A 288,358-nucleotide genomic window follows, 5' to 3' on the forward strand; every position below is an offset into this window, starting at 1 on the left:
CCTGGAGAACTGCTCCGAAGACGTAGCAAGGAGGGTCACTGTTACACGTGGTTTCAGTGACGGGGCACGTGCTGTGAAGCACGTTTACACGGAGGCTTGCTGCTAGTCACGAGCTGCACACAGCAACGGCTTCGGGGCTTTTCTAGACGCAAGAATCTGGGCTCATAAAACCTCCTCCTGAAAATCTCTATCTGAAGGCCTGTTCTGCCAGTTTTCCCAGAACACAGAGCACCTCCCTCCTGACCTCCACCCTGAGATCCCTTCCGTGGCTGCAGCGACTCGTGACGTATCCCTCGCAGAGGCAGATGGCGGTGCCAGCTGTTAGTTGGCAGATGTCTGTGGGTCTCCCTCCCAAATCCTCTACTGGTTCTCCACCCTTAGAGTTGTCACAAAGCCACAGAAGTGGCCGCTCACTGTCTGGACAGAGGGTGAATGAGGGAGTGCCCAAGACCTGATGCTCACAGCTGGGGTCCTTCTCTGTGGGAATGCCACTCAGCGTCCCCTCTCCTCGCTGCAGGGTGGTGGGCCCTGGGGACTTGCCGTGATCCCAGCAAGCATCTTTGCTGCTTCAGGACAGAGGGTCAGCCTCTGCGTGCACAGCCTCAGAGAGTGCAGCAGGGCCGGATAGGTGGGGCTGGCAACTGGGGCTCCAAGGTCAAGGGGATCTCAGACTCCATATGCATCTGTCTGGGAGGAAGGTCCTGTAATCTTAACCTTCAAGGGAAGAGCCAACACAGGAGACAGGCTTGGCACCCTGCTGAGCACCCAATTCAGAGGAACCCATGGATTCTCCTCACTTTATTCCCCCTCCATTTATGTTTCCGTGAAAGTTAACTCATTGGCTTAACTCATTTTTTCTTTAAAGGAAACAAAATGGCTTTAAAGGCAATCTATTTGTTTATAGATTCATTCTGTTAAGTAGCATATTGATTTCCTTCCATTCATTCTTCTGCTAATGAGTTAATTAGCTCATTAATTAATGAGGGATATTGAGTGAGCACCCGTTATGTTCCAGGCGCTATTTCAAGTGCTGGACGCAGTCGCAAACGTGATGGACTGGCTGGGCTAGGGTTTCAGGAGGAAACCGAACGCACCCCAGATGGTGAAGGGAGGACTCACAGAGGCGTGGGCAGAGGGAAAGGAACAAACAAGGATGGCCAAGGTCCCCAGGACAGCAGGAGCCGTTTCCCCAAGAGCCAAGGGCAAGGGGAGGGCCAGTGTCTAGGGGGCTGACTGAGAGCCCTGGAGGGAGGCTGCCTGGGCCGGGGCAGGGAGGTGCAGTTGGATGCAGCGGTTACCAGAGCTGCTGGACAGAGCAGGGAGGCGGCAGGGAAGAAACGCCCCCGCCTCTGTCTCTTCCTGCCGCTTGTCTGCTGCTGCCTCTCCTGGGCTGGCAGCCAGTTGTAAGAGAAGAGGCTGACACTGTCCTTCAGGGCCAGCCTTCCAGGACTGGAGCAGCACAGGGAAGTTGGGGGACTGGAGCTGGGAGGCAAGGAGAGGGAACAGCACAGAGACCAAACCCCAGCTCTCTGGGCAACGTATTCTAGCTGGAGGACACAGATCAACAAACAGGTAAATGTTCATCAGGTGGTGATTGGTGCCGTTCCAAAGGTAAAAGGATGGAATAGACAGAAATGAGGGGGTTGATTAATTGTGAGGGTTGCATCTAACATTGGGAGGTTAGAGGTCCTTTCCTGTGGGTCTTATTTGAAGTGGAGACCTGAGGGAAGTGAGGAGGGAGCCCTTTGAGTATCTGAGAGAGGGTGTTCTGGTCAGAGAAACAGCAGATAACAAAGGTCCTGAGACAAGCATGTACTAGACTTGCTTAAGAACAACCAGGAGTCCAGCTGGCCAGAGTGGAGGGGAAGAGGGAAGAGAGCGTGTGGACCGGGGTCAGTCAGGTGTGAGACAGTGAGGGTCAGAGCCTGTGGACCTTGCTAAGACATGGCCCTGAGGGGGTGGGGAGCCACTGGGAGGAGGGCGGGTTCTGAACAGACCTGACCCGTTAGAAGGAGCGCTCGGCTGCTCTGGGGGTGGTGCTGGGTGGTGGTGTGGGGAGCAGGCGCTGCAGGTGCAGGGAGAATGGGCAGGAGGCCTCGGCACAACTTAGCCGAGAGCCCCGGGACGGGGGCAGCTGGGACTCAGCTTGATGAGAAGTGGTCAGATCCCGGATAGATCTCAGGCGCGAGGTGGGGCGTGGACAGCAGGTAGGGTGATGGACAGAAGGTGATGCCATTTACCTGGAGGGGAAGACTGAGGGGAACAGGTTTGTATACAGTGGGCTTGAGATGCATGTTACTCATCTACGTGGAGCAGCGGAGTGCAGCCCAGGAGGGCCGCCCTGGCCTCAGACACACGACCATCATCAAGTCTTCGCTCTGCCAGAACCTGGCCCAGCCACTTTGCTGGCTTCATTTGGTTACCTTAAGGCTGAGGTCCCATGTGGTATCTGAGTGACGATGGCGTGTAGTCTGGATGGGAACGTGGGGTGCAGGTCTGGGCTGGTGATGTGAAATGTGGGAATCATTAGTCTAGAGAAGGGATCGGAAACACCTTGGGGTCAAATGCAGAGAGAAGAGGTCGAGGGGAAGGAGGCTCCACAGAAGAACGTGGAGGGCGGCTAGTGAGGCGGGAAGAACCCAACAAGCTCAGGGGAGGGGCTAAGTGAGCCTGGAAAAGGTCTTAGGTCTTAGCAGCATCCGAGCTGACCTCCTCTGGCCCACTGACTTTCCTCCAATGTCTAGACACGTGCTGAGTCTCCCTGACAAACACAAAGTCATCGAGATGTGCTCAGGGCGGCAAAAGTGTTCTACATTCTTGTGAGTCAGCTCTGGTCAAGTGGGAGAAGAAATATTTATCTTGGACCAGCTGAATTTGATGAATGATTGACCTACAGATGTTAAAAATGGGTAGAATTTACCAGTCTCTGCCAGGTGTTGAGTATTATGTCCACTTATGGTTATTGATCCCCACACATGTTATTATGGGGCATGTTGTGATGTTTATGATACAAGTAAAGAAACTGAGCTCAGAGAGGTTAAGCGAGTTGTTGACGGTCACACAGCTGGTTGGCAGCAGAGTCAGGGTTTGAAGCTGGGTCACTGTGGATGCCAGAGCCTCACTCCAAACAGCTTAGACCAAACTGATGAGCAGGGAGGAGGGTCTGAATTTAGAACATTCCACTCCACTTAAAAAAAAATTGAAATTTTGAATTTATTTCAAAATGGTGACTAAACCGAGGCATACCACTGACGCGCTTGTGAAGTTAAAGCGACAGTTCCCTGAGGGCTCCAGTCAGACCTAAAGGGATACCCACTGAGCGTGTGATCCACAGAGACAGGCTCTTTAAACTTGGGGGGTTTTTAGAAGTTCTCCACCCTAATTTCTGAATATCATAAAAAAGCCCTTCTGTCATTTTTCTTTTGAAAACATTTTTAGCGGCAAAGCAGAACTGTTTGTTTTCCTCACTTTATTTTTAAAAATGTAGTAGTTATATGCTGACTTACTTAAAATCAGAGGGAGGCAAACAGAACCCCCTGGTGGGTGACCCTGCCTGTCCCCGAAGGCTCCTGTGGCTGGGAACTAACTCAGCTTTTTCACTTTTTAAGGGGCTGAGATTCTGAGGGTGTCCCCAGGGCTGCGTTTGAGTTCACTGACTTTTCTCATCCAAAAGGGTTTGCTTTGTTCTCGATCATTTTTCCAACTAAGTTGTCAAGGCCTGGTCCTGTGGGCTTCCTGGTCAACCTTCCCGAGAAGGGACCTGGGGGCACAGAGACCTAAACAGAACACCTAGAAGGAGCCAAGTGGACCAGTTGGACTCGAATCCACCCCAATGGACTCAGGTAGAAAAGAGGATTAATGGGCAGACCGTGGACGCTCATGGCTGAATCTGTGGAGAGACTACAGATCCAGGTTCTGGGAAGATGCAGAAAACCCAGGAAGCAGGCAGCAGGAGAGCCTGGTCAGGAGGTCCCTGAGCCCCTGCTGCTGGGCCCTCGGTGTTCTCGCCACCAGACCCTCTCCAGGCAGCCACCTCTGCACGGAGGACACATCCTCAACTCTCCCGCCTCTCTGTGTCGCAATCAGGGTCCAGTGTTGGTGGGCCCACCCAGAGGCGCGTCCAGGCTGGGCAGCCTCGCTGAAGCTTTCTGAGGGCAAGACAGGTCTCAGCGGGTGTTTTGACTTCTCTGCTTAGTTGGTCAGTCGGTCATCAAGTATTCATTAAGTGCCTACTGTGTGCTAGACACTGTTCTGGGCACTGGGGACACAGCAGGGACTAAAAGAGACGAGGTTCCTGCCCCCCGTGGAGTCACGGTCTGTCAGGGAAAATGAGACAGGAGCTCAAAAAACAAAGAGACAAATAAGGTAACTTCAGATATTAAGTATGTTGAAAGACAATAAAAGATAATGAGATGGAGGGGAAGAGGGAGGGAGAGAAAAAGGAGGAGAAGGGGGAGAGGAGGAGGGGGAGGGGAAGGAGGGGAGGAGGGGGAGGGGAAGGAGGGGAGGAGGGGGAGGGGAAGGAGGAGAGGAGGGGGGAGGGAAAGGAGGGGGAGGGGAGGAGGGGGAGGAAGGGAAGGAGAAGATGGAGGGAGGGAAGGAGAAGATGGGGGAAGGAAGGGAGGGACAAGGGAGGAAGGAAAGGAGAGAGGAGGACGGAGGGAGAGACAGACAGACAGACAGACAGATGTGGGGTCAGGGTGGGTTTGGTTCAGCCAGGGAGGTGAGGGCAGCACTACTACAGAGGAGACGTTTGAGGTAAGACTTGAAGCACAAGAACGAAGCAGCCATGCAGTGATTTTGGGACAGATTTTCTGGGCAGAGCAAACAGCAAGTGCAAAGGCCCTGAGATGGGGGGAAGCTGGGGGTGTTGGGAGGCAGGGATAGGCCAGGGTCGGGGGGATGGAGGACGCGGGAGAGAGCAAGTGAAGAGGCTGGAGAGCAGACAAGGCCTCTTGGTCACCCGGGACCTCCGTGGCCTGCTCAGTCACACAGCTAGTTGGTAGCAGCGATATTGGCCAAATTCAGTTCAACTGGGGACCTGCTCTGCTTGAGAAGCTTCTGAGCCAAGTGAGGGCACTGACCGGGTGTGTGGACATAGGAGTCTGGATCTCTGGGACACAGTCCAAGCTGGAGAGATGGATTTGGGAGCTGGCAGCATGCTGGTGGTTTTAAGATGACAGATGAGTCTGGGTGAGGACAGCCCCGGAGAGAGTGTGGGCGAAGTGGGGAGCAGGGCCTTGAGCTGAGTCCTGGGGCCCTCCACCCCCGGAGGTTGGTAGGTGACAGGGAGCAGCAGAAGGGACTCAGAACGAGTGGTCAGGGGGGCAGAGGGATAACCAGGCCAGTGTGTGGCCCAGGAGATGGGAAAAGGAAGTTTCCAGAAGGACCCAGAGGAAGTGGAGTGGTCGGCTTCACCAAAGCTGCAGGGAGATTACAGGGACTTGACTGTTGACTTTGGATGATTGATGTTCTCAAAAGAGCAGTTTGAGCGGCCTGGTGGGTCAGCCCCGTGGGCATCAGCTGGGGAGGACCAGACGTGAGACAGTGGGTTCCCGTAGCAAGAGCCAGGAAATGGGCTGACGCCAGGTGGACATCTCCAGGTGGTCACAGGAGGTTGTTTTTTTATTTTTCCCATTGAGGTGAAATGCACTTAACATAAAAATAACCATTTCAAAGTGAACAACTGGACAGCATTTAATACATTCACAATTCTGTACAACCACCACATCTGTCTAGATCCAAAACCATTTTCACCCCCCCAAAGCAACCTTCTCAACCATAAAATAGCCCCCCCCAATCACCTTCTCCCCCAGCCCCTGGCAAACACTGCTCTGCATTCTGCCTCCGCCAAGTTCCTCTTTTGGACATTTTACTAAAATGGAATCACACAATATGTGATCATTCAGATCTAGCCTCTCTTCACTTAGCATAAGGGTTTTAAGATCCTTCCACATTGCATCACGTATCAGAACTTACATTCCATTGTACGGAGAGACCACTTTGTTTACCCATTCATCAGAGGATGGACATTTGGGCCGTTTCCACCTTTCGGCTATTGTGAATAGCAGTGCTGTGAGCATTCGTGTATAAGTTTTTGTTTGAACACCTGTTTTCAATTCTCTTGGTTTTAACCTGGGAGTGGAGTTGCCGTGTCATACATTTATTTTTTGAGAAGCCATCAAATGATTTCCCACAGTGGCCAAACCAGTTTACATCCCCACTAGCAGCATAGGAGAGCTCTAATTTCTCCACATCCTTGCCAACACTTAGTTTTGTTTTTGTTTTCTTAATTGTAATATTAAGACTTTTTTTATGTAGCCAGGGGTGACCTAAGAGAGAAGGAGAAATTGGTGATGCTCCAGAGAAATGGGATCATTGGTGGAAGGGAATCCAGGAGAAGCTGAAAAAGACTTTCCCATGAGACCCACAAATGGGAGCTCCTCCCAAGTGAGAAGTCGTCTGGATGCCAGACTACAAAAAGAACAAAGAGAAATGTGTCTGACATCAAGCCCCAGGCTCACTTGGACGGGCTGGACAGTGGAAGAGGGTCAGTGCAGACAGAGGGGGTGCTCTTGCTTTAAGCCTCAGTTCTCATCCATCAGCCATGGTGCTTTGGGCAAGTGGGGTGATCTCTGAACGCCCAGCACGCTAGCTGTGGAGTGGAAATAATGAGATCACAGTGGCTGCTCTTGGGGTTTGATGGGGCTGTACAGAACCAGTGCCTGGCACACAGTAGGTGCTTACTTAAAGTAAGTCCCTTCCTGTGGCTCATCCTTCTGATTAGACTGAAATACCCGATAGGAGTACAGGCTTACCCTTCTTTGCCACCTTCTCAGTATCCAGCACTGTGCTGGCCACGCAGTAGGTGCTCTGTCAACATCTATAAAGGAATAAGTCAAGGAACAAGACTAAAACATCATGATCGATAAAGAGATTTCCGAACAAGAACAGCAACAGCGAATGTTTACCAGACTCTTGCTATGCGGGAGGCAATTGCAAACGTATACACCCAGGAGCGGCAGGTGGGAATATAAACTGGTTTGGCCACTGTGGAAGATAGTTTGGTGTTTCTCAAATAAACAGAATTACCACTTGACACAGCAGTTCCCACCCTAGGTATGCACCAGACGTCTCATTCGGTCTGCACGTGACCCTGTGATGAGTTCTCCCTTATCCCCACTTGGCAGGGAGGCAGCTTGTCCCATGAAACGTGCTGGGGCAGCTGGGATTTGAGATCTGACATCAAATCCCGGGCTCTGAGTCACCATCTTACACAGTCTATGTGGAGGCTGCCAAACCAATGGTTGAATAGTCCTGGCACCCAGGAATGATTTATTGCAGCAAAAGAGACATCACGACAGAGGTTGGGTGACTGCTTGGGGAAAGGAGGCGGTGGGCACCAGCTAGATACTTGTGGAAGATTTGAAAAGCCTGGGAAAGCAATCCCATGGCTCAGAGACAGACTTTGTCCTGGTGTGTCTGTGTCCGAAAGCACAGCTGAAGCCACCCCAGGCACAGAAATGTCATCTTTCTAGCAGGTGGGCTGTGCTGACATCGGAGGTCAGTTGATAAAGACACCTGGGGAGATGTCTTCCAGAAATCAAGTGATTTCCTTCTGCCTCTCCAGGCCACCTTTGTCAACATTAGGGCACGGGGAACGGGATCAGCCCTGAGAAGGTGGCCCGGTTACTCTTAATCGACGCCAAGGGAATTGGATGGGCTTTTGCAGGCCCCAGCGCTGTCTCTCAGGGCCCGAGTCGTGCCCGTGCCAGGCACAGCGTCCCTTTCCCAAGGTGGGTGGGACTCCTGGGCACCTATCTCTCTGTCCTTCACCCCAGAACCACGCTTCCCTTCCCACCCCTCACCTCCCTCTGTGAACTGCTCAAAAGGAGGCTCTTGGTGATGCTGACTGAGCTGGGATCTCGCGTCAGCTACCCAGCAATGCTCTCGGCCCCTCCCCTCTTTCCCTCACATTCATCTGCCACTCCAGCCCTCTGTGTATCCCAGAGTCCTGAAAAATAGAAGGATCAGCACATGAGCATCACTTCGGGACTGGAGAGAGCTCAGGAGGACAACATGGCATGCATAAAGTAACAGCAGTGGCTGATACCACATGGGGAGCGCTTCCCAAAGGACAGCTTTCGTGGACTTCCCCACGGCTGATTTCACTCCTGTGTCAACAAAGCAGCAGGAGTTACCCCCGCATGTTGCTCCTCTGGGCTCCGGACTCGATCAGCCTGCATTCATTTGTGTTTTGCTTTACAACGATCGCGTGTCATTTCACCCGACCTCCTCATAGCTGCCAGGGTCAGTTAGTCCTACACAGTTGTCGAGAAGGGAGCCGACACCCGCGGTCAGCAGTGGCCTCGCCAGGGCACTCCTGCCTTCAGCTCACAGTCCAGAACTTGCTGACCTGCCACTGGGCATGTTTTTACTAAGCTGAGCTGGACATCAATAGCTCGATGTTAATCATTTATCACCGGTCAAAACTGGCAGCACGGAATATTTGCAGAAACAGTTGGGTGTCATTTGATCATTAACACGGCTTTCTTTCACAAATTCACAGGCTTCGGTCTGATTGTAAGGGGAGCTGTCCCGTTTGTGAAGCATCTTCTGCTCACTCTTTAGACTGGACCAGGCTGGGGGAGGTCCAGGAAACAGGTAAGTCAGGCTCACAGACTCGGATCAGCTTTGGGGACGATTTCAGGAATTACCGAGCCTCACAGAGCTGCTGGAGCAAGGGATTTAAAAATTGAGCGATGTGAAAATCAACTTGGTGAGGATTAAGTGAGAAAAGGCGCTTGGAGTGCTTAGCGTGGTGTCTGACAAACGTTTATATAAAAACGAAATTGATTATGAGTGATTATGGCTGTGTTATTATTCCAGAGGCCCCTCATTGTCCCTCCCCCTCCCCTCCTCCTTCCCTCCTCCTTTCTCTCTCCCTCCGTCTCCCTCTCTCTCTCTCTGTGTATCTTCCTAGCTGCCCTATTTTCCACATTCTTTTTCAGTATCTTGCTATAGGTTAGCTTTAGCTCCATGCCAAAGTCAACGGAGAGTTAACCCTGAAAATTAAGAATAAAATCACCACCCAGTATTGGTCGGGGAGACCCAGGACCAGAGAGTGTGCAGCGTTTCCTGCTCAGAGCTGTCAGCCAGTGACTTGCTGGACCTCAGGGCTTTGCTCAGCAGGGCCACGTCTTGGGGTGGACAGTACACAAGGCTGCGACTCCAGACAGTTCAGGGAGGTGGCCTCTGCCCACAGGAGCGGATTTGGGAGAAGACCTCCACCTTTGCTCTCTGCGGGCACTTTGCGCCTTCTCTCTGCCTGTGTCCTTCCACCCAGTGCAGGGTCATGAGTGAGGAGCCAGCTTCAAGCAGACCGGGCTCTGATCTGACCTCTGGGACAGGTTGGGTGGGAAAAGATTCTTTTCCGAGCCCCACTTGCTTTACTTCTAGCAGGATCGGTTATAGTGTCCCACGTATGGTGCCCCTGAAGGTTGTATTATAAGGAGCAGCAGCAATAGTACAGCGGAGGTGAATTTCTAAACATGTAACCCCAGGTACAGCCTAGGTTGGGCCAATCAGATTGCCCTGAGCAGAGTCCTACTACCTGTAGCTGCTGGACTGTGGCAGGTGGGCCCCAGGGCCTCAGGGTGTGGCTATTCACCAATGGGAACAGCAGCAACCCGACCTTTCAGGCCACACTGGCAGGCACCAGCAGAGCTAGTTACTCTTGAATAGCAGCAATCTTCGTATTGTTACCGCAGATTGAAAAGGCAGGAGCTAGCATTTTTGGACCCTCATGTGCTGGGTTTATATTTACGTTATGTTATTTACTATTCTATTTAAGACTTAGAGAATTATTCTGAGGCAGTTTAAGGTTCTCTAGTCAAACATCAAATGGATCCCCCTCCTTCTCCCCTTAACCAGCTCTAAGCCACCATCTGTTCCGTGAGACCCTTACAAACGAGAGATGCCTTCCCTGTGCTTCGCCAAGGCCGTTGGCAGACATTTACTATGTGCTTCTCACTCCTTAACTCATTGAATCCTCACAACAGCCCTATTAGGCAGGTCCTATTACTACTCCCTACTTGACACAAAGAAATGGAGGTACAGAGAGGTTAAGTAACTTTCCCCAAGTCACACAGCTAATGAGCTGTAGAGCTGGGATTTGAACCCACAGCTCCACATTGCCTGGAGCGCAAGCTGTCTGCACTTGGCCTTGCACTGCACAGGTGGCAGCTCCCCCCTGTGATGTGACGTCTCAGGGACATGAGGTCATTCTCAGCTCTGCAGTGGTCTCTGCATGTGAGGCACACAGTCTCAGGCCTCTGCTGCAGACGGGTCCCCTGGGCAGTGGGTCCCGATGGACTGAGTGTCCCTCATACAGAAGGTCAGAGCCGGCTGTGACCCTGAAGGAAGCCACCGCCCACACCCCGCTCACTCTCTCCTGGCACCAGCCGTATTCTCCGTTTGAAACAGGTTTTCTGGGAAGATGACAGCAATATCTCCGCATCCTTGGCCTAGGGCTCATCTCACCCCTGTCAACACGGAGGACTTACTCAAGCTCTCGGTTTGGATCTGCTGAGCACAATGCTCCCCTGCCCCCTGCCCACGCCCCCTCGCCTTGGGTGTAGCCCACAGAAGTGTGTAACACACACGGTGACTGGTTATCGTCCACGCACTGCCTTCTCTTCTCCCCCACGTCTGTGCTCACTCCCTCCTCATTCGTGACTGTCCACCTGCTCTAACTGTGAGTTCAAGGAGGTTCCAGCTTTGGGCAGACAACGCACATCCTCCCCAAATCCACCCTCTGACCCCAGCTTGAATCAAGCCTTCTCTTGGTTTTTCTGCCATCTAAGTCGCCAGTGGAAGCTGACTTCCTGCCGTCACTGCCTCGTCCCACCTGTCACTCACCCAAACACCCAGAGCTCTGACACGTGAGACCCACATCTCCCTCCCAGCACTGAGAGCGAATGGATGGTCCACACCCTCCCACTGCCCGACCAGCACTGGTTTTTAAAGCTGCTCCCCAGATGTCCTGGATGGCAGTTTCTCAGCTTCACTAACCTCTCTGCCCCTTCAGTTGTTGCTTGGCCTTGCAGGTCACCGAGAATACAGATGCCATTGGACAGGAGGCCCCGTTCCCGCACTACCAAACCTGCAGTCCTGCCCGTCCTTCACCCACAGTCCGTCCTCTGCCCATGTCTGCCCATGTCTCTGCTCCTCCCCAGAAACCCCCGGATCCCCCCACCCCTCCACCTCCACTTACCAGTAGCTTCCCTGTGGCCATGTGCCCTGGACACGCTAATTCCTGTTGCTTGAGCCCCAAGCCACATTCAGCCCTGCCGACCACGTACATCCTCCTCAAGCTCTGTCTTGTCCCCTCTACCGCCTCCTGCTCCCTGTTGTCTCTGACTACGCCTCCTTTGCCATTTTCCGTCCCCCATCTAGCTGGGGTTCCTTGGGAGTTTCCTTCACCCTCTCTCCCTGGGCGACCTTGCCTAGTCCCCAGGCGTTAATTATTACCCATCTACGTCCACCCAGATCACGTCTTGAGCGCCGCTCTTCTGACTACCCACGTGATGCGTGCACCCAGATGCCACGCAAACACCTCAAGCCACATGCTTCCTGGACAGAGCTCTGTTTCCTCCCAGCCCCACATCTGCTGCTTCCTGAGACTCCTCCAGCTCGATGAATGATAGTCGTCAGCCACTGGACACCAAGGATTTGCCAGGCATCTCCCCGGGCCTGTTAGATAACAGTTTCCCTCATCCAAGAATCGGAGAACTGCAGGAAAACGAGTTAGATAAAAATTGGCTGCGAAACCACAGGCAAGTGGTAGTCGCCAGCGTATTGAGCTGCTTCCAGGAAGCCTGCTTTTTAAGCACAGAAATACGTGACTGTCCCCTGCCCATCCCTGCAGCCCACCTCCTGCTGCTCCCCCGTCCTGTTCTGGGCCGGGCCACCCGCCTTCTGTACCCCGTGAGCAGCCCACATGCCAGTCCTAAGCTGCCTCTTCTCCCAGAATGTCAGCTCCCCGAGGGCAGGGCGAGGTCTGTCCTGCTCAAGAGTGCGTCCCCGTAATAATAAGCCCCATAGATAATGGGGGCTTCATAAATAATTACTGAATAAATAATTCAATGTAGGAACATTTTATTTTGCATTTAATTTTTTTATTGAAGTATGTATAGTTGATTTACAATGTTGTGTTAGTTTCCGGTGTACAGCATATTCAGTTATACACATATAAATATTCCTTTTTGTATTCTTTTTCATCAAAGGCCATTACAGGCTATTATAAGGTTATTACAAGGTATTGAATATAGTTTCCTGTGCTAAACAGTAGGACCTTGTGGTTTATCTATTTTACATACAGTGGTGTGTGTCTGCAAATCCCGAACTCCCAATTCATCCCTTCCCACTCCTTCCCCCCTCCCCCAGTAACCATAAGTTCTCTATGTCTGTGAGTCTGTTTCTGTTTTGTAAATAAGTTCATTTGTCTCATTTTTTTTAGATTCTACATGTAAGTGATATCCTATGATATTTTTCTTTCTCTTTCTGGCTAACTTCACTTAGTGTGATGATCTCCAGGTCCATCCCCCAAAATACAGAACACTTCACGAAGCGGCATGTCATCCTTGTGCAGGGGCCGTGATTATCTTCTCTGTGTGGTTCCAGTTTCAGTACACGTGCTGCTGAAGTCAGCACTGTTTAGGGTTTATTTTAAGTTAAAAATCACACAGACGTGGCTTAAGTACACGTATTGTTTAATAGTATCACTCTGTAAGTACACCTTTTTTCTTTTTTTTTTAACATTTTTTATTGAGTTATAGTCATTTTACAATGTTGTGTCAAATTCCAGTGCAGAGCACAATTTTTCAGTTATACATGAACATACATACATTCACTGTCACATTTTTTTCTCTGTGAGCCACCACAAGATCTTGTGTATATTTCCCTGTGCTACACAGTACAATCTTGTTTATCTGTTCTACATTTTGAAATCCCAGTCTGTCCCTTCCCACCCCCTGCCCCCTTGGCAACCACAAGTTTGCATTCTATGTCTATGAGTCTGTTTCTGTTTTGTATTTATGTTTTTTTGTTTTGTTTGTTTGTTTTTGATTTTTTTAGATTCCACATATGAGCGATCTCATATGGTATTTTTCTTTCTCTTTCCGGCTTACTTCACTTAGAATGACATTCTCCTGGAACATCCAGTTGCTGCAAATAGCATTATGTTGTCGGTTTTTATGGCTGAATAGTATTCCATTGTATAAATTTACCACATCTTCTTTATCCAGTCATCTGTTGATGGACATTTAGGCTGTTTCCATGTCTTGGCTATTGTGAACAGTGCTGCTGTGAACATTGGTGTGCAGGTGTCATTTTGAAGTAGGGTTCCTTCTGGATATATGCCCAGGAGCGGGATTCCTGGGTCATATGGTAAGTCTATTCCTAGCCTTTTGAGGAATCTCTATACTGTTTTCCACAGTGGCTGCACCAAACTGCATTCCCACCAGCAGTGTAGGAGGGTTCCCTTTTCTCCGCATCCTCTCCAGCATTTGTCATTTGCATAAGTACACCTATTTTTAATGTTGACTAGTGTGTATTCTTTTATATACCTTCCTCCTCTTCTCAAGTAAGAATTACAAGCATTTTCCAATGACATTAAATATTCTTCTCCAGTGTACATTTTCAAGTACTACATGAGTTTCTGTCATGTGAACGTACCAGGATTTTAAACTTTATTTTGTCCGATTGTGAAGACCATTTTTCTAACAATAAAAATGCTGGCAGTGACAATCAGGCTTAAATCTTTGCACATTTTTATTCCTGCTTTGGATTAACTATTTATAAATGGAATAGTTGAGCCAAAGGAACCTAAGGATTTTATGGCTCGAGAAATGTATTTCGGAATTCCAGAACAGCTGTGTGTTTTTCTCCTTTGTTGTGCCGGAGATCCGGGTCACAATTTTGGTGACTGCTCCCAACTTGACTGGGGACACTGGCAGTTTGTTTTGAATTTGCACTGCTTTTGTTTTCACATCTTGGGGACAGAGAATCTGGTGTTTCCAAAACATGCCCCACCGTAAGAGTGACCTGCTGAGAGAGAATGTTCCAGGGAGCGGCCTGTACTTAATAAGCAATGTGGCAAGTGCGGGAAATGCAGAAGCTGTCCAACACGACCATCTGGCAAATGGAGAAACTGAGGCCAGAGAGGCGCCCAGGTCTCTGGGGGTGGGGGAGCTCCGCATCCTGGTGTCCTCTCAGGGCCACCTCCCCTGAGTTACTCATCTGTGACAGCAATTATCTAATGGCTTCTTCCTTGTTCTTTCTTTTTTTAGGAACAAAAATAGGCCAGTCCAAAATCTGAAAACTGACCATGAAGCTCCAGGAAGAGGACCCAGCAGATAACAAAGAAAGCGATTTGGCAAAAAAGAAATTGGTCAGTCCTGGTTTCCTAATCTCTCTCTTGTGTGAGTGTTCGGGTGGTCCCAGGCCAGCCCCTCTGACCCCCTCCCTCCTGCCAGGGGAAGTGGTGCAGGTGAGCTCAGGCACAGAAGGGTGAACAGAGGCCGGAGGCAAAGCTACATGGGAAGGACCTGTGTGAAAGGCACGGTGTATACGGCGAGGCTCCGGCTGCTGATGGCCTTGCACTTTGGTGGGTGAGGATACTGTCTGCTGTGACCATCTGGACTTGGGGGGTCTCCATTCCAGAGATCGTTTCTCAACAAGGGGGCATTGATGTTGAAGGTGATAATGTCATAGTCCTTAAGGAAACATTGAAACCCATCCCCCATCACACCACAATGCCCAGTCCACCTGCCTCCTCCTCCAGGAAGTCCTCCACACTTAGAAAGTCTCCTTCCTCAGGACTCCTTGGCCTCTCTCTTTAAATCAGGTTCAAAACCAACAGCCAGAGAGCACCTGTTCTGTACCAGACCTTACACAGGTCTCCCCTTCAGTTCTGGCCACACAGTAGTGAGGGCATTGCTATCCCCATTTTGTAGGCAAGGAACTGAGGCTCAGAGAAGGCCAAAGCCATGTGTCCAAGGCTACATAGCTCGTTTGCAGTGCAGGCAGTCTTGAATGTTGGCCCATCTGTGCCTCGCCTCCTGTGATGAGTGGGGAGGCCACCAGGCGAAGAAGAATATATGCCCATGTTTGTAATTAACCTGTATTTAGCAGGTCAAAGGTCAACACGAGTGTATTTACCAGACTCTGGCAAGTGTGAAGTGATACATGGGGCATCACCACCACATCTCCCAGGTGCGACCTGGAGGTCCAGGGAGGCCAAGCCACCTGCCTCAGGTCCTCCGGGACACGGCAGAACCAGGCTAAACAGAGAGCGACCCCCTCCAAGTGGACACAGTACCTTTTCCTGGGCGCCCCATTAGGTTGAGTCAAGGCTCCCGTCTACGCCTTTGGTGTGAAGGAGGAGGTGGTGTGGTCATCACAAACCTTCTGCTCAAATGATATTCAGTGGAAAATTCTTTATTTTCCCCCTACCTCTTCCTGATAGGAAATTTTCACCTTGTCCAAGCCAGCGTTACAGTGTCAGGACATCATCCAAGGGAGAGTCTGAGTTCAGTTCCCGAAGCATCTACCGGGCCCCTTCCCTGACCAGCTGGGAATTCAAAAAGGTTTATAGGACACCGAGATTTTTTAGGGCTTCCATGACAAAGCCCCACAGTCTTGGGGGCTTAAACAACGGAGCTGTATCTCTTCACAGTCTGGAGACTAGAAGTCCAAGATCAAGGTGTCAGCAGAGTTGGCCCCTTCTGAGGCCTCTCTCCTCGGCCTGCAGATGGCTGTCTTCTCCGTGTCCTCACGTGGTCGTCCCTCTGTGTGTGTCTGTGTCCTGATCTCTTCTTCCTATAAGGACATTAGTCAGGTCAGATCAGGGCCCTCTCACACGACCTCATTTTACCTTGGTGACCTCTTTAAAAGCCCTGTCTCAAATACAGTCACCTTCTGTGATACTAAGGTTGGGACTTCAACGTATGAATGTTGGGGGACACAGTTTACCCCCTAACATGCACACGCAAGTCCCTGCCCTCAGTGAGCTCCTGTCCAGAGGGGAAGGCATACATGGGGAAAGACCCCTGGGAGAAAGGGGGTCACAGCCAGCACAGGTCTGAGCAGCACGTGCAACACAGGGGCGGCAGAGAGAGGCCTAGGGAGGCTTCTCGGGGGAGGTGGCGAGGGCACTGAGCACTGAAGGACGAGCGAAGTTACGGGTGGTCAGAGGAAGAGCCCGGGCCGGGCCAGGAGAGCCGGCGAGAGGAGACGCTTACCAAACACTGGCGGACGTGTCTGCGTGGAGGGGTGACTGTCAGAACAGGCCCCAGCACACCCGGGAATGTGTGTTTTATGACCACATCCTTGATAGAACTAACTTTTAGAATCTGCCTGAGAGCCTGGGCCACAACCCGTGCGGGTAGGGAGCTGGCACTGGATTTGGAGGTGAATCCAGGCTCCCCCTGAACTTCTGTTCTTCCCCCCAAACGGCAGCCTAGAGGCTCCTCCTGAGACTGCTGAGAGGGTTGGTGACATCGCGGGTGTGCACACAGCTGGATGAGGGCCTAGCAGTGCAGACATGTGCTGGGAGAGGGCGATTGGGGAACAACGCCGAGTCATGGTCCATCATGGAAGGACGGAACTCGCGTCTGGGAACGGGCCTTAGCGGTTGTCCACTGACACTGAGCTGCCCCAGACCTCTCCTTTTCTGCTGTGGACACCAATCCCCCCGGAGGGAGGAGGCAATTCTTTCTACCCAGAGCACTCACCGTGCCTTTGGTTTAAAAAAAGATGAGGGCGCCTGGGTTAAGAAATAGCTCATTGTCTGGGGACAAGGTGATTTGAAGAGTAATGATGAGTATTCACCGTGCACTTGCTGGATGCCGGGTGCTGGCTTAGGTTCCACAGTTCCCATGTTTTCCGTGTATGAACTCAAGTCTTCCCAAGTCTGTGAGGTGCTGGCACCATCATCACCCCATTCTACAGATAAGGCCGAGTAACTTGCCCCAGAGCTCACAGGCTGTAAAAGTGGCTGGGCCGAGACCCAAACCCAGGCTGTCCAGCACCAGTGTCTGGGTTTTAACCCACTGAGCTGTGGCAAAGTGGTGGGACAGCTCCCATCACCCTCACCAAGGCTTGTCACCCTGGGAAGCCCTGGGGATGCGAGTGGGAACCTGAGATCCCCCATCTCCCTGAAGGAAGAATGCACAGTTAACCCAACGGCCAGGAGCTTCAGTGGGGACACCTGGGCTCTAGTCTCAGGGGTGTGACTTTAGGCCAAGGTGCTGCTCACCTCTGGGCTGGTTGCTGGCAGGCTCTGGGGAGGATCAGCAGGCAGCCAGCTCCACCAGGAGGAGGAGCTCTCCAGGCCAAGCCGCGCCCTCAGGCTGCAGGACAAAAGGGACACCATGCAAGTTTCTCCTGCTCTGCTGGCTTGTGTCCAGTCCCAGGTTCTGGGAGAGCCCCTGGCGCAGGGCAGGGCCAAGGAAGCTGCTGGCAGTTTGTCCCCACCCCCCACCCCTGGCCTCCAGTCCACACACCACTCCCCACAACCACTCCCTGTCCCCGGCCCGGGCTTCTGCCCTCAGGGCTCAAATTCAGCAGGACTTTGGGCAGGAAAGTGGAGACAGGAGGAATGGTCAGGGACAGCTGGGAGAGGGCCTCCAGTCCACACTTTGTGTCCACTGCGCGGCCCATGGACGTGCTGGGCTGGCTGGCAGGACCTTTAGTGCCTTCTGACTTTGGCAACTCCTGCAACACCGGGACACCAGGGACCCTCCCGGCTGTAGCTGCACATTTGTGTGAACTGCCTGGGTCCTGGCATCTTTGAGTTTTCAACCCCAATGGAGAACATGGAACAATTTTAAATGAAACGGATGGGTCACCTGATCCAATGTGAGTTTTAGTAAGATCAGGTAGACACCCTCCCCCCCATTACAGATGAGGAGACCAGGGAGGATACATAAAAGGGCCTGAGTCAGGGAGGGGGTGGAGGAGGAAATAAGATGCTTAGTACGAAGCCCCGGCAGGACGGCACAGGGTGCAGCCATCCTTCCCCTCCATCGCGCCTCCTAAACTAGACCCCAACCCGCTCAGTTATTTTGCTTCCCCACGTGCCCTGGGGCGTCCATGCCTGCAGCCCTGGCTCAGTGCCCTCTCATCCCACGCCCTTCCTTGCCTGCGTGTTCCCATGGCTTACTCATCCCCTAAGAGACGGCTCAGGAATCACCTCTTCCAGAAAGTCTTCTGGGATCCGCTCCCGGCTGGCCCAGTGCCTCCTATGCGTGTCACATTTTAATCGAGAGCTCCCATGTTAGAGCTCCGCTCTGGACCAGGCTCTGTGAGGGGAGCTGGCCAACCGGCTGAAAATTGTTTCCAGGAGCAGCCAATTCTCCAAGCGGCATCCTGACATCCCTGCGTGATGAATACGCAGCGTGAGTGTTGCCCTGAATGGTTCATGTGCTTGGTAAATAACCAGCCTAATTATTCAGGGTTGGCTTTTCCTTTGGGAAGTTTTGGTTCCCCGTGGAGCAGCGGCTTTCCAACATCACGGGGCTGGATGTTTGCAAAGGCATGTGACCATCCATGCTCCCAGAAGTTCTACAGCGATCCACAGTTTTATTTCAACATGCGTTTTCCATTAAACCCAGGTGGCTGACTTCTCATCTCTGTTTTGTGGTCTTGAGGCCACTGTGGCCTTCCAGGGGTTCTGCAATCCCCAAGCACGCCTTTGCTTCCCTGGCCTCTGCATCTGCTCTCTGCCTCCAGGGGCAAGCGGCCAAGGCAACCTGTCCTAGACATGATTCAAGGCACTTCTCTGACATCTGGGCAATCCAGCCATGCAGTGAGTTAATTCTCACGACATCCTGGTGTGCAGGAGGGGGTCTTGGCTCCTTAATGCTTCCCCTGAGCCAGCCTCCAGGGCAGGCACGTCAGAAGTGTTCCCTCAGCCGGCCGAATGAGCAGGGCAGAGTAATGATCAGCGACAGGTGCTTTTTCTTCCAAACCCTGCACCCTCCCACTTGTTCCAGAGCTGCAGGGCAGCCCGTGTCCACCTCCAGCAGGCTGTTTGGGACTGTGTGTTTTCTATCTGAGCCTCAGAATTGCTCTGCTGCACGATCAGAGCAGGATCAATCTTCCATTTTGTGCTTGTAACCATGGTAGCTCAGAGAAGCAAAGCTACTTGCCTAAGGACACACAGTGAGAAAGTGCTGGAGTCTGGGCTGGAACTGCCAGGCTTCTCCTGCAGCCGGTCACTTTTCCATCTGTCCCAGTCCTTAGGGAGACTTGTCCTGGGTTCATGCCAGTGGCTCCCCTCCCAGCACGCTGGCCTTAAGAGGGAAAAGGAAGACTTCATACTCAGGGTGGTGATTCCTGAGAAGACGAGTCTCCCTCTTAGGCTCTCTAGTTGCTGGGATGACTTGGGAACAGGGTAAAAATTCACTGCCCACTTCCCGTTCAGGCAAGATTAAATTGCCACATTTCCTGTTCGGGAGCTCAGACTCTGCCTCCTCATTCAGGGAGATGCTCCGGCGGAGCCCGGCAGAGGTGCCGCGGGCTGAGCCGACTGCAGGGAGGGCCAGCAAGCTGATCGTTGGGAAACAGGACATGGGCTCCTGGGAACTGAGCTTAGCTCCTCTTACGCATGGTCTGAGCCTCCCAGGGCCTCCTGAGTGTGCCCACCCGAGCAGCAGCCGGACACCGGGCAGGAGGAGAAGAAAGGTAAACACAGAAATCGGCCTCTGTACTTGCCACGAGGGCTGTCTCTGCCCCCTCTGAAAGCCCTAGGGCCTGAGTCCTGGCGTCCTGGTCCATTGACCTTGGCTGTAGGGCTCCAACTCTTGAGCTGCAGATTCCTGGGGCCGACAGCATCTTCTGGCAGCGGCTGTGCTCATGTGATGCGGCCACGGCAGAGAGCCGCCCGCTCGTGCTGGGTGCTGTCCTCCCCTCCCTCCTGCCCCCACCAGCGGGCACCCTCTGCCCTTGGGGCGGGTATGAGAGGTGGTGGGCCCAGGTGGGCCATGCAGGGGTGGGGGCTCCAAGGGAGACGGCTTCCACCCACTCTGCTCTCTGATGGGTGCAGACAAGGGAATAATGACCAAGGCTGGGAGTGAGGGAAACCCAGGGGACCAGCACAGCCCAGGGGGTCAGAAGGAGTGAGATCTGAACTAAGGCCCAGAGGATGAGTTTAAATACAAAAGGCGATGGAGAACGGGCATTTTGTCCAAAATGATTCTGTTCTGTCAAGGAATCCCACTCAGTTCAAGCTCCTCTTACTGCAGAAAAGTATCCTGGCCCCACACCTGCCAGTGTCCATCTCCGTGGCCCGTCAACCCTCCCTCTGGCCTATCATCCGATCACCAGCATTTTCCGAGCGCCTCCTCTATGACCGGCACAGCGCCTGGAAGCAAGGCTCCCGCCCTCAAAAAGTAAGACCTGCACCCTCTGCCCCGCCCCTGCTGCTGTCCCTCACCGGCCCCGGCCCCCAGACGGGTGAGGGGCTCCCCTGCTCTAACTCCTTTCTTCTGCAGAATATCCCATGAGGCGGGTCCCTTATCACCCCCATTTCACAGATGAGGACATTGAGTCACAGAGCAACTATGTAACTGGTCTAAGTTTGCACAGACACGAGTGGCCGAGCTGGGAGTCAGACAGTGTTGAATCAAAGAGAGAAACGTGGAAATGAGGAGGTGAAGCTTCCAGGGAGGCTTTCCATCGGTCTGACATATGAAAGTCTCCAGAAGGGAAGAGTTCAGGGGGATGCAGCCACACTGGCCAGGGCAAGAGAGACCTTAGCATGTAACTCAGGTGCTGGCCATTCTGCGTGGCTGGGCCAGAGGGAGTGGAGAGAGAAAACAGAATAAGTAAACACCCTTTCTGAACACTGGCTACATGCATGTGCCCCCCTCCATGGCCTTGGCCAGCAGCACATCCACCACCGCCTATGCAGCTGGTGCTACAGTTTAGGTCCCATTTTATAGCTGGGCAAACTGAGGCCCAGAAAGGTCAAGACCCTGGACAGGCCCCCCAGCCGAGCGGTGGAGCCTTCTGGTGCTGGAGCCTGAGCTAGAGGCAGCGCTGGGGCAGGGAGAGCAGGGACCTGGCTTCCAAACAGTGTTTGATCTATTCAGTTCCCTAAACTGTGGACCTCATCTGTCATGTCTATTGCTGTGTCCCTGGAGCTGTGTCAGGGCCTGGCACTTAGAACACACAAGCACACACACACACACACACACACACAATAAATGATGGCAGAGAAAGTAACTTCCAAGAGCACCTGGGCCCCTCCATCTGGTGAATTTCCTCACTTTCCTGGCCAGCCTGGGATGGCAGCCCCTCCAGCCTCCAGCTCCTGCCTTCTGACGAGCCTTTGCCAAGGGGCCCAGATGTTTCTGCTCTGGTCCTAGTGCAGCTGCAGCCGTGCGTGGATGGGGCCATAGGGCAGGATCGCATGGAGGCAGATGCCTGGTTCTCCAGGCCAAGCCCTACATCTCTCTGTCTGCAGGTCCTTGTTCCAAGGTGCTCCCACTGGCCAGTAGATGGCCAGCCCAGCCTGCAGCGGGGCCTGCATGAGCTTGTGTGCATCTCTGCAGCTTCAGGCCCCCAGACACTGCTCCCAGGCGAAGAAGCAGTGTGGTGCAGTGATGACTGCACGAGGGCTGGAACCAGGCCATCTGGGCTCCAGTCTCCATCCCAGACAGCACCAGGGACAGCTCCTCACCTCTGTTTCCTCACCTGTAAAAGCAAGCTAAAAAGTACTGATCTGAGGATTCCAGGAGAGAAAATCCAGAAGGCGCTTAGAACAGATGACGAGACCATAGCTCTTAATAAGAAGCAGCTGCGGCTGCTGGCAACTTAGTCTGGCTTTGCTCTTTTGCTCCTCTGTGGGTCAGAGGCAGGCCAGATTCAGCTAAAATAGCAGCGTGTAGCTGCTGTCAGAGCACCTGCAAGGATGGTAGGTCGGCGTTTCCCAGATCTAAATGCAGCAGGGCAAGGAGGGCAGTGGTGTGGCTGCCAACAGAGGCGACCTGAGCTCCGTGGGTTGACCACACCCACCGGGACCAGACCTGGATGGGAAACCCTCCGGCCAGCTGGCTCCAAAAAGACTTGCATCCTTGCCCTGGGAATCCTCTGAGTTGGACTCCCTAGCTAAGGGGACAGCCCAGGTGCCTCCCGCGGGTCCCTGGCTCTGCGCCCAAGTGTCAGGTCTGACTTGCTTTGCTCTCCTTTCCAGGATTGGTCCTGCTCGCTCATCGTGGCCTCTCTCGTGGGCGCCTTCGGCTCCTCCTTCCTCTGTGGGTACAACCTCTCCGTGGTCAACGCCCCAACTCCGGTGAGTGTCCTGCAGTGGCGGGATGCACCCGGCAGAGGGCGCTGCGGCAACGCGGAAAACCAGGTGTTACCACCTAGCCCAGGATGGTACCCCATTCTGCAAACTTCTGCAGGCCAGGTCTATGCCAGACCCCTGATGGACACTTGGGTGAGGGGAGGGACAGAGAGCGTGAGAACAGCCCCGCCTTGGAGGGGTAGGTGAGAGATACAGAAACAGGATAGTGACAACGCTTGGGGTCAGTTTCTTGCTTCTAGAGTGTCCTGGGAGACTGTAGAGAGGGGTCTTCGGAGATTCCCAAGGAGTGGATGCTAAAGGTCTTATTCCAGGGCTAGGAGCATGCAATCTGAGTAACCACGAAGGGATCCAGACACAGAAACATTTTCCTGATCTTTCTTTTGTGTTTATGGCTTTAAATCACAGTTAGAGGCCACATGGATATCTGTTGGTTAAGATCCATCACTAATTTTTGTTTTCATCTGGAATGAGGTCATTAGGAGCAATTTCTCAGGCCCTCCTAACACCATTCTGCTAATTTGCAGATGGAGGTTTGGTTCCCACCCACCTAGGCTATTAGGTTTAGGTGCTGCCCATTCCTGGGTGTGCTGGCTTCTGCTTCAACAGCCTCCACCTTGGGGTAAGGTGGATGGGTCAATGGGGGGTATGAGGGAAGACTTCCTGGAGGAGGTGATGCCTGAGTTGCACCCTGAGTTGCACCTCGAAGGTGGAGCAAAGGCACAGAAGCCTGAGATATGAAACATTTGTGGAAATGCAGGTATGATGTGGTCGGAGTGCAGGATGTGTTTTGCAGAGCACAAGGGCAGACACCAAAGACACAGAAACCTCGCTGTGGACCTTCCTGGATGCTTTTAAGGCTTTTGCTTGTTGGGGGCCCAGCATCCTGTGTACAAAACACAGTGGAAGACTGGACCAGCAGCCCAAGGCTTTGCAGACGTGTCACAGGGATCCAGACTCCTTTTGTGCCAGGACAGATCTGGGTTTTTGTTTTTTGTATTTTTTTTTTTTTTTTTTTTTTTTTTTACTGTTAACTCTTTTATATTTGGGGGCTCTGTGTAAGTTCGTTTGAAAAATTGATTCTGATGCTAAAAACAGTTTGAAAACCAGGGAGCCGGGATGGTTTCTCTGAATGCTTGCAGCAATCACTGGCTTTGATTTTATCACTGTGGTGTCATCCTGAGATGGGATCGGATTTGTTCAGATTTGTCTTTAAAAGAGGTGTGAATGAAAAATATTGCCGGCCACAGCAGTAAACAAAGGATGCTGGGGCCATCAAGTCATCAGCCACTACCACCAACCCTGACTGTGACTGGAGGGCACTCAGGATAGAGACAGGCAGGCAGCCTAGCCTCTGAGCCACCGCCAGTGGTGCCCCCGAGGGAACTCAGGGTGTGGAAGGACAGGACACTGGCCCTAGACAGCTAGGTGCACATCAGAGGAATGATTTCAATGAGCTCAGACCTTTGCACCTTCCCATATATAGAAAAGCACTAAATCCCCTAACTTAGGGTATCTGTTTTTATTATTATTATTACTATTATTATATTATTATTATTATTTAACAATACTCTTTTTATGTTCTGACTACCTGGTCTTTGCGGCAAAACTCTTCTATGTCCCAGCTTCTCCCCTGCCTCTTTGAAGCAACCTCTTAGAGAGATCTGAGAGGCCTCCCAGGTTCAAGTCCTCAGAAAGTCTGCCAAACAAAACATAACTCTCAACTTTAAGGTTGTGCTTTTTTTCCCCAGCTGAAAGACGACTGAGAATTTGCCCTCCAGCTTCATGTTGAAAGTCATGAGGCTCCAGCAGAGGGTGGAGAACCCTTGCACCCATGGTTTACGTGGCAAAGAGACGTGTACAACTTGAAGCTGGAACAGAATGTGTGGGTGGAAAAGTGATAGTCCAAGCAATGACCATGGGGACACGAGGAAGGAGCAATTCTGTCATTCCCGCATTTATTCATTCAAAAAATGTTTTTAAGTAATAAACTTAATATTTTAGACTAGTTTTAGGCTCAGAGCAAACTTGAGCAGAACGCCCAGAGTTCCCAGTACCCTCTTGTCCCCACACAGGCCCAGCCTCCCCCACTGTCACCATCCTGCACTGGCAGGGGTACCTCTGTTTAATCCATGAGCCGAACTTGACACACACCAGCACCCAAAGCCCACTGCTCATTCCTTCCTCCCCGACCCTGGCAGCCGCCGGTCTCTTTGCTGTCTCTACACAGACACACCTCGTTTGATCGTGCTTGGCTTTATCACAAATATTGCATATTTTGCAGATTGAAGGTTTGTGGCAGCTCCGCCTGGAACAAGTCGATCAGTGTCATTTTTCCAACAGCATTTGCTTACTTCCTGTCTCTGTGTCACATTTGGGTGATTCTCACAGTATTTCCAGCTTTCCCATGATTCCATCTGCATGGTGCTCTGGGATCAGTCATTTCTGATGTTACTGTTGTACTTGTTTGGGGCACCACCAACCGCGCCCAGAGAAGACAGCGAACTTAGCAGGTAAATGCTGTGTGTGTTCTGACTGCTCCACCCACCTGCTGTTCCCCCGTCTCTCCCCTTGTCCTCCGGCTCCCTGCTCCCTGAGACAGCGCAACATTGAAATTAGGCCAGCGAGTATCCTACGATGGCCTCTAAGTGTGCAAGTGAAAGGAGTCACACGTCTCTCACTTTAAATCAAAAGCTAAAAATGATTAAGCTTAGTGAGGAAGGTGTGTTGAAAGACAAGAGAGGCTAAAAGTGATTTTGCCAAATAGCCAAGTGAATGCAAAGGGAAAGCTCTTGAAGGCAATTAAAAGTGCTACTCCAGGGGGGCGGTATAGCTCAAGTTGTAGAGTGCGTGCCTAGCATGCATGAGGTCCTAGGTTCGATCCCCAGTACCTCCTCCAAATAGAAATAATTAAAGAAACCTAATTACCTCCCCTTCATAAAACAAACAAACAAACAAAAAGTGCTACTCCAGTGAGCACACAAGTGTTAAAGCAAGGGGATAAATTGGGAGCTGGAGGTTTGCAGATAGTAATATATATAAAATAGATGAACACCATGATCGTGCTGTAGAGCACAGGGAACTATATTCAGTGTCCAGTAGTAATTTATGGTGAAAGAGAATATGAAAATGAATGTGTGTATGTTCATGTATGACTGAAGCATTGTGCTGTACCCCAGAAATTCGCACAACACTGTAAACTGACTATACTTCAAAAAATATATTTAAAAAATTTTTAAAAAAACAAATGATAAAGCAAAACAGGCTTATTGCTGACATGGAGAAAGTTGGAGTGGTCTGGATAGAAGATCAAATGAGCCACAACCTTTCCTTAATCCAAAGCCTCACCCAGAGCAAGGCTGGATTCTACTGTCTTCAATTTCGTGAAGGCTGAGAGAGGTGAGGAAGCTGCAGAAGAAGCTGGAAGCGACCAGAGGTTGCTTCACGAGGTTTAAGGAAAGATGCCGTCTCCAGGACGTCAGCGTGCAAGGTGCAGCAGCCGGTGCTGATGTACGAGCCGCAGCAGGTTCTCCAGAAGCTCCAGCTCGGAGAATTCATGGAAGTGACTTCACTAAATGACAGATTCTCAATGCAGACAGAACAGCACTGTGTCGGAGATGCCATCTAGGACTTTCACAGCTAGAGAGGAGAAGTCAGGGCCTGGCTTCAGGGGACAGGCCGGCTTTCTTGTTAGGGGCTAATGCGGCTGGGCTTTAAGTTGAAGCCAATGCTCATTTACCAGCCTGGAAATCCTAGGGCCCTTAAGAATTACGCCGACTACCCACAGGCAGGCCAAGTTCACAGGTTAAAACATCTGCCCTCACCTCAGACACCAGCTGCAAGCTTGGGGATTTCAGGGCCACCTACGACTCTGACCAACTGTTTACAGATTTGGGGAGGCTCCCATTAGCCCCTCAGTCTTGATAATTTGCTAGAACAACTCCAAGAACTCAGGAAAGCAGCATACTTATGTAATTATAAGTTTTATTATGACAAAAAGGATACCAATCAGAACCAGGCAAAGGAGACCCATACAGTGAGGTACTGTATGGGGGAGGGGGGCTTCCAAATGTAAAACTTCAGGTGTCCTCTCCCTGGAATGTCAAGACACATCACCCTCCCAGCACACTGATACACCAAGTAGTGCCCACAGGGAAGCTCACCCGCACCTCCGTGTCCAGAGCTTTTATTTGGGCTTCATTACCTAGGCATGACTGATCAAATCTGTCTCCAGTCCGCCTCCCCTCCTTGGACGTAGGGAGGGCATGACCTGGCCTCTGGCCACATGGTTGGTCCTCCTGGCATGGCCAGCCCCCAACCTGAGATATTGCACATGCATAAAGCACCAGGTGGGGTCTGAGACCCCCTCCATGAATAACAAAGACACACCTCTCATTCAGAAAATCCAAGGGTTTAGAGGCTACCTTCCAAGAACAAGGAAGAAAAGCCAGCCAAATTCCTAATTATACAACTGCACATACACCATGTGCTTCATACAAAATATGTTCTAAACCTAAAAATACCGAAAAAAGAGTTTGTTAAATGAATTAATGAATAAGGGAAGGAAGGAGTGGGAAAGGAAGGAAGGAAGGAAAGAAAGAGAGAAAGAAAGAAAGAAAGAAAGAAAGAAAGAAAGAAAGAAAGAAAGAAAGAGAAAGAAAGAAAGAAGGAAGGAAGGAAAGAAAGGAAAGAAGGAAGGAAGAAACTTTGCTTTGCTTTGGGGGTCTAACTTATCACCCCTGCTCCCAAGGCATATAAACTAGGACTAAACTTGAAACAAACCCAGCGTCCACAAGAATAACAATGAGTGCTTTGGCTTTTACATATAATGAATGACTCAGTGATTTCTAAGTTGGTGACATTTCTCCTCTTAGAAGGAGAGACAGAATCGCACCCCCCTGGTGTTAGTATCTAAGCCCAGCACTTCAGCAAAACAATTAATTTGACATTCCATAAATCTCCCAGCAGAAAGTTTACTTACTCATTCTCCTCTCCCGGATCCTTCCCTAAGGGCAGGTAAACAGGCGGTGATGAGGAGGAAAACCATCACCTCTCTCTGCAAGAAGAGAGCTGTCCCCATTAGCAGCAGGTGTTCGATGCTGGCCCAAAAGAAAGAGTCCAATGAACCAGCAGACAGAGAACCAACAGCGAGTCCTGGTCCTTTCAGTTAATGCTGCCCTGAGCTGCAACTTTAGTGACTCTTCTGGGAGCCCCTGTGCTCTCAGAGAAGGAGAGCACGTGATGGGGCAGCTCTGTGTGGCCTGAGGCCCACCACAGGACAGCCAGGATGGATGACGGGTGCAGAGAGGGTCACAGGCATCGGCACCCACTGGGTGGATGGAGGGGCACAGTGGGGCGTCTTGGTGGGAGAGGCTGAGATCACAGGAGAAACCAGTGCATCTTGTTGCTACAGAAACGACTGGCCATTATTTTGATGAGACAGGTATCGCAGGACAGTTTAAGCGCGGGACAGGACTCTGATTTTGGAAAGTCAAAGTTGTTCTTTCTCTTTCCTCTGTCTTCCTTCTACCTCACTTTGTCCCAGTAGTTGTAAGAGAAAAGCAGGCTGCTTATCAGCAAAAGCAAACGGCACACAGTTAATAATTTAACAATAAAACTGCTCTGTGAATCCCCGTCTATGAAGCAGGAACTGGAACTCTCACTTGTGTCCCAGCTTACTGTGTATACCAAATTATTGTGACAATAATCCCATTTTACAAAAAAAGGAAACTGGGAGGAGGAAGATTGAGTAACTGGTCCAAAGCCACTCAGCCAATGGATGGTGCCCTTGTGTCTGCAGAGGACGGTCACAACCTTGGCCCCACCCAGAGGCCACTTTTCAAAAACTTTTACTGAAGTCTAGTTGATTTACAGTGTTGAGCAGTTTCTGGTGTACAGCATAGTGATTCAGTTATACATATATATCTATTCTTTCTCATATTCTTTTTCATTATAGGTTATTATGGGCTATTGAATATAGCTCTCTGTGCTGTACAGGAGGACCTTGTTGTTTATCTATTTTATATATAGCAGTTTGCATCTGCGAATCTCAAACTCCTTATTTATCCCTCCCCTACCTTTCTCCTTTGGCAACCATAAATTTGTTTTCTATGTCTGTGAGTCTCTTTCTGTTTTGTAAATAAGTTCACTTGTGTCATTTTTTTTTAGATTCCACATATAAATGATTTCATATGATATTTATCTTTCTCTGTCTGACTTACCTCACTTAGTATGATCATCTCCAGGTCCATCCATGTTGCTGCAAATGGCATTTCATATTTATAGCTGAGTAGTATTCCATTGTATAAATATGCCACATCTTCTTTATCCAGTCATCTTTTGATGGACATTTAGGTTGCTTCCATTTCTTGGCTACTGTAAATGGTGCTGCTATGAACATTGGGGTGCATGCATCTTTTCAAATTAGAGTTTCCCCAAATAAATGCCCAGGAGTGGGACTGCTCTAAGTCTATTTTTAGTTTTTTGAGGGATCTCCATACTATTTTTCATAGTGGCTGTACCAATTTACATTCTCACGAACAGTGTAGCAGGGTTCCCTTTTCTTCACACCCTCTCCAGCATTTATCATTTGTGGATTTTTTTTTTTTTTTTTTTTTTTTTTTTTTTGCAGTGAGGAGGTAATTAGGTTTATCGATTTATTTACTTTTTCCCTGGAGGTACTGGAGGTTGAACTCAGAACCTTGCACATGGTAAGCATGTGTTCTACCATTTGAGTTACACCCTCCCCCCTGTTTGTGAACTTTTTAATATTGGCCATTCTGACTGGTGTAAGGTGATACCTCATTGTAGTTTTGATTTGCATTTCTCTGATAATTAACAATATTGAGCATCTTTTCATGTTATCTCAGAGCAAAGAGCAGGCCTGCATGAATGCACTGTCCCCCCACAAACACAGCTATGCCATCTCTCAAAAGAACGTTCCAGCAGGAGAGAGGCTCTGGATCCTTTTTTTTTTTTTTTTTTTTTTTTTTTTTTATAAGATGGGTGTCTGTGTGCACACACACACTTCTCTCTGCTTCTGCCTGGGGCCACACAGAAAATGCGTTTCTTTCCTCATGTTCTATCTAATTAAACCCAAGAGTCAAGCTGCCTCATTGCAAAGGTGGTTGAAGGGGGAACCCAGGAAACTCTGAGGGTCTTACTCTCTGACCATGGCTTGCAGTCCCAAGCATCCTCTTTCACTGTGTTCAGTTTTCATTTTAAAAGCCAGCGAAGGGAGCAAACTGTTCTCAGGTGTCTAGAAGGAGAGGCCTCTTTCTCAAACTCCTCCGGGGGAGTCACACAGTAGGAAGGAAATAAACCACCACAAACCCGCAAACTGAACATCAAGTTAAGTCCAAATGGAGCTGGACATTTCGCTAGGGACCTGGGAGGTGCGCCGGACCCCCAGGGCCGCCCCAGTTTTGCGCATTCGCTAGCAGGGTCGGCACGCAGACTTCCTTGGCCTGTGCTTTGTCACCGCGAGAGGATACAAGCAAGATCAGCCAAAAGGCGAGGCGCCTGGGGCGGGGGCGCAGGGGCCCAGGCACACGCGGCCGGCTCCTCCCCGCGCGGAGCCGTGCGGGTGCACCGAGCTTCCCCGGCAGCCGGCTGTGACCGCAGTGTGAGGTGCTGCCCTCCCGGCAAGCTGAGCAGAGGCTCGGAGCTCGGGGCTTGTATTAGGGGCTGGGCACATAGGCGCCTCCTCTGGGCACGTCCACCACACCTGCCTCCCGGAGAGGAGCAGGCGTGCAGCACAAACGAAGCTGTTTGCTCAGTGTAGGCCCTGGGGGCCCCTCTTCTCTGTTCTGGGAAGAGTGGGGCCCCTCCCCCGATCCAGGTTCCCCGACCCCAGCCCAGGGCCGACCTTGCAAGCAGAACTTTTCAGAGGCTAGAAGTCTCAGGCCACTTTCTCTGCACGGGAGGCCTTAGCTGTGCCACTCAAGTGACATTAGGTGGCACTGCTGGGCTTGTGGAATTTTGTCTTGTGTGGTCCTTGCTTCAAAGAGCATGGCTGGGCGGTGGGCACTTTTGTAAGGACTTCTGTACCGTTGTCCTCCCTGTGCGGGTGTGTTCGGTGGTGCGGACTTTCTCTGCAAACCCCTAAGGACCTCCAGGCATGACTTGCTCTGTTATGCAACAGTGTGGGTCCTCCGGGCCATCCATAGAAGGGTTCTATTTATGAGAATTTTTCTAGCCCTCCTGAGAATAATTTGAGATGAATTCATGACAGGCTCGGTGTGAATCAGTAAGGAACATTAATATCGTAACACAGGCTACAAGGTAATTTGCCTCCCATTGTCCTGTCATCATTGGAAGGTGTTCTCTGCCAGCCCTCCCGGCTGGGAATTGCATGGTTCAATTTGTTGCCAGAAGCTTGGCCCCTGGCTTGTTGGCAGGGGAAATAGAGGGAAATTATCCATGGATTCATAGACCTGAGAAATAAACAAGTCTAGGACCCTTTTTTGACGAGACAGAAATAATGACGTCCACACCACCGCTAGCCTCTCCAGCTTCTGATGATCATCATGTGCCTCTCGTGGGCCCAGCACTGGGCTGGAGGTGCATCCTCACACTACCTCCTTCCAGTAACTCTTTAGGGAGGAAAACCATTGAATGAATGAGGCACTTGAGGCACAGAGAGGTTGAGTGATTTACTCAGGATCACCCAGCAGATACGTGGCAGAGCTGAGAGTTGAATGCAATGAATTCCAGGGCCCTTAACTGCTGAGAACCCTGACCTCAGAGGCATAGCCACTTGCTAGAGGTCACAGAAGGACTCAGTGGTGCAAGCAAGTCTTGAACCCACGACCCTCAGCTCTTTGTGGTGTCTCCTTTCCTTTCACCATATGGCCTCTTACTCATTTCTTTGCTGTTTGGGCTCTAGTAAGTACTAACCATAATATAAATACTCCTCGATGAATTCATAAAACATTTCTGTTAGACTCATCATCTTTTACCAGTGCAGAGCCTCCTCACTGGTCCAGCCACCTCTCAATGAAACTTTCTGAAATAACTCCACACTGCACCTCCTGTGTTCTGAAACCCAAAGTAGAGTCTCGACTGCATGCTCAAATCTCCAGTTGCTCCCCAAGGATTAAAAGCAGACTCCTTAGAGAGAAAGATACAAGAAAGGGTTTCTTGGAAGCAGGCTCCATGGAAAAGCAGTGTGGAATCCACGAATGAGATGGCCCCAAGTGGGCCTAGAGGTTAGCTAGCACAGTGAGCTTAAACTATGTTTTACTGCAGAATACTTTTTTCTAATGGAGTCTTATGAGTTTCCCAAACTGTAAAAGGAAACCTATAGTTGAAGGCCCACCTCTCCCAACCTACCCATTCTTCATGATCTTGCCTTAATCTTCCCTCTTTCTTAAAGTCCCATGTCATAGTAATTGTCATGGCGTGGGCGTGGGGGTCAGGTTGACAGTGTTCAGATAAATTAGCTGTGATGACATGCAAGTCCTAAATCTCGGTGGCTTAACACAGTGAGAGTTCATTCTCACTCCTGTCGCTGTCCAAAGCAGGTGAGCAGGGGTGCTCTGCTCCATGCAGTCATTCAGGAGCCCAGGCTCCTTCTGTTGAGTGGCTCCACCTTTCCTTGGGGCTTCAGAGGGCTCTGCTGGGTCCTCTGTGCATGACCAGCCTACAAGAAAAAGGAGTGAGTAGGGAGAAGGCACATGAACTCTGAATCCTCAATGAAGGAGACATACACCAAATCAGACTCCTTTGGTGAGAACATACGGCCCTACCCAGATGCAAGGGGCTGAGAAGTGTGACCTGGCAGTGGGGCCAGGAAGGGGAGGCGGGCACAGACGCCGTGAGCATGAGCAGGCTCTGCAGTTCCACTGCAGTCTGTAGCTTTCAGGTACATTTCTAGCTCCAGAGTTTTCGGCTCTCATGAAACCTAATAGGATGGCTGGAAGGGTCAGCTGGGGACAGGTGTACAGATGTCTGATACACACTTAGCAGTCAGCCAAAATTCATTCCATGTCTCCTTTTCTCCCCCACCTCAGTCTTTCCACATGCAGTAGAGTTATGGATGGGACCATCTTTGTGTTTTCTGTACTAAGGATTGGAATAGGGTAGTGGTTCAGAGATAGGCTCTGGAGTCCTGACCCTGCCACTTGCCAAAGGTGTCACCTTAGGAAAGCCCTATGGCTCTGGGCCTCAGATTCCTCATCTGCCCCAGAGAGAAGTCAAAACACAGTACCTGCCTCACAGGGTTTGCAGAGGGGATGAGTTCACATGTGTCCCCATGGCACATTGTAAATTTGACCTATGGGTTACCTATTTTTATTTACATGGTGACCAACCCATGGCAGAGACTCAGTTTAAGACACAGACATTTATTTAAGCACCTGTTCTGTACCATGTGCTACAAGTCAGTGTTGACATATACTAGGTCCACAAATCTCAAACCCAGTGAATGTCTGTGCAATGAATCAGCTGAACAACCCTCATCACCTGGCTTTTACTATCACATAAGCTTTCAGGCTGCCTTTCATGTAAGCCTTTGCTGAATTCACACCTGGAGAAGACAAATATTTAATCATCAAAGGCATCACTCTGAAACTAGCTTTTGGGGACTATTTGAAATGTGTTTCTGCAGGGGGCAACTCTCCCAGGCTTAGCCAGCCCTCTGCAGGGGCTTTCATTCCCCAGTTTCCCAAAACTGAAATAAGTCTCTGCAGAGACTTCCAAAGCAGTGTCTAGCAGTGCGTGACGTGAAAGCCGCCTCTTTTCCCACCAGGCTCCTGAATGATTGGAAGGGAAAAGAGAAAATTTCCTCCCAAACAGCATCTTTTTAGTTTTTGCACATTAACTGGAAACTGATCAATGCTGCAAGTGTGGCAGTAAGAGATTCCTCTACCATGGGTATCAGCTGGACTCCTTGCAACATAGCAGCAGTTCCTCGAATCAGTGCAGGATTGCAGTAGGGACCAAGTCACACCCAAGAATAACCTTCAGTGCTTGGGGGTCTCCTGATTATTGGGTGGCAGGAGGGATGCCTGTGAAGTGCTGGATGCTCACTCATTATGCCAGCTTCTCTGGAGAGTCTGGACCCTGTATGTACTCGTTTTAGACCTCGTGGCATCCTGGACCCCCTGCCTTCCTGTGGCCCTTTGGTCCCTCTGGCTTAGCGATTGTCACACTGTTTCTCCCGCTATACTCTGCTGCTTGAGGGCTGTCCTTATGCTCTCCAGGACCTGATAGGGCGTCTAGCCCGTAACAAGGGCCTAACCGATACTGACCTTTAAATCAATAAATGTCCTATTGGACTTAGCTGCTTAACTTTCCACCTTAGTCATGATCGAGGAGTCACTGGGGGTTGTTGTGTTCGGGCTCTGAGGCCAGCAGATCTCACGCAAACCCTCCTGCACCACTTTTTGGGTTCCCTCATTTGTAAATGAGGGTGTCTGCCACTAGGATCATCATGAGGATGAAATGGGATTATTTACGTGTTCTGATAGAGTTCTAGTCGTACGCAACATCAACAATTTTGCCTGATTGAAGCTAAAAAAGAAATCATTGAAAAAATAGGAAGCGGCTCCCAGGATTGGTGGGAGCGCTGGCGAGCCGGGCGGGGAAGCTCCGCTGCCGCTGCCGGGATAACACCCCAGATCTCGCCCGAAGCTGGTCCTGCGGGGTCGGCTGCAGCCCCCCCCTGCCGTCTCCCGTCTCCCCCACGGCTGGCAAATGACACCGCAGCTCCCACCGCAGGTGCTGCCGCCGGCGGACCCAGTCCTGCCTGAGCGCCCTCTGCGGCGGGGGAACCCTCAGCCCCGCCTCTTAGCCGCTCCGCGCGCAAAGCCAGGCCTCTGATTGGCTGAGCTGGCTCGGTCACGTGGCCCCTCCCGAACTGCAGGGCATGCTGGGAGGCGCGTCTGCATTTTCAGCCTGGGGTGATGCGGGCACTCTGTTTCCCTCAGGGCTCCTAAAAGGCACGAAGTTCTCCCAAACGAGGAGGGGGCTTCTGACGCTGGGTAGCCTAAAGGATGCCAGATGGTTCCCGGAGAGCTTGAAAACTGCGGGTCAAAGTTCATGTCCAGCCACCGACAGCAAGGTACCCGCTCAGAGAAGCAGCGCCAGGCACCTTGGTGAGGGTCCCAGAGGGTGGGCTTGTTACCCAAACGGGAAAGGGGTTGGGTGGGGCGGGGCGATCCTTGTCTCAACCAAAAGATAAGATTTACAGACAGGAGACAGAAAGCGTTATGTAGCAAAAATATTTTAAAAGATTTAGGAAAAGTGTATGCCACTAAGATTGGAGGCGGGCTGATTCAAGGAGGAGTCCCGGTGTTCTTCGTCCCCCTTTCTCTTATACCCTCGCTTGGAGGTGGTCTTTTGATTGATTGACGGCTCTTGTGCCTGGAGTGCTTAGTCATGTTTAATCCCTTTGCATTGTACTTAACCGTGGTAATGCATAGAAAAGCCCAAAGGGGGAGCCTAAGTCGCAATGTTAATTATAATACAGGGAACACTGGGTCGTGTCTGGTTAAGTCCTTTCTGCTACTGCAGTTGTGGCCGTCGGGTTTTAACCAGGGTGTGCCGGTTTCTTGCTGGCACTCATTTAGAAGAAGTAAAGTCCCTTTGTGCTGGAGGCGGGCATAACACCATCTTCTGGACCCTCCTCCCTCTCCTCCACCTAGCTGCCTGGTGCCCCAGTGAGAGGGACGTGGCTTGGGCTGGCTTCAGTGGTGAAAGAAGTGTGAAGTATTTTGGAGATCAGACAGTGTATTAATTTTCTAGGGATGCCAAAACAAAGTACCACAGACTGTGTGGCTTGAACAACAGGAATTCATTCTCTCACAGTCCTGGAGGCCAGGAGTCCAAGGTCAAGGTGTGGGCAGGGTCAGTTGCTCCCCAGGCCTGTGAGGGCAGGACTGTTCCAGGCCTCTCTCCTTGACTTGTAGATGGCCATCCTCTCTTCCTGTGTCTTCACATCACCTTCCCTCTATGCATGTCTCTGTTTCCAAATGTACCTTTTTAATATGTACATTAGTATTGCGTTACAGCCCACCCTATTACCTCATTTTAACTTGATTACCTCTGTAAGACCCTATCTCCAAATAAAGTAATGTTCTGAGGTGCTGGAGGCTAGGACTTCAGCATATGAATTTCACAGGGACACAGTTCAACCCATAACAAGGTTTGTCTCTGCGTCCAAGTTTTCCCTGTTTTTTTTTTTGTGTGTGTGTGCATATATATATATATATATATTTTTTTTTATTGAAATATAATCAGTTTGCAGTGTTGTGTCAATTTCTGGTACAGCATCATACTTCGGGCATATATGAACATACATATATTTGTTTTCATATCTTTTTCACCGTAAGTTACTACGAGATATTGAATATAGTCCCCTGTGCTATACAGTATAAATTTATTATTTATCTATTTTGTATATATTAGTTAGTAATCTGCAAATCTTGAACTCCCGATTTATCCCTTTCTACCCCCTTCCCCCAGTAACGTCAGTTTGTTTTCTATGTCTGTGAGTCTGTTTCTGTTTTGTAAATAATTTCGTTTGTCTTTTTTTTTTTCAAAGATTCCGCAAATAAGTGATATCATATGGTGTTTTTCTTTCTCTTTCTGGCTTACTTTGCTTAAAATGACAAATTTTCCCTTTTAGTAAGAAAACTAGTCATATTAGAGTAGGGTAGACTGGGAGAAGGGGCCAGTAGGGCCCACCCTACTCCAATATTACCTTATCTTAATGACATCTGCAGTGACCCTATTTCTAAATAAGGTCACATTCTGAGGTGCTGAGGTTAGCACTTTAACATCTAAATTGTTGGGGGAGGGGAGGACAAAATTCAACCCATAACAGACAGGGATGAGTCCGAATGGCTTAGTTGAAGGGTGTGGATCAAGGGCAAGAGTTAAGGATAAAGTCAAGACTTTTGGTTGAGCAACTGGTGAACGGTGGTGCTATTTAATAAGGTGGGAAGAAGAAGATAGAGGAATGGATCCAGGTGATGGTTCCCATCCCACTTTCCAACTATCAGCTTAGTAAGGGGCCTGTGCCCCAATCAGGACATAAAGAGAGGTTTGCTAGAGGCTTTTAAGAAAGTTCTTCTTAGTATCAAGAGATCTCTGAGAGACCAGGGTTAGTCTCTCCAGTCAAACATGAATGGGAAAGCATGTAGCCAAAATTGCTACTAGGAGTCATCCTATAATTATGAGTGGGTGCAGCCTTAGGCTAGCTGAATGAAGCAGGAGGAAGCACCTGGATTCCTGACCACATTATGGAACCACAAGATCAATAGTCCTAGTAAATGTCCCTGTTGCTTAGCTATTTTAAGTTGGAATATCCTGTTTCTTGCAGCCAAGAGCATTCTTAAATGATACAGTGCTTTATCAGCTCCCATGGACTAGAAGATCTTTGAGATCCTGGGGCCATGTTTGGTTTATTTCTGTGTCCATATCAGCACGGGTTTGTTGAGTGAATCAGTGGATGATGGCAGATCAGAGCATTTTGTGTATTAACACATGGAAACTTCATCAGTGTTAGAAAAAGCTCTAATTGTTGACAATATAGTCTGGCCTCACTCCATACAATGAGCAAGGTAGTTATGGATCCAGAAGGAGAGAGAAAATGGGAGGAGAAGAGATACCTCACAGGGAGAGGGTACTACCTCTCCCTGCCTTACCTCCTGCCATCAGCCTGTTTGCTTACGCCAGAAACCCGGCAGTCTGCTGTGTTCCTCTTTTGCCATCGCCAACACCATCCCTCCCCAGACTTGGAGCCAATGACCCAGTTAGTCCTGTCCATTCTACATTCAAAACATATCTCAGATTTACCCCCTTCTTTCATCTCTGCCACCTGGTCCAGGCCACCATGACATGCAGAGCCTCCCAACAGGGTGCCACCTTCCTCCCTCGCCTGCCTCTAATCCACTTGCCACTCTGAAGCCAGAGGCTTCTCCTGAAAATGCAAGCCACACCATGTCCTCCCCTTGCTTAGAACCCGCCAACAGTTTCTCACTCTATCCCCCCCAAAAATCCAAGAACAATCAACCTTATTATGACCTTTATGGTCCCACATCGCCTGCCCTTTTCAGCCCTTCCCATTCCATGCAGCCCACTCCTTTCTTTACAGTCCCATTTCATCCCCACAGGCCGCCTTCCGTCACCATGGACATGCCAAGCCATCCTCAGCTGTCTTGGCACATGCTGTTCCCTCTGCCTGGAACACTTTCCCACCATTTTTGAGAAGTTTTTAAATGGTGAAACATAGTATGTTTACAAAAGTATATAAAAAGCATACAAAGATAGTTTAAAGTCTAGCACCCACCTAAGATTAAGAATAAGAATGAAAGAGAATAGAAAATCCTACAAATGCCCCTCTCCAATCATTTCTTCCACCAGCCCCTAGAGGTGACCCCTGACCTGACATTTGAAATAATTGTTTCTTGGCTTCTCTTTGTAGTTTTATAATCTATATATAATTCCCCCAAAGCCTTTTAATTTTGCTTATTTTTGCATTTTATATATGGAATCATACCATATGCATTCTTTTGTTCCTGGCTTATTTCCTTCAATCTTATTTTTGGTAAGATTTTATTTTGTGTGCTTGCATGTAGCTATAGTTCATTCATGTTTGTGGCTGTCACATTTCATTTTATAACTGTTCCAAAGTGTGTTCATCCATTCTGCTGTCAATTGGCATCTGGATTGTTTCCTGTTTGGAACCGTTAAAAGCAATGCTACCATGGATGTTTGGATAGATGTATCCTAGGGCAAATGGGAAAGAGGAGTTTTTAAGAGGAAGTTTCTAGAAATGGATTTGCTGGGTTGTGGGTTAGGCTCATCCTCAACTTTACAAGATAATGCAAACTGTTTTCCAAGATGATTGTACAAATTAAACTCACACCATAAATGTGCAAGAGCACACACTGCTGGTCACTGCGTACTTTTACCAGACTTTTCGGTCCTTAACCCACCTGGGGATTGTGTGAGTTCCCCACAAGTACTGGGAACTGCTCTGAGTTCTCGTACGACCTTCACGACAGGCCGCAGACATCAGTATCATCATTCCCCTTTTGCAGATGAGCAAGTCAAAGTCCAGCTTGTTTAAATAACTAGCAAATCATGGTGCTGGGATTCAAGCCCAGGTCTGTGTGACCTGAACCTGTGCCTCTTCTGTCATGTCATACTCTGGCTGTTGTTGGAGAAGTTTGTGGGCCCTTATTGGGTTGCTGTGGGTAACTGTGAGCATCTTGGGGATGGGACTCTCTTGGGGAATGTAGTGCACCAGGACCTCAGGCTTTGGGGAACATCAGAATCACTGAGTCCCACCCCAAACCCACTGACTCAGAATTGACAGCAGTGGGGGTCTAGTGAGTGTGGAGTAGACATCTCATTGTGGTTTTAACTTGTGTGTCCCTGTTGACTAATGATAGTGAGCATCATGTCATTAGCTTCCTGGTCATTTGAAATTTTTTTGAAGTCTGTTCAAGTCTTTCACTCATTTCTAATTGGGTTGTCTTCTTATTGACTTGTTAGAATTCTTTACACACTGAGGATACAAGTCCTTTGTATTGCAAACATGTTAGCTCAGTCTGTGGCTTGTCTTCATTTTTCTTGATGTCTTCTAAAGATCAGAACACTTTAATTTTGATGAAATCTAAATGAGCATTTTCTTTTCCTTTAGGACTAGTGTTTTTGTGTGTCTTGAACCTTTATTTACCCCAGGGTGGCAAGTATTCTCTCTTATGTTAGGGATGCATATTTTAAACACATTTCCAGTGTGATTCTGCTATGCACCAAAGTTGGACAAGTCCAGGAATAACAATTTCCCCGGGCTCAGAGTCAGATCTGAGTTTGACTGAGGTTTGCCACTTAACTGAGCAAGTCACTGTCTCTCCGAGCCTTGGTTTCCTTTTCTGCAAAGGGATAGGGTCCAGCCACAAAATTTGTTAGAAGGATTCAATGAACTAAAGCTCAAACAGAACTTAGCAGAGTGCCTTGCAGGAAGAAGGCTGTTTTGTTTATATACTGGCTGGCTTCGAGCCACAGGACCAGACAGAAGGCATTCCTAATACTATACCTAACTCCTGGTTAGGTATTCCTAACACCTCATAACACGGTCTGTTGCTTGTTTTCAGTACATCAAGGCCTTTTACAGTGAGTCGTGGGAAAGAAGGCACGGACATCCGATAGACCAGGACAGTCTGACTCTGCTCTGGTCTGTGACTGTGTCCATATTCGCTATCAGTGGACTCATGGGGACGCTAATGGTGAAGTTGATTGGAAGAGTTCTTGGGAGGTCAGTGGGGGCCGTCTGTTTGGCGATCCCCTCTGTCATGTTCATGATATGTCTGTGTAAGAGTCAGGATCCCAGCAGGCAGCAGAGTTCCACCCATACAGTGCAACTGGAGAGATTTTAATGTTGGGAGGGCAAGGAGAGGAAACAGGGTACCAGAAGCCCAGGAGCGGGGAATCGGTGGGCGATGGGCTGACGAGCAGGCGCTGAGGTTGTGGGGGCGCTGAGCTATGTCAGAACCCTAGTGTCCACACAGAGAGGGAGCTGGGAAGAAATATCCTGGCTTCTCTCTCCTCCTGCCCTCCAGTCTGCTGCAGGTCTCTCACAGGTTAAACCCAAGTGGAAGCCAGAAAAGCCAGGAGTCTCACTGGTAGGGAGGACCAGCCCTCAGGGCACAGAGCAGGGCAGGGAGAGAGGAGACGGTCAGGGTGCCACGGCAAATGCAGAGCAGTCAGCACAGGGTCTTAGAGACGGTTCCATGGAAGTACCTTGAGTTCTGCTTTTCCAAAATCAGTTGCTTAGACAATCTTCCATTGTATGACTGGATGAGAACCTATTTAACCAGTTCCCTATTGATAGACATTTAGGTTATTTCAAATCCTCTGCATTACAAATCCGCTGCAGTGAGTATCAAAAGCTTCATATTGAAATTCTCCATCCAGGCCCTCTCCAGTCAGATCCACTTTACCTCTGAGCTTCATTCCTCACTTATTTTTTTACGGGAAGCCTTCTCTTAGATCTGATTGACTTTTCAGAAAATCCCCCCAAATATTTCCCCTGTGTCCTTGCTCACAGCGACGTCCTGGGGGACACTCTAATGGAGACGCGATGACCGGGAGGGACCCAAACCAACTCCACAGACCTGGATGGTCTTGGGCATGGCACGCCTTCTACTTTGTCACCTTCACCAGAAAATTCATATTCCAAGTTGCCTGTGGTATCCAGGGAGTTTCTGTCTGGTGATGTTTCCTGTCTGGGCCTCTGACTCATTCATTCATTTACTCCCCAGGCGTTGACCGAGCGCCCGCTGGGCCTGGCGCTCCTCTCCACGCTGGGGACGCGGTGGCGAGCAGGACTGCCGGTCCCTGTGCCCGGCGCTCACATGCTGAAGGGTGGACGGGTACATCGTGGGACCCACAGGGTAGACAGTGGCAGCCCTGGGAGGAAAATGACGCAGGCGGGCAGACAGCAAGGGCGACTGCAGACGGGGCTCCGGGAGACCGCGCGGGGCGGAGACAGGGGCGGAGACCGGCATGACCCAAGGGTGAGAAACAAGCGCATGTTGGGGGAGTTGTGGGAAGAATCCAATGTCCCTGAGGTGGGAGCGTGCTTGGCAGGTCCAAGGAGGAGTGAGGAGGCCAGTGTGGCTGGAGCTTGGTGAGTCGGGGTGAGTGGGTGCAGACGAGGTGGAGGAGGGGCCGGTCAGCTCACGGAGGACTTGTAGGCCACAGTGAGGACTGAGGATGTGAGCTGAGTGTGACGGAAGCCGGGGAGGGTTGAGAGGGATGCGACATGAGCTGGTTATGTTTCAGTAAGAATCCTTCCTCCTTCCATGTGGAGAGGCGTGGGTGAGGGGAGGGCAGGAGTGGAAAGAGGGAGCCAGCCGTCTGGAGGAGAGGGCTCTGGGTGGGACACGGTAGCGGTGATACGTGGCCTGACTCCGGCTGTAGGGGGGCCACCAAACCAACCCTGCCCTCTTTCTAAACACATGCATCTGTAGAGTATTAGTTTTAGGCGTTTGTGGAAAGATTGCCAGCTTTTGTTAGAAACCCCTGGGTTTGGATCCCAGCCCTGCCATTTGCTAATTACTGACTTTTGATAAGTTACTGAATGGTTCTGAGCCTCAGTTTCCCAAATTGTAAAATGGGAGCAACCAAATCTACTTCGAAGGGCTGTTAAAAGGCTGACATGAAGATATATACACACACATATACAGACGTATGTATATAAACTGCCTAATGCTGCTGGAACCCAGTAAGAGCTTGTTAAGGGCTAGTGCCCTTCCTTGTCCGTCTCTTACAAACGGGGGGCACCAGGCGTCATTATCAGTGCCGTGAACGAGGCAGGGAGGGGAGAGCCGAACAGTGAGGGGCCAGACAGGAGGTCAGGGAGAAAGAGACTTCACTTACCTCCACTGCGCTGCTGGTGGGAGCTAATCAGGATTCTCTAATAACCCAAGCTCTTGCTCCCCAATCTTGGTCTTCAGTAGAAGGGAGATGCCTACAGGAAGAAGGTTAACTGCAGAGAATAATGCCTGATACTCATGTAATGTTTTCTAATTGACCACTCATCTTCATCACCTTTGGTCTCCCACTAATGCTGAAAGGCTGTTATTTTTTTTTTTTCCAACTGTCATGGATTTTTCGCCATGATAGACCAAATGTTGGGCAGAAAACAAGCGTCAATCAGTTTGAACAGACTGAAGTCATATAAGTCTATTCTCTGACCACAACATGATTAAGTTAGAAATTGCAAACAGCGTCTAGGAAGCCCCCCTAAATTTGGAAAATAATAAAAACACACTTCTAAATATTGTATGAGTCAAAGAAGAAGTTACAAGGGACATTTAAAATATTTTTGACTGAATGATAATGAAAATACAACATATCAAAATTTGTTGGATGCAGTTAGAGAAAAAAGTATGGCTTTTAATGCTTATATTAGAAAAGAACAGGATTTGATAAACTCTGTCCCTTGGGACGAATTTGGCCTGTAGTCTGTTTTTTATGGCCTGTGAACCAGAGGGTATTATGTTCAGTGAAATCAGTCAGACAGAGAAAGACAAATACTGTATGTTTTCACTTATACGTGGAATCTAAAAAACAAAACAAATGAACGAACATAACAAAACAGAACAGACTCATAGACTCAGGGAACAAACAGACAGCTGCTAGAGGGAAGGAGGGTGGGGGTTGGGCGAAATAGATGAGGGAGCTTAAGAGGTACAAACTTGTAGTTATAAGATAAGTGAGTCAGGGGATGCAATGTACAGCACAGGAAATACAGCCGGTGCTACTGCAGCAACTTTGCGTGGTGACAGATGGTAAAGAGATTTGGTGGTGATCATTTTGTAATGTATAAACATATCGAGTCACTGTGTTGTGCACCTGAAACGAATATAATATTGTAAGTCAACTGTACTTCAATGAAAGGCTTTGCTGTCGTTTTATGTAAGAGGACACTGAGGCTCAGAGACTTGAGACAATGAAATGGTTAAGGGTGAGGGTCATGAATTAAGATGGCCTGGGTTCTGCCACCTACCTAGGTTAATTTCATCACCTTGTCTGTATCAGGCTTTGCTATATTAAAAAACAAAACAAAACAAAAACATAATGGCTTAAGGCAATAACCATTTTGCTGAGCTTACAGTTCTGAGGGTTGGCAGGGCGGTTCTGACCTGGGCCGGCCCTGCTGGGCTCTGCTGGGCTCTGCTGGGCTCTCTCCCCGTGGCTGAGGCTGGCTGCAGGTCGGTCAGTGGCTGGATAAACTTGGATAGTCTCACTCACATGCGGTTACCTGCAGGTTGGCTGGTCTCAGGGGATCCCGCAGGGCCAGCTCATCTCTGCTGCACGTGGCCTCTCACCCTCGGGTGCCCTTGGAATTGCCGTGGAGTTCTCGTGGTTCCAACAAGCAACAAGAGGGGCGAGTGCCTCAGGGAGCTCGCACACACTGTTCTCCCTGCCCAGATCACTCTTCCCTGCACTATCCCTGTAGCTAGTTCCTCATCCACCCCAGGACACTGCTCAGAAGCCAATACAGTGAGGCTTCGCTGGCCACCCCATGTAAAACTGCAACTTCTCCCACCCAGGCATCCTCTGTCTCCTCCCTCCAACCCCACTTTGTGTTTCTCTGGAGCCCTTGTCACCCCCTACCACACGGCACATTCTTCATGCTTATGCTCAGCCTCCCTCCAATACAATCCCCCCAGCCCTGCCCAGGATACAGACTGCTCAACAGCAAGGCTTTTTATCTGTTTCATTGCCATTGCCTCGGCTTCTAACAGTGACCACAGCGACCACCTCTCAGTATACGCTCAGTAAATGTCTGTTGAATGGTAAATAAGTGAAAAATGAGGCTCCTTTGCCATAAAGAAATGGTTTAATTAATAGATAGATAGATAAATAGAAGGAATTATGTTTTTGAAATATTAGAAAAAGTGTCTGTTTAAAGATACCAGATAGCTACCTAGGTAGGGAGGACTTATAGGACCACAGTCTGGGAAAGGAGTAAAACCCAGAGAGGTAAGCCCACATTGGGGGCAGCTTTTCCTCTTAGAGGTATCTCCTAATTCCACAATGATGGCTGAGAATCTGAGATGCTTATTAGACCTCTCAGCAGATTCATGGAGCTGATGAGGAGGAACTGGGGTCGAACTCCTATCACTAGTCACAGTAAGGCTACACCATAGGAGCAAGGGTCAACTATAAATATATCAGCTCTTCAGACCCTTTCAATCACTGATGGAATCCTGGTGAACTGGGATTGCTCATGCCTCTAGCCTGTCACCCTGCCAGATGCGTTCATCCAGAACCTCAAACTATTTTTACAATTTTCATATATGCTCTGGCATTAAATAAAAAATAACCAGGCATAAAGAAGAAAATCAGGAGATATAACAGAAATAAGAAACAAACTGATAGTGATTCTGGAAATAAAAGTATCTGACACAACCTTTAAAACAATTATGTTTAATATGTTCAGATGATCAAGAGATATGGTCAAGAATTTTGGCAAAGAAATGAAAGTTATATTTTGATTTACCAAATCAAAATTCTGGAACTAAAAAATGCAAAAGCTGAAGTTAAGAATTTAATGGATTGTTTTATCAGTAGGTTGCACTCAACTGAATCAAGAATCAGGGAACTAAAGCATCAAAAATCAGAAGAAAGTATCCGGATTGAAGCATGAAAATACAGAAAAGATGGTAATAAATGTCTGGGAAATTGTAAAAATGCCTAGCATGCATAAATTGGAGAATCAGAAAGAGAGGAGACAGAGCATGGAGAAAAAGCAGTTTTTGTGAACTAATGGCCAACACTTTTTTCAAGACTGATGAACAACATCAAGCAAACCTGAGAAGCAGTATGGATCCCGAGTAGGATAAACACAAGGAAAACCACACCTATGCACAGTTTAGTAAAATTTCTGACTACCAAGGCAAAACAAAAAGTTATTCTAAAACACAGGATAAAAAGATATCCTACCTTCAAATTAGTAAGAATAGAATGGACAGCTGGCTATTCAACAAAAACAAAGGAAGACGAAAAAGCAGCAAAATGTTATTTTCAAAGAGCTGACAGAAAAGAACTGCCAACCTAGAATTCTCCACCCAATGAAAATGTCTTTCAAAATTAAAGGTGAAACAAAGACACCTTTTCAAGTCAAACAAAAGCTAATAAAGTTTGTCACCAGCACACTTGCACAAAAGTACAAGACGCTAAGTAGTGTTCTTTAGCTGGGGAGCACCGAGGCTTCCTGGCAGCACTAGAAGCCAGGCGAGGGCACGGAACAGACTCTCCTTCAGAGCCTCCAGAGGAGACCAACCCTGCTGGTACCTTGATATTATACCTCTGGCCTCCAGAGCTCTGCGAACGCAATTTCTGTTCCCCCCAGTCATAGCACTTCATGACGGCAGCAAAGGAAACCACCACACCTCCTCACTCACGGAGACCTTCATCTATTGAAATCAGCCCCTTCCCATCACAATTCACCCCACCATCTCGTCTTAACATTCCCTGGCTGGTGACAGCATCACTCCCGTCTCTGCCTCCATCTTCACATGCCTCTGTGTCTCCCTGAATCTTCACATGGCCTTATTATAAGGACACTGGCCTTTGGATTGAGGGCCCACCCTAGTCCAATGTGACCTCATCTTAACTTGATTACATCTGCAAAGGACCCGTTAGGTCAAATTGGGTCACGTTCGTGGGAAGGAGTGAAGCTGAGCTGAGACAGGAGGACAGGAGGGAGTCAGCCTGTGGAGCTGTGTGGACGAGGGCTCCAGAGAAACAGAACAGCCAAGGCTGAGGTCCTGTGGTCAGAATAAGCCTGGAGTGTTCAGTAAACCCTACGGCTGGGGCACCTGGGAGAAGGAAAGGCAAGAGATGAGGTCAGAGATCGAGAGAGGCCACTCGGGTGTGTGGGATGCTTGGCGCAGCACTACGGGCCCAGGATGGCCAACTGTCCTGGTTTGCCCAGCACTCAGGGGGTTCCCAGGACAGAGAACGTTCAGTGCGGAAACCAGGATGGTCCACAGCAAACTGGGATGTGTTGGTCATCCTATGACCAGCTTTCAAATAGACCATCTCCTCATTCACCACTGGTTTAGCCATCAGCATTTAATTTTTCCATGTCATTTCACAACAGGCAAGTAAAAAGAGTCTCCATTAATTGACAGCCTACTGTGTGCCAGGCACTCTGCTAAGCGCTTCCATGTATCCAGTCTGTGCAGGCTCCCTGTGAAGGAGGGTTCTTACTGTGTCAGACGGGCTCCGTGTCCTTCACCACGACCCACGCCCCCTCTCTCCTGCCAGCCTTATCATTTCCTTATTAGCTTTTTGTGAGATGATGATAATTATCCCCAGGGGGTAGGAGGCGTGTGAGGGTGAAGACCTAACAGTTTTCTAAGTGTCCATCAAGTGACCATACATGAGGCGGGTGCTTTATTTATAGTAATTTTATTCCCACCGCAACAGGAATAGGCAGCAATGATTACCCTTTCACAGGTGAGTAAGCGGAGCTACAGGAAGCTAATTAACTTGATCAAGGTCACCCCGTGCGGAAGGCAGGGCTCTGGGACTTGAATCCTTGCACATTTCTCTCTATTCCACTGCCCCCTAAGCAGCATTGTGCCAAATTGATCTGTGGCCAGCCCATTTTTACATGAGGCCAGATGCTCTCAATATGTGTGTTTGGGATAAAAATCCAAATATTATCCAGTTTATGCTGCAACTTTGGAGATAATTCCTGTCTTTTTGCTTCTTAAGCATGTTTGCCTTGAGGGGTGAACAACTGTCACTACCACCATCACCACCATCACCACCACCATCACCACCATCACCATCACCTCCTCCCCCATCATCAGCTGTATCCTCTCCTGAAATCCACATCCCAGCCATACTTTACGGATTAAGTGATAAAGCGTGTGTTAAAGTGTTGGCAGTTTGTGCAGAGTGCTGGCAGTGGTACTGTGGCTACAATGCTAGTTTTGTCAATCTCAAAGCAGAGGGAGGTGCCACGACCAGAGTCTTCCCTGGAGGAGCCACCTCTCTCACTGCTGCCACGCTTCCTTCACAGGCATCGCCCTCAGTGCGCTCCCCATGCACCTGAGCGAGATCTCGCCCAGGGAGATCCGTGGCTCTCTGGGGCAGGCGACTGCCATCTTCATCTGCATTGGCGTGTTCCCTGGGCAGCTGCTGGGCCTCCCTGAGCTGCTGGGAAAGGTAAGTGTGGCTCCGCAGCCAACCACGTCCGTTCTCATTCCACATCACCATCTCAGCTCCCCATGTCCCTTGCAGGACGAAGGGTAGTCAGTGAACCCTCCCCCCAAAAGTTCGTTCCTAAGCCTTGGAATTCCCAAGCATTCAAGCCTTTCACGTATCACTGGAGAAAAGTTGTTGTTGAGTTCCTTTGATTGAGTTTGATTTTTTTTTTTTTTTAGAAAATAAAGAATATACAACAAATTCAAAGCTCATAGAGCGTTTGAATCCACCCATTCAATAGCTCTTGCTAACAGCTCAATTAGAATTCATTTAGGCTTTTTCCCTTGCTTATTCAAACTTAAACACAGGTGGGTTTTTTTTTTGTTTTTAATGGAATCATGCCATATGCATTGTTCTGCTACTTGCTGTCTTCATTTAATGTATTTTGGGACTCTTGCCAAGATGTTTTCAGCTCTACTTCACTCTAGAGTCTTTCCTTCCCACATAAATATGCATAGTCTTCTGTTTTTGGCTTTCTGTTTTGGAAGCAGGAAGGTCTGACTTTAAATCCCAGTGCAACAATATACCTGCTGTGTGGCCTTGGCAAGGAGGAGTGCCTCATCCAGATTGGGGTGGGGAGGGATGTGATCAAGGAAGGCTTCCCAGAAGGGGTGGCCTCTAAATTGAACCCTGAAGGGTGAGCAGCAGTTAGGCAGGTAATGATGGAGTTCAGAGAGAAGACACTGCCCGGAAAGGGGACAGCTAAAGAAAAGGCCCTGAGATGGGAAAGGGGCTGTGAAAGACTGGGAGTGGCTTGGGGGCTGAGGGAGGAGCACGTGCAGGGAGGGCGGGAGGGGAGGCACCTGTTCCCTGAGCCGCAGTAGACTTACCCCTGGGGGAGTAGGGAGCCCTAGGCGGCACGAGAGCAGGAGAGTGACAAGGCCACATCTGCGTTAGAAGGTGGCTCTGGGGTCGTGGGGGGCAGGTGTGGACAAGGGTGGGAAGGGTGAGGAGGGAGGAGAGGGACCTGACGGAGACTTGCTGTGGGTGCCCGTGGTGAGGGTAGGCGGAGGCGGGAACTGAGGCAGTGGACCAGAGGAGAGAGAAGGGGTGGACTGAGACCCCGGGCCTTGCTGCCTGAGTATCCGATGAGCACGAGGGAAGGAGAAGCGCGAGGACCCCTCCCAGGGACACGAGGCGTCCCCTCCCCACTGACACAAGAGGGCCGGGAGGGAGGAGATTAAACCGCTAGTGAGGGTCCAGCGCCCAATGCCCGCCACTTCTGGGCGCGTGAGCGGAGCACAGCTGTCACGCCGGCCTTGCGCTGAGTGCCCACGGCCGGGGCCGCGTCACGGGCAGCTGTATCTGCAGGCGTGGGAATGGGAGCTGAGAGCCGGGCGGGGCTCACTACTGGGAAAATGCTGGAGCTGCAGCCGGAACCCGCTCAGTCCGCCCGCCGAGCCACGCGTGCGGCTGTCTTCCTCCGCCCGGAACGGGGCCCTCTGGGCTCTCTGGGAACGTGAGAATGACTGACTACAGTTCCAACGTGTGGGTTCTGCCCCTGCATCGAGCAATGTGTCCTGCGATTCAGCTCAGTTCTGACACCACCCCCTGGACGCAGCGTCAGGGCTCAGTCCCCCAGGACTGCCTCACCGTCAGGGCTCATCCAAGTCCAGGTCGTCACCTGTGCTTCTGACCGACGGGCTGTAAATGAGAGGGTCCCAGGACCCCTCCTAGATTCAGTGCATTTGCTAGAGTACTCACAGAACTCAGAAAACCAGTTTACTCACTAGACTACTGGTTTATTGTGAAAGGGTGTAACTCAAGAGCTGTCCGATGGAACTGCTGTAGAGGCTGAGGGCTGAGAAAGGCGTGGGGCTTCCACACTTCAAACCGTGTTCACCAGCTGGGAGGCACTCCAAGCCCCATCCTTTTGGGTTTTAATGGAGCCTTCATTATATAAGCATGATTTTTTGTTTAGTCTTTTAATTAATTTTATTTTTAATACAATTTTTAAAGGTTACACTCCATTAAAAGCTATTACAAAATACTGGCTATATTCCCCGTGTTGTGTAATACGTCCTTGAGCCCGTCTTGACACGGTAGTTGGTACCTCCCCCGCCCCACTTCTGTATTGCCCCTTACGTCCTGGTAACCACTAGTTTGTTCTCTGTCTGTGAGTCTGTGTCCTTTTTGTTATATTCACTAGTTTGTTGTATTTTTTAGATTCCACATATAAGTGATACCATACAGTATTTGTCTTTGTCTGACTTATTTCACCTAGCATAATGCTCTCCAGGTCCTTCCATATTGCTGCAAATGGCAGAATTTCATTCTTTTTTTATTGCTGAGTAATATTCCACACATACCACACCTTCTTTGTTCATTTATCTGTTGATGAACACTTAGGCTGTTTTCATACCATGACAATTGTAAATAATGCTGCTAGGAACACTGGGGTGCATGTATCTTTTCAAATTATTATTTTTGTTTTTTCTCAGATGCATGCCCAGCAGTGGAATTGCTGGATCATGTGGTAGTTCTATTTTTTGTTTTTTGAGAAACCTCCATACTCTTTTCCCCTGTGGCTGCACCAGTTTACATTCCCTTCAACAGTATCTAGGGTTCCCTTTTCTCCACATCCTTGCTAACATTTGTTATGTGTGTTCTTCTTGACGATAGCCATTCTGAAGGTGTGTGAGGTGATATCTTATGGTTTTGATTTGCATTTCCCTGGGGATAAGCGCTGTTGAGCATCTTTTCATGTGCCTGTTGGCCATCTGCATTTCACATAGGCAGGATGTGAAATGTCACATAGGCAGGATGTCACATAGGCAGGATGAATTAAACATGGGCCATTGGTGGCTGAACTCAATCTCCAGCCCCTCTCCCCTTGCCGGACAGCAGAGGGTGGGATTGAAAGTTCCAGCCCTCTAATCGTGTGATTGATTCACCTGGCCACCTGCTCCCATCCTTAGGTGTGGTCCTAAAGTCACTTCACTAACCTAGACTTAGATGTAGTTGAAAGAGGTTTGTTATGAATATAAAATATCTTGACTGGTCTTAGCACTTAGGAAATTCCAAGGGTTTTAGGAGGAGCTTTGTGCTTCTGGACGAAGACCAAGTATATATTTCTTACTATAAACCCCAACAGCACGGTGAGCGCTGAGGCCGGGAGGACACAGGGTCTTCCTAAGCCTCTTGCCTCCTTCAGCAAAGGTTCCATGAGCAGGAATCAGGCAGGGTGGCTCCAGATGACAGGGTAACGGGGGCTAGTTGGCATTTATCACTTAAAAACCTTTTTTTGGAGGAATGTTTTGCTATTTCTATTGTGGTAAAATATACATAAGGTTTACCATTTTAACCATTTTAAAGTGTGTTATTCTATAGCGTTATGTATGTCTTTGTATATCTCATCTAATCCAGGTCACCTCAGAGGCATCTGCTTCTGATCGTTTATCATCAACCCTTCTGGGTTATTATCGCTACAATTTTGTTTTCTTCATTTGCAAAACTGGAAACAACTCACACATTTGTGGCTGTTGGAGGCATGACAATTTCTCTAATTAATGTTTTTTGAAAACAGTTTCCTTACTGAAGTGAGAGTCCACATTAACGAGACTATTTTGCTTTTTGTTGGTAAAAGTATTTTAAAATTCTGAAAGTAAACATTGCCTGTGTGACAATAAACCAGCATAACAATTACAGCCTCAGCTCTTCAAACATAAGAAATATATTTTAAAATCAATGAATAGAACTGGCCTCCCTGGGTAAAAAGTAAATAAATATCTGCCTCAGGAGAGCCTAAGCTTTTCTCTTTTGAGATACTTTTCAGTTTCTCATCCTTCATCCAAGTTCTCTTTTGTAACTCACTGTCAGTTTCTTTCTGCTCCTTGTGTCCTGTCTCGGTCCTCTGGAGGCTGCTGTAACAGATACCACAGGCCAGCTGGCTTATAAACAACAGAAACTTATTTCTCACAGGTTTGGAGACTGGAGGTCCCAGATCAAGGTGGCAGCGCGGTCAGGTTCTGGTGAGGGTCCCCTTTCCTGCTTGTACACAGCCACCTTCTCGCTGTGTCCTCACCTCGGGGACAGCGAGGTCATCTCTCTTCTGTCTCTTCCTCTAAGGGCACTGATCCCATTCATAAGGGCTCCACCCTCATGACCTAAGCACCTCCCAAAAGCCCCACTTCCTAACACTCTAACCTTGGGAATCAGGATTTCAGCATTTGGATTTGGGGGGGGGACACATTCAGTCTGCAGCAGGTCCCAGGTCTTTCTTGAACCTCTGTCTTCTCTCTCCATTCACTCACTCGGCACATTCTGTGAGTTGGGTGCTGGAGTTGCAGCTTTGATTGTGACCCCGAGCCAGGTACAACCTGCACCTGTATCTTGCTCACGGACTGCATTGACTGTGTGGCCATGGACAGGTCACCTCCCTGAGCCAGTGTCTCCATCGGTGGCAGGCATGCTCACAAGTCCCAAATCCGAAGCTCCACTTCAACATGACTTCCTCCAGGGAACATCTCTGGCAAACAGTGATCCTGTTCAGCATGTCTCCCGAATGGACACCTTGTCCACGCACCTGTCCCATGCTGTTAGTTCTGCTTTCTTCTGTATCTTTTCTCTGCAGTAGGTCACGTTTTACTGATGCATATATACGTTAAATGCAGAAGCTACAAGTTTGTTCACTCATTCAGCAAATATTCAGGAAGCTTCTGCTCTGGGATGGGTGTTGGGCTGGTGACTAGTGATCATGTACTGGGGAGGTCAGACTGCTCCCTGCTCTGGGGAGCTCACAGGAAAGACAATTCACCAATGATCAGCGGGATGGGGGAAAGGTAGGGCACTGTCCTAGAGTGGGGGGTCAGGGATGGTCTTCCTGTAGAAATGACATTTACACTCATGCCTTGAGGATGCATAGGATTTGCCCAGGTCAGGACTGGTGGGGAGAGAGAGAGGCAGGAGCGGGAAGCATGTTCCACACAGAGGGAACAGTAAAAGTGAAGGCCCTGTCATCTGTCATCTGTTCAGAGGCAGAAACCCAAGGGGGCCTGGAGCACCAAGACAGAGAGGGAGGTGCCACTAGAAAGGTAAGGGCTGGGGGGCCACACCTGTGTCACGAGTGAGTTCAGTGAAGGGTGGACAAGATGAGGGGGCTCAGGGGAGGCTGTGGCAGCTGGGGGGCATGCCTTTCCACTGAGGGTGGCTGCTGCTGTGTCCCCGACAGGTACACGACTGGAGGTGGTTGATTTTCTAATTTTTGAGAGAAGAATCCAGATTTTTATGTCCCATTTCTTGACTTTTATATATTGGAAGCCAGTTGGTTTTTAAAGAAACAAACAGCCTCCTATCTGTGGGTTGGGTCCAGCCTGTTCACACACTTCAACAGGGACTGTGTGTGGCTGTGGAGTTTCTCTTTATCCAAGAGCCACGGAAGGTCACTGCCAGGTTGAAGTAAGGCAATGACAGAGAGGATGTGTGCTTTAAAAAAGACTCGTCGGCTGCAGCACAGAGAAAGGACTGGATCCCAGTAAAGCCCTAAGAGATTGCACTGGTCTAGTGGAGAGATGGATTAGAGTCATGGCCATGGGCACAGAGAAATCACTTAGTGAGTGGTGGGATGCGGTGCCTGAGGGAGGAGGAGTCAAGGATAAAGCCGAGCATCTGGCACGTCAGCCAGCTAGAGTGGCAGCGGCAGGTGCTAACACAGGGCGCCCTGGAGGAGAAGCAGCTCTGCGGGCATGGATGCCGAGGTCCCTGAAATGAACTGCCCGAGTCGCAGAGCAACTTCAGGGCAGAGCTGATTCAAGAACCCAGGTACCTGGATTCCCAGGCGAGGGTCCCCTCTCCCTGCACCCACCAGGCTCATAAGCATGACACTGGCCAAGGGGCATGGTGCGAATGCCCACCTCTGACCCCAGCAGCTGAGAGGCAGTACTGTTGGTCCCCATAGACTGTCTTTTCCCATCAGATTGGATTTCTTTCGGATAGTCTTGGATTTGGCTACGAGCGTATGTGAGCAACTCAGTGAATGTCTTTTTTTCAAATTCAAGCTCAGGGAAGATGAATTTGGGGTTTCTGGTCCAGGAAAGAATGTCTAATGGGAAGTTTTCATTCATCTCTTCAGGAATTTGTGATACTCCAGCCAAGTGAGAGCCAGTTATTTCGCTAAGTGTCAGCATTTCATTTTCTCTATTTTAATCGTATTTCATTTACCTTCAAAGACAGAGACAACTGAGCTCCTAAGAAAAAAAAAATTAAAGAGAGAAAAGCTGTGTTCGATGCAGGCAGTTGCTTTGAAATGCAGAGGCTGGAGGAAGCAGCAAGAAGGCTTTAGAACAGCCGCCGGAAGGCAAGAGAGGGAAATAAATGTAGGAATTAACACTGGGGCTGTGAATTTAATCAAAGACACATCATAAAACACTGTGGAGGTGGTGTGACATTTTATTTTTCCAAAGGATATTTCAAAAATGTATTAATTAGCTATTTCTCTGACAATGATAAAGAAGAAAGGAATTGGGATAAAAACTGTAGGCAGAAGTGTGAGAAGACATGGACACAGCTTGAGATCCTAAGTGAATGGTTTCACACCCCTGGGAGGACATCCTTTCTGCACGAGGCGTTGGGCCCAGGAAGAAGTGGGAGCTCAGACTTCATCACTGCTCCAGTGGGGACGCACTTCACGCACGACTCACGTCCAGTTTGTTCCTTTATAAAAATACTTGGAACCGCTGGGAAATATAAAAAAGGAAGTAAAGTCACTTGAAATTCTGCCATGTTAGGAAAGGCAGCGACATTGAGTATTTTGGTCTATGACTTGCTAGGTATCTATACACCTGTTATGCAGTAGAGAGAACGCTGTGCCTTGAGTTCTGCTTTTAAAAAAGCACTAACCATCCCGTCAAAGGCATTTCTCCATATCACTAGATTCTAGGTAGATGCCTATTTTTAAAATAGCGTCAGTAATTTTCAGTGTTACATTATATTCCATCACAAAGGTGCCCTGTAACTATTATTGTCTGTGTTGAATGCCTTTGCTGTCCCTGGATTTTTCACTAACTTGAACAATACTGAAACAAGTATCTTTCATAAATCTCTTACCTCCTGTTTGTTAACTTACTTGTCTGATTTTCATGATCATGGTATACCCATATTCCTTGTAGACAATATGGAAGAAATTGGTAAAGAAAAACATTAAAATGTCTACATCTCACCATTTCTGGACAAACACTTTAACGGTTTTAAAAGCATCTTTCCATTATTTTTTAACACCTTCATTGTGGTATGATTCCTATACAGTAAACTACATGTATTTCAGATGCACAGTGTAATGAATTTTGATAGATGTGTACACCAATGAAACCACCACCACAATCATTATGTTTTAATCATATAAACTTGTACACACACGCACATACTTGGTTCGTTACATTTATAACTTTCTGTATGCTGATCATTTTGCAACACTATGTTGTAAGCAAGTCATGAAAATTATTTGCCATGATAATTTTAAGAACTGTACCTTACTCTCTTTTATGAGTTGCCGTAATTTGTTTCATTGTTCTCTTATTTGCTGGACATCTGGATCGTGTTTATTATTGGAACACTGAATTTGCCAACTTAGAATAAACAGTCTTCTACATAAATCATTATTCAGGTTGCGATTTCTGTGGTTTAGGGTCCTGGAAATGGAAACAATAGGACAAAGAATATAATTTATTTGACACTTTCACACATATGGAATTTTTCTCCAGAGAGGCAGCCTCAATTTCCTTCCCATCACACTGTACAGGAGCATACAGCGTCACTACACCTCTGTCATCCATAAGCGTTTAAATGACTCTTTGGTATTTGATAGGCAAAAATAGTAAGTATTGCCTTAGAATATTATCTTCTGTTTCTTTGCTTATTAGCAAGATTGGATATTTCATAAGTGCTTTATTTTCCTGTTAGTGCTGTAACAAGGTACCACAACAGAGACTGAAATTTATCCTCTCGTATTCCTGGATACCAGAAGTTCAAAAGCAGTTTCACTGGAATGAAATCGAGGTGTAAGAAGGGTGGTGCCCCCTCTGGAGGCTCTGGCCAAGGTTCTGCTCCTTAACTCATCTGGCTGCTGGTGGTGGCCAGTGTTCCTCTGCTTGTGGCCACATTGCTCCAGGCTCTGCCCCCGTGGTCACGCTGGCTCCTCTTTTTCCTTTTCTGGTCAAATGTTCCTTTGCCTCCCTCTTCTAAAAGCACCTGGGCATTTAGGGCCCACCCAGATAATCCAGGATACTCTTCCCATCTGGAGATCTTTAATTGCAAAACAAAATGTTTGCCATATAATTTAATATTCCCAGGTTCCAGGAATTAGCATGTGGATGTCTGAGGAGGCCACCACTGAGCCCACCACACTAAGTTCACTCGTTTCCAGGCATTTCTTCTGTAAATTGTCTATTCGTGTGCTTTGCTTATGCATCTGTTGGGGTGTTAATGACTCTCTTAGTAATTTTTACAACCTCTTTTGCTTTGAAGGATATTAACCCTTCAATATATTGGTGGCAAATATTTTTATGGTTCTTCTTTTTACTTTTAATTTCCTTTTTATTTTCAATGTGAGGATTATAAAAAACCATTTTTATTTAACAAAGTCTTTTCCTTTGAGATTTCTTCCACTGATTTTCAGCTTAGGAACTTCTTCCCATCTCAGGAATCTTCATCTGTATTTATTTGTGGGTGGTCTGTGGTGTCTGGTTTTTACATTTAATTCTTAAAATCTTTTGAGTTATTTTAGAATATGGTTAAAGCATTTAAATGCGTCTCTGCCCTTCCTCACTTACCACTTTTTCTTTAACCCAAACAACCTCTCCCCTATTGATGTTTTTTTGGGGATGAAGCAATTAGGTTTATTTATTTACCTATTCTTGGAGGAGGTACTGGGTATTGAACCCAGGACCTCGGGCCTGCGCAGCATGCACTCTATGACTTGAGCTCCACCTTCCACCCTCCCCTGTTGATTTTTGAGGTTTCCTTACCACACATTAAATTCACAGTATACCTGAGTTTCTGCTTCTGGGCCATCCACTTTGTTCCTTTTACATTTCTATTCCAGTGCCCACACCTTGCTGTTTTTCTCATGGTAACTTTATTTATCATATGTTTAATACTGGCCTCCCTAGTCTTCATTTTCAAAACTGAGCCAGAAACAGTATTCTCCTGTGGGAACTTTAAAGCTATTTTCTCATTTTCAAGACAAATAAAAATGTCATTGAAGTTTTAGTTGGAATTGTGTTAAACTGATTCATTAGTTTGAACCCAATTGAGATTGTTCATAATTCATTATTTCCATTGAGAAACATACCGTGCCTCCCTTTTCATTTAGGTTTTCTTTTGTATCACTCAGCTGTTTTTGTATTTCTCACTAAGCAATAAAAGCTAATTTTCTTATTAATTATAGTTATTTTCCATCTTGTTGCTGCTATTGGAGTTTTTTTTTTCATTACATTTTTGGTTGTTAACAAAATATGGGAAAGCTATTGATTATATACGTCAATCTGGAACTCTCTTTTGCTTTCTATTTATTTGTCCGTTTGTTGAGGCAATTCAAATGAGTGATCATTGATCACATCTGCGAAGAGTGATAATTCTGCCCCCTCCTTGCTAATAGCTATGCCTTTTCTTTCTTTTTACTGACAATCATGTCTTATTGCTTTGGCCAGTTATGTTAACAATGTTGACTGTAGTGGGCATCTTTGTTTTTTCATGATTTATTGGGGATACCTATTGTGTTTCAGTATTAAGTTTATTAATTCTTAACTAATTTTAAATGGATATTATTTATCTTGGTAAGGAATTATCCATCTCATCTTAGTTTTTATAGACTATAAGCAATGTGGAAAATATTTTCTGATTTTTATTAAGCTATTGATGCTTTTTTGTTACCTGACAATCAATTATTGGGTATTTTATATCATTAGGATGCCCTTGTATTAAACCATCCTTACATCCTGGGGTATATCTTTATTGGTCACTGTGGAATATTCTTTTTATATGTTGTTAAATTTGATTCATTAATATCTTGTTTAGATTTATATACCTATATCCAGTGATGAGATTAGTCTAGAGTTTTAATTTTTATCTCCTTTCATCTTTTACTCATTCTAAAAGATAGTATATAACATTAGTTGATAAGTAAAGTATCAAACATCCTCACTAGTAAAACCATCTCAACCTGGTCTTTTCAGGAAAGCATTCTTTGAGGAAATTTCATCAGTTTCTTCTTTAATTAATCTAATCTATTTTCTTTTGAGTCAATTTTTTAAATTTCTGCCTTTTCAAAAAAGCACTCATTTCATTGAAACATTCAAATATGGACACAGCTATACATATGACTAAATAAAGTTTAATGTTCTCATGTCTATTCTTTACATCTTCTTTCTTGATTTAATTTTATTTATTTGATTTTGCCTTCTCTCTTTTGAAATAAAATTTCCAGATTGTTGCCTCTAATTTTGTTATTTGAAAGATTAAATTCTGTTATCCATTTTATGGCTTTCCAGTTTTATTAATTTCTGCTTTGTCTTTATTATTCATACATTTTTTCCTTTGAACATAGATTTGCCAACTTTCCCAAAATTTTAGAAAAACATTTTTTCAATGTTAGTGCTTCTAAATAATTTTTCATCTTGATTCCATATTCAGAACAATTATTTAGAACAATGTTTTCAATTCCCAAGTAGATGTGACTCTGTTGTTGTCACTCATCACCAGTTTTATTTTGTTGTGTAAAGAGAACGTAATCCATAAATTACTGCTTTGGGGAACACGTGGAAGTTACTCTGTGACTGGTTTGGGATTAATTTTTGTAAACAGTCTATGTTTGCTGAAGGACAGTATCTCTTTCTTGGCGCATTGTAACACAGAGACCTGACATTACAAAACGATCATGATTTCATTACAATAATTAATGTTAACCTACAAAATACTAAGAATCTCATATCAGAAAAACTCCACACAAGATGAAGAAGGGTTGAGAACGTGTGATTCTGTAGTAGAAGAATGAAGTCCAAAGGGCAGGACGCACAGCTCGTCAGGTAGCGGCCGTGCGGGTTCTGGGTCCAGACTGCCCGGCTCTGCCTCCCAGCCCCACTGCCCACGTGCTGTGGGGCTTTGAGTAAGTTTCTGAACCTCTCTTAGCCTGTTTCCTCACCTATCCGATGGGCTTACAGTGGCCCCTGTTTCATGGGACTATTGTAAGACCTGAAGAAGGAAATATATGTCAAACACTCGAAAGAGTACCTGGAGCTGGTGCTAAATAGATGTCAGCCAATAGCTCATTTAATTCAATACTTGGAAATAAATATTATGACTTTCTATTTTAGAGATTAAAAATTCGGTCCCAGAGAGGTTTAATAATCACCCCTTAAATAATCACCCCAGTGACCACAGCAAGAAGGCGGTGGAGGCTGGCTGGAGCCGGAGCTTCCTGGCTTTGCAGCCATGACCTCTGTGCAGCAGGACCTGCAGAGCTGGCCGTGCTGATAGGGAGCGTGGGGGAACATCCCACAAGTTTAGAGTCCTGGCGTAGAAGGCCGGCAGGCCAGTCCTTTTCAGTGTCATGTTGTCCCAGGCCCTGAGTGGGTAAAAGGGTTAGAGCAGGCAAGTAGCTAGATATGAGCAGAGAAAGGGGCACCCCGGGGCCAAATGACAGAAAACCATTCATCTTGTGAACAACAGGGGTCCTTGAACAGACTAAGAAAAACAGGAACCTCCAGACTGATAAGAACCCATACACTCTGGGTTGACAGGTGTCCTGGAGGCAAAGAAAAGTGGGACAAGACAAGAAGCTCCACCATCGCTTGCTCATTATGACCTCCATCCGACTGTAACCTTCACTTATGACCTCCATCCAAACGTAACCTTTTGTGTATTATGACCTCATCCGACTTCCCGATCAAGACTAAATAAGCATGAAAAACCCTTCCTCCCCCTGGGAAGGTGGAGCTGGGAGGAAGCTCAGGAAAGACGACACCAAGCCCCTCCCCACCGATGAATATTCTGCCCATTCATTTTTACACCCGATAACCAGCCTGCCAAAGAAACTCGGGGCAGCTGCCCACCTGGGTCTGCCTGCTCTTTCCTTGCAAGCATACAGTCTATCCCTTAATAAATCTTTGCTTTGCTTTCTTGCCCCCGGTGTCTCGTTTCTGAATTCTTTCTGAGATGAGACAAGAACCTTCCCCGTCGACAACAAAAGTATCTATTTTCTCTGAGCTTTTGATCTAGAATTCTCTGTCCTTCCTTTAAGCCCGGGAAGAAAAGAGCACTTGATTTTTATAAAAATATAAGACACGTATTCATTCACATTACAGTGATTTTGAGCCCCAAACAGACCCAACAACATTCTAACCCGATGAGAATCTTCTTCATTCTCCAGTGACTTAGAAATCACATCTTTTCTCTTTGAAAAGAAGAATCTCATTTTGGGCACAACTCAGATGTCTTCTGTAGCCAGAGAAAATGCTCTGGTGGGTGGGGAGCAGCCACATGATGAATTTCCTTTGATGGGAAATAGGAAAAAAGAAAATTAGAGACTGTCATCGCTGCATTCTTCCTGCCACTTCAGAGGTCCTCACCGGGTGATGTCCAGACTCCTTCAAATGACATTCTGAGCGCTTGAGTTTTCTCTTTCAGATAATTCAGGCTTTCAAGTGGGGCGTCCTGTCAGCTTCCTGTGTTGGCTATAATTCACCTCTCCAATAATGGGAAGAAGAATTCTGTTCTGTGTGGGAAGGGCTCTGCCTTTTGTCGAGTATTAGAACTCATGTCTGAAAAATTGCTATTAATAAGATTTGTTTAGGGACGACTCACAGCTGGAATCAGAGTGCAGCCTTGCGGGGATCCTTGGAGTGTGACCCCTGCCCCAACCAATTCCTGCTGAATCTGAAATTCTGGGGTATAGCTTAGCAATCTGTGTCTTAACAAGCCCTCCTGGGGAATCTGATGCCTCGTCAACTTTGAGAACTCCCCTCCCAGGAGAGTGGTTCAGAGCTAGGACCTTGGGACCAATGCCTGCATTAGGAACCTGGCTGTTAGGTCTGTGGCTTTGGGCAGGTTACTTAACCTCTTGTGTGTCTTTGTTAGCACAATGGGTATAAATGTGCACAGCTCACTGAGTTGTTGTGCAAATTAGATGCAGCGTTACATGTAGAGTCTTTAGGACTCCGTCCCTAAATATCAGCTCTGTTATCTTCACTCCATGCAAGGCATGTACTGGACACCTCGTGTGCATAACCTCTTTCCTGTGAGCCACTAGAGTTAGCTGTTCCCGCCTAGGTCTTCCCCAAACCACCCTCCTCACTTGGAGACTCGCTTTGCTTTGTTTCCGAGCCAAGTGGCCATCCTCCTGCTGGTCTTTCCCAGGAACTGCAGTCAGAGGCTTCTTTGTATCATCAGAGATTCCACGGTGGGTCTGCAGCACTGAGATGCTCCCTAATTGTGGAAGGAATGCACAAACCTCCCCTGACCTCGGAATGATAACGAATACCCCAGTTCATGAATTGTCTAATGCTTCTTTCTCCTGAGAACCCAAATGGACCCCCCAGCTCATCTGCTGTGATGTGAGCGAGCGGGCAAGAGTCAGGCCACCGAGCCTCGTGCTGTGACTTTGGGCGGTCCCCTCTCCTGACCTCGAGCTCCACGTCACTAAAAGGAGGGGCCTGCACGGAAGTCGCTCCAAGGCTCCTGTCTGCTCGAGCTGCTGCGTGATGGCTCATGTCGTGTGGTGACACATGCCCCTGGGCTGGGGGCACTTCAGCCCCTGGCCCGCTCAGCTGGTATCTCAGCCTGCAAGCAAGGAAGGTTGAAGGGATACGAAGATAAATTTAATAGGTCTTGAAGCCGTGTCATCTGGAATTTTAAAGACAGTCTTTGAAGCTTGCCTGAACTTTGCTGTCCTGTCTTCAAGACAGCTTCAGGCGAAAGCAATTAGCCCAGCTGACCTCTGAGTAGGTGGCCTGGTGTGGGTGTTGGAAAGGAGAGAGAATCTCCTGAGCCCTAAGGAGGGAAGCTGGGCGGCTCTGGAGGTGGCTTGGCCCTGAGGCTCCTGCCCTGTGACTCACGTGGCCCTGGCAGCCAGGCTGGTATGCCCTGGAGGGAAAACTGGTTGGCAGGACAATTCGGCAAAAGTCAGGCAGAGAGCAGGGTCATGCATCATCAGACTCTGGCTCCAAGCTCCAAAAGCTGACATTTGCTGGGGGCTGGTTCCACGTGGTAACTCGGAATCCACACAACCCTCTAGGAATTAGGTACCTTCAATATCATCCCCATCTCACAGATGAGAACGCTGAGGCACAGAGAGACTTACAGATGCGCTCAAGGTCACACACAGGTAGCAAGCCGCAGAGCTGGGGTTGGAATGCACGGTGCTGGAATCCCCACCTTGGCCTTTCTTGGGCAGAACCCAGCTCAACAGAAGTGCTTGTAACAAAGTGCTCCCCGCCCACGGCCAGCTCTTACCACCTGGTTGGTCTGGTTATAACACATTCTCGTCAACAAATGCTTCTGAACAGCAAAGGTGCACCCTCATCACGTCCAGGAGTCTGGCCATTTGTTGTCATCCTCATCTCACGGGGCTGTTGGAGAGACAAGAAGATGCACCTGAGACGCCTTGTGACCTACACACTGCTGTGCAGACGTGCAGAGGGGTTGCGTCCCCTGCGGCCTCCGGGACTCTTTGTGCAATGGCTCTTCCTCCCTGGGGTCAGTGACATCACTAGACCCATTTCTCAGATGAGGAGGAGGGCAAGTCTCAGAGATCTTTGGTGCCTGGCTCTGGGCTGTGCAGCTGCCAAGGAGGACTGAACCCTCAGCCCCCGGCCAGCAGGCCCGGCCCCCTCCACTGCCCCACGTGCGGCCTCTCTCTCAGAAATAGGCCCTGAGCCATCTCATGCAAGCCCCACACCACCCTGGGACAGGGGAGACCTTCAGGCAAGAACTGAGGAGGCTCCAAGATGGCCAGCTCTGTCCCATCCCAATCTTTGATTTGCCTGACTGTCCTGTGCAAGTCACTCAGTGCCTCTGAACTCCAGTTCCCCCATTTGGAGATGGGGGTGGGGATGACCCTTCACCCCACAGCGGAGGAGGAGATGCGAGGCTGGAGTAGGACGACTAGAGTTTGCACAGTGCTGACCTGGTGCCAAGCAGTGGGCTTCAGCCACATCCTCTCACTTAAATCCTGCCTCCACCTGGGAGGTAGGTTCTGTCATCACCCCATTTTACAGGTTAGAAAACAGAGACCCAGAGGGGAAACTTTGCCCATGGCTCTCTGGCCAGTGATCTTGGACATGATCTTGGACCTGGGTAGGCATTACGAATGCATTATTATATGTGAGACTCCTAGCACAGCGCTCGGTCCTTCCTCTCCTCTCCGTGAGGACAGGCGTAGCCAAGTCACCTGTCATCTTTGAGTTTGTGCCCTTCACCCAGGAGACTGGGAGAAGATGCTGTTGAGTAAGTGGGGGAAAGCTCCGCCGCCCTTTCCTGAGGAGTCGTCCTATTTCGGGAACGGTTCTAAGCTCTCCTCTGGCATTGTCAGGGAGCCGCTGCCTAGGACTCAGCGCTCAAATTTTGGGGCACCTGGGTGCTTTGCCAGATCCAGCCTGTGGTCAGGCGCCCTCTAGTGTCTGTAGCCAGCAGGAGCCCAAGCCCCCATTTGGACTTTGTCCGTTAGTGATGCATTCATTCATTCAACAAACATTTATCAAGCACCTACTGTGTGCCTGGCACTCTTCTAGGCTCTATCCAGCAGTGAACAAAACAGACAGATCCCTGCCCTCATGAACCTTGCATTTTAGTGGAGGACACAGATCAGAGACAAATAAATATTTGAAGTCAGGCAGTAATGAATGCTGTGAAGCAGAACAAAGCAGGAAGGATGGGTCAGATGGTGAGGGAGGTTATTTTAGAGAGGTTTTAGGCAGGCTGGGGGAGGCCTCTAGGGCTGAGATGCGAATGAAGCATGAGAGTGGCAGAGGCGGATTGCTGCGGAGAGTCCTAGCCCTACCCCAGAGATGTCTCTGCGGCAGCCCTCACCCAGCCTAGTTTCTTCCCCTTCCCACTGGTCCTGTCCATCTCCCTCCACATCTCCATCTCATGCAGCCCCTCTCTTCCTCCCTGCCAACTGCCCCTGAATTCTCCTCGCCTCTCCTCTGGACCACTGCATATGACCTGCATCTGTTATCTTTACCTCCTATGTCCATATCATTCTGACCAACTCATTTTGCTCAAATCAACCAATATTTATGGAGCAGCCACAACTCACCAGACCTCACAGAGAGGAGCCAGGCCAGGTCCCTGCCTGCAAGGAGCTCTCTGTGTGAGGGGCAGCTGGAAGGGACCACAGGCAGTGGTGGCTCGTGTAGTGTAGAAAGCCCAGGGGTGGAGGGACCCCGTGAGCAGCCCTAAGGCAGCAGGGGACAGCCAGGGAAGCCTTTCTGGAGAGGATGATGTCCACCTTGAGGGCTAGGGGACAATTAGGTAACCAGGTGGGAGGAAAAGGAGACACCATTCCAAGTAGAGCAAACGGCCAGGGCAAAAATAATAATTGAGAGGGAGCTCGGCACAGATGAAGACAGAGCGGCTCAACTAGACGACCAGGGAGGCAACGACGATGAGATGAGGAGAGGACAGGGCAGCCGGGGCCCCACCCCCCCACGCGTCTGTCATTTCAGTCACATCTGCCCAATCCTCTTCCTCGGGCAGTGCCCTCAGAGGGAGTGGGGAAGCAGCGGGGAAGATGCTCCCGCGTGGGAGTCAGAAAGTCATAGCTTTCCTGCCCCTGCTCCTCTCTAGCTGTGTAATGTGGACAAGTTACTGCGATTCTCTGGGTCTCAGTTTCTGTATCTGTAAAATGGACACACTCACACACACTCCATGGGGTTAATGTAATCACTGAATGAGCTACTACATGTAAAAGTGCTTATCACTGAATTTTATCAAGAGTGGCCATCTGGTAAAGCAGTGGATCCTGTGTCCACCAAATGAAGCCCAGGTTCCTCAGTCTGGCATCCAAGCCCCCTGCATTTGTGTCCAGTCTCCCATCCTAATCCATCTAACCTCTAGCCACCACTCCGCTGCCTGTATTTCTGAGTACCCTCCGCTCCCCCACATCCCATAATCCTCCTGCCGTCCCCTCGTCCTCTGTCACTTACTCTGCCTCTACCTCTCTCAAGCCACATCCCTCAGCCTTCAAGAAAGATCCTCAAATAACTCTAAACTCCAGAAAAGGAGCATAAATTTAGCATCCCTCCTGAAAATAGAAAGAAGCTGAACATCACTTGAGCTTGGCCTGATGCTCCCGACAAAGGCTCTCGCTCGCTCTGTTGAGTTCTCATAATAGCCGCTTTCTGGGTCTCCGGTCTGCGAGGGTAACGTTGGGATGTGCCCTTTCTTCCCGCTCCCTCTGACTTCACCCCGCCTGTGTGCCCACTGGGGCTGCACCCCTCTCCTTAGGATTCACCTTTCTCTTTCCTGCGCTGCCTGGAGTGGGTAGATGTTGTTGGCTGGCTGAGGAAGCACTTCGTCGGGAGGCTAAGCACCTCTTTCATTGGCTTAATTGGATGGAAGGCGCTATCTTGGGCAAGTGAAGGCAAAGCTTGTTTTCTTCCAGGCAGAAGAGCCTGTTTTGTGTTTTCAGTGCGGTTGAATGGAGTCTGAGAGAGCTGGGAAGATGCAGGGCCCCGGGGAGATGCAGACTAGAACACTGTGCTTCCATAATTACATGAGGCCGATGTTGCTTCTGGTGGATTTCAAGTCTCAGCGTTTAGAACAATAAGCCTCCTCTCACATGTTAACTTGACCTCTGAGCTTCCCCAACAGTACCCCCTAATAGCAGCTCCTTTCTGTGCTGAAACACTGAAGGGAGACTGTCTCCCAGTGAGCCTGGGTCCTTGCCCAGGAGGGCTTGGTGTTGAGAACGACAATTTGACAAACATCATCTCCTTCATCCCGCACACACAAACCCAGCAGTCAGACCTGGGGTGTGACTCAGCCCCTCCCCGAGAGCCAGAGCCTTCGGGCTTCTCAGGCCCAGACCAGCTCCGTTTGCGTGGCTGAATCACAGCAAATGGTGCTGAGCATACAGACCGGGGATTCGTCACTAGAATCCCCAGGGAGTGCACTTAATTCCAGAAAAGTGCCCCAAACAAAAATTGTTCAAGTCTCAACTGTATATTTGATTTAAAACAAATTTTAAATTATTTTAGTCAAAACAATACATGCAAATAGTCAAAAACATTCAGTCCTACTAAGAGGCTCATAGGGGATATAATGAGGAACAGTGATCCATTCCTCCACCCTCTCCAGCCTCTTGTGACTCTTCTAGTTGTTATTTGATAATTCCCCCATATTTTAAAATAATTTGAGCCTGTTCCTTATAACCAAACTATCTCCATATAGCTACGTATAAAGTATCCGCTGTAACACTACTTGTAGATTCACTCCCTTTGGACATTCTCATTGATGTCCTGTTGTAATAGTTGAGGTCTAAGCACCCTTACACCACTGTCCCTCCCCTCCTCCTTCTCTACCTTACCCATACAGTTACAGCACAATTTCTTATAATTCACTGTCTGGCAGTTGTATTATGATTATGTACCCTGATTACTTTCCTTTCTCGTACAACTGTTTGTTTCTCCTGGAGTTAATAATTCCTTTGTTGTTACTTTTCACTTGCTTAATTTTCTATGTACCTACAGTTGATTTTTTTTCCCAAATACTCCAACATTAAACACTTGGCAACAAATCTGCAAAATACTGAAATAAATCACTGGCCAGGAGTGACCTCCCTCTTCCTGGCCCGGCTGGACCCCAGCATGTGTAGCAGACACAAAGAGAACACGTGCCCAATGCCATGTTAAAGGGCAGTAATAGAGACACGTGCGGTGGAGCATGGACGAGGGGTGTCAGGGCAGGACCCACAGGGAGAGGACATCTGAGCTGGTTTTAAAGGAAGAGCTAATAGTTTTCCAGGCAAGCCACAGGAAGTCAGAGGTCTTCCAGGCAGAGGGAACAACACATGCAAAGGCTCAGAGGTGTCAGAGAGGAGTTCTCCGAGAGCCTGGAACCACTGCAGATGGGAAGGAGCTGAGGCTGCACAGGTGGCCACATGGAGCATCTTGAGCGCCAAGCTGAAGAGTGTGAGATTTATTCTGGTGATTTCTTTCCATGACAAAACGTGGACTCTCCTTCTCAGACTCCTGGACACAGACCATGAGGATGCCACCGGGGGGGTCTTCACCTGCTCAGCCAGAGTTTTCTCTCGGCTCCCCCACCCCACGCTCACTCATGCACCTGCTCACCTAAACCACACACAGCCCGGAAGGAGGGACGCCCACGTGCTGAGGGGCTGGGGACAAGAAGCAGCGCCAGAAAATGGTCTCTGTTTGAAATCTCTGCCCTCTCTTTGGCTTCAGTCGCCTCCTGACATCTGAGGTGTTTCAAAGATAAAGAAAAGGTGAGGTTCTGAAAAAGCCCTTTCTTCATGAAAAACGATGATACTGATGATGACTTTTCCTGTGAGAGCACGGCAGGTGCCTGGTGGCTGGGACGCGCCCCGCCCTCCACAGCTTCTGAAAGGGGGCACGTCAGAGGCGAGAACGCTGAGGATGGAGATTTGTCAGGAAAAGCTAAATGCAGCCCAGAGCTCCATGCCGACGGTCCCTCCTCCAGCACTCACACCCGCTGCTCTGGTCCTGCTGCTGCTGTCCTCACACCTGCCCTGTCCTTGAGGAAATGTCCACGGACTGAATGAATGACAACGTGACTGAAATGAGATGTTAGCATCGCTTTGAAAATCCAGCCCCATAGCCTGCGTGAGCAGGGAATGCAGGGCACTCAGAGGCGGAGGGGATGGGAGCGTGCACCTGGGTGCAGCCTAGCGTCGTATAGACGACCAGGCAGCACCCGAGAGGCACGGGTACCGTGCTCGTTCGTCAGTGGGTTCAGCAAAGATCCACCAGGGGTGTCCATGTGCAGGGGAGGGGCACCGGGTAGCTGACAGAGACCCCAAGGGGGAGAGGGCATCCAAGGAGGAAGGGCAGTGGCTGATGACGTTAGATGGGGGCTCCTGAGAGAGGTTTGCTGGTCTTCAGCTCCTCGACTTCCCACTCGGGTCTTGAGAGGTGAGTTTCATACCCTCAACCCAGACACAAAGTCACAGGTCTGGGGGCACAGACCCACTCACTCTTCAGTGAAGACGGGCCACTCACGTTGGCTCAGCGCCACAGCAAAGGGAAAAAAGAAGCAATGTCTCTTTGCTCCCAGTCGTGTACCAGGCCCATACTAGGATATCACCTCTGTTAACCTCATGGCAGCCCTGCAAAATAAATGTTAATTACTCTTCTCATGTGATTCCAGAGAATAAGCAATTTGCTCAAGGCCCTGAGCTAAGTAAGTCGAAGGATCAGAATTTGAACTTGGGTCCAACTGCAAAGCTGAATGAGGCTGTGAAAGGCCCAAGGTTGTGATCCAGGGTTCAGAACTCCTTGGTAACCAGACCGGTCCCTAGTCTCTGGAAATCAAGACTCCCATATCCCCAAAATTGAGGTCATCAATAGGAAAGTCCAGTTCATATGGGCATCCTTGTGCTTGTGTGAACCTTAGAACAAACCACATTTCCTTGCCTGCCTGCCTGCCTTCCCTCCTTTCTTTTTTTTTCCTTCCTTTCATGGACTCCATTGGAGGCCACTGGTCTGATCACAGATGACCCACAGTGAGGATTTGCTGAAGGAGGTGGCAGGCGAAGCCATGGTCTGAGCAATGAGCCCTGGGAACCGGCATGGTTCAGCTGGAACACAGAAGGCTGGTAAAGGGATTAAAGATGGGCTTCAAGTCCAGGGAGCATCATTTAGGAGAGAATGCTGGTTACCTAACCCCCTCGGGAGAGAGAAGGGCGATCTCTGTAAAGGCCTAGTCAGGGAAGCTGGACCGCACAGCGGCGGAGAGCACAGAGCCGGGTGCCCCGCTGCCGGCTGGCGGTGCTGCTCTTGCCATTCAGCAGATTCATGACTCTGAATGCGTTACTCTGCTTCTTGGTGCCTCAGTTTTCTCAACTGTCAAATGGGAATGAAGACTGGAGTGTTGTGAAGGTGAAATGGAGTTTCTCTGTAAGACAGATTCACACGTGCTCAGCGCCAGCCCATCCCTGTAGGTTGGCCAGAGGAGGGACCCTGCAGGTCAACAACCTTAAAAAACTGCGTGGATTTCTCTCCCTAAAATGAGGGAGGTACAAAGTTGATTTCATAGAAATTATGTTGCGGCAGGACTTTCAACCTGTCTCCCCACCTCGCCAGCCTCGGTTTCCTTGTCTGTGAAACGGGACTAATAGCTTCTGACTCTACTTTCCCACAAGATCGCTTGAGACAGAGGACATCCGAACCCTTTGAAAAGCAGAGACAAGTTGTAAGAAAGGGGGGAGAAGCTGGAGTTTCTTGAAAGGGGACCCTTTGGGCAGGTGACTTCACTTACGTCTAGAACTTGCGACAACTTTCTGAGAGGTTAGTGTTATGCCTTTGAAGGGTAATTTCAGGATTATTCGTAAGACAGGAAAGCGTGAGGGGAATCATACAGCCATGCTCTTGAGGTCTCTGTTGTTAATGAAATAACAACCAGACCATGAGTTTGTACCAGAAGCAGCACTTGTGGAACAACACACGTGGGGCCATGACCTGAGCATCTCAGCATCTGGACTCACCCTGTAGGGTAGGTGATGATGACTCCTGCATGATCTGCGGTGGAGACAGTGACAGGCCGAGCCGGCGTAAGGTGGTGCGGACACACGCTCCCCACCCCGGGGCTCTGTGAGCTGTGGCCTGCCGGGCCCCTCTCCGGAGGTGCTTGTGAGGACGCCGAGGCCAAGAGTTCCATGGACATTCGTTGACCAGCGCTGTTTCCCTTGGGAGACCCAGCTTGTGACAAGGAACCAGCGAGGAGCATTCATCCCTTTCCTTCACAAAGCACCCTGGGGAAGGCGACTGTTTCTCCCTCCCTGAACGGCCGCCGCGCGCGCCTGCATCTCGCCTGGGTGGAGTCCTCACGACGGTTTGGTGCAAAGACGAGCCATTGGAGCTGAGCTCGAGTGATCTCTGGTGAGCTCCGTACAGAACTTTCTATGGAGGAGCAGGACTGGTCCAGCCCAATATAATCTGCATACAAATTCGCTATTCAGCCGCCAGCCGCCAGGGGGCAGGCGGCAGGTGTTGCTTTGCTCTGAGAACCGCACGGTATCGGGAATAATGTCACAAAAAGAGCCCCGTGCTTGCATTGGAAGAGCCAGGCTCCGGGTCAGCTGTGCCCCGCGTCCCACGTGAGCTTGCCTGAGCCACCGGACCTTTCTGGGTCTCAGTTTTCCCTTCTGTAGACTGAAAACTGTAATAACGCCTTATCGGGGAATATGATTTATGCTACTTTAACCCTTTAATGGGGTACCACAGGGAAGTCTCAGCACTAAGCCACACGTAGTCCTTTAAAAGCAGGGCTGTGTGCTATTTCAGGGGTCTCTGTCTCCAGCAGCAGCATCAGTTACCTGTGCCCTTCATCTGACCCAACACAAACTCAGTCAAGAGGCATTTGTGAAACACCTGTCATGCCAGGCAGGGGGCAGAAACATAAAAGAACATGGCCAGGGGTGGCCCCGAGAAACTCAGTCTAGTCGGAGAGACAAACTCATAAAGAATACATGCTACACAGGTTCCAAGTGCTTTAATGGAATTCTGTGCCAGGAAAAGATGCCATGCATGGGGGCAGTGCTAAAACTGGGAGGGTTCATCTATGTGTAGATAAGGGCGGGCACTCCTGGGGGGGAAGCAGCACCTGCTTGAGGTGCTGCAAAGGCACAGCATGATGAAATCAGCTTGCTGGATTCAGAGAGGGACCTCGGGTGGGCAGGACCAGAGCAGAGGAGCAGAGGGCTGGTGTCTAGCCAGCAGCAAGGCTGGAATCCCGGAAGGGTTCTCATAAGACAGGGCTTTGTATCCTGAGGGCAGTGGGGAGCCGCTGACTGGTTTAGGCAGAGAAGTAAGTAACTCAGAACATCAAATTCACCTTCTAGAAGGATCACCCTGAGGCTGTGAGGGGAATACAAAGGAATGCAGGAGCTTCTCGGGACAATTAAGATGCTGTTCTGAGAATCCAGGCAGAACGCTGTGAGAACCTCCCGTAAGGCAAGTGCTAGCAAGGAGGAAGAGAAGGAGACTCACAAGGTGGATTCAGAAACAGAGCCAACAGGACTCCAGCAGGGGAGGCAGCAAATCGGACGGTAGTGGGAAGGCTGTGAGTTAAACAGGGACGTGGAGGTGACATTGAGTTTCTGCATTAGGTATCTGGATAGGTGGTGATGTCCCCAGCTGTGATCAAGGGACAGGCATGGGCGAGCTGGGAGGTGAGGGACACTGTGTGGAGATTGTGGAACCCAAGGGTTATCAGTGGAGCTGCCTACTAGGCAACTGGAAGTGGGAGTTAGGAGCCCCAATGAGAGGTGTGGACTGGACGTGGAGATTTAAAGTCATGGCCCATAAATGTGTCTTAGGTTGGGTTCCCAGGGAAGAGACCCTGAGATGGAGATTTGTGAGCAGGAAGTTGACTGGGGAGTGATCTCAGATCAGCACCTGCCAGGGAGTAAAGAAGTGGGACTCAGCAGGAGAGGGTGGGCAGCCCTCAGTCACAGTGGAGGTCCCAGCCCACAGGGAGCTCTGGACCTGGGAGAGCCTGTCAGAGTCGTACCATTTTCAGGTAGAGGAGGGGAGGGGAGGCCTTTGTGCACACATATCAGCCAGCCATTGGGTGCAGCTTGCTCCAAAGGAGGGGTGAGTAGCCTTGGTGGAGGAAGCATCCTTCAAGGCCATGTCTCGGGGGGAGGACGAGGACCCAGCTGCAGTCCCATAGCCAGCAACACTCCCGGCAGTTGGACGATGAGCCCCTCAGTTCCGGGCCGTGCACCACTGTCTGCTGCAGGTGGAGGGGAGGCCCTAGGTGCTCAACTGGTTGCCACCTGGAGCCACCTGCACAGCTTGAACAACCCAGCTCCCACACCTGCAGGCCAATTAACCCCAAATCTGCAAGTGTGGGAGACCATGGGCATCTGTCATTTTCAAAACCCCCCAAGTGATTCCAGTGTGCAGCCAAGTTTAAGAACCACTGCCTTGGGGGAAGAGATGGAGATGAACAGAAAGTAGGGCTCAGATCCCTGGGGAGGTTCTCAAAGAAACTGGAGGAGAACCAGGAGAGATGTGTCCTGAAAGACAAGGGGCAGGTGATTCCAGAAAGAAATTGTCACCTGCAGCAAGAACCTATGTGGCCCCATGCCTGGAGGAGAGGGTGACCCAGCTGCTGTAAAATGCACCTGGGATGTGGCTTTAATCAGGCATGGCAAGGTGACAGGCACAGACACTGCCTTTGAAAGAAGAGTTTATTATTCACGGTTCCCAAGGGGAGGGGGCATGCCACCCCATGCAGGACCACACGAGGAGGCACTAGGGTCCATCAGGAGGTGGGAGGAGAGGGGGCAGAGTATGGTCCAGAGCCTTTATCGTGGCTTCTGTGGGAAGGAATGGGTGAGGCGGGGAGGCAAGCTTCAGCAAGCTCAGAATGGTGTAGTTGGAATAATTTCAGGTGGTCCCAGGGCTACAGGAGCTGTCTCTAGTGGTCCGGTGCCTGGGTGATTTAGGCAGGGGAATATTGGCTTGGTGTGTGAGGTTAGACAGAGGAAGTGGCTGGTGTGGGCTCTGGGTTGGTTGGTTTGTGTGTTAAAGGTATGCTCCCAGGCAAGTTGTTTGCTAGGAATTTGCTGGCCTGGGAGGGACAGTCTCTCCAGGATCAGTAAGTCCTCAAGACAGCAAATCATCATAAGACACAGGAAGCAAAAATCCTAGTTAATACAGTAGCCCCGAGGGAGGTCAGAGTGGGCTGGATTTTGTCCTTGACTCACAATGATACACAGTAGCCTTGACCTTGGATTCCTCGGGGCTGCAGAGGAGATGACTCTTCTGAGGACAGAGAAAAAGAGCTGCAAACTCCCAGGTCAGGGAAGCTTCAGGGGGAGGGGAGGTCACCCCAGGGGTGGACCTGTCCGGAACTCCCTCTAAAGTGCTCACAGGGAAAGAATTCCAGCCAAAGCGTCTGCCGGCCCCAGAGACCTGACCTAGTTCCTCACCACTCTCATCCTGGACGGTCAGACACTGGTTAGAAGCCGGTGGAAGGGAAGGAAGAAAAACAAGAAGCAATCATCTCCCCACAGTTCTTTTCACTGCAGACCCCAGCCTGAAGCAGACTTGGACTGGGGGAGAGAAAGCGGGTCATTCATTCAGGCCAATTTGATTATGATTTTAAAACTGTGAGCCTAGGACTGAGATGGGGCAGGGTGGGGAAAGTCACCCCCACTGATTAAAATTTGAAGGACTGTAGGAGACAAAAGCCAAGGTTGTCTTTTGATGGCATCATGAACTGTCTGTCTTTCAGCCTTGCTACAGTTCCCTTTGTAAAGTATGGGGCAGGGAGCTTGGCCCATGGAGAGCTGGATACATGCTAGCCTTCGTTATAATTAGTTAGATACTCTGTATGAAGACATATAAAGAAAACTGCCCCATCTCCTCCACCTAAGAGCCTTGGGAGAGTGCTCTCCCCGCCCTCCCCGAGTCTCATCTCCAGCAGCATGGGCCTCGGAGGCCTCTGGACCCTGTCCTGCCGGTGGAGGGGTTGGAGGGGCGCCAGTAGCGGGGGCACCTTGTGATGTCCTTAAATTAGAACCTGACTTGGGGTAAGATCAGTGATTCCAGCTCTATTTAACAGTTTTTGCTGTCTCATCGCAGTCCAGGAGGGTTTTATTTATGGAAAGGCCTGAGGTCATCTATAACTTGGGGGAAATAAGGACTGAGAAGTCTATTTTTAAAAAGGAAGTCTTGTGGTTAAAGAGCAAGATAATCGAGTTATTGCAAGACCCACTCACCCTACCTGAGCAGGAGTTGAAAAGCATCTCAGCCGACAAGACTATCCACTTTCCTTTCCTCCAGAGTGAAATAAGCAAACGTGGGGACGCAGACCTCGTGCTCTACCGAACACATCAGACTCCACCCAGCACCACTCATCTAAGACTGACTTTCCGTGGTAGCTTGTGATTCTGTGTGAGGCAGGTCACACGTGTTTTTAAAAGCATGCCTTCTTGTTTGAACAGCTCCTGAGAAGGAAGTGCAAATGGCAGGGGTCTTTGTGACAGTGGTGATGTATAAGAAGCCCCTTCCCACATGCCATCATTTCTCTAGTAGGTGTTTACTGAACTACTACTACGTGCCAGGGTGACCTCTGCCTGCAGGCGGCGAGAAGTCTAGACTGCGCTGTGAAATGCCAAGACCTCGGCTCATGCTGGGACCAGGTACCCAGGAACACTGTTGAGGGCCACTGAGGATTCTCTGGCCTGAGGCTGATGGAAGAGGTCCCCTGGGTCCCCTGGGTCTGGTGGCCTTGTGGCCCCTCCCTGGTCACTGAGACACCACAGTGTCAGGCTTCATGGATCAGAACTCAGGTTCTGGGATCCGAGACATGGCATTCAGTCGGGCCTCTGTGACAGGACTGTGGCCTCAATGAGCTGTTTCTCTGTGCTGCAGTGAATGTTTCTGTAAAACAGCCATGATAATACTGGGCTCTATGTCTGTGGACTGCTGTGAAAATTCAAGGAGATAATCTATGTGGTGAACTTCTCACCGTGCTTGATAGTAAAACCGCTCTTTCCCGTTGAATGTTTAGCGTGTGAGGTCCTATGCCGGGCATTATATACCTCTATTAACTCCTTTAGCCTTCCCGACAACCTATGAGCAGGCATTAACATTATCCCCAGTTTACAGCTGAGAAAAATGAGGCCTGGGCAGTTAGGTCACAAAGAGTGGGAGAGAGGCAGAATTCAAATCCAGACAGCCTGCTCAGGAGCTGCCCAAGCTGCAGGCCACTGCTCTTAAGTGTTTATGACGGTTATTATGTCATCGCCTCTGTCGTTGGCAGAGGGGACCTGTTCATTCATCATCACACTTAGGGAAAGCACTTCATGCAGCCTTCCATATAAGCAGGGCATCGTGGCTATTTTTATTATTTGAATGGGTCACATGGTATCATATAGGCTGAAATATTCTATTTAAAATCACCTACCCACATATCCACTCACACCTTTCTTGGCAGAAGATGGGTAGTAATTACTTCTAAATACAACACTTCTCCCTATAGCTGCTGAACATTTCCAGGAAATCTCTGAACACTCGCTGGAGAAAGCCAAGTTCATGTACTCCACTGTTGGCTAAGCTCAGTCCCCCGGCAGCGAACTGTTGCCCAAGCTCCACTCTCGACATTCCCGCCACCTTTCTTCCCCGGTCCAGGCACCGTCAGCACCCAACTCCAGGGATCAGTAGCATCTGCTTTTATCCGAGATGGAAACCAGACCACGGCCATCGAAGTGGCCGCTCTTAGGGAAGATTCCACATGTCCTTGCATTTAAGACACCGTGTATCACAGTCTGTACCACCGACTAGTCTTCTCCGTAATACCTGGAATCCACTCACTGTACTCACGGACTGCATGGTTCCAGGAATGCTGACTTGAAGATTCAAGGAAATACAGGGTGTCCAACTCAGTTCAAAGGCTCTCGGAGGTCCTCAGAGCCAGGTACAAGTGCCATGGAATAGCAGCAAAGCCACCCATGACCCAGGTTCCACCCCGGATCCCATGTCTCCAGCATCCCCGGCCCTACATTTCCTCTACAGCTGTTGTTCCCAATGAGCCCAGGTGGATCACGTCTCTGCACGTCCGTACACACTGTTCCCATTCCAGAAGTGCCCTTCCAGCTTCCCCCCTCCTCCTACCAATGGTAGCTCCAAGGGAGCCACCCATCGGAGGTACCTCTCTATTTTGATGCTGTGGGAAACGCTGGGGTTTGATTCCCCCTGTGTGGCTACTGGCTGGGAGGCGTCAGCACAGACATTTCCTTTGTCTCCACATCCCTCACAGCAAACAGCACCAGCTGCCAGGAGGTTGAAAGACAATTATGCAATGAGCTCCCACCAGGCCTGGTACATAGTAGAAGCTTAGTCGGGTTGGTTGCCTTACCTTTTCCCCCAGCTTTCTGTCTTTGCTCTTACTGAGATAGCAGCCAAGCTGTAAGATAAAACAAACAACACACACACACCAAAGAGCTGTAGTGAAAACTCCACTTATGTGTGTGTCATTTTTCAATTCCATGATCTTTTTAAAAAATCTTTTTAATTCACATACCATAAAATTCATCATTTAAAAGTAGTTTTCAGTATAATCACAAAGTTGCATAACCATCACTCCTTTCTAATTCCAGAATATTTTCATCATTCTCATGAATGAAAAATTAATCAGTCAATCTAAGAAAGAAATGGAAATTTTTATTTGAGCCAAATTTGAGGATTATAACTTAGGAAGAGCATCTAAGAAAGCTCTGAGAAGTGTTTCACCCATTAGGAGTCGACGCAGTTACATGAGTTTTTTGAGACAGAAGGCTGTACATTAAATGACCTATTATTGACAGTTTACACAATCAAGATCTAAGCATGTTCATGGTCCCTTACAAGATCAAGAAGGAATGTTATCTTTTAAGAAGTTGTCTTGTTGATGCTAGAAAAATGTCACTCTTTACAGCTGAGCAGACATTTCTGCCCGTGAGGGAGTCTGGTGGATGCGTAATGCAGATATCCAACACACAGAAGAGGGGAGAGTGGAGGCCAAAGGGGCAGAGAAAATTTTTTATGTATAAATTCTTCTTGTCTTGCCATAAAATATGAATTTTATTTCACACCCCAAAAGGTAACCCCACACCCATCAGCAGTCACTCCCCTCTCTGCCCTCTCCAGTCCCTCAGGTTCACTTGCCCAATGCACAGCAAAGCCAATCTATGGATGCTGAATTGTGGTGAAGGAAAGTACAGCATTTATTGCAGGCCACAAGCAAGGAGAAGAGGCAGCTTATGCTCAAAAGACTTGACTCAAACTCCTCGATGGCTTTTGAAGGGTTTTTAAAGATAGGGTGAGGGAGGGGTTCACAGGGTACCTGATCATCTTGTGCACAATTCTCTGATTGGTGGGTGGTGAGGCAATAGAGTGACATTTTAGGAATCTAAATCATCAGTCTTCTGGCTCCAACCAGCCTGGAAGTCTACATTCATCAGTCGGGGGCTACCTGCTGATGGTCAGCAGTTTCCATCTGGTGGGGTCCTGGTTTCTGTAGAAACAACTCAAGAATGTGCATCAGATTGCTCTCTGTATCCCCCAGGAGGAGCCATGAGTCCTGTGACTCTGTTTTATGATTGGCTTGCTTATTGTTCAAGTTACCATTACTTTTCTTGCATGATTACATTTTATTTCTGCATTCCCCATTTCTTTAATTATCAACTTCTTGAGCTTGATCTTTGAAACTCAGAGAGGCCAACGCTTTTCCTACAAACAAGAAGTGGGGCACATGGAGGGTTCTATTACCAGGAAGGCCCCAGGGTCCTGCTTGGTTTCGCTGGTAGCCACTCATCTGCCTTTGGTCTCCTCTCCTGGCCTCATACAGGGAGCTCCCCACCAAACTGAAAGCTGGCATCCGCCTGACAGGTCCCTCATAGGCCAGGGAGTCGTGCTGGCCGGTGAGATCAGAGGAATTTGCAAATATACATTGTTATTATGTACAGAAAGGGGAGCAGAATGGATGGTACTGACCAAGCACTGGCCATCGCCCCTTGGCCAGCTCTGCACTTCAGGGGTCCCTGCTGCGCCACCCTCCTGTGATCCCAGCACTGCCCTGGGACCTCTGTCACAGGGAGTCAGTAGGGAGACACCACAGGGAAACCCTGCAGCTGTGAGAGACAAAGGAGGGCTGAGGGCCCTGTGGTCTCCACATCACAAAGGGCGCATGCCCGCAGGCTCCTGTCCTGAGCCCAGCTGAACCTTCGCCCGTGCAAAGCCTTTCCAGGTCTGGATGGGTCTTCTTTTCTCCTTGGCTGTCTCCGTGTAGCTTCTTAGGAAATAAGACATTCAAGAATTGGGCGTTGAGAACTTTGTTTCTCATCTTCCTCCCCATGAGACCTGCCCCCTGTTGCCCTCTCTCCTTTCTGAAGCACAATGAGAGTTTATTTGTAAACCTGGGCTAAAAAAAAAATCGGGACGAATGCTGGCTTAATCAGCATAATAATTCGAGCTCTGTGCATTTAGGCTGCACTATAGGCAAATGGTGCTGCTTGAAGTGGCTCAAAATGCTTCTGGAATGGTGCCTGTGGTAGACCCTCCTTGCATTTCACAGCCACAGCAGGTGGGAAAAGTAAAGGTTCCCCCACCCCCCAGGGTGAGCTGCGTCCCGCCCTTCATCACCCTCACTTCCTCCGGGATGTTCACAGACAGGAGCAAGGTGGGCCGGGTGCTGTGGGCCCCGGAGGCATTTGGGCATTGGCACCAATACAGCAGTAGTTTTATTGCAAGAAAATGGGGTGCATGAGAGGATGGTTGTGTCCTAGGTCTCCAGCAAATCCCTGGGATGCACCCCACCAAGTGAGTGTCCTTGGCTTTGTGCAGAAAGAATTCAAGAGCAAACCACAGTAAAGCGAAAGCAAGTTTTTTTAGAGAGATACACACTCCATAGACAGTGTGGCTCATCTCAAATGTGACAGTGGCCCCAGGGGGTGGGGGTGTTTAGTTTTTATGGGCTGGGTAATTTCATAGGCTAACAAGTGGGAGGATTATTCCAACTAGATTTCCAGAAATTGGGTCACTGCCCACCTTTTTGGCCTTTTATGGTCAGCCTTATGGCTCTCTTGGTGCCAGAAGGCGTGTAATTTAGCAGCTAATACAACACAACCAGTGTATAATGAGGTCAAGGTCCATTGGAAGTCAAATCTTCTGCCATCTTAGGCCTGGTTGGTTCTAACCAGTTTTTGTCACATCCTGTTTCTCTCAATGGCTGTGCCATTCTCTTAATGGTTATGCCCTGCCCCCTTCCTTCCTGTCTCAATTTCCTCTGTGCACCTACTGTGTGCCAGGCCCCACAGTCAAAGCATTATCTGATCCCTCTCTCACAATTGCCTGAGAGGTGTCTGTGGCTGTCCTCGTCCCTCAGGTGAGGACAAAGGGATTCCGAGGGGCCGTGAAAATGGTTTCCAAGACCACACAAAGAGGAAGTAGTAGAGGGGAAATAGCCCAAGGACCTTGGAGTAGGCCAGCCCTTGGCTTCCCTGAACTCCTCCTTCTCAGAGTCACCCCGCAGGTAACCTCCTCACAGGTGGCTCTGAGGGTTCACCAGCCCTGTGCGTGGAAATGCCAAACACGGGGGCCTGGTGCTAAACCAGTGTCCATTCCCTCTTGCAGCTTTGTTCGTGGGACTCGCACTGGGCAGAGGGACCTTGTGCAAAGAGCAGAAGCTGCTTGGCCCAGAGGCCCAGCCCCCAGATAATGACCAAAGGCCTCATAATTCACTAGCCTCCTCTTCTTCCTCAGGAAAGCACCTGGCCATACCTGTTTGGAGTGATTGCCATCCCTGCCTTGGTCCAGCTGGTGAGCCTGCCCTTTCTCCCCAAGAGCCCACACTACCTGCTCTTTGAGAAGCATGACTGGGTGGGAGCTGAGAAAGGTAGGGGGCCCTTAGCCTGGCCCATGCGGCCCCAGCCTCTTCATGGGGGTCAGCACTGCAAGGTGTGCTGGGACCAGGGCCACCCCTTTCTGCAGGTGCTGTGCTGGGTTCCCTAGGACACCCTGATCCATTTCATCTTCCCAGCAGCCTGCTGCGGGTGGCCCTGGGAGGGGACAAAGATCAGCATCAACTGAAAAAAAAAAAAAAAAAGCACAACGTGAGAGCTGTGAGTTAAGTTTTATTTAGGGCCAAATTAGCACTATCGCCCGGGAGACAACCTCTCAGATAACACTGAGGAACTGCTCCAAAGAGGAGGGTGAGGTGGTCAATATATATGTGATTTTGGTGAAGGGGGATACGTGCAGTCAAGCACACACTTTGGCAGAAGGTTACTGCTGGTCACAAGAAGGTTGTGTTGCAGAAGTAGGGAGAACTCAGGTGAGTGAGTCCCTGGGACAGGCTGCCAAGTGAGGGTCCTTGGCTTTGTGCAGCAAAGAGTGAGCCAGAATAGAGTCAAAGGGAGTTTATTTAGAGAGGTACATGTTCCGTGGCAGAATGCAGTCCATCTCAGAAGGGGAGAGTAGCCCCCGGTGTGGCGGTGGTTAGTTTTTATGGGCCAGGTAATTTCATATGCTAAAGAGTGGGAGGACTATTCCAACTATTTTGGAGAAGGGGTGGGGATCTCCAGGAACTGGGCCACCTCCTACTTCTTGGCGTTTTATGGTCAGCCTCGGAACTGTGGGAGGGCTACTTAGCAGCTAATGTATTGCAGTGAGTGTATAATAAGGCTCCAGGTCTATGGAAAGTTAAATCTTGGGCCTACCTGGTTCTAACCAGTATTTGTCCCATCCTCAATGGCCATGTCATTCTTTTAACAGTTGTGCCTGCCCCCTTCCCTCCTGTCTCATTTGCTGCTAGTCACAGGGAGCAGATGTCTCCATTAATGCTTCTAGTGCTTTTCTAGATATGATGCAAGACATTGGGCTCATAAAATCTCCTCCTGGAAGTCTCTAGCTACCTGAAGCACTGCTCTGCCAGTTTTCCCGGAGCAGAGGGCCTCATTCCTGACCTCTGCCCTAAGCTCCTCTCAGGGTGTGTTAAAGGTCAGAGGCAACAGTGGCTAGTGACTTCATTCCTGTAGAACCAGATGGCAAGTGACAGTTAGTGACAGGGAGTCTGGAAAAGCTAGGACAGAGCAGGAGAAGATCCAGGTCCACTCACTTCATGTCTGTCCATCGCCCCCTCTCGGGTGGTCCCAACCGCAGAGATGCTGCAAACCCAGACTTCTTAGCGGTTTAGGTCTTTTTGGGCCCTCTTTCCACTCTTGTCTTCCTCACTAACCAGCTCTCCCATCTTAACATTAACAGCAAGGAAAGGGGATACACAGGCACAGAATAAGCACTCACATCACACCAGCACAGGGCCACTGTACCAACACCCACCCGAATGTTCCCATCAGCCCTGCAGGGAAGCAGAAAAGTACCCGTTTTACAGGAGGGGAACAGGAGGCCCACGTGGGGCTTGGCAGTCGCCTTGTGTAGTTTTCCTTAAATTCCCTGAATGGGGAGGTGCTGGGCCAGTTCAAAGCACAGCTCTAAGAATCAGAGGCATTTCTATAGAGCCCAGAAAAGGCAAAGTCATTTTGCCTGGAGATAGAAATGTAGAATGAACAACAGAATTCCCATCCTTTTAGTTTTATAAAACAAGATACGGTCAGCAGCACCGTGGTTAAGCATGAGGACTCAGAATAGTAGTGCTTTCTTCACATCCCTGCTCTGCAGTCTGTCCTTGGCCAATTCTTTTCACCTCTCTGATTCTCAGAACCCTCGTCTATAAAAAGGAAATGATATAAACGTCCCCCATGGGCTTGTTGTAAGGATTAAATTAGATGATTATATATATATGCGGTTCATAGTACTATCTGCTGTCATTATTACTGAAGACTCTGTCCATTTCCCTGTTATCCATATCCTGTCCTCTAATCTAAATTTCACTAATGTCAACATCCAAGAAAAAAACTGAGAATTATATGAAGTCCTTAATATAATTTGTGCAACATCTTTTAAAATCCAAACAACCTCGGTATTTTCTGAATTAACCAAAGTCATGATGAAATGTTAGTAGCCGCCTGTGTTTGTCTGGCAGTTCGTGGTTGGGATCTATTTTCTCGTTTACAGCATGTCTAGAATGTGAAGTCAGAGAACAGTATCGTTGCCTTTATTTTCTGGATGAAGAAACGGAGGCTTAGAGGGGTGAAGTGCCTTCCCCAGGGCTGTGGTTATGTGGTTTTTGGTTTCTACAGGCCTTTACAAATTGATGGAGATGGCAGAGCTTTCTTCAGTAGAGGGCCCACATACACAACACGTGTGGAGCTTGGTGGTGGGGTGGAATGTGAACCTGCTCTCTCAGAAGCCCGCAGGGGACCCTGGTTAATGACCCCTTCCCCATCTCACAGCCACAAGTGACGAAAGAAGGACTGGAACCTGAGGGTGATTTTCCTCCCACCACCCTCACACGTAGAGGGACACCAGTGGGTAATGTTTGAGGGGGGTTTCCCCTGGGGCCCATGGGGAGGCAAACCATCCAAAACTCAGGCTTCAGGTTGATTATCAGAAGGTGGAGGTTCTGGAGTTAAAACAAAGCGGCTGAGAAAGAGCTGAGAGGATCTGATTCCCAAAAGCACCTGGCTTACGGGCTGTTGGAAGACAGCTTTTCCTCCAGCTCCATCTCTCCTGGCGTGCGAGATGCCCGTCCACCCATCTGGCTCCACTCGGGAGGAACTCTTGGGAAACGTTCCAATTAAGTACAGTTGGAATGGGCAGAGCATGCAAATACCAGACAGCAAAGAAGATTTAAAAGATTTATTTCACAGCACAGCAGTGAGTGAGAGAGAAGGCCAGTTGTGGGAAAAAAATGATAAATATTGCATGTGCACTTTATAAAAAGAACAATGTTGGCCTTAGATTGGAATAGAATATTGGAATCTGCGTCTGTCCTAATGAAAGTGCTCATGTCACTTCAGGCATCCGGCAAACAATGGCTATTTACTGTGCTGGGTGGTCTGCCCAGTGATGGGGAGAGGGGAGCAAACACTGGCCTTCCAGCCCTCCAGGAGCTGAGGGGGGCATCTGGTTAAGGCAGATGGACACACTCCTCATCAATAGCTCATCTGCATTGAGAACTATTTATTTCATCCTAAGAACTTCACGTGTATGAGATTGTTAATCCTTCACAACAACCATGGAAAGTAGATCGCATTATTATTTCCATTTTCAGACCCCAAAAAATGACGATGGGATAATTTGACCAAGGACACAAAGTTAGCAAATGGCAGCACTGGGATTTGAACTCTGACAGTCTCGCTCTGGAACCTTTGAGCATAAATAAAACACTTTATTCTCTAGCACTTGGTTTGGCATGGTGGGAGAAACACCTTGCCTAGTCTGTTGGTAATTTGGTGGACATGCCCTGTAGCAGCTAGCTGTTGCTATAATAATGCTGCATAACAAACTATCTCAGAACTCACTGGCTTAAGACAGGGACATTTATTGTTCCCAAGTCTAGGGGTCAGCTGTAAGTTCTCTTAACCTGGATAGGGCTCGCCCTTGCAGCTCTTCTGGTCTCAGCAGAAGCTCTCTCACATGCCTGGGGGTCAGCCGGCTGATCCAGGGTGGTCAGCTCTGCTCCATGTGCCTCATCCCCCAGCAGGCTAGCTCGGGCATGTTCTCCTGGTGAGCACAGAGGTCCCAGAGAGGGGAACTGAAAAGCAGTTCTTCAAGTTTCAAAACAGCTAAAATACTGCAGGCTAGAGTAAGTCACAGGGTCAAGCCCCAGATCGGAGCGGGAGGGGCTACGCAGTTACAGAGCGAAGGGCAAAGACGCAGGGGAGGCCGCAATGAGGGCCGTCAGCGCAGTCAGTCCACACCACACGCCCCTTCCCGCTCTCCCACCCCTCCCCACCCCCACTTCAGAGTGGCCAGGGATGAAGTCCCAGCCCTGGGTCTGATCTATTTGTGCCCTCCTGCCAGTGGAGAAGCCCCCAGCATCTCTAAAAGGGGAAAGAGCCCAAATCTCCACTGTGAGAAGCGGTGGTTTGTTTAATTGAGTGGAAGTGAAGTATTAGCACAGGGAATGTGATAAGGGAACGCCTCACACATCAGGGGCAGAGAAGCCACATCTGTCAGGGCCCTTTGGGTTGTAAGAGACAGAGACTCAAACAGCATAAGCAAAAGGGAAACTTCTGAAGACGGCGGAAGGGGCCAGGAGCCGAGGAAACGCAGGCAGCGTCTAGAAGCTGGAAAAGGCCAGGGAATGGATGTCCCTTTAGAGCCTCCAGGAGGGGCAGAGCCCTGCCGACATCTGGATGTCAGCCCAGCGAGGCCCACTTTGGACCTCCGACCTCCAGAACTGCCAAGTGAGTCTGCACTGTTTTAGCCCCTCTGGTGATTTGTTCGTGGTGATTTATTAGAGCAGCACAGGAAGCTCATGCCTCATGTCAAGGAAGGAAAATGAGTCATGGTTGAACTCGGACTTCACCTTCATTTTAAATATAGTTTGTTTTATTTACTTGAAGTCTCAAAATTGTTGGACATTCCGATTGCTTCTAATTTTTATTTATAATAAATAATGGAGTGAAATGCCTCTGTGCATGAAAGCCTTCAAAGCTTTCTCTTGCCAATACACCATTTTATTGCTATAACGTGTCAAATGCCTTCTCCACAACAGGTGCTTTGCTTTCATAATCTCCGATATCATAAATCTCCAGAACCTCAGAGCCCTCAGACAGAAAATCAGAGAGGCTAGTGGAGACAGAAATAAGGTTTAAAGTCAGCCAACCACACTCCAGTCCTGAGTTCATTACAGGGCAGGGCGCTGCCTTGAGTGTGTGGTTATAATTATGACACATTACGTACATACAGACAAATATATTAGCAAGAGATCATTGCCCCATTGGTTGCTAGGTTTAAGGCTCAGAAAATGTCCACTGCAATATTGTGATTTTTCTATATTTGAGCCAGGGTTGAACTCCAGATATGCGTCTGTTGCATCAAAGAACAGTTAAGTAATTACTTGCATTTCGGTATTCAAAACCAAAAATTCTACCCCCAAGCCAACTTGCTTCACTTATGTAACAAACAATTAAAAGATGATGGTAGCTTTTTGAAGGCATGCTTAGTAGTAATGCTCAGTGGGGAGAAAATAGAACATTAAATAAATCCATGTGATCACAGAAGTGTGGAAATAATAGAAATAAACAGGGCAGGAGGGGAAGGAGGCAGGCCTGGGTGGAGACTTGTGCGAGAGCTGTGCTTTGTGCTATGTGGGCTCTAGATAGGGGAGGATGCCGGAGGTGACTCGGTGCTCCTGAAGCCTCCTCCCTGCTAAATGCATCCACAAAAGCCAAGCCAGGTACCCTGGAAGGAAGCCCTGGGGGCGGTCATCCCCTCTCAGGCCCTGCTCTTGCCTGGAGGCTCCTGGCCAACCGTGTCCACCTGGGGATGGCTGGAGAGAGGAAGGGACAGTTTCGTGCCCTGTGCTCACACTGGTCAACTAGAAAGACCGTACCATCTCCTGAACCTGGCAGAGGGACACGGCACTCTGTCCCTCCTAAGTCTTACCTCTGCCTCCACGGCCACCTGCTCTCGGGAGACCTGGCCCTGCTTTCCCTCTTACGATGTAGCCATGATGAGTGAGCTCTGAGCATCTCCCCACTTTGCCCCCAGGAATAGCTGTCTCCCAGGGCTCCTTGTTCCCTGGCTAGAGAGCCTGCTGGTGGGACAGGCTGCAGAGCCCAGGGAAACAGGTCTCTTCCTGCAGAACATGCAAGAGTCCACAGCGGGCAGGAAAACACAGCTCAGAGCCACCCCTTAAAAGCCCGGCGCTACCCAAGGTGCCCGGCTTCCGGCCTCTCCCCAGCCTCTGCCTTCCCCCCTCATCTCCAGGCCTCCGCTCTGCCTCCTCAGGGCCCCTGAGCTCCACTTTCTTCTCCTTCTCGTATGTGGAGCAGCTTCCCTCCCTCCTGAAGCTGGAACCAGCTGACTGGCAAACCTCTTACTCCAGACACTTATCAAAATATTTTTCTCAGCCAAGACAGTTCTTTCCTTGAGAGACATTCTGGTGTCAGCCGTTAAGTGTACACACTTTCTTTCCTTCTCTATTCTGGGGGCGTCACTGCTACGATGTTGAGGCGCCCGGGCTCTCTGGAAGCCCCCTGCGTGTGGGCTCGGGGTGGGTGGGTTCTAGCCTCCGCTTCCCAACACTGCAGCGCTGGGAGCCCTGGGAGCCCTGGTGAGTTGCTCAGCGTCTCAGATGAGGCTCAGTTTTCTCACCTGTAAAATGGGAGTAACACAGATGCCTAGCTCCAGGGACTGGAAGGATCAGAGAAGATTATGGATGTGAGAAGACTGCAATGTGCAAAAATGCTGTACAAAGTCGGCTGTGGTCATGACAATCATCAGTCAATCCAGACACTCATCGTTCATCAAGCAGGTCATTGCCAAGGAGGGGAAGGAAATAACTGCCCATAGAGGCCCCAAGCACCCCAGGCCCAGCCAAGACCCAGGGTCATGCAGAAAGATCCTGAGCCTTGGGAAGACCTTCCATGTCACCCAGTAATACTGGACCTGTCTCAAAGGGCTGTCGAGGGGCCCAGGAGATGCTGCCTTGTTGGAAATGCGTGTGCTTCCTTCTAGCCCAGCCGACTCCTCCTCAGTGCATCTCTGCTGGGGTTGGACTTCGGTGTCTGGGCCACTGACTGTGCAGTTGGGTCCTCTAAGAAGTGGACACCAGGGGGACTAGTGGGCAGGGATTTATTGGGGTAAGTGAGGGCCTGTGAGTGAATGCAGAGGGACCAGGGGAGATGGAGAGACCACAGGCCGCGGGGCCAGGCCAACCCCCAGTGGAGAAGCGAGGGACGGGAGTTGGGTAGAGGGGCTTTAGGTGCCATGCAGTATGAGGAAGGTTCAGCAAGGCCCTAACGCACCCTCCAGCCAGCGTCAGCCCCAGAGGAGCTGCGCGTCCCGGGAACAAGCCTGCTTCATTTCCTGGCCGTGCTGTCACTTGCTGGGAACAGCCCCCAAAGCCCGGCCTGGACACCCAGGCTGATGGGTGGCAGAGCACAGTGGCTGCGGCCCTTGGTCAGGTCCAGCCCTGTGTGTGGGGGTCTGTGGGCACGTCCCCCTGGCTGCCACACTCAGAGAGGCCATGCGCCTGTAGAACAGGGCACTCGGTGAAGGAGCAAGGAGGACGGATGCCTTCCCTGAGGCCCCGGCTGGGTCACGACGGCCCCTGTATGAGTCAGGGCTCTCCAGAGAAAGAGAATCAATGTGGGGGGGGGGGTGTAGAGGGAGAGAGAGAGATTGAGGGAGAGATGTAGTTTCAGGAATTGGCTCCTGTAACATGGGGGCTGGCAAGTCTACAATCTGCAGGGCAGCTGGAGACCCAGGGAAGAGCTGATGCTGCAGCTCGAGTTTGCAGGCCGTCTGCTGGCCGAGCTCCCTCTTCCTGGGGGACCTCAGTCACTTTCTCTTAGGCCCTTCAACTGCTTGGGTGAGGCCCACCCTGGGGCCTTTGCACCTGCTCCTCCACCTGAAAGCCTCCTCCCCCAGACGTTTGCCCAGCCCCCACCTCCCTCACATCACTGAGGTCTCTGCTGCTGTGGTGTCTTCTCAAAAACATCTTCCCAATCACAGTAGTTCAAACAGCACCTCTTCACTGGTGCTCACCAGCTTTCTTCTTAGCACTTTTCAAGCACCAAGACTTACACAGTTCTATGTTAATTTGTTTCATATCTTTCCTCCACTCAAATGGAAGCTCCCTGAGGACAGGGAATTTTCCTGTTTTGTTCGTTGCAGAAACTCCAGCACCCAGAGCAGGACCCGGCATGTAATAGGTGCTCACTAAATAGCTGTTGAAAGAGTGAACAAAACCAGAGTACAGGCATCTTACACCAGAGTTGGTGCTCTGGTCTCTGGAGCACACTGCTTCTCAAAGCTCTGTGCTTCCTGCTTGGGGGTTTTCATGGCAATCAGAGAGAGACTGACTTGCCCTGAGGGCACAAAGAAGCTAGGAGACAGGAGTGAGGGAGCATATAATGCAGATCAGCTGTTTTTCCAGTGAGATGTTTCAGATAATTACTTGGGACCTTCTGATGTCTTTGTTTTGTAAGTTTCTACCTCTGTATCCAAGGGGTCTCCCTCGGTAAAGATTTCCCAGGTCAAAGTGGAGTCATCCCATTTCTGGCCTCCTTGCAGTCACTCAGAGTGGAAGGGAAGACCAGGCAGTCAGAGAATTTGATAGAGATTTCATTGAATCTGTAGATCACTTTGGGTTGTATGGACATTTTAACAATATTAACTCTTCTAATCCATGAACATGGGATATCTTTCCATTTATTTGTGTCTTTCATAAATGTTTTTTCAGTGCAAAAGACTTTCACCTTCTTCGTTTATTCCTAAATATTTTATTCTTTTTGATGTTTGCAAATGGGATTATTTTCCTAATTTCCTTTTTAAATAATTCATTGTTAGCATACTGAAACACAGCTGATATGTGTATGTTGATTTTGTATCCTGCAACTTTACTGAATCCATTTTTTAGTTCTAACAGTTTTTGGTGAAGTCTTTAGGACTTCCTATACACAAGATCATGTTGTCTGTGAAGAAGGACAATTTTGCTACTTCCTTTCTGACTTGGATAATTTTATTTCTTTTTTTCACTTAATTGCTCTGGCTAGGGCTTCTGAATAGAAGTGGCAAGAATAGTATTCTTGCCTTATTTCTAACCTTGGAGGAAAAACTTTGGTTTTTCACCATTGAGTATGAATGTTAGCTGTGGGCTATAGTAGCTTCAACAAGTAGTGTTGGGAAAACTGGGTATCTGTATGCAGAAGAATGAAGTTGGACCCTTAATGTACACCATACACAAAAGTCAGCACAAAACTAATGAAACACTTAAATGTAAGGCCTGCAAATATCAAACTCCCAGAAGAAAACGGGGAGAATCTCATCACATTGGTCTTGGTAATGGCTTTTTTGAATTTGACACCAAAAGCACAGAAAACAAATGCAAAAATAGACAAGTGGAACTATATCAAAGTAAAAAGCTTCTGCACAGCGAAGGAAATTATCAAGAGAGTGCAAAAGCAGCCTAAAGAATGAGAGAAAAGATTAGCAAACCATCTACCTGGTAAGGGGCTAATCTGAAAAATATATAGGAAACTTGTACATCTCCACAGCAAAAAACAAAGGAAATTAATAACCTAATTTTTAAAACAGGCAAAGACATTGAATTCATAGACATTTCTCCAAAGAAGACACACAAATCATCGGGGAAATACAAATCAAAACCACAATGAGATGTCATCTTATACCTGTCAAATGGCTGTTACCAAAACACAAAAGACAGTGTTGGCAAGGATGTGGAGAAATTGGAAAACTTACACCATGCACATGGTTGGTATGCAAAATGGTATGTTTGCTAGAGAAGACAGTTTGGAGACTCCTCAGAAAATGAAAAATAGAACCACACACAACCCAGCAAGCCCAATTCTGGGATTTTATCCAAAAATTGAAACCCCGATTTCTAAGCGATATTAGCATTCCTCTTCCTATGAGCATTGCAGCGTTATTTACAACAGCCAAGATGTGGAAACAACCGAAATGTTCATCATTGGATGAATGGATCAAGAAAACATGGTGTATACATACAGTGGAATATTACTCAGCCTGACCAAAAAAAAGGCAAATCTTGCAGCATGAGACAGCATGGATGGACCTGAAGGACATTACACAAAGTGAAATAAACCAGTCACAGAAGGCAAGTACTGCATGAGGTATCTGGAATAGTCAAATTCATAGAATCAAACTGCGGAACAGTGACTGCTAGGGACTGAGGTGGGGGAAGGGGGAAATGGAAAGTTGCCACCAGTGGATATAAAGTTTCAATTATGCAAGATGAACAAGCTTGTACGATACAAGGAGGCCTGCTGTCTGTGACCACCTCCCATCAGCGGCATCCTCTGAGCCCGGCTTGTGTCATACCTGGGGACAGAGGCAGCGCAGGAGTGGAAGTGCCAGCTCTCCTGTGACTTGGGCACACCCCTTCATCCTGCTGAACCTTGGTTTCCGCATCTGTTAAACGGCAGTGAGACCACCGAGCTTGCAGGGGTTTTGTGAGGCTCCTGCAGGTTCCGCATCCATCACCGTCCACCTGGAGTGGCTGTGAGCTGTGTTCTGGCTCCAACCTGAGAGAACTCCTTCAAACAGAATCCATGCCTTATTTTTTCCTTAATGCAGTAGGCCTTCCCAGCTGCTGGCGTATAGCAGGCTCTCAGAAGCTGCAGGTTAATGGAAATGAACTGAATTTGGTTCCGTTAGCTTCTCAGCCCCGCAATTTCTTTTCATCATCCTTTGAGGTGCGTGGAAAGAAAGATCAGATAGAACCAGGTTGGAACATTGACTCCCTCCCTTTCTACCTGGAATCGTCCTAATTTCCCTGGGGCTCAGTGGACGAAACAACACTAGGAATCACAGCGAAGTCCGTAAGACGCCCAGCCCGGGGTCTGGCACACACTAGGCACACAATAAATGTTAGCCTCCTCGCCCTTGCTTGCTGGCCTGAGTCCCCTTGAATAAAGGCGAGTCTTAAACTGGAACAAGACCTGGTTACAGAATGACTCCCCTTCCCAGCCCGAGAGTTGAACATGCTGCCCAGAGGGGTTTCTTTCCTGCAAATTCTCACTCCTTTTTCAAGTCCTTTGGAGTTAGTGATTAGAACATGGCCAGGAATATGAATGAGGTGTGAGCTGCAGGGCGAGGGTGGGAGTCTGAGCCAGGAGGGGAGGACCCGGGGTAGATCGGATAAACTATTTAAATGGCTTGGAAATTCAAGAGAACGGATTCCTCTGGGAAAGTCATCTTCCACAGCAGGTGTCTTTTTGAAATGGGCTCACAGACTACAAGTTTTTAAAGCCCTTTCCTCTCTCTCCACGGACAGCCAGTTACAGCAGCATGTGCCTGGCCCCTGCTCTCCTCTCCCTGCCCCGTAGGTGCTGTGCCTCCTCTTCTCCCAGTCTCCACAGGACCTGCAACACTCCCAGGGTTCGTCCATCTTCTGTTTAATGCCTGGGTTTGGCCACGCTACCCAAAGCAATCTACAGATTTAATGCGATCCCTATCAAATTACCTAGAACATTTTTCACAGAACTAGAACAAACAGTCCTAAAATTTGTATGGAATCACAAAAGACCCAGAATTGCCAAAGAACGAAGCTGGAGGAATAACCCTCCCAGACTTCAGACAATACTACAGAGCTGCAGTAATCAAAACGGCATGGTAGTGGCATAAAAACAGGCACATAGATCAACAGAACAGAATAGAGAGCCCAGAAACAAACCCACACACTTATGGCCAATTAATATTCAACAAGTTTTAGGAGCCCCTGCTTGGTTCTAATCCCAGCTACTCCAACACCAGCTGGTGACAGTAGTGAGTGGCATCCTTGGGTCACGTCCTCCCAAGGCCCACCCTGGCTTTAGTCCCGTGGGAGTGCAGGTGTAAGGTGACAGTCCCCCACCTCCAGCACACTCAGGCCTCTTCCATGGCTGGAATGCCGCTCAGCCTGTCTGCAGTGCTGTGTGGACCTGAGGGAGTTAATCCCCTGGGCAGCCACCCCTGTGGGACAGTTTTGGGAGATGTTCCCATGGGCTGCTCAGAAGTCCAGTGGAATTGACCCCCTTTGTCCACAGAAGCCTCCCTCCTCAAGATGAGCCTTGAACGGCCTCCTCCTTCCCTGCCCCACGCTCCCCGCCTGCTCCCACCTGCTGTCTGCAGTCATCATTTGTGTCAGCCTCCCGCACCCGATCCTAGTCTCAGGCTCTGCTCTCGGGAACCCCAGGTCTCCTGACTGTGGGCAAGTTTCTTCCTGCTTTTCATCTGCAAGATGGGCACTAACAGTGTCACTTCAGAGGATGGTGACATGAGAGTTAAGTAAGCACAGGCACATGCAGCCTGTAGAATGGTGGCCGGCCGAGAGGAACCCTCAGCAAGTCATTAACAGTATTATTTCAATATTGGCCTCGATGGTGATGACAGCTGAAAGGGAGCCTCACCAAATGATGTGGATCCAAATGGGAGAAGGCGGCAAGGCGGGCTGAACTCATCGTGCAACCCCACCACCAGGGATGAACCACCCAGGGAAGGAGGATGAGCAGCTAGCAAAGTTCCATCTTCCCGTCATCAGTCACTTGTTCTTGCAAACTAATCAGAAGGTGTTGCCTGTTGCCTTTCTTACATTTCAACAAACAAAATTTAGCAAAACCCACTGAAACTCTTCTTTTGGAATATTTTTAAATAGGAATTATTTTAGCACCGTTTGCAATTTTTTTTATGTGCAGACATGAGAGTTTGAATCGGTGACCTGTGTACATTACTTTGGTGTCCAATTCACGTGGTGACAAAAACATTTCCAAACATCTTTTCTTCATGGAACAATTTCTGTCAAAAGCTTGCTACTGTCTCACTCTTGTTAATAGGTCACCTTACCTTGAAGAGATAGATTGCTTATGTCTTAACTTTTAAAACCTCTGCGAGGCCGCCTCCCGTCCCAGCCTGGAGCTGACGACAGGCGTGTTCCTGGCATACAGGTGGCAGTTTGCTGTTCCGTCCTTGTACCGGGGCTTTTCGTTTTGTCTTTAATCTGTGGTATCTTGCCGCATTCTTTATTAGCTGCGTGTACATTTGTTAGAGTTGATTCCATTAAACCCTAGCAGCACCATCCCCAATTCCGCCACCCAGTAAACTGCACAAGGAACGGCACTAGCTCACTCTACGCCAAAAGCAAAGAGAGTTTAAGGGCTCGCTGTCAGCCCCTGTGCACGGTGGAGCCCCACGCCCCTCACACGGGCCAGGTGAAGGCTCTGGGGTTGGCCCATCATGAAATGTCATGAAACCACAAACATGAGTCCCAATATCTTTTGCTGCCCGACTCTCACATATTCTACTGAGGATCGCACTGCTGTCGGTTATACAAAGAAGCCAAACCTAAATTAAAAACCCCGTGACTTCCTCCTCCACTTAAACACCAATAGCAGGTGAAAACAAATGCTTGGATGGAGCCTGTTTTTAGGAGCGCTGAGGCCTGCGCGGTGCTGAGTTCAGGGCTATTTTTGACACGTGACTGCAAAGAGCCGTCGCCCTGTGCTCCCCCTAAAATCCCTTGGCCCGCTGGTACCGGGGCCCCTCCAGGTCACGAGAATAAGTCTCCAGGTGGTTCGGTGCTTTGCTGTAGCGCAAGGTGATAAATGCTAACTGAGGTGATGAAGTGTGGCTTTTGCTGTAACGAAGCACCACAGTCGGATGGCTGTAGGACAGCAGAAATTGTTTCTCTCACAGTTCTGGAGACCAGAGGTCCAAAGTCAGGGTGTCGGCGGGACCTGCCTTCTCTCCCGCCTCTGGTGCTGCCGGCAGTCCTTGGCGGTCCTCTGCCTCCAGCTGCATCCCCCCAATCTCTGCCTCCATCGTCACATGACCATCTTCCCTGTGTGGGTCTGTCTCTGTGTCTCCTCTCCTTATGAGGACAAGAGTCATATTCGACTAAGGGCCTGCCTTCCTCCAGTGTGAACTCCTCTTAACTGACATCATAATTACATCTGCAAAGATCCTATTTCCAAATAAAGTCACGTTCACAGGTAGAGGTTAGGGCTTGAATATATGTTTATGAGGACACAGTTCAACCCACAGCAGGTGAGAGTGTTCTGCACCCATTGTCAGTTTAAGATAAAAGGAAGGTAAAAAAGAAGGAAGGGACAGGAGGATGTAGCGAGTACCTTCTGTAATAGTTGCGGGCTTATGGTGCTCAGGGCTCATGAAGAGCCAGTGCTGTGCTGAGAGCTCGTGAGCTGGTGTTGGATGGTGCCGCACGTCCTGGGAGGAGCCAGGCGCCTACAACAGTTCGAGGCAGTGGTTGGGAACAGGGTCATGACTTTGCCCCAGGAGACAATTGGCAGTGTCTGGAGACATTTTTGAATCTGTTCATTTCTTTATTGAGCCGTCATAGACATACAACACTGCATTAGTTTCAGGCGTACGACATAACAATCTGATAGCTGTACGTACAGGTATTCTCCGCCCTCTGAACGTCGAGTGTTCCTACGAAACCTTTCCTAAGCCGAGTGGTGCAAAGCAAAGAAAAGTTAGCTTAGGACACTTCTTGCTAATGGATGAGATGCAAAAAGTAAATCCAGACAGGGCACAGAAGCTCACAGACACGTTCAGAGCTGTGGAGACTTGATGCCGAAATGCTGAGTGTAGTTCCAGGGGAAGGAGCTTGGCGGCGCTGTTCTCCCCGTGCCGCTTGGGTGCTCAACAGCTCGCTGCAAAACACATGCCGAAGGCTAGTTTTGATTTTTGTCTTTTTTTCGTAAAAGGGAAAATCATCTTCGGATTTCTTTAGGTTGCTGAAAACAAGTATTAATGTAGGCCTTTTGTAAAAGCTGAGTGTCGTAAAGCAAATTTTCAAAAAGCGAGGGATGCCTGTATTGTACAATGATCACTGTGTTGTGAAATGGTCTGGTTAGCGTCTATCACCTCACACATTGCAGGATTTTTTTCTTGTGATAAGAACTTTTAAGAGCCTCTCTCTTAGCAATTTTCAAGTATCCAATACAGTGTTATTAACTATAGGCACTGCGCTGTATATTATGTCCCCAGGACTTACGTCTTTTATAACAAGACGTTTGTACCTTTTAACCACCTCCCCCAACTCCCCCACCCACCACCTCCTTCCTCTGGCAACCACCAGTCTGTGCTCTGTACCTATGAGCTCGGTGTGGGGTGGGGGCAGTCAGAGTCCACATGCAAGGGAGATCATACAGTATTTGTCTTTCTCTGACTTATGTCACTTAACATAATGAACGGACTCCTAAGGTCCATCCATGTTGTTGCAGATGGCAGGATTTCCTCCTTTTTAAAGGCTTAATAATATTCCGTTTTGTGTGTGTGTATATTTTCTGTATCCATTCATTCATCACAACTGAGAGGGTTCTCCTAGTGTCTAGTGGGTAGAGGGCAGGGGTGCTACTAAGCATCTTACAATGCACAGGACGGCTCCAGTGTGAGGAGTTTCCCGGCTCCAGGTGTCCTTGCTGCCAAGGTGGAGACATGCTGCTTTAAAGGAAGGGAGTGGGTTTACCAGCTGGGTTGGTTCAGCACACACGGACTTGGCACCAGTTCATCACCAGGCACCAGGAAGGGAGCCTCAGGTGCTCACAACAAGTGGAAAGGAGGTGCCAGTGATGATATGGGGAGAAAGTGCTGAGATGGGAAAGCACAGGGGACTGTGCGAGCCCTGGGCGGCCAGGGCATCGGGGAGGGAGGAGAAGTTAGCCAGGCGAGGAGAGGCAGAAGAGCATTCCCGGCAGGCGGACGGGCGTGGCTGAGTGCAGAGTGCCAAGAAAGCAGAGCATGTGTGGGAAGGAGGAGCAGGTTGCAAGTCTGAGAGAGATGTGTGCAAAGATGGAGGCAGCGGGAAGGGCCGTGGGCAGGGCCAGGGAGCCTGGACTTCCCTCTGTGCAGAATGTACCAGCCGCGTAGCCTTTTACAAGCAAACACAGTGGTGAGACTGTGCTGATGCAGCAGCGTGGAGATGAGGTTTATGGTAGGAGCTCCACAGGGCGTGAGAAGACTGGACCCGGGAGAGTGGTTAGCAGCTATTGAAATAGTTCAGGAAAAGGTATGAGGATCAGAGCGTCTTGGCACTTCCGAAGTTGGAAATAGAGCGAAACTGATTGATTATTTCTCTCTGTCAAGTAATTAGTTGTTGCAGGCTGGCTTCTCCAGGAAGCAGAGTCTGAGGAGGAGTTCAGAGTGCAGAAGTTTCACTGAGGAGTAACACCTGGGCGAGGAAAGGGCGGAAGCAGATTGAGCAGGGGAAGCATCAGAGCCCAAGTTCTCTGCAAGCCCCACCAGAGCCCTGGAGCAATGCTTGCACATTACAAGGGTCCCCACGGGCAGGAGTGACTGGGTCTCTGTGCCACCGCCCTGCTCAGGCATAGACTGGGGCCACTATGAGAACAGCACCTCCTGGGCTTCAAAGTTGAGGTGGACGCCCACGAAGCTAAGAGCTGGAGGCTGTCAGCTAACCACACTCCTCACAGCCCAGCGGCCAAGTACTTTACTGAAGGGGAGCTGAGTGGTGCCTCTCCATGTCTGCCACACCAGTCACAAAAGACACTCCATCTCATCCAGTCATGGGAACCATAGAAGAAGGGGTATGGGACAAGTGAAAACAAACTATTTTTATGAACACATATACAGCAGGAAAATTAAATAGATGCCTTAAAAGAAGAAGGAGATTAGAACTTTTAAGAGGAAGAAGAGAAATTTTTGTTTCAGGAAACTCTAAGAGCTGACCACTGATTTTAAATGAGAACTTCCTAGCAGCCAGGGTGAAAAGGGAAAAAAAAAAAGAAGATGCTAAAGTTCTCTTTGTTTTATATGGAAAGCATATATGTCAGGGAGGAGAGAGAAATATTTTCCTGCCCTAAGAATGCGAAGATTACTTTATCACATGAATGTTGCAGTTTGAGAAATGAAATGTTGAGAAAGTCTGAGAATGTTGCATAGTGAGAAATACTATGGTTTAGTGCATGATACAGAAGCATTACTCATTCAGCTGCTTCTTCCACTCATTCTTAATAAGTGCTAGGAAACGTATTAAGTAACAGCTTACAAAAGAGACCTTCCGAAGCAGTTTTTAAGATGCTACCGGAAATAACACCGTAGAACCTTTGTGGGCTTGCTTCTTGGAGAATCTGGAGAAGTTTAACAGCTTTTTTCTTTTCCTCGTGCTACGTAAGAAGAGCACTTTTATGTGGCCTGCGGTGCAGAGCAGTGTTTTTAGGACGATGCCCACTGTGTCTGGAAAGGACTGTCTGCAGGAGCCATCCCAGAGCCGCCTTGCCTATAGGAAGATGTACGTCGGAGTGCTGAGTATTTAAATCCACGGGCTAGAAGTGTCTGCCATGGTCTGATTGTTGTGATCTCAGGGTCCTAATCAGTCAGCCCACCTTTGCGCATATATCCATGTAGGGTTACACAATTTAAGGCTTGGTTAAAAAAAAAAAAATGACGGGTTTGCTGAGGCTGGAAAATTGCAGTGTTCAGCCTGTAAAAGGCCTGTCACATGGGTAAGCTTGAATCCTAGGAAGATTAGCTCTTTGACACGATTTCCAGCCAAGGTTTCTGTGTTTCAGGGCGGCATGTGGCTCTGGAGGTCATTTAGTTCAATCCTCCCTCGATGTTAGAATCGGCTCCCAGGCATCCTGGCCAAGTGGTGATCTGACCTTCGTCTGGATGCCTCCAATGAGGATGAAGTATAGGCTGGGTAAACAGGAGGTGCTCAATAAATATTCATCGAGCCAGGGTTTAGTGTGTGTTACAGCAGCCACGTGAGGCACGGGGCACTGTTCATCTACCCAGTGGTGGAGATGGGATTTGAACACTGGGTGTGCTCTGCTTTGGGTTCAGGAGACCCTCGTGCTCGACTGCCTCTTTTCCCAGCCAACTCGGTGACCTTGGGCAAGACATTGCATCTCTCAGGGCCTCTGTTTTCCCACTTTTACACAAAGGCTTGGTACTTTATGGTTCAAAGGTCCCTGCCAGCTCCATCCCTGACGGGGAGTGTGTCTGGGGCCAACCATCCCTGCAGGGCCCGGCATCACACACAGCAGGCAGCCCAATCCCCGCCGATCCATGCCCATCCCTGCTGGCAGCCTTCCAGACGGTCCTGGGCCAAAAGGACACCTCCCGCGGGGCGGAGGAGGTCCTGGCGGAGAGCCACATGCAGAGGAGCATCCGCCTGGTGCCGCGCTGGAGCTGCTCAGGAGTCCCTTCGTCCGCTGGCAGGTCATCACCGTGGTCACCACCATGGCCTGCTACCAGCTCTGCTGCCTCAATGCGGTGAGCATCCCCACACCAACGGAGGAACCGGAGGGAGGGGGCTGATTTGGGGCTTGGGCCCTGGACGCCTGGGCTCCAGTCCCAGCTCTGCCACCTCCAGTGGCTCCGTGACTTTGGGGAAACACAGCCTGATCTTCAGTTTCTGTGCCTGTAAAGTGGGGTAACGTAATATTGAAAGAAATGATCCGTGCAAGGTGTTCCATGAAACAGCCAGCCCAGAACTGCCCCTTAATAAATGCCGCCTTTCATTATAATTACTTATCCCCAGAAATATTTACAAGTCATATTTCTCAATAAAATGGATATTAGGAAGTCATAGTGAGCAACACTGAGATGATCTCAGTTAAAGTACTCTTGGCTGGGCTGGCTTCAGCGCACGATCTGGCCTGAGAAAATCTCAAGGCTTTAAAGGAAAAGTTTCCTGGGGCCTGAGTTGATGTGGGCAGGGAAACCAGAAGAGGGGTGTGCAGTGAGGTCCCTAACTCTTTGATGGAAACAGCCGCCCTTCTCTTCCGGGGGCTCCAGAGGGCAGACTCCAGGACTTCAAGGACTGAGGAGGCGGACTCGGATCTCTATTGTTATTGTTGGGTCTGGAAAGCAGTGGATTGCCTCCAGGGGCGGTAGGTTCCCCACTCATGAAAGTGTGCAAGCCAGCTGGCCAGCCACTTAGCAGGGAGGCTGTTGGACTGAAGCATCCACACACACATGCGCGCAAACACTGAGTCACTTATGTAGCCCAGGACACGTGTGCCTGGACCCAGAAGGAGGGAGAAGGGAACTTCTGAAGGGGCCCAGATAAAATAGCTCCTCCACGTTTATGAGCCTGGGGTCCCCCAAAAGTTGACAGGGAGGGTCTGTGGTTGTAGAGGGGTGATGACGTGAAAGGGGAGTAGCTCCTGTCTGGAGCGAGAAAGACAACAGCACAGAAAGTGACAACCACAATGTCTGCCTCGTTTCAACAACTCCTGATTCTCTTTTTGGAAACATTGAGATGAAATGAAATCATCTCGCTACTTATTCGTGTAACCTTTTCCTTGGTCTGGTTAACAGCGTGACCTTGGACTAGTCTTCTTGTTTCCTCCTCGTTACAAGACCAAGATCGTGCTAGACAATCCACCTTCCCTGTTCTGAGAAAGCAGAGGAAGAATGTATCCGTTTCTTAAAGTTAACACTTGGAATTATAAAACCACATATGGAATCTGTATTTAATGAGACATTTCGATTGAGAACCATGACATTTCTAAACAGAATTCTCTCCTCCGCTGGGACATAATTTTCTGATTTGCACATGCTGTATAACTTTATAAATTCCACTGGGGAATATCTGTAAGCCCCACTGCATAAGCATAGACCGAAAAAAAAAAAACTCCTCCCAGAGCCAGCAGCGCTGACATCTCAGCCCCGGAGCATTCCCCCCTCCTCACACTGACTGCTTTCCATCCCTTGTCTTACCGTCCTGAGAACATGTCACATGAGATGTACCCTTCTAACAAACGTGTACAGGCACAAGTCAGTATTGTTAACTGTAGGCACCGTACTGTGTGCATCTCTAGAGCTTGTTCATCCTGCTTAACTGAAACTTTACGTCTTGGTTAACAACACCCCTTTTCCCCTCCCCCAGCCCCTGGCAACCACCATCCAGCTCTCTGCTTCTACAAGTTTGACTATTTTAGACACACCATATAATGGGAATTGTGCAGTATTTGTCCCCTGTGACCAGCTTAGTTCATGAGGCATAAGGTCTTCCAGGTTCCGCCATGTTGTCACATGACGCAAGATTTCCTTCTCTTTTTTAAGGCTGAATAATATTCCATGATATGTATATACCACATTTTCTTTATCCAACCATCCATCAGTGAACGTTTAGGTTATTTCTACATCTTGGCTGTGAATAGTGCCGCACTGAACATGGGGGTGCTAATATGTCTTCAAGATCCTGCTTTCAACTCTTTAGAATAAATACCCAGGAGTGGACTTGCTGGCTCATATGGTAGTTCTATTTTTAGCTTTTTGAAGAACCTCCGTACTGTTTTCCACGTGGCTGCGCAAGTTCACGTTCCCACCAGCAGTGCGCTAGGCTGGGCTGCCGGCTCCCCACAGCCTCACCAGCACTTACTGTTAGTAGTAGCGGAAGGGGCAGCAGTAGCACCAGTAGTCATAGTAATACCATCCCAGCAGGTGGGAGGCCACACCTCGTGCTTGTGACCCGCATTGCTCTGATGACTGATGCTGCGGAGCCTGTTTTCACGTGCCTGTTGGAGTTATGTGTGTTTTCTTTAGGGAAATGTCTATTCAAGTCCATTGCCCTTTTGCTAACAGGGCTATTTGGAGGATTTTGGGGAGAGGGAGTGGATTTTGTTGTTGTTTTATTTTTGTTTATTTTATTTGTTTGCTGTTGACATGTAGGATTTCCTTATATATTTTGGGTATTAACCCCTTACTGGATATACATGGTTTACTAATACTTTCTCCCATTCTAGGTTGCATTTGCACTCTGTTGATGATTTCCTTTGCTGTGCAAAAGCTTTCTGTTTGATATAGTCCTACCTGTCTAATTTTGCTTTTGGTGTCATACCCAAAAAATCATTGCCAAGACCAGCGTTATGAAGTTTTCCCCCTGTATTTTCTTCTAGAGGTTTTACTGCTCCAGGTGTTATGTTTAAGTCTTTAATCCATTTTGAAAGAAGACAGGGGTCCAATTTCACTCTGTTGTGTTTGGATGTCCAGTTCTTCCACTGCTGTTTGTCAAAAAGACTATCCTTTCCTTATTGAATATTCTTGGCACCCTTGTCAGTGACCGAGTGACCATATATGCATGGGTTATTTCTGGGCTCTCTCTTCTGTTCCATTGGCCTATCTGTCTGCCTTTATGCCAGCGCCATACTGTTTTAATTACTGTGGCTTTGCAGTATATTTGAAATCAGGAAGTGTGATGCCTCTAGTTTTTCTTTTCTCAAGATTGGTTTGGTCTTCATGGTCTTCTGTGGTTCCATATAAATTGTAGGATTTTTTTTCTATTTGTATAAAGCATGCCATTGGGATTTTTATAGGGATTGCATTGAATGTGTAGATTACTTTGGGTAGTATGGACCTTAAATATATTGTCTTCTAATACATGAACATGGGACATCTTTCCATTTATTTTTGTCTTTAATTTCTTTCATCAGTGTTTTGTAGTTTTGGTGTAAAAGTCTTTCACCTGGATAGTTAACTTTATTCCCAAGTATTTTATTATTTTTGATATTATTGAAAATAAGATTGTTTTCTTAATTTCCTTTTTGGATGATTTATTGTTAGTACATAGAAATGCAACTGATTTTTGTATGTTGATGTTGTATCCTGAAACTTCACTGAATGTCTTTATTAGTTCTTACATTCTGTGTGTGTGTGTGTGTGTGTGTGTGTGTGTGTATGTGGTGGGGGTGTCTTAAGGTCTTCTACCTATAAGAGCATATTATTTGCAAAGAGTGCTAACTTTACTGTTCCTTTCTGATTTGGATGTCTTTTCTTTCTTTTTCTTGCCTGATCGCTCTGGCTAGGACTTCTAAAAATGGCAAGAGTGGGCATTCTTGCCTTGTTCCTGACCTTAGAGGGAAAGCTTTCAGTTTTTCACTGTTGAGTGTGATGTGAGCTTATCATGTATGCCCTTTATTACACTGAGGCAATTTCCTTCTATCCTTAGTTTGTTGACGATTGTTTTTAATCTTTAAGTCAGGAGTAATACTTTCAGCTTGGCATGGCACTTGACATGGCATAGAGTAAAGCCCTTAGGACCAAGATCTGGAGACCTGGCTTTCTGTCTCACTGCGACCACAAACCTGCACTTGAAAACGGGGTCAGTTACTTTCCCTCACCCAGCCTCTGTCTGTTCAGCTGTGATAATAATCAAGTGCACGCTTATTTAGCACTTCATATGAGCCAAGAGCTGCCTCCACCGTGGCCCTGTGAGCTCGGCACCACTGATAGGCACAGAGACATTGAGAGGCTTTCCCTAGGTCACACAGCTAGGAAAGGTCGAAAGGGGATTCTAGCCCCAGCCATTTGGCCACAAGATCTGGGTGCTTAAGCTCTGAGCAGGGTGGGTCTCCAGGGACCCCTCAGAGCATCCTCATTTGTGTCACTGGGCTGAGTTCCCCAGGTCACCCTGAGACAGCCAAGGGGACAAATCTTACTTCCATCTTACATACAAAAGGACAAACACAGGTTAGCAGCAAATCCCAGCATCAGAGCTCAGTTGTGCTGTGCTGCAGTCCACGCCCCCTCCCTGACCCCGCTACCTTTTAATCCAAATGATTCATGAGACCGAAGAAAAGCACTATCTTTCACAGATGAAAAACTTGAAATGCCCTTTAAAACTTCCTTTGTCACCTTAGTTTTAGCAGAAATTATTGGGGGACATAGCCTGGGGTTAAGGCAGTTGTAAATACTGCTCGGCATCTCCATTCATCATCTTATTCTGGCCCCAGGTGTCCTGCAGGGTAGGTGGTATCGTCCGCCTTTTCTAGATAAAGAAACTGGCTTACAGAGGGCCAAGGACTTGCTCAAGGTCACAGTGGGCAGTGCCAGTGCTGTCAGACTCACATGTCCTGGCACCAGGTGCCCTGCCAGATTGGCCAGCCCATCTCTAAGACCATCTATCTTGTACTGAATCAGCGCTTCTCAGCCTTGGCACTATGCACATTTGGGGCTAGAAAAATATATTGTCGTGGGAGCTGTCCTATGCACTGTAGGATGTTTTGCAGCTTACCTGGCCTCTAGCCACTAGATGACACTAAATATAACAACCAAAATGTCTCCAGACATTATCAAATGTCAGCTGGGGTCAAAATTGCCCCCAGTTGAGAACTGCTATATTAAACACGCCTTATATCTTGTTCAGAACATTTTTGCCTTAAGAGTCGATGAATGGCTTTCGCACACTTTAGAAAGTTGGATTTAACAACATTGAGTTATTTCTCAATTCCTTTTCAGTGTCGGATTGTTTTTTCCCCTTCTTCTCACAATAGCTTTCAAATTCTCTTCTCTAAAATTAGACCTGTCACTTAAAATTGCTTATTTTATGCAGCTGCCTTCCTCCTGAGCAATTTGTCCTTTGCATAAAAACCAGACTTTGTGCAAATGTTGTCTCTCCTAGGCTGCTTCCTCATCCTAACCATCCTCAAGGACGGAGGCCCCTCTCATGGTCCCTGGGTCTCCAGCAGCCCCTGACACAGGGCAGGCGCCGGAATGTTTGGGGCAGAAAGGAGTAGGAGGTGAGAATAGGGGGCAGGGAGGGCGCTGTTTCTACCAAGTCCCTGGGTTGAAAACTGGACCAACTGCCAAAACTGATGCAAGGAAGCCCTAGTTTCCTTGAACCTTCTTGAATCTTCTGGAATGTCAAGGATGATGGTGGTACTCTCATCTACCACGGGACGCCCTTCCTTCTTCTGCAGTCCTTCCCTCTTGAACAAAGGAGGCCAATCATACCAACTTCTCCGGACCTCAGCTTCCTGTTATGAAAAACAGAGATGTGGGGAAGGCATAGCTCAGTGGTAGAGCACGTGCTTAGCATGCAGATCCTGGGTTCAATCCCCAGTGCCTCCATTTAAATAAAATAAATAAATAAAACCTAATTACTGCCCCGCCAAATTTAAAAAAGAAAGAAAGAAAGAAAGAAAAACAGGGATGATCATACTCCTTTTTCAGTAGAGCTGCCATGAGCTTGTGCCATCTGGGCTTGTGTACGTGGACCATCTCAGATGGTAACTTCTGAGCTTCTGTGAGGTCTCCCTTCCTCCCGGCTGCTCTCAGCAAGCCTGTTCCTAGCATTGTTTTCTTCTCCCTCGATGCCACACGCTTTCAAACTTTACTGCTTCCGATAGGCACCTTGGCTGGGAAAGATGATAGCCAAGCTTGTCAAAGATAGTTGTAAACCAAGAGTGGAGACGCTCAGAGCGCAGGCTGAGCACAAGCCGCAGGGGCCTGGTGACCCCATTCTAGACACTCGGAGGCCTTTTACTGCTGCCATGTTTGTTCACTCAGTGGGGGTCCAAGCATCACGTTCCCACGGAGCTGGTATGGTCCTCGAACTCTTTACCTCCTCCTGGACTAGATCTGGGAGGGCGAGGATGTGTGTGGTGATCCCTGCTGTAACCCCCGTGCCTAGCAGAGCACCAGACATCCTGCATTTTCTGTAAACAATCAATCAAACGGAAAAGGAACAAGGCTGGCAGAAGGGAGGGAGTGTGGGAGACAGGAAAGCCTCAGGTAGGTTTGTAGTGAAAATATGGCACCTTCCCCCTTGGCCAGCCTGGAACCATATGAGGGTCCATCTCCTTTGTCTAAGGATCACTGGGAATTCTGAAGCCTAAATCATGTTCTGCACAAAACTTCTCATCAGAAGTTCAGAAGCACTATAAATAGCATTCATTTTGAATTTCCTTCCCAAATAGCTTCCTGACCCAAATTAGGAGAATCAAATGTTTTGTTACCCTAATAACTGAGACCATCTCACTGAATGAACTTGCTCTGTCCCCATGAGTGGAGAGAATGCTAAAATGGGGAGCCTCTGTGTGGCCACCGTAGCGTGTGGTTAAAAGCAGAAGTCCTGGAGGCCACTGTCTATGTTCAACTCCCAGCATTGAACTTTCGGTTTAGAGGACAAGTTGCATAACTGCTCCGTGCCTCAGTTTCCCCAGCTGTAAAGGGGAAATGGTTGTGAAGTCAGAGAAAGGATGTGTATAAATCCCTCACCACAGGGCCAGCTGCATAGTTGGTACCAAATAATCCTATTACTAGGCATAAGACAAAGGCAGTATCTTGTTTTAGGAGCCCTGCCCTGAGACCACCGGATGCCTGGTTCCAGCCCACCTCCTACGACCTCCTAGCTGTGTAACCCTGGGGAACATTTAACTATTTGATCTCAATCCCTGACATGAAAAATGGGGACATGACTCAAAGGAGACGAGAAAGGTGGTTCCAGCTGGATAAGGGCTGGCAGGGTGAGGTAATGTCCTTATGTAAGAGGAAGGGCAAGACCAGGTAACTCAACCACTTAGAAAATCTTTTAAAAGCTAGAATTTTCTGGCCAGTATTAACATTTGATTCCTTACTTTGTATCTTTCTATATTTTCATGGAGAAAAAGAGGGGCAGAGAAGGGAGCTACCCTTCACTGAGCACAGAGAGCCGGGCGCTACAGATGCCTCATATGACTTAGTGCTCACAGCACTTGAAGGATGCAAAGCGGGGCCGGGAGGCTGAGGCCCCGCCACATTCACTCCGCTGGTAGCTACTGCTGGGAATCAAGCCAGCGTGTCCACTCACGGCCTCCCCTGTTTCCAAAGTTCATGAGGAAGGGACTTCCAATTTTAAGTTGCCCTGACCCTGGAGTTCAGCCCCTCTGGGGGCTCAGTCACAGGCCCGCTTGCCCTGGAGGAGGCCTGCAATGGTTTGTGGGTCCTGTTTTGCAAACAGGAGGTAGGCTGCCGAGGCCAGGCCTCAGCTGGCCTCACGGAGAGCGGCAGGGACAACCAGCCCAGTCCTCCACCTCCACTGTCAGGCTGAATCAAGGCCTGATGAGAGTGAGGAGTGACGTTGGCGCAGGGCTCTGGATGAAGCAGCTCTGCCAGGGAACAGGGTCCGGGCTTTCAGGGACTGTCAGAAAGTGAAGCCCCTGCCTAGTGGAGGAGGGCTTGCTTTTCTCTGCTGCAGCCCCGTTATCCTTTCCCATGATGCACTCTGTTCCCTCCCGGCCCGTAGTTATCCTTTCCCGTGGTGCAGTCAAGGCCACGGGTATATACAGGAGTCGGGGAGTAACAGTGGCTAGAGGAGAATCTCAAGTCAGTAAGCTGGGCTCAGAGCCCAGCACAGCCCGCGCAGCGGGAAGAACGCGGTGCGGGAAGCAAACAGGCCTGGGTGTCAGCCCTGTTCTTGCATTCTGCGCTGTGTGTAGTCTCTCTGATCCTCAGGCAACATGCTTCCCACGCTGTTGAGAGGTGAAAATGATTATGCGTGCTGCACTTTGTCTCTAGAACACATGTGCTGAGTTAAGAACGAGGGCTTAGGGCATTAGAGGAAAGGAGTCAAGGAGTCAAGGAGCCCAAATCCTTTCCATGTGCCCCCCTCCCACCAGCCCCTGTAAAGTCCCTCGAAGGTCCGTCCCATGGGGAGGAGGCCCGGCTGAGGCAGGTGCGGAGTGCATCCTCCCTCGGTGTGCCCACGACTGTCCCACGTTCTCCTTTGCCAAGGAGCAGTCACATCTCGACAGAGACAGGAATCCTCCAGAACCATACCCACTATTTGTTATGCATCAATTAGAGAAAAGATGCTTCACTTCATCATTTAAAAAACTTTCATAACAACCCTGAAAGACAGAGCATGATTACCTTCTTTCAGAGACAGAGATTCAGAGACATGAAATCACTTGCCTCCAGACCCACAGGTCAAGAGAGGCAGCGCTGGGACTGAAATCCCAGCTTGCGGGCCTCCCAGAATTGCTGCTCCATCCGCTCCAGGGTCTGCCTCAGTAGGCAGAGACTGTCAGGCGGCCAGAAAGAGCACGATCTTGTTGGGATGAGGTCAACACAAATCATAGTCTACAGGAGGGTCCACTTCAAGACACGCTTCCCACTCCTTGGGGACTTGACTCCATGTTGTATGATGCCCTCAAACTGCCCGATCAAATAAGCCTCAGTGGGAGCAGAGGCAGTTACCTTCCTGCTCTGTAAGATGATGCAGGGAGAGAGGGGAGAGGGACTCGTGGGACCAGCAGAATGAGACCGGCAGCTTCTGTGACATGCAGGCCTTCCCCCGGGGACAGGGCCAGTTCACCAGGTCCTCCCTGCAGGCCCCGGATGGGAAAGAGGGTCCAAAGGGCCAGTTTCTGCCTATCGATGCAGAAATGCATTAAGTGCAATATGAGTGGAGATCCACTTATAACTGTCCCTCTGAGCACGTGGTGTTATGCTCAGTGACTCTCCTTGCTAGCATTTAAACCCAGGGAAGCAGGGAAGAAAGGGGCCCGGAGAGGGGATGAGGAGCAGGAAGGAGCACTGCGTGGGAGGACAGCACGTAGCTTGCACAGAGAACCCATATCGCAGGGACCAGAGGCTGAAAGCCCCTAGAAGATGAAAAAGTCAGGGTGTGGGGTTCAGAGCCCAGGCTGAGAATAACACAAATGTCAGGCCCCCTGTGTGTGGGGTGAAAAGGGCCACAGAGACTGTTGGCTGTTGAAAATCAACAAATGTGGGCAAAGATTAAGAAAGGCATTTAAACTCCTCTGATCTGACCCTGAAGATGTGCTGGGGACCACAGCTACCTTCAAAAGTAGAGGAGGTCATCTAAGCAAATTCAGTAGAGATTGAGGCTTTGGGGAATAATTATAGCTTCTGTCACAGCCCTGAGAGCCATAGTAATAAACGGATTTATCAGGAACTACTTCTGCACTCTATGGATGTGACAGCAAAGATAGAGACTAAAATTCTAATTGATCAGCTCACGCAAGTGACAGGCAGACACAAGCAGGAGGGTCTTTATTTACGTGAACATTAAAACCCATTTTTGCCACCAGATGCATCAGTGCCCACAAGCTCAGAGAAATTTGTGCAGTGGTTTTTACTGAAGTCTTCAGGTGTGCCTATAATTTTAGGAAGGATTACTAATTCACTCAAAAACAAACTGGAAAAAAAATGCACAGCACGGGAGCTGTGAGTTCAGTCTGACGGGGACTTACTGAGGACTATAGCCTGGGAGACAGCCTCTCAGATACCTCTGAGGAACTGCTCCAAAGAGGGAGCAGGGGAGGTCAGTATCTATGCGATTTTGGTGAATGAGGCACGTGCAATCAAACACATCTCCATAGGAGGTTGCTGCTAGTCACAAGGACAGATGTATCTGTTAATGGTTTTAGTGCTTTTCTAGATATGAGAAGATGCAAGAAATTGAGTTCATAAAATCTCTTGAAAACATCTTAACTGTCTGAAGGACTGTTCTTCCAGTTTTTCGCAGAGTGCAGAGGGCCTCATTCCTGACCTCCGCCCTGAGCTCCTTTCAGGGTCTGTTAAAGGTCAGTGACTGCAGTGGCTAATGACCTTGTGTGGATGGCGAGTGATCTTAGTTGGCAGAACTGTCTGTAGATATGAGTAGGTCCTAAATTATATCTTCTCCCCTAGTGTGTGAAAAAGTTTTGCCAAACAAAGTCTGGTAAAAAGACAAATCTGTAGAAACATGAGCTTTCTCCAAAAACAAAGAGCCAAATGCAGAGAGCATGCTCAGTAGAGTCGAGCCTGACGAGTCACAAGCAATAAGCTCTGATGTTTCTGCTTAACGATGATCAGTTTACAGGTGTTTCCAAGGCCCTTCGAGGAAGCAGGTGTCCTCATCAGATTTCACGTATCAGGATGGCATGATTTTCTGTCATTCAGCAAACTCTTGCTTTTCAATGAAATGGCTGGGGTTGGGAGAACACAGATGATTTCTGTCTAGCTTTCTGATCCAAAACTTGAAGTAAATAACGAACAGTGACAATCCTTCCCCAATTCCTGACATCTCCCAGGAAGGGTGTGACTATCCTCTTTTGATCTCGGAGGAGAAGGAATCTCAGTGGGGCAGAGAGAATTACCTGAGGTCACACAGGTAATTCAAGATGGAGCCAGGTCTCCAAACTTCAAATCAGTGATTGTCTGATGCCCTGTGAGCATAAACAATATAGGCCTTCTCTCACATGAAGGAAATTGGGAGGGCTGGCACAGCAGCCCTAGGACCACATACTCTGGTTTGCTGAGGGGAGGCCCGATTTATGCCTGCTGTCCTGGAATAATTATTTACACTCTCCAAAGTACCCAGGTTTGGGTAATGAATTATAAAATCACTCTAGTGAATAAGGACAGAGGTTCCTTCTAACTTCCTGCTCCAGCATCTGAACAGGTGGCTTCCATCTCATAAGGGTTCTATATATAGTTATGCAGCTTGTGTGTTGCACAACTCTCAGGAGCTTCATTCACATTGTACCCATTACAGATTTATTATGACAATTTTTCCGATGGATGACAGTAAAGTGTCTTTGGATCAGGGACCATTTCTAATTCTCACAAAGTTACTGTGAAAACTAAAAGCAATGCTGTCCTGAGGTCACCTAGTGTCCCAACAGGGCTGCTGAAGCTCCAGCCATCACATTCACCATCCTGACAGCAGAAAGGCAGAAGAGCAAAAATGGGATCACAACTCCTTGAAGAAAATCTCCTTTTAAGGAGGATTACTAGAAGCCCCACCAACATTTCTGTTCATATCTCATTGCCACACTTAGCTGAGCACATGTTGCTCCTAGTAACATAGGAGTTCGGTTAGTGATGGAGAGGCGGAAATGTGGGAGAAGGCAGAAAATAAGTGATTGGCTACACCGCATACCTCCACCTTGTGACTCTGGATTTAGTAGCAAATCTCAGAGACTACCAAGTACCTGAATTTAATTTGGGAAATACATACCTCTCACTGACTTTCCTGCCTTCTTTTTTCTTTTTTTTTTCCTGCTCTAAAGATTGGTTCTACACCAACAGTATCTTTGGAAATGCTGGAATCCCTCCAGAAAAGATCCCCTACATCACCTTGAGCACAGGTGGCATCGAGATTTTGGCTTCCATCTTCTCTGTAAGTAAATTGAGGGTTATTCTTGAGAACATCATGCGGGGCTGGGGGGATGGTAAACAGCGCTGTGGGGACCCCCTGGTAACAAACTGACATGCCTTTAAGAGAGCATACCCTTTGTCACTCCACAGATGTCTGAATTTGGGGAGTTTATCATGCAGTTTATCACTGACATTTCGCCCATCTAAAGAGTATTCTTGTCTACATTTTGTTTCCCTGTTGTCTCCCTGTTAATAAATAGCTTCTTTCTTTGAATGACACATTATGATGAGCACTGAGTGGAGAGAGCCATGTCTCCCTGGGAGTCCAGATCAGAGTCCAGGGGAGCCTAAGTTTAAAACCATTAGCTGACTTTAAACCATGACTGTCCCAAACATGTGGGAGTTTTCAAGGCAAAGGAAAGGAGAAAGGATACTTTTATAATAAGCAACAGTGTCCAGAAGAAGAGGGGCACAGATCTCATCACTCCTTCTCAACCTCCAATGTATAGAGTAAACATTGGGGGAAAATGAATCTTTAGAGATTTCTGAATCTAGCAGAAATTGCAGAGGTTTTGCAATCAGACCGAATGAAATTTGAGTCCTGGCTCTGAAACTTACTGTCTTTGTGATGTCACAACGCACTCAACCTCTCTGATCTTCAGTTTCCCCCTTTAGGAGCTACTTCTGTCTCTTCAACCTTGACTTTGATGACCTTATTTCTACTCTTGCTTACTGATTTACACTGACAAGATTGATGCCAGTGCAACAGGCAGAGGTTTCCAACTGTATTTCTGGCGCATTTTCAAAAGAACACTTTATTTTGCCCCTTGCTTTTAATGGGGCATTCTAACAAGATGCTTTTAAAAGTGGATGTTATAAAAGTGTTGAGGACTGATGTTCCATCTCCTTCCCCTTCCACTGGCAGTCTTTTTGTTAGAGAGAAAGTATCTTGATATTTCACAATCTGTAAGTTTCCCAGAGTTCTTGTCTCACATTATAGACCCCAACCAATTGTCATTAATTTTCACATCGATCAGCAGGAGAGCACAGTCAGCCTGGAATGAAAGTGATGGGAAAATTACAGGGTTTGTTTTGGGGGTTTTTTTGGTAAAGTATTTTGTTGTTATAAGAAATCAGCATGAGCTCATTAGGATAAATTTGTAAAATACAGAAAATAGAAGCAAAGGATCCATCACCTGTGATCATACCACCCAAGTAAGTTGGGCAAACTCTCCCCTGGTGCTCTCTGTACATAGATGACTGTGCTGACCTTACTCAGTATAATCCTATCTATAGACTAATTTTAATTCTGCTTTTGTCCACATAAACTTATGTCAGAATGACTTTCCATTTTATTATTTATTGTTTGAGTAAATTTTTAATTGAAGTATAACACATGTACAGAAAAGCAGGTAGAGCATCATCCCCTCTGAGTTAACACCAGTTGTGAGAGCGTATCATTCTCCAAAAAGAAGCTATGCAGCAATTTCCGTGACCGTTGTCTGTGGGGCAGGGTTCTTGAGTGTCTCTACTCGGAGCCCAGACGACAGAGCCACACTGCCTGGAATCCCAGATTTATCCCCTTTGAACTGCGTGACCCCAGGAAGTTATTCAACAGCTCTGTGACTCGATTCGCCTTTTCTGTAATGACACCATCCCTGCCTCATAGGGACGGAGTGAGAATTAAACAAGTGGACACATGGCACGTGATGTGACTCAGGGAGGGGTAGCTCTTCTTGTTCTGTTTAGGTAGGGTCCCACTATTTGTCTTTTTTAATAAGGCTATGGTGGATATCCTCCAGGAGAGCAGGACTTTACAGGGACTCTCGCAGTCTTTCTGCAGTTGCGGAAACCAAGACCAGAAGAAACGACTTACCCGGGATCACACAGCCAACAGGTCAGAACCTGAGGGAGTGGGTAGCACTCACATCTAGGACCCTATTGCTCCCCAAGACCCTGAGACTTTATGTGGGATCTCACGAATGTGCACATCACTCCTGAAGGTCTGGTTACTGCCCCCATTTGAAAGGGGACCGAACAGAGGGAGTGGTGATGCTTGCAACCTCAGTCCCTCTAATTCCAGAAGCCCCTCCTTCTGGTCCCCATGCTCTAGCTGGCCGATCACCCTCATTAAAAGCTGACAATGTTTGATGAAGTACCTCTTGCAAGGACTAATCCCAGGAAGGAGGTAAATGACTTCACCCTCCTGGGAGAGAAAGAGGGGACCTTTCTCAAATCAGAACAGGGAGTCACAGCCTCTGGAGAGTCTGCCCGCTGCTCTCCTCAAGTTTGGATCATGACGGGCCATGGTCATTTGGATTATGTGCATTTTAGAGGCATGGGCACCCCCGTGTGGGCCCAGAATGGGAATGACAGCTTCATAGTTCTGGTGGTGGATTCATCCATCCACGCATTCACCCATGCCAGGCAGCTATGGGGCACCCATATCATGTTCCTGCTGGGAGGTCACTAGTGAAGTTATCGTGATCTAAGGAAAAGGACCCAGAAACAGATGTGTGCCGTGTGTGGGATGGGTTCTCCTGTGAGGGGATCCAAGAGGTCTTCCTGGAGGAGGGGCCCAGGAGGCTGAGTGCTGAAGGGCCAGCGGGAGTTAGCCAGGTGGAGGGCAGCCTGCCCGTGGCCCTGTGTGCAGCCCCCAGTGTGTGCTCCCTCCTAGTTTACCTTCTTAAGGAGCTGAAAATGCAGAACTGTCCATTGAAAACAGTTGTAGAAATAGTAGCATTTACTCCAATCCCTGGAAAACCATGAGGTTAAATTCAGCACGAGGCTGGGAGTCTGGGATGGAACAATGTTCTGGCAGAGAGACAGTTCAGGCTTTAGTGCCTGGTGGCTCTGAATTCAAATCCTAATCATCCTTTTACCAACTGTGGTTTTGGGAAAAGTGCCCAACATCTCTGAAATGATTTGTTCATCTTTAAAATGGATACCTAACCACGTCCACCTGTGGGAGGCAGAATACTGCCCAAATGTCCATGTCCTAATTGCTAGGAAAAGAATATGTTACTTGACAGGGCAAAAGAGGCTTTGCGGGCATGATTGAGTTAACGGTTGGGGGATGGGGAGGTCATCCTGGATTGTCTGGGTGGGTTCGATAGAATTGCAAGGGCCCTTACGAGAGAGGCAGGAGGGTCCGTCAGAGAAGGAGATGTGAAGCCCAAAGCAGAGGTGGTGCAGCTGTTGGCTCTGATGATGGAGGGCCAGGCCGCAAGCCAAGGAGTGAGGGCAGCCGTGAGAAGCCGGAAAAGGCGGGGGACAGGTCCTCCCTGAGAGCCTCCCGGAGGGACAGAGCCCTGCCAGCAACCGATCTTTGCTCCACGAGACCTGGTTCAGACTTGTGACCTCGGGAACTGTGAGAGAATAAATGTAGGTTCCAAAAAGCCACAAAGTTGGTGGTAACTTGTTACAGCAGCCACAGGAAACGGATGCACAAGCTTCCAGAACACGTCATGGAAACGAAACTCAGAGCACGTGGAGGCCCGCTGGACGGTCCTGGCGGGGTCGAGATTCAGGGCATCCCTTGACCCTTCCAAAGCCTGTGTGACCTTGTTTCCAAATGTCTGCGTGCTGTTTCATCCAGCCCCGGGGGGAAATGGCCTGCCTGAAAGGACTTTCCAAGTTTTTTTTCTTCTTCTTGAGATTTTGACATTCTCTTCAAATGGCTCCAGGACCTGATAACACAGAGAAAGACATTTTTGTTCTTTTGATCTGCAATTAATTTTGGCTCCTGGCTTCGCTCATCAGCGGGGGCAGCTGTAAATAATTGCCGCCTTGCAGAAACAGCTGGTTTTCCAAATAGCTTCTCAAGGTGCAGCATTGGGTCTCTGATGAGTGAGCATCCGCAGAGTGTCGCTCAGGGCGCAGGACCCAAGGGTCCACTGCCACGTGAGGCGGCAGCTGGTGAGGCACAAGGCTCATTCCATTGAGAAGCAGGGAGGCTGTCCTCTTTTAAATCAGGGGAGACGGAATTCACATGTCACTCTTACTCTTTAGTCATGGCAGGAAATTTCTGCCATCGTCTGAAACAGACTACACCATAGAGACTAAGTAAAACAAACAAATTAACAAACAAACAAAAACTACTGGTTTCCACCAGTCACTCGGCTTCCCAACAAATTCCACGATTTCACCATCAAAACCTCCCGTGTTCCCTGCTGCATCCCTGGCCACTGGATCCAGCGCACGCTGGAGGAGAGAGCAGGTGGAGGGGATGATGCAGAACGGCGAGGTGCCCTTGTTGCCGCAAAACCAGCCTCTGTAACCCCAGAAGACGACTGAGACTCGGGGGCAGAGTTTTGGGAGAATCCAGAAAGAGCAGAACTTTGCTGCTTTGCCAGGGGAAGGGGAGTCATACCAGGCTCATGCCTTAGGGGCTGTGAATCCATCTTGGGGTGGGGTCTTGAGGTATTTACAGAAAAACTGAACGGAACAGAAAAGGTGGTAACAGTCAGGGCGCTTTGCAGGGTGCTGCTGCAATCCTCTCAGCCTCGGTAAATCTTCCTGGCGTCAGGAGGAACTCCAGCGGGTCTGTCTGTCCTTCTGCGATTATAGCCTGTTACCTCCTTCCTGGAGCTTAGCCTCTGCGTTAAAGCTAGTAATGAATCAGCAAGCAGTTTTAGCCTCAGGGAAGCAAGTTTGTCTGTCTCCTGCTCCTTCACCGCGGCGCTGCGCTCACCAGCTGGGTGCCCATGGGCCAGTTATTCAGCCTCTCTGAGCCCCTGTTTTCTCTTAGGGGACGTGGAGTAAGAGCAAATCTCTCCCTCAGCAGGTACTATCACGAGAATCCTACAGCGATTCGCAGCGCTTGGCACAGGGCAGGCACTTAATAAATGTTAACTGTTGCTGTGGGTTGAATGGTGGCCCCTGAAAATCCGTATGTTGACACTCTAGCCCCTAGTATCTTAGAACATGACCTGACTTGGAAATAGGGTCACCGCAGATGTCATTAGCTAAGATGAGACCCCCCTGGAGCCCTGATCCAACATGACTGGTGTCTTTATAAAAGGGGGAGTTTGGACACAGGCTCACACAGGGAGCACCACGTGAATGCTGACGTTAGGCCGCAAAAGCCAAGGAGCTGCGAGAAGCTGGGAGAGAGGCCTGGGACAGACCCTTCCCCACACCTTCAGAGGGAGACGGCCCTGCCACTGCCTTGATCTTGGACTTGTAGCCTCCAGGCCTTCTGGAGAAGAAATTTCTGCTGCTTAAGCCACTCAGTTTGCGATTCGTTATGACAGCAACCCCTGGCAAACGAGCCCAGTCATTGTTGGTTATTAGCATTCCTGAAGAGAACCAAACGTATGTTACAGAAAGACGTGAGCATGCCCTGCTGCCTCCTAAAATCCTGGGAGATGAAACGGAGCCAGAGCGTCATTCTTTCAACATTCAGCAGGTGCCAGGTGGGCCCCTGCCCTGTGCCAGGCATGGCCCAGGTTCGCAGGATGCACCAGTGGCTGAAAGAGACACAGGTCCTTGCCCAGGAGGAGGCGAGCTCCCAGCGGGGGGACCAACCAAAACAATGGCACGAGCGAGCGGGCACCTGCAGGGTGGTTAGAAGGTGTGGGAGGCTGTGAGGACAGTAGAGCAGAGCAGCGGGATGGAGAGGTGGGGCGGGTTGCTGTATTAAATACCATGGTCGGGATCCAGGGCTGAGGGAGCTGTCTGTCACCCAGACACCCGGGGAAGAACGTTCCAGGCAGAGGGAGTAGCCAGAAGGAAGGCTTGCATCAGTCAGACCCCAGCAGGAGTCGGCCCAGTGACCGGAGGGGTCAGAGGACAGACGAACTCGGGGTTGGCGGGTCTGTAGGGTGGGTGGGCCACGCATCAGGAGCCGTGACCTTCAGTAGAGGGACACAGCCAACCAAACTTCACCTGTAGGAAGGGGACCGGGGGACCATCCCCAGGTTCCCTTCCCTCCTTCTGATTTCTTACTGCTGCCTTGTTGGCGGACACCCTCTGGAGGCAGCGGGCTAGGGGGCCTGTTGATCTGGTCCTGTGGATCCTTATCCAGGACACAGGGCATCTGGAGAGGCAGACGGTGTCTAGAAGAGGCTTTACATGGGAGTAGGAACACGCCTGCAGGTTTGAAGGATGGCAGGGGGGCTGGGGATCTGGAGGGACTCAACCCAGGGGATCAAAAGCAGAATGCCATGTTGCGTTAGGAAAGGATCCCTCCGGCCACTGTAAAGAAGTAGGTGTAGGGGAGGGGTGTGGGGAGGACGGAAGCGGGGAGACTGTTAGGAGGCTTGAAAAGAGGCTGCTTTGCCCAGTGAATCATCAGACTGAACACGCTCTAAAGCTGGCACCAAAACTGAGTTCAGTTCATCTTCCTCTGCGGAGGAAACCCTTCCACCGCTGAACGACGACTCTGCGGCATTTCTATGGGTCACAACGTGGCAGGAAGAAACTTCCCCCCCACAGCCTCCACTGAGAGATTAAGTCCCCAGTTTATCGAACAAAGGTTACAGGAACTTAGCAGAGGTGGGTGCCACAGCAAACAAAAGCAGAACCAGAGTTCTCCCTTGGCCCCCAAACTCCCTGGAAGGCGTGGTGGCTGTCAGAGGCTCCATCCAGCCAGGCAACACCCACCAGAGCTGAGGAACTAAAATTCAGGCTGAGCAGCTTTTTGGATCCTGCGCTCACATCATCATTCAAGAAGCACTCAGGCCATCTGTGGCCTCGGTGGGAAGTCTGCATGTGGGCATGGGGACTCTCCTGGTTCTGAGGGCTCCTCCTCACGGGAGGGGGGTTAGAAGGGGAGTGAGGAAGACGGCGTGCAGAGTCAGGACAGGCAGTTTCTCCCTGGGAGCCATCTCCCCGCCGTCACTGCTCCCACCCACTCCCAACACTGATAATAGCTTCCGTCAGGTGGTTCTGTTTCTGAGTTTGGCCAAGGACATTCCCTGACTCCCAGGATATGTGCCTGATGCTTCATTTTTCCACCAAACATCTTCTGATCTCCTCCCGATCTCTCCGGTAGCCTCCTTCGGCTCCCCTGTGTCTGGGCTGCCCTACAGCTTCCTGCATCAAAGGAAGGTGGAGACATGCCTCGGGGCTCCAGGCTCCTGATGTGAGCACACTGATTCTGAAGCCAGCTGGCCACTCAGTGTCTCTTTCTCAATTCCTATTCATTAAGGACCAATTTTTTTCCATTTGCCCAGAGTTGAGAACAGTTTAAACTATGATCATAAGCCTCTCAAGGTCTACCTTTTCCTTTCTCGAGATGGGCAGGAGGGTGAGATGTGTTCCCCTTAGAAGTTACGGCAGCTCTGGCCTCAAGCCACTTCTCAAGTGACTGGAAAGGAAAAGATTCTCCCAGGACTTGGGAACCTGGAGGGGCCTGGTCTGCGGGCCGCCTCTCCTGCTCTCCCCGTGGGCTTCAATCCATGTCTGACTGTGCCCTTTGGTTGAAATGTCTCAAGACCATTTTAATCTATTATACTTGGGGATCACAGACCACCCTGGAATAACAATCATTTAAACAGTTACTTTTTTCATTCTTCAACCTTTGACCCAAACAGATACACATGTCTCACACACATTCATCTTTTAAACAGAAATTTCCAAACAAAGTTTATGTTTCAGTGAATTATTTTCAGCTTTCACTTTAGAGAGAGCCTGTTCCAAGTCGAAAATGACTTCTGAGACCCCGTCTTCTGAACACAGACTGAAAAACTCCATTAACTGGCAGATAACCACAGCTTTCCATGGCCTCTGCTTCTTTTCAGACCGAGATTTGTGAAAGCAAAGATGAGCGCTGGCATATTTAAAACAGAAGCACTAGGCGTTCAGAGTAACACTGAAGCTTGACGGTTTCCTCAGGCACTCTGCCTTGGTGGCAGAGCTGAGCTGGTGATAATGAAGCCATTCCCTGTTCCTTTCCCCCATCCTTCCATAACTGAAGCTTTAGCAATAATCCAGTTTCTGCCTGGGGCGTCACTCACTGCTGGTGTGGCAAGAGCTCCTCAGGGATCCCGCCAGCCCCAAAGTGTCAGGGTCAAGGGCAACCATTTGGGATACGTGGGGGCTGTCCCCAGTCTGGGAGGCATCTTGCTCCAGTGTTCCGACTGCGTGTGTGTGTGTGTGTGTGTGTGTGTGTGTGTGTGTGTGTGAGACACAGTAGGTTTGAAGAAATGGCGATGGTAGTTATCCCACCGTATTTCTGCAAACCTCGTCTGCCCTGCTCTGCACGCGTTCTGCTAGGCGAGGGGCCGGCCCATAATTGCAGAAGCACACAGTGCATAGTTGCTTAACTGAGTGAGACTCGGTTAAAGCCATTGGAGGAAAGAAGCATCCGCTAACTAGACGGAGCGCTCTGCCTCTGGCTGGGGTCCACGCCCTCTGCCCCAAGCAGTCAGCTCGGATGTTCTGAGGGAGGCTGAGCTCCCACCAGCAGAACCTTCTTTTTCTGGAGCCCTGCACACTGTCAGCCCATGTGGCCCGTGTGCTCATGAGCAGCAAATCAAGCCAGGTGAAGGCTGAGTTCAGCGGGAACCAGCAGAATCAGAAAAGGGCCGGCCTGGAATAGGACAGAATGAAAGGGTAACTTCCATGATCTTGTAGAGGAAGGAGCTCTCCCAGGACCCCGCCATCCCTAAGATGTCAGGGATTCTGCCAAGTGCTGAGCAAGTCAGACACTTTATGCTCAGCTGTATACACAGAATGCAACATAGACAGAGATCGACCTATAAAATTCACAAGAAGTGATGTATGTAAAAGACTTTAAAGGCACATTAAGTCAAATTTGGAGGCTTAGATTGAGTCATATTTGAAATACATGAAATACATGTTTTCCTCCCTCCATCCCTTTCTTCTTTCTTCATGTGTTTAATCATTTAACAGACAAGGAGCCAAGCCCTGCTCTCCATCAGACTTGTGCTGCCTGTATTGGTTTGCTAGCGGTGCATAACAAAGTATCACAAACGAGCAGCTTCAACACAGAAATTTATCGTCTTGCATTCTGGAGGTCAGAAGCTGGAAACCAGGTGTTGGAGGGTAGATTCCTTCTGAGGCTGAGGAAGACTCTGTTCTAGGCTTCTGCCCTAGCACCTGGAGATTTGCTGACAATCCTTGGCATTCCTTGTAGAAGCATCACCTGACCTCTGCCTTCATGTTCACATGGTGTTCTCCCTGTGTGCGTGTCTGTGTCCGCATTTCCCCCTCTTTATAAGGATACCAGTCATCCTGGATTAGGGCCTACCCTAGTGACCTCATTTCAACTTGATTACTTCTGTAAAGATCCTATTTCCAAATAAAGTCACATTTTGATGTACCAGGGATTAGGACTTCAACCTGTCTTTTTTGGAGAGGACACATTTCGACTCATAACATTCCCCAAGGGCATAAGAGCCCAAACTGGAAAAAGCCCAAGTCTCCATCAACCGATGAGTGGAGAAATAAATGTGGTATATCCAGTCAATGAAATACTACTGAGCACTAAAAAGGAATCAACTATTGATACATATACAACACGGATGAATCTCAAAAGCATTTCAATAACCAGTGTGGAACTCTCATCTGATCTAGACTAATCTAGACTAATCTAGACTGATGAAAAGCATATTAGTGGTTGCCTGGGGCCAGGGGAGGGCACACAAAGGAACTTTGAAATGACAGAAATGTTCTGTATTTTGATGTGGCCAGGGTTTTATGGGTGTATAAATCTGTCAAAACATACCAAACTGTACGATGATTAAAATGGGTACATTTTTACTGAATCTAACTACATATCCATCAATGAAGTTGATTTTAAAATACCATTATTATTCCACATTTGGTCCTAGCACTGTGGGGTGGGCAGAAGGTGCATGTACATGGCTGCTGAATGACCCTGGCTCAGGAGTCCCCAGAGGGACTTTCTTGGGAGCATCAGGAGACAGACAGGTCATCCCCAGCTAACGCCAGTAACCTTCAGAGGCTGCTGTTGACGTTGAGTTAATGTCTTCTCTAATGATTTCAATGTTGAGTGGAAATACCATGTTTACTGTAATGCCTTTCGATGGACTGCGCTTCAGTGCTATTTAAAGGGGGAAGAAAGGAGCCCTGCAAACTTGACCTTCCATCCACTAGGATGGAGAGGGTTGTTTCCATCTCTTCTTCCTCTTTCACAGCCATTTCCTTGGCGTCTTCCTAGACCACATTTACAGAGTGTTTCCAAATCAAGGACAATATTTCCAGCTTTACTTTGGCTCACATTACTGGTTCACGCAGAGGCTTCAGTGACACGAAACGGCCAAATTCCTGCCCCCAACCAAGTACTCAAATGCTGGCATCATGGTGTGAGACAGTGATTATCAACTGGTTTGTGTTTGGGGTACACTTTCTGACTCTGAAATTGATGGTGGTGCCTTTGAAGAAACTAAAACAAACAAACAAAAAAACCCCGAAACAATGAAAAATACTAAAAACACTGAAGTCAGTAACAAGTTCAATGTGACAGTGCAGCACATGTCAATCTCAGTGTAACAGCCTCGGTGCTCAGTGTCTCCCGATGGCTGGTGCAGTTGTCTTGGTAATTTCTCCAGTCATTTTAGTGCCCTGTCACTGGGGACACTAGCCAAAGCCCCCAAGATGCTTATGAGGTGAAGCCCCCACACGGTCCAGTTATGAGTGGCCATGGCCTCCAGTGCCAGTGTAACTTTAGACTCTTAGACCTTTAACCATAAGAATGGCTCTGACATCCTTAATTGTAGCAAAAACACATTCTATGCAGTGATGAAAATTTGCCAGTGTGAGTATTGAAAATCATTGAAGACCAGGAAAAAGTAAAGATTTGTGACTCAGGAGCTAGGGATTTGCATCTCCAAGTTTTAGCTAGTCTTTTTTTTTTTAAGCAAAAATGTTGTATAAAAGATTTGGAAAAGACTGAAAAATAACAAGTGAACTAAGAAGCCAATGTTATCCCCCAAGCGGAGGTAGCCGTTATAAACTATTTTTGTTTATATTTTTCTAGAGTGTGTTAGTTTCACATAACTGTAATTTATAGAACTGTACATAAGTTGGTATACCTTTATGCCCAGCTCTTTTCACTTAAAATCATATCCTGAGGATTTTTCTATATTATTTTAAGTTCTTTTAAAAATATGAATTCCTACGTAATTATCATCTGGATATTCCAGTGTTTATTTAAGCAATTCACTTATTGATGGACCTCTTGATGGTCGTGTGATGGTCCCTGAGTTACTTCATCCCTCTGATCCTCAGCGTCCTCTTTCTGTGAAATTGCAGCAGGAGGAAAGAGGAGAGGATGGCACTGGACATAATCAGAAGATTTATTTGTGTTTTGAACACAGCCTCTTATTAACCCTCCCCACCCTGCAGACAGCCTTGTTGGAGGGTACTTGGTCCTTCTGTCACAGATAAAGGCCCTGGAGCTCTGGGAGGGGGAGTCGTGCACCGGAGTCCACACAGCTGGAAAGCGGCAGACCCAGGATATGAGCCCCAGGCTGCCTGTCTCTGAAACTTCCATCAGGATGTTTTTGGGCCGTTGGCATTTGAAGGAGCTCAGTGAAGAGTCTGTGCTTACCCGCCTGAGATGGAAACACAGGGACAGCTGGACGGAGGCTGGTGACAGCCCTACAGCTGCGGGAAGCTGGGTTGGGGACATGGTTTCAGGGGCTGCAGTCACCTCGGGTTACGGATCTCACACTCCAGAATGAAGCTGACCTGCCCGGGCACAGGCAGAGTGAAAAACAGCGGAGCCTTCTCTGCCCACTCCCACCCCTGGACCTCTGCCCTGGGAGTTGCCCCTAGAGCACCCACGACACGACATGACACGGAGGGATGGAGAATGCTTGCCTCCCGCCCACTGGAGCCAAAGGTGGGGGAAGGGCTGGGAACCACATACGTTCTGTAGCTTTTCCAGACTCCCAGCAGATAAGCCCACCGTCCCCAATGAGGAAGATTAGGGGAAATGTGAGTGTGTGGACACAGCCAGTGCCCATGATCTGTCACTTTATCCTCCCTGCCTTTCCTCCTTTCTCAAAGAGATGTTTCCTCCTGGTTGTGGCAGCGGAGGAAGTGGCCAAGAGTCTCCAGCTGAGAGCCCTTTAGCCATGACCCCAGTGTGGTTCCCAGCACCATGGTCCCCTTCGCTTGCTGCCAAAAGTGGAGTCATAACTGTCTCTCTCTGACCCTGACCTAGGGCTTGGCCATCGAGCACGTGGGACGGAGACCCCTCCTCATTGGCGGCTTTGGGCTGATGACGCTCTTTGGGATCCTCACCATCACACTGACGCTGCAGGTGAGGACACGTGTCTGTCACTCCCCAAGCGAGGTCTGTGTGGGCCTGGCTTCAGCCCCAGTGCTTTTAGGCCTTTGGCCTGGGGAGTCCCCCAAAGAGCCTGGCCCCTTCCTCCTCCCAGGGCTCCCTCCTCAACTGGCTTCTCTTGCTTTTCTGACTCAGGAAGCCCTTCTGCCTCTTGGATACCTCCTCCTCCAGGAAGGCTTCCCTCACCCCACATCTGAGGGAGACACCCTCCTCTGTGTTCCCAGGGACCCCAGAGGCAATTCTGCAACCTCATCACATAGCAGTGGCTTTCACTGTTGACACATCTCTCTCTCCCGATGGACAGTGAGTTGTGGGGGTGAGGACCACGCCTCTATCATTTCCACATTCCCACCTCCCAGCCCAGTGCATGGTGCCCAGGAGGAACTTGGAACGATCTGCAAATGGATGGCTGGATGGGTGGATGGATGGATGTGTGGGTGGATGGATGGATGGATGGATTGACCAACGGATGGGTGGATGGGTGGATGGATAGGTGGATGAATGACCTAGCAGAGAGCCATACAAGAGCTTGCAAGGCTCCTCCCAACCCTAGACCCCCCTGCAGCAGGAGCTGGAGGACTTGGCACGGAGGGGCCTCCCTCTCCCCCCGCCCTCTGTTCTGGACATTTGCCGCTCACCCCTGCCTGTCTCTCTTGTGCCTCCATGCCCTTGCCCACGCAGAACCCTCTCCGGGAACTCCTTTCCTTTCCTTTTCCCCCGGCTGACTTCAGCTCAGCCTTCGAGGTGAGCACAGACTCCTCCCACCCTGAGTCTCTCCAGACTGGGCTCAGGTGCCCCAGCACCTGTTCCCACACTCATCATGTCCCAGCGCCAGTGACACCATGTTCTCATCAACCATCCGGTCTGCTAGAGCGGCGGCAATTTCCTAAACGTCCTTCCACACCCAGCGTGAAGCCACCCCCACGTGCTAGACAAGTGACAGCCCCTCCAGGCACATTTAATGACAGGAGTTAAGTCATCTTACACCTCGTCAGGACAGCAGGTGTAGAAATACAGTGTTTTACATAATAATAGGGATTGACTAAGAGCATTTTTGAAATGTGATAATGCCTGTAAAAATGTCTCATATTGCCTGCTTCCATCTAAGCCCTCAATACATGTTAGTTATTCATTTATTGACCACCTACTGTGTGCCAGGACTGTGCTAACCTCTTCAAAGGCAACATCCCATTTCACTCCCTCATCTGTAAAATCGGCGATGGGATAGCTTAGGGGTCATCCTTGTCCCAATTTTACAGACGCTGAAACTGGGGCTCAGAGATAGAAAGTGACCTGCCCCAGGTCACACAGCTGGATCGAGGAGGAGCTCCTTCCCTGCCCAACGGCTGCTCTCTCGCAGGACCAAGCTCCCTAGATCCACTACCTGAGTATCATGTGCATTCTGGCCATCATCGCCTCCTTCTGCAGCAGGCCAGGTAAGGCGTCCCTCCTTCCTCACTGGCTGGCCCAGGGACTCACGGCGCCACCAGGGTGGGGTGTCTCAGTACAGATGACTCCTTGGGGTCCAGGGAGGGGCGAGGGCCACTGAGGATGGAGGGGGAAGAGAGTCCACCTGTTTAAATGCAGCGACTGCCTTCATTTCCATCCCACCGATGGATGGGTAACGGGCTCCCCAAAGATGCATAGACAATAGCGTACGACAGCCCAGCAGCTGGGAGCCGCTGCGAGAGCTGTGAGCCGGATACACTGGTTTGGGGTGAATCAAAGCTACTCGGTTACAGTCTGTGCCCACAGAGAAGCTCCAGCTTAGTGTGGAAGATACAGGGATGAGACGATGACGATGTCCGAGACGCAGTGGTCATTGCCTGTGTGCTGTACTTGTGTGTACACGTGTGTACACGCGTCCTGGTGTGTGCCAAGCACTTGATGTGTGCTCACTACTTTAGGGCTCCTGGTAGCTCAGGAAGAGGCAGAGATGGGCACCTCCTTGCACAGAGCAAGGAGTGATGGACTTGTCGACTCCCAGGTCCCTCATCACCCACTTACACCTGTGTAGATGTGAAGTCTTCAGAGCCTCAGTTTACCCAGGACCCATCTTCAGTCCCAGCTCTGCCGCTTTCCTAGTAGGAACATCCTCTCCTCTCCTGGGGCCTCAGTCTCCTCATCTGTCAAATGGCCAGGGTGGGTGGGACCGAGGGCCCTGCCCTCCCCTGGCTCTGGGTCTGGATCCCACCGGGGCCCATCACAGGCCAGGGTGGGACCAGGAAGGTGGTTCAGGGAGGTCTGTTGTACAGACCTCTCCGGGAGGGGCTGCCGCGCTGCGTCTCTGCCCTGGTTCCTATGTTGATGAAAACAACACTAAGTTTCTATGAGAACAAATGGAGCTGAATTTCTCTCTCTCCTTTTGTGCTGCTGATTTTCAGGGGCCACCGTGTTTCATGTCCCATCCCTACCTGGGACCACAGAATGTTATAATGAGATGGTGGAATGGGCTGTAGAATGACTGGGGGGAGGCACCAGGCACTCACACGTGTGCGCGCATGCACACGCACATACACACACACACACACACACACACACTGCGCTGCCATGATGAGACGGCTGGAGGAAGGGGAAGGCACCTTCCAGGCGGGGTGGCTAATTAACAGGAGGATGAGTGAGGAGCACACGTTGCAGGTGAAGGAGGTTCAAGGAGGGGAGGTGTTCAGCCCCACGCAGCCTCCACGTGTCCCCCCACCATGGGCAGCATTCACAGCGGTGCCCCTGGAGCTGGGCGGCCAGTGGCTCTGGGCGAGGCCTGGGGACACTGGGGTGCAGACCCAGAGGGGCAGTCTCTGTGCTCACAGGGCTTCTAGGCTGAGATGACACCTGCCCAGTGAGATACACGGGCACACACACACCACTGGACACAAACACTCACAGACACACAGGTATGCACACCACACCCGTGCACCCACATGCCCTACATGCACGCATACTCTCCATCACATCATCCCGGTTCACTTCCTTCCCAGCATCTTTCCTGGCCTCGTCAGCTCACGGTCTGCTCATTTGTTTAACACAGGGATTGACAGACTGTTTTCTGTAAAGGGCACAATAGTAAATATTTTACAGGCCACGCAGCCTCAGTCGCAACGATGCAGCTCTGCAGTGCAAGTGCAGCCCCAGGCAGTGCAGAGGAAGGGTACATGGCTGTGTCCCAATAAAACTTTACCTACATGAGCAGGTGGAGGGCCAGATGTGGCCTGTGGGTGGTGGTCCGCGGAGGCCGGGTTTCATGTGTCTCCCCCTGACTAGAATATAAGCCCCACGAAAGGACCTTGTATGTGGTTCCTTATCTTCCCCTGAGAACCTAGCAAGTATTCCAGACACGTTAAGGGATGGGTGACAGAAGTGAGTAAGGAGCCAGGAAGGAGGGATGCAGGCTTTGGGAGCAGGTGTGACAGTGGCTTTCTAGCTGGTGGAGGCCACAGGCCCCCAGTTCTGCCATATCCCTGAAGTTCCTTAGGAAGAGGCAGCTGGGTTTCATGATGTCAGTGGAAATATGGAGGAGGCATTAGCCAACTGCATGTACTAAAAGGATTAGCTAAGCTGATACCAAAATTCTTTATTAGAGAAAGAACAGACGTAGGTTTAATTCTATTCAAATCAATTACACAAGCATTTATTGAGCACCTGCTCTGTGCTAAACTGGAGGTGGAGGCAAAGATAAAATAGAACTAGATTTTTAAATCTCGAAGTCCGAACTGAAGAGTATGTACTGTTGTTGGAAACGTCCAATCACTTTCTCATCTCTGCAACAAATAGACGGCACACCTGCTATAGGGCCCAACAACACCTTAACCGCAGACAAAAAGAATGGTCTCATTGCTTTTAACCCAGCCTTACTAACTTAAAAAACGGTCCTGAGGTCACTGACTTAGCAAAATGATCCTTAATAATGCATTCTTGAGCAGTGCACTTCAACTGCCTGACGGATCGGGTCGGAATTCTGAGTCATGTTAACATCGGTGTATTGGTCAGCATAATGCTAGCTGCCTAACAAATAGGTCCCCAATGGCCACAGCTCCCACAGTAAAACTCACCTCCTCATCCGTGTAACCATCCACAGCCAGTGTCCCTTTTAGGTGGGTGGCTTGGACCCAGGCTCCGTCGGTGCTGTGGCTCTACCAGTCCTGGGGATGCACTGTCCATTGCATCCAGTAGGCAGGAGAGGGAAATGCACATGGAGGAAGCTTCTTAAGAGCCTTGACCCAGAGTAACCCCATCTCTTCCATTCATATTCCAGTGGTGAGGACAAGTCACAGGGCCAGACTTAGAGGCATAGGGGCTGGGAAATGGAGGCCCTGCTGAGCAGCTGCTCACCAGCAAGAGCTTTGTGCTGTGAAAGGTGCATCACAGATAATTCGGGCAGCCAGGAATCTCTGCTGTGAGCATGGCCTGTACCTGAAACACCAGTTCCCCCAAAGTGCCAGTTCTGGCCTGAGACCTAGAAGGACTTGTGGGTGCTCATAATGACCAGAGAGCTCAGAAGGGCCCAGGACAGGCGCTGTCACTGCTGGGCTGTTCTAAGAGGGAGGCAGGGCAGGTTACCACAAGTGATTTGATTAAACCCAGAGGCAGTGACTAGGGTCCTCTCTGGCCCCATCCTGCCCTTTGCCCTGCCCTTGCCACACCAGTAATGGCGTTCGGGCATTAACCTTTCTTGGTTGTGCCCGTGCTGGGTGCCTTACACATCACCCCTACTCTGCACATTAGTCTTGAAACTAGAATTAACCACCCTCATTGACAAATGAGGAAACTGAAGGCCAGAGAGGTTACAAAGTCCCCAACATAAAACTGCTGGTAAGTGTTGGAGTCAAGATTTGAACCCAGATTCTTTAAAACCCTGTGCTTTTTTACCCATTGCAGAGGATGAGAATTCACATCCATGCACAGCTCTGAATTTTTTCAACACATTCCCCCTGGCCCCTGATCTAGTCTTCACACCAGTTTCTGATAATAACAGTTATTGAGCACTTCCTATGTACCAGGTCGTGTTCCAAGTGCTTTAATTCTTGTAAAAATAACTACATGAACACACCCCAGAGTCCAGTTGTCAAAATAAAATCACAATAAGCAGACACGTTTTCGGAATCAAACTTTACTGATAATTCTCAGGACACCACTCATGATAAAGCACAGGTGAAGTCTAAAACCATCAGTGCAACTCCCCAGATTCTTCCCTGCACGTTAGAGGGCCTTCCGGTCCAGGTTAAACTTATAAGGCCTCTAAATAAAACATGCAGGGAATACACTTATACACAGGAACTATTTTACTCATAAAGCATCTTCATTTCATACTTGGATAATTACACAGCTGACACTGGCATTTTCCAGTGGACTGTCCCCGTAGCTACACATTCCATTCTAAATAGACCAGGGATAGCCTACTAAGAAGCATTTTGCACATAAGGACTCTCTCTTATCTTTCTGCCAGAAAATACCATTACAAGGATGGTTTAGCAAGCTTACGAACAGAATGGACTGGGTTATTTTTTTTTCCTCCCTCCCTATCCCAGGTGATAAAAGATGCATTATAGGTAAGCTGTGATAGCTTTCCTTCCCAAACTAATTTTATTCCCATTTTATAAATGAAAAAACCCAAAGAACACATTAAGTAATTTTCCCCAAATCACGCAGCTAAGAGGCAAGGGCTGGATTTGAACCTACACCATCTTAGCCTGCCGTCTTCACTCTGATCTGTGCACGTGGTCAAAACTCATCGGCTGTTTGCTAAAAGGTGGTGCAATTAGCCCCTTTTGAATTGACCTGCAGGGCCGACACAGAGAATTGGGGTTAAGAGGGGAAGCTTCTGTCTTTATCTGCTTAGGCTGCGTCTACTCTGGGTCGATGTGAATCAGTCCTGTGTGTGTCTACACAGAAAGGTAGAATTCTGCCATTCGTGTCTAGTTGTCAGATCTCCAGGGCTGAAGGTCAATTTAGAGCAGTTTGATTTTCATGGTTTCCAGCTGTTCCTGCTTCAGATACTATCTGCACACCGAGGTCAGGATGGGTCCTTCTTCGTCTCTTAAACTCAGATACTTTCTAAATCATAGCACTCGGTATTGACGCAAAGGCTGAGCTGACACGCACGGAGCTTCACAATGAACTGGGGCAGAGCAGCACATGGGAACAATTTCAAAGCTGGTGGGGGACATCCGAGACCCTTTGGCAGATGAGGAATTATGCCCGGGAGCTGGGACGAATTAGAACTAAGACATCCCAAGTTCATAAAAGAACAGAAAGGTTTTCAGTCCAGTTATTCATTGGACACTTAAGTCTCATTGAAGATTTCCCTGCCAGGAAGTCCTCCAACCATGACTTGATTGCTTCCATTGATGGGGAACTCACTAGCTGACAAAAAGTTCAACATCAGCAAACTAGGGCCTGTAAGCCAATTCTGGCCCATGGCCTTTCATGTATGACCCACGAGCAACGAATGGCTTTTACAATTTAAAAGGAAAACAGGAAGAATGTGTGACAGAGACCAGACGTGGTGGCCAAAAATAACCCTGATCTATTTCCTTTCTGAGCTTTTTCAGAAAAAGTTCGCCACCCTCTCTAGAGTCCCTCCATTCTGACATTTGGAAGAAGGAGAGTGAGCTAGTTTAAGAGGGAAAGAAAGATGAATTTCCACACAGCAGGACCAGCCAGCAAAAATGCCAGAATGTAAAAGGAAGTTAATGGCAAAGGAAACACCAGTGACCCAGCTGGACCAGAGCAGTGGTCCCCAAACAGTGCTGAATCACCTGGGGAGCTTCTAAAAGTCCGAATGCCCGGGCTGCCTCCACAGCCAACCAAACCCTGGTCTCGGGGTGGGACCTGGTCCCACAGTTTCTAACACTCACGCGTGATTCCACCCTGCAGCCAAATTTGGAAATCCCTGGGCTAGAGCCTTGTTTTTCAGCCTTGGCTGAACACTTTACAATCCCCCGGGTGGCTTAGAGACTGACAGTGAACGCTGATTCAGGCCTCAGCAGACGCCAGCTCAATGGCACCTCTGGGGTGGCGCCGGCGAGCTCGGGTGGGACACGGCACAGAGGACGAGTCTGGAGCCAGTCCAGGGAGCCTGGGGCATCACACTAAGATTCGCGATTTTATCCTGAGCTCCAGAGAGGTCTGCTGGGGGAAATCTTAAGCATGAACTTCACGGGGCAGATTTGCAGTGAGAAGAGTGGATCTGGGAAGCGGATGGGAGGGTACAAACCAGTTACACAAAGAATGCAAATTGGGCTCATCCACAAACCCACCAGAAGTGCTTCCCTGACCAAAACCACAAAGCTCTGCCTTCTGTGCTTTTCCTCAAACCCTCACTCTCCTCGTGATGATCTTGTTTCCCTCCCGGTGTTTGCAAGCGCTGCTGTCTCATAACCACGCTGTGTGCTGAGTGCCTGGCACTTCAGACCCAGCTCTCCATCAGTGTCTGAGAGGGTCCCCAAGGGAGGTCCACCTGGCCCCCAGGCTCAGATTATTGCCGTGGACTCGGTTCTTGTCTTGCTGCAGAAAGAATTCAGAGATGAGAAGAGGAGGTTAAAGTAAAGTGAAGATTTATTAAAGGGTAGACAGTACACTCTCAAGGAGAGACCGGGTGGATTCAGGTGAGCATCTGCCCTGAGTTTCTTTGGCAAGTTGGTTACTTAGGGTGTGAAAATGAATGGGTGGGATAGTCATTGGGGAGGAAAGGGTCTGGGGTCATATTCCCTGATTTTCATCCTAACTCCACCTTCCCGAAGGGGTTTGTTATTTAGTCTGGATCTGAAGTGTCTTGGTGTCGGTGCATGATGGGTACTTCCAATCTGCAAGGCTAATTTTATTGAAATGAGGGCATAATGAGCAAAAGGTTACTTCGGACACTGGAGATTCTTGCCCTTTCCACCTTTCTTTGTCGGCCTCCAGGGCACTTGTCACTCCAAAATGTGTGACCACTTATCAGCCCAGAGGTTCCTGCTTTTCTTTCTCTGCCCAGCGACCCCTGTTTTTACATGATAAAGGGTTTCCTGCATTAAGCCCGTGCCCCTCCTTTCTACCCAGTTCCTGCCATTTGGCCTTTGTCCTCCTTTCTTTGCTTATATCTAGCTGTCTGCCTGCTCTAACAAAATCAGCTGTCCGTCCTTACCCTCTGCTCCCCAGACCCCCTGTGTTCACCCCGCAGCTGGGCCCCGCCCCCTCCAGCTACTGTGGCCATGAGATCAACCAGGGCTTAGAAGCTTCGCTTGGACTCACACTGACGGCACACAGCTTAAGCCCCCAGGACAATGACCTGTCCGAGGGGAGCTGCCATTTGGGTTGTGAGAGCACCTTGCATCTTCCTAAGTGGACAGGAAGGAGCAGATCCCAAGAGGAGCCACCCTAGGAGACTGGCTGGGAGACACTAGGAGATAAATGGCCGAGGGTTTCCTGGTGGGGGCCGCCCCTCCAGGATTGAATGAAAAGGCTCAACCTCCCAGGAGAGAAGCTTTAAGTTAGCCTGAGGCAGCTTCTGTGGCGAGCAGATCAACTCAAGGAGACTTGACAGGGAGCTGGAATTAGGTGAAGGCAAAGAAAGAAAACCAGAAAGGCAGTTTCCTGCCACATATTTTATTCGTGGGCATAACCCCCAGGCAGTGGCGGAGAAGCCTAATGAATGAGGCAGATGAAAGAACTTAACTTCAAGGGAAAGGAGATTGTCCCGAAGCCTGTCAGTTACAGTCTGAAAAAGCTTATGACGGCTGACTCTGTGCCCGGCACGAAGTTAAGCCCTGTAAGCGCAGTTTACGAGTGGCTGGGAAGGACGGACGCACCCTGGTCCACGCAACAGGGTGGAGTTTGATCTCAGCTCTTATGAAGGTGCACACTGGGATCTGAACGCTCCAGGGGCTCGCGCAGTACTGAGGGAGGAGATGCCAAGTGCCCAGGGAGCAGAACGGGACACCTCTATCTGTCACATGGACTTATCTGGAAAGACTGCCCACATGTACTGACCTCTGCGGGGACCATCAGGATCTCTGCCCCGCCTGCCCCTCTTGCCCACCCTGACCCTCTCCCCACACCACACATTCTCCCTGCTTCCCGGCCACACGGAGGTGCCTGCAGCTGCCCCACTGGCCACCCATGCTTGCAGAAGTCCAGCCTTTGCACATCTGTTCCCCCACCTTATCCATTTGAGGAATGGCTTCTCAGCTTTAAAAAGTCAGCGCACACTGACCCTTGAACCTTTCTTAGAACCAGACAGCCCCTCCTCCGTGCTCCCTCCGCCCCGAGATTTGCTGCTGGTCTCATTCTCTTCACCCCGTACTGCAGAGGCCGTGGCTGCTCAGTCCCATCTAACATCGGGGGTGTTGCAAAAGCAGGGACCTCGTCTCCATCCCTTCTGTGCTCCAGGCACCAGACACAGAGCCTGGCAACTGGCTAGCACTCAGGAAGTGATTGTATTTCTCACGTATTTATTCGACACTCACTCAGCAAGTCCCTACGGTGTGACGTGTGGTGTTTTCTGTGTCATTTTTCCCCACACCAATTCTCCACGTCTCTCACACCAGCTGGGCGTCCAGCCATTCGATTCAGTCCTCACGCTATCTGCCCAGAGCGAGCACAGACCCTCAAGACCAGGGCTCAGTCCCGCAGGACTCCCCGGCTTCGCACGCCAGCTGCAGCCGGGGTCCCCGGGTGACCGCATCTCCTCCTGACTGACTGCAGCGCAGGGCTTCCCAAGACCCGCCCCCTCGGGTTCAGTGCTTTGCTAGAATGCCTCCCAGAACTCTGGAACATGCTCTACCTACGACTACAGCTTATATAAAGGACACAACTCAGGAAATGGGAGAGACGCCCAGGGCGAGGTACTGGGAGTGAGTGTGGCGCTTCCGGGCCCCGTCCCGGGCCCCCACCTTCCCAGCCCCTAGCAGCGCTCACCAGCCTGCAAGCACCCCGACTCCATGTAGGAACTTCTGCAGAGGTTTCGTCACACAGGCATGATCGACTCAGCCACTGGCCAGAGGGGACTGAACTCTGCCTCTGTGGAGGTAGGAGGGTTGAGCTGAAATCTCCAGCCTTGTCAGCAAGGCCAGCTTCTCCTTGGAAACTGTCTAAGGGCCACGTGAGTCACCTTCTCAGCATAAACTCTGGCGTGGTGTTAGGGGCTCCGTAGGAACAAGGAGACGCTCCTATCACTCAGGAACTTCCAAGGGTTTGAGGCGCTCCATGCCCTCTGCCAGGAACCATGGAGAGAGACCAAATGTGTATTCTTATTGTAGTTCCCTTGCCAGGCTCTGGGCCAGGATTGGAGATAACAGAGAGCGAGACAGACGGTGTCCCTGCCCCCACGGACATGCCTGAAGCATAAAAGAGCAGCAGGGGCCGCCACCCATGCAAGCCTGAACAGGCACAGGATAGACTAATTTTAACTGCAATTAATTTCTCCCTAATAAGAGAAATTATATACTAAGAAATGATTGGGCCAGGTAAGACTGAGCTTTGAAGCACCACAAACCACTGTCATAGTTAAGATGTTCTGTCACCAGACCCACCCCCAAGGACTAATTTTCATCCCAGTTGAGAATAATGTAGATAAAGACATAAGTTCGTTAAATTAGTACAAGGGGTTCCTTCGTCCCAGGAGGGCAAACAGGAATAAGAAACGTCCCAACTAGGAGCTCAGAGCCCAGGATTAGAGGCAGTTTCTAAGCAAAGAAAAAGAGGACGTAATCTATCATCATCGGGGAAGGAGTCTGGGTGAGAAGTTGAGGCTCAGAGAGGTTAAGTGTTTACCAAGAGTCACACAGCTGATGAGCAGGGGAGCTAAGATTCCAGTTCAGGTTAGTGTGACTCCAAAGCCTGAGTTCTTAAGATCTACAACAGGCTACCAAGATAAGGCAGAGTTAGAATCCAGGCTTCTTTTATACTAAAAGCAGAAGGAGTAAAATCAAACATTTCCTGGTTCCCATCAGCCTCCAGAGGGGATGTTAATTCCTTCCTTCCTGCGGTCAGTCACAGGTGGGCCTGCTCAGGGTGTTTCCTGTGAGCTACACAAAGGTATTTTAGCTTAATGCTCATTACCTGGGAGCCAGGGTTCCCAGAGATGGGCCATTATGTATAAGTTTAGCTCATAGGCAACATCCCTTTAGGGATGAACTTGTAGCAAGAGCAATAGAAGACAAAGGTTAGAGTAAAAGAAACAAATCCAACATGGAGTCAGATTTGTTCTCCCCGATTACAAGGGTCCCTGCTGAGAATGTATGACACACTCCACCGGGGTAATTTGAAGAGAGTTTGATGAGAAGACAAATTGCAATGGTGAAGGCAGACTACTGGGAAATGTCAAAGACCTTAATTAATTTGAAGGTCTCAGCATACGACCCAAACATCCGTCCCTCCGCCAACTGGCCATGTAGGAGGCAAAGCCATTACTGAAAGTTAATTCATCAAAAGTCAACTCCCTGAATGGTCAGATGGCTGAAAGCCAAGTCACAGAGAAAAATAATTTGCTGAATTTATCTTATCTCTTTTAACTCATCTATCAAGAATGTACAGAATTCGGTGTGGAATAGAATGGTTTTAACGCCTTTAATTGATTTCTGTCTTATGCTTCATTTTGCCTGCATAGGTGAATTTTGAACATTTTCCCTCTGTTTTTAAATTTAATTCCCTGTTGTTACAGCTGAAGGCTACTGGGGCAAGAGGAAACACAGCTGAGCAGCATAAAATATATCGGTACCCATGGTAGGACAGTTGTCTTCCTTCCTCTCGGAATCCGTTTCGTTTCAGAGACTCATACACACAAGCAACAGGGTTTTGGGATAGCAAGAGATGCATCAACACATTTATCTTAATTTATTAGATTCCTGTGTTTGGGAAGCAAGAGTTTGGAGAACAAAGGTGCAGAGAGCAAGGGATCCCCACACAGCCGTAGACGGGGTTTCTCTTTTTACCTTATTCTTACTCTTATTCACAAATGGATTTTACATTGTTGTCTTTTGGTGAAATGACCTTGAGCCGACCATGTACCCTTCATCAGTCACTTTTCCGAGCCCTAATTCTTGGCCAGAACGAGGAGACACCAGACCCGCATGCCCCAGGTGAGCCCCGTGCCCCAGGTGACCCCCAGGGGGGCTGTGAGGCTCAAGAAAGAGGATGCTTAGTGGATGCTCTTGGAATCTCACCAGAACTTTAACAAAATCTGCATCGATCTTGGCAAGTCCTTGTTCCTTTCTGGGTCTTGGGTTCCCCATCAATGAAATGAGGGGCTGAACCAGATTTAGGGGTTCTGCAGCTGCATAGCTGTGCTTCAGAACCTTCTTCTATGGTCAGGTGGCCCACCCGCCCCCCATCCAGGCCACTGGGTAGGCAACAGGAATGGCATTTTAACATGTTTTCTGGAAGATCCCTGAGCATCCAGTCCAGCCCAAACCACTTTCCTGTTCGTGGAAGTTTCCAGGGTTAAGGACCAACTCTGGCTGCCTGGAGACCCACACCCAGGTGAACTGGCCAAACTGTGCACTGGCCACTCACTTCTCCCATACGGACCCTCAGGGCAATAGTAAAGGTCGTACGACAATGGTGACAGTGTGAACAATCGTGTGTTTAGCCAGCATTCCGGGTTCTGTGCTGAGTATTTCTCCCCAGCAGTCTCACCCAGCCCTCACACCAGCGTGCTGGGCAGAACGTCTTGTTCCTACTTTGACCACGAGGAGGCTGAGACTCCAAGTGGTTATGACTCTTATGGGTCACGTGTGCAGGTGCCCTGGCATCAGAGGGCTGGCAATGTTTGTGCTCTTTACTCCTGTAGTGGGGGGAATATTGACCCCCTAAGACTCACGTCCATTCAGGATCTCAGAATGTGACCTTGTTTAGAAATAAGGTCTTTGCCAATGTCATTGGTTATGGGTCTCAAGAGGAAATCACCCTAGATTCAGGGTGGGCCTCAAATCCAATGACTAGTGTCCTTATAAGACATGGAGAGGACACAGAAAGACACACAGAGGGCAAGGTGAAGATGGCAGAGGTTGGGGTGATGTGGCTACCATCCAAAGAACACCATGGTTGGCCGGCGACACTGCAAGTTAAGAGGCACAGGATGGTTCCTCCCTCACAGAATCCAGAGAAAACCAAGCCTGCCAACACCTCGATTTCAGATGTCTAGACTCCAGACCTGAGAGAGAATAAATATCTACTGTGTTAAGTCACCAGGTTTATGATGATTTGTTAGAGCAGCCACAGGAAACTAATAGAGCCACACAGTTGGCAGGAAGATACTTCCTCGCATCCAGGCAGCTGTCGATGCAGGGCCTGTGGGCTTTGGGAATGACAGCTTTCCATCATCTAACCATCCTCATCCCCATCATCGTTAACCGCACAGATGGGGGCCAGCTGCTCACCAAGTCCACGGTGGGCATTCTGCTTATCCAAGAAGACCAGAGAGAATTTTCTCAATTAATATCATCTTCCTTAAGCAGAGCACCTGTTCAGAGGTAGGTACTCTGCCACATTCACCCTGATCTTCACTGCATCCTGCCAATGAAACACCCTACTCCTGACGAGGACACCTGGGCTCCGGGAGCCTGCTTTACCCGCATCCCAGGGCACGTGGCTGGCCCAGGATTGGCACCCATTTCTTCCTGACTTTGATGTCACCTTTCCTGCCATTCTCTCTCCTGTTTTTCCAAACACCTAGTTTCCCTGCTTATCTCTTTCCCACAGCCTAAGACAGAGTTAATTAGCGAGCTTATCTCCTAAGGCAGTGTGAACTTGGAAATGTGGCTGTGCTCTGATTTCTGGCTAAATTGTCTCCAGATAGGATGGTCCCTCAGATGCAATCCCAAGAAAACATGTCCTGAGAGAGAACTTGAGCCCTCCAAGGGTTCCACGCAGAAGGCTGGATTTGCAACAGAAATGTGGAACGTTTTTTATGAACAACTATATGGAAACAAAATGGATAACCTAGAGGAGATGGACAAGTTTCTGGAAACATATAGTCCACCAAGACTGAATCAAGAAGAAACTGACCACTTGAACAAACCGATCACTAGAAATGAAATCGAATTAGCAATAAAAAACCTCCCTACAAATAAAAGTCCAACCAGACGGCTTCACTGGGGAATTCTACCAAACATACAATGAAGAACTCATACCAGTCCTTCTCAAACTCTTCCAGAAGATTGAAAGGAGGGAATACTCACAAACTCATTCTATGAAGCCACAATCACCCTGATACCAAAACCAGGCAAAGACACTACCAAAAAAGAGAATTACAGACCAATATCACTGATGAACACAGATGCAAAAATCCTTACCAGATTATTAGCAAATAGAATGCAACAGCACATAAACAAGATTATACACCATGATCAAGTGGGGTTCATCCCAGGGACACATGGGTGGTTCAACATACGCAAATCAGTCAATATAATACATCACATCAACAAGAGAAAGGACAGAAACCACATGATCATCTCAATAGATGCAGAAAAAGCACTTGATAAAATTCAACACCCATTTATGATAAAAACTCTCACCAAAGTGGGTATAGAAGGAACATATCTCAACATAATAAAAGCTATATATGACAAACCTACAGCCAGCGTAGTACTCAATGGTGAAAAACTCAAAAGCTTCCTACTAAAATCTGGGACAAGACAAGGCTGTCCACTCTCACCACTCCTATTCAGCATAATCTTAGAAGTGCTAGCCACAGCAATCAGGCAAGAGAGAGAAATAAAAGGGATCCAAATTGGAAAAGAAGAGGTAAAATTGTCACTATATGCAGATGACATGATACTATATATAGAAAACCCTAAAAGGTCCACACAAAAACTACTAGAACTAATTGAAGAATTCAGCAAAGTAGCAGACTACAAGATTAACATTCAAAAATCAGTTGCATTTCTTTACACTAATGATGAATCAACAGGAAAGGAAAGGAAAGAAACAATCCCCTTTAAAATAGCACCCAAAGTAATAAAATACCTAGGAATAAATCTAACCAAGGAGGTGAAAGACTTATACATGGAGAACTATAAACCACTGGTGAAGGAAATTAAAGAAGACTTTAAAAATGGAAAGATATCCCATGCCCCTGGATTGGAAGAATCAATATTGTTAAAATGGTCATACTGCCCAAAGCAATCTACAGATTTAATGCAATCCCTATCAGATTACCCAGGACATATTTCACAGACTAAAACAAATCATAATAAAATTTATATGGAACCACAACAGACCTAAAATTGCCAAAGCATCACTGAAGAAAAAGAAAGAGGCTGGATGAATAACCCTCCCAGACTTCAGACAACACTATAGAGCTACAGTAATCAAAACAGCATGGTATTAGTACAGAAACAGACCAGAAATGAATCTACAAACTTTTGGTCAACTGATCTTCGACAAAGGAGGCAAGAACATACCATGGAATAAAGAGTCTCTTCAGCAAATGGTGTTGGGAAAACTGGACAGCAGCATGTAAATCAATGAAGCTAGAACACTCCCTTACACCATGAACAAAAATAAACTCAAAATGGATCAAAGACTTAAATAGAAGACAAGATACAATAAACCCCCAGAAGAAAACAGGCAAAACATTATCTCACATACATCTCAAAAATATTCTCCTAGGGCAGTCTACCCAAGCAATAGAAATAAAAGCAAGAATAAACAAATGGGACCTAATGAAACTTACAAGCTTTTGCACAGCAAAGGAAACCATAAGCAAAATAAAATGACAACCTACAGAATGGGAGAAAATTTTTGCAAAAGATGAAACTGACAAAGGCTTGATCTCCAGAATATATAAGCAGCTCATATGACTAAATAAGAAAAAAACAAACAACCCAATCCAAAAATCAGCTGAAGACCTAAACAAGCAATTCTCCAAGGAAGATATACAAATGATCAATAGGCACAAGAAAAGATGCTCAGAATCACTAATTATCAGAGAAATGCAAATCAAAACTACAATGAGGTATCACCTCACACCAGCCAGAATGGCCATCATTCAGAAGTCCACAAATGACAAATGCTGGAGAGGCTGTGGAGAAAAGGGAACCCTCCTACACTGCTGGTGGGAATGCAGTTTAGTGCAGCCACTGTGGAAAACAGTATGGAGATTCCTCAAAAACTAGGAATAGACTTACCATATGACCCAGTAATCCCACTCCTGGGCATATATCCAGAAGAAACCCTATTTCAAAAAGACACCTGCACCCCAATGTTCATAGCAGCACTATTTACAATAGCCAAGACGTGGAAACAGCCTAAATGTCCATCAACAGATCACTGGATAAGGAAGAAGTGATATATTTATACAATGGAATACTATACAGCCATAAAAATAACAACATAACGCCATTTGCAGCAACATGGATGTCCCTGGAGAATGTCATTCTAAGTGAAGTAAGCCAGAAAGAGAAAGAAAAATACCATATGAGATTGCTCATATGTGGAATCTTAAAAAAAAAAAGAACACAAATACAAAACAGAAACAGATTCATAGACATAGAAAACAAACTTGTGGTTCCCAGTGGGGAGGGGGTGGGAAGGGATAGACTGGGAGTTTGTAGATACTGACAGGCATATGCAGAATAGATAAACAAGATTATACTGTATAGCACAGGGAAATATGCTCACAATCCTACAAGATCTGGTGGTTGCTCACAGTGAAAAAGAATGTGACAATGAATATATGTATGTTCATGTATAACTGAAAAATTGCTCTCCACAGGAAATTGACACAACATTGTAAAATGACTACAATTCAGTAAAATAAAATTTAAAAAAAAAAGAAATGTGGAACGTTCTGAAAACTGGTTATGCAGCCCCAGAGTCGGTGACATCTGCCTGGCTTCTAGGGCATCCCTGTGGTCCTCATCAGCCGCCATCCTCCTGGCTGGGATGGAGTAATCTCGACCAAGCAGAGGAATGTGCCGCTAGTCGCTCCTTGCAGCCACTGAGATGGTGAAAGCGTGATTCTTTGGGTGATTAGTGTCCTGGGGCTGCGGTGTCAAGTACCCCAAGCTGGTGGCTCTAACACCAGCTAGCTAGTCCCTCACAGTTCTGGAGCCCAGACGTCTGAGATCAGACTGTTGGGAAGGCTGAGCTCCTCCAGAAGCTCGGGGAGAATCTGTTCCCGCCTCTCTGCTGCCTCCTGGTGGCTGCCAGCATTCCTTGACTTGTAGCCACATTCTCCAGTCTCTGCCCCACCTTCCCGTTGCCTCCTCCTCTATGTGTCTGTCCCTCAAATCCCCCCACCTCTCTTGTGAGAATACGTGACTCTGCATTTAGAACCCACCCAAATAATCCAGGATAAGCACCTCCTCTCAAGACCCGTAACGGAACCATCTCCTTTGTCCTATAAGAATATGCACACGCTCCAGGGGTTAGGAGTAAGTGGAGGGTCCCATCCCGCTCCTGTGGTGGGGGAAGGGCTCACAGCTCTGCAGTAGCACCGCCCCCCATCCCCACACAAGTCCTCCTCCTTCTCTCCTGGCTCACCCATTCTGATCGCACAGTGGGTGGGGGGACTCGAGAGCTCTGAACAACCTGTCGGCCCTACTTGTGCACACAGTGACCTGACTCTGCAGTTTCCACCTCCATCATGTCTTGGTTCTATTCTGTCCTCCCATTGCCCATACAATGTAAATATTCCCTAAACACAATGTGAGTCCAAGGCAAGGAACTGTCACCTCCAATAAAGAGGATCGGGGAGGCATAAAAGCGTATTCAGTGTCTATGTCTTGAGGAGTTAATAGGCAGTGGTTCTTGGGGGCCAGTCGGGATGGGGCAGGGACTGTGCTGATGTCCTGTGACTGCTGTTACAGATCACCACTAACCTGGCAGCTTAGAACAACGTACATCTCTTCTTCTATGGTTCTGGAAGCCAGAAGTCTGAAACCAGCCTCCCTGGAGCAGACTCAAGGTGTCTGCAGGGCTGGTTCCTTCTGCTCTGGGGGAATTTGTTCTCCAGCCTTTGCCCACTTAGAGACGGCCCACATTCCTTGGCTGGTGGCCCCTTTATCAGTCTTCAAAGCCAACAGGGGAACAGCTTCTCTATTCCCTGACCTCCTGCCTCCTTTTTACAAGGACCCTGTGATTGGGCCCGTCTGGATTGGATCCAGAATAATCTTTCCATCTCAAGATCCTTAAGCACATCTGCAAGGACTCCTGTCATATAAGGTAACATTCTCAGGTTCTAGGGATTAAGATTTTGACATCTTTGCAAGGAGGTGGTAAGCAACATTCCAGGTGGTAACAGCACTTCCTAAGTTGCTGTTATATGTTGATTTGATGCGATGGGATGCGATGCGATGGGATGGGGTGAGGTGAGGTGAGGTGAGATGAGATGGAATGGGATGGGATGCTCCCTAGTAACACACAAGAGAGCAGGGCATGTTTGGAAAGCAGCAGCTAGTCCAGGTGGCTGGTGGTGTCGGGGCAGCTGTGGTGTTAGCGGCGGGGCTCAGAGGGCAGCAGGACCACATGAGGCGCTGCCTCGCATGCTCAGTTTGCACAGTGAGTGTATTGGTTCTCTGGGGCCTCCATAACCAAGTCCTACAGACCAGGCGGCTTTAACAACAGAAATGTATTGTCTCACAATTCTGGAGGCGGGAAGTCCAAGATCAAGGTGTCAGTAGGGTTAATCTCTGCCGCCTCTCTCCTTGGCGTGTAGACGGCCCCTTCTCACTGTGTCCTCACGTGGTCATCCCTCTGTGCGTGTCTGTGCCTTAATCTCCTTGTCTCATAAGAACACCAGTCAGACTGGTTTAGGACTCACCCGTATAACCTTGTTTAGCCTGAAAGGCCCGATCTCCAAATGCAGTCACATTCGGAGGTGCTGTAGGTTAAAACACATGAATTCATGTGACTTCAACACACGAATTTTAGAGGGACACAATTCAACCTATGACAGGCATTAAAAGTGAAGGTTCTAGAACAAGAAGCCTCCATGGTTCAGGTACTGATTCTTCCTGTTAATAACCATGTGGCTTTGGGCAAGTTGCTTAACCTCTCTGGGCCTCATCTGAAAGCTAAAGATGATAATACCTCACTGGATTAAATCCATCCATTCATTTGGCAGGTAGTTCCTGATGGCAACCAGGTGCTGAGCGCCCCATAAGTGCTGGGGATACAGAAACAAACAAAAGAGACATAACATGAGTCACCATGGAATGTTCATTATAGTGAGACATTATACGTTATACAGGGAAACAATATAGAGCAATATGAAGATTCACTTATAAAGTATGTTGGACTAGAATAAGCACTGTGGAGAAATTTAGAGCAGGGGAGGTGGACAGGAAGCACCTATGGGAAGGTATTGCAACTTGACATAGGGTGGTGGTCAGGGAAGGTTTTGGTGGTAAGTTGATTATAAGGCAAAGATGTGAAAGCTTGAGGGAACAAGACATCCAGAGAGCTGGAGGAAGGGCACACTAAGCAGAGGGAACAGCCAGTGCAAAGGCCCTGGGGCAGGAACATGTCTGATCTGCTTGAGGAGCAGCAAGGTGGCCACTGAGGCCAGGGAGTGCGTGAAGGGAGAGCAGCAGGAGATGAGATGAAGGGCTAAGGACAGAAGACGAGGGAGCAGCAGATCGTGGACTCCACAGGCCATTCTAAGGGCCTCAGGCTTTTTCTTTGGGGTAGATTGCAACACTCTGGGGATTGGGTTGCGGAGTGACGGGGTTTGAGCTCCATTTTTAAAGGATCCTTTGATGATGCTGTGTTTAAGCAGCCTGCAGAAGGCCAAGGGTAGAAGTTGGGAAACCAGTTGGGAGGTTCTTAAAATCACACAGGCAAGAATGGCCCCCAGGACCAGGGTGGGAGCGGAGGAGGTAAGGAGAAATGGTGGATTCTAAATGTGGCAATATTTAAACTTTTTAATGGGCAGAATGCCTCGGCAGGTTGGCTGTGGCTGTGAAGTCAGGATGATTCCAAGCGTGGTGCCGCCGTTAATTGAGAGGGCAGATCCGGGGTCTGCGTTAGACATGTTAGAGTGGGCGTGGCCGTAAGCTTCCCAGGGCAGGTGAGCTGCGATGTGTAAAGTCACAGAGTGGGCTTCCTGGAGTTCTATGCTAGGATGCAGTTTGGGATGAGAGATGTTTGTCAGGGATCCCCCCACCCGCCATGGAAGGGAAGAGAGGAAGCAGCGGTGGGCAGAGGGAGATGCTGAGCTCCCACGTGGGCCCCAGGGCAGCTTCAGCCATCCCCACGGGAGCTCTGCCGCTGAGGCCGACCCTGAAGGGGCTGTGGCCAGAGGTGTCTGCTGACAGCACCCCACCACCACCCAGCTGAGCAGAACTCTTTCCCTGAAGGCCAATCTGGATGGGGCAACTCCATGCCCACCACACCCATGCTCCCTTATCCACAATTCCAAAATCCAAAAAGCTTGGGAAAGTCAGTAATGCTGCAGTCCTGTGGCACTAAGACTGACTGGAGCAGCTGGGAGCCTTTTTGTCACCATTTTTTGTCCCACTTACTAAGATCCTTGGTAATTCTCTCCTCCGAGCTCACTTCTTCCTTGCTCCTGCTTTTCCCCCTACCTCCCTGGTTGCCCCGCCTCCGTCCCCTCCCCCTTGGCCCCTGTCTGTCTGGGGTGGATGCTGTTACCCTCCCCAGGCTCTGTCCTCAGTCCACGCATGTCTCACTGCAATGCATCTCCCAGGCTGGCTTTTTTCACAGTAGCATCATGTCCACTCTTCTCTGCTGATCCCCACTCCAGGTCTCCATCTGCACTCCTCCCTAAGTTCCAGACCCAGGTGTCTCCTTCCCTACAGAACAAGGCCACGTGGATTGCTATAGGCTCCTAAAAACTCAACATGCCCAATCAGAAGTCATCATTTTTCTCCCTAAATCTGCTCCTCCTCCTGTATCCCCTTATTTCAATGAGTGGAGCCACCACTGATGACCTTGAGGTTATCCTAGACTCTCCATGCCCCTCATTCTCTACCTTCACACAGGCACTGGTTTTGAGGAAGTCTCAAAACATCATTCTCAGTGCTCAACATAGCTCAGCAGAGGACTGAAGTTTGCCAGTTATCTTCATCACCAACACCAGCATCGTATCAGCATCAGCATCACCATTATCATCACCATAATCAGCATCTGTCCATCAAGTGGCATCTTTGCCCGTTACCAGGAGCAGAAGTCTGAGCACTTCTGACCACTGCCTCACAGTATCAGAGTCACCAAGGAAACACAACGCAGTTAAGCACTGGATGGAACACTCTACTCACGTAGAAAAGAGATAGAGCAATACTAGCTTCCACTGGCCTGCACGCGCCCCTCTGAGCTGCAGCAGGGGAGAAACACAGCAGTGCAGCTGGCCAGGTGCCGTGTGCTGCACATGCGTAAGCAGAACGAAGGAGCACATGCTGAGTCAGAAACAGGAGAAGATGTGCCTCCACAAGGTGACCAGCCCAGCGTGGGCCGTGTGGACTCTGTCTCTTGGTAGGAAGTGTTCCAGGCCCAAGGCCCACTCTTATGCAGCCTAGTAGAGGTTGAAAGACTGCATACAAGAGACCACCTTTCCTAGCATCATCACCACTATTATCACCATGATCAACATGACCACCATTACTACCACCATCATCATCATCATCATCATCAGCCCCCCACCATCACCACCACCACCATCATCATCACCATGATCACCAATGGCCACCACCATTACCCCCACTATCATCATCACCAGCCCACCACCATCACCACCACCACCATCATCATCACCATGATCACCAATGGCCACCACCATTACCCCCACCATCATCATCACCACCACCACCATCACCACCGCCATCATAACCACCACCATCACCACCACCATCATCATCACCATGATCACCATGACCACCATTACTACCACCATCATCATTGTCATCACCAGCCTACCACCATCACCACCATCACCATCATCATCACCATGATCACCAATGGCCACCACCATTACCCCCACCATCATCATCACCAGCCCACCACCATCACCACCACCACCATCTTCACCACCACTATCATCATCATCACCATGATCACCATGACACCACCACTACCACCATTATCATCATCACTGATACCAATTATTGAGCACTTATTATGGGCCAAGCACAGTGCTAAGTACATTATCCATGTTACCTCCTTTAATAAGAAACTCAAGAGTCAGCTGAGAATGAAGGTGAGGCGCTCTGCTTCACTTGCCTCTGCTGACCTCAGAAACGTGTGTGATGCAGGGACTGCAGCTGGGGACGGGTGGCGGAAACGGTCGTGAGGAAATAGCACTTCCACCTTCATTTTTCTTTCACGATTTTAATGACTAAACTCTTGTGAGGGCCCAGGCTATTGGCATTAACCTTGGTTTAATTTGTATTTTTCCAAAGGAGATACAATTATATGATAATGATTCACTTCTCCGAGGTGTCAAAAAGAAACAGCTAAAATGGAAAAGTGGCCCCTCACATCCACACATCGTCCACTGTTTTCTGTTAACTTAAGGAAAGGCGAGATTCACGCTGGTGAAAGTACCTGAAGGATCTCTGTTCAGTTCCCCACCGTAGCAGCAGTATGGCCGGCGTTCAGGGTCAAGAATTGTCTCGTAAGAAGCAAAAGATGATGTTTCCCAGAGAGGCCACATGCAGGGGAGGGGACCCTGGGCTGCCTCCCTCCTTCCTCGGTTTGAATCCCCGTGCAACCGGCAGCGTGGCCTTGGCCTCCCCTCGCCCTCTCTCCATCAGTTTGCCCACACTTAAAGTGGGTCTTGGGTGTTGTGAGGAGTAAATTCAACAACATACATGGAACAAGTGTAGATGGGGCCCGTGAGCCAGCAGGCGGAGCACATCCACTAGGCGTGTACCAGAGCACGAAGGGTGTCTAGTCCATGCTGGCTGCCACTCCCTTCCAACAGCACCTGCCTTAGGACCATAACGGTGGTCGGCGTCATCACCATGTTCCCAGATGCACCTTGTTGCCTGAACCCGGGTCTCAGCTCTGGCTTCCTTTCCCCGTTCTCTGCCTCTCACTGACCTGAGCCAGGGAGCATGAGGGTCCCTCCACCTCCCTCCACGGCTGAGAACAGGGAAGGGACAAAATAGTTTGGCCCTTTTTTTTTTTAAGACTTTTATCTGTTCTGTTCATTTCTGTATTCGCAGCATCTATAAATGAGGGACTCGGCGGGGGCTGGGGAGGGTACAGCTCAAGTGGTAGAGGGCATCCTTAGCATGCATGAGGTACTGGGTTCAATCCCCAGTACGTCCTCTAAAAATAAATAAAACCTAATTACCTCCCCCCTAAAATAGAATAATTGAATAACACAACAAATAAACGAGGGTTTCCTCTGCACCCAGCTGTGTCCCAGATGCTGGGATAAGCATGCAGAGCAACCCCAGGGAGCGTGCGCTCCTCAGAAGGGAGTTAGGCGCAGCCAAAGGACATGTCAAGTCCTGGGGGGGGGGGGGGGGCGGCAGGATAAGGGAATGAAGGGTGACAGACAATCAGGGGTGCAATTTAACTAAGGTCGTCAGGAAAGACCTCTCTGAACAGGTGAAGTTTGAACAAAGATCTATACAAAGTCAGGAATTGAGCCTTGCAGGCACCTAGAGGGAAACTCTCCCAGGCAGGGGCAGTAACTGAGGCAAGAACCTGCCTTGCTCATTCTAGGACAGTGCTGCCCCCCAAAATACAATTCAAACCACACGTGTAATTTTGAATTTTCTAGTAGCCACATTGAAAAAGTAAAAAGGAAACAGGCAAAATTTCTCTTAATGACGTATTGTATTCCACCCCATATATTCAAAACATCAGTTCAGCATGTAATCATTATAGAAAATGTGTTAATAGGGTATTTTAAATGTCTTTTTTTTCCCACACAGTCTCTGGAATTGTCAGCGTGTGTTTTACACTCACTGCACATCTCAGATCAGACCAGCTGCGTCTCAGGTCCCCAGTAACCACGTGGGGCTGAGGGCCACCATGTCGGACCGTTCTAGAAAGAGCAGGGAGGGGTGTGCGCCTGGCGTGGAATAAACAGGGTCGAGGTGAGGAGACAGGAAGGCGGGGTGGGGGGAGATCCAGCCCCACAGCGGTACTTGGTTTAGCTGCTGGATTCCAAGGGCAGTGGGGTTTTGCTCAGAGGGCTGCCTTAATCTGCCTCCTGTTTCAAATGCTCACTTTGGCTTCTGTGTGGAGCACAGATTGGAGGAGGTGCCCCAGGTATCCTCAGAGAGCCGCTTGAAGAGGGGCTTTCAGTCCTAAGAGTAGCAGCCATGGTAGTCGTTGTGTTGCTGGAGGATGGGTTCTTGTCTCGTGCAGGAAAGAATTCAAGAGCGAGGCACAGAGAAATGAAAGCAAGTTTATTTAGAGAGATACACACTCCAGAGACAGTGGGGTCCGTCTCAGAAGGGACAACAGCTTAGGAGATACACACTCCACAGGCAGAATGCGGGCCGTCTCAAAAGGCGAGAGGGAGAGGCTGAGCGGTGGGGGGGTTAGTTCAAAGCGAAAGTAGAGGCACACTCTACAGAGTGCGGGCCGTCTCAGAAGGCCGGAGAGCGCCACCACGAGGCGCGGGTTGTTAGTTTTTATGCGCTTGGTAATTTCATGTGCTAATGAGTAGGAGGATTATTCCAGCTACTTTGGGAAAGGGGCGGGGATGTCCAGGAGTCGGGCTCCGCCCACTTTTTGACTGTTGTCAGCCTCAGAACTGCCATGGCGCCTGCCGGTGGGTGCACCGTGAGGCTCCAGGTCTACTGGAAGTTGAATCTTCTGCCATCTTGGTTCTAACCAGTGTGTCCTGTCCTCAATTCCTGTGTCAGTCCTTCAGTGGTTGTGCCCCGCCCCCTTCCCTCCTGTCTCAGTTGTGGTCATAGTAACACAGCACTGATAATCACTAGCTGGGGGCAGGGGCAGTGGCCATGCCTCATTTCTCTGCATTACATTCCTTCATCTGGGAGCCATGTGCTTTGAAATGCTCTGTTTGCTAAAGTGGCAAATCATGGGTCCGGGGGCCAGATTCCCGCAAACCAGCGCTACTGCAGGGAGCTTGGGCTGTCTCATCCATCCAGCGGTGGCAGATCTTCAAAGACCTTCAAGCATGGAACCAGCCCCACCTCGTTCCCCTCTATTCTGTCCAGGAAAGTGTAACCAACTAGCCGCTGGCCCATGGCGCCAAGAGAGAGACATGGGCTGGAGGTCAGATCACCCTTCCAACAGCTGTGACATCCTTGGGAAGTCACCTAGCTTCCCTAAGCTGCATTTCCTCGTCTGCAAAATGACACTAGCAGCCTCCCCCTTGCTGTGCGGTAAGGACTGTTTGGGATCCGCATGGGGCCTGGCACACGGAAGGTGCCTAGTGAGCCTTCAATTCCTTCCTCTCCTCCCTCCCTTTGTTAAGGCAGATTTAAATACATTCTGCAGCAACACAAATTATAGATTCAGAGTTCTAGGAAGAAATAAGAAATGGTCTGATGGAAATCTGGTGTGTTCACAGGCACCCGCCTCCCCAAGCTGACAAACACATGCTCATTTAATGATGCCATTACGTAACTTGCTGAAGAAGATTCCAGAACAGGGTTTCTCCACCTCAGCACTACTGACATTTGGAGCCAGGTAACCCTCTGTTGTGGGGCCGTCCTGTGCATTGCACAGTGTTGAGAAGCAGCCCTGGCCTCTCCTTGCCAGCTGCCAGTAGTATCTTGTTTTGGTTGTGATCACCAAAAATGTCTCCAAACATTAAAAAAAAAAAAAAAAAAAAGTCCCCTGGGCAGAATCGCCCTTGGTTAAGAAGCACTGTCATAACTTGGTGTTTGGAAAAAAGCACCAACTCAAGACAAATCTACTTGTCTCCATCTCTTACTTGCTGTGCGATCTGCGGCAACCCCCCCCCTTCTCTTTCTCTCTCCTCGTTTCCCCACTCTGATTCTCACCTACGTGACTATTTTCCATTTTACAGATGAAGGAACTGAGGTTCAGAGAGACAAGGTGCTCCTCCAGGGCCACACAGCCAGTAACAAGGAAGCCAGGTTTCAAATTGGAGCAGTGCAGCCTCATAGCCCAACGCTCTTCTTAATATGATGCTCCCGCCTCTGAAATGCGCAAGGGACAGTGCAGGGGGGTGGGCGGCAGATGTCAATGGGAGGAACTACCCCATACATCTAGAATCAGGCTTGGCACAGAGTCAATGCTCAATAAATGCTAGTTCCCTCCTCACCAAGCTGATTTCAACCCAGAAGATCCTTTGGGTCCCTCATTCCACGGTTGTATCTCAAAGTGTTTGCATTGGAATAGAAAAGAAGCTAAGAATCTCCGGTGATTGTTTCTTAGGTTTTATTACGCCTGGAGGAGTTTGACTCAGGCAGGAAGGGGAAAGCCACAGGAGACGTCTCAAATGCCTGCATCCTCAGAAGAGGCAGGAGCAGTCAGGCTTCAAACCATCTCCTGGCTTCAAACTGAAATCTTTCTGAGGCTCCCCGGCTGCATGAATGGTGTATCTTTTAGACTCTGCATTAGTTTCCTGTCACTGTTGTAACAAAGTATCACAAACTTAGTGAATGAAAGTAATGCTGATGTATTTATCACCTTACAGAGCTTACAGAGCCCAAAAATCTAAACTGAGTCAGTAGGGCTGCATTCCTTCCAGAAGCTCTAGGAATTTATTTCTTGCCATTTTCAGCCTCTCGAGGCAGCCTGAATCCCTTTCCTCATGGTCTCTTCTTCCATCTTCAACCTTCTGCTTCTGTCATAACACCTCTTTTTCTGACTTTAACCCTCTTGCCTCCCTCTTTTAAGGACCCTTATTTTAAGGACATTGAGCCAACCTGGACAAGGCAAGCTAATTTTCCCATCTCAAGATTCTTACAGTTCCATCTGCAAAGTTCCTTGGCCATGTAAGGTGACATTTTCATAGGTTCCGGTGGTTCGGACATGGACTTTGGGGGAACATTCTGTCTATCCCAGCATACTCTGTGCTCTAAGTTTGCACAAGGGGAGGAAAAAACAGGGAATAAGAAATAGCATTTCCTCTATTTTATGTTTCCAGCAATCAGCTTGATGTAGTCGAGAAACTATGGGCTGGCTTCATAAGCTTCCAGCCTGGGGCTCGAAAGCCAGGACCCCACTTATCAGCTGTGTGACCTTGGGCAGATTAGCTCAGCTCTCTGATCAGGTCCCATCTGTAATATGAGGAGATTGTATCTTAGAAGGCTGTGGTAGGAGATGTAAAAGAAATCCCTGCCAAGTGGCTAATAAAATTCCAACTCACAAAGAGCTTTCAAGAAAGGGGGGCTGTTACACAGGTTTCCGAAGCCATAAATCCAGCTTCCTGCACTTAAGAAAACCACCCCTGGTGGGTTGCATCTTATCAGCAAAAGCCGGGCCACTCCAGCACTCTGCAATTCTGGAGGGAACTTTCGAGACCTAAGAGTCTTCACTAAATCAAACAAGCCTCTGGGAAGAGAACTGGCTCTGAGAGGATGTCCAATGCACATTTTCGGGGTTATTTTTCTAAGACAGTAGCATCTCTGGTGGCAAGTCTCACCCACCACGAAGTCTCATTTTTCAGATGCAGTCAGGGGAAGAGCTGGTGCGTGTCAGTGCAACTGCCTCACCCCTGAGCCCTGAGCACATCCAGCTTCTTTATTTAAATAAAATATGAGTAAAAGTAGAAAAGCAAGCAGGGGAGGGTGTAGCTCAGTGGTAGAGCGCATGCTTAGCATGCACGAGGTCCTAGGTTCAATCCCCAGTACCTCCATTAAAAAAAAAAAAAAAAATCAAGCTTGTGAGAATTAGGTCTTCCAAAAACCTATAGGCAGCTTTCTTTATAAGGAAACAAGTGCATGTGCTTTAGTGCACGGATTTTTATGAAACCTATGTTGGCTGTTTATAATACCTTTTGTGCACTTTTAATCTATTCTCGGGTATGTTCCCAATTGATTCATTCAACAAAATATTTTGAACAAAGACTGTGTGCCAGGTGCTGCAATCCATACAGAGGGTGCAGAAACAGAGTCAGAGTGGGGTTCTATTTAATTAAGATAGACGTGCTAATGATAGCCTAAAAGATTGATAAGTAATTATAAATTATAAAATAATTATAAATAAGTGTAAATTAGGTTGTGAATAATTATAACTTGAAAGAACTAAAAAATAAACTGAAAAAATAACCTGGGAAGTGCAAATTCCATGGGCTTGACTGTCAAGTACTACAGGGAGGAGGGATGGGTAAGGCTGAGAGGTAAGTGTGTTCGTTAACTTGAAAGTATTGATCAGGCACTTGCTGCTGTTGACCCGGCACCAGAAACACCCTGGTGAATGACACAGGGACGTGGTCTTTGCTCTTGGACCTTACATCTCGGCAATGAATGCTCAGACCCCAAGCTGTGCATATTTATAGAACCCTGACCTGTAAAACTAATAAATATTTTATGATAGTGACATGAACTAAGAAGGAATAAATAGAGTAAGGGCAAGAGTGGTAAGAGGGTGGACAGGAAGGGCCCCTGTGAGCACTGAGGGCAAGACTTGGATGCTAAGAAGGAAGCAGCCCTGTAAGGATCTAGGGAAAGAACATGCAAAGGTCCTGAGGCAGAAACTTGCTTGAAAGTTCAGGGGAGGCTGCAATGTTGTCAGCAAGGGAAAGAGACGACGTTGGCGATGGAGTCGGAGGGGTAGCAAGGCCTAGTGATGGAGGAGCGCATAACTCCTGGGGGAGGAGTTAGGATTTCCTTCTCACCGCAGTGGGAAGCTGTCAGAAGTTTGAAGCAGAGGAGGAACTTGATCCAGCCTCAAAATGTGAGCAACGTGGCCATATTTTCAATCATTTATTCAGCAAGTAGTCATTAATCACCTGCTATGTGTCTGGCTCCACCCTTGGCCCAGGGGATGCAGTTATGAATGACTCACCTAGTGGAGAAATCACCAGTTTCATTCATTCATTCATTCATTTATTCATCCATTTACCAATATTTACTTTGCTCTTATACTCTGTGCCTGAGACTGTTCTAGAAATTAGGGCACAGCATGGAACAAAACAGACAGCATATCAGCCCTCAAAGAGCTGCCACTCTGTTGGGGGAGGCTTATAGAAAACACATTAAAAATATAACGTAAGGTAGTGATGAGTGCTGTAAAGAAACGTCGTTCAAAATGAGAGGAAGGGGAATGGTGGAGGAGGCACTCTTCGAGATGGGGAAGGGCCAGGAAAGGCCTCTCTGGGGAGGTGATAATGGAGCAGAGATAGGAGGGAAAAGAGGGAGGCAGCCGTGCAGGTATCTGGAGGCGAGCAGTCTGGGCAGAGGGAACAGCCAGTGTGCAGGCCCTGCGTGTAATTCCGTGCTCGAGAGGGAAGTGCCCAAGGTGCTGACCTAGGTACTGAGATGCACCAGTGACACGTCTTCTCGCAAGCCAGCCTCAGGGAGGACGTCCTGGGAAGGAGGAATGCCTAAGGCGGGGCTTGAGAGATGATCAAGACTCAGATTTGGGCTCCACTGAAAAGCTGGACTCTTTCTTTCATAGGGAGTGAGTTCCCCATCACTTGAGGTATACAAGGAACCACATTGATGGGACTCCATGGAAAGGAGCTAGGCTCACCTGGAGTCTGGCCCTGGATGAGAAAGTCACTGATTTACTCATCATCCCCACCTTCGTTCAACACCCCCTCACCAAGCACCCTGTCTAGGTCTGGTTTATCCCTTCATCCCTCACAGGTCCAAGGGGATGGCAGGTGGTGTCCCCACTGTGCAGGAGGCTGTGGGCATACAGAGGAAAGTACCAGTGGTGAATTTTAAAAGGTGAGAAAGAGTTTTCAGGCAGATAGGTGGAAGGAGGAGGAAGGGGAAGGGGATGCCCACGAGGAGACCAGCAGGTGCCAGCTGGGTACCATCTGAAGCCGCAGCCTGTCCTCGCCGGCTGCTGTCCTTTCTGACAAGGCTGCAGCTTCACTGGCAGGGAGAAGCTAGGCTGTGGAAACGGGCCAGCTGAGCATCTGTGGTCCCGCCCAGCAGGAGGGTTTCTGCTCCCCAACCTTCAGGAGCCGGGGCTGAGCAGATCCCCATGGAGAGGTTCAGCCTTTTGATCTAGAAATGGTTCAGCTGTATCGAGGCTGGTGTGTCACAGCCAACCCAGTGAAAGCACAGCTGGGGCGGCTGGTTGTGCAGAGACAGTGCTCCCTGACTTCCAGGGGTGGCTTTACCTCAGCCTTCACATCTGCCGCTGCAGCAGGAGCTGTGGGCCACGTGGATTTTTGGGTGACCCCTGGAAAAGAGTAAGTTCACCTCCCCAGTGAGGGAAACTCCCAAAGAAGGTCAGGAAGAGCCCCAAGGTCTGACGAGGTCACAGCACACGGAGCACTTCAACTTACTGCACGGGCTGTCTCCCGGCATCCCCGGGTCTCCCGTCTTAATCGCCTAAGCGTGGGCTTCTTCCTCTGCGCTCCCGGACTCGGCCTCGTAGCTGGCGTGGCAGGAAGACCACGGGTCCTACCTCTGCCAGGCGGTGAATGACCTCGAGCAAGTCACCTCATGCTTCTGTGGCTCGGTTTCCTCATCTGTAAGTTGGGGATAATACCCTGGCCTAGAGAGACTCGTAGGCAATTAAATTTAATGACTGTAACTGCACAGGAGGCCACCCCGTGGGTGGGGAGCACAAGGAGGGTGTAGTCTTATTTCAGCTGTTTGCCGTGCCTGAGAGGATTCCACGGAAGGCCCGGGAGACCTGGTTCGCATCCCGCCTCTGCCCCTGCCTTACCCGCTGCGGGACCTCAGCTGAGAGCTTTTACCCCGGGCCTGACTCCCCCATCGGTAGTTTGCCTGGGACAGTCTCAGCTTGTAGCGGATATCCTGACGTGATTATCGATATCAGCCCCTGAGTCTCTGAAGACAAATCATATGGTCTCCCCACCCATCGACCTGCCACCCGCAAGGACTCCTGGGAGGATGAACAAAGGAAAACTCCTGATGAAGCTGAAAGTGCCCCCCAGCCACAAGCTGACCTCGGCTGAGTTGCATTTACAGAAACATCAGTCTGATACCCAAAAAGAAGAAGCGATTTAAATTCTACCACGGCCAGTCATGAGAGCACCATCCACAACAGGCGGCAGGATTTGCTGAGAACTTCATTCTCCATCTCTCTCCATCTCAGCCTCGATAGCGGTAGCGTACTGAGCTGCCGTGAAGCCCGGCTTCTGCCGCCGCTGAGCTCACATCTCAAGCCCTGGGCTTTCCACTGTGTCTCTGCTCCTCCTTCTGCTCAGTCCTTCCCTATGTAGGTCAGTTCAGTCTCTCCAGAAATATTTACAACATGGTATTTTCTCTTTCTCCCCATCTCAGAAACCCAATGAACCCTGCTGAGCAATCAGGAGATGAGTTGAGATACCACTGGGGTGACCAGCCATCTCAGGGGTTTCTGAGACACTTGACGTTCGGTTTGTAAAGCCAGGACAAGCTGGTCACCCTAGGTGCCCCAGCCATCTAGGTGATAAATCAGTAGGTGTTCAGAAAAGGGCAGGTGTGTGGGTTTCAGTCCTGGGCAATGCAGAACTTTGAAAAACTAGGATGGCTTTCCCCAGAAAGATACCCAAGACAAGGACTCAAGGAAGGCAGTTTATTTGAGTGATGGTCCCAGTGTGGGGCCAGCTGCTCTGAGAGGGGGAGGAACTGGGATAAGGGTGGGTCACATCTGCTTCAGTATTGCTGAGGTCTCGAGCCAGACAACACCATGAACCCACAGGATCGAAGATGCCATCCAGCCCAGGAACCGTGGCTCCGTCAGAGCTGTATCCCCAGGGCCCAGCATAGCAGCAGCCCACAGCAGGAACTCAGTAACTTGTGTTCACTGAATGAATATACAAATCCGTTCTTCCGAGACCCAGGCTGACGGTGTGATTGCCCAGAGTTGCAGGTCCCAGGCTGTGTCCCCAGATCCTTGACTATATTCCAGGCTGCCTTATACTGCGGCTCGCTGTGCCAAAGACCTTCCTCGTCCAGTCACCCTCGCGTGTCTATTTCAACAGCCCCCCTAGTGCTCATCCAAAAAAGGAAGAATATTAAAGTGTACCCATGGGAACTGACTACTGAGAACTCTGACCTCTGGCTTTATCTAAATGTAGACTCCTGATTAAGCTTAGTAACAGATCATCTGAGGGCCGTGAACCCACCAAACACATCACCGGGGGGTTTGTCCTGACAGATCAGAGCTGTGTTTTCCTACCTGCTAATGAGCCATCTGCACTCATTGAAATGTGGCGGCTCCTCAGTTTTAATTAGAATCAGCAGAGTCAGGTTGGCCTTACGTGGCCCACTTGCTCCAGAGACTCTTCAAAAGCATCCTCTCCCCCCAGAAATTCCAGTATGGAGACCTTCAAACCTAAGAAGAATTTGACTTAAAAGTCCAGATTAAAGAAATTCCACTGGAATAAAGTCTTTGTCGAAACACACTAATTGGCAGACAAGAGGAGGACTCACTTTATGTTCAGTGGAGCACGGTTCAGGAAGGAGTCTAACCGAGTCTCATGGCTGATGCTTCCAGGCACGAAGCGTGGTTGTTAATGATGCTGAGAGGCAGGAGGTGCTGTTACGCAAACATTTTTCCATCTTTCTTCTCAAGTTCTCAATTACTGTGTCCTAACCAGCATCCTTATCTGCCTCCACACTCTCCCTCCACTGAGACACACTCCACTCTGTGTCTAGGACTACTTTCCAAATCACAGATCTGACTGTGGCTCTCTCCTGCTAAAGGAGCCTGCTGCATCTCCTCCCTGCAAACTCCTAGCCCCCTAGCCCAGCAATCTGAACACCAGGGTCCACCACAGACTCTGCAGACAATACCTCTGCCGTCCCACCTCCTCCGTCTCCAGCCTGGTTTCCACCAAACAGCACCCTCTAGACCTGCTCTTGTCTTCTCCCCTAGGCTGGCCCTGGGGTCTGGTTAGCCCACCATCCACTGGCCACGTAGTGAATTTCCACTCACTCTTAAAAGACCTGGGTAACTCTCTGTCATCATTTCCTATTCATTCGTCCATTCAATGGACATCTGTTGAGCCCAAACGTCTATTAAGGGACACAGTTTGCTCCAGGGGAAGGAACAGTGAGCAAAAGAAACCACATACCTTCCCTGAAAGAACACAATAAACAAACAAAGAATAAAGGAATAAAAAGATAATGATACCACCCATGGAAGGAATAGGTGGTGGTGACGGGACCTCCTCCTTCTGTCTAGATAAATTCACTCCCGAACCTCATTTCATTTCCCAAAGAAGCCTCCCTTCCATTTCCTTAGACATGCATCCTGCAGGTGAGACCACAGGCTGGGATCAGGACCTTTCTGGTTCCCAGCTTGGGCTGTGGTTAGACTGGGAGGAAGGGGAGAAAGGTGCCGTCGCTTCTATACCATCACCTGCTGGGAGCCAAGCCCACGCTGAGTAAATCGCCCATGTCCCTTGTGCCCTGCAGCGTGTCCGAAGCCAGGGGGCACTCCCAGCAGTGGGAACAGTCTGAGCTTGGGCAGGAGCTAGGAATTCCCAAAAAAGACACTGCACAGAGCAGACAGGCCAGTTTGGAAACCCTGTAACCTAGGGAATCTCACTTCACCTCTCTGCCCTCAGTCTCCCCACCCAGAAGATGGGGTTGGGGCTGGACAGGTGGCACCCGATCCTGGAGCGTCTCTGGATGCAAAAGGAGACGCACTGCCTTTGCTCTTTAGGCCCAGACAACGCCTCCTGCTGACGTGTGACTCTCCCTTATCCACGATCAACGATGTCTGATGCTGCGTCCCTGTGGTAAAGGGAAGTTTATCGCTCCCTTTTTGAAATAATTTAGAACTCCATAAAGGGAAAGCTTTCCCAGAGCCTGGCACACAGGAAGTACTCAGCGCACTGACTGTTTTTACTGTTACAATTGCCCAGAAGAGATGTGGTCCAGGAAAACATTAATCTTGTGATGGGTTTGGCTTTCTTGCCTCAGTGGCTCCCCAGACGCTGGAGGCTACTTGAAGGCAGAAATTGCGTCTGCTTCTTGCTCGGCATCAACATCCCAGCAGAGGGCCTGGCTCAAAGTCCGTACTCAACGGACATGTATTAAATGAATGAACGATGAGAAGACTTCAGCAGTCGATAGGATTGAGCCTTTGCTGCATGCTGATCACAGTGCTAAGCACTGTTGCATTTAATCCCCAAGCAACTCTAAGAGGTAGGAGCTATGGCTCTATCCTCATTTTATAGATGAGAAAGTTGAGAGCTGTCCACGTGACTTGCCTGTGGTCACACAGCCTGTGGATGGAGAGTTCATCTAACACCAAAGCCAGTGCTCTTGGCCACTAGCCTGGCTGCCCCGGGCATGGTCATAATTTACATGTGCCAAGTAAGCCAGCTGTACTGAGATTTCAAATAGTTCATCAAGTGCCCAGGTTATAGGTGGGAAAACTGAGGCTTGGGGAAGGACCAAAGCCTCCCACCTTGTCTGCGGAGCCAGAGGTGCCCCCTGTCAGAATGGGACAAGCCTCTGCAAGGGCTCCAAGGAGGTGGGCATCTGAGCTGCTCAGAAACAGGAGGACAGACCTGCTTTTCTGCTTGGCTGAGCAGACCTCCTCCAAGGGGCAGGGCTGCCTGAGTGGACAGCTCCCTTGGGCACTATTCCCCTCCCTGCACCAAGTTCCACAGCCAGCTCCCCACCACCATCCCAGGCTGGGAGCCATGCTCTCTGACTGCCGACACACTCCCAGCTACCATCATAAGACAAACCTGTTGGGAAATCTTGCCTTCGCCTTCTTTCTACTGTCTCCCAGGGAAAGGGCAGGGGAGTGAGTCTTTTCCCAGACCAGAAGCTCTCGGTTTCAGGACCAGATCTATCATTTACAGCTCGTGCGGCCTTGAGCAAGTCATTCTGCTCCTCTGTGCCCTGATTTCCTCCCCTGTCCAGTGGGGATCAGAATACCTACCTCCTAAGGCAGTTCATCGTGTGGACAAGTAGACTCTAAAATGCCCAGCACAGGACTCAGCACATACATGTTGGATGAAAATGGGTGAATGAATGGACAAATAAGACTAAGTATAGTGAAAGATACACAGCTAACTATCCATGAAGAATCTTCAAAATGGCTATATGTGATTTTTTAAATTTAATAAGCAATTTTTCAAAGCTGGCACCTCAGAGGAAAAATTGTTTAAAGGCTTATGTGGCATATGGACACACTTGTCGAGGTTTTTAAAGGGATTTCCAAGCATTTTAAAGGGCTTTTGAAACTGATGATAGGGGTTCCACTAAAGAATTTTAATAAATATGAATTGTAGAAAAGTTTGGACAGGTGCCCTTCATTTCTCTTATATACAAGTTGATATTGGAGGGAAGAGTCCAGCTCAAGTGCTAGAGCACATGCTTAACATGCGCGAGGTCCTGGGTCCCAGTACCTCCTCTAAAATAAATAAACAAACAAACAAATACACAAATAAACAAACAAATAAACAAATTGCGATTTCTCTCAGGTACCCAAGTGTTAGAAATTACCAGAGGAGGAAGGGAGTTAAATATGCAGAGAAGCTTGCTGGGGGCGGAAATACGAGGGCTGTGTTTGCTAGAATACAGCAGACGCACATTGCTGAGCGTGCTGATCCTCAAAACAACACTACAAGAAAGGAACTCGTGTTATCTTCATTTCATGGGTAAGAAAACTGAGAGCCATAGATGTCCTTAGCTGTGGTCACATAGTCAGTAGTAGATGTGGGAATTTAAATCAGGTATATCTCCTGGAGGAGAAAGAAAGGAGGTTGTGAGAAGGAATGTGGTGTCAGATGGCCCCTCATGGTGGACACCAGGGGTGCTGTTGTCTGATACAGCTTGGTTGTTACAACAGCTGAGCCAGAGACGGAGGAGCTGTGTTGTAACACCCCACCCCATGATCTAACCACAGTGTGAAAGACAGACAACCCAGAAGAAGATAAAAAGTGAAGGTGGGACTGGAAGAAAAAAGAAAGGAAGGGAAGGGAGAAAAGAAAGAAGGGAGAGATCGCCCAGAGCGTGCGGAGTCCAGGCAGGAAATAAGAGAGTGAAGTGACTCGAGAGACCATGGATGCAGAAGAGAGATAAAGCTGATCCAACATAGGGATAATAGTGTCTCCAAAGTAAAGAATCCAACACAGAGAACAGAAGTCTTCAAAAGTACAACATAGAAAGTGAGTAAAGAGTGGATCTGTAGCTCAGAGGGACACACGGTGTTCTAAGAAAGATTGTTGCAGGGAAGTCAACACCAGCCCCATCAAAGTTAAGTTAATGAACTTCACGGATAAAGAAAGATTCCTTTAGGGCTTCAGGTAGAAAAAGCCAATCACTGAAGCAGAAATTCCAGACTAGGTCTAGGCTTCTTTATAGCAACAATCGATTCTCCAAGCACCAAAAGACAAATGGGGATCATCCCCGGGTGGAAGGGTTAAGGGCGACCTTGTTTCCTTTTTAAGCTTTTTTATATTGCATGCTTCCTTTACTTGTTTAAAATGGGCAAATATTACTTATGATAATCTAAAAAAAAAAATATTTTCACTTTGAAAAGCAAAACAAAAATAAAGGACCTAGACAGAAACTCATTCTGTTCCCATATCAAAACTCACTCTTTGTCATTTTACCCTTGATTTAAAGAAACAGACCAGGAGAGACTCTTAGGAAATCAGGCCACCAATGCCCAGAGGCAAAAGAGAAACAAGTGAATTCCAGGACTTGGAAGAACATTCAAATAAAAGCATGAAGACTGTTAAGTTCCTTTTGCATACTTTTAAGACTGTTAGTGTCTTGGACTTGCTTGCGTCACAATGGATAATTAAGACTCATACTCGGGAGTGACCCAGCCTTGAGTTTGGGTCCCACTAGTGATGTGATTTAAGGAAGTTACTTTACTTTCTTAAGTGTAGGTTCCTTTGTATGCTAAGTGGGAAAAATAATAGTAGAAACTATCACATAGTAGTGATAACTGAATGAAATAGTATGTCAAGTGCTTTTCATAACATCTGCCACATGGTTACCACCACCATCATGAAGCAGCACCATCATCTCTATTATCACCATTACTGCCATCATCTTCATTTCTATATCATCATCATTATTATTATCACTGTCCTTGCTAGCTAGCATCATTATCAACCCCACCACCAGCATCACCATCACCATCATCATCACAATCATCACCATTATCATCACCAGCATCATTATCACCACCACCACCACCACCACCACCACCATCATCATCACCATCATCACTCCTTGCTAAGAGACCTTGGGCATGTAACTCCCCTTCTCTGAGCTTCAGCTAACTCATACAATGGGGAAAAATAATGCAGAGGAGTTTTAAATTGTAATTATAGTAGCTAACATTTAATTATTGAGTATCTTTCAGGTGGAAGACTTAGACTAAGTGCTTACACACAGCAGTTCATGTATCCTCGCAAACATCCCCAGTACTAAGTCCCTGCCATCATACTTCACATGTGAGAGACCTGGATTCCAGAGGAATCTGGCGGGGTCCGGACTTCAACTTGTTCTCACCGACACCGGCACCCAAGCCCCAGCCCACTGTGCCTCACCACCTTCTCTGGTTGTGAGGTTCAAACGAAATGACGGAAGTGAAAGCCCATGATTACAGGGGCCATGCAGGATCCTCGTGGTTGCTTGTGTTTGTCCTGCGGGGGTGGCCTGAAGACCTGACGAAGGAAAGAAAGAAGAGGCCTGATGTAGATGTCCTTTGGACTCCAGGGTGTCTTTATCATTCCTTCACTGATCCTAAAAATCTTTACAGAGCGCTTTGCATGTGTATCCTAAGAGGAGGGTCCATAGCCAATAAATAAATCATGGCCCCAGCCCTGAAGCAACAAAGAAAGTGCAGAGAGGTGGGTTTGTCAGTGTTCTGCTCCATCTCAAGCTGATGCACCGTCATCATGAAGTGTTAACTGAGTTACCCGCAGGTGCTCCCAAAACACACCTAGGGAAGTCAGGGAAGGTGAAACACCAGCTCTCAAGCCTGTTCAGGCTTCAGAAGAGCTGTGAACTGCCCCCTGGGGTATGCTGCAAGGCTCACAGCGCGTTCGCTGCAGGACCAGCTGGGTGTGTGATACAAACTCTTTCGGACAATGCAACATCATGTGCCCTACAGACCCAAGGCTGGTTTCAGCACATTAACTTTCAATATGCAACCGTTGATCTTGTACATTTTGATAGATACCTTTAAGGTAAAGAGAGTCCACTTTTTTGTAGTAAACAGCATATCAAATCTTTTCAAAATCAAACTTAGGGCATTTAATTCAAGTAAATAAATATTATTCGCATGTCTACTGTGTCAGAGATGCCAGGCAATTGGAGATGCTGCCTGCCCCGGAGGGCTCACAGTCTAGTAGAGGGGTCAGGGAATGGTGCATGCATTCTGGGTCAGTTTTGAAGTGCGAAGTCCCAGGCTTGGTGGCAGCGTGCTGGAGTGGTAATTGTGAAAGCTCTGGAGAGACACAGGCTTGAGTTGGTCCAGGCTCTGTGACCTTGGGTTGCCTGGTTGAACTTGATGAGTGTTGTGGTTGTGTGCAGTGCTCACACTGAGCTCCATGGGATGGAGAATCCCAGAATTCAGCCCCTCCCTTCCATCCACCCCCACTGCCACCATCCAAACCCCCTAGGCAACATTGCCTCCTTCCTGTGGTACAGGAGAATGAGGTGTGGGAGGATGGTCAGTCGTGTCCCAGGTCTTTGGTGAGTCCCTGGGATGCATCCCACCAAGTGAGGGTCCTTGGCTTCTTGCGGGAAAGAATTCAAGAGTGAGCTGTAGTTGAGTGAAAGTAGATTTATGCAGAGAAATGCACACTCCATAGACTGAGTATAGACCATCACAGAAGGCCAGAGAGGCCACAAGGTATGTGTGGGGGGAGGGTTCAAAGTAAAAGTACTCTCCATACAGAGTGCAGGCCATCTCCAAAGGCAAAAGAGCTACCGCGAGGGGCGGGGTTGCTAGTTTTGATGGGCGGTAACTTCATATGCTAACAAGTGGGAGGATTATTCCACGTACTTTGGAGAAGGAGCTGGGATTCCCAGGAACTGGACCACTTCCCACTTTTTGACCTTTAATGGTCAGCCTTGCAACTGTCATGGCCCCTGTGGGAGTGCCACTTAGTATGCTAATATGTTACAGTGAGCAGATACTGAAGCTCAAGGTCTACTGGGAGTTGAATCTTCTGCCACCTTGGTGCTAATTGCTGTGTCATTCTTTTCATGGCTGTGCCCTGCCCCTTGCCCTCCTGCCTCACCTGCACTGCCCAATAGCCTCCTGTACCCATCTTTTATCCCTCAGTCCTTTCTCCAGACAGCAGTGATCTCCACAAAGTGCAGCTTAATCACATCTACTTAAAGGCCCACGGGAGTTCTCTTCAACGGCAACCCCTCTCCTTCACCTACAGAGGCTGCTTAATCGGCCCTGCTCACCTTTGCCACCTCACCCCATTCCTCCCTACCCTCCCTCAGGTGTCCAGACAGGCTGGCCTGTGTTCTAGACCTTGACCCAACCCTTTTCGCCTCTCTACCCTCCCATCCCTCCCCCGGCAGGTTCTCCCTCAGATCTTCACAAGCTGCAACTCCTCCTTTAAGCCACATCTCCACCATCATCTCCCCCAGTACTACTAAATAGACCCTCTCCCATTGCTCTGAATGTTTCCTCCAGTGCCTATCACACACTGTGATTATTCATTCCTTCACTCTCATCCTTTAAACAAGGACAAATAAACAAGTCATCTTTTCTCCCCAGCCAGATGAGGGAATGTCATGAGAGCAGGGGCATTGCCGCTGTCCTCCAGGAATGAGGGGCCAGCCCAGCACAGCCAGTAATCACTGAATCTTGATGGAATGAGTGACCCCAGACCAGTGGTTTCCAAACTGAGGTCGGCAAAGGTCCCTAAGGGTTTTCCCCTCTACCATCCATCCTGTCTTGTCCGTGGACCTCCAAGGTCTAGGTCTGATGAGAGTGAGGACTTCTGTTGAGGAAGGGAGGCTGCAAACCAGACCTTCATGGTCATACTGAGCCCCAGGTACAGCGCGTGGGCACAGAGCCCAATCCTGTGTCTCACTGAGCAGGACAGTTGGGAAGGGAGGGGTGCAGACCTCAGGGAATCTAGGCCAGGTATGGTGCCCAGAGGGCATTTGGAAATGGGTGGAAGCAGTTTGGGTTGCCATGGCGAAGAGGGGCACTCCTGGCTTCAGGAGGCAAAGGGTGGAAAACATTCTGCAATTGCACAAGTTCAGTCTCTCAAAATAAAGAATTGTTCCGCCCCATGTCGATGATGTTTCTGCTAACACTCTAATGCTTGGGCACCTCAGGAACGGGGGCCCACCACCCATCCAATCAAGGGGAGATCAGGCAGGGACTTCCCTCTTCTTAAGCAAGGATCAGCAGAAAACCCCTGAGATTTGGAGGTCAGAGTCCCAAGCCTGAGCCCTGGCTCTGCTACTCAGGAGCTGGGTTACCTTGGCTAAGTCAAGTAACCTCTCTGAGCTTCAGTTTTCTCATCCAGGGAATATGGCAGCCAATACCTGCCTGACTCAGTTATTCCAAAGATAAATTATAAGCATTCCTAACACAATATATTCAGTAAATGCCAGTTGCCTTTTAAATCAAATTGCCACATATCGTACTCAGTTTATGGTGGAGCACAGCTTGATACAGAGGGCATTTGGAGAGCCAGGAGGCTCATCTCGTTGGGATGGGCAGGTCAGAGGAAAGGTTTAGGTACTGTTAAGGGTCAAAGGCTGTAACTCCAGCACCCCCTTCTGCAGGCTCGGCTCTCCCAGGCAGAGCCAGCTCTTGCCAGGAGGGGCTCCTCCACCACATGGAGATGGGTGCTGGCAGCCTGACCTCTGCAGGGTGACTAGTCCGTGCCCTGGCTGTGGTTGCAGGTGGCATCCCCTTCATCCTGACCAGTGAGCTCTTCCAGCGATCACAGCGGCCGGCTGCCTTCACCGCGGCAGGAACCACCAGCTGGCTCTCCAGCTTCGCTCTGGGGCTCCTCTTCCCGTTCGTTCAGGTATGACCGACAAGGGGTCTTTTGCTCACGAGATTCCCTCAGAGTGATGGATGATTCAGAAAGCAGAGGCTGGTCCCCTCTCTACGGGAGATTCATACTCTTGGTCTGAGGAAAGGGGAGATGTGCTTTGGTCCAAAGCCTTAATCCTCTCCCTCTCTCCCACACCTTCCGGAAGCTGCCCCTAAATGCTCAGGGAGTAGGTCTGCTGAGGGTCTGCAGGGAAACCTCAGTGATCATCTTAAACCAGCATTTTTGCAACGCGCTGGCCCCAGTGTGAGACAAGTCCGTGTCCTTGTTCCCGTGCACACGGCCACCCTGCCCTGCATGTAGCCTCCAGATTGTCATCCACATCCCCACGGCTTCTGTGGTCATTGTCCCAAGAATGATCACAATCGACAGGGAATCGATAACTCAGGGAACAGACACAGGTTCTTTTTGTGTTAGACTCTATTCATTCACTCGCTCGTTCATTCAACACATATTTATTGAGCCCTTGCCTTGTACCTGGCATGATTTCCTGCAATAGAGATGGAGGAGGGGACAAAAACTTGTGTTCAATGGTCCTGGAGTGAAAAAGGAGGCAGGCAACCAAGGTGGACGTGAGGAGGTCAGAGAAGGCTTCTTGAAGCTGGTGACATCAGAGCGGAGACCTGAGTGAAGGGAGGGAGCAGCCTGGGAATGGAGACATCCAGGCAGAGAAACAGCAAGTGCAAAGGCCCTGAGGCAGGGCCATGCTTGACCTGTGTAAGGAACAGCAAAGAGGCCAGTGTCGCTGGAACAGAAGGAGCAGGGAAGACCAGAGAGGCAGGAAATGAGATCAGAGAGTTCTCCAGGGCCAGGAACACAAAAGATGTTCTGCACAGAGCAAGGGACCCAGCTGCATTCCAGGAGGGAGGGTCAGGCTTCCCTGCTTTAATGCCCACCAGGGCTCCCTGCTGCCCAGAGAGCAGGTGACACCACTGGTGAAGGTGAGAATCTATCAGATGCCTCTGAGAAAGAACCCACCATCCATTCTCGGGGCCTATTTCAACCCTCCCCTGCCTCTCTATTAATAGTCTGTCTGTTAATTAGCTGGCGCTAAGCCCAGCACATTCTGGATTCTCTGCTAGAAGCTGGGCTGAGTCGAGGTCAGCACCCGGCTGCAGACCCACGTGATGGCTACTCCTGCATCCACAGCTAGAAAGCAATTACTCTGCACCAGGCCCCCTGCACGAGGCTTTATGTGTTCATGTCACCCTCATGCAGCCCCCAGCTGGGGTTTCTCAGCCTTTCCATCTTGCAGAGAAGTGAGGCTCAGGGAGCAGACGTGATCAGCCCGAGAGCCTGAGTCACAGTCAAAGCCGGTGGCTCTGCCCCATCACGGCTTCCTCACCAACAGTCTCCATCAGCCTCCCCATCTCCTCAGTCTCAGAGTCAGGGGTTGAGGCACTCTGCAACTTTTAAAACATCCTGACTTAGCTACAGCCATTGCATGTCAGGGGAGGCCAGGAGCCAGGGAGTTAGAGACGCCTCTGCACCCATTTACTCCATCCTCAGGGCCCCTTCGCCTGGCTGCGCTCAGAACATAACAAATTGTCTTTTCAATTGACTTCAAACCTTAAATGGCTTTTTCCAGTTTGGTTCAAAGCCAGCAGAGCCAGGGGTTAGTAAAATATTCATTATTGTGGGGAAAATTCACTTCAAATCGCTTCTCTGTCAACACAGATCTCCCCAACACCCTTACAAATTAAGTGGAGAAATTCTAGAGCCTTCACACAGCCCACAACTAAGTTTTACACATCCTCGACGACGGCCGCTGTCTTCTGAGTGGTTTGGAGGAGGGGGCATGAAAGCTCTCACTGAACTCCCAGACCCAAAGCACCAGCTGGCTTTCCCGCTGCAGCCTGGGAGTTACAGCACTGACATGCCACTAATGCTAGTGTTTACTGAGCGCTTGCCGCGGGCCAGGGAGCGCCTCTTTTTCTGCCTCGACAGATCAGAGACTGGAGCTCAGAAAGATGCTCAGAAAAATGACAGAGTCTGACTTGAACCCTGCTCTCACCCTCACCTGTAAGACAGGGAGATGGACCCCTTGGTTATAAGCAGATGACCCTGTCCTAAAAGTCCATTTGAACTGGGGTTGAGTTGCTAATCATTAAATACATACACATACACACACACACACACACACACACACACACCCTCAGAGAGATCTCCAGCTAAAATCGATCCATCTGGCCTGTATTTCACGTTGTTCGTTTGGCAGATCCTAGCCCACCCGCAGCTTCTCCCAAACAGAAATGCAGGACTGCGTTTACCTTGAGACACTTTCTGAGTCGGGTGAGTCTGGGGCCCAGTTTTATGCTCAGTTCCATAAAGTGCACACCAGTTCAGGGTACTGAGCTGGAGTGCAGGTCAGGGAAAGGGTAGGGGAGAAGCCAGCGACACAACGGGGCATTTCCTAGGTGTCAGGTTACACGTGCAGTCACTCCGCTTCATGGAAGGTCTTACTACCCCCACATACCAGTCAGGATGGGCTGCGATTTGCTGCAGGAAGAAACAGCCCCCAAGTCTCAGTGGTGTCCGACCACCTGGGGTTATGTCACTCGTGCTAGATAATCACTGTGGGGCGGCTAGAGATTCTGTCCCAGAGCTTTCTGACTAGGATGCTGGCTGGCAGGACCCCTTCCTTCCGTAACAGCTGCCCCCGGGGCAGGTGGGGAGAATATGGTAGGTTCCACACCTGCTCATTAAGACCCTGATGCACAAATTCCTGTGAGTGAAATTCACATGGCCACATCCTACCTGAGCGGAAAAGCAAGCTGCCTTCCAAGGGGAAGAGGCAGAAAGTTTGTGCCCTCCCCTGATGAGGACCCTAGCCCGCTTTTCGGAAGAAGGTTGGGTTCAGCAGGCCTGGGAGACCTGCCCGAGGCTAGGGAGCGGAAGCGCACAGTCACGGCCGTGGACTGGCGACTTCCTCTACCCACACGGCTTTTATGGGTTTCACTCTCCTTTCAGGATAACCTGCTTTCTGACGGCCTTGGCAACATGCTGGGGGGCTCACCACATTCATCCCAACTGGCTCGCTTCCCGCCAGGCACTCACCTGGCTGGAGGCCCTGGGGAGCCTGAGAGGTTTCTGGGGCCACCGCTCGTGCTGGGTCACCACTCATGCTGAGTCACCCTGCCATAAGGAGCTGGAGTGTCTGAGGACAGAGTGGGACCAGGACTCAGGACTCTGAGGGTTAGTGTCTCTCCTGCAGGAGCCGCATGCTGAGGCTGTCACCACGTGTAAAAACACATCCATTTGCATTGTCAGGGTGATCTCAGAGATACATCAGTCCCAGGGATGCTGAGAGCCTGGCCTGAGCAGGGGACTGTGGCCCGGGAGGGCTCGGCCTGGGCTAGGAGCTCAGGGCCAGGAGGGGTGCCACCCACCCACAGATCTGAGGTCCCACCAGGCGCAAATGACACACATCTGCGTGCCCATCTTAGAACATCCAGAACAGCTGCTTCCTGTCAGACATGTCAGAGCACAGGTGTCACGGGAAGAAGCCACCAAGATGGACAATCAGAGCCGACACTGATTGAGAATTACTGTGCACCTGCTTCTGGTCCAAGCATTGTACATATTTAATTCATTTACAAATGTAATTCATTTACTCCCGCAACAGCCCTGTGAGGTAGATGCCATTATGGCCCCATTTCACACATGGAGAACCTGATGCACAGAAAGGTTAAGTAATTTACCCAGGGTTGCCCAGCTAATGAGGGGTAGAAGTGGGATTGAAACCCATGCAGCTCCAGGCTGTGCCTTCCTGACCACTACACTATACAGTGTCCCCCCAGGAGTCACAAATCTTGACCAGTGTCTCCTACACGGAGGGTGAGAGGTGCTAATCCAGCCTTGCAAATGAGACAGCAAGGTGAACCCCAGAGGCGCGGCCCTGGGAGTGTACGCCCTTCCTGGGGCCGCTCCAACAAATTAGCACAAAATGTGTGGCTTAATAGAAATCTACTATCTTACAGCTCTGGAAGCCCGAAGGTCCAAAATCAGTCTCCCTGAGCTGAAGCCAAGGTGTTGGCAGGGCCGCATCCCCACCACAGGCTCCAGAGCAGAATCCAGTTTCTTGCCTTTCTCACCTTCTAGGCTGCTTTCTGGAGTGCCTCGGCTCCCGGCCCCTCCCCATCTTCAAAGCCAGCAGTGAAGCATTTTGCTTCAACGATCACGTGGTCTCACCTTCCATGTCACAACTCCCTCAGCCTCCCTTTTATAAGGGCAGTTGTGATGGCAGTTAGGGTCGACCCAAATAACACAGGATAGAATTTCCATCTCAAGATCCAAACCTAATCACATGTGCAAAGTCTCTTTTTGCCGTGTAAGGCAGGCAACATTCACAGGATGTCGGGTCCTGGGATTTGGGGCCATTCCACAGCCGACTACAGGAAGTACGGGTGGGTTTTGGAAGCCTGGCCTGGACACCTGGTCGGAGGCCGCCCAGGAGCCGGGCAGATGTGCTGCTGAGTCCCTGACTACTTCCCCTCTGGTTGAGCACAGGGTGGTCCTGAGACCCCCTGGAGGAGTCATCAGGTGCCAGTTCTGGGGTGGGAGGGCTCCTGGTAGATTCCAAAAGGGCCTGGATGTGCCTGGTAGCAGGAGACAGACTGGACGCTCATACACTAACCACAAACAGTAATTGCATGCCTGGCCTTTGCTTCAGGCATTTGCTATTTCATCAGTGATGTGGGGTCGACCCCACTAGACCTTGTATGCTCTGGTAGGGAGCTCACGCTTGATCCTGTGGGCCAGAGGTTCTCAGCCCTGGAAGCACGTGAGATCCAGAAGGGTGAGTGAAAGAAATAATTAATGCTTGGGACCTGCCACCACCATCACCAAGATTCAGAGCTACTTGGAGCAGCGGGGGAGGGGCAGGGTGGCACTGTTTTAAGTGCTCCAGATGGTTCTAATGCATAGCGGTGGTTGAGACCCTCCAGAGCAGACATTTAGGAAACAGTGAGGATACTACACCATGGGACTAGTGATTGCGTTTGTGTTTCGGGAAGACCCTTCCACCGGCTTGATGGAGGGGACAGGCTGTGGGCAGGGGACCTGGTGGCTGGGATTGTCTGTCACCTGGAAGAGGAATGGTGTTGGGTTGGATAGGGTGCCGGCCAAGGGAGGGATCAGTCAGGAGCGGAGTAGATCCGCTCTGCAGAGCCGGGGGTGGGGGGGGTGGCGGGGGGGGGGCATGCGCGAGGCAGCCCGGGCTGGGCCGACAGCCAAGCTGGTGGCAGTCACCTTGCTGTCAGGGCAGCGCACAACCCCCACCCCTGTCTTCATCACCCGTGTTTACAGTCCAGCGTCAGCCAGTCAGCAGCGCTGCCTTCCCGGTTGAACTCACGGCACAGCTACGTCTGAACTGGTCCACAGGAAGACCCCCACGATCTAAACAAGGCAGTGGGCATCATCAGGAGGGGAAAGGGGGCCTTCTTCCCTCCTTAGCCCTGACCTTTCAGCCTGGCTCGTGCCTCCTCTTTCCCAGGTGCCCAGTTAGTGTTGTGCTAGGTGACTGTCGGTTTGTTCCCAGGAAAGACGTCCATGAATGTGACACTGGCTTCACAGTTCAGAAGTTCGACGGCACAGCGCCTTCAAAAGTAGTCCCGTCTTCCTTCCTGTTTACGGAGAGCACAGTTTATACGTCAGCATCGGTTTAGTAGGTCTGCCCGGTGAACCCTCTGTGGAAGCGAAACCTTTCGAACTTAAAAAGAAGGAACAGGGACTAAACAGATAGAACAGTATAAAATGATTCTAGATGTATTCAGGACCAAAATGTGCACGCAAAACTAAAAACCAAACGGAAGACAAAGTAGGAAGGTATCACCGTGACCCGGGCTGGGGAAGGACAAGACCCCTCAAAGCACAAACAATGGGGAGAGAAAGGGTAGATTCAACTACATCAAAATGGTGGGTTTCTGCCCAACAAGGAACGGCAGGGTCAAGGCTGCGGCAGACGATGGGGCAAGAGAAGCCCTGTGTAGCCTCTAAAACTGATCAGGGAGCAACACCTGCAACAGTGAGGACCTCCTGTGGGTCAACAGTAAAAAGACCTGAGTCCTACAGGGAAGGGGAAGTAGAAAGGGCCGTTCCCAGAACTAGATGCCGAAGTGGTAACATGCGAGGGAAGAGAGGCCTTGAACTTGTTTAAATCAGACAGACAGACTACACCGAGAACATGCCTCTGTGTACTTGCCCAGTTGTCAAATTAGAAATGTGGAGAATACCAGGTGTTGACAAAGACCTAGGGAAATGGGAGCCCTCAAGCACAGATCGAACAATCTGTTACTAGTTATTCAAAATTAAGCATCCGTATTCCCAATGACCCCAGACTCCACCCCTAGTTACATATCCCAGAGATTTTCACGTAGGTCCGTAGGATAGACTGTATAGGAATATTAACTACAGCCTTGTTTGTGGCAATGAGGGGTTAAAGGTAACCTGAGTTGCCATCCCTTGGGGAAAGTATAAATAAAGCATAGGAGAAACACACTACCAAATAGTTACGCTGCCGTGAAAAGCAGTGAACCCGATCTTGACCCGCAAGTGCACAGATCCGACCCCAGTGCTGAGAGCAGAGCAGGGGAGTCTGAAGCCCGATACCATGTGTGTCGTTTATGTAAATTTAAAACACACATATAATGCAGGCGACTTAAAGACGCTGCAAGGGCACACACAGCCGGTGGGAAATGTTTGCCTTTAGAGAAACGTACAGTGTATTCTGTAAGTGTTTAGATTCCTGTGAACGCTGAGGGTCATGGCGATTTTGATCTCACAACAATAGTTCTTGGCACTTATTTAATAGCCTTTTCATTTCTCTTTAGGCCATGCAACATCTAATTATTAAATAATTGCCACATTGAAGATAGTAGGGAAAGTGAAATAAAGCTAAAATGAAGTAAATACTGTGCTCAGAATAAAGACAGTAAAAGTACTTCACCTGGCATTTGTTTAACCCAAATTAATTATAGTAAAGAAGAGTTATTATTTTTAAAACACACATATATAAAGCAACAATACAGATTTTCAGGAAGAAAATGACAGAAAGTTGACTGGTAAAAAGATAGATGGATGATGATGGTGATGACGGATGGATGGATGGATAGATAGATAATAGATAGACAGACAGATAGAAAGAACTGGTTGATTTCAAGAACATCCATCAAACACTTGCACATGAGTTTGTCTAGGGTTGAGGGAAGCGCATGGAAGGGCAAAAGGAATGAGCACAGAGACTGAGGGGAAAAAGAGGAAAAACAAATCAATATAAATAAGAGAGGAATGGTACCCAGTCCAGTAATGATAGAAAGTCAAGAAACGGGGAGTGTGATTGACTCACCTTGCTGTGTCCTCCTCCTCCTCCTCCTCTTCCTTTTTCCCTGTGAAGTTTCCTGGGAGAATTCCGAGGGAAGTCTAGTTATAAATGGCTCAGGATCTCTTGTAGCAACTAAGAAAATACAAAGAAAAGCAAGTGAAAGCACCTGTGTCACGGGTTACTGATGCTGCTTCCTTCCTTTCTGCCAAATGTATGTAATTTCTTATATTTATAAAAAATTGAAATTGATTTTTGTTTTCTTTTGTTTTTGGCTTTTCTCATCCGGCATGATTTTATGAGCCTTTCCTTATGCCCGTGGGCATTTTTTTATGGCAACTTCCCTCTGGAAGCAGAGTTCCTGGGGCATCTCCTGGGTCTCTGGGTTTTCAGGGATTGTTCAGGACATGCTGGAGGTCTGCTGCTGACTAGAGTTGAATGGCCCTGCTGGACGCGCTGATAGAGACACCGGTCAAGTGGCCACGTTTAGATTTGGGGAAATTTCGGCCTCCTGATCAAGCTGGGGAGGACAATGTTGGTTAAATGTCCTTTCTGGACGGGAACTTGCCAAGGCAGAGGGCCAGGCTCCAGGGGCCACTGCTGGAAATGATGAAGGCATTGGGGACACATAGGACTTACAAGTTCTGAGTCACATCCCTCCCCTTGCCCAGACCCTCCGGTGGGATCAGCTCTGCTTGCTGTAGACTCTGTAAACGAACCATCCCCATTCCACAGCCCTTCTCAAAGCCATCTCAGCCACAAGCGAGAGCCACTGTGTTCCTTTCCCACGGCTACCATAACCAAGTGTCACAGGCTAGGGGGCTTAAACAGCAGAAATCTGCTGCCTCACAATTCTGGAGGCTGAAAGTCCAGGACGGAGGCCTTGGCAATGTTGGTTTCTTCTGAGGCCTCTCTCCTCGGCGTGCAGACGGCCGTCTTCTCCCTGTGTCCTCGCGTGTTCTTCCATCTGTGTGCGTCTGCTCCTAATCTCCTCTTCTTGTGAGAAAACAAGTCACCTGGATTAGGGCCCACCCATATGACCTCGTTTTACCTTATCACCTCTTTAGAGACCCCACCTCCAAATACAGTCCATCTGAGATACTGGGGGTTAGGATTTCAGCATGAAGCTTGAGGGGACACAAGTCCGCCCACAGTAGCCACCAAGCACTGCTGTTCAAGCATTTTGGTCCTTTCACTTATTACAAAATGTGTCAGGGGCAAATGTCTCCCAACCCCCAACAGAGGCCTGCAAGGAGCCTGAACTTCTTCAGAAAGAAGAAATATCTGTGCCAGCATGACTCTGGACAAAGGCATGAATCCAATCTGTATTGTAGCCCGTCCATTAGCAAAGGGGCCCTGGGCTGCCTCTCTAAGCCTCAGTTTTCTCAGTTTTCTCATCTGTTGGAGGATAAATACCCCAGCTCCCTGCTCCTCATATGTATTGAGAAGGCTGTTTCCTGCCATGTGATTTCAGGGTCACCTGGAGAGAGGAGACAGGGCAGAAAGGGCAATCGTGGTGAATGCCAGAAACCTGCCCCACCCATCACTAGCTGAGCCATATGGGACAAACAGCCTCTCAAGGCTTGCCTCTCCCCTCCCTGCTCCTTCTCTTCCACCCACCCTGCCCTCTTCCCGCAAGATGCTCTAGATGGGCTGGGCTGGGCTGGGCTGTCTTGACCCCTGGGAAGATTAATATCACTCTCTGGAGAAACAGCCATAGCCTGTCTTCTCCTCTAGGCCTTCGCTGTGGTCAGCATCATTGGGTCCCTTGGGACACTGGTTATAAAAGCCTACAGATTACTCGGACTTTTCTGTAAACATCAATATTTTCTGGTTTGGAGAAAAGTGCATGCAAATGTGTGCCTGCTTGATTCCACTGGAGTTACAAAATTCCACCTGAGTTCAATAAAATCTGGAAGGGAGAAAATGATGCTCTTCAACTTGAAAAATAGGGTCTTATCCCAAATACCTATGCAAAGTGAGGGGGAAAACTGACACAGATCTGGGAAAATGGGAGCTAAAATCAAGGAAAAGTGCCCCCAGCCTCTCTGGATGGGCCAAGTGGTCCTCCAAGGAAGACAGTCTTCTACCCACTCAGTCCCTGCAGGTACCAGCATTGTGCCAGAGGCAGGGAGGGCAGTGAACAGTGGGGCACAACCTGCCCCAACATTTTATAAAGAACAGATATGACTCTCGTGGGACAAGTGTAGTTTGTGTTTCACGGGATGAGGTAAAACGGGGTGGGGGGGTCACTTAACTGGACTGATCAGTGCAGGGACCTTTCAAGCTGAGATTGAAGAAGCACCTGCTTGGGGTAGGGGAGGGAGGCGATGCCTGGCAAGGGGATGGAAGATGCTGGCAGAAGCCCTGAGCAGGCATAGAGCAGGCTTCCGAGGGAAGGAGAGGATTTCAGGTCCTTCTGAGGGAGGACAGGAAGCTGGGGCCAAATCCCTCAAGGCATTGAGGCACTTAGGGACTTGGGGCTTATCCGAAGGACGGTGGAAGCCACTGCAAGATTTTAAGACATGATCCGTTTTGTGCTTCTAAGAGACTTTTCTTTATCTGCCTGGTGGGAACTAGATTCAGGGCAGAGGAAGGAAAAATGGAAGCTAAGGTGATAGAAGCCAGCACAGCGGTTAACTCTGTGTGTGCTGGGGGCGGGATGAGGGACATTGACTAGAAAATGGCACAAGGAACTTTCTGGAGTGGTGGAAATGTTCCACATCTTAGTAGAGGTATTGGTTACGCAGGGGTATACTTTCCTCTGAATGCACTGAACTCTACACTAGAGTTCTTTGCAAGTTATTATATGCATACTATATATTGGTAAAAATTAGTATTTTTTAAAAAAAGATGTTTCAGGGTAAAGTCATCAGGACTTAGCAGCAAAGACAGAGAGGGAAGGAGTCGTCAAAGGTGATATCAGGTGTCGGTCTCGGGCAGGAGGGAGGACGGCAGGGCCATTTCTGCAGGCAGCTGGAGGAAGAGCAGGCTTGCAGGGAGGGAGGGAGGCTGCGAGGGGGAGACGTCGGCAGGGCTGTTAATGTGGCTTCCAGCAGGGCGTGTGGAGCTGAAACGCCATCCATCAGGCAGCCCCAGGGCCGTGCCTACCTCAGAGGTTCCTGGGCAACTCCAACGAGACCTTCAGTGCACATGGGACAGCAACTTGGGAGCCACAACACACACCAGAGATGCACGTCATCACTGAGGTCCCCGCCCCCTTCCAGCATCCCGAGAAGCGTCCTGATGTTTCCGGTCCGCTCTGCTCACAAAGCAGAACAGCCTGGCCTTTTAAAGCTCTTCGCAGAATTGGAGTCACAAGTGTAAGGCACCTGGCTTCCCATCAATTCTTAAATGGCGGTCTGTGCGCTGACGCATCCAGGAGCTCAGTGTGAATCACCAACCGGCCAGCGTTCCAGCTCCGGGAGCGGGAGCAGGGCGGACACTGAGCAGAAGAATTATATTTTCGTCACATCATGAAAATCTAACTTGGAAGCTTTTTTGTACTTTCCTGCATCTCCATAAAAGTCCTCTCATTTCGTTAATTTATCAACTCGTTCAACAATACTAAGAAAACGCTTACACTGAGCCAAGCGCTATCTCAGGTTGGGGGTCCTGTGGAGAGCAGGTGACATGGATTCTGCCATCATGGAACTTACAACCCAAGCTTGGACACGAGGTGACAATTCAGGGAGAGAGGGAACAGCAAGCGCAGAGGCTCGGAGCCCGCAGAGGCACGGTGGGAGGCGGGAGCGACCCAGAGCCAACGTGGGGGAAGCACCGAGAGAGGGAGGCGGAGGGGACACCGCACGCCTCTTCGGGGCAGGCCGAGGAGGCTGGTCTTCATCCCAGAGCAGGGGCACGGAAGTGGTTTCAGTAGGGACTCACGTGACCAAGGTATTTTTCTGAAAGTCTCCTCGGGCTTTGCTGTGCAGAACAGACTGGGGAGGGAACACAGACGGAGGACACCAGTCAAGAAGGCGAGAAGCTATGGCTCCTTGGGTGAGGCAGGGCTGATAAGCTCCAGCCCACCCCTTTTTTCGGTAAATAAAGTTTTATCGGGATGCAGCCAAGCGCGTCCCTGTGTGTTTCATCGTCTCCCATTGCCTTCCCGCAAAAGCAGAGCTGAGAGGTCCTGACAGAGACCCAATGTCACTTTACAGGCAAATGTTGCCAGTCCCTGGGCTAGACTTCCAGAGTGGAGCTGCCAAGGTGGGGTGGCTAGACTGGGGGGCTATTTAAGGAAGGCAATACAGCATGATTTAGTGGGAGGACCTCACATGGCTGCCCAGGGGACAGGAAGCATCATGAATGACTTTCAGGTCTCCAGCTGGTGTTGTCCAACCTCAGGCACCCTCATCCTCATTGTGCCGGGCCCCACGGGGAGGGAGGAGGGCTGCCATTCACATCACACTAGAGTCCAGGCGCTGTCCTCAACACGCTGTGATTAACTCAATTTGGCAAACAGTCTACACCAGATGCTGTGGTGAGTTCTTGGGACCCAGAGAGGGGTGACTTGTGTCCCGTCCTCAGAGAGATGACAGCAGGGATGCCACCGACTCGCTAACAGCGGGACATGCTCAGTAGAGGTCTGTGCGTGTAAAAGTCTCTCAGAGGAGACACGCTTGGACCTAGTGTGAAAGACGCAGGGACGGCTTCTAAGTAAAGTTTGGAAGAGAATCTCTGGTCTGTTCTGGGGAATGTAGTCACTATTGCAGGAATTATTCATTCTAACTCTTTTTTTTTCCTTTCTAACAGTTGTTGCTTTTGATAAATATAACCCAGAGTTACACGGGGTTCTAACTGTGTTACCTCTAGAGCACGTGGCTTTGTGACCAGATTTCTAGGCAGTGCCCGTGCCCCTCCTCCACCCCGACAAGGCTGATGTGCGAAGGGACCCGGGACTACTCTGTCAGGGCTCGCAGCTCCCTTCCCAGCTCTGTACTTCGCATCTAAAGCTTTCCTTTGTTCAGGGAAGCTGGCAGCTTCAAAGAGCTGCTGTGTTTTCACAAAATTCTGATAAACTGGAGCAGAAGAAAGGTGAGATTTCTCTTTAATATCAGGATCTTTTCCTAAAAGTGGCCCTTTGCCATAATTGCTTTATTTTTTTTAGCATAATTTGGTGGTATAGCATACTCTCAAAAGAAAAATTGTTTCTCCATTTTAAAGACTATGGAACATTTTCATGATCGTTTGTAATAGCACAAAAGATGTGTTAGAGAAAGGATGTAACTGCAGCTCATAGCGTTTATGTGGGTTGGAGAAGGGAGTTTCCCCGGATGACAGGACCAAGCACCTACACAAGGGTCTCCTGTCGCTACTACTTCTGTTCCCTTTGGGGCTTCCAGGAGATCACCAGGACCTCAGGGCCAGCTACCTGTCCCTGCCTCCAGACTGGTCCTCAGCTGAGCCACCTGGCAGGCTGAGTCCCGTGTCCTGGGAGAATTTTTTTTTTTCTTTTTTTTACCAAATTCTTGTATCTAACTCTAGCTATAGAATTTTCTTTTGGTTAAGTTCCTTTTGAAACTTGTTCACCGTGAGTGAATTACCGCTTGGGTTTGGGTTCTTTCACTCATACTATTATATGTATATATATTTCTATAGAAAGTGTACATAATAAATCAATTTCTCTGTAAGTATATAATATACAGAGTATATATTTTTAATTATAATTATGAAACACGTCATACTCAAAGGAGGATGAAATGCATCACCTAGACAAAGAGAGTAATTTGATTACTGTTATTATAGAATTATAATATGGAAAAAGTAGCATTATACGGAAAAGTAGCAGGGAAAAATCAGCGCACTCAGCCAGCGTAAGCCATGTCAATGCCCTGGATGCCTCTCCCTGGTCCCTGGCTGGGATTTTGCACTCATCATGCTTTTGTTTTTTTCTTTTTTTATGGTTTGACCCCCGTATGAAAGTGTCCCCTAAAAATCTAGTGTTGTGCTTTGCCTGATTTTTGTGTTTATATAAAGAGAACCGCCATCCTGGAGGTGCTTGCTGTGCCTCATTCTTATACGCAGCGTGTCTTCAGGTGCCATCCATGTCACATGCCCGACCACAGGCCACCGTCTTTTACTGCTCTATAGAATCCTTTGTATGAATGCATCCTAATTATTAGCCCCTTCCCTTTCCCCAGAGCATCAGAGCCGTCTCCCGTTTGCTCGCTCTGTGAGCAGTATTGCTCTGAATTTCCAGGTACGGCGCACCAGTGTTCTGTGCTGATGGGAACGCTGGCTGCCCGCTAACGCAATGCGGGAGCCCCCGCCAGCCACGTGACCGCTGAGCACCTGAATGTGGCTGGGGTGGCCAAAGCGCTGGGCTTTTCGTTAATTTAAATTCAAATAGTGCCTCTCCAGAACAGACGCACCCTGCGTGTCACTGCTGGGTCGCAGGACACGCGCAACTCGCCTTGACGCGGTAAAGCCCAGTCGTGCTCCAAGGTCGGCACGGCCGTTTCCAGGATGAAAGTTTCTGTTGCTCCTCAACACTTGGCATTGGCGTTGTCGGACTTTTCCAACTTTTACCGACCTGGTAGTGCGGGATGATATAAAATTATGGTTTTATCTCGTATTATCCTGAATCACTAAGGACAGTGAGCACCTTTTCACAGGCTTAGTTGCCATTTGTATTTCCTCTTCTGTGAAACACCTGTTCACGCATTCTGTCCTTTTCCCTGTTACGTCACCTTTTTCTGATTGACTCATAAGAGTTGGGTTTTTAAAAGCTGGGACACAAATTCTCTGTTCGCTGTGTATGATACCTCCTGCCCGTCTGTGGCTCCTGCACCCTGTGGTGCTTTCAGATGAACAGATGCTCTTAATTTTAAAGTAGCCAGAGGTTGGTTTGTTTGCCTTAATTTATGAACTAAGCCTCATGAATGTGACAGTGTTTTACAGAAAACCTCTGATATGATTGTGTCTATTTTATTCGTGGGGAGAGTGAGGCCCCGACGGGTTGGGCGCACTTGCCAGCGTCACGTAACGAGCTGGGTGTTTGGTGGAGTCAGATCTGGAACCGAGCCCTGTTGCTTCTCGGGCAGGGTCCCTCCTGCTACAGACGCCTGAAATCTCTTTGCTCGGGGGACACTGGACGGACCTTCCCACGCCAACCATACTCGGGAGGGACTGAAAAACTTCTCAGGAGCAGCCAGCTGGGCAGAAAGTCAATTTCTGAGTTGTTTTGAAGTAAAAGAGGAAAGAGGGAAAAAGTGACACATACATCCTCCACGCCAGGTGCTTCACCAGACCAACTGCACTGAATGAATTTGCCCAAAAGGGGCAGGTACAGAAGCGAGACAGTGGCCTCCAGATCAGGCCAGCCGGGATCAGACCCAGATGCAGCCCTTACCAACTGGGTAACTGCAGGCAAGTCACTCGCCCTCTCTTTTTTTTTTTTAAACATTTTTTTTTTTTATTGAGTTATAGTCATTCTACAATGTTGTGTCAAATTCCAGTATAGAGCACAATTTTTCAGTTATACGTGAACATACATACATTCATTGCCACATTCTCTTTTGCTGTGAGCCACCACAAGATCCTGTACATATTTCCCTGTGCTACACAGTACCATCTTGTTTAGTCACTCACCCTCTCTGATCTCCATTTTCTCACCTGTAAGAGAAGGTTAAGAAGATCGACTTCACAAGTGAGTTGGTGAATCACTGTAGGATCCTAGTAGCATTTTATTCCCCCTGCACATACACACACACACACACACACACACACACACACACACACACACACGACAGTGAGAGTCATGATAAATAATGGAGAAGGTGCGAGCTGCTAGTCAGGCCCTACGTGGCCCTGGACGTGTTACAAAACCTCTCGAATCCTCAATTTCATCTTTTGTCAAAGGGAAGGACAAATGGCTGCATCACAGTGTGGGCTGTGGGCATCAGACTAGACAATGTCTGTGATGTTGCTGGCACCCAGGAGGGGCTTAATAAGTGCATTTCTCTGCCCAGATTAAATGCAATCACATACTTGCAGGAGTGACAGGTTGCCACATGATGGCTGGCATGGAATTATTTGGGGCAGATGCCGACGAAGGTCCTTCTGCTGCCAGGACAGGGTGAACTCCAGCTCCCAGGTTTCTGGTCCTTCCATCCATGCAATGCTCTATGCACTGCTCAGGGGGGCGGTGAGGGGGACCCTATTGGTCCCTCCTTACAGTTGAGGAAACCAAAGCACAGGGAGGTCGCACTGCTCATGCAGGCTCCCACGTGGCGGGCGGGACGGGGCGAGCCCAGGCAGCCCTTCTCCAGCGCTGGCCCATACCTTCTGTTGGAACCTCTGGGCTTGGCAGGCCCTGAGGCTTCTTTTTCCTGTTGACCCTTTAGCCAGGTCTCTCCTGTCTTCTCCCCGGTCCTTGCTTTCTAAGCTGTGAGCACAGCTCTCTCTTCTCTGTTCTGCTCGTGGAATCTGCGTGGGCAAGTGGAAGGCACACGCCCTCAGAGACAAGCCTCCCTGGTGTGGAATGTTTGCTACCTCCACAGCCGCCCTCTGACCTTAACAGGAAATAGCTCTTTTAATCCTTACAACAGCCAGTGAGTACCATTATTACCCGCATTTCACAGCTGTGAAAACTGAGGCACGGATAGCCTCAGATTCAGTAAATGGTGGATCTGGGATGTGATCTAGAGATCCAGTTTTTAAGCACTGGCTATGCTTTAAAGATAAATGTTTGTCAAATCAAAGAACAGCCTGCAATTGACTAAAATCAAGATATTGCTTCTTGTGAAGTATCATTCGTAGACAATGTCACCTTATCTGTCAATCTGTAGACATTTGTTGAATGAAAAAGTCATGGCTCTGACAACTGGAACCTATAAAGCCTTTTTTAAATATTTGATTTATTTATTATTGTATTATTTAATTATTGTGTGTGGGGGGAGATAATTAGGTTTATTTATTTTTAGAGGAGGGACTGGGGATTGAACCCAGGACCTCCTGCATGCAAAGCACGTGCTCTACCATTGAGCTGTCCACTCCCCCCTGGAATATATAAAGCCTCTCATCTAACAAATATTTATTAGGAAATTACTGTGAGCCAGGCACTGTGCAGGCACAGGAGCTGCAGAGATGACCGAGTCACTGAGAAGCTCAAGGTCAAGTGCTGTCATCAGGGTCACTCTAGTCCAAGCACTAGGGGTGCTATAATCAAGACACATAAAATAGAGTGATTGCATTCAACTGTTCTCCTTTTTCTAGTCTCTCTTATTTGTAGGAAGCTGTATCAGAGCATCAGTGAGTTACACATTTTGCATATTAGAAAAGATGGTGTTAGCTTGACCTCGTCTCCGTATTTTTCTTACTAACTTGGGAATTACACTTCCCTTTTGACAACACACTTTTCTCATGCATCTCTTGGGGAGTAGGGGAAGGAGAATGTGGCTAATGGTAAATATGAACTTAGACAACATTTAGTAAGTATCACGTTTTGCTTTTGTGACGGTTAATTTCTACATGCCTAGTTTTCAAAATAAATAAAGACTGCCTGCCGTTTCTTCATCTCTACCAGGGTTTGAAGCTGATTTATTCGTGCCTCGTGTGAGAACATCTCCTGTAGACTCTTATAAAACACATTTGCCTGTAGAGCCAGCCTCACTCATGCTGTGTTTTATCCAGGAGTATTGGTATATGAACAGGAAACTATTTTTAAAAATCTGCTCAGAGAGGTACTCACAGCCAGCTTGGCAGCTGTCTTCCTCATGCTTTTTATCCCTGCCTGTCCACAGAAGAGTCTGCACACCTACTGTTTCGTGGTCTTTGCTGCAATCTGCTTCATAGGTGCTGTTTGTTTATATTTTGTCCTGCCTGAGACCAAAAACAGAACCCATGCAGAAATCAGCCAGGCATTTGCCAAAAGGAACAAGACGTGCCAACCAGAGGAGAAAACGGATTCAGCTATAACTGATGATAAAATGAACAGAAAGCCCGAACCAGACTCCTCCTCCACGCTGGAGAATTGTGTCCAAAGCAGGCCTGTCTGAATGGATACTCCCACCATTTTAGGAAGCCAGAGATCCCCCTGCAAGTTCAACATTATCAAATATTTAAAAATAAACCTTTGCTAATCTAACATCACAACCATTGGGGATTTATTCACAGCTAGAAAGAATCACCCTATGTTTCAATGGACCCCTCATTCTTCTTTAGAGATCCATGGCCTGCCTTCTTCATGACTTAGCCCATGGTTTCAAAATGAAATTGGGGGAATAGCATTTGAATGCTTTCTCAAAAGACAGCCGTCTGGTCTGACAGAGGACTCAACGGACTGGGAATCACAGACTGAGGTTCTAGTCCCAGCTCTGGCCTAAGGGACCAGTGGGATGTCTCATGGAAGAGAAAGACACCCACGATCCCTGTGAACTGAATTATGACCCAGGGCTGGAGAAATAATAAACCCCTGAGAAAAGATAATGAAGTTGTATTGATGGCCTTGCCCGCGGAAAGCAAACTGCTTCTGGTGGTCCTTACTAACAGGTATTGATCAACAGCGTTTTCCAGATCAGTAACTGCATACAAGTTACCAGGGGATGTGTTCAATTGCTCAAGCAATGAATCCACATCTGGTACAGCAGCTGCAATTGGAGTCACCCAATAATCCACCGTTATTCTCCAAGATCCATCTGTCTTCTGCACAGACCAGATAAGGAGCTTGAGTGGGAATGTGGTGGGAATCACCACCCCTGCACCTTTCAAGTCCTTCTTGGTGGCATTAATATCTGCAGGAATTTGGTAATCCTCCAGGAATTTGGTATTGCTTTTGGTTTACTGTTTCCCCAGGTAGAGGCAGTTCTAATGGCTTCCTCTTCCCACAACAATCGTCTTCACTTCACAGGTTATGGAATCAATTTGGGGATTCTGTTGGTTTTTAACCCATCCCAATTGTGCACTCAGAGCTTGGAAAATAACCACAGGATGGGTTAGGAGACCCACCAGGCCCATTTGTGAGATGGATCTGAGCTAAAACTCCATTGATCTCCTGAGGTCCGTAAGCTCCCACTCTGACTAGTGGACCACAGTGATGTTTTGGGTCGTCTCAAATTAGCATCAGTTTGGAGCCAGTGTAGTAATTCCCAAACTCTGATTGTTCTCTTTTCCAATGCACAGTCACCTTGGTAAAGGTTGTAGGTCACTTTGGGGAAGGCTAGAAGAAAGATTAACAGGATAAATTTTGATTAGGGTCTCGGGGTTCTTCCTCAAGGGGAACCAGCCTCCCCTTCATTCGAGGAATTCTGGGACTTCAGCAAGGGGCTGTGACTGTTTTTATCATTCAAGTCAGACTTTTGTTCACTTGGCCTAGAACTTTTCTGCTTACACAGATCAAGTAAGAATTTTCCAGGCTTCCTATATATTTCATGTGTATAAACACTGTGATCAGCTAGCCAATGCCCAAATGTCTGTGCTAGTCAGACTATTCTGATTGTTGCTTTGCCTCTGTTGCCCATCATGGTGACCCAGCCCACCTCGACTTTGGCAACTGAGTGCCACCACTTGGCCCCTGACACCCTAGGATCCAATTATTTCCTTTGCATTTAGGTTTCCCAATTCTGTGATTGCAGTTTCCACTGTAGGGTCTTGTCTACAGAGAACAATCATTGAGCTCCTCAAACGCACTAGGCCCCCCTCCCCAAGTTTATTTTTCAAAGTATTGGTCAAGGTCTGTCTTCTAGACCCTCCCAGTGTGGGAGAGCAGGTCTCAAATAGAAAACCCACTCCAACACGCCAGTGTCCCTAAGCTTTGAATCCCTTCATATACATTAAATTAAAGAAAGGCCAGCATTTCTCTTTTTCCCACCATGGGCCACATTTTCATGTCCATGTTTTAGCCAACCAACCAGATTAACTGTTCGAGCCCTTTCTAACTACAACATTAAGTGCAGGATCTCTGCTTAGTGAGCCCACATCAGTTAGTTCAGCCTGATCCAACTTTATGGTCCTCCCACATTTATCCCACAGCCTTAATATCCATTCCCACACATGGTCCCCACACTTATGTCTGCATAAATTAGAAAATGCAAGCTGTTCTTTAGAGCATAGCACACCTCCATGAGCCACACTTGTAGCTCTCTTTTAGGGGCCTGCGGGGACTCGAATCTAGAAGAGGAGTGGTAGGGGTGGGTCCTGAGGAGAAGCAGCATTGTCTTGCTCAGGAGAGGCCGTTACAGTTTCTCAGGCAGTGCAGGGTTAATTTCCTCAGACAGAAATGCAAAGGCCAATACCACTGTAGATGGAGAGGCTGTTACCATTAGGGGTGGGGAGGCCACTTCTACTTGAGGTAGGAAGGTCAATTCTGCTGGGGGTAGGGCGACCTCTTCCACAGGCACAGAAGACTCAGAATTTAGGGGCTTGATGGCCCCAGATTTATCAAGGTCTTCCCATGCGTTCCCCATCCCAACTTACAGGATCACAATCATTGCCTTTATTTAACAGTGAGGTTTGGAGTTCAATGTGCGTTATAATCCAGCTGGTCACAGGATGAGATTCTGTGTTTTATTTTCAACAGTCTCAGTCCACCAGCTACAGGAGGTAAAGGTTTCTTTCAAGGCACACATACATTACATCAAAAAAAAAAAAAAAAACAGAATATACATTCTTTTCAAGGGCACATGGAACATTCTCTAAGATAGACCACATACTTGGACACAAAAGAAGCCTCAACAAATTTAAGAGGATAGAAATTATTTCAGGCATCTTTTTATGACCACAATGACATGAAACTAGAAATCAACCACGTGAAGAGAAATGAGACCAAAAAAAAAAAAGATTGCATGGAGACTAAATATGCTACTGAAAAACCAGGGCACACACAGAAGGTTTTAGGTCATTTATGTAGTGCTAGAGCTGGGAATTCAAGTCCCTAAACTCATCCTTTTCTTTCATGCCAGCCAATCTCATCATACTGGTTTTTTAAAAATGTTCAAAGGTATATACACAGTCACCAACTCTTTGCTTCTTATAAGTGGTTGACCAGGAGAATCCAGATCATGCCATGGATGACCAGTGCTCTCTTTACTACTGGAGATAGAGTCTTCAGCATCTTTAAATCTAATCAAATTAGACAGCCAATTCCAGAAACACCAGAACCAATTCAGAAAACTCACCCTTAAAATGCTGTTTCTCTAGAACCACTCAAAATCTATGCTCATCAGGGTTCCCTGGAGGAGCAGAACCAATGGTATAAATATAGAGATTTATATTATGAGGAATTGGCTCACATGCTTATGGAGGCTGAGAAACCCCACAAACTGCTCTCTCAAGATAGAGACCCAAGAAAGCTGGTGTTTTAATTCCAGCCCAAGTCCGAAGAGCTGTGAACCAGGAATAACAATGGTGTAAGTTTCAGTCTGAGGGCAGAAGAAGACCTATGTCTCAACTTAATCAGTCAGGTTGAGTGAATTCTCACCTCTTCTGTCCTTTTGTTCCATTCAGGCCTTCAGCAGGCTGAATGATGCCCATCCACATGAGGAGGGCAATCTGCTTTACAGCCTCCCAGTTCAGATGCTAATCTCATCCAGAAATAACATTTAAGCGAATATCTGGGCACCCATGACCAATAATTCTTAACACATGAAATTAACTATCACAGATAGTGAGTTCTTCACTACTCAAAGTCACAACCAAAGGTTGGGTGATTACTTGTTTTGACTGTTGTTAAAAAATTTTTAAGTGTCAATTTGGAAAGAAGTTCTTCCAACTCTTATATGCTAGCATTGTTTGGGTGGAAACACTTGCAGCCTGCTGTTATACTGCATGCCTTGTGCTTTGGGTGTTTGCCTGCATTTGCCTCGAGAGTGAAACAAATTCAAAGTGCTCATCAGTAAATGATAGTGCACTTGAATTAGCTTCAGTGTATTTGAAATTTGTATGTCACAGTAGCAGGAGTGGGGCCAGAGAAGAAAGGCTCTGGACCTAGCAACCGCACTGGAACCCCATATCAGCCATAACCCCTTCAGTCTTTCTGATCATGCTTGATAAAGGCTGCCTTAGCCAAAACTGGAGTTCTGATTTTCCTTTTCTACAGAATATTCTTTCATCACTGGGCCTCTCCTTCGGTTGATTGCCAACTCAATGCACCATACCATCCAGCTGTGGTTTGGCTGAAAATTTTGGATCGTGTTGCCATATGGGAAGAAAATGATATGAGGGTACAAAAAGTACCTGAGACCAAAAAAAAAAAAAAAAGCCCAATAAAGCATAAAAAGAAATATTAGCTTTGGGTGCTTCCTTTCATTTGTAGACTTGAGTATTTAGTTACTACATATTTATTGGGTACCTGTCATGGACCAGGCACCAGCTAGGTGCTGAGGATACATCAGTGAGCAAAGCCTTGCCTGCATTAGCTCATGTCTCCACAGGAGGCTGAAAATGATGGACACATAAACAGTAAAGTGTCATCGGCACTTGGAGAAGGAGCACACAGTGATATAGGAACATGCAAGAGGACCAGCTCATCTGGGGTTGGTCTGAGAGATGGGTATCAGGAAAGCCTTCCCCAAATAATGACAGAGATGGAATGGGAAACAACAAGATCAGCAGGCAACAGGCCAGGAATCATTCTTATATGTTATGATATTTGAAAAATTAGTAGAACAACATTAAGTAAATTTCTGAAATAGAACAATGATGCCCATAATCTCATATGCTTCATTCTCTCCAGCACTGTTGTTTTAATTTTTATACATCTCTGTCCTTCTCTGTTCTATTATTTATCCTGCTGTAATCACAGAATACATAAAACACAATTTATAACTATCTTGTCTCTTCTGTGTTTTCCACTTTATGTTAAATCAAATGCATCACCTCAATTTCAAAGCCTTTTGCTCATAATCTAGTATCCACTGAACGCATGTGCAGAGCTGTTCTGCATTTCAGATACTGGAGGATAATGGGGAGTGGTGAGTCAGAGAGACAGATATTTCCAAGAGCCCAGAGACACAAGCTCTAGCATTTTGCTCCAAGGTGCCAACCGTTTACAGCACCCTGCATCCATCATGGACCCTGAAGAAATCTACTCCAGTTAACAGACCGCCTGCCCTAATTCTTGTTGAGGTCTTAGGGGTGAGGCCCTAGTCTTACTATTTACCTCTTCTTTCATCTCCAAGACGTGGAGACTGACATTTTCTCTTTTCAAGTTCACGGAAAGAAAAGGAACTCATCCAGCTTCTGGTCCTGGTTAAGATGAAATAACCACACTCCTCCCTACTTCTGCCGCTGATTATAACTAACAGCCCTGAACAGGGTGCATAATACAAACATACAAGAGCTCTGAAAATAAACTACAGCAGCAAACTGATGAGAGAAATCAAAACTTGAAGGATAACCAATATGGCAGTGAGATTTTTGCAGTTTCTCCTCTCATATCCCCTGGCATAGACTCCAGGACAGACAATTCCCAGAACTGCCCAATGAGCACCGACAGGAAAAGCTCCATGGGACACCTTCCCAATCTGGCCAGAGGGACAGAAGTGGTGACCATGTGGGGACAAGAATGCAGTGTGAAAGAGTTGCCTTTAAAAGAGTAACACACACACACGCACACACACACACACCCGCCTTGTTTTTGCACTGAGACAAGCCCCAGCCATGAAGCTGAACTCCTAGGAAGGTGGCAGAAAATGGTAGCCACATAGACACCAAAAATCTAAGAAATATTTTTCTCTCTGATAAGAAGAGCTGGTAAAATGGGCCTCTGTGGGCTGAAGATTGTGGGGGATGCCTGTTATGTTTTCTTTCTTTTTTTTTAATCAATGTTTTGCCCCAGATGCAAACCCAGTTGTGAAGATTTAACACAATGAGGAAGCTAAATCATTGCATTTCTAGCCAGAATACCAGAAGTGACAACTGGAAACTGAAGATTGCAGGGGAAATCATAGTGAAGAGCCAGCTGAAGAAAGGGGTGCCCTGAATCTATGTGTGAAGTCCTGGGCTCACCCCTGAACTCCATATCAGGAAACTGACTCCTGATCAGCTCCAAAACAGGAAGCAATATAGAAAAACTTTGAGAATTGAACTCCAAGATGGATCACCACATGGGTTCGGATAGCCCCTGGGTTGTGCACACACAGGGTGGACCCAAACAACACCGCAAAGCCTTTGAAATTAAGCTGAAATTGGAGACTGTCCTCAGAACGTAGATCAGGATTTGCAGGATGCACATAACTAGCTTGATTGCCTGCTTTAAAAAAAAAAGTGTCCAGAAAGATTTAATAGGACACACAGCCTCATAGCATATTCAAAATATCCAAGATATAATTCAGAATTACTTGATATATGAAGAACTAGAAAACCTCAACAACTCTCAGGGAAATAAGTCAACAGACGCCAACCTCAAAATGATCTAGAGGTTACAGCTCCTTTAAAGTAACTGTCAGAGTCATGCTCTGTGAGGTAAGGGAAAACACTCTTGAAATGAATGGAAAGATAGTTCTCAGCAGAAAAAATCAAAACGGTATCTAAAATTGAAAATTCAGAACTGAATAATGCAATAACAAATTTAAAATTAACTTTACAGCATGAGCATCAGGGTTGAGATGACAGAGGGAAGGAACAGCGAACTTACAGAAAGATCAATAGAAGTTACTCAATCCAAACAACAGAGGGGAAAGAGTGAAAACATGAACAACATCAAGTATTGGCAAGTCAAAACTCCCACACATCACTAGTGGGAATGAACACACAGGAACAGTCACTCTGGAATGGCCATCAAATTACCATCTCTGTCACTGACCGTGGCTCTACTGGAGAAAACGTCTAAGGCACATTTCCTAATAGTGAGTCCCTGAGTTGTACCTGTGCACCAAGCCCTGCGGGCTTCTCACCACCCTCCACCCCCACACACACTCACACATCCTCTCTCAAGCATACTTACGGGGTCAGGGCATTCACACCTGAGGGACTGAGAGTGTGTAGGGCATGGGGCAGGTCAATTCCCGAGACAGAGAACATAGTGACGCTGATAAGGATTCCTCCTCAGACAAACTTCCTCCTCTGAGCTCTCTTCTGGACTAGACCTTGTCCTTGGCCTGCTGACCCAGCTTTTAGCAACAATCCTGCTAAGCCAGTTTAGTGAGAATACCCCCAAACTGTGACATCTAATCAAGGTCCTCTTCCTCTACCCTTGATATCCAATCAAGCTCCTGTCTCCCCTGCTCTTGGAAATTTCCATCTACTGACTCCCTCACCCTGCCCACTGGCTGTAAATCTCCAGCTGCCCCTATTTTATTCAAGCTGAGCTCAATCTCTCGCCTCTATTCAATAGTCTTAACCGCTACTGCAATAGTCTTAAATAATGTTTTCCTTGTCTGCTAAACTCCATCTGGCGCAATTTTCCTTTAACAAGACTCACAGCTTTAAACCCATATGTTTAATTCAGTTAGAAAAGTTGAACCAGTGACTGTCAGATTCCTCATCTCCTCAGTCAAAGAAAACCAGTTCTCCTCCCTTTGGGAAGGAGTGGGTGATAGAAGTTCCTATTTAAGAGACTCAGGAAGAAAAAGATAATGACTGGCCCCACATACAGTGTCAGGTGGAAATGAAAGTCCTGCAAAGGATACCTTCTCAGTACAGCTAGAGCCATTCATAGTCCAGCTTCCTCCTCTGGAGTGCAGACCGGAAGGGGAATGCAAGGTGCTGGGCCTCTGGATTATGAGGTGGCCCTAAAGCTTGGGAAACTTCATAAGTAACACAGCACTGGAAGGCTGCCACCCAAAGAAAGTCTGCAGCCAGGTATTCACTGGTCAGTCCACCTGCCAATCACCAGCAAGCAAGGAAGGCGAGGCAAAGCCAGTGATTGGCCAGGCTTGGTTCTCCGCAGCAGGGACTGACTCTGCTCTTACAGCCTGGCTAGAGTCACCCATGGGCCCTTGAGAGATGAGGGAGCTGAAATTATCAAGAAGCACAGGACTTAGTGGAACAAAAAAATCTCCCTGCTTTTTATTGACTAGTGAGACTGAGGTCAAGATATTTGCACTGAGCATTAGGGGTATTTTCCTTACAGTGAGGGTTCACTCATTCAGAAAGAGGTCACAGGGTGGGCATCCCATCCTAAATGTTCACAGGCACAAGGGTACTTGTACTAAAGTGACTATGTGAGTGAGTATGCTTGTGTCTGTGTTTTAAACATATTCGAACTGCTCCAGGAGAGAAGGGGCCCTGTCTGTTTGACTCTACACTGTTTGCAGCTGACATAGTATCTGACACACAGCAAGGGCACAATAAGTATAGGTTGAATGAATAAATGAATGAATGGGTAGCGTAATAGGCAGAAAAATAACCCCTAAGGACACGCAGGGTCTAATCCCCAGAACCTGTGAATATGTTACCTTGCAGGCAAAAGAGGCTTCGCTGGCATATGCTTTCACATTATTGCTTATGGTGTGGTTAAGTCAGGGGGGTTGAGGTGGGGAGATTAGCATAGATTGTACAGGCAGATCCAGTGTGATCACGGTGGTCCTTATAAAAGGGAGGCAGGAGCGTCAGAGTGAGAAAAGAGATGTGATGGTGAAAGCAGAGAGTGGAGAGAGACAGGGAGAAAGAGAGAGAGAGAAAAGAGAGAGAGCAAGAGACTTGAAAATGCTACACTATTGGCTTTGAAGATGGAGGAAGGAGTCCAGGTGCCTCTAGAAGTTAGAAAAGGAAAGGAAACTGATTCTCTCCTACAGACGCAAAGGAATGTGCCCCCGCCAACATAATGATTTTATGATTTCTGACCTCCAGAACAACAAGATAATAAATTCATGTTGTTTTAAGGCACTGATTTTGCAGCAAATTTTTACAGCAGCAATAGGAACCTAATACAGATCACTGAGAGCAGTTGTCTCTACAATGAGATAAGCACAGCACAAGATGATCCTTTGGGATCTGAGAAGAAAACATTAAAAAGCCTTTATATTCACCTTCTATTTTGAAGTAGATGTTACTGGACTTACTTTACATGATTCAAACACCATCCCAGACCCAGACTGGCCATTACTTAGATTGTGCATCTTGACTGCTCTCCTCACAAATGTTTTGAAGAACTTCTCTCTCCCTCTTCTCAAAAATTCGAGATTCCTGACTTTCAAGCTCACATTTATAACACCATTTAGTCTATTTTTGGTACACAGTAGGCACCAGAAAGACTGTCTTTATTAGAAGGAGTAGCAAATAAAAAGTATAGATGCAGCCATAAAGGAGACCTGGCCACCCACCTTAGACCATGATGTTGAAGGTCACACCCTGAGGATACAGGGCAGTGAGCAGTAAGGAGCCCAGGTCTGGACTTCATGAAGCAGAGCTGCTATAACAGCCCTGAGCTGCCTAGCAATATCCTTTTCTTGTGAGAGTCAAAGCTACTCTTATTTTGTTTGGGTTTTCTCTTCCTCATGACTAAACCTAAACTCAATTCATACGGGTCGTGACAGGAAAGAGCCCAAGGCAAATAAGACTATATGAAGCAAAACCAATTATTTAGACACTCAGCAAGTCGCTTCTCTAGGGCACAGGTGCCTCTGGGTTCAGGGAGCTTGGATTCATATTCATGCTATCTAGTTACAGCAGCTTTGCGGTCGTCTTGGAGCTGTCTGTGGTGCTGACCTGGGTTTTCTGCCTACTAATACTAATTTCGCTTCTTTTCAAGTTTGCAAAATACTTTCACATTATTGCTTATGATGCTAGAGATAACTTGTGAGGTAAATATTATTGGACTCACTTCATTTGATCCAAACCCTGTTCTTCCAGCTCCAAATCCAGCCAAATTTAGTGTTCCTATCACAGCACTACAGGCCCTCAGAAATGTGGCCCCAGCTCCTTGTCCTGGGAACGATGACTCTGATATGTGTTCCTACCCTTGTGTACCATACCTATGTGTTGATCCCCCCCACTGTGACAACCTGATGCCTACTGACCTATAGTGGATGTTTCATTAACAGCTCCGATGAATACTTCCTGGTATGCATGCTCTTACATAATCTTCTACTGCATTGAGTCTGAACTTGGCCATGCAATTTTCTTTGGCCACTGAGACATCCAAAAATATGACACAAAACAGAGACTTGATAAGCACTTGTGCTCAAGGGCTTTCCCTCTTAGAGTGCTAATGTCATCATGTGTGGAAGCCCAGTCTAGCCTTCTTGAGGATGAAAGACCATATAAAGAGAGAGGCCCAGCTGTCCCCGCTGTCCCGGCTAAGCCCAGATCCAGTGACCCCCCAGCTGAATGTAGCTGTATGAATGAGTCCAAGAGAAAACAGCAGTAGAAAATCACCAAACCAAGCACAGAATCACAAGAAATAACAAATTACTGTTGCTTTAAGCTGCCAGTTTTGGCATGGTTTGTCAAACAGCAATAGATAGCTGGTACAGATCCATTATTTTTGGTTACATCTTCTTATTATTCACTTAGTTATTTAGTACTGATTAGGTTCCAGACCCCCCCCCCCCAAAATACAAGAATTAACATTTTCTGGAGTAATGTCTCATTCATTCTCCCCTGCCCCCCAAAACATTACCTATACATCTGTCCTAGGTAATGGGGATACAAAAATCAATCTCTACCTTCAAAATATTGAGAAAATTTTAGAGAATACCACACCATCCTTCCTCTAGAACTCCATCTATGATTCCCCAGTCTTGGCTGGGTTCTGTCCCTTTGATTCCCACAGAGGCCTGTGTTCATCTTTATTGAGGAATATATCACTCCATGAGAATTGGGGTGATCTTTTACTACTTGAATGTCTCCCCTACTAGACTCTGAGGTCCTACAAGAAAATGACTGATTCACCTCAGGACCCCATATTCTTGGTAAGTGTTCACTACATATTGACTGAACAAATAAATGCCGTGACGTAGATATAAAGAGGATGTGATGGGAGCCCTGAGGACAGAGTGACTGTGGCTCGGGGTGATTAGGACAGACGTTTTAGCATCAAGTGGTTACAAATGAGCTGCATCTCAGATGAGGATTAGGATTCCATCAGATTGAGAAGAGACAGGGGAGGAATATGAGACCAAAAGGCATGGAAATAACAAGTAACAAGTAAATGCCATATTCAAAGAATAGTGAACTACTGGTGTGGCCAAATATGGTTCCTATCAGGGTAAAATTGGGAGATAAAGCTGGTCCGTGGTTTTGGTCTGGATTGAAAAATCATGAGTGTGGAACCAACACCACTTCCTACATATGCCTGGGACCAGCCCTCCCACAGCTTCCACCTCTGGCTGGACCTAGGGCTATGCAGAAAACACCCTATTTTTTTTTTAAGAATACGTTTCTTTCTTTATTTTGGGGGTGTGGGAGGTAATTAAGTTTGTTTGTTTATTTAATGGAGGTAGTAGGGATTGAACCCATGACCTCGAGCATGCTGAGCATGCGCTCTACCACTGAGCTAAACCCTCCTCCGAAAACACCTTATTCTGATACTACTTCTTGCGTGAATAAATGATGGGACTCAGGGATGTCAGATGGTTATAATCAGACTTCTCATTCTGCTTCCACTAAACATTCCTTAGCTGGTTGTGCACCCAAAGGACGGAGGTCGGGTTGCGTGATAGGGACTCAGTGGCTGCTCACAGTTTCAGACATTTGCTGTAATTTACACTAAGATGTGGATGTAATTATCCTTATCAGAATCACTTCCCCTGCCACATTTGTACGTTAAATCAAGTAAATTTCCTCTTATTAAATCACGGCATTTGGGACTGCAGTTTATCTTAGCCAAGAACTAGAGCTTGGAAGTAATAAAGGCAAAGGGAAAAAAAAAAAAAAAAAAAAACCCTGTATTCTCAGCAGGAAGTGCGGGTGCTGAAGACAGAGGCAGTATTTCAGAAGTGTGTTGGAATCCCAAGCCTCCAGCAGTTCCACGACTACATGCCTCTTGAATTTAGAGCAGGCTTGTCTCAGCTACTCACTGCCCCACTATTTGGCAAACTGAGAATGTTGCATTCCAAGGAAGATTTAGAAGTGAAAAAAGAAAGTCTAAGAGGAGGAAATTTCAGTGATGGGCTCAGATACTTCAGAAATGGGCTTGTAATTTCATCCCGTTAAAAAATAAATGTTTTTATGCTGGAACGATGTTAGGTGTTTCCACACACGGCCCCCCGGGTCTCCCCACAAGACTAGGGGGCAGATTGTGTGTGCTCAGAATGGCCATTTCTTTTTCTCCTTGGAATTTAAGGCAATTCTAATTAACTAGCCTGAAGTGGAGATTAGGGCACTAGATACGTCACATTACCTGCTAAATCTCCAGCAGGAATCACAGTCCCTTGAGCATAGTAAACAAAATATAGAGAGCTGGCAAATGAATACACTAATTGTGAACGAGATCATTTTTTAAAATCAGGGAATTTTGACTGACACGGGAACTAACTTTAAGGAACTGGAAGTCATTAAGCCAATAAAATTTGGCTGAAAACTAACTGCATAGATTAACACACCCAGCCAATGACTGCGTATCAGTTAGCACTCGTTAAGATGCAGGTGACAGAATCCTAACTCATACTAACTTACAAATTAAAAGAACTTCTTTATTTGCTTAATTAGGAAGTCTGATAAGGCAGCCAGTTTAAGTTTTGGCTGGATTCAGAAGCTCAAATATTATCATTTACGGTTTCGACTCTGTCTCTGTCATCTCTCAGTTCTGCTCATCTCTACTTGGCTTTCTCTTCTTGAGATTCTCAGTATAGCAGCCTCCTGTAGACCCAGCAGTGCACCTTCTCAGATTGGCCCCCCAGTGGAGAACTTCTCTCTCCCAGTGTATCAGTTATCTATTGCTGTGGAAAAAGATACCCCCAAAACTTTGTGGCTTAAAAGAACAACCATTTTTCTGCTCACAATTCTGTGGGTCAGCAGTTCAGGCAAGGCTCAGCTGGGCAATTCTTTGGCTCCATATGGTATCTTCTGGATCCAATCAGTCATCTGTGGTCAGGCAGTGTCATCAGGAGGCTGGTTGGTCTCAGATGGCCTGATTCACATGTCTGGGAACTCAACTGGGAGGAGCTAGAAAACCTAGGAGGTGTGGGCTTCTCTCTTTCTACATGGAGTGTTTCAATCTCAAAGAAGCTCCAGCCTGGCTTGCTCACAAGGCAGCAGAATTCTCAGAGTGAGAACAGAATCTGCAAAGCCTCTAGAAGCTGAGGCTCAGAGCTCAGGCAACATCTCTTCAACTGATCACACCAAGTCGTGGGACCAGCCCAGATTCAAAGGGAGGGGAAATAGACTCCACCACCCAATGATAGGTACCTAAAGTCACATTGCAAAGGAGCGTGTAGGATGGGAGGGGTTATCGTGGCCAGCTTTTCAGTCTCCCTTCCCCCAATATCCAGGCATCAACCTCATGAAGATTCTGATTCCCCTATTCAGGTCACATATATGTGCCTGAGTCAATCACTGTGGCCAGGGCAGGTTGAGTTGCTCATACACTCAACCCAAAAGTGGTGGGCAGGGCAGAGGGCCAGTCTAATTGACAACTCTCCCAGAACCAGTTAAGATCAAGGAGGGAGAATCAAGAAAACGAGAAGGAGATGGGAAATTGTGTTCAGAAGACAAAACTAAGGCTGGCAGAGTCCAAGGCAGGTTCTGTCCATCACGCGGGGATGATGATCACCTGTGCAAGCCTGAAAACAAAGCTTGCAGTATAACAGGGAGAGGCCACTGGTCTCCTCAAAGACGAGGATGCCCTGACTTATAGATGCAACCTGTCCAATCGCTCCTGATTCTGGCAATGAATGCATAGCTCTCAAAGCCAGATGCCAGAAATGACAAACATTTATATCAATTAACTCATGCCCCTTTTTCTCATTCCACAATGCCCTGGTAGGCTTCTCATTACAATTTGGCTTCCAGCAAACTGGTGAAACCAATTTGAGCTCAGGGTTTTCCAAAAAATCTTCTTTTTCACAGCAAAAATTAGTAAATTATCATGGCTGGTTTATATATTAGTCTCTTGTGAGACTAGTAGGAATGAGTCATCCCCCAGTTCAACTTCTCAGCTACAAGAAGATTTCATCTTTAAGGCTAAAAGCCAGATCATGGTGAGTTTGCAAAAATTTTATCCTTTGATGCATCTCCCTGAAGCCTCCTTGGAAATGCCTGACTTCAGCCTGTATCTCCAGGTATTATTGTCCCCACTTTAGCACAGAAGAAAATTAGGCTTAGAAAAGCAACTTGTCCAAGGTCACAAAGCTTGCCACCATCACCCATAAGATGACTCCTCACCACTCTTACTGTGCCCCCTACTATGTGTCTGGCTGTGTTCCAGATGCTGGGGATATGAGGGTAAAAAAACAATTTCCAGCTATAATGAAGCTGACACTCAAGAAGAGGGAGATGGAAAATAAACACATAGGCCATAAAAACTAATCAAATGTTAATAAATACAGTGCAAATAATTAGAAGATGGTGATGTGCTAGGAGGTGCCTGGGTTATGACTTCAGATTGGATGGCTAGAGAATGAGAACACAAGAACAGCATCGAACTTACTCATGGATCTCTAGTGCCCACCTGTAAAATAGGTTGGCTGACTATAGAAATAGTGGCGATTCCTTAAAAAACTAAAAATAGACTTACCATATGATCCAGCAATCCCACTTATGGGCATATATCTGGAGAAAACTCTAATTCAAAAAGATATATGCATCCCAATGTTCATAGCAATACCATTTACAATAGCCAAGACATGGAAGCCACCTAAATGTCTATCGACAGATAACTGGATAAAGAAGATGTGGTGTATAAATACAGTGGAATACTACTCGGCCATAAAAAAGAATAAAATAATGACATTGTCAGCAACATGGATGGACCTAGAGATTATCACAGTAAGTGAAGTAAATCATTCAGAGAAAGACAAATTTCATATGATATCACTTACATGTGGAATCTTAAAATTGATACAAATGAACTTGTTTACAAAACAGAAAGAGACTCACAGACATAGAAAACAAACTTATAGTTATCAAAGGGTAAGGCAGAGGAGGGCTAAATTAGGAGTTTGGAATTAGCAGATACAAACTACTATATATAAAATACATAAACAACAAGGTTCTATTGCATAATACAAGGAACTACAATCAATATCTTGTAATAACCTATAATGAAAAAGAATATATATATATATATATATATATATATATATAACTGAATCACTGTGCTGTACACCAGAAACTAACACAAAATTGTATATCAACTAAACTTCAATAAAAAATTAAAAATTAAAATGGGTAGGCTGGACACAGTTCCCTCTAGAGTGCCACCATGCACAAGTCTAAGATGGGGAGAACTGGTTTAGCAACACATCACGTGGATGAAGGGCATGGTGGGGTGGACATGGTAGTGCTGGGGAGGTCGGGCTCAGGGAAAGTCATCGGCACCAGTAGCAGGATCCATTAATGTACTGAGCCGTGCTGGATGCCTGGGATGATTTCTCTCTAATCTTCATGACAGCCCTGCCAGTTCAGATATTTGTCTCAACATTTAACCACCAAGGTTGAAGAATTTATCCCAGCAGAGGTTGGAAGAGGTCAGGTCACGGAGAGCCCTGCAGGCCAGGCTGAAGGGTGGTTTGGAATTTTCTCTGCTGCCTGCTGCCTCTCTGCAGCCCTCCCCCAATTCTTCCTCCTCTGCCATGCCCACTCTGCTCCCTTCTCTCTGTCGCAGTGCGCACAGGAGACCCTCCCTGCTCGGCACCATCTCTTCCCAGTGGTCAGTAGAGTGTTTTCTGTTTGCGTGGGAGAGGCATCTGGCTGCCCACTGCCAACCTTAATCCCTCCAACCCCCAGATGCTCCCCAGCCTCTGAGCCCAGCACCAGTGCTCCCACAAACCTCAGCATCTGAGCCTGGGGAAGGCAGGATGTGATGCCCAGGGACTTCTGACCCACCCACCCTGCCCTCACCACTCTATACTATTTGATAGAAAATTAGTCTGACGTCTGGGACACCTGCCCAAGATTTCCCAGATGATGAGCAAAGAAGTTGTATTTGAGCCTAAATACGCTAAATCCTAGACTAATGTTCATTTTACCATGCCACATCATATCAGAAAAACGAATGGATTTTCCCAAATAGGGTAAATTAGAATCATCTTCAAAATGACGCACACAGACCCGGCCTCTTTTCTTCTCAGTTACATCACAGGCCTTCCAAGAAAGAACAGTTGGCCCAAACATAAATGCTTCCACCTCCAGGGCTTCAGTGAGAGCCCAGTGTCTAATACAAGAAGGAAGCAGTGCCGGCCAGGGCTCTTCCAAGCCAGGGCCATCCTGTGGCCCCTTCTTTTGTGTGAATGGCACCCCTGGGGCTGTGCAGGGCAGCCTTGACCCCAAGTCCAAATAAGACCGAAGGGAGAGGCTCCCAAGCCAAGAGACAGTGTTTCCTCCAGGGCTCACACTGCTGTTCACCTTATAAATGTGTTTTAAAAGGGCTCCACGCTGGAAATTGACACAACATTGTAAACTCACTATAACTCAATTTAAAAAAAGTGGGGGGAGAGGACAGCTTTTCTGGCTTCATCCCTCATGTGGGCGATCTTTATTTGTGGGTATGAGCCACTGGCAGGAGCATTACAAAATCTCTTCTTAAATGTGAAACCATATTTATGTCAGGAAGTGAGAGAGCATATGAGAAAGTGCCTTGTATACCAGACGGGCTCTGGAACATAAGGAATTGCTGGTAGGTTGGAGACAGCTGGCCAAAGATTGCTCCGGCAGAAATTTTACACCACAAGCTCTGTCTCTGCCTTTCTCCATCTTTCCATTAACTCAAAAACTATGATTAGAAGCACTCAGCATGCGGTCAACCCTGGGAACACAAAGATAAGTCCAATGCAACCCTGTCACTGAAGGGAGCAAAGTCTGACGAGAAAGGCAGCAGGAGCACGATTTCAGCACCACGGGTGAGCACAGGCTTGAAGGGCAAGAGGGGGCATTACGGGAGGGCACCTAACCTGACTTAGAGAACCAGAGAAGACTTCCTGGAGGAGGGGGCCTCTCACTGGAGGGAGCCACAGATAAGAGAATGGACCTTGCCAGCAAAAGGGGAAGGGCCCCAACAACGTGTGACAACACAGCAAGTGGGGAGCGTGCGTGCAGCTGGTGTGGCGAGAGTGCAGCGTGTTCTAGGAGGTTATGAAGGTGCAGTGAGCTTCTAAACTCAAGAAGCAAACATGCCATTTGGAGGAATAAGTACTTTGTGCAGAAGACCAGCATTTCTGAACTGTGTTTCATGAAATCCCAGGCCCTGGGGCCCCCAAGAAAGAGGGGTTCCATAGCCACAGGAGTTTGGGGAGTCCCTTCTGTTATCCCCTGTTTAACCTCGTCTAACCCATCCTTTCCCAACCACATCTAGCCGGGGGAACAGAACGCCTGTAACAGTTCCACGGGACACTAGGGGAATCTGCCGGAGACTCTGGGGGGACTTCGGATGCTCTTTGAAGCCCAAGAATGACCAGGTCAGGCTTGTGTATTAGAAAGATGTCCAGAGCGAAGGAATTGCCCCTTCACTAGCCTGCTTCCAGATTTTCCCCAGAATGTCAGTTATTGAAACATGTTAGTCCTCAGCGCATCCTCTTTGTCCTCCCCATGTCCCTCCTTCCTCACCAGGTGCAGAGTCACTCTTCAAGGCTCAATTTGGGGGTCTCCCCCTCCAGGTTGCTTCCTCTGACCCACCCGGGGAGGTTTGATGGTCCCCAGTGTGACTCGTAGCCCGGTGAATTGTCCGACAAGGGGTGCCTGGGGCCTCCTTCCTCTCTGAACGTTCCTGCTCAGCTTTCTTTGCTGACTCCTGCTCTTCCTGCCCTTCCTGAGGGCCCACCTTCAGCCTTCATCCCATCTCACATTCAAATGCCATCCCTGGACAGTATCTCTCATGTCCATGGTTTCGACAACCCAACCAATCAAGGACTGACAGATGACTGTCTCCTGCCAGAACCCCTTCCCAGCGGCAGATGTAGTTCAAGTACCTGCCGGACAGCGCCCCCAGACACCCCTCAGGTGCTGCAGATCAGCGTGTCCCTTCCTTCTGTATCACACCTGTTCCTCCTGCAGCCGCCCTGACTCGGAGAACCACGGCATCCGCCCGCCTGCCCAGGCTGCAACCCGAGAGCCACGCGGACTGAGCTCTCTTCCCCCCGCACTCAGCATCCGGGTCCTGAGGACGCTGAAAGTGTGCTTCTCTTTCCTCCCCGCCTTGCACGCTGTCCTGCCACCTGGAGCCTGGTCATCACCCTTCTGCATCATTACAACAGCTCCAGAACTGCTCCCTCTCACACCACTGTCCCCTCTGCAGCAGGACCATTCTAAAGCACAGATGTGTCCTGTAACATCCCTCTCAAAACTTCCGTGAATCCTCATTCCTGCCCCGTTGTGTGACTCACAGGGGCCTCACCCTGTGGCCTGGGCCTGCTTCCCCCACGCTCACCTCCGTGAATGCTCTGTTCTAGTCCCGCTCGCCGTTCCTGCCCCCGCTTCATTCCTTTCCCACTCTCAGATTTTGCAGATGCTGTTCCCTCTGCCTTGGATGCCTGTCCATCTACTTTACCCTGAAAAACTCCTAGCTCTCCTCCAAGTCTCACCTCAAGGGCCACCTGTCCTTGGCAGCCCACCACCCCCGGGGCAGACTGGAGGCTCTTTCTTCCAGACCCCATAGCCCTGCTGAGCCTCAGTCTCCTCACGTGCAAAACCACAATCCCCACAGCAGCCATCAACTCATTAAGTGCCTTAGGTGTCAAAAGAGTTCTGCCCCATGCCCCAGAGTGGCTGCCGTGATCCCCTCTCGAGCTGACCGAGCCCCGTCCCTCAGCAGGGCACCACCCGTCGCCCTGAAGGCTGCATGGCTCCCACTGTGGCTGATACAGGCAAAGCACCACCAAAGGCCCCAAACCTGTGCTGTAAAGTTTGAATGTGATCAAAGGCTCCTGAAAGACAAGCGTGTAATATGCCAACTGCCAAGACACCAGGGTGGACTGGCGCTGGCCCCAGGGTGCCAAAAACCTCATCAAAATGGAAATAGGTTTTCGGAGAAAAATCTGGCCTGCAGTAGAGGGAAGCTGTGCAGAGCTGCCAGAAGAGGAGTGAGCAGAGGCCCAAAAGTCCAGCCCAGACACTGATGGGCAGCTTCCTCCTGGCCGAAGACAGAGCCACGAAGCCAGGGCACATCCCAGAGACATCCACCATGGCTTGGAGCTGACCCGGCTGCCAGAGGGCAGGGTGTAGCGGGATGGGAGAGGAAAGGAGTGAGGCCTGGAGCAGACTAATTGAGGGGCTCACAGAGACCCACAGCATCCAACCTCGCTCACGGGGTAAGGGTGCGCTGTAATGATTTCAGCCCAGAGCCTAGAGAATAACAAGAAACACACACATGACCAGCCTTTCTGCAGATCTCCTTAGAGAAACTGCCCTGGCCGCTGGCAGCTGGCCTTGGATTTGGGTGATTGATGTTGGATTCTGGCCAAATCTTCCATCAAACCTCAGGTTGATTTGGGGCAACCTGGCACCTGCACCCCAGCGATGCCAGCATGATTCCTCCAGGTCAATGCTGGTTATTTGAGCTTGTGGAGTCTTTGGGAGGCAGCCATCACGCACAGACGCTCTGCCCAGATTGCAAGGCAGCAAGGGGCCCTGTGCCTGCTGTTGAAGAGCTAGTCCAGTGGGGGAGAAAGCTGAGTAGACAAGGAGGGCGTGTGACAAATGTCAGGACAGGATGTGGACTGTAATGTGGGGCAGCTGACCCAGTATTAGCAGGGAAGGTGATGGAGTCAGGGATGGCTTCCTGGAGGAGAAGACACCTCAGCTAAACCTTGAAGGAGTACAGGAATCTGTAAGGTGGAGAAAGGAGAACGAGCATTCTGGAAGTAGGATCGGCAGAGGCGTGGGAATGTGAAACAGCATGGTGTGTCCTTCTCGCTTCAATACAGCTGCAGCCCCGAGGAGAGCAGGAGTGGCAGGTGACCAAGGCCAGAGGGCTACAGGGGCCAAAGGCATCGGGGAGAGGACCTCACCTGAACTTGTCCCTTGTGAAGGAGCCGCCTCCTTTTTTCCAGAGTCATGATATTTCTCCGCTCTGTCCACACACCAAAAGGCTGGGTGCCAATTAGAGCTGGGATTATTCTATGAAACAGGGTCACTTTTTTGGAGCCCAGACCCCAGCTCTGAAGCCCAGACTGCACATAAACACCTGCCCAAACTAGGCAGGTGGACGTCATCAGGTAAAGGTGCGTCCTGGGAAGGCGGCTCAGGAAGAAATCAATGAACTTGGTCTCTTCCAGTTTTTAAGAGTCTTAAAAGCCCATCAGATGCTTCTCTGGCCACTACAAGCATCTCCCAAAAGGCTATTTTGAATCAAGTGCATCCTCTTCAGTGGCTCTCACCTGCCCTGGGATCCAGGTGGCAAAGTGCCATTTTTCCATCTTTCAAGAGAAGTATCATGAAGGGACGAGAAAGCCCGTTCTCCCAGGTCACTGTGAGGCTAAGCCCACTACATCGTAACTTCTTCAAAGCTTTGTCCCAACCCAGAAGCATTCTGTGCTGGTGACTATTGTAGCCACAGGATCTAACATTCACCAGCACATAGGAGGTGTCTAATAAGTGTATCATTCATTCATTTATCAAACAAGTATTTATTGGGAGCCTGCCTGCTCCAGCTGTCAGCTGGGTTCTGGGCACTAAGGACACCACAGGTAAAGCAGAGTCAAGAGCGCTGCCCTCCCCGCACTGACGTCCTGTGGGCCAGGCAGACTGCAGATGTGTAATTTAATGTCAAGTAGTAACAAGCGCTACTAAAAGTATCTGATGAGAGTGAGGGTTCCGAGGGCGATGGAGAGCGTCTCTGGCAGGCTGGCAGGCAGGCAGGCAGGCAGGCAATGACTTCCCCAGTGTCTCTTGATGGACAGTGAATTGCTCTTTTAGTGATAATGAGATCTCAGGCTGGGACTGGATCCTGACTTTGCTGTTTATTGGCTATGGGGTCGTGGGAAAGGGGCAGAAATTTTTTGAGCCTTAGTTTTCTCATCTGTAAAATGAGGAGAATGTTGCCTATTTTCATGGTTGTTTTGAAGGTTACAGTAGATTCTGTATAGAAAGTGCTTAGCATATTTCTTGGCAGAGCCTCAATCAGTCAACAGCAATATTACTAGACGATGTAGCAAAATCACAAACACAAAGCCCAGGACGCCGTCGTCATCGCCGTGCTGTCATCGCAATCCCAGTAGCTCACAGAGTGTGCCAGCCTACTCTAAGCACTTTCCGTGAACTTGTATTTAATCCTCAAATAACCCAACTACTATTAATCTCACCTTATAAACAGACAGAATTGGAGGGATTGAAACATACAGAGGATCAGTGGTTCTCCAGATCAAACAGCAAGACAGCGCCAAGCCAGGCCCAGGGTCCAGGTCTCCTTCCCTCTTTCCATCATACACTCTAAGCAAGTCTCATCTCCTCTGGCTCCACATACCTGAAATGGCTTTGTGACATGTTCCTGCAGCCTGGTGTCTACAGGGATTCCTGAAGAAGTTGTTTGAGCTCCTCCATAAAAGGTCCTGTGATCGACCTCCTCTGGGAAACCTGAGTGAGGCCAGACCAGGGAGCTCCTCTTACTGCCCACCCACTGGGGGAGACGCATTGCTGCAGAGCATCACAACTGCCCCAAGAGGAGAAAGTCCTCTCCCATCCTCCACGCACGTGCCTCCCTCAGAGCCCTTCTCTCCCAGGTGTGGCGCTGGCTGTCCCCGAACACGCTCAGGAAGGCACACCCCAGTTAGCAAGTGCCTCCCAAGCCTCTGTCTGTGTCACATCTGAGGACGCATTCCCAGTGATCCCTAAGTTGGGCACACAGACTGGTGCTGAATGAGGTCCCACTGTCCCCTAGTTCTGTTGTTGTTTTTCATCAGCTCCTCCTTGGAATGTGTGAGTGTTTGCGTCTGTGACAGGAGGAGGAGCTGTGTTTTTTTATTGTAGCGCCATGAGAATGAGGCCCACAGACCTCCAACTACAAAAAGTGCCATGACTGTAGAGTTTTCTAGGTGTGCTGGGCGGCTCCAACAGCAGGAGTTTGTTGTCTGACAGTTCTGGAGGCTGTAAGCCCAACATCAAGGTATCAGCAGGGTTGGTTTCTTCTTGAGGACTCTCTCCTTGGCTTGTGGAGGGCTGCCTTTTGAGAGTTCACCGGAGCCGCCACTCAGGGGAGCTTAGGGGCAGCAGACTTCTGTGGGAAGGAGCGCAGAAAGCATCTCTGCAGAGCAATTCACTGAAGACTGAGAACCCACCAAAGCACGGGTGTCCTGGAGATCATGGGGTGAATCTACCTTTCCCTCAGTCCTTGACCCCTCCCGCCAGCATCTTCTGTCCCTAGAGGAACAGGGGCTCCCATATGATGCTGCCTGTTCTGTGTCCACAAAAAACCAAAATGAGTCACACTGAGAAGCAGGGAACGTGGAAGTCTGTTATTCTGCAGCAGCGTGAAGCTAGTTGAAGCAATGTGCGGTGATGGGAAGAGGACAGTCACTCTGGCACAAACTCTTTTACTCCAGCATCACTGGAGCAACTCCCATAAGCCATCGACTTATACATTCGTCTCTAACCATCACCGAACAGATATTACTCTCCCTTCTTTCCAGAAAAGCAAACTTAAGCCCAGAAACACTGGTAACTAACTCAAAAGCATACCCATTATAAGTGACTAAGCCTGAATTAGGACCGGAGACTCAGATTTCCAAACCCCCCACCTTCTTCCTAACTATCTGACTTGAATAACTTAGTGAAGTTTTTTGATCTTCTAGTTTTTTCCTCTGTAACATGGGGTAGTCCGACTAGAAAACCTCTAAGGGGCCTTTTATCTCTGGGGTTCTTTGTGTCTCAAAGATGAGAGTCATGAAACTCCTTTGCTGTTCGCACTTGCCAATTCACAAGCCTGTTCATTAAGTCTTATCACTGCAGCCAGAAGCCTTACACGAAACGGAGAGATTGACGGCCTTGGGGGAGGGGAGGCAAACAGCTCTCTTTACACAATGATCCCCACTGTGATTTGGTTATAAATAACCCACGAGGAAAATTAGGCTTCTCTGGCAGGCCCTGATTGTAGTGGATGTTGGGATACAGGACCATGACCGTGCAGTTGACCGGGGAGTTACCACTTACGATTTGTCTGGGCTAAGGTGCTCTGCACCAGTGGAGTATTTGGGTTAAGGGCTAAAGTCAGCTGATAGAGCACAATGAACATCGAGGTCACTTCTCAGAAAAGAAAAGACAAGGGCATTCTGTCCCAGTGTTTGCTGAGATGCCCAGGAAAGCTCCCCTCTGTGCCTGTACCCCTGAGAGACTCTGGTGTTTTTTTGCACCAGACCCATTCCAGCTAAAATCCCTCCAAAGGACCAGAGAGCAGATAGGGACAAAAATAAATCTCACCTGCTCTCTTCCCGATGGACTCTGCAGCCTCTCTGGGTATCCAGCCATTCACTCATTCATTCCACACTCTGTTATTCAGCCCCTCCTCCATGCCAGGCACCGGCCGGAGCTCTGGAGACTGTGCAGATGAAAATGGAGAACAGGGGCTTTCTGTGAGCAGCAATCACCTGGGATATATATATTCCCCCAAGGACACCGGGAGGGCGCCTTTGGCTTGAGCATGGGCTTAGCATCCCAAGGCAAAGCAGAAAGCAGCTTCTGGACAGCTCACTGGATTGGCAGTTGTTAACGAGAGTCTGCTCTTCAAATGGTTGAAGTCACTAGTCCAGCTGGGAAGGGCTGGGCTTAACGGATGTGTCTGCCAGAGCTCGCGTGCATGCGGACCAGGGATCAGACTCCTGCCAGGACTGAGAGTCTCCATAAGACTATCTTACTCCTAATGTCCCTGACTTCACACTTGAGTCTGGAGCTGTCAGGCAAAGATCAGAGCCTTGGGACGGTCACCAGGGTTGGGTTCCAGGCTCAGCCACTTTCTACCTGTGGAAAAAAAGGAACTGACTTAACCTGTCCGAGTCTCAGTTTCCTTATATGTAAAATGAATATAGTGATATCTGGTGTATGGAGCTTATGAGAACTAAAATCATTCTTGCCAGGTAAGTTCTCCTAGGGACTTCCTCGTAGCCTCCTGTCCACTCCTGTCCTTGTAGTTGCCACAGAGAGGGGAGAGTGCCCTGGAGGGCAGTCACTGTCTGATCCACCTCTGAATCCCTGTGTAAGAACATTTCCTGGGAGCTATTAGGCACTCAAGAAATATTTAATAATACTGTAGGAGATCATGTTACTGTATTATTGTTCAGCAGATGTTTGCCCCACCTCCTGTGAGAGTGATGTACTTCACCATCCCACTGCGGGTGAGCCTGGATGTGTGACCTGGCTTTGGCCAGTGGAATGTGAGTCAACTTAGAGAATGCACATCCAGCAGAGACATTAAATGAGACATGCCTCAGATAGCTCAGATGCCTTTCCTGGCTCCTCTGAGAGCCAAATGAAGCTGATGTGAACCCAACTTACAGCCTAGACTTAGACCCATCTGGAATCTAGTCAAACCCATTAGAGTCCCGTAGAGCCATAGCTTACCTCTGAATATAAGAAGTAACTGTTGTTAGCACTGAGATTTTAAGGATTGTTTGTTAAGTGGCATTATGGCAATAGAGCCTGACTAATACATTATATAAAGTTAATTCAGTACTAACAATGTGCCAGGTATTGTTCTAAGTACTTTATATAAAGTATCTCCTCTAATCTTTATAGCATTGCAATGGGATATAATTATCCCCATTCAACAGATTGGGAAACTGAGACACAAGTTATCCCCAAGGTCACATAGCTATTATGTGGGAGAGAAGGGATTCCAAACTAGCAACCTGACTCCAGAGCCTAAGTGGCACAGCTCCTGCTGTACTGCCTCCTGTCATGAGTCAGTCAGTGAACTAATATAATAAATTAATCTATCTGTCCATCAGCCTGGGGCTACGCCCTGTGCAGTTGCAGCTACGCTGCCCTTCCCACACAGAGGCATCAGATGTTCTTGCATGGTATGACATGGTCTCTTGTGATCTTAACCTCCAACATGACATGAGCAATAGGATACATATATCTATATATTTCTTAAAAGTCATTTTTATAAGGAATTGTTTCATGTAATTATGGAGGTTGAAAAGCCCCAAGATCTGCAGGTGACAAGCTAGAGACAGGCATGAGACCAAAGAAGAACCAGTGTTTCATCCCGAGTCTGAAGGCAAAAAAAAAAAAAAAAAAAGAAAGAAAGAAAAAGAAAAAAAGAGAACAATGCCTCAGCTCAGCTGTCAGCCAGGAGTCCCTCTTATTGGGACCTTTTGTTGCTCAGGTCTTCAACTGATTGGGCAAGACCCACCCACACTCAGGAGGGCAATCTGTTTTACTTAGTCCACTGTTACTCTCATCCAGAAACACCCCCACAGACACACCCACAATAATGTTTGACCAAATCTCTAGACACCCAAGGCCCAGTCAAGTTGACACATCAAATTAACTACCACAGAGACAAGAGAAAACATCCAAGAATTTTCATAACAGTTTTTTCATAGGAGCCAAAAAGTGAAAATAACTCAACTGTATATAAACATAAAATGGACAAACTGGCTGTTCACATAATTGAATTCTACTCAGCATTAAAAAGGCACAAGCTTCTGACATGTGGATAAATCTCAAAAACATATGTTGACTAAAATCATCTCCTTACTAGATGATTCCAGTGCTATGAAATTCTAGGGGGAAAACGTATCCTAGTGGCAAAAAAAAAGCAGGGGTTGCTTCCCGGGGCGTGGGGTAAGGATTGTCTTAGAAGGCACAGGAGGGAAGTTTCTGGGATGACTATGATGTTCCAGGTATATGTTTTTCAAAACTCAGGAAATACAAACTTTATACATATGTGTGTGTGTGTTTATTTCATTGTATATAAATTTTCTATCAAAGGAAAAATTGTAAACAAATATTAAACTCTAGTTAATAATAAGCATGCTGAAGAATTTAGATAGACCTCTACTTAGTCTGCAATTTACTTTAAAATCCATCAGAATTAGATGGATTAATGGACAGATCGAGGGATAGATAAATGAATAGATACGTTCATACAGGAAGCAAGGATAAGACTATGTTAATGGTAAACTGAGGTTGTGGTTATCAGGTATTCACTGTAACGTTTTTTTCAACTTTGGAAGGGGACAAGCATTAAGCAGAAAATAGACGCCGATTAAATATTTGTTGAATGAATAAATGAGTAAGTCACTTGAAAACAAAACTCATCTAGACAGCAGGAACTGTTCACAATATTTTAAGTAAGAGGGGAAAAAAATTACCAGAATGTGAGAACAATAAGATACTTCTTTACTTGAGAAAAGATTAAAAATGTGTGAAGGTGTGTATATATAAGCAAACATGTGTGGAAATACAATATTGAAATCATACACAGTAAAGTATTAATAGCAGTTAATTTTGCGGGGTGGAAATGTGAAACATTTTGTTTTTGAGGCTTTCTGTATTTTTCAATCGTGTCATTGAACATGTACTCTTTATACAACTTGGAAAAAACAACACATATTATATGAAACCATTATATAAAAGATTATTTAATGGTCTATTTTTTTATTGTGGTCAAATACATGTAAGATAAAATTTGCCATTGTGACCATTTTTAAGTGTACAATGGGTGGCATTAAGTGCACTGACATTGGTGTAGAGCCGTCACCCCATCCATCCCCAGAGCGTCTTCCCAACCTGAAACTCTGTCCCCATGAAACACTCACTTCCCGTATCCCTCTTCCCCCAGCTCATGGTAACCACATTCTGCTTTCTGTAACTATGAATTTGACAGCTCAAGGTACCTCATCTAAGTGGAAGCCTACAATTTTGTCCTTTTATGATTGGCTTATTTACTTTAGCATAATATCCTCAAGTTTCATGCATGCTGTATCATGAGTCAGCATTTCCTTCCCCTACATAAGGCTGAATAATAAATACTTCATTGCATGGATGGACCAACTTTCGTTCATCTACTCATTCACTGATGGACACCAGGTACTGCCACTTTTTGATAGCCTGCCTCTTTAACATAACATTTTGTGAACATTTTCCCATGTTCCATAGGGACTGGTGGGAGATGGGTAAGGGAGCTTCAAGGAGCTAGGCATGCCTGTGGGGTAGCCAATCCACAGTGTCTGCCCCTGCCCACCCGGGGAACTGGAAGAACAAGGCAATGGGGCAGAGAGAGGAGTTCCAGCTGAAGTTCATGTATATATAATTTAGAAGAAAGGTAATTGAAGGGACAGCTGGAATACAGAGACAGATTTTTTAATTGCTGTTTCCTCTAGCTAAAAATACTTTGACATAATAGGGGAAGGCAGCGACCAAGGCACAGGGGAAGAAGTCCGCAGTGCAGATTGGAAGCTGATATGAATTTAGATCCTCCAAGCTGGGTGTCGGGGCACAAATCAGAGTGAAGTAACCAGCAGGGGTGACACCTGTGGTCCCTGCCTGAGCTCTCATATTGACTACTGTTTGGTTTATAACATTAGACTCTAAAATGCTCTGGCGCAGTACGGCCTGGGGTTAGGTCTATGACGATAGAGAGGCAACCCTCCGACCAAAACAGATGTGCCAGGCTGTCCCAGCCACACTAAAGGGACAGCCTGTGCACAGGAACAGGAGGTTCTAGCTCAGCCACTGCCAGTGTGTGACAAGGCTCTCTCTGAGCTTCAAATTACCCACCTGTGAAAGCCTGCTCGTAAGGATAGAGTAAGGATATGTGAGCTCGTGTGTAGAAAGCCCAAAGCACAGTACCTGGGCACCAGTGCTCAGTAATGATCACTGACATCACCATCACCATCACCATCACCATCACCATCACCATCACCACCACCACGATCATCTTTACCACCATCACAGCATCACCGTCATCATTACCATCATCACCACCACCATCAACTTCACTATCACGTGCGGCATCACTCTCATCATGACCGCCGCCATCATCAACATCACTATCACCGTTATTATTAATCCCCATCCTCTGAAAGATGGCAGCTGAGTCTGTAATCAGTCACTGAGCCCCTGCCAGCCCAAGATGTCTGGACTTTGTTCTGTAATCAGCCTAAGGGAGCCACTAAGAGTCATTCAGCAGGAGAGTGTACAGTGATCAGAATTCTACTTTTGGCAGATAGATTGGGCAAGGTGTATGGAAGGTGGGATAAAGGAGTGGGAATTTGGCACTTTTATTGTAATGGGGGTAAAGGGGGGAGGGCCAGGGTGAGCACAGGGCAAATGGAAACCAACATTCCTGTGGCCCTGCCCCCAAAGGAGCCCAGTCCTTGGCATCAGAAGGTGGTGGCAGAACTTGATTTCTGGGAGAGGAGCCCACCTTCTGAAACCCTTTTAAGCAACTACATTAGTTTTCTGTTGCAGCTACAGCAAATTACCACAAACTCAGTGGTTTAAAACAACAGAAATTCATTCTCTCACAGTTCTGGAGGCAAGAAAGCCGAAATCAGTTTCACTGGGCTAAGATCGTGCTGTCAGCAAGAGCAGGGCCCTCTGCAGAGAATCTAGGGGAGAGCTTGTTCCCTGCCCCTCCCAGCTGCTGGTGGCTGCTGGCTTCCCTTGGCTCACGGCCCCTTCCTCCGTCTTCAAAGCTGCAGCCGAGCGTCTCCCGGTCCTTCTCTGCAGATGTTCTCACATTATCTTCTCCTCTGTGTAGCATCTCTCTCTGCCTCTCTCTTATAAAGAGCCTTGTGATTACATTGGGCCCGTTTGGATAATCCAGGACAATCTCCCCTTCTCAAGATCTCAACTTAATTACATATTTCATCCTATAAGGTAATGTTCATCGTTTTGCCATATAAGGTAAACTTCCCAGGTTCTGAGAATTGGGATGTGGACATCTTTGGGACCCACATTTAACCTGTCACAGCAGCCCAAGCTTAGTTTGGTGGCTGTCCCCTCCATACCACCACTGTATCTTTCTGTCTATTCAATCCTACAGCCCAGTAACCACGCCTCATGAGCTCTCCATCACCTCGCCCCATGCCAGTAAAACTGGCAAAGGGGAAAGTCTCCCAGCTCCCCGATTCTTACTTTTCTATTCCATCCTTTACATACCTTCCCCAATTTTTTCTGCTAACGTGGAATTCTGATCACTGTACACCCTCCTGCCAAAGGACTCTCAGGGGCTCCCCACTCCCACTACAGAGCACAGCCCTGACTTCTCAGACTGGCACTCAGAGCCCACCATGATTCAGATCCCTTTGCCTTCCTAGTCTGCCTTCATCCACGTACCTCACAATCCAGGCAGATTGACCTCCTTGATGACTCTGTTGACAACCGAACCCAGAGGCATGTGGGGGTCAGAGTTTCAGAATCAGAGGAAAATCATCTAATTCAGGTGAAGACAAGAAACAGAGCTGCAGGATAAAGCTGGGGTCAGTTACCCAGACTTCCAGTTGGGTACCCTAAGAGACCAAAGATGATGAAAGCGACAAAGAGGAAGAGGGAAGAGGAAGAGAGGAGATAGAACAAGAGAAAGACATCTTTGAGCCTCTATCTAGATCCCATCACTCCTGGCCTTTGCAGTTACAAAAGCCAATAAACTACCCTTCTGCTAACACGTGTCTGAGTTGAGTTTCAGTTGTTACCTGCAACTCTTAAGCTTTGCATAGAGCAGGGAATAAACAAGGCTTAGCGGTGGCATGAGAACAGGAAGGTGGACCGCCCATTTGGGCAGGCAGCACAGAAAAGGGCTGCACAGAAGAGAGGATGCTCCAGCTGGAGGGTGAAACAGAGTCCACCAGCATTCTCTGGTGGAACAGGATTCCTAATAGAGAGAACAGGATGTGCAAAGGCCCAGAGGCTAGAAGCTTTGTGTGTGGAATCGTAGGGAAGGAAAAGTTCTCCTCTACCCTCTTTGGATCTCTGGCTGGACCAAAGAAGTAAACTGACATGAGACAGATCAACAGGAGAAAAGTATACAAATTTTAACAAATTTTTACATGTACATGGGAGCCTTCACAGGCAATTAAAACCTTGAGAAAGTGGCAAGAGTGGGAAGCTTTTATACCTTTTAGACAAAGAAACAATCAACTTGTGAAGAATTCACAAGACAGTAGGGTTTGGGCTCTGGGCAATAAATGATGAAGAAGTAACAAGGTTTGTTATACAATCTTCTCATCCCTAAATTCCCTGTCTCTAGTAATAAGATGCCTCCCTTCCTCCTCCTGGCACAGAGAGGCTGCCTGTCACATGGGAGACTCATCTTCTGCTTTCAGGGATCAGGGCAGGAGGACACAGCGACCTTCCTGTTTCTGCCATTTTCTCAGGGAGCTATATTCAGTATCTTGTAATAGCCTATCATGAAAAAGAATATGTTTTTATTTATATATATATATATATATATATATATATATACACACACACACACACATATATATATATATGACTGAATCACTATGCTATTCACCAGAAATTAACACATGACATTGTAAATCAACTGTGCTTCAATTTTAAAAAATCATTAATTCCTGAAAGGAAGACTCAATCTATGATAGATGTACTAAGTGTCAAGAATTGTGCTCAACATCCTGTGAGGTGGGTATTACCACCCTTTTTCAGATATGGAAGCAAGGTTCAGAGAGCAAAGAGATTTGCCCAGGGTAACACAGCTAGGAACACCCAACCTCCTTCTACTTCCAGCTACTATACTACACCATCTGCCTGGATTGTAGGAACTCTTAGCAATGACTTAAACTAGTTCATGAAGCTACAGCAGGGAAACCTGGAAGGCCTGGTTCAGGTCTGCTATTAATACCCAAGCATCCTACTGCTCACTGGGGGTGGATGTCACCAAGGACTGTGCTTTCCTCTCTCCAGACCCCTGAGCTGAAATAGGGAGCCACGTGTTTTTATCCCGCCATCTTGACCCCACTGTTTCTCTTTGCTCCAGCCACACTATAAACAATAAGCCCACAGTATTCAACCTGATGGGCAGTATTTTAAAGAACTGAATTAGCAGTATAATTACCCACTCCAGGACAAAACACCAGTCCTGGAATGTCTGAGGTGATCTGCTCACAAATTTCCCATGGATCAGCTAAATGATAAATCCAAATTATTAGTTTTAAATCTAATTCATAATGAATATTACTGATATAAAGCATCAATAAAAAATAAAACTAAAAAAGTTTATTTTGTATAGCACAGGGAACTATGTTTAATATCTTATAATAACCTTTAATCGAAAAAATATGAAAATGAATATATGTATGCATGACTAGGACATTGTGCCGTACACCAGAAATTGACACATTGTAATTGACTGTACTTCAATTTTAAAAAATAAAAAATAAAAATAATAAAACTGGTGTAATTGCAAAATTACATGGTAATTTGCTAAAAATAACTCCCTTCCCTCCAAAGAGAAAACACAATGGTGGAAGAGATTGATGAAATTTGAAATGGAGAAAAGAAACTGACTAATAAATTCTATCTTCACTGTAAAGTTTTCCAAGAAAATAATTGATTCAATAAAAATAAATTTAGTAAGATAAAAGGAGAAAATGGAAAGTAGTGCTTGTAAATGGCTTAACTGCACCAAAGAGAAAAATGATCAATGCATTTAATTTGCTCAGTGCATTCTACTCTAGAAAATACTTGCTTGGGAAAAATCTGTCAGTGTTGATATACTTACGGTTAAAATGCTTGTTTTCACAGCCAAAACATTTTCAGTTTCAGTTGGGAGGGACGACATATCCTTCCACCTTTGTTTGCTCATGCTGTTCCTTCTTCCTGAATTGCTTTGTCCCCATTCCTTTTCACCTGTTCTCATGCTTATAAACCTTTCAAGGACTAATTTAAATGCTATCTTAGCCACAAAATATTCCCTGATGCTCCCTTTAACTCACCTCTTTGGATTCCCTCTCTACTTTTCCTCACCTCTCTTGAGGCACCAAGGACTTTCAATCGTCTTCAAGTTACTGGAATCAAGCAAACCTCTTCTCCTGGGCTTGACAGTCTGTGTCCTGCTGCTCTGCAGTCCCAGCGCCCGGCTCAGAACCCCAGCACCAGGAGCTGGCCAGAAACTCGCACAAGAGTGAACACCAGGTCAAAGTGCTGGCGTTGACCACTTACTCGCACGCCAGCATGTGAATCTGAGTCCATGGGCCACCTTCCCAAGAAAGGTCGGCTTCTTATATGCAGAGCAAAATCATTGACCTCCTGTCAAAATGTTCCTGAGCCAGGAGAACAGGCAAGGCAGATGCTGCCAGGGGCTGAGGATCCATCTCAGGATGAAACTCTCGCCTCCAGCGTGACACACATTCCACTGAGATATCTGCTCAACCTCACTCATGTTATTCCTCGTCGTGTTAGTCACTTCCTGCCTTGAAATGAACCAGGCTCCCTATGTTAGAACCACAGGCCAAGCTTGCTGGAGAAAGGGTGGCTGTGGGAGATGGGAATGGTCTGGGAACAGCTACAGACGACGATGTTAAGGTCAGAAAAATGCCCTTAATAACCTCACATGATTGCTGATAAAGGCTGCTTGAGAAAAGACAAGGATGGATGCCCTGGATGGGGTATTAGAGGGTCCTCCCTTGGCGACCAGGACTCAGGCCAATGGGAACACAAGCCACGAAGCCATGACAGGCAGGGAGTTTTGTGGGGACCGTGGGCTCTAGACAGTTAATGCATCCGTCTGAATCTCAGATCTGCTACATGCACCGTGTGACCTAGTGCAAGTCACTAAACCTCTCCATTCCTCAGTTTTGTCGTTTGTACAGCGGCAGTATTAATTACACCTACCTCCTGGATCTTTTGTGAACATTAAATGAGTTAATGTTTATAAAATGTTCGGCAGGGAGCCTGTGCATGTAGCGAGCAGCTCACAAATCACTATTCTCATGACCCTCTCTCTCAGGATGCTCTTTGGAGCCCCAAGGTCCTCTGGGGACAGAGTAAACATGCCCTATACTTGTGCAGGGAACAGAACTGGGGCTGAGAGGCCTGTGCTTGGACCAGGTCAGTGCCTCCCTCACCACATTCTTGATAGTGAACCCTTTCCTGTCATCTTTTTGATCAGGAATCTTAATTTTAGTTTCGTGCCTCCTATTGGTGTGCAAAGGCATTCACTTGAGGGTCTTTCAACCCAGTGGTCACAAAACTGCTTTCCAGCTCTCAGGGAGAAAAGTTCTGACACACACTGAGCCCAAAAGAATCAAATGAAGCGGAACAAAGGCACAGGGGAGCTCTCACAAGACAAAAAGTGACTCAAAATAGAGAGGACATTAGAGCCTGAGGAATGAGATTGGTCTGTGAATCACCAAATGGGAAACCCTGGGACTCAGGAGAACTATCCGCGTTAGGTTTTACCTTTCGCCTGCATGTGAGTGAGAAGCAGTCCCCCTCACCACTCGGCGCAGCAGGCGTGATGGTACAGCTACCTCACAGCATCACCGTGAGGCCGGAACCGAGTAACACCTGGGAACCCTTTGGCAAAAATTAAGCCGTCAATCAATGTTGGCTATTATCTTTGGTGGTGGTGGTCCCAGACCCAGACCTCTGCCCTGGCCCTCACCCCATTTGCCCACATGGATGGCCCATATGCACCTTAAACATGAGTCCAAAGATACATCCAAAAGCATCAGCCCTCCTCACCACCACCACCAGACTCTCTCTCCTCCCCAGCCTCCGAGGGCTCCCCAGAATAGGCAATCAGGTGCATGGAAGCAGAGGCCATAATGTTAATCCATTTCCATTCTGGGTTCCTAGCACAGGGGCACTGAATAGGCAGCAATGTGTTTTATTTTGCAATTTGTTGTCGTCACATTCTTACCATGTGGGGTAGCGGCAAATCAGACAGGGATGGGCTGGAATCTGCACTTCTTATCTGTGTGACCTGGAGCAAGAAGCATGACCTCTCTGAACCTCAGCATCTTTTTCTGTACAAGAGGAACAGGCAGACCCACTCACAGGGCTGCTGTGAAGGATCAGTGAGACCTCTCTGTACGAGTCCTAACATGGCATCGGGTATGGAGTCAATTCTAGCTCGTGGGCAGTTTTTATATTAATAATGACCCTGTGATGTAAGCGTGATGGTTCTCATTATTAGAGATGAGGGAACCAAACCCAGACGTGGTGAATTATTTACTTAAAATGACACTACTGGGACTCGAACCCAAATCTGTTGCTTCCAGATCTGATGCTCATTCTTTGTTGCCTGAGATGTCCATATCAGTTTACCAAATTGGGGGAGGAGGAGAGGGCGGGGGACAGAAAGTTGCTTAAATTCTTTACTTTCATTTTAACAGCCTCTGTCCCAGTGGGAGGAACTTGTAATGAAGGCCCAGTGCCTCTGAGTCTGTTTTCGATTCATTTTTAAAGTCCTCTTTTCCCTCTGAGCTCTTCTTTGAAAATGTCTTCCTGCCACGTTGCACAGAAAAGCCTGCTCTCTTTCATGAAATACCAAAAACAAACAAACAAAATACGGCCTTTGACATGCTGTTTCGTCCCCACTAAGAGCTAACATTCATCTGTTGTGAATTGCTGTTCTCAACACTTCTTTCAATTAGAATTAATCAGGGTCCTAAAAATCCCTGAGCATCTGTATTTGATCCATAAACAACTAAACAATGTTTTTTTAACCGGGATGTTGTGAGAAAAGAATAAATGTCATCAACTTCTCTTACACAGAAAGAACAATTGACTATGAACGTTTTGTACTCATGTTCTCCTTTGAAAATGAATTTCCAAGGTCAAGGAGTGCCACCTAGGCCCCTACCCTCCAACCCCCCGTCTCCCCCATCCCCCATCCTCCCACACCCTGGCCTTCGTGACAAGTGCATATTGCCAGGGAAAGAGCTGTGATCTGAGGTCAGGAGACCTGGATTCTAGTTCTTACAACCTTGCTGGGCTTCTTGGACAAGCCCCTCAACTTCTCTGGGCCTCTGTTTCTGCATGTACACAATGTAGGGAACGGGCAAAATGCTTTCCAAAGTCTCCAGCCAGATTTCTAATTTGCTTAAAGTACATGGGAAATTGCTAAAGAAAAAAATGATAGTGGCCATTTCTGTTCAGGCTCAAAAGCCTTGTGGAATGTTTCTTTATTTAGGTACGGACTGTTACAAAGGACCACCTCTTAGAAGACGAAGGTGGAGATAAGTGTATGTGAGGACGCGTGTGCGTGCCGGTGCGTGCGTATGTGAGCATAGGTGCGCCACCATGCTAATAAATGTAGTTTGGGCACATGTGTATTGTGGGGGCACCTGTGTACATGTGAGATGTGTGTGCACACGTGTCCTGGTGTGTATTTAACTGGGGAGGCACGGGGGTCAGCTACAGTGGTTGTTGATTCTTTTTTGTGGCAGAATATACGAGAATAATACAAGATAACAAGAGAGCCAGAGTATTGTCAGATGTCACTGCTGATGAGAACCAACTGCATATTGTAGCGAAAGTCAGCCGGAGGTATCAAGGCACATAGATTTGAAACCTGCCTAATGACAGAGCAGACTAGTTGTTTCCCTCAGGTGTGGTTAAACATTCAAACAAATTAAATTTTTAAAAATACCAAATCTTAGGCCTCAAAAATCCTGATTCAACTGTTTGGAATGGCAGACACCAATACTTTAAGTGGTTCTGTGGGGCAGGCAGGATTGAGGACTACTGGTAGACCCAGAATGCCAAGTGGTTCACACTTATCACATGTCCCCTACCCTTTCCCAAGCCCAAAATAGACATCGCCAGTCAATCAGCCACCTCTTTTCCATTGATTGAAATGCAGCCGTGAAATCTTTCTCATCACAGGACTTTGAGCAGCTACCACCAATGAATCCAAATTGACTTTTGAACTGGGATGTGTTGGCTGTTCCTGACAAGCCATGCTGGACCTGCTTTCCCAATTGTTGAAATTACAGGAGTGAGGAAAGACAGGACCCCCCAGGCATGCTGAGCAGACACGATCTGATATAACTGAGATCTCGTTTCTCATTGTTCGAGGGCCACTGGAAGAGGGGCCAAGATGGGGAGAGAATTTACAGCCAGGTCTGATGAGAGCTGGTTTTCGAATCCAAGATGTTTAGCTTAGAGAAGACCCGTGGGGCAACATGTATGAAGGAGGGACCCTCCGTCTGTGTCCCTCCAAGGACTGTGTAAGGCCCCAAAGGGGGCCTCTCCGGGAGGGAGACTATGGCTCAGTCTGTGGAGCCTCTTCACGAACAATCCTCTCTTCCAGCCCCACTTACTAGAAGTGTGAATGTACACAGATCACTGAACCTCTCTGAACTTCCTTTTCCTCATCTTTCAAATGAAGACGGGGCACCTCCTTCACCAGAACATTGCAACGGTGGTGTGAAAAGATGGGCGTGGGGCATCTGGCACAGAGTGTGGTCAGCAAATGCTAGTCATCGCCATCCCGTCACTGCTGGTGGAGTGCCAGTCCCCAGAGATGATCGCGGAAGAGAATGGAAAAGAACGTCCTAAGTGTTTCCCCGGGTCCAGCACTGTGTCAGCATCCTACAAATGTGACATGTGCGTCTCCAGGCCCCTAACTGGGAATGTCACAATGGCATCTCTTTGACAGTGGCAGAGCAAAAGTCTGATGGTTCTGCCCCACTTGTGAAAGGGGGTACTCATGTACCTTCTACGTTCTTCCCCAAATTGGCTTTGAGATCCAGGGGTTCTGTGTGAGCTCAAGAATATTCTCCTCTTAGAGGCCCCTGGTCTCACCATTTCTCTCCTCATCGAGCTTGACATCTTGCCCTGTTTCTACTGTTCCAGGTGCGGCCAAGTCTTCTTTGCTTTTCCATTCTACCCCTCTCCAGGACCTTGGCCCCTGAGCCCTTGGTCCCTGCACTCCTCCTGAGATGGAGCACGGAACCACCGCATGGACACAGAGAGGTCCCAGCCTGTGCTCTCGGGTCTTATGGGCACAACTGCAGAGCAGACAGCTTTCTAATTCTCCCTGTGTGTCTGGCCTCACACCTGCCACCTGCCTCCTGCCTCCCACCACACAACCCTGCTAGCAAACTACAAGATAAGTCCAGCTATTATCCCCATTTTAATAAGAAAAGAAAAAAGCCTTGGCAGGTCACTTAATCTCTTTGACTTCCAGTTCTCATGAACTAAGTAAGACATCAGAGATTCAGGATTTGAACAGAGGGGATGATTTTTTTTTTATTGAAGTATATAGTCAGTTACAATGTGTCACTTTTTGGTGTACAGCACAGTGTCCCAGTCATGCAGGTATATACGTATATTCATTTTCGTATTCTTTTTCATTAAAGGTTATTACAAGATATTGAATATAGTTCCCTGTTCTATATAGAAAAAATATGTGGGGTTTTTTTGTACATATTTTTTTTTATTGAAGTATATTCAGTTTACAATGTTGTGTCAATTTCTGGTGTACAGCACAATGCTTCAGTCATACATGAGTATGCATATATTCATTTTCATATTCTTTTTCACCATAAGTTACTAAAAGATATTGAATATAGTTCCTGTGCTATACAGTATGAACTTGTTGTTTACCAGATTTTGTGAGAATCCTCCTGTATTTCGAAGCCAGAGACACTGCCGGAGTTCAGCAGGTGTTCTGTGCAGTTCAGTGGGTCTGCAGATGCAATTCTTGGTGTATTTGTGGGAGAGGGCAAGATGTGAGTCTCTATTCCGCTATCTTGGCATCTCCCCAGAAATTTTTTAAATCTATTTTTATATATGGTCGCTAACATTTAGGGGTGATGATTTTAAAATACATCCAGAAGTATCAGAAGGAATCCATGGGACTTAATATACACACATAGCTAGATACAGAAATATATACAGATGCTTATGAATGTATGTGTGTGTGTGTATACATGTGTCTATTCCCCACCTCTGTCCCGTGAGAGGACCTAGAAGCAATGTCACCTCAGTAGCAATAACACCCCACCCCTTGGATCTTGATTTCTAAATACCATTTTCTGATAAAAAGGAACCAAAGCCCCCTGGAGAAATGGCTGCTTCCAGGGCTCAGGCAGGGAATATATAAGATGAGTCTGGAATATCTTGTGCCAAAAACAGCAAACTGCTCAAAGAATAATATAGCGAATCCAAAGGACACCGGAGCCAACCTGACAAGGCTCCCAGCAGCCAGATCTGGGACAATTTAAACATCACAATAAATGTGGAGAATAAAGGATTATAACCTACTGAAAAAAAAAACTAGGAATCCTAGAGTCTACATCAGTATAAATAAATACATAAATTCCCTGACTTACAATAAAAAGATGATGGAATTTTTAAAAACCCACTATTTGGCAATCACCATAATAACTGACTTGGGGAAGGACCATTATTAATAGATGCTAAAACCAACGGGTGAGAAGTTGAGGAACAATAGGATAGTTTTAGAGTCTCACAGTCTTTCTCCCAAGGATACTTATGAGTTACACAGGGTGACATAGTAACTCCGTAGTGGACACTGCCATCACCCTATCATGGAAGCTCCCGTTGCTAGTGACAGGATGGATTGACAGCACGTGCCCCCGGACACGGTGCTCTGAGAGGAGCTCCGCGCCGATCGCTTCTGTGCCGTTTCTGCCCAAAGTGCATGTCAGAAGCTATTCGGGAGGAACCACCAGACAAACCCAGATTTAGGGACATTCTACCAAGTGACTGGCTGGGGGTTTTTCACAAATGTCAGTATCATGAAGGACAAAAAGGCAGGAAATGTTTCGGAGTAAAGAAAGGCAAAGAGAGATGCAGTGAACGGAACCCACGGTCTTGGCTGATTTTCTTGTTAAAAGCATGATCATGAAATCTGAATGAGGTCTGTAGGTTAGATAAGAAAATTCCTTGTTTTTAGGAAATATGTACTGAAGTATTCAGGGGTAAATGGGCATCATGTCTTAAATGGTTCAGAAAAGAAAAAGAGAGAAGAGAGAGGAACACAGCAAGTAACATGGTGAACAGTTAATGTTAGGGGACCTGGATGGACAAAGAGTATTTAGCATTCTCTTGTAATAGTTTGCACCTTTTCTGTAAATCTGAAATTATGTTAGAATAATTTTTTTTAATAAAATGTAACATGTAAAACATCTCTTCTGCAAAACTGCTTGACATGTCCCATCAAGAGGTGAAGCCTAATTCCTGCCCCTTGAATAAGGTCTGATGTTGGGGACTCACTTCTAATGAACAGAGTATGGTTCATGGAGGCCAAGTTACAAAAGGAAACTCAGTGTCCACCTGGCTCTCCCCTGCTTGGGGCACAGCTGTGAGCTCTGAGCCACCGGGTACGAATCCACCCCCCTCTGAAGCCACCAGGCTGGAGAGAGCACGTGGGAGACCCCCTAGAGGTGGCAATGCTGGAGGCGCCCCTGGGTGGCCCCTGGGTGGCCATGTCCTGTCTCACCAAACAGGCCATGGAACTCCCCCAAAGCGGGGGCAGGCGGTTCCTGTCATCACACAGAGACAGGAATAGGATGAGGAGAGTGAGATGCAGAGCTCAAGGAAGTGCTCACCGCTCACCTGGGATCACCTGTTCTTTCTGCAAAGAGTAATGGAGAAGGTGCAAGAATTAAGGCCACCTTCAAATTCAGCCTGGGTCGCTCTGGGTGGGTGACTGTGGATGAGTCTCTGGACCCCTCCCTGGGTCAATTGCCTCCTCTCTTTAAAGGGCAGGCTGGAGGGACCTCACCAGGTGACTGTGGCGCTCTGGGTAGCACTGTGGAGACACTTTGCTAGTTATAAAGAACATTCAGCTGTGTTGTATGATAACACTTCTCATGGCACTTTCAGGCCTGCAGGGCTTTGCTCAGCCCAAAATGTGAGGACCACCGCACTGACCGGCAATGCCGCCCTGGGACTTGCTGTATAAACACCTAGTTAATCACAGCACCTAAGCCTGGGGTGTGTGTGTGTGTGTGTGTGTGTGTAAAAAGAACGACACGGAGACAACCTCCATGTTACACATACTCTTAATCCTCACCCAGACCTGTTGAGGTTAATGTACCTATTTCTCAGATAAACAAACTGAAGCCAGGAGAGGTGCCTAAATTCAGACAATTAATAAATGAAGGAGGTAAAATTTGAACTCGGGGCTTTGGCACTTCAAAGCCTGCGTGGTGTGGCTTTGAGACAATCAGCTGGGACCCGGCTCAGGGCCTCTCAGGCCGGATAATTCTCTGTTGTTGGGGGGTGGGGTGGGGCATCCTGTGCACTGTAGGAGGTGTAGCAGCATCCCTGGCCTCTACCCTCTAGATGGTAGGGGTACCTCAACTCGGTTGTGACAACCCAAAAATGTCCCAAGACATGGCCAAATGTCCTTTGGGGTATAAAATTACCCCAGTTGAGAACCACAGGCCTATGTAAAAACCCTGGTTTCAAAACTTACTAGTCATATGACCTTGGACAAGCATCTTGACCTTTCTGTGTCTCAGTGTTCTCATCTGTAAAATGGAAATTAATAGTACGTGAGGTTAATGTGAAGAACACAACGGAATGAGGAAGGGGCATCTGGCCAAAATATGTGCTCCTTTTCCCACTGCTGCCTCCCCTCCAAACACAAAGGAACGCCCAGGGCAGGTGACAATGAAAGTCAGCTTACACGTGGATACAGGAATGCATCAGTTAACCCAGTAATTACCAAATGAGCGAGGACTGTTCTGAGCCAGGCACCAGTGCATTTGCTGATGGGGGGGCCTCGGCAGCCCCTTTCACCCCTGCAGGGGGTCAAGGAAGACTGTGCGGCCAGGCTCTCCAGTTCAAGTCCATGTTGGCCACTTACCAGCCATGTGACCCAGGGCTAGTTATTTAGCTTTCTGATGCCTTCATTTCCCCTTCAGTAAAATGTTGGTAACAATGGTGACTGCCTCGCAGGGTTGCGAGCATCGGAGGAATCCACGCACCTGCAGCCCGGGCACAGGATGAGTCTCTAGAATGCCTGCCGTTGCTGCTGGCATTAACCCTCCACAGTTCTGCAGCCACACTGGCCACCCCCTTTTACCCAGCGTGCCCCGCGCAGTCCCCGTTCAGGTCTTCCCCTGGACGTGGGTGTCACCCCTTTTCCATCTGCATCTCTCTTCGTGCCTCTCGCTTGAACACCCTAAATCAAACAGCAGCCTCATCACTCCACCCTGGTTTACTTGGCACCCCACCAGTTACCGCTGCCTGACGTGACATCTCACAGTCTGGGGAGCATGGACACTCCCGTGCAGCACAGTATCGTGTGCTCATCTGCTGTCTCTCTCCTACTGAAATACAAGTTCCCAGACATCAGCGTATTTAATTGGTGACAATATTCCCAGAAGAGTGCCTAGCATACAGTAGGTATAAATAATTATATTGAATGATGAATGATAGTTTGCAGAAGGGATTCCCAACGTTCTCACATAAGCCTTTTCCCTAACACAAATTATTTGAACTAGAGTCTAGAGCAATGTTTGCCACCAAAAAAATTTGGCTTATTATAACAACCTGTCCTTTAGAATAGAAGAGCTACATTTTAGACATTTTTGGATCAGAGTTTCTCCGACTGTGCTCCCTGCAAACTGTGATCTCCAGAGAAATAAAGCAATAAGGAATTGCACCAAACAAGGATTCACAAGGTCAAAGGCATTGGAAAACAAGGCAGAATTCTCTCCTGCTTGGGGAGTCACAGTACACAGGAAAAGCTGTAAGAAACTCTGTAGAAGACAGATACTGTACCTGGTCTGCAGAACTTCTTTCATGCTAGACCTTATCCATTAACATCTGCATCATCTAATACAATTTGGAAAACAGTGCTCGGGGTAAGTCCTTCAATTTACAGATGCAGAGAGAAAGTGAAGCCCAGAGAGGTTTATTGACCCATTCGAGGTCACACAGCCATCTCCTGACTCCTAGAACAGGGTACTTTTCACTGCCCCTGATGTCTCCCTAATTGTCCACTGAGCAATCAGCTCACAAGAGGTCAAAAACTGAACACTAGACCTCAGATTCCAATATTGATTTGACTAAATCATAGATGAAAACTAATGCACCAAGTAGGATTTGCTTTCAATCTCACTGCTTCAGAAATAGTCAGTTATTCATTCAACAACTATTGATGACGCATGACATGCCAGGCACTGCACATTTTGCAGCGAGCAAGACCTGCCAGTTCAGTAGACTGACAATAAAATTATCCCTAAAGAGACCAAAATTGATTGAACTGTCCTTGATAAGCCTGCTTCAAAGGAGAGACTCGCAAGAAATTACACATTTACATTTCATTTGCTTCCATTAACAATGCTTGCGTTTGGATCTAATGGCAATAATATGCTCTCGACTGGAATGGCTGTGGAACTAAGCACTCCCTTTCCCTGTGCAGACTACAGAGCAGAAAAACAAAAAGATTGGAATTCATTGGGCTTTTTCATTGGGCCCCTCAACCAACAGATTTTCCAATTTCAAGTCCATTCAGAGATCACCTCTGGCTCCTACGTTTTAGTTTAAATGTATTTCTCACTTCCTATTGTCTACAAATGCCTATTTTAAAAAACGAAATTTGTTTTTTAAAGCACATCAACTCACACAATTCAAAGCCCTTCAGAAAACACGGTAGATCAAAAGCCACATAACTCTAAAAACACCATAGATTTGAGGTTGAGAAAGATCGAGCCATTATTCTTTACGATCTTTTCAATGAATTGATAGCATCTGTCTAGAAATCAGGAGAATTGTTTTATGTCATGTAATTTTAAAAAGAAGATTCTCAATGAGAAAATAAATATTGGAATTCCTGGCTTAAGAAGACCATATTTGATGATGCAGCATTGAAGCCAGATTTCTGCACAGACTTGAGATGTGTGCACCTGATTTAAAAAAAAAAAAAAACTGAGTTATTGGAAGCCCTTCAAGTTCTCTTGCCCCTGTGTGTACCTTTAAGGCCAAACTGTCTGTAAAGAAAATAAGCGTGTGCTTCCAGACCCAGCCAAGATCTTCCCTGCTTTTAAAGATGCTCTCATGGCTTCTCCAGGAGCTGTCCTGAGAACCAATCTGGCAAAGCAAAGATAATCACCCTGTAATACACATAACTCGTGTTTATTAGACACCAGAACAAATCAGGAAGAATTCCTCAGCTGTAGTAAAGACATACAGAGAGCAGAAACTGCATAAACACAGGCCACAGGAAGCAAGATTCCGGAAAGCCACATACACTCCCATCAGCACTACACACATACTAAGCCTACTGTTTAAAAATCAGCCCAAACACAAATAAGTCACTGAATGATCCTTTTGTTTAAAAAGGAAGGGGAGAGTATATTTTTTAAAGACTAAGTACCACTTTTTCTTCCCCCCCCCTTATCTTCTCTAACAGAACAACTGGTCCATCTCTGCTAGGCTAAGGTATATTTGACTGAGTTTACTCCAACTGCTTCTGCCAGGTCTTTCAACAACAAATCGGTCTGGTGAGGTTTCTAAGCACGTGGACGACCACACCAACACAGAAAACGTGAGAGACTGAGCAGCACTCGAAACGTGTCAGTGTGTGCCCGTGTGTGGGTTCCGCATGCTTGCTAGTGTCTGCGCGGTTATATAGATCCACGAGGCGTGTTTCTTATGCAGGTTAATGGAATCCATTTGGGGGGAAAGGCGTTATCTTGCCTAGTGAAGTCTCCCCCTCGCAGTCCAGCTCCCAGACAGACTGGGCAGCAGGGTCGCCACCTGGGGACCTCGGAGAGATATGGGATATACGATCGAAAGGGCTCTCCTCCTCTGCCTGCTTGTCCACATCCGCGTCGCCCGGTGTCACGACGTTGGGGATCATATGGATGTAGGCGGCTGCGATCTCCTTGTGGAACACGGTGTCCTGGTTGTAAGAGATGAGCTCATTGCTGATGTTCACAGTCTCCACCTGGGTGCGAGAGCAGAGGTGGCTGCACCCCAGCAGCTGGGCAAACACCTGCCGGAAGTCAGCGTTGAAGGCATAGATGATGGGGTTGAGCGAGGAGTTGGCCCAGCCGAACCAGACGAAGACGTCGAAGGTGGTCTCGCTGACACAGGGGAAGCCCGCCCCGGGGCCCTCGGGGTGTCCGCTGCAGAAGGGGACCATGCAGTTAAGGATGAAGAAGGGTAGCCAGCAGCATACGAAGACCCCCATGATCACCGACAGGGTCTTGAGGACCTTGGTCTCCTTCTTGATGGACGCCCGCAGGCCGGCGTCGGGCGCACAGGCCTCACGGCTCCGGCAGCTCTGCGCGTGCTCCGCGGCCCTCTCCAGGGAGGAAATCCTGCGAATTTGTACCTGGGCGATGCGGTAGATGCGCGTATAGGTCACAATCATAATAGCCACCGGGATGTAGAAGCTGATGAGCGAGGAGGAGATCGCGTAGGTTCGGTTCAGGCTGGAGTCACAGTTTTCCGCGCTCACTTCTGGCTCCCCGGCTTCCTCCCAGGGCGTCCCGTTGGCGGAGTTAGATGGCGGGTCCACCCCACCCCAGGAGCCCATCTTGTCCCTGTGCCAGTGGAGCTGGACTGGGATGAAGGAGATGAGGATGGACAAGGTCCACACCAGGCCGACCATGACCAAGGCCACAAGCTGGGTCATCTTGCGCTCGTAGCAGAAGGGCCTGGAGATGGCCCAGTAGCGGTCCACGCTGATGATGCACAGGTTCAGGATGGAGGCAGTGGAGCACATGATGTCAAAGGCCACCCAGACGTCGCAGAAGGCCCCAAAGGGCCAGTAACCGGCCACCTCGGCGACCGCCTTCCAGGGCATGACCAGCAGCGCCACGAAGAGGTCGGACACAGCCAGAGACACGATGAAGACGTTGGTCATCTTGGCGCGCAGGTGGCGGCTGCGCACGATGGCCGCGCACACCAGCACATTGCCCAGCAGAGTCCAGACGATGAGCAGGGTCAGGAGGCCGGCGGTGACCACCTGCGCCGGCCCCAGCGGCGCCGCCCCCTCCGAGCCCCCCACGGCGCCCCCCTGCGCCAGCTGCTGCTGCCCAGACCGCGCCCGGTACGTGGAGGCGTTGCGCCCTGGCGGCAGTATGTCGGGCTCGGCGGCAGAGGCAGGCTGCGTTCGGTCCCAACTTCTGCCCTGCGCCCCCAGGGCGGCCCCATCCGGCACCCGGGAGGTGGCACCCCGGGACCCGCGGCTAAGGGATCCCCGAGCCCCGGGGGCGCTCACCGTGCGCTGCGCCGGGGCCCCGGAGCGCGCCGGGACCCCTCTCGCCTCCTGGAGCACCACCGGGTCGGTGGCCGCGTTGTGCCCCTCCAGTGCCGGGAAGTGGCCGGTGTCCGAGGGGCTGTTCCAGGGAGCCGGCAGCGCGCCAGGCAGCGGCGGCGGCGGCGGCGGCGGCGGCGGAGGCTGTGTCTGTTTCGGAGCCGGAGAAGCGAAGAGCGAGCCACCACCGAGGGGGCGGGGGCCCGGAACAGCCGGCCCCCAAGCGCTGCTGCGCGGCCGCCGTCCCTCGCTGCTCCCGGGGCCCGCGCTCCCGCCCCCAGCGCCTCCGCGCTCCCCAGTCTCCTGCGCACCCGCCCCACCTGTGCACTGGCGCCCGAGCTCCGAGCTCCGGAGTCTGGGGGCAAATCCACAGGTCCGAGAGGCGCTCTAGTGCCAGACCCTGGTCCTGTGAAGACCCAGACCCTCGCCCCAGGAAGTCTTAAAACGTGCCTGGCCCAGCCCTGGTGCTCTGGCCCTGGCCACGTTTGGGGAACAGGGAGGTGAGGTAGGGATGGGGGAAATCACTGGCTTCTAGACTGGGAAAGAGCCTTTGTAGGGTAAAGAGTGTGGCCTTGGATTTCTCATAGACCTAAATCCCACTCGGGACATGATTCCTGGCTCTGTGACCTTGAGTGTCCTCCTTAACTTCGCTGGGCCTTGATTTCCTCATCCACAAAATGGGGTAAGGATTCCTGTCCTTCCTGATGGTGTAAGGGTTCAGCGGAGCCAGGAGGAGGTGTCTCCTGGGAACATCTTCTTCCAGACTTCCTTGAACATCTATCCTAAGATTCAGACTTAACCTGACCTCTGAAAGAGCCCTTTCCCCGCCACCACCTGCCAATTCTTGTGTGATTTTCCCTTTGGGAAATAATTCGGGGTGAAGCCAGCAGGCAAAGGGGAGGAAGGGAGCCTCCAGCCAGTGAGAACCTCCTCCCTGCAGGGCACTTTCAGCCCTTCTCTTTTTTAACCTTGAGAGGGATGGATTAATAACTCATGCTGAACAGAAAAGGAACCTGAGGCTTGAATAAGTGGCCCAGAGCCCAGATTTTTTTTTTAAAAGGATGCTGGGGAAACACTGGAGAGAGCGAGCAGTGTTCCTGGATCTTACCTCCCTCCCAGCTGACAAGCTCCATTTGTGAGCCGCCAAGTCCCTCTGCTAGTGTCCAGCTCAGCTGAAGGCAGCTGGGGAGAGAAACGGATGAGGCAGCAGCGAGCTGCCCAGTCTCACCTAAGACCCGCCGACCCACATACTCTCCTTCATTGAGGTCTAGAAACAAGGATTGGACTCTCTCATCCCCTCCCTAGTAGCCTCTCCACTCAGACCCACCTGCCCCATTCTCCCTGGGCCCCACCTGCATCTTGGTCCAACAACGACAAGTGTCCCAGCTTCTCAGATCCAGCCCGCTTAGCCTTATACAGCCTCTTCCCCCTCAAAGCTCCTCGCCATTCAGTGCCTATGAAATCCAGAGACAGCAAAACCATCTGTCCAGGTGTCTATGCCTAAAACTGGAGAGCCACACTTAACGCCTGTCTCCCCTGTCTCCTGGGAGCTGGACCGCTCCTCTCCCCACTGAAGACCCTGTCCAGGACTGTTTCTTCTCCAGCTGGCTTTATAGTGACACTATCCTAGAGTCCAGTTTTTGTCCACCCGACACTCAGTGGCAGGCAGAGTGAGCTTTCTCGAATATAACTATGATCATGCCGCTCCCCAGATGAAAACCCCCCAGTGGCTCCCTGTGATCCTTGCTCCTTAGGCAAGTGAGGTCCTTTTCTAATCATCTTGCCCCCCTCCACATGCAGCCTGTATTCAAACCACTACCAACACACACCCCCCCACAAATTTTCACTTCCCTAATGAGTCATATAGTAATTCCTCACCCTGAAATGACCTCCACCCCATCTTGTTCTCCTGGAGAACACAAACACTGATTTTAGAAAAGAACTTGGGTTTTAGAGACAAGGGTTTGAATTCCAGTTCCTTATTCATTTCTTTGACAAATATTTATTGAGCATCTATTATGTCCCAGATTCTGTTTTATTCACTGGGAATACAGGGTATAATATATATATATATTGCCCTTTCCCTCTGTAAGGTTATAGTCTAGCATTGGAGATGGGCTTTAACCCAAGAATCATCCACAGAAATGGACAATTACAACTGTGACAAGTACTATGAAGGAAAAGCACGCAGCCTTATGAAGGTGTACAATAGGTTGGTTTGACCAAAACAAAATGTCAAGAGAAGGCTTCCCTGGGGAAGTCTCTCTCTGAGTTGAAGTCACGGTCAAGTAGGCAAAGGGGACAATAAGAGAAGGAAAGGCATGGCAGGCAGAAGTAGGCATTTACTAGCTGTGAGATCTTGGGCAAGTTATTTGATCTCTCTGAGCCTCAGTTTCCTCATCTTCAAAATGGGTTAATAATAGTAGTTTGAAAGATAAATGTGATGATACCAAAATAATTCCTGTAGAAGAGGTTCTGAACCTCCCTCTTCCTCCAGCTGTACCAGTGCAGTTCCTTGCCCCGGGCTGCTCTCCACAGAGGCTTCTGCCCTGACTTTTTTGAAGGAGAGTCAGAAAGTGGGTGCGTTATTGCACCTGAGAGGCTAGAGGAGAAAGAAAAGGTCCCCAAAGGAAGAGACTTTATTTGTCATCATAATAAAGAGCAGAAGGAGAAAGATGGGGAGAGGGACTAAAAAAGTTCAGTGTGGGATTTCCCAGGAAAGTTTGATGTAAGAGAGGTGAGTGAATTGGGAAGCCTGCAGGAAAGTGAATAAGGAAGAGAAAAGGGAATTTTAGAGAAGGGTTAACTGTTGCGTTCGCAGAACTTTAAAAATGCAAGAAAGCAATTTGCATTTGGAAATTATCTTTTTGAATACGACACTGCTTGGAGACTGGACCACACTGAACACGGCTTTATGCGTTGCGTGGGGCACTCAACGATGTCAGTGCCTTTCCCTCCTTTTAGGTCTGACTTAAACTGCGCCTCTCCAGGAAGCCTTCCTGGCTCTTCTGGACTGAGTGGATGTCCTGAGTTCTCGTAGAGCCCTGGGTTGGCTCATATCCCATAACGTTCAGCAATTGTGACACAGCGTTGTCACCATTCATTTACATGGCTTCTGGCTCTCTAGCCTTCGAACTTCTTAAATCAAGGAATTGTATCTTGTTCATGTCTGAATTCCCCAAACCAACACAATGAGTGGGTGCTTGACAAACTTTTGTTGGTGGAGGAATAATAAAAGGGGGGCTCTGTGCCCAACTCTGTGACACCAATGGACAGACAATTCAACCAACAAAGGTACACACAGGTTCACCTCACAATTTTGCATTCGTTTTCAGTTAGTTCCAACTCCCTGAATCCCATCTATTCACTCATCCAGCAAGCATTTATTAAGGACCTACTATGTGGGAGATGGAGAGGAGATGGTACAGGGTATACAAGTCAGAGCCAGTGTAGGTTTGTATCATGATTATTAAAAACTTCCACAAAAGGCAGTAAATCATAGTGAGAAAAGGGAATCTTTTTCTTCTTAGCACAAAATTGATGTCTGAGCTGGGGGCTGAGCTGCAGCTAGATCCCAGGCTCTGTCCTAAGCTGGGGGTTACAAGGAGAATCAAACATACACTCCTGTCCTCCTGGGACTCATGTTCCCAAAGAGGGAGGAGGAGGAGGAAGAGAGGGTGAAGAAGAAAAGGAAGAGGAGAGAGAGAGTGTGAGAAAGAATGACATCTATGAGCCTCTAGATTCAGTCATACCCTGGTCTTTGCAGTTACAAGCTTTTTGCTAACACATGACTGAGCTGAGTTTCCATTGTCACCTGCAACTGAAAAAGCCTTGCTTAGAGCAAATAATGAACCAGACTCAGAGGGGGCCTGATGGACAAGGGGATGCCCGTTTGGGTGGGCAGCACTGGGACAGGCTGCACAGAAGAGAGGCGGCTCCAGCTGGAGGGTGAGATGGAATCCGCCAGCACTCTGGGCTGGGAGGGGCATTCCTAGCAGAGGGAATAGCACATGCAAAGGCTCAGAGGCATGAAGCCTTGTGCATGAAAGGATCGATTTTGGAACTCGAGGACTTTTCCCTCTGTAATCCAGAAGACCAGGTTTCTTATCACTTCTGGAAACTGAGAGTTTCCTCTCTATCAGTAAGACCGTATGCAAGCAAAGGAAATGAATGTGCTGCGAGGTTACGGTGTCACGTGTCCCGCCCGTCTTCGCAGGGAGTAGCTTGGTGGGGATGATGGTTTTGCATAAGTGATGGCTGCCCTCTCTCACCCAAGCTCTTTCCCACATTTTCAAAGGAGCTGGGCAGAGTTAACAACTGAAAATGGTGGAGTCTCTGGGGTTAGCCTCAGAACCCAACCTGGTCAGCACACACTCTAACCAACCAGGCAGCTGATAAATCTCCTCTCTTTTTTTAACCCAGCCAGAACCCCGCCCTCAGAGGATGTCTGAGAGGAAGAGATCCTCTCACACATTTGGCTCCTGCAAAATTGTACCTAGAGGTTTTCTTAGACCATTTTAACACAAAGGGGATTTTCCTAATCTGGTCAGCAAATAGGCTTCTATTTAAACTCATTTGATCCTTCTTTTTTCTGAAGATATGTTTAAATTGGATTTGCTTTACTGAGACAAATGGCTAAATCAATGGGAAAACAGGTAGGATTTTTGCTGCTGCAGTCAGTGCTGGTATCAAGAGAGTCAACTCTTTTTACACCAAGACAGGCATAGTCCCTGGCTACAGAATACACCCAGGCACCAGCCCTGCCAACATACTTGGCTTGGCTCAGTGGAGCCCAGGCAGAAAGTTGGAGATGACCTGTCAGTATCCACCCCTGTGGCTGGAGAAGCCAGTTCAAGCACACATCCATGGATCGTGGCCTTGAGGCTTCTTCAAACCTAAAGGCTGGTTCCCGGACCCCCATCCCCTCCCCCACTCAGAAACACAGGAAGCTGAAAACAGGCATTCCTGGCAGGTAAAAATACAGCTATCGCAAAAATTAGCACAATAGTGTAGGTAGAGGAAGGAGGATGGGCTAGCAAGTCACACAGTCCTGTGTTCAAATCCCTCTTCTCTGGCTTGCTAGCTCTGGAACCTTGAGCAAGTTACTTAACCTCTCTAAGCCTCAATTTCCTCATCTTTAAAATGGTAACAGTAATACTTACTATGCAGAGATATTATGAATAAATGACATGCCATAGTTGGGACATGGTAAGTCTCTATTAGTCAGGTTTTGTTACCATAATGCTGTGTAACAAACAGCCCCAGGAGCTCTTGAAACAATAAACATTTGTTTCTTACTAATGGTCTGTGATCAAGCTGGGGAAGCTTGGCCCCACACTGTGGGTCAAGTTCAGTTTGCTCCTCCAGTCTCTCATTCCCAGTCTTGCTCTCCTAGGGATGCAGGGTGGGAGCCAATGAGGCTGCCCCAACCATGCACATACTTGGAGCCTCTTGTTGGATGGAGCACGTGGTAACTCAGTTCACACACTCGTCACCAAAGCAGGTCTTGTGTGTAAGCAAGAATTATGCCCTGTCCACAAGGAAGCCACTGCAAGGGGGGGAAGCCAGGAAAATTTGTGAGCAAATAGTATCATCCTCACAACCTACAGTAAGTGGAAGCCATTATGTTGCATTGTTCCAGAATAGCTCTAAGAGCCAACCCCTTCTGTCCATCCCTTCTGCCTCCCCCAACTCAGGTCCTCAGCGCTTTGTGCCTCCATAATTGCCAGAGCCTCCCAACAGGTCCCTGCATCTTGGTGTCTTCTCTCCCCTCCACCCAATGTGCTACCACCAAGATGGTTCTCCTAAAGCACAGACGCGATGCCTTTCATCAGCTTGAACACATCCCATGATTCCTCAAGACCCACATTATTAAGTATTAACCCAACTAATGAAAATTAATCTGTTCATTCCAAACTTCTTAGCACGGCCCTTCACAATCTGGTCGCCACTCATGAACGTGTTTATGCACCTGGTTACCAGCCTCGTCTCTTGTCTCCCAAGACCTTCCCCAGCAGACCCTACCTTCGACCCTCCCCAAGCGGGTCCCTCTTCTCACAGCATGCCTCGTGCTTTCGGGTCTTCTGGCCTTGACCTCGCTCTCCCTCTGCCTGAGATGTTCTTCCCACTCTTTTCTGGGTGGAGGCAAAGCCCGTTCGCCTTTCTAACCCAGCACCCATGGACGGCCTCGGTGGGTCTTCCTCAGGACTCAGGGCAGTAATCACTCAGTGTCTGGGCTTGTGCAGGCCCAGCACCTCCCCTGTTACAGCTCACAGTCCACCGTCACATGGACTTACTGTTTCCTTGCCTTTCTCCTCCTGCTATAGACCACTCACAGGGAGGGCAGCTCACCCTCGGGGTAGCCTGGCCGCCAGGAACCGAGCTGCTATTCATTGCATGAAGGAACGTGCAGCGGTGGAGGGATGAGGGCACACGGACTATCCCTGTGTTCCGAGGCTGCCCAGGCTCCCCTGCGCTCCTGGCAAATGGAAATTCGAGCAGAAGTTATGCAGATTTCCTTGTCGGAAGCACCTTAGTCAGTGGTATGAGTCACTGGCCCTCTCATCTCTTCAGCGATGACCTACTACACAGACGGCAGGGCTGCAAAGATGGAATCTGCCTGGATTCATGGCCCTGCATCAGGGTATCTGTGAGTGAGACGTGTGTCTCTTTCTCTGGGTCACGGAGACGTGGGGATGTTTCTCTCAGCAGCCTAGCCTAACATTTGTTAGCATGACTAATACACAGATGAGTAAATGTTGCTCTGTTGCTCATGGCTTCTAACTGAATCCACAGGGAAAGGAGAGAGGGAGGAAGGGAGGAAGGCAGCAGGGATGGATGGAGGAAGGGAGAATTCCTGACAGAAGAATGCCAATTAATAAACATCAAAGGAACAAAAGAATGAGAAAATCACATCTTGCAGCCATACTAGTAATAATTGATTTAGACAAGAATCATCACTAAGTAAAAGTTTGGAGAGGACCAGGATATCTGCACAGTCTCAAAGCTCCATTCATATTATTTGTTCATTACAGAGAGAAAAATGGTAACTTTACAGCTGAGAAAACTTAACAAAGTGAACAGAGTGGCACCCCCAGGAGTAGGGCAAACAGACGCTGAGTGGCTCTCCACGTGATGCCCCAAGGACGTGGCATCCTCATGTGGTGTCCCTGCTCCCTGAGGAAACATCAGACAAATCCAGATGGAACAGCTGGCCTGAACTCTCCTGAAGTATCAATGTCACACAGGCAAAGGAGGGCCAAGGGACCGTTCCGGACTGAAGGGGCCTGCGGAGGCAGACCAGGGATCAGGGCAAGACCTGATAACGTCCTAACAAAGCATGTTACTGTGGCAATTGGCAACATGTTCGTGTGGGCTGTACGTTAGACAATTACTGACAATTAGACTGTTGACCAGTGACAGTTATTGACAACTGGGCAGTGGCATGGCAGCAACCTAACCTTAAATGTCCTGAATTTGATCACTGGACCCCCCTTCTTCTTAGAGAACATTCGCTAGAAAGTTTAAGGGAAAAGGAGCCAGATGTCTAACCTAAGCTTCACATGCTTCAGGAGAAGACCCAGGTCAGATCAGATCAGATACGGAGTAAAGAGAGAAAGCAAATGGCATTAAGAACAATTGGTGAATCTGGGTGAAGGGTATCTGAACATTTTTCATCTTACAACTCTTCTGTAAGCTGGAAATTATTTCAAAGTAAAAGAAATTTTAAATAAATACATTGATTAAGAGTGCTTTCAGCTGTGCGTAACAGAAAGCCTGACTATTCACGGCTTATGCAATAGAGACGTATATAACAGGAAGTTCAGAGGGAGCCGACCAGGGCTGGTGCAGAAGCTCCATGATACAACTGAAGACCCAGAGTCTTTTCATCTTTTCATCCAAATGCTCCACCTTTGTGTCCTTGGAGCCTCGTGGTCACAGGATGCTACAGCTGCAGGCATCACGATCAAGTTCAAACTCCGGGAGCAAATCGGGGGAAACTATCTCAGGGGGACTTTTCTTTATGCGTCTGTAACTTGTCACCAGTGAAGAAAAGCTTCTTAGAAGGACCTTATGTCTTATTAGCCAAAAGTGAACCACTTGGCCACCCCTAGTTACAAGGCAGACCACAAACTGTTTCAAGGGAACAAAGTGCCTGTGCTTGACTTGAATAAACCATGATCCAGCACCTGAGACTGGGCACTTTGCATCCCCAACCAAAATTAGGACTTTCTTAGCAAGCGAAGAAGTCGCTTCTGGGAAGGCATTGTCCAGTGTGTGCGTCATTAGTCTCTGCTAAGTCTTGCTCAGTTGACCCGGTGCTGAAAGTCGGAATTAAAAAGGAAGACCCAGTCCCCAGCCCTGGGGGTTCACAGTCTGTAACTCCCCCGTCACAGCTCTCCACCTGGAGCACAGAAGCCCCTTCACAGCTCACTTAGGAAGTGGTGCCAGGAAAAGGTGACCTCGTCAAGTTTATCTGAGGTTTTCCAATGACAAATAAATAAATAACTTCTTAACCTTCATAGCCAAATATCAAATAAATACATGCTTTCTTACTGAGATTTCTGTAGTATTGACAGTATCTCCCAGCTCCTTGGTTTTGCCTCAAAAGATCTTTAAGCATTCATTCACTGATTTGCTCATTTGACAACGATTACGGAGTTCCTCCTCTCCTGCCACTGGGGACACACTTGGGGGGTGGGACAGACACTCTTTCTCCCTCTTGAGGCTTATAGTTAAGTGATTTTTCTTAAAAAGGGACCACTATTCAAACAATCCAACACATAATTCTATGATTAAAAGGTACAAGAGACAAAATGAAGGAAAGCTAGATGGCGTTGCAAGAGTTCATAATAGGGACACCAGACTTGGTCAAGAGGTATGTGAAGACTTCCTTGAGAAACCATTGTTTGGATGGAGATCTGAAAGATGAGTGGGAATTAACTGACTGAAAGGAAGAGGAAGCAGCAGGTGCAAAGGTCCTGGGGCAGGAGGGACCATAACACATTCAAAAAACTAAAGAGGCTGCTCAGTGTGATGGAGCACAGAGGAAAAGTGAAGCACAAGGAAAGTGGATATGAGATCAGGTTGAGAGGTGGGCAAGAGAGACCACACAGGACCCAGGGCCAAGGTGAGTTTCTCTGTCTCAACAGCAAGGAGAAGCTACTGGAAGATGTTGGGCAGGGGAGGGACAGGAGCTTCTATCCTTTCTCAAACACCACTCCAGCTACAGTTCAGACGACAAACTGGTAGAGGCAAGGGATGAATTGGAGAAATGGGTAAGGAAGCTACTTCAGAAGACCCAGGTGGAGACGACTGTGACTTGGAGTAGGTGGTGGCATTGGAAGTAGGGGGGAGTGGATGGAACCAAGGTGTTTGGGGCTAGAGGTGACAGGTGTGGCTAAAGGCAGTGTAAAGACAGCCTTTGTATGCCTGGCTTGAATAACAGACAAAGGCTGGTACAAAATCCATTGGGATGGAAGATATGGGAGGAGGGAACTGGCCAGAGGAGCGGGAAGTCTTGACTTTGGTGCTGGACACATGCAGTATAAAGCGCCTTTGTGACATCTAAGCAGGGTGCTGGGAACAGCCAGCCTGCAGCTGAGAAGTCAGGCTGAAAATGCAAATTTCTGAGTCAACGGTATCTGCACGGTAAGCGAGCCCTTGGCAAAGAACTAGACCATTGAGGAGAGCAGTGAGAAGCCAAGAGGACCCAGAACAGCCCTCCTAGGAATGCCAGCACCAAATGGCCAAGAGGAGGGTAATGAGTCTGCGAACAGCTCCGAGAAGGGAGGCCAGAGACACTGAACCGGAGGGAGTGTGGCACTGAAGCCAAGACCCTATTTGTGCTGCTCACCCCTCCGTCTGCAGATGGGGAAGCCGAGACTCGGAGGGCTTGGTAGTACCCCAGACCACCCAGCCCTTTCCTGGGTAAAAGACTCTGCATCTTCTGTGTTGCTATAACAAACCACTGCAAATTTAGTGGCTTAAAACAAATTTATTATCACTCTTCTGGACCTCAGAAGTCCCAACTGAGTCTTATTGGACTGAAATTAAGGTGTTGGCAGAGCCATGGGCAGAGGCCTTAGAGAATTCCATCCCTGCCTCTTCCAGATTCTGGCGGCTGCCGGCATTCCTTGGCTTGTGGCCACATCACCTGAATCTCTCCCTCTGTGATCACGCTGCCTCCTCCTCTTCTGTAGTTAAAACTTCCTTTCATGAGGACACTTGTGACTACCTCCAGGCTAGTCCAGATATTCCAGGAGAATCTCCCACCTTGAGATCCTCGACTTAATCACATCTGCAAAGTCTCTTTTTTCTTCTAAGGTGACCTATTCACAGGCTCCAGGGATTAGGATGTGAACAGCTTTGGGGGTATTGTCTGCCCTCCTATAGGCTCTCTGAGTCACACAGAGGACCAGCGATCTGAGAATTTCTTGGAGCACAAGAAATTCTTTGCACGTCTGTGCAAAGAGCAACAGCCAGCCCACACTCAGCAGCGGTCCCTGGAGGCAGAGACCTGAAACTGTCCATGTGGCCGTAATAAGAGCTTGCTGCCTGCCAGACTCTTTGGTTCCAGCTTTATGTGCATCATTTCAGTTTATTCTTTCAATGACTCTTTAAGGTGTGTCATTCTATTCCCACTGTCTTACAGAGGAGGAGACCAAGGTGCAAGGAGGGCAAGGTAACTTGCAGCGGAGACCTGAACCTACACCCAAATCCTTGTCCCTCTCCCGAGCCACACTTCTGCCAGGGAAGCACCATTCATCAGGGACCTGTTAGCTGGCAGCCCCAGCTGAGTGTGCATGGGGGACGACAGAATCAGGGCCCTTTTGCAGAAGTCTCACCTCTCACTCTTGCTGAAACGGTCTTTTTTCAGGGTCCAGCATAGCACCCTAGGAATGCCTGGATGCTAACACCAAGGACAGAGTCCACCTGTCTCTGCAGTGCATCAGTGGTTCTGGTGATGGCCATGGTCTTAATCATCATTGTGTCATCACATCACCTTCGAATTGTTGGAGAAATTGTACTTCTGGGGACTGTGCTCAGTCAGGGAAGGTAAACTCCCCTACTCCTCCTCCAACCACTCTCTGGCTCTGTGACTCGGTGGGCACAGCTGCCACCACCCTGTTGCTCTATGGGACTCAGTCCTGCCCAGTGAACGGGCCACACCATCCCCTGCCAGATGGGGTGGGTGAAGGGCTGACTGCAGCCAGAGCAGAACATCCAGGGACACCAGTCATTCCCTAGATCACATTCCCGGAAAAGGTAAGAGCATTTTTGTCAAAGTCGTGTGCTCACACGGCAATCGTTAGGACTATGGAAAGATACTGGAGGAAGCACTAGGACGGCAGGATGCCCACACATAGAAAAGGATGTACCAGCGGGTGCACTTTGTGTTAATCCTCCATCAGCCAGGGCTGCAGGCCCCACCCACTCCCAGGCTTATCCCTCCCCGAGAGAACGCAGGGCTTCTGAGCTGAGGCCAACTTTAGGGAGTGCCAGTGAGGATAGGTGCAAGTAACAAAAAACCCGACAGACAGCAGGGGTCTGTCAGCAAACTCCAGCTCCAGGGCCAGATCCCACCCGCTGCCTGTTTGGGTAAATGAAGTTTTATTGGCACAGCCATGCCCACTCCTTTATATAGCACTTGTGTCTGCTTTCATGCTCCAGTGGCAGAGTTGAGTGGTTGCAAAAGAGAACTTATGGTCCACAAAACCTAAAATGTTTTCTACCTTGCCCTCTACAGAAACTGTTTGCCCACCCTTTGCTTAAAGAACAATCACGATTATCTCCCATAACAAGGAGTCCAGAGAAGAAAGCTCAGGATCAGACAGCAGCTCAGCAGTGTATCTGAAGACCCAGCCTCCCTCTGTCTCTTTCCTTGGCACACAGGTCTCTCATTCTTGGGCTGCTTGCTTCATGGTCACAAACTGGCTGCCGCAGCTCCAAGCTTGACTTTCTCCCACAACCACATCTAAGCAAGAAGAAAGGCAGACCTCCTCCTCATCTCATAAGGGATGAGAATCCTGCCAGGGCTATCAGGCAGCGGACCCTACCTCTCATTGTGAGGACCAGGGGTCAGCAAACGTTTTCTGTAAAGGGCCAGATAGTCAATATGGCCATCTATGGTCTCTGCAGTATATTCTTTTTGAGTATGTTTTTTTTTTAACAACTTTTCAAAAATGTAAAAACCACTCTTAACTCATGGACGTAGTTTGCCCACACCTGATCTAGAGCTGTTCACACGCCCACCTCCACACCGCTGCCCCGCAAAGGTGGGGGCGTTCGCCACGCTTGGCTTAGACCAAATCACCCAAGACGGAGGTTCCAGAAGCACCTGCCCAGACACGTAGGCGGCCCTGAGGCTGTCAGGGAGACAGTTCAATCACTTCCTGCCCCAGCGGGAAGAACTGGCTGCTGGTTCTTCCCTACCGAGAGGAGAGCGGGCCACAGCTGCACCCTCCGTAGAACGGGGTCCCCTGCTCCCCGCCTGGTGGAGCGCCAGCGGAGAGGAGGACGTCCTGATATGCGGTCTTCTGGACTCGTTATCAACAACCAGGCTTAAAGCGCCCTCTTGTGCCTTAAAGGCGGACGAGGAACTAAAAGCGGGGTAGAAGCCGGCGGATTCTCTCCCAAGATCCGAAAAGCTGTTCGAGGAAACATGTCAGACATGAGCTCCCGCCGCGTTACCGGCGCCTCCCCAGGCCCTGCAATGGTCGGGGGTCGTGGGGGCAGCACACGTGGTCATGCAGCCCACGTGGTGAGGCCCGGGGTGGGGGGAGAGAGAGGCAAAGCCCGGCCCTCCCAAGGCTGACAGTGGGATCAGGGAGAGACAAGCACAAAAGATAAAAAAAAAAAAAAAGGAAAAAAAAAAAAAAAGCCAACAACTAAGCTAACAACTACGCAAGTAGTGGCAAAGGGGCCAAGGTGAAGCACAATATGGGTCTGTTCAGACGGAGGACCCGAGCGCGAGCAAGAGACTGATCCTCCCCACGGAACGGGGCGGGGGGCGGGGACCACTGCAAAGATCCTGGGGAGCAGGAGAGTTTGGAGTCTCCAAGGATGGGGGGATGTGTGTGGAGACGCACGTGGCTGCAGCCGGGCAGCTGGGCATGCCTGCGGGGGTGGCAGAGGGGGAGCGGGGGCCGAGGAAGGGACTGGCATGAGAAGGTGAAGCCGAAGATCCCCATCCAGCACGGTTAGGAGTTTGTACCTCCTTCTAAAAGCAACGGGAAACCATTGAAGGGCTTTTAGCAGGTGACTTGATTTAAGTGTTTCAGACGATTAGCATACCGTCATCACTGTGACGTTTCATGTGTTATTGATGTGGCTGAAACATCACACCAGAATCACCCTCGCTTTTGGGCATTGAAACATTGCACTCATCCCCCTGTCCCCTCCCCATGCTCCCCTGGGGTCTGCTCTGAGGACTAGCTAATGTCATTCCCCACCAGACCCCACGGAGCGCCCTCCCCGCCAGCTGCCCTGACCAGGTTCCGCCCCAGCCTGATGCCCTCCTCTCAGAGAGCACCCTACAAACACCATTTCCCTCCAAACCTCTTGATAGACAAGGATCGCCCACCTCCCGACCCCCGGGGAATGGGAGGTGGTGACGGCAGGTGGAGGCAAAGTCTTTGTTGAAACCGTACCTAGTTCTCAGCTTCCCTGTGAGAACTCAGAATCTTCCCCGCCCTCCCCTGGGAGAGGGGACAGCCATCTCTGACACATCGAGGGGACCCAAAGGTGTGGAGAGACTAAAATGGAGGCCTCTGCGGACCCACCGCATCTCCCCTGTTTGAACTGCAAGCGCAGGTGAGGACTCAGACGGAAAGGCACCAGCGCCCCCTGCTGTTCGTGCTCTTTCACTGCAAGGCTCGCAATCACAGTCCCGCCCAAGAACCAGTTTCCAACGGTTTCCGCTCTTCACAATTGGAGACCAAGTGTAGCAATTTATAACCGAGCCAAAAGGGAAACATTATGTCAGTTGATGGATTTTTCTGCACACACATCCTCAAGCAATTTTTTGACAGATATTTTTACTGAATTGACTTTCTTTTTAAGATGACATGTCTAATAGGAAAGGCAATGAGTTTTTAAAAGGCATAATTCAAATGCTACAACTTCCTCGGAATGCGGGCATGATCAAAGTTCCTTTCCCTCTGTTAGGGTAGTGATGCTTATCTAATGAGGTCAGCGCGGAGCTGAGACTTCACAGGCAGACAGACACTGCAGGTGCTTGGTTACCTGGAAGTCACAGGCAGGCAGGAGTAGTAATTACTCCAACGGGACTTCATCACTGATGTTGGCGCGGGGAGACAAAGGAATCTAATCTGACATTTAGTCACGGAGGACTAGGCAGATGCTGGTGGGGTTTGGCACAGGAGGTCATAAAAGGGCTTGTGGAAGGGACATCTTTTCTAATGCACACTCAGACGCCGTGGGGCTGGTTGTGACCCTGCGTGTCAACTCCAAAGTTCTCGCCCCTCCATTCAGCCTCACCAAGAGCCCATGGTAATGGAGAAAACTCTAATTCAAAAAGATACATGCACCGCAGTGCTCACAGCAGCACTATTTACAACAGCCAAGACAAGGAAGCAACCTAAATGTCCATTGACAGATGACTGGATACAGAAGTTGTGGTATATTTATACAATGGAATATTGCTCAATGATAAAAAGAAAGAAAGAAAAGAATAAAATAATGCCATTTACAGAAACATGAATGGACCTAGAGATTATCATACTAAGTGAAGTAAGTCAGAGAAAGACAAATAGCATGTGATACCACTTACATGCAGAATCTTAAAAAATTACACAAATGAACTTATTTACAAAAGAGAAATGGACTCACAGACATAGAAAACAAATTTTTGGTTACCAAAGGGGAAAGTTGGGGGGAGGGGATAAGTCAGGAGTTTGGGATTAACATATACACACTACTATACCTAAAATAGATTAAAAAAAACAATGTCCTACTGTATAGCACAGGGAACTATGTTCAACTTCTTGTAATAACCTGTAATGGAAAAGAATCTGAAAAAAATTATATATACATATATATATATATATATCACTTTGTTGTACACCTGAAACTAACACATTGTGAATTAGCTATACTTCAATTTTTTAAAAGTATTTGAAATTGTTGAATAGATTTTGGAGCGTTAGAACTAGAAGGTATATAAAATATATCATATAATCTAGCTGGATCATTGATTATGATATATTTTACCTAGAAAACATATAAATCACAATGCAGATTTTAATAATTAACTATCTGTGCTAGAAAGAAATGGCCAGTATATCACCAAACCTAACATTCCATCATGCATCTGTATAAATTACTGAGTATCTCCAGGAATGGAAGTTTTAATAAATTATGTTCAAGGACACCATGCAGGTATTCTTATAGGAAATAAAAGCATTTAAGATAAATGAAAAAGACAGTCACAGTACCCAAAAATCACGAGTTCAAATCCTGCCTTGATGGGGGTCAGGGATAAATGACCTCAAGCTGCCAAATGCGCAGGCTCCTCCCAGGTCAAGTTGTAACACATAGGAACAGGTAGGATTTTGCTGTCAACTGGAATGCCCAGAGCATCAGTCTCCACAGTGAGGACCCACATCAGAAGGCAAATCCAGGTCGGGTTTCCCGCTGAACATGGAATCATCCCTGGGGAGTCAGTTGGAGGTGATGTTTACAGCTAACGACATAGAGCTGCCCCACCTCAGGGATCCACCTTCCTGGAAGACCGCAGGGCAGTGGCCTTAACACCCTCCTCCCAGCAGTGGTGCGTGAATATTGCAAATTTACCTTCCGTGACGACTCTGAGTTTGTCTTCCTTACACTGACGTTCTTTTCTCTTTCTTTCAAATGTTTTTATTATGAAATAGCTCATGCATATAAAAAAGCACAGAAGGAAACATAATGACTACTTTTATACCCGTCACTTTGTCAAAGGCATAAACATGTCAGACACAGAACGCATTCAGCTTAGTCTCCACTCTGGTCCTGCCCCTCCCTCCCAGCCCGCAGGTCACCCCTGTGCTGAACTTGGGGTGCACCCTTTCCTCATATATTTTGATCATTTTACTGCATGTATATGTATCCTCTAAGTATCAAGAATTGTTTTGCCTGTTTTTAAACATTATATTAATAGTATCATACCAATCATACCTTTATGCTACTGAATTTTTTTATTGACATATAGTTGATTTACAATATTGTGTTAGTTTCAGGTGTACAGCAAAGTGATTCAGTTATACACATATATACTTTTATATTGTTTTTCATCATAGGTTATTACAAGATATTGAATATGGTTCGCTCTGCTATACAGTAGGTCCTTGTTGTTTATCTTATATATAGTAGTGTGTATATGTTAATCCCAAACTCCTAATTAATCCGTGCCCCTCCCTTTCCCCTTTGGTAGCCATAACTTACTTTTCTATGTCTGTGAGTCTCTTTTTTGTTTTGTAACTAAATTTCTGTCATTTTTTTTAGATTCCACATATAAGTGATATCATATATTTATCTTTCACTTAGTATGATAATCTGTAGGTCCATCCATGTTGCTCCAAATGGCATTATTTCATTCTTCTTTATGGCTAATGATCCATTGTGTATACATATACACCACGTCTTCTTTATCCAGTTATCTGCCAATGGACATTTAGGTCACTTCCATGTCTTGGCTACTGTAAATAGTGCTGCTATGAACATCAGGGCGCATGTATCTTTTGGAATTAGAGTTTTCTCTCAATATATGCCCAGGAGTGGGATTGCTGGATAATAGGGTAACTCTATTTTTAGTTTTTTAAGGAATCTCCATACTGTTTTCCATAGTGTCTGCATCAAATTATCTTCTCACCAACAGTGTAGGAGGGTTCCCTTTTCTCCACACCCTCTCCAGCATTTATTGTTTGTGGACTTTTTAACGATGGTCTTTCTGACAGGTGTGAGGTGATACTTCATTGTGGTTTCAACTTGTGTTTCTCTAATAATTATATGCTACTTACTTCTTAATTAGACATTATCTTGGGGACTTACACATGCTGACACATGTTGTTCTGGCCCATCCATTCTTCACTCCTGTGTGGTCTTCCATGTAAGGATAGTCCATAATTTATCTATTCCTACTCCTAACTGATGTTTTCCCAATTACAAGCCCTGCTACAGTAGACATTTCTGAGCGTGTCTCCTTACACATGTGGGGAGGGGATCTCTGGACACACACAAGGAGCAGCATCGCCAGGTCCTAAGGAATGTGCACCTTCAGCCCGAGTCAATGTTGTCAGTTGTTCTTCGGTCTGGCTTTACCAATTTACTCTCCCACCTCACGTATGTGAGTTCCCTTTCTTATTCATCTTGGCCACCCTTGCCAATCTGATGAACGGGAAATGGTGTCTCATTATAATTTTAAGTTGTACTGCTCTTACTCTAGCCCAGAGATCTTGACACTTGTCTATTGCACACTCCGGTTCCTCTGCTGTGAATTGCATTGGCATTAAGGTAATAAATTCTCCTTGCTGCCTAAGCTGGTTGAGCCCGGATGACTGACTACTTGTGGGTCGGAGCTGCCTGGCTGGAATAACCATCCCTGATGCTGTGGGCTCTTCCTGTTTACGGCCAAGAGATGATCCATCTTTAAGATCACTCCTCAGAAGCCCCGAATCCAGCACGACGGTGCTGACTTTTCTGAGCTCTGATGATGCCCCATGTCCACCCCAAAACACCACCTCTGGACCACTTAATTCTTCCCAGTGTTATTGTGATTCCCTCTATCTCTTTGGCAGGGCCTGAAACCCACAGGCTGAGGCCCTAGGGCTGTACTAATGTGCTTAGAACAGGGGGAAGTTAATAGCAACCAGAACTGGCATTCACATGCAGTCATCTCACACAGGGTCGTTTGTCAATGTGCACAAAGACCCAGCAGAAGATGCTTGTCACGGTGTCATTTATAAGAGCAAAGAACAAGCAAGCAACCACTTAAATATCTCTAAATGTCCAACATCGGGGTCTGACTAAGGAATGATGCCTCCCTCCACGGAATGTCCTTTGAAGCCATCCGGAGTCACGCTGCAGAAGAGAACACAATGTCAGGGAATGTCGTTCAGGAGTCTTAACTCGGGCCCACGGACTCCTGAGGCGAGGCTCCCGGAAGGGAGCTGGCGTCACCTGAGATGGTTAGGTAAGCACCACAGACCCCGGTCCTGCCCACTGGAAGCGGAACTTGTAGCTGGGAAGGCAGGAACTCTAACAAGCTCCCTACATGAGTCTAATGCATACTAAAGTGTGGGAATCAATGCCCTGGAGACCCTAAAATCGTTAAGAAGCATGCTGGTGTGTTCAGAGAAAAATAAAGCATGTTACATGCAAATTCAGTATTTATAGAAACGATCTCATTTGTGTGTGTGTCTGTGTGTCTGTCTGTGTGCGTACTAATAGGTACCCTGGTACCAAAAAATCAACAATTACCTCTAGATGGAAATTTCTCAGCCTCAGCACTCCTGACAGTTGGGGCTCGATAATTCTTTGCGGTGGAGGTCAGGTGGTTAGAGACTGTTTAGCAGTTTCTCTGGCCTCTACGCATTCGATGCCAGTAACGCCCCCTAGTGGTAACAATCAAAAATGTCTCCAGATGTTGGCAAAAGTCCCCTGGAAAACAAGACGGCTTCCCTTCAGCCTTGAGAACCACAGCCCTAGATGGAAGGTATGATAGATAATGTTTTACTTTGTTTTTAGTCTGTCTGCCCATTTCTTAGCTTTTTACCTAAAATGAACATAAAGTATTTTAGTCATGTAAAAAAATGGTGTTTCTTAATGCCCCATTGCCTCTGCTGTCAAAAAAATACATGCAGATGATAAGATGTTCATGTTAGAATTTACAGGAAGTAAACTAATTTTATTATGACTTTTAAATAACTAAGAAAAAGTGTATACAAAGCCATTCCAAATGTCAATATTCCTTCAGAGGCTTTAAAATATTTCTAACCTTTGGACAGACATCCTGATTTTAAGTCTAGATCTTAGAGAAGCAATTCTAGATATAAAAATTGCCTTACATATATGGTTGATTTTTGCAGTCACTTATAAAAACAAAAAATTACACTTTAAAACCAACAACAGGAAACTAATTATGGTACTTGATAGACTATAATATAGTATTAAAATGATATTTACAAAGAGTTTATATCAGTGTGGGGGAAAGGTTTATGCCATATTGTTAAGTAAGGGGAAAACGCATACAGAATTCAACATGTTGCATCATCGCTGGCACATATAACAATAACAACATAAAAAGAATCCTATGCACCCATGTGGCTAAAAGAAACACACCAAGATTTTTTTAAAAAAATGACTGTCAAGACCCTTATCTTTAATTTTGTATCTGTATGAGATGATGATGGTCACTAAACTTATTGTGATAATCATTTCATGATGTATGTAGGTCAAACCATCATGCTGTCCACCTTAAGCTTATGCAGTGTTGTACATCAATTAAATCTCAATAAAACTGGAAGAAAAAAATGATGGTCAATTGAACAGTGACATCCTAGGTGATTTTTCTCTCTTTACTGGTCTGAAATGTCCAAATTTTCTAAAATAATCATGTATATGTTTATAGTGAGAGAAAGACAGTAAAATCCATTTTTTTTAAAAACTTAAAAATGATTACAAGTGAAAATGTGCCACAATTTCAGGTGAGAAACATGTCTTTATATTGATCTAGACACAAATTTCCTTCTGAATGATAAAAATATCCTTGTTCAAAAAATTAAACATATTCAGAAAGTACAGTATAAACTATATGTGATTGTAATCACATTTATCAGCTCAGGGAAGGATAAAATGTAAGGGTGATTATACAATGTAGATGGTCAGGAAAGGGTTGAATATCATAACATGAGACGAGAAAATGATGTTTATGAAAAATAAACTGGATATGTTTTTTTTTTCCCAATCTAGGATCACATGCTTCTAAAAGAGAATATCTCACTTAGGAGAGAAAGTAATTTGGGTTTGATTAGAACTAACTAACCAAGGACAGACTTCAGCCACCTCACTGATTTTAATCTGAAGTGTTTACATCCACCCGGGGTGATGGGCCACTCCAGCTCATGGGAAAAACAATTGTCACAGACAAAAGGCAGCCCTTCTCGCCTTTGTATGGCAGTATTTGCCCGACCTCCCGGTTCCCAGGTGGCTCCACTGAATTCTCTCGTGAGCTCCCTGCTCCGTCTTTGATGTGGACACAGATTATATCTTACAATAGACCTCAAAGAGGGAGGCAGCTGCATGCATCCGGTAGAAAATAGAAAAGGGTATGGCCAGGTTGACCACAATTATCCACGGTTCAAAGCCAAAGACAATTTCCTCCAATCCGTTGTCGTACTCAGGGCGGCAGCCGAAGGCGGGTGGGATCCAGAGCTGCAAGAGAAGGAGAGTGGGTCCCAGCAGCCGCCTGGGGCCCCACACCAACCCAGGCACCAATCTGGGCTCGGGGAGACCAGGTCACACCTGTCACAGGGGTCAGCAGTCCCTGCGCCAAGTCCCCCATCAGCCCACGGAGCCCCACTCCTGTACAAACGCTCTACCTGGTTCTCTCCATCCTCGCAGCCCTCACCTTGGTCCAGCCCTTGGTCTCCCCCCGGACTGCTGCAACACCTCCCATGTCCCCCCTACTCCAGTGAGCACCTTCACTCCACCCCCATGTGGCTGCAGGGGTGGTCTTTATAAAGCACACGTCTGACCTGTCACTCCTCTGCTGGTCACTCACCAGGGCTCCAGTTGCCTTCAGGAGAAAGTCCAAATTCCCTCAGTGACCAGACCCCCGTCCACGTCCCTCATCACGCCCTTCACCCTGGCCTCCCCAGGCTGCGCTCAGCCCCTAAGTGTGCCTTTCTCTCCCCAGTCTTCAGGGCTTTGCTCCCGCTTGTTCCTCTATCAGGGTTCCCTGTCTTCCTTTTGCTAAGTACTACTTTCTTCCAAGTCCTGAGACACCTCCCCTTCCAAGAAGCTCTCCTTGATCTAAGCAGGCAGAGGGGGATCTCCCTCTGTGTTCCCACAGCCCCCAGCGTTTTCCTCCAGTGGAGGTCCCCCGTTTCCCATGCCCACCTTTACATACCAGCACAGGTGCTTGGAGAGCCCCATCACGTGGGTCTGGGCTGGTGAGTTCTGTGGTCTTTTCTCTGGCTTGTCTTGGCTTAGAGAGGCAGCTCAGGCCCTGCCCACATCCCCCGAATCAGGGGGAGAAGCACATGCCTTGGAGCCAGCCCTGGGTTCATGCCACTGATAGACTGTAATTGAACCTCTCCAAGCCTCAGTTTCCTCATCTGTAAGATGGGGATACTGACACCTGTCTCAGAGGGCTCAGATGAGAATAAAATGGCAACTACGTTTGCAAAACATAAAGCAATAACCTATTATTTTTGTTGCTCATGGAACCTACTCATTGGTCCTGTCCCAGCTCCTCCTTCCCCACTCCTCTTAAACTTCCGGGCTTCGAGGCCGGCCTCTCTGTCACACTGACACTTCTGCAACTTGCTTCAGCCCCACGCTGCGGCAGGCAGCCTCTCAGATGACCCCCAGTGGTCCCACCTCCTGGGAATCATGTCCTGTGGAGCCTCCTCCCCTCGAGTTGGGCTGAACCTAGCAACTCACTTCTAACCAACAGAGCATGACAAGAGTCCCATGGCACCTCTGAGATGTGGCTACAGAAGGGCTCCGGAGTCCTTCTCACTCATTCCATCTCTCAAGGGAGGAAGCAGCTGCCACTCTGTGAGCTGTCCCGTGGAGATTCCACGTGGCCAGGAACTGAGGGAGGTCTCAGGCCCGCAGCCAGCAGGGAACTCAAACCCTTGGCCCAACAACCCACTGGGAACTGAATCCTGCCAACAGCTGCATAAGCAGATTTGAAAACAGATCCCCTCCCCCTCAACTGTCAAGCCATACTTGGATTCCTGACCCAGAGAAACCGTGAAATGATAAATGTCTGTTGTTTTAAGTTGCTGTGTTTGGGGGTCATTTCTTACACAGCAAGAGGTAACTGATACACGTGGCTATCATTGACATCTCCATACAGAACCTTCCAAGACTTTTATCTCCAGCCCACAGTGCTCTCTCGGTTCTGCATCCTTAGGGGTCCTCCTACAACGCCAGCTGCTCCTTCTTGCTCTCCTTGGCTAGCTCCCCCTCATTTGCTCAGTCTCTCAAGGTTGGCTGGTCCCTGCGCTCATTCATTCCCGAGTCCTCTCCCTCCCTATACCCATGACCCCTGATGATCTCACGTGGTCCTGGTTGTAAATACCAGCTATCAACCTGTGACTTCCAGATCCAAATCACTAGCCTGGAGAATTCCAGACTCCTACAGCCCACAGGCTACTTGGTGGTCTAAAACACATCTCAGACTCAACGTTCCTTCCCCACTTCCCCCTATCTCATCAGCAACATCTTCCTCCCACTCACTCAGTGAAAACTCTATGCATCATCCTGGCCTTCCCACTTACTCTCAGAACCATCCACCTGCCATCCCATCCATCTGCAAGTCTTGACGACCGCACCTCCAAAATGACATCCTCAACCCACCCATCACTCTCTGCTCCACCTGTGCAGGCCACCACTCCCTCTCTCACCTGGACTGATGCAGCGGCCCATGCTTACACTCAACTCCACCGTCTATTCACCACTCAGAGCCAGATTGATTTCTTCTGTAAATAAGATCGTGTCCCTTCCCTGGTTAAACAGCTACAGTCTTCACTTAAAATAAAATCTTCCCCTACAGGGGGCAGCCCTCTGTGAGCTGATCCCTTCCCACTCCCAACCCACCCCCAGGATCATCTCCCACCCACCCAGCCCAGTCACATGCCTTTCCCCTCTTCTCAAAGGAGGCAAGCTCATCTCACCTGCAGTTTTGCACCGGCTGCCCCCTCTGCCTGGAGCACTCGCAGCCCCTCCTGCCATCCAGCCCTGGGCTCTAATGTGACCCCTGAAGAGCCTTTCCCACCAGCTCAACCTTCTGATCTACAGGGGCCCCCCAAGCACTGTCTGCACACCCTCCTTTCCTAGGTGCCTGCAGGACACGAGTCACTCCGGGAAGTCTCTCTTGTCTGTTTATTGCCATCTGGTTTGTCAGCCCCACAGGAGGAAGACCAGAGATCAGTCGCACTCCCACCACTCACACCAGTGCCTGGCCCTCAGTAGGCACGCGGTGGCGGCTGTATTTTCAGAAAAGGAGAGAGGGAGGGAAAACGGGAAGGAAGGAAGAAGAAAGTGTGCACCTCTTTCCTGAAATCCAGACCTTTCCATCTGCTGTTACGTTGACTGTAATTCTTGCTATTCATCCCCTTGGGAGAGGGCCCATCTGTGTCCCTTTCCCTTGAACCTGGATGGACACTGTCACTGCGTGACCCATAAAAATGGCAGAAATTGTGCCATTTCCACACCCAAGCCTTAAGAGACGGGCACGTCCAATCCCTTGGAAGCTTGGCTCTGGGGCCCTGAGCCACCAGCTGAGAAGTCCGCCTGCCCCGAGACCCCCAGGCTGGAGCAGACACTGCAGCTGAGCGTCCCGGCCGAGGGCAGCCTTCCAGTCTCCCCAGCCCGAGGCACCAGCTCTTGGACTTTCCAACCCAGCCAGCCCCTCCACCAGCTTCAGTCACTGCCACGAGGGACAGAACTGTCCAGCCAAGCCCTGCCGGAATTCCGAACCCACAAGGTCATGACACTTAGTAAAATGGTTGCTATTTTTGTCATCCATTTGGGGTCGCTGGTTACACGGCAAGAGAAAACCAAAAAAAAAAAAAAAATCTGCCTGTTGGTTATGTCCTTTCGGATGTCTTCGAGACACCACTGAATGTCCCTCCCACCTGCGCCCCCTCTCAAGCCTGCTCCCCCTCCAAGGCCCCCAATCTCCGTAAGTGGCATCCCCATCTACCCAGGAACTCGAGTCAGAATCTGCAGGTCACCTTTGGCATCCCTGTCCCTTCCCACGCTACACCGTGGATGGACCTGGCGGTCCTCATGCTGCGTGAGATAAATCCTGCATGATTCCACTTAGATGAGGGACCTAGAGAGTCAGACTCACAGAGAAAAAGAGGAGAATGGCGTTCGCCAGGGGCTGCGGTGGAGGGAAGGGAGAGCTGCTTTGTGAGTACAAGGTTTCAGTCTCTCAAGGTGAAGAAAATTTTAGAGGTTGGTGGTGGTAATAGTTGCGCAATCGTGTGAATGTTATGTGTTTCCTACCACAACTAAATTAATTTAATTTAAAAGGAAAAAAACCCATGAATCAGATCCTGTCACTCCTGGCATAAAATTCTTCCATGGTTTTCTGTTGTGTTTAGGGTTAAGTCCAGGTTAATGGCTGTGGCTTACGAGGCCCTGTGTGGTCTGCCCTGATGCCTCTCACGCCTCTGTCCCCTGCTCTCTGAATTCTAGCCACGTGGGTTGCTTTCCAGGACCTTGGGCACATCCAGCAAGCCCTGCCCTGCCCTGCATCCATGCGGTCCCCATGCCCCTGGCTCTGCCCAGACTGCCCCCACACCACCAGCCACCCTCCCTCCAGAGGAGGCCTTCCTGACCCCCGAGGTCCCCACAGCACCGAACCTCCTCCATCATCACATCCACCTCTCTTTACTGTCCACTCCGCAGCTGCCTATTTCCCCACGTGGACATGCACACCAGCCCCTCCAGCTGCAGCCTCCGTGCCAGCCCCCAGGTCCTGGAGAACAGTCGCTGCCCCTGCCACATGCCTCTGGGACAATAGAGAGCCAACCGTGGAGTTTCAAAGTGCTGCCCATGGGGTTGGCTCGGGTCATCCTAAGACATCAGCCTGCAATGATTTCCACCCTCTGGCTCACTCCTCAGTGAACGGAGGCAGTGCCTGGGGCCACCAGGGATGGAGCCCAAAGATGAAGGGACAACACGCAGCCTCCTCCTGGGTCCAGAGCCCTGAACCCAGCCTTCGGGTCCCAGCAGACCATCAATCAATCAGCACTTGTTTCCAGTACTGCAGGCGGTGCTGTCCTAGCTCAAGCTGGTCCAAAAGAGCAAGCCAAGCACGCCACCTGGTGGTGCAGCAAAGATGCAGCTCAGAGAACGAGGCTTTTCTGAACTCACTGAAAAGACAGATCTTCATACCTCGCGGTGTGTGAAAAACAATAAGCTTTAGGGGCATTCTAGAACCAGCTCGGACTTTATAAGAATCTGAGCTGATACCCGACCCCCTCCGGGATATAAGCCCCTCAGTACGTGCAGCCCCGCCCTAGTCACTGACCTCCGTCTCTCTCTTGTTTCCCTGTTTGACTCCTTTGTTCACTGCTGTGCCCACAATGGTCCTAGCATACAGCAGGTGCTCCATAAATGTCTTTAAGATGGAAGAAGGGGGCCCACTGGAGCCAAACTCTTCTGGGACCCCTTCTCCCTTCAGAGCTCCTCATACCTGTCTGCTGACCTGGAGGGGGACCGAGGTCCCAGTGACCCAAAGCAAGAATTGGATTTGATTGGCAGACACATAGCTATTTCGGCTTCAGATGCCCCCCACCCCCGATGTCGTGACTGTAGGATGATATCAAAAGCTGCAGCCCCTGGGCATGTGCCGACTGAAATGGGAGAGGGGAGGTAAAAGCCAGTGAGTTCGTGGGGAAACAGAGCAGCCCTGATGAGACGGAGGTGGGTAGCAGAGAGGTGACCGTGATAATCGGCCAGCTCTGTGAGCGGGGCATCCCCACAGTCACTGCAGAGGCCTGTGTGGTGCCAAAGGCTGGGTCCCCCTCCCTCTTACCAAGCCCTGTCATCCCTCTCTGTCCTTCTGGAACAAACCCAACCACACACAAAGCTTTCTATTTCTCTACCTTTTCTCCATCCCCGCCGCCACTGTCTGGTGTGAGTTCGTTCCCATCATTTCCTCTCTGGGCGGCTGCAGGGCTTCTGTTCCGGGTTCCCTGACTTTGGTCTTAGTTCTCTCCATCCTTTCCACATGCTGCTGCCAAGGGATCATCCCAAAACACAAATTCCAGAGGGTCCTCTACTGTCCTCACCATGAAGACCAGACTCAGTCAGGCTTACCAAGCTCTGCTCAAGCCGGACCTGCCATCCTATCCCCGCTCTGCCGCTCTGCTTCACATGTACGGGATTCGCGCTAAGCTCCTGATGCTCGCCCGACAGGCCTCAGTGTCCTTTGCCTCTGTGTCTTTGCACACCATGTGCCCTCTGCCCCAAACTGCCCCAAGGCTTGTCCTGGCCTTGACCACGGTTGGTAAACTTCCCACCATTCCTTGAGGCTGAGGCAGACGGTGCTGAGACCGTTCATTTTCTCCCTTGTTACTTTCCATCTTAGAGTCTAGAAAGCAAACCATCCATTTCTCCATCCTCCCTTGTAGTCAGGGGTGGTCACATCACAGACACTGCCTAGCACTAGTCCTTCCCTCCTTCTTGTCTTGAACCAAGATGCAATGCCTGGTGCCACTGCAGCCATCCTATGACCATGTGGCAGTGTGCACCACATCAACCAAGGTCGAGGGCAAAGGTGAACAGTGCCTGGATCCTTTATGATAGGGTTCAGCTGCCAGGCCAACCCTGAGCAGCCTACCTCCAGAATTCTTGTCTTTAAGACTGAGGACACTGCGGGTCAAGCTTTCTATAATTTGCAGCCAAAAGCACTCCAAATTGAGACAGTGTCTCACTTCAAGCATTCCCTACTCATTGAAATTCATCCTGAAGCCGTGCTCCCATGACACCTTGCACATGACCCTGTCCCAGCACTGGCCACACTCACTGCATTATATTTTTTCCTTGTTTTCCTCTCCCACTAACGCTGTGACCTTTTTGAGGAAAAAGATTGAGCCCTCCCACTTTTCATTCTTAGTTCCCAGCCCAGCCTCTGGCACACAGCAAATACTCGGTAAACGGATTTGCAGAATATGAGCCTAGGTTCCTATTTTCTCCTTACACTTAAATGATTTTGATTACAAGCTGCCTCGATTCCTTATTTGAAAAAGGCAAAGAAAATAGCTTAATTGATTTTTTTTAAATAAAGAAATAACTTGAGGCAGATTACCGAAATATTGCAGAGGAACAAAAAGGCCGCAATATTCCTTAAGACTCTTCTCTGGGCGTTGCCCTGCAGGAAATGGGGACAGAGGGCCGGGGCCGGGACCCCTTCGCAGCTTCTCTCCTCTTCCTCTTTGCTGCCAACCTCACTCAGACACATATTTCCATTGGCCACAGGTGGCAGCTCGCTGCCCTGGGGAGCCCCGGCCCCAGCCGCAGGTCCGCTCTTGGGGCAGGAAGAAGCAAAGGGCGTGGTATCGCCGTTGCAGACCGTGACCACCCGCAGGGTTCTGATGTCCTCGGAGAGCTTCTCGGGCTCTCGGTGGACGGACTCAATGATGAAGAGGTTCTGGATGTACTTCTCGAGCACCACCAGGATGGAGTAGGGCAGGTTGTACCAGGTGTACGGGGGGCGGGACTCCGCACAGAGGATGGCCAAGATGGAGCCCCAGGAGATGAGCCAGGAGCCGGAGGCAGTGCCCACCAGCAGGTCCGCGTCCAGTTTGCGGGCTGGGTTTTTGGACTCATCCAGGGACTGCTCATCTACCCTATAGATCCAGATCCCAACCAGCCCTGCCGCTGCCATGAGCATCAGCAAGACGATGGCGTAGAGGTAGAACATGATGAGGGCCGACTCGCTCTTGGTTTTGGAGCGCCCGATCCGAATCAGATACACCACCACCACCCCAATCGTGGTGGCCAGCGCCGTCAGGCCCAGGGCCGAGCCTGGCGTGACCCCGTGAAACCGGAACCGCATCTCCTGGTGCTGGTGACTGTCCACTTTGCGCCCGACGTTCTTCCACAGGACGTAGAGCATTGTGGAGGCCAGGATCTGGTACTCTATGTTGAAAGGGTAGAGGTAGTAGATCCCCTGCGAGATGGCAGAGCAGAGTGCTGGGGGCGTGCAGTTACACGGAGGCGTGTGGTCATCTAAGACTAGGGGACAGAGGCAGATCGCAAGGGAGGGCGATTAGCATGTTCAGTGGCCACACGGCAAACCACAAAGAAATACCCTTCCTGTGGATTCATGCTTGGGTTTGCCTGCTGAGTTAAAAGCTCATGTGTTTCATGGCGTATTATCACATTTAATATTATGGCTAAATTGACAGCCAGGAATACCCCCCAAAGAGGACTAATTACGTGAATTACATCTTATCCAGACATCAGATTATTGCCCAGCCATTGAAAATCGTATTGCAGAAATTTCCTGGACAACATATAAGGATGTTCACAAGATACTGTTGAACAAAAGCAGTTTCCCAAAGAGGATAGAGTATGAATTTGTTCTTCCAAGTAGATACACAGACGATACATAACTTTATGTAGATAGAGAGAGAGGCAGACAGACAGAAAAAAATCTGGACAGGCATAAACTAAAATGTTACCAATGGTTCTCTCTGGGTGGGGAAAATGGCAGGTGATTTTTCTTTGTTTTTTTCAGTAAAAGAAATGTCTAGAATGTCTTTTTTCCCAGCTTTATTGAGATGTAACTGACATACGATGCTGTAAGTTTACGGTGCACAGTGTGTCATTTTCCTCTAGATTTTGCTTTGTTGTATTTCCTAAACCTTCTATATGAATAGGATTTACATGTGTGATTTTTAAGTTATTTTTAAAAAACAACTTTGTGAGGGAAAACGTCCCGTCTTGTCAGCAAAGATTTTCCTCTTGAGAACATCCGAAGCTAGCCAGTGTGGCATGAGCCGGAACCACCTTCCGGAAGACACCTGGCGATGGTGCCAAGGGCCGTTTCATAACTAGGAGGGGAAATTTTGTAAATTAATCATGAAATAAACAACAAAAACCTTAAGGATGATATAAAGTCTCTGGCCTATGATTCCAATCTATTCTGAGGGAAAAGTCAAAAATATAATCAAAGCATTAGGTAAAATTTTGTTGTGCGTGGGGCTTTTTTTGTTTTGTTTTTTGGTTTTTTGTTGTTGTTGTGGGTTTTTGAGAAAGAAAAACACCTTAACAGTTTAGAAAGTGTGAAGTGAATTTTGATATCCCCTTACAATAGAATCGTAGGCAGCCATTAAAAGTTAAAATCAAGTTGTGTTTTAATGACACAAGAAAAGAATCATGTTACAATACAATGGGAAAAAAATAAGAACAAATTTTATATCCAGTATTTTTAAATGCACATCACAACCTGGAACTCAGTTGTGAAATCAACTTAGAGAGAAGCAATCAATATTTTTTAATGGAATTGTAATGGAATAAAATGGGATTGAATGAACAGAATCAAATATAATATAAATTTAAGAGTGTCTCTGATATAGTAAGATTATTATTTCATGACATACACACATGCATATACATGCAGGGATGTGTGCATTTGGGTTGCAGTGTAAAATCTGTTTCTTATTGTAGGTTGTAGAAAAAAAAAACATTGAATATTTGCAGTATAATCTCAACTATAAATGAATAAAAAGTAACTCTCTACCAAAAATCACTAGATGTTAACAGCACTTGACTGCACTCCCGGGTAGGTGACACGGTGGGTTTGTTTCTTTACACTTTGTAAAACAGTGGTTTTAATTTATGATATGATATGCATATACTACTTACAAAATCAGACAAAAGCTCTTTGTGGCAGCATTAATAGCTCTGTGGTAGCGCCTTTGCAGAACACTAAAATGTTCAGTTCCTAAGGAGTTCCCCGCCACTTATGACCCAGTACAATATGATGCAAAAGATAAGGGAAGAAATCAGAGGAAAACGTTCAGATTAACAGAATGTTAGTGCTGATGGACTCCTTTTTTAAATAAATTAATCTCATCTCATCTTTCGCAGAGGTTTCTGAAGCCAGATTGCTAGGATTCAAACCCTGGCTCAATCACCTACTCACTGTGCAACCTTGGGTTACTTACTTAACTTTGTGGCTCAATGGCTTCATCTGTATGATGCAGTCATTGTAGCCTACCTCAGAGTACTGGGGCAGAATTTAATGTCCCAGCCACTCAAAAAAATGCTTAATAAAACTCTATTTTTGTTATTCTTGTCCTTGCTGTTACTGGTTTTGATACCAAGAGAGTGGCCATCCCAAGAGCGGGCTGCCAGCTGGGGTTGGTGAAGACACATCACGTGCACCCCTGCTGTTGTCTTTCCCACCCCACTGGTGAGGAAACGGGTTTAAAGTTCTCTCCGTGACTGCCCTGGCATTGAATAAAGTACAGAGATGCAGTACACGAAAGCTGGAAGGACTCGTGGAAAGTCCATGGTTCAGGTGCCCTCACTTTATGAATGAGAAAAGGAAGGCTCAGAGAGGTCGAATGGTTTCCAAAGGTCACACAGCTTGTACGTGATGGGAACAGGACCCAAACCCGAGACACCCAGTTCTAGTATACTGCTCCTTCCTCTACCCCTCCCCTCCCTGCCTTTTTCTCAACCCCAGTGTCCTAATAGAAAAGTGACAGATCACAAATGCTAAAGAACTTTGAAAGAAAATAAAAAGATTAGCGCTACAGGAACAGGGGGAAATAAAGATGGAAAATGGCCAACCAAGCAGAGTTGAATAAAACCTTCAAATGAACGAAAACCAATTAACCACAACATACCATTAGCCTTGTATGGATTTTTCAAAGCTACACTTTTAATAGAAAGTATTAGTAACAGAGGTTTCATTAAAAACACAAACAGAAACAACCACCCGTCTTCCACGGTTGTAGACAAAGACCTTCGTTTCCACACCAAACTGGACCGTGAGAAACGGCGCTCAAAATGATGGCCCTTGGGTCTGACATGTCCCTGAGTCGTGGGAGAAACCTTTCATTATGCTCAGGGCACCCTACTTAAGGAGGCAGGATGAGAGACTTGGGAGGTTTTGAAAGATTTTCAACAACAGAGGATTGTCTGACTGATGTTGAGCTGGACGGACCCTGAAACCCGTCCCTCCAGCTCTGAACAGCCTGGTCTCTGCAGGTTCCCAGACATTCCCACGTGGCGGCGGGGCCACTGCTACCACTCACCTATGGTTATGTTCCCGAAGCCCAGGGTGATGAGCCGTTCCTTGTGCTCGTTGAGTTGGTGCTTTGACTCATTCAGGACGCTGTTGGCCCACAGAAGCAGGTTGGTGAACACCGAGTGGATCACCCCAAACCTGAAAAACACAAGGATTTATTTCTGGAGCAGCCCTGGGAAGCTCCAAGCCCCTTGGGGTGAGATAGAGACATTAAACACATGCGCGCGCACACACACACACACACACACACACACACACGCCTCCTTCTTAGCCGTGATTGTGGTTTTGTCTGGCATCTCAGGCTCTGGGTGGGTCCCCTCCCTGCCTGCCTGGGAGAAGCAGTTCTCTGGAAACTTCCAAAACCATAGTCTTGGCACTCGACCTTAATCTTGAACTTGCCAGTGTTCAACTCATTGTCTATGGGACAAAAACGTACTGGGTCTTGGAAGCAGGGATACAGGCATGGAAGTTTCCTCAAAGCAGGCTACCAACCCCACCATACCCTAAACCCTTTCTCCCAGAAAGGAAGAGGAGAGAATGATGAAGAAAAGATGAAAGGGCTACACTGAGAATCTGGAGAGTTGGGTACGCCCTTACTGTTGGTTGGCCAACCGCATGATTATTATCCACCCCCTCAGTCTTACCAGTTACTTCTGAAGACACCAAAACAAACCAGAGACACACTATCTGGTCTCCTTGCAGTTAGGCATGGCCATTCTGACCAGTAAGGTGAAATCTGCTGTGAACTACTGAAAAGCTTTTGCTTTCTTGATGAAAGAGGTAAGAATGAGAAAAGCCTATTTACTGTGCTTCTCCCCATTTTTTCCAGCCTTGAACGTAGACATGAAGGCTGGAGTTGCGGCAGCTACCTTGTGACCACAAAGCAACCAGCATGGGCTGAAACCCTCACCCACTGAGGATGGCAGAGTGGAAACATAGAAAGAGCCTGTTCTGTGATGACACCGCGGAGATGCTGAAGTCTGATAGGCTCGGGAGTTAGGCCATAGTCACAAACAGAATAAGTAACCACATTTGGGGTTTGAAAGTTAGCAAGCAACAAGGTTGTTCTAGTCCGACCCCAGGGTTCTGTCCCTCTGTATGTGCCACGCTGCCTCTTGAGGAAGGAGAAAAAGAATGACGTGGAGAGTGGACTCTGGACTGTGGGAAACAGAGACGGGATCTGGGGGGATATGGTTCCAATGAGGTCACTGTCTGTTCCAAACCTCCGAAGTCTCCCCGTGGCTGCCAGCTGAGGACGTGTTCGCATCAGCAGCGTCCAGGGTACTTAACGAAGGGCCTTGCGTGGAGCAGGTGCAGCAAAGGCAGGTGATTTGAGAGACGCATTCCTTGAAACTTGTGTGTAACTGATCGCTTTCCAGTTGGAAAGCAGAGGCCGGAGGCTGCAACCAGGACACGCTTGTCCACCACCTGCCTAAGGGAAAATGGTGCAGCTGGGTACTCAACCCTGACCCTGCCTCTCCTCTGGATTTCAATCCCAGAAGACTCCTCTGGGGCTCCCATGAGCACCCGCAGGCAAAGCCTTTCCTCGTTTGAATTCTAGCTTCCTTTGGCCGCTTCCCAATGTCCAGGCACAAGTGGAGGAGGAAACGGTCACCTGTGGCGGGGGCGGGTCTGAGTTAGGCGCTTACCCGTCTTCTTGCGCCTGGCGCTTGCCCAGTTACTATAGACCGTGGCCAGCCTCCCCCTCGGGCATCGGGGAGGCATTGTATAGAGCCTTTGACAAACGCAGACAATGCTGTTTGCCTCAGGCCAGCTGGCTTTTCTTTTACTTATAATGCACACAGCTCCCCCTTTCTTCTCTTTCCTGCTCCAAACGGAGCTATCTAATCCCAGACCCTCTGCACCCAGGCAGGTGAGACCGCTGCCGCCCACAGCTGCTGCCTGTTCTGCCACGCATGCTCCCCGCGAGCTGGCAGCCTCCTGTGGGTTGGAGCTGGAAGCTGTCCTGCTAACTAAAGGCAGGCATCCCTTCCTCATGCCAGACTGCCTCTCCCCTACTTGGATCCCATAACCCCAGAGCACAATCAAGAGAAGGCTTTCGTGAGACATCGCTGACCTCATCTTTTTGTATCCAGCCCTCCTTTTGGAACTGCTGTTCCTCTAAACTTCACTCTTGAGAAAAGAAAAGGACTCAAACCAGTAAAGGGACTTCCCACATCAGGAGAAAAGTCCCTGTAGGTACTAAAAGCATGGATACTGGAATATTGGCTTGAAAGACCAGAAAGAAAAGAGTAAGTCCAGGAGTGTTGAGTTCTGAAAGCTCCAGGGCCTGGCAGACAACATCAGTGAATGAAGTGGGTGACATTAGGGGGTGGTGGGGACTGTAGCTAACTAAGGGGCCAGACTCTATCTGGAGGGAACAATTCCAACTCTAGCTCTTTGTTGCCAGACACATGTGGGATGGTCAAATCTTCCATTTTCTTTTTTTAAGAAAAGTCTAATTCTAAAACCTAAAGGAGGTAAGTAACTCAAAAATGGTTAACACTTTGCCTGACAATCAAAACAAGCTAAATCAAGCTATAAGCATAGCAGGTTCAAACCACTCACTGTCCAGTTTAGGAAAGAGGCCCAGAGACAAGAAAGTGACTTGTCTCCAGTCACTCAAGAAGCAAGGTCAAGGCAGGACTGTGTCCCAGTCCTTCAGGGTTCCCTCAGATGAAAAGTTCTCATGGGAAATGTCTAGGTACGTGGCTTAGGGCAGCACTGTCCAAAAAAAGATAATGCAAGACACTGATGCAAGCCACATAAGTCATTTTCCGTTTCCTAGTAGCCACAGTAAAAGAATAGCAAAAAGGAACAGGAAAAAACAATTTTAATCATATTTTGTTAAACCCACTATATCTAACATACCACCATGTCAACATAGAATCAATACTAAAACAGTCATCACTGAGATATTTTACATTCTGTTTTTTATTTTAATCTCCAAAACCCGGTGTGTCATGTACACTCATGGCACATCTCAGTGCAAACCAGCCACAGTTCAAGTGCTCCATAGCCACGTGTGGCTGGCGGCTGCTATATCGGATAGCACAGACCTAGAAAGCAAGCCGAAGACCCTTTTCTGCATAGAGGGAAATGGGCCCAAGTGTCCTTGAGGCTCTGATTGAATAGTGACTAAAGCAAAGAGAAAGACTTCACCCAGCAAACCCCGCTGGCCACCTCAGCTGCTGCGATGCCATGGAAATAGCCGTGGATTTAAAGTCAACATTCAGGTCCCATCCAGTGATGCCCAAGTGAGCTGCCTGACCGTGGACCTTTGCTTCATTCCTCAGTTTCCTCCTCTGCTAAGTGGAATCACGATCATACCTACTGTCTCTAACTGACAGGGTTAGAGAGGTTCTCATGAGTAATACATGTAAAAGAAAATGCGTTATGAACGGGAAAGCCCACAGACTCAGCCAGGAGTTCCTGGGGACGACAGGCTGCCCAATCTGCATTTGTTGAAAACATCTCACCCTTGATGCCAGCAACTCTGCTTGTAGGGGTTTAAGCTAAGAAATTAATCAGAGCTGTCCAAAAATATTGTTCATTGAAAAATGTTCATTAGAGCACAATTTATAACAACAACAAAAGCTTTCAGACAAATTAGATGTCCAACAAGAGGTGTATGGACTGGATGTGTCCCCTCAGAACTTACATGCTGAAGACCCACCCCCAGTGTGACTGTGTCGGGTAGTTAGATAAGCGGGGCACGGGCAGCTAAGGTGCGGGAGGGGGAGCATGGTCCGGAAGATGGCGGTTTGCCTGCTGCGGCATAAAGGGGCTTTACTTCCTCCAAATGAGCGCCAGCAAGCAACCGGTTAGAACCCGAGGGCTGCAACTGCACAGCAGTGACAGGGACCTAACTGGACAGGACCCAGTGCCCTTTGTAATGTAATTAGCATGGCGGTTTAGGCTCCCCCATGGGCTTTCCTATGTGCATCATGGGTCAGAACATGCACAAAACGGGACGAGCATGACCAAGCACTCCAGGGGCAAGAGCTGTCAATCAATCAAGGGACCACCTCTAAGCAAGGGTATAAGAGAAGGGGGCAAACAAAGACCACTGCCACCTGCCCCTGGATCAGCCCGCCTCCTGTTCTTGGAGGGGTACTTGCCCTTTGCTAATAAACCCTTTAAAGTCTTTCGCTACACAATGCTCCCATCTCCCACCTGAATTCTTGTCTTTCCAGTAAGACAAGAACTGGGATCTTTTTCCTTCCCCCTTTGGGGTAACAACTGTACTTAGAGACATTTAGGGTATAAATGGGTATAAAGGTTAAATGAGGTCATAAGGGTGGGGCCCTGATCCAGTAGGACTGGCGTTCTTCTAAGAGGAGGAAGAGACACCAGAGAGCTCTCTCACTCTGCCCAGAGACAGCCTCACCAGAAACCAACCTGCTGGCACTTTGACCTGGAACTTGGAGCCTCTGGAACTGTGAGAAGATAAGTTTTTGTTGTTAAGTCCCCCAGCGTGCGGCCCGAGCTGACTAACACAACAAGGTACCGGTTCCATAAACCACAGCAATGGCAAAATGTGCAACCAGCAAAGATCACGGTGTAGAAAAAGACCAACGAGGGAGATGTTAACAACAAAAGGAAAAGGGAAAACAGAGCAAGAAGAGCAGGACCACAACTGTAAAAAGGAAAAAGAAAAAATATATCTCTAGTCACAAAAAAAGACTGGAAAGAAACAGACCACAATGTAACTAGTTACCGCTGGGTGGCAGCTGTCTCAGCTCTGGCTGCTAGAATAAAACAACAGGTGTTTATTTCTCACAGTTCCAGAGGCTCAAAGTCCAAGATCCAGGTGCACGCAGAGTTGATTTCTGGTGATGCTTCTCTTCGTGGCTGGCAGGCGGCTGCCTGTCACTGTGTCCTCACATGGCCTTTCCTCTGGGTGCTCTCGGAGAGAGAGAGAGCTCTCGTGTCTCTTCCTCTTCTAATCTAAGGGCACTAATGCTATTGTAGGGGCTGCACCCTCATGACCTCATGACCTATCACTTCCCAAAGGCACCACCTAATACCATCACATTGGAGGTTAGGGCTTCAACATACGCATTTAGGGGCAGACACAAACATTCAGTCCATAACAATGGCATTATGGTGATTTTTAAATTCTATTATATCCTTACAAGTTTTATCAGGGGAAAAAAGTACATTTTTTAAAGAATGTCTCTGGAGTAGATGAAGCAAAGCCCATGTCCCAGAACAAAATCAGTAAGTTCTCTCCAAGCTGCGAGAAGAGCCCAGCCTCACTGATGGAAGGAGGGGGAAGCAACACACACATACTCCTCGCTGCCCAGCACATGAAATGGGAGAAACTGGATGGAAATTCCGGGCTGGCCACTTGTACTCTGGAGACCCAGGTAAGTTCCCTAACCTGCTGGAACCCACTGCCACACCATTTAACGCAGAGAAGCATAGTTACCATAGTCACCCTGACAGAGCCCAGATTAAATGTGAGGACAGATGTGGAAGTCTTTGTCCTGCTCTAAGGGACAAGTTAAGCTGCCTTTGCTATATCCTTGGGGCCTGGACTTCATTTGTCCCTGACTTGTCCATTAGACCCCATTTGTCCATTTCTCTCCCCTAGGGGCAGAAGAATTGGCGCCCACATCCTGCCCCTCCTCTGCCAGGAGGCGTGGCTTCTCAAGTTAAGACTGGGGTTGAAGCCCAGGGCAAAGGCTTGGGCCGCACGGGCGAGACCGCAGGCTGCACACTCCCAGGATGATGCTCGGGATACCTCAGCCCATTACCACTGCACATCACCAGGCAGCAGGCTCTGCACACAGCAAGAGCTCAAGAGATGCTTCACTTCTCATTGAAGCTGATCCTTTTTGCATAATAAGTTTGGTGAAAGTTATTTCTAGTTCAATACTCTATTAAAATAGTTCCAGCTGGTGGTTGTATACAATCTTTTAAATATTAGTTTTCATTTCAGATGGTCCTGGGGGAGTTTTCTGTTCCTCATTGACCGTTTCTACCATGAGGCATCTTTCTATAAAGCCAGTACTGATGACTTGCTTCCTCTGTATGTGAGCACACAGAGCTCCTTACACAATAACAATCCTTGCATTTAGGTAACTCACTCCATTATCCTGCAGGTTCTCTTCCTTGATCCTCACAATCATCGAGAGAGAGGTTGGACAGAGGTAATAACAGACCCCACACTTACTTCGTCCCTGTTCCATGCCAGGCACAAGCTTCACACCAATGAGTTCCTTCAGTCCCCAGAGGTTGACAATGCTATTATCCCCATTTTGCAGAGGAGGAAAACCGAGGCTTATAAAGGGGGAGATGTCTAAGAGAGCAGAGTTGACATTCAACCCACATCACTCTACTTCCAGGGCTGTCCTGGAAGAGACGGAAGGCGGAGGGTCCCCTCCCCTGGCCACGACTAAAGGTTTTGCTTGTCAGGATGGAGAGGAGAGTTGGTCCCATATTTAAAACCCAAGCAAGGTGGCAGTGATGAGTTCTGTTCATTCTAAATGAACACAAAATTCAACACAGAAAGCAATTACCCACAAGTTTTACCTTTCCAGTGTTTTGAAAGATTGGATGATATCCTTTGCATGCCCCCAGAGAAAATACACCTAGATGAAAATAAAGGAAGAAAAGAACGATGCATCAGGAGGAAAACCATCACTGTACTTACACACTTGGGATGCTACAAGACTTAAGGGAAGGGTGTAGGACACATCGGGAACGTCAGTGACCTCCAGCCCCCAAAACAGCAGGTCACTATCCTCAGCTCAGCTGGCAGTGCCGTTCCCGGGGGAGACAGCGCTCCAGGGACACTGCTGTGAGAATCAGACGGAGGCCTCCTGTGTCGGAGGAAGTGGTGCTGTGATCGATGCGGGTGTCTGCCATGGGCAGGGTTTGGGGAGGGGCAGCCCACCTGTCACAACCCCTGTTCACCTGTTCATATCACCCATGTTGGGCTTCATTCAAGAAAGACCCACTAAACAGGTACTATGCCAGTGGCCAGAAACCAAATTTCAAGTGCTTTAAATGAAGAACAGAACTGATTCATGATGGGTTTTATTTTTAATTGAAGCAATTTACAATGTTGTGTTAGTTTCTGGTATATAACATAGTGATTCAGTTATACATATATATTCTTTTGCGTATTCTTTCTCATTATAGGTTATTACAAGCTATTGAATGTAGTTTCCTGTGCTACACAGTCTCTTATTTCACAGTCCCCCAGCCACAGGGTCACCAGAAGCAACTCACGATGGGGGCTGAACACAACGGGGGCGGTATCGGACCTGTGTGCAAATCCTAGCTCCCTTCATCCTGGGTAAGTCTGTTTTCCCACCTGTGAAATGGGGATGATATGGAAGCTACCTTGGAGGGTGTTGTGAAAAGTGAAATATGATAAATCGTGTCAACTACTTGGAACAGCGCGTGGAGTGGGAACATTTTCAGTAAATCTCTCACCTGTCAGTTTACTCATTTGCGGACATCGGATGAGCACCCCTGATGCCCTAGGCACCATCTGAGCTCCTAAAGCATTTGGGGCCTTAGTTAGACACAAAAATGTGTTGAGCACCTACTATGTGCCAAACAGAGCTGAGCACTTCGTACAGTTGCCTTCATTCTGCAATTAAGTGCTATACAAAGAAAATCAGACAACACTCCACAAAAAGCACTTACACATCCCCTCTCCTCCACATTGTTTTACCTTAGATCTACTCTCCTGCCCTGAAAGACACTTTCAGGGCATGATTCTTGAAACATCTGGCAATTTTTTTAAACTTTTTTTAAAAAATTAAAGTATAGCTGATTTACAATATTGTGTTAGTTTCAGGTGTACAGCAAAGTGACTTGGTTATTTGTTTCCAGATTATTTTCCATTATAGGTTATTACATGATACTGAACATAGTTCCCTGTCCTCTACAGTAAATCCCTGTTGTTAACCTATTTTATGTATGGTGGTTTGTATCTGTTAATCCCATATTCCTAATTTATCCCTCCCCCACCTGCCTTGCATCATGGTAACCATAAGTTTGTTTTCTATGTCTGTGAGTCTGTTTCTGTTTTATATACAATTCATTTGTATCATTCTTTTTAGATTCCACATATAAGTGATACCATATAATGTTTGTCTTTCTCTTTCTTAATTCACTTGATATGATAATCTCAAGGTCCATGCATGTTGCCACAAATGGCAGTATTTCATTCTTTTTTATGGCTGAGTAATATTTCATTATATATACATATCTCACCTCTTCTTTATCCATTCATCTATTGATGAACACTTGGGTTGCTTCCACATCTTGGCTCTTATAACTAGTACTCTATGAACATTTGGGGTGCATATATCTTTTGAAATTAGAGTTTTCACCTTTTCTGGATATATGCCCAGGAATGGACTTGTTGGATCATATGGTAGCCTTATTTTTAGTTTTTTAAGGAAATTTCGTACTGTTTTCCATAACGGCTGCACCAGTTTACATTCCCACTAATAATATAGGAGGGTTCCCTTCGCTGCACACCCTCTCCAGCATTTATTGTTTGTAGACGTTTTGATGATGGTCATTCTGATCAATGCAAGGTGATACCTCATTGTGATTTTCATTGGCATTTCTCTAATAATTAGGAAGAAACATCCAACAATTTACAAAACAGGTAGCAGTGACTTCTGATAAAGATGACATTTAGCCTACCAATATGGAAACAGTGGAGCAAATTAGTATTTATCCATGAATTCTAAGTTAGATGGCTACTTAACTAACACTTTTATAAAGACTACATAGCAACACAAAAAAAGTTTATTATTTTTAAAGTGTAAAACTCTAAACAGAAAATTCTGCACCTTGCATGTAAAATATTGACAAGAATGTACACTTGAGTACAAAGAATGAAAGGAACACATAAAAACAACAAATATTTCAGTTGATGGACTTACAGATGAATTCTTAGTCTCTTTTTCACTTTTTTCAGTAAAGATATACTATATTTTTAAATTACCATATAATCCAGCAATCTCACTTCTGGGTATATAGCCAAAAGAATTGAAAGCAGGGTCTCAAAAAGGTATTTGTACCCCCATGTTCATGACAACGCTATTCACAATGGCCAAAAGATGGAAGCAACCCGCATATTCATCAATGGATGAATAAACAAAATATGGTCCATCAATACAATGGAAGAGTATTCAGCCTTAAAAAAGGAAGGAAATTCTGACACCTGTTACAATGTGAATGAACCCTGAGGACATGATGTTGAGTGAAACAGGCCCATCACAGAAGGACGAATCCTGTATGATTCCACTTGTCTGATTCAGGGACAGAAAGTAGTCAAATTCATAGAGACAGAAAGTTGAATGATGGTTGCCAGGAGCTGGCGGTGGTAGGAATCAGGAGTTAGTGTTGAATGGGCACAGAATTTGATTTTTTGCAAAATGAAAGTGTTCCAGAAGTTACACGACAATGTAACTATACTTAGCTCTACTGAAACGTACACTTAAAAATGGCTAAGATGGCAAATGTTATGTGTATTTTACCACAATCTAAAAATAAATCTATTTCTAAAAAATAATATTTTTCACTTTCCCATCATTGAATGTAGCAAATGCATGTAGGGCGTGTCCAATAGGTATAGAAAGATGGATTGATTGACTGACTGACTGATTGATACAATGCCTTAAATTAAGAAGAAAAGAGATCGCCAGCGCACCAAGCAACAGAGTGATATTCTGAAAACTCAAATCTGTTCAGGCCATTCTTCTGCCTGGAGCCTTCAATGGCTCCCCATTGCCCTCAAGGTAAAGTTGAAGCTCCTAGGCGGCTGTCAGTCTAGACAAAGCACTCACTGCAAAATGCTTCAAACACATCAGCGCCTTCATCCTCACAACAACCCCACAGAGGAGGTGCTTTACAGATGAGACCCTATGAGGCCCAGAGAGGTTAAGTAATTTGCCCAAGGTCACACTGCTGGTATGAGCTGGAGCCAGGTCGTCTGACCAGAGTTCATGCTTATAAGTGCTACACTAAACCATGGCTCCAGTCCATCCCAGCTTACAGCCCCCTACAGCTCACATGTCTTCTCATTTAGCCTTAATTCTCTCTGTCAAGACCCTGTCTCCAAACGCAGTCACATTCTGAGGTCCTGGAGGTTAGCACTTCAACATATGAATGCGGGGGACCCCATTCAGCCTGTAACAACTCTCAGAATGCAAGGTGACCCCTTCAAACCAGTCTCCCTGGAAGCTGCTGCCCAGTTCCACCAGGGCTCCCACAGAGGCCAGATGATGCAAGCCCACCTGGCACAGCCCCCAAGGAGCTCCACTTGCGAGAATGTGTTTGACCTCAAGAAGCACCCTAAAGTCACCAAGACCCGACAGGCAGTCACCTGTACAGAGGTACACAGAGTGGAGACCACTTTTTATAAAGGACAGAGGTTAAAAATGGCATCGTTGGTGTTTGGAGATGAGAAATAGGTCCTGAAGGACGTTCCCAAACTGAGAATCCAGAAATATTTTGAGCAATAGCAGTACCACTGGACCAAGTCCATGGTCTTCCGGGGTGACTTGCATGGAGAGGAACTGTGTCTTGACTGTGACCTTGGGCAAGTCATTTGTCCTCTCTGACCTCCAACTTCTTCCTTAGGATTGTGTGTGACAATCCAACAGCTGTTCCTGTGGAGTTGCTGGGAGCCTTACACGAAGTGATGAATGAAAAGCACTTTGCCTATTCTAAAGTCCCAGAGAAGTACTAAGTATTTCCTTTATTATTATCTCAACTCTGAGTGCCATCTCCAGGGATTTCTGGAAACTACACTGGAGGCCCATCTAAGATTTTTTTTCAGACATGAGATTTTTCTGATTCTAAGCTATAGATTTAAATTATATATCAAATCCTCACTTTTTAGCCAAACCATGTTGACCAATGCTGAGAAAGAACCTCTCACACATTTCTAAAGATTTTAATCCACAAGTAGGCAAACAAAAAGAAGTGTTTCAATGACTCAGAGGCATGACTGTAATGGCTCACAAAGTCTCTTAGGGGTGATGACAATGTTCTAAAATTGATCGTGGTGAGGATTGCACAACCCTATGAAATACTAACCCGCTGAATTGTACACTTTTAAATGAGTAAATTGTATGGCAGGTGAATTTTATCTCAATAAAACCGTCGATTAAATTCCCCCAAGCCTTTTCTGTTTGCCTCTGACTTGGCAGAATTTCCCGACTCTTCATCAGTGTAAGTTCTGCTTCATAAGATTCCCCTTAAAATGGCCAAGAGGACACGCAGTCCCATTTTACAGCGGAGGAAGCTAAAAGGACTGAGCCTCGCCTCACACTGCCCCGCCAAGTATCCTGTTTTGCATACCCTGGGATACGCTTAACAGAAACCAAGGCAACATAAGCAAAGACCACGTGGTTTACCTGCAACAGAGTGTGGACTGCATGTGTGACAGGGAAAACTCCTTCAGTGGCTGATAAACATTCAGAAAATCCAACGAAGTACCCAATTTTAAGGCATCCCAGGATGATGGTAATGGCTGCAAACAATGTGATGCTACCTAAATTAGGGGAACGGGTGTTAGAAACACACACATGTAAGTGTTACCATGCACTGATATCATTTCAAAATAAATTATATTAAATCCTCACACGTAGGGTCAAATGATTTTTGACCAGAGTGCCAAGACATTTCAATGGGGAAAGGATATTTGTTTCAACAACCAGTGCTGGGAAACTGGGTATCCATATGTAAAATAATGAAGCTAGAGGGTAGGGGCGGAGCTCAGCAGTAAAGTGCATGCTTAGCATGCACAAAGTCCTGGGTTCAAGCCTCAGTACCTCCATTAAAAAAAACAAAATGCAGGTGGGGGTACAGCTCAGCAGTAGAGCATATGTGAGGTCCTGGATACAATCCCCAGTAGCTCTATTTAAAAAAATTTTTTTTTAATTTTTTAATTGAAGTCCAATCAATTACAATGTGTCAATTCCTGTTGTACAGCACAATGTCCCAGTCATGCATATACATACATTTGTCTTAATATAAAAAAATTTTAATGAAATAAAATTTATTTTTTAAAAATGAAGCTGGACCCTTACTTTACAGTATATTCAAAAATTAACTCAAAAGGAGTCAAGGACTTCAATGTAAAACCTAAAACTATAAAACTCTTAGAAGAAAACATAAGGGGAAAGCTTTACAATGTTGGATTTGGCAATGATTTGTTGGATTTGACACCAAAAGCACAAGCCACAAACGTAAAAAATAGGTAAACTGGGCTACATCAAATGAAAAAAAAAATTGTGTATCAGAGAATAGTATTGACCCACACAACAGGACAAAATATTTTCCAATCATATATCTAATAAGATGTTAATATCCAGAGTCTATAAAGAACTACAATTTAACCAAAAAAGTTTTTTGCAAAAAATGGGCAAAGGACTTGAATAGATATTTTTCCAGAGAACATATGGAAATGGATAATTAACACATGAAAAGATGCTCAACATCCCTAATTAGGGAAAGGAAAATCACAGAGATGCTGCCTCACATGCGGTGGGATGGCCACTGCTCAAACAAGGGAAGGCGGGTGGTGGGGGGCAGGGAGGGAAGGAAGGAAGGAAGGAAGATAACAAATGTTGCCCAGGATGTGGAGAAATTGGAAACCTTTACTCTTGATGGGAATGTAAAATGGTGTGGCCACTGTGGAAAACAGTATGGCAGTTTCTCAAAATATTAAAATCAGTAACTCCCCATGGTCCAGCAATTCCATATCTGGGTTTATACACAAAAGGGGACACAAAGGGCTATCTGTGCACCCGCATTCATGGCAGCATTATTCACAACAGCCAAAAGGTGGAAGCAATCCTAGTGTCCATCGATGGACGAATGGATAAACAAAGGGTGGTATATCCATACAATGGACTATAATTCAGCTTTTAAAAACAAGACACGCGCTACAACGTGGATGAACTTGGAGGACATCATGCCAAGTGAAACAAGCCAGTCCCAAGAAGACAAAGGCTGTATGATTCCACAAAATGAGATTCCTTAGAGTAGTTAAATTCATAGGGACAAAAAAGTAAAATGGTGGTTGCGGAGGGCTGGGGTGAGGGAGAAACGGGGAGGTATTTAATAATACAGACTTTGCATTTTACAAGATGGAAGAGTGCTGGAGACTAATTGTAATTAACTCACAATATGAATGCATTTAACCCTACTGAACCGTACAAGTAAATGACTATGTTGGAAAGTTGTCTGATCTGTATATTTTATCACAATTTAAAAATTTTTAAATTTGTACAAAACAAATTGTACTATTGGCTTGGTGAGCTGAATCTAGAAGGTAAAACCGTGTCCTATTTTTCATTGTACCTACCCTGTGTATATCTCAGAGTCTGACAAGAGATATACATTCAACAAAGTTGCCAAAGCAGCAGAAGACCTCTAGAAGATTTCCACCCAAAATGATCAACCTAGGAGTGTCACTGCTCTGTTCAAAAATCTCGGTTCTCTTATCCTAAAATCCTGCTCTCTAAAGAATAAAAGTCAGGAGTATACAGGTGTCCAGGAACTTTCTGTCCTATCTTTGCATCTCTTCTGTAAAATAGAAAGTTCAGTTTTTTTTAACTATAGGGCGGGGTCTATAGCAGCCATAGAAAGGGCAGTGCTAGGTGAAGTGAAGAAAAGGAACATTCTTTGACAGTATATCCAGCACGGTTGACAAAAAATATGAAAACGTACTAAAAATAGGCATGTGAATAAGACTGGGAAGGAGTACACAAAATACATTAAAAAGAAACTTGTAACCAAATGAAGAAATCAGCCAGAAAAAAGCATCGATCACGGGGACTTGATCAACATCAAAGTCCCTAATTCCGCTCCTGGACCAACAGGCACCACCGCACACACGCCCTCTCCCAGTAACGCGAGGAAACCGGCTCGTGTGTGGGATGCGTCACGGCCCCAGAGAAGGCCCTGAGCCTGACGGGGAGCTATAAACTTACAGCCCCCACCTAAGAAGCCTGCAGTGAGTAATGCAATCGCCTGGCTCCTTTCCATTGCTCAAAGTCTTATAGAAACAACTCTAAGTCACTTTTTTTTTACATCCTGGAAAACCCCCAGTGAAGTAAGAATGCTTATAAGAGTGGACATTCAATCCCCATGCTTTGAAATGGTTTGACAAATGCGTGGTTCATTTTGATGACAAAGAGAAGTAACCAGATGCGTTGAGGCAGCCTGGTGGGGTTGGCAAGACCACAGCTGTAACTATAAGAACCTGGCTGTGCCACTGATGGAAGGTGTGAGTTCAGGCAGGTCACTCCCCTGCTCCAAGCCTCAGTTTTCTCATCTATAAAATGGGATGGGTCTCCAGCAGTGGTTCTCAAACTTGAGCCTGCATCAGAATCACCAGGAGGGCTTGTTAAAACCTAGAGAGCTGGGCCCCACCCACCGAGTTTCTAATTCAGTAGGTCTGGGGTGGGGCCCCCAAATTTGCACCTCTGACAAGTTCCCAGATCGGGGTGAGGCTGTGGGTCTGGGACCCCCGCCTTGAGAAGAACAGCATCTCTAGGAGCATCTCTCTCATTCACATTTCAAGAGTTGTGATGAATACATCATATGTCTTCTCACACTCTTGGAGTCCTTCCATCCTTCCTTCATCCATCCTCCCATCCATTTATTTATACAGCAAATATTTGGGGAATCCTACTATCCATGAGGCATTTTGCCAGGGGCTCAAAGGTATACAAATAAGATTGCTGGAGAGACAAAAATACTCACGTATAACATTGCATAAATTGGGGTGTGCACAAAATACAGAGGCATGAGCTAGTACCAGACTTCTCATCTGCATCATGGGGAATCTGGAAGCCAGTGGAAAAGAAGCTAAGATGAACCACAAGAAAAGGGCTGCATCTCAATAACCCTGTTCCCAGCCAAAATGTCACCCAGTTGTCAAGGCAAAAGTCAGAAAGATGGTTGAGGAGACGCCAAATATCATTGACAGTTATTTGTTGAGCTCCAGCTACGGTCCAGGCACTTGGGATAGAAAATTGTCAATAAAATAAAGTATCTGCCCTTGGTGAGTTTAACATTCTAGTGGGGAAGTCAGAAAAATAAGCAAATAAATAATAAACATAGAAGAAACACCAGGAAGTGCCGAGTGCCTGGATAAGAGTAAAGCTGGGAGGACTGAGGGTGAGGGTGGGTGGTCAGAAAAGAATTTTCTGAGAAGGTGACAGAGAAAAAAGAAATGGAGGGAAAATGTCACCCACATAACTAGCCTGACAAAGGGCTTTAACCAAACCGCCAGTGAACTAGGAGAGAGTCCTCAAAGTAAGAGATGAAGAGGAGGGGGAACAAGAGTGAGCAATAAACTTTGCAATAGATTGAAGATGTAGATGAATGTGTAATGGAAGGAAGAAGAAAAAGGAGGAAGAGAGGGAGGGTGTAAAATGGGTGGATGGTGGATGGATGGATGATGGATGGATAGAGGACGGATGGGTGGATGGATGGATGGATGGATGGATGGATGGATGGATAGAGGATGGATGGATGGAGGAAAGATGAATGGAGGATGGATGGGAGGATGGGTGAATGAGTCTGGTAGACAGATGAACAAATTAATAGAAAAGAAAACAGATAAGAGAAGTTAAATCCAAATGGAAGATAACTTGTCTGGAAATGTCTAATTTACACACTCTGTAACGATTTGTGACATAGAATAAAGTTGAGGATGGACTGAATGAGGAGCAGAGATGAAAAACCTTTCAAAGTTCTCAAGGCAGAGATGGGTACCAGGGGGAAAAGGGAAACAAATGTATTCTAAAAGTCTTATCTCACTGGAATAGAAAGGAAATGGGAGTGTCTTGGAGCAAGCAATGTGTCTTGCCAGGGGAGATATGGAGTATTTGGGCTTCCAGATAAGAATGAAGTAATGTGCATCTGATTATGAGAATGAGGAAAAGGAAGCTAGCCATCAACGGAATAGAAACACACAATAAAATGTTCAAGGGCTCCAAAAACAAGCATGTGGAAAAGAAAAATGTGGGAACAGTATATAAAATAAATCATTACAATCACTTAAAAATGGAAACAATAAAGTCCACTACACAAATTGTTACAGTAAATTAGAATGATCTAAATCCCTCATTAATTAATAAACAAGGATGAGAATATTGAATTAAAAATAAAACCTAGCTATATGTTCTTCATATGAATCACACTTTTAACTAAGTGATAACAGAGGGAAATAGAGTGCTGGACTGAGAGGAAGTAGGCAACACAAACAAAAAGACGGGAGAAACAGGACCATTAATATCAGACCACGTGGGACTTAGGGTTCAATGTAAAAAATAGGACAAGGAAGTCCCCCACCTTTATTATTACACAGGAAAAAAATAAATAAATAACCATGACATATGAGGAAGATACAATAGCTACACGTGTGCCCAAGTAGATTAGTTTTTGCTTTGTATATCTAACTGCTACTTAAAAAAAAAAAAAGAGTGGAAGATTTCAGAACTAAACAGATCTAGTAGACATAAGACAGGACACTCAATCAATAAACCTGGTTTTATAATATCACCTTGCATACTGACAAAAATCTCTTATATAAAAAGACTGTACATAGAGTGTAGTGGTAGGAGCCGACTACCTGGCTTCATATTGTTTTTCTACCACATACTATAGTTTATGACATTGAGAATTACTTAACTTCTCTGTGCCTCAGCTTCCCCATCTGTCAAATGTGGATAATAAGAAGACTGACTATCTCTGAGGGATGTAGAGGAGATGAAATGAGTCACTACATGAAGAGCACCTAGAAGAAAATTCTATAAAGGGAATGTTATTGTCATCACTACCATCACAAAGAAACACCCAACAAATTAGAACTAATTAGAAAGTTTACCAGCCACATTGCTTGAGAATAATCCTGAAATGTGTAGTATTAGGAGAGGGGAGAACCCTCGTCTGTGTTAGGAACCCAAATCCCTCCTGGGAGTCTAGAACCTTAGAGGTGGAAGGGCCCACAAAGCTTGTCTGCATCTCCCATCTCAAGGAAGGGTGCTTCCCAGTACCTCATGACCAGCAGCCGTCTGGTCCCCACCTGGAAGGACATGCCCAGGGCCGGGAGGTTGGCCGTCCCGGTGCGCCCTTCTTTCACCAGCTGGTGCTTATATTAGGATGCTCGTCCTTACACTGAACTGCGGTCAGTCTCCCAGACCTGCCATCCTCTTCGCTGGAGGTTCTGCCGTCACTCTCATTCGTCCATCCACTCATTCAGTTGATGATTTAGTAAATACCAGTTGGCACTTATTACAGGTTGGGCACTGTGCCAGGAGCTCAGGTTATAGTGGGAAGCACATTCACACAAGGTCTCTGCCCTCAAGAGCTCACAGTCTGGTCAGATCAACAAACAAAGTAACACAATCTCCCGCTCAGTAAGCACTAAGAAGAAAACGAACAGGGTACTATGAGAACATTCAGCCCAGAAGCCGCATCTGGTCTGAAGCCATCAGGAAGGGCTTCCCTGGAGAAGTGGCTCTGGTTTGCTGTGAGCAGAAGGATGGCCTGGAGCTGACGGGAGCTGGGCTGCGGCACTTTCTTCCCCACCAGCTCACGTCCTCTCTCTTTCAGACTGAACATCCTTTTGTTCCGCCCTCCTATAGGTGCTCACAATGCTCAAAGGGGGACATGACACTCCATGCGCAGCCTGACTTCCTTTCCAATCAGTGCCCAGCCAGCATCATCTTGTTGATGCTGCAGTCCTGACATTAGGTCTGTATTTTCTATAGTAGACCAGAAATCCCACCCCAGCACACCAAATATGGAAGAAAATTCAAGGAGTTAGGCAAGACTCTCTCTCTCACAGTGACCGCAGGCTGGGCCTTGGGAGCACTGCTCCCCTTCCTGAAGTAACCGTTCAAAACCCCTTGTATCTTTCTCTGCTCCAGAATTTTGCGGGATGTCACTGTCACACTCTGTTCTCTATATTCTGTGTGTTCTCTGATCATTATTTAAATTCAGGGTAGCTTTCTCATTAGTCAGTTCCTTACTGATCACCCAGCCTCCTGCTTACTCCTCTGAAAACCAGGCCTCACCCTGCAGACAGAATGGCCATTCTGAAATACAAATCTAATCACATCACTTCCTTCTTTTAAAAACTTCAATGGCTCCCCACTGCCCACTAGACAAAGCCAAGGTCTGATGCCTGCATGAAGGGTTCTAGACTCACTTTCAGACTCCAGCAAAAGCAGAAGGTCCTCCTCTGGGACCTCTCCCTAAACTTTTAACCCTTGCCCCAGGCTACCCTTCTATCCACCCACCCACCCTGGGCCCTGAATTGTTTATTTCATCATAATAATCGATGTCCCTTACTATATGCCAGGGGCTCCTCTAAGCATTCTATAGGTACTAACTCACTGATTCTCATACAACCCTGTGGGGTAGGGGCCATGATCATCTCCATTAAACAGATGAGGAAGCTGAGGCAGAGAAGGGGGGCTACATGCCCTGCCAGGGGCAGGGGGCTCCTAGCCATCATGCTCTGCTGCTCCTCACTGCCCCACCCTCGCCCTCTCCTGAAGCCCTCCGTGCAGGGCCGCCTCCATCATCCTGCCGTCCCAGAGCCCAGCCAGTGCTTGGCACAGAAAGGGAGCTCAGATCAGGCTATCGAACAAAACCGGACCACAGTTTCCTCCCAGCCACCACCAAAGTCACCCCCAGGCTGTGGGCTTGGCTGCCTTCCCCATTCCTCTCTGCAGGTTCCAGAGATCCCTCTGCAAGACGGAGAAGACAAGCAAAACGCATGTAAAGGGTTTCACCTTCTCCACCTCCTGTTAGCATCGCCCCACGGCACCGAAGCAAGGAGCATGTCCTCCTTCTCTTTCTCACTCTGTTCGAATATTTCCAGTGATTTCCACTGTTGAATATTTCCAGTGACCAGGGCTCAAACCTGCCCCCGAAGCCCTTTCAGCTTCCTGGTCTGGAAAATGGTGGTGATAACGCCCACCTCCAGGACGGCCATGAGACTGAAAACATATGCTAAGTGAAAGAAGCCAGTTGCCAAGATGAGATCCATTTATAAAAATGTCCAGACCAGGCAAATCTAGAGACAGAGAGTAGATCGTGGTTGCCTGGGAGGGCCTGGGGTGGTGGGTAAGAGGTATAGGGGGATGACATCTAAAGGACACAGGGTTTCTTTTTGCAACAATAAAATGTTCTAAAATTGACCGTGGTGATGGTTACACCTGTCTGTGAATATTCTGCAAACTGGTGGCTCATGCACACTTTAAATGGGTGAATTGTACAGTATGCGGGCTATATCTCAAGAAAATCATTGTTTTAAAGAAGAAGAAGAAGAAGAAGAAGAAGAAGAAGAAGAAGAAGAAGAAGAAGAAGAAGAAGAAGAAGAAGAAGAAGAAGAAGAAGAAGAAGAAGAAGAAGAAGAAGAAGAAGAAGAAGAAGAAGAAGAAGAAGAAGAAGAAGAAGAAGAAGAAGAAGAAGAAGAAGAAGGAGAAGGAGAAGGAGAAGGAGAAGGAGAAAGAGAAGGAGAAGGAGAAGGAGAAGGAGAAGGAGAAGGAGAAGGAGAGGAAGAGGAAGAGGAAGAGGAAGAGGAAGGAGAAGGAGAAGGAGAAGGAGAAGGAGGAGAAGGAGGAGAAGAAGAGGGAGAAGGAGGAGAAGAAGAAGAAGAAGAGGAAGAAGAAGAGGAAGAAGAAGAGGAAGGAGAAGAAGAAGGAGAAGGAGAAGGAGAAGAGGAAGGAGAAGAGGAAGGAGAAGAGGAAGAAGAAGAAGAAGAAGAAGAAGAAGAAGAAGAAGAAGAAGAAGAAGAAGAAGAAGAAGAAGAAGAAGAAGAAGAAGAAGAAGAAGAAGAAGAAGAAGAAGAAGAAGAAGAAGAAGAAGAGGAAGAAGAGGAAGAAGAGGAAGAAGAGGAAGAAGAGGAAGAAAGGGAAGAAAGGGAAGAAGAAGAGGGGGAAGGGGAAGAATTATTTCTGGGACACTGATACGGGCTGGCGTTACCCACAGCAGGGACAGAAGCCCAAAGAAACAAGGCGTGTCTGGGCAGGGCTGTGTCTGCAGCAGAGCAAAGCTATCAGACTGAGATGAGCATGCATTGTGAGGAGGGAGACAAAGTGAAGCTCAGATCAGAGTTCATGAACTGTCTGCATCTGCCGGGAAGTTATCGGGGTGGGCTGGGATCCCACGGGGACCCACCCTGACCGCTCCCTCCTCCACCACACCAGACTGCACACCAGGTTTTGCAAACCTGTCAATCATCCTCTAGGGGTTTCTGTGAGTCCTGGTGTGCAACAAGACTGTGGGCTCCCTGAGAGCAGGAACAGTTGCATCTTGACATCCTGCAGCCTTCATCCCTCCCCTCTCGGCCCTCCCCTGCTCTCTGCCACCATCCCCTGCAGCGCCCCGCCCCTCTTCCCACAGGTCCTTGGAACCATCTCTTTTTGCAAACTTCACTTTCTCACACGTGGAAATGGTTTCCAAAATCCATCATTGTGTCCTGAACTTTTTATCTCTACCACCTGTATGGCCACCTCCCCTGGGCTGATCTTACGTAAGCAGCTTACTTCTAGTCCCTTAGGGACAAAAAGCACAGTGCCCTTTTCCAGGGATGGCAGGCTAGACAGAGATGCAGTGTGTTGTATACACAGATATGCCTCATTTGAAATAAGAAGCACAAAAAAGAAAGAAAGAAAAAGCACATTGTAAAAATCTGATCTCATAAAAGGAGTAGATTTGGGAGTGATTATTCCCATGTGCAGAGAAAGAATTGCCGTGACCAACAGCTGGGACAGTGCCTCTAAAGTACCTGCGCTCTGAATGCACTCAGGAAACCTAGTTATTAGCCTTATTGTCGTCATTGTCATGATTTTGTGTTAATAATGCTTCTCTGGGCTTGAGACAGGCCAGAAACAAGGAAGAAACCTGCCTTCACTGCGGTAGTCTTTTAAGAGACGAGAAACAAGACCCTGGTGATTAACTGGATGAAACAGCTATTCACTAGGTTTTCACGTCCCCGCACACCCTGGGCTGGTGCAAGGTGCCCCAGCTGCTGCCACTCCTTCCAGAAGAAATCAATCTCTGTACTTAGCAAATACACGGTCTAGATGAATAATTCATCATTTCTACTGATTTTTTTTTAAATAGGTCAATATTTTTGTTCCAAAAAAAGTCTTCACTTTCTCACACCCAGTAGGTGGAGCCGACTGTTTCCTGCTCAAAGAAATGCCTCACAGCCCACATCACGATGCAAAAACAATCTCTGGAAAACCTCAGTGCCCAGACCTCCGCAGACGGGCCCTCTCTCTCAGAGCCCCAGATCTTGAAGACTGTCATAGAAGCCAGGGCAGAGCTAAGTCAAACCTGTCTTGCTGGCTATGATTCCAGAGAAAACCTCAGTTCCTGCCGGGGCTGAAGGCACTTTCCTTGGCCCCATGGCCTCCTGAAAGCCTTTGGGATAATTACCCTCCTGCTTCTTTGATAAGCTGCGTTTTATCAAAACTTTGCAAACTGCGTTCACTCAACATCTCCCAGCTCCTCCCTAAGAGGTGGCCGGAATTCTTATTTTACTGGTGAGGAAACCAGGACTCAGGAAAGCGAAGGCGACAGAGCTGAGACATCAAGCCACGCCCTCCAGGGCCAGCAGCGTTCCCGTTATCCATGTATCTCCCTTGAGAGCTATGTTATTCTGGGGCAACTTGTTGAGAGTCTAAACAGTCACATCATTTACTGAGCACCTACTATGTGCTCTTTCTAACTTGCCTCATTTACTCCAGCTCTACCTGATGTCTAACTGCCATCGCAAATGTCACACGTCCACGAGAGGGACCCTGATTCTGCAGTCCCACCCCTATTCCTCCATCTGGCTTCCCAATTTGGGGAACTGGCACCTCCATTCATCCACTGACTCAGGCCACAGTGCTTCGAGGTTTCCTGGAAGGAGGGAGAGAGGAGGGAAGAGTGAGGAAGAATAGGGTTGGGGGAGGGAGAGAAGAAGGAGAGATGAGAGGAGGGAGGGAGAAAGAAAAGGAAGGAAGGAGGGAAAGAGGGACAGAGGACAGAGAAATGAGGAGGGAACTGGGAGGGTGAAGAAGAAAGGAAAGGATGGTCAAGGATGGGGGAAGACAGGAAGGAGGGAAGGAAAAAGGAAGGGCAGAAGCATGGTGGGGAGGAAGTGAGGAAGGAACAAAGGAAGGACCCTGCCACTATGGGAAAGCAGAGTCCAGAAGCCTGTGTGTGTGATAGTTTACCTATTTAAGTCAATAGCCTCAAAATAACATTTCATCCTTGTCTGTTTGTTTGATAGGGCCCTGGACTCATTGTCATTCACAGAGTCATAAAACTACAAACCTCCCTTAAACAACCATTTTCAGAGCAGGCATTTGCGCCAGCCTGGAGCTGTGTGCAGTTTTTCCCAAGGCAAGAGGAACCTAAGAACCCTGAGCCTAAGAAACCTGAAATCCTCCGGGTCACAAGGCTCACATCCAGCTAGTCACAAGACAAGGCAGAAATTGACAAGGACCAAAAGAGTGCTACACAGAGGGAGCCTCGGTGACCCGTGGGAGTGAGGGGTCATTTCTGCCAGGTGGGTGGAGAAAGTTGCATTGAGGCCAAGCCTTTGCTGAGACTGTGGGTGGGAGGGAAAACGAACGCGTGCTGGGAGCCCACCCTGTACCCAGCAGTCCCTGATCCTACAGAGTGTTTGAGTCTCATTCTGCACTTGCCAAAACTAAGGGTTGGAGAGATTAAGTAATTTGCCCAACATCCCGCAAGGAAAGTGACAACAATGGTCTTAAATTCAGGTCTAACTTGAGATTCAGACAGGGAAGTGTGACGTGTCTGGACCACACGGAGTGAAACGTAGCTGGCCCCTCCCATGAAGTTTTCTCAGACAGCGGCTTTCTCCACAATCAGACTTCCCACAGCCTCCTCCCTCTGACCTGTATCATGTCTATCTCCCTTTCAAGAGCAGAAGCTCCTTGAGGAGAGGAGTGTTCTTATCTTGACAATGTTTCAATCGATGTGTTGTGAGTGACTAGCAAGTGCTTCTGTCCCCACTGCCTGGAACGTTTATCCACTTATTCATTACATCATTCATCCCAACTGCATTTCCTTTGCACCCGCTCTGTGCCAGGCCCTGAGGTGGCCCTAGGACCACGAGATGAGCACTGAAGAGTTCCTCCAGTGTGGTGGAGAGGACAGAAGTGTTAACAGGAAGAACAGTGCCTACCTAGGGTGCAGTGAGGGGAAAAGGAGTGTGGTCAGAACCACAAAGTGATGGGTTGGTGGTAGGGGTGGGGGTTGATGTCGGAAAAGCACCACTGGAGGGAGATAGGGTGGGACCTGAGCCCTGTCTTTGAAAGCAAAGCAGGTGGGAGGCATTCCAAGAGGTGGGAACAGAATATACTAAGGCATGGAAACATGAGATTTTGTGATGGGAACTGAAAGCCTTTGAGACTGGCGCACAGAATGAGGCAAAGGAGGGGCTAAAATGGAAGAGGCTATCCGGGGCCAGATCTTAGAAGGCCTTGAATGCCAGGACGGCGAGTGTGGCCTCCATCATGGGGTCAGTGCAACCACAGCAGGGTTTTAAGCCAAGGAAACGTGTGAACAGGTTTGTGTAACTGTGGCTCCAACGATGGAATGTAAGGCAAGAGTCTGGAGGCAGAGAGAGGAGGCTGCTTGAATAATAAAGGCTTAACAAAGAAAAAGAGAGAAGGAAAGGCAGGAGGTGGGGTGGGGGAGCCAGCAGAGGTGCACGAGAAGAAAAGACTAAAGGGAAAAGTCGAGGAGGGAAGGGCTCAGAGGCGCGGCCGGGCTGCAGGGAGCGGGCGAGCAGGCCCGCCCGCCGGTTCGCGGACGGGAGACTCACCGCGGAGCCAGCGCGCGCCGGCGTGCGTGTCCTTGGGGCGGATGAGGCGGCGGTGCGCGGAGCTGCGGCCCACGTACCACAGCATCCAGAGCAGCTGCAGCAGCATGAGCGCGCTGAGGAAGCACAGCAGGTCGCTCTTGCCCACGCCCGAGGCGTGCACGGCCCAGGCCAGCAGGAACAGCAGCCCCGCCACGAACACGTTCAGCCCGTACTGGCTGCTCAGCGCCTCCGCCAGCTTCTGCGGGAAACTGGCGCGGACAGCGCCCCGCCGAGGGGCGGGGGACGCCGGGGACGTCGGGGACCCCGAGGCCGGGAGCTGGGGCGGCAGACAGGCCGCGGGCCCCGACGTCACCCTGTCGGGGCCGCCCCGAGCGGCCTGGGGAGATGCAGGCGGCCCCTGGCCCTCGTGCATCCTTGAGCGACCCTCACTGCGTCTAGTCCCCGGGGTGGCTGCGACCTGGGCCCCACCTGCTGCTCCTGTCCCCTGCCCTAGCCCCGACGCCCTCTGCCTTGTCCTGATCACCCTCGGACGCCTAGTCTCCCGCCTTCTGCCCCTCTGCCCTCGGTCAAGGTACCCGCCCGATCGACTTACCACCGCCCCCACCCCGCTGACCTGGGCTAACCCGGGCTGGCCTCGGCTTCTTCGCGCTCCCCAGTGCGCACTGCCCACTTCCCCTCACTCCGCAAAGTCCGGGACAGCCCTCCCGCCCACTCTAGACCCACGCGGGCCTCTCCCCGCCCCCGATGCCTTGGCCCCGGGCCAGCCCTGCCCCGACGTCCTCCCGCTCCCGTATCCGCGCGTCCCGACCCCGCCCGCTATCCGCAGCTCCGTCTCCTGAACCGATGCCGGCTTACCCAGCCCTGCCCGCGCGCCTCCCTCGGGCTCCTGGGGTGGAGGTGGGGGGCGGTGGGCTCGCCCTGAGCCGCCCGAGAGGGTGGGCGCGGGAGGCGTGGCTGCGACGGAGCTGGGCGCCGGGGGCTCCGAAGGTGCGCGCTCTGCTCGGATGTCCCTGAGCGTCTGCGTTGCGGACCGAAGAGCCCTAGGTGAGCCTGAAAGTGTCCGTGTGCCTGAGTCTGTCTGTCTGTCCTCGTCCCCGCGTGTTTCCGCAGTATGTTTCCTCCGGGCAGGTCTCTGTGTCTGGCCATCGGTTCAGGTGTGTCTGTTTGGAGCCGGCAGTTGGGAGAGGGTGGCAGCGCCAGTCCCTAGATTTTTGAACAGGGAGACAGGGTATCTTTTTTGTTTGTGTCTGTGTTTGTCTCTACATCTGTGCACCTGTGTGTCTGCCAGGGGGTCCCCAATGTAGATAAGGCAGGAGACACTTCCCAAGAAAAAATATCCTCTCTTCCTCCTCCAGGGGAATGGAGAGCTTCTTCTGGACTGAGTGGCGCTGGCACTGGGGGCTGCCTGAGGTCCTTCCTCCCTGCAACTGTGCTGGCCTGAGCGCCTCCCTCAGCTACCCCAGCCCACCTGAAGCTGACCTTGGCCACCAGGGTGCCCATCTCAGGAGGTCCCAAGGTTGGGCATGGCTGAGATCAGGGCTGGAGGGGGGAGCTGGGAGGGAGCTGCTGGGGGATGCAGCCTGGGAAGCCGGGGCGGGCAGGCAGGCAGGCCTCACAGCCACCCACCTGTGCAGTAACGTAGGGCTGGGTGCCCAGGAGATCCCCTCTACCCCTCGGTTCAACATCCTGCTGTTGCCCTTCCAAAATCCTTAATATTTGAACAAGGGGACTCACATCTTTATTTTTCAGTGGATTTGGCAAATTACATAGCTGGTTCTGACTGTCAGAGGCACCTGGCTGTGGGGGAGCCCTGGGCTGGGAGGGAGTCAACCTGAGGACCTTGCCTGGCCGTCATTCATGCTTTCAGTTTGTTCATTCATGTATGTAGTCAACTCTCATCCATCCTACACTGAATCATTTGCCAGGCTCTGTTCTAGGCACCGGGGATTCAGGTACAAAGGACCGCCCTGATGGAGCCGACCTTCTGATGGAAACACACTCAATGGACAAGTATTTAACTCACTGGGAAGCTGGAGGGTATCAGATGTGAGACTCCGCCCTGCCTTCAAGGAGCTCCTACGCAGTGGGGGAGACTGAGCAAGCAGTCCGGCCAGCAGGGCTGCCTGGATGGGAGAGTTGGGTGAGCCCAGAGTCTGCCAGGAAGGCTGAGAGGCTCCGGGAGGAGGCATCACCTGCGCAGCCTTGATAGGAGAAGGAGCCGGCCAAGCGACATGGGCAGGGTAGGGAGGGCGTTCTAGAGGAGGGTGGACCGTGTGCATGGAAATGAGTGTGGAAAGGCAGGTGGTGACCAGGGAACATGGCCATCAATACAAAGCTTAGACTGTGCCCTTCAGCGGGGTGTCCCCAGAGCCAAGCCTGGTGGACACTCAGTAAATAAACCAAGGAGTTAACGAACACACAAGCGGATGAAGGCTGTGTGAAGGAGGAAGCGAGGTGCCACCTCCTCATCAGATCATTCAGGTGTGGGACTCGGGATGTGTCTTCCCCACTGTGCTCTAGCCCCTGACCTTGCTTCGTCTTCCTTCTTAGCACGCAGCGCTGCCTGGAACGTGTGTATATGAAATGTGTGTATATCTGTGGCTCGATCAGACATCAACTCAAGTCAACGTGAATTTATAGAGAAAGGCAACATCAAGTGGTGGTGAGGGGGTGAGTTGTAAAGCCAGGCTGCAAGGTTTGATTCCTGGCTCCATCACTTAATGCTGTGTGACCCTGGACAAGTTACTCAGCCTCACTGTGCCTCAATTTCCTCATCTGTGACATGGAGCTCTTAAGAGTAATCATTCTTAGAAGTTTCCATGAGGATAAAATGAGTTGATATATGAAGCACTTTCTCACTTCCCTGATTAAATGTACTCTTTGGAACTTGGGGAATCCTGGGAGACTAAAGTTTGTCTACAGACAAGAGGCAGGCAGAGGACATTGTTGGTGGTCTGTACCAGGAAGGCCCTATAGGGTCCTGCTTGGTTACAGAACGATGGTGAGACCTGCTGCCCTGAAACATGGGCTCCGCAGTTTCAGTGAGGATGACAGGGTTCCAGAAAGGCAAAGGCCAACTGGCAGTGCTTCACTCCCTCAGGTAACACGAGCACCGTCACCTCGACGGGCAACAGGACCCGAGTCAATTAGATTTTGCCCCCAGTTATCTTTGCCAGTGGCTGTATAATCCCAGAGTTTCTAAGAATAAGAGGGGAGCAGTGTAGCAGCTTCCTAGAGTGCTGGAACCTTGTGCCACCAACTGGGCAGCTTAAAACAACAGAAATGTATTGGGTCACAGTTCTGGAGCCTGGAAGCTGGAAATCAAGGTGTCCGCAGGGACCTGCTCCCTCTGAGGGATCTCGGGAGGATCCTTCCTGGCCCCTTCCAGCTTCCAGTGTTGCCGGCCATCCTGGCCTTCCTTAGCTTACAGCTGCACAGCTCCGATCTCTGCCCTCTTTGTCACATGGCCATATTCCCTCTGTCTGCATCTCTCTCTGTCCCTCTTTTTTTTTTTTTTTTCCAAAAAAAAACTTTATTGTGGTATAATTTCTGTAGAGTAAATTACACATATTTCAGATGTACAATTTGATGAATTCTGATAGATGTATACGGCTATGAAACCATGGCCACAATCAAGATAGCTAACATTTCCATCACTTCCCAAGAGGTACAAATTTCGAACTCCCCATTTATCCCTTCCTACCCACCTTTACCCCCTGGTAAACCGTAAGTCTGTTCTCTATGTCTATGAGTCTGTTTCTGTTTTGTGAATAAGTTCATCTGTGTCTTTTTTTTTTTTTATTATTCCACTGAGTGATATCATGGTATTTTTCTTTCTTTCTGGCTTACTTTACTTAGAATGATGATTTCCAGGTCCACCCATATTGCTGCAAATGGCATTATTTTATTTTTTATGACTGAGTAGTATTCCTTTGTATATATGTACCACATCTTCTTTATCCAGTCATCTGTCGATGGATGTTTTTTCTTATAAGGACACCAATCATATTGGACTAAGGGCCAACCCTCCTTCACTATGACCTCATCTCAACTTACATTATAATTACATCTGCAAAGAACTTTCCAAATAAGGTCACATTCACAACTACTGGGGTTAGGACTTCAACGTATCTTTTGGGCGGCACAATTTAATTCACATCAGGCAGCCAATTAAAGTGTTATTGTATCCATAGAGCTGGAAAATCTCTAGGGAAAGTAAAGAGAGACCTATCTTGACTCATAAGAGATAGTCCAAAAACTCTCACTCAATTCCCACTCATGAGCCAGTTTGCAGACCCAGAGCTCTTGAATGAAGAGGGGGCTGGGTCTCCTTGAGAAGAGCCTTGTCAACCTGCTACAAATATACTGTGGACCTTCCTCCAAGGCTGCCCCAAAGGACATACTGCATTACAGCATGGTGACCATTCTCTTGGGAGAGGTCCAAACCAAAGATTTTTCTTAATCTTTTCTCTTCAAATAATATTAAATCTACAGAAGTGTTGCAAAGATAGCATAAACATTCCTACCTGTCTCCCCTTCCCCAGCTTCCCCTGATACTTTCTACATCTTGGTACCTTTGTCAAAATGAAGAAATTAACATTGATGTAAATCTGTCAGCTAAAGTACAGATCTGATTCGAACTTAGCTACTTTTCCCACTAATGTCATTTTTTTTTTATACACAGATCTTTTGGGAAACACTAGATGTGGGCTCTGAGCGGATGCTAAGTCCTGGGCATTGGTGGAGTCTCTGGTCACTTCTTTTGCTGGGAAATAAATTGCTAGATTGGAAGCTATGTTGCGTGGAATACCCTGACAATGCTAAGACTCTCCCTGAGTGTGCAGATGGGAACGCCAGGAGGAGCGTTATGGGAGGGAAAGACAAATACATCTTCAGAAGGTGTGTCTTATCCAGGGAGGACGAGCTACCCCTCCCTCCATGCTGGAAGGAATCCCATACAATCAATCGCCCAGCAGGCAGTTCTCCCCAGGGGAAGTTTTGCATCAGCAGCTGAGCGTCTCTGCTACTGGCAGCGGTTCAATTGCAGCATAGAAACTACCCAACTGAGTGGTACATAACCACCACCATCTTGTTGTGCTCATGGATCTCGTGGGTCAGGATTTGCAGAGCACACAGCGGGGATCATTTTCCGTCTGGTCTACAATGTCTAGGGCCCTGGCTGGGAAGCCGAGCAGCTGGGGGCGACTCAACGGTCAGGGCTGGGACCATCTGAAGGTTTTTCCACTCACATTCTGGTGCCTGGAATCGGATAGCCTGAAGACTGGGCTCCACTGGGACTGCCGACCAGAGCACCTCCACGTGGCCTCTTGAAGTGGCTTGAACCTCTCACAGCCTTGCCCCTGGGCTTTGAGAGGGAGCATGTCAGGGGAGAACCTCTGGAGAGCAGGCATTCCAAGAGAACTCACCAGGGCTGTATGGTCTTTCTGACTTCACCTGAGTCGCCACTAGCATCATTAATGGCATCCCATACTGGTGAGAGCAGTCATGAGCCCACCGGGATTCAAGGGAGGGCAAAAAGTTTTCCCCTCTCAATGGAAAACGTTTCCAAAAATTTTCTTTTTTTCAACTCGTCACTGCAGGTTCTGCACTCAGCACTAGTGTTAACCGGGTCAGCCTTGGAGAGGGGACTTCTGTGTTGTCGAGCGCATCCACAGCCTCTATCCCTGCCATCATGTACCTTGTATGTGGGCCCACTGAGCAGGCACCGGGGTGGGCAGGCAGTGGGGCTGACGGACACCCACAGAACATGTTATTTCATCCCCAGCGTCCCAGGGGTCACTGCTGGTGAGCATTCTCATGAGATGCAAATCTTCATACTCTGAATTCATCCTGAAACATCCATCCACATCCTTCTTCCTCCAGCCTCCTTGTACCCAGTCATGGAGTTGTTTCTTTCCCAAGTCACTGAGCATCTAGCCACATAGGTAGCCGGTTAGCGACCACCCATGAGTTCATGCAGATTTCTACTCTGGATGTCTCTCAGTCCAGACAAAGTGGACAAATGTCCCACTCAGCACTCTGCCCACTGGGGAGATTTTCCTTCACCACCTCCCCTCGGGGATCCCTGGGTGGGGCTGCAATGCTGCAGCTGTCCACGTGGTTGGACATCATCACATCACGATGGCTGGTGTTATCATATCACATAGAGCCAGCCGTACACTAAGCCTCAGCTTTTTCTCCTCAGTCACGAAAAACTCCCCCCTGAGACCCCGGGTGTGGATCAGAGGGGACAATGCAGCAGGAGTTGGTCCCAGAGAACCTGAGGCACCTGCACGTGCAACTTACTCAGTTTCCAACCTGCTCAAGGTCAAGTCTTGTATTCCATTTCTACTCAACAGTATGTTACTGCTGTACGGGCCCAACCTGGTGGTTCAGTGGATCAGGTGACATCGAGTTCACACCATCAACTGGTGTTCAGTCTCCACCAGGGCCTGCTAACAAGTGAGAAGTTGTTTTTCAAAAGGGAAATAATTATCTGCAGAAGACGGTATGGATTTGCTTTAAATCCTTGTGGTCTGTATACCGGGAGTCTCCAAACCGTTCATGCCAGTGTCTCCTGACAAGACCACTATCGGCCACAGACACTTCAAGTGCCGTTGGCTTTGTCAGGTTATAAGACCGAAGAGATGGAACAGTGTGTCCTACAGCCTGGAAATGGCTCCGAGCCTTCCCCTGCTCCAATACCCACGTAAACTGGCAGACTCGTGGGTTCCTCAGGAAGGAGGTCCAGGTAACACACTTAGACGTGGAGACGTTGCCTCCAACATCTGGAAATCCCCGTAAGTATTTGCTTCCTTTTTAAGTGCAGTACCAGGCACAGCATCCCCCGTGTCATCTTGGAGGTGATATATTAACCTCAGTCCTACAGCCGCAAGGGACTGAATTCTGCCCACAGCCTGTAAGAACAGGGACAGGGGTTCTCCCCTAAGAGCCTCCAGAAAGGAATGTAGCCCTGCCGAGACCTTGATTTTAAGCCAAGACCCAGACCAGACTTCTAACCACGGAACTGTGAAATCATCCATTTCTGTCGTTTCCAGCACTGTTTGTGGCAATTTGTTCCAGCAGCAACAGAAAACTAATATAAATGCCCACCTTTGGACCCCATCTCCTCTGCAGTGAGGAAACCCAAGCTGCCCCATGGAGAGGTCCACGTGGAGCAAAATCGGCGGCCAGAGCCATCTCACCAATCACAAAGGAACAACCTTGGAAGTGGACCATCCAGCCTCATTGAGTCACCCCACATGGAGGGGAAACCAGTTGTTCCTGCAAATTCCTGCTCCAATTTCAGATGCGTGAGCAAAATAAATGGGGGCAGTGGTTTTAAGCCACTTATGTTTGGTGTGCTTTGTCACATGGCAATAGATGAAACAGGAACGTACAGATAGATGCATGTGGGAGTGAGCCCAGGGGGTGAGGGGTGCCCCGGGAGAACCAGGCTTTGTGGTGGCACCATGACAGGGGTAGAGGGGTTATGAAAGGAGTTCTGATGGGCCTGAGAGAGGGTGGCGATCAGGCTGAGGGGTGGGGGTTGGGGAGAGGGGAGCGAGGGAAGCAATGACCTGAACTCTGGGGCCCACTCCTGCCCCTGGGGGTGAGGGCTGGGAGGAACCAAGTTCCTGAGGTCCTTTTTGACTCTTCTTTATTGTATATAGAAGGGAGCACTATACACACCCTTTTGCATCCATGTCTTCATATAATTTTTTTAAACAATCAAAAGGATCCTTTACTGTAAAAGTAGATAATACTGTAATTCATCAAAATGATTTATTTGTAATAGTTAACTGCCTCTTAAATATAATCTTAAAAATGATGACTTCTGAAGCTAAAAGTAACACACATACACTATGCTGTACACCAGAAATTAACACGTAAATCAACTTTACTTCAGTAAAAAAAAGTAATGTGGATTCAATCAGTTCATTTAAAATGATCTATTTAGAACATGGTAATAAAATTTTTTTTAATTAACCATCCCCTATGTAGTCTTCTTAGAAAGGAAATCAGGACAAGTTTCTGATCAGATAAATGCTACACAGGGGATTAAAAAGAAGGATAAATTGGAATAGACATGTCAATTTCCTGGGCTTTGTCACCATACAATTTTTTTAACACGAGGAACATAATTGGATATCACGAGCATAGAGAACTCTTTGGTGGAGTTTTGCTGTAAAGGGGACCAAATAAAGTGGTTAATAGCCCTGGGGGCATGAGAGAACCCTATTTTAGGTGTATTCATTTGAAGACGGGAAATAGTAGACATGTTTGTATGCTGATAGGAGTGATGCAGCTCAAGGCATGAAGAATATTCCAATTGAGGTATGAAAGTCTGTAAGAGCTGCAGCTCTACCGAAAGCTAGCTGCTCACATCGCTTGAGAAATAAAGCAGCTACACAGTGATTTCTGCCAAACTGGGAAAATCCTCATCCTCACCTTCAGCGCTGAATCTGTGAGACTTAGATGAGATCTCTGTGGCGTAACTTACTCTTCTTTCTGTCCAGCCCCTAGTCTCCCCTCCACCCAGAGCCCACAATTCTGCTTCTTTAAAGTGAGCCCTTGGTGTGTACAAAATATTCCCGATTGCTATTTTATTTAACTATTTTTATGAATTCCATGGAAACAATTCCTAAATTCCACCAAAACTCTTTACCATTTCAAGAAATATTGAGCTGAATCAAAATCTTAAAATACTTTTAAATGGAAGGCAGGCAGTTATCCTAACTGTGGCCACAGAAGGGGGCACCTAGTAACAGCTCCTAAGACCTCGACCCCCCTTCGCCCCTGAAAGTACCCCTCTTACAAGGATGTGGCTCTTAGCCTTTCTCTTGACTCCTTTCCAATGCATTTCTCTCTTGCTTAGCCAGAGACTTTTTGTTGTTGTTGCATAAAACCGAAGAACCCTGAAACAGCCAGGATCCTAAATCCTATTAGTCTCCTAGAAAGACCACTGCCCCTAAGCTAGGTCCCAGACACAGGGTGCGGGGAGACTCAATCTGGTTTTTACCCTGAGCTACGTTAGATTCTTCTATCTCTGTGCTCCCCCAAAATTCAAACATTCTAGCTTCTGCAAAGACATCTCTGCCCTAAGTGAATGTAACAGGATAGTTCTGGACCCAGGGTGCACATTAAAACCCTTCACAAAAAAGCCTTGTCACCAGCTGCGTCGGAGCCTGGGCCCCCAGCGTGCAACTCAGGTTGAAGGCTTGGTCTTGACTGATACTGAGCAGGACCCTGTGGGGGTCCCCCTGATACAGATCTGTGTTCTCCGTTTCTTGTTTGTAGGAAATAGACTTCATTCAGCCTCCCTGACTCTCCCTGTGTTCCAAAGAGCAGATTCAAGCAGTTGCTAATCAGGGAAGGGAGGGAAGACAGAAATTGGGAGGAACAATCAAGAAACAAGAGCACAGCCATAAAGCAGGGTCCCGGTTCCTCCTGAGTTCCCTGCCGAGGGTCT

General features: G+C 48.3%; 3 protein-coding genes and 1 non-coding gene across 4 annotated transcripts; 1 reads left to right on the plus strand and 3 right to left on the minus strand.

Annotated features, from left to right (window-relative positions):
• The first annotated feature begins 1,273 nt into the window (after positions 1–1,273).
• SLC2A9 (solute carrier family 2 member 9) lies at positions 1,274–178,949 on the plus strand. The gene is given in 17 exon segments (XM_074352921.1): positions 1,274–1,572; positions 8,570–8,664; positions 11,551–14,234; positions 14,352–14,452; positions 20,310–20,456; positions 22,262–22,360; positions 39,481–39,645; positions 40,648–40,902; positions 46,844–47,080; positions 78,568–78,700; positions 96,471–96,560; positions 96,563–96,661; positions 108,171–108,280; positions 120,419–120,517; positions 121,905–121,980; positions 161,389–161,516; positions 178,611–178,949. Coding segments are annotated over 14 exon segments (2,040 nt in total). The 5' UTR covers positions 1,274–1,572; positions 8,570–8,664; positions 11,551–14,234; positions 14,352–14,389.
• LOC123613697 (U6 spliceosomal RNA) lies at positions 12,608–12,714 on the minus strand. The gene has a single exon (XR_006721084.1). It is a non-coding gene; the product is annotated as a U6 spliceosomal RNA (small nuclear RNA).
• A 42,938-nt stretch (positions 178,950–221,887) lies between the features above and the next one.
• On the minus strand, positions 221,888–225,360 carry DRD5 (dopamine receptor D5). Its single transcript, XM_010973032.2, has 3 exons — positions 225,355–225,360; positions 225,111–225,184; positions 221,888–224,357 (listed from the first exon to the last, which is right to left on the minus strand). The coding sequence occupies exons 1-3, from the start codon at positions 225,358–225,360 to the stop codon at positions 222,398–222,400; spliced, it is 2,040 nt and encodes a 679-aa protein (XP_010971334.2). The 3' UTR covers positions 221,888–222,397.
• Positions 225,361–242,940: 17,580 nt separating this feature from the next.
• On the minus strand, positions 242,941–280,085 carry OTOP1 (otopetrin 1). The gene is made up of 6 exons (XM_074350318.1): positions 278,887–280,085; positions 266,420–266,556; positions 261,558–261,616; positions 255,025–255,155; positions 251,061–251,989; positions 242,941–244,435 (listed from the first exon to the last, which is right to left on the minus strand). Exons 1-6 carry the CDS (start codon positions 279,296–279,298, stop codon positions 244,265–244,267), a joined length of 1,839 nt encoding a protein of 612 aa, XP_074206419.1. The 5' UTR covers positions 279,299–280,085; the 3' UTR covers positions 242,941–244,264.
• Positions 280,086–288,358: the final 8,273 nt, after the last annotated feature.

Source organism: Camelus bactrianus, chromosome 2 (assembly GCF_048773025.1).
Source record: "Camelus bactrianus isolate YW-2024 breed Bactrian camel chromosome 2, ASM4877302v1, whole genome shotgun sequence".
In the NCBI taxonomy this organism is placed as follows: Eukaryota; Metazoa; Chordata; class Mammalia; order Artiodactyla; family Camelidae; genus Camelus; species Camelus bactrianus.

Bases quoted from the DNA above. Each gene is read 5' to 3' on its own strand.
- DRD5 (XM_010973032.2), bottom strand. The intron at 224,358-225,110 runs GTAAGATCCAGG...ATTTGCCCCCAG, and splicing joins GCTTGTCAGCTGGGAGGGAG to ACTCCGGAGCTCGGAGCTCG.
- OTOP1 (XM_074350318.1), bottom strand. From the start codon at position 279,298: ATGCACGAGGGCCAGGGGCCGCCTGCATCTCCCCAGGCCGCTCGGGGC. The intron at 255,156-261,557 runs GTAAAACTTGTG...TGTGTTTTTCAG, and splicing joins TCTTTCAAAACACTGGAAAG to GTTTGGGGTGATCCACTCGG. The intron at 244,436-251,060 runs GTAATCTGCCTC...CTTCTCTTGCAG, and splicing joins TGTTCCTCTGCAATATTTCG to CTCTGGATCCCACCCGCCTT.